The sequence below is a fragment of the Sturnira hondurensis genome, unplaced genomic scaffold (assembly GCF_014824575.4).
Source record: "Sturnira hondurensis isolate 20B ecotype Veracruz unplaced genomic scaffold, ASM1482457v3 Scaffold0007401, whole genome shotgun sequence".
Classification (NCBI taxonomy): Eukaryota; Metazoa; Chordata; class Mammalia; order Chiroptera; family Phyllostomidae; genus Sturnira; species Sturnira hondurensis.
Genome location: NW_028080032.1, coordinates 6248561 through 6536918, shown reverse-complemented (window position 1 = coordinate 6536918; position 288358 = coordinate 6248561). Strand labels below are relative to the sequence as shown.

The 288358-nt window shown below is 44.1% G+C and overlaps 5 protein-coding genes, 2 non-coding genes and 2 pseudogenes across 13 annotated transcripts; 3 read left to right on the top strand and 6 right to left on the bottom strand.

The window, feature by feature from the left end:
* Positions 1-2084: 2084 nt before the first annotated feature.
* Positions 2085-39287, bottom strand: RASSF2 (Ras association domain family member 2). Of its 4 annotated transcripts, none has more exons than XM_037051702.1 (11): positions 38913-39287; positions 19874-19970; positions 17730-17805; positions 15576-15727; positions 13163-13251; positions 11450-11610; positions 10563-10664; positions 9587-9638; positions 8992-9113; positions 7693-7790; positions 2085-5986 (listed from the first exon to the last, which is right to left on the bottom strand). In XM_037051702.1, the coding sequence occupies exons 2-11, from the start codon at positions 19930-19932 to the stop codon at positions 5917-5919; spliced, it is 981 nt and encodes a 326-aa protein (XP_036907597.1). In that variant the 5' UTR covers positions 19933-19970; positions 38913-39287; the 3' UTR covers positions 2085-5916. The 4 variants fall into 4 exon arrangements, with proteins under 4 accessions (XP_036907597.1, XP_036907596.1, XP_036907598.1 ...); XM_037051701.1 differs by having other exon boundaries at positions 19874-19964; positions 38913-39286; XM_037051703.1 differs by lacking the exon at positions 38913-39287 and adding an exon at positions 30757-30985 and having other exon boundaries at positions 19874-19964.
* An 18223-nt stretch (positions 39288-57510) lies between these two features.
* Positions 57511-57867, bottom strand: LOC118990941 (cytochrome c oxidase subunit NDUFA4-like; annotated as a pseudogene).
* Positions 57868-79534: 21667 nt separating this feature from the next.
* Positions 79535-198476, bottom strand: SLC23A2 (solute carrier family 23 member 2). 4 transcript variants are annotated; one of them, XM_037051698.1, is made up of 17 exons: positions 198375-198476; positions 177349-177476; positions 145780-146041; positions 131928-132026; positions 122548-122664; positions 119925-120082; positions 110546-110634; positions 109502-109572; positions 108296-108477; positions 99408-99528; positions 98744-98900; positions 95276-95423; positions 93836-93941; positions 86923-87052; positions 85660-85797; positions 83661-83756; positions 79535-81877 (listed from the first exon to the last, which is right to left on the bottom strand). In XM_037051698.1, the coding sequence occupies exons 3-17, from the start codon at positions 145885-145887 to the stop codon at positions 81645-81647; spliced, it is 1953 nt and encodes a 650-aa protein (XP_036907593.1). In that variant the 5' UTR covers positions 145888-146041; positions 177349-177476; positions 198375-198476; the 3' UTR covers positions 79535-81644. The 4 variants fall into 4 exon arrangements, with proteins under 4 accessions (XP_036907593.1, XP_036907592.1, XP_036907594.1 ...); XM_037051697.1 differs by lacking the exon at positions 177349-177476; XM_037051699.1 differs by lacking the exons at positions 177349-177476; positions 198375-198476 and adding an exon at positions 161777-162246.
* Positions 198477-213495: 15019 nt separating this feature from the next.
* On the top strand, positions 213496-213981 carry LOC118990940 (60S ribosomal protein L18-like; annotated as a pseudogene).
* Positions 213982-215550: 1569 nt separating this feature from the next.
* On the top strand, positions 215551-215746 carry LOC118990954 (U2 spliceosomal RNA). Its single transcript, XR_005067320.1, has one exon. It is a non-coding gene; the product is annotated as a U2 spliceosomal RNA (small nuclear RNA).
* Positions 215747-239765: 24019 nt separating this feature from the next.
* Positions 239766-239930, top strand: LOC118990953 (U1 spliceosomal RNA). Its single transcript, XR_005067319.1, has one exon. It is a non-coding gene; the product is annotated as a U1 spliceosomal RNA (small nuclear RNA).
* A 24242-nt stretch (positions 239931-264172) lies between these two features.
* Positions 264173-276075, bottom strand: TMEM230 (transmembrane protein 230). The gene is made up of 4 exons (XM_037051696.1): positions 275960-276075; positions 272414-272533; positions 271184-271306; positions 264173-265202 (listed from the first exon to the last, which is right to left on the bottom strand). The coding sequence occupies exons 2-4, from the start codon at positions 272510-272512 to the stop codon at positions 265062-265064; spliced, it is 363 nt and encodes a 120-aa protein (XP_036907591.1). The 5' UTR covers positions 272513-272533; positions 275960-276075; the 3' UTR covers positions 264173-265061.
* LOC118990925 (glucosamine-6-phosphate isomerase 1-like) lies at positions 267742-270862 on the bottom strand. The gene is given in 3 exon segments (XM_037051769.1): positions 267742-268128; positions 268131-268877; positions 270842-270862. Coding segments are annotated over 3 exon segments (972 nt in total). The 3' UTR covers positions 267742-267924.
* A 994-nt stretch (positions 276076-277069) lies between the features above and the next one.
* On the bottom strand, positions 277070-283220 carry PCNA (proliferating cell nuclear antigen). The gene is made up of 6 exons (XM_037051695.1): positions 282801-283220; positions 281677-281774; positions 281483-281550; positions 280529-280723; positions 278042-278165; positions 277070-277955 (listed from the first exon to the last, which is right to left on the bottom strand). Exons 1-6 carry the CDS (start codon positions 283019-283021, stop codon positions 277876-277878), a joined length of 786 nt encoding a protein of 261 aa, XP_036907590.1. The 5' UTR covers positions 283022-283220; the 3' UTR covers positions 277070-277875.
* Between the last annotated feature and the right edge of the window lie 5138 nt (positions 283221-288358).

The window sequence follows — 288358 nt, the reverse complement described above, 5'->3', positions numbered from 1 at the left end:
TGCGAGCTGCGAACCAAAGGATCGAGGTTCGATTCCCAGTCAGGGCACATGCCTGGGTTGCAGGCCAGTTCCCAGCAGGGGACACACAAGAGGCAACCATACATTGATATCTCTCCCTCTCTCCTTCCCTTCCCCTCTAAAGATAAATAAATTAAAATCTTTTTAAAAAAACATTCAGCTTATAAAATATATTTGCCTTTCATCAAGACATGTGTTTAGAGATCCTAAAGTTTAAACTTAACTTTTGAAACCTTACATCAAGGTTTATGCTTTGTAAAACCTGAGCTTTTTCCGACTTACGGCCTCATCTTAGAAACCTCATGTGTGAACATTATGATTAGCTGGCTGCTTTCAGCAGGTTTGCTTGCAACTAAGTATCTCAGCTGAATCTATTCAAATGTATTCAAAATTTCACAGTAAAGTTTTGTGCTCCCAGCAAACTCAACTCAGGAAAAACTTCATAACCTAAAATAGGCAACACAAAATTATTTCATGAAATCTGTCTCCGTAAAGCCAGCCAAGAACTGCTGCCTCCTTTGGCAGAAGGCTATTCGCATTTGTTGGGTGGTTTTAGGCACCCTAACTTCTGTATGACTTACTGCTTGAGTCGGGGTCTCAGTGGGACCCCCAAATGGACCATGTATTTATGTTGTCTAGGTCACCTACAAACACATCTACACCTACATGCTGTGCAGTACGGAAACCTCACCGCCTTGGAAGTGTCCACTGTCTACCCATCACTTTCATCCAGCTTCGTCCACTCAGCGACTGGAAAACAACCACGTAGAGCGAAAACTCTAAACATAGGAAATCAACATAACACTTAAAGGGGGTAGTGATTTATCCAAACCTTTCTCTTTAAAAAAAGAAAGAAAACATTTAGCATCATTTGAGGGCATTGTTAAAGTTCTTGTCTTGGTTGTTACCTTTTCTAGAGATCAACTCGTATTGGTCATTGTTTACACTCCATGACCAGCCTCCCGAGAAGACAGCTGTCAGTCACATATTCAGACGTTTTGGATTAGCCACAGGACGTTTTGGATCCTCTAGGTTAGTCAGAGGAGTCCTGTGGCTAAACAGAGAGGTTCTGTTTTCCAAAGAAACAGAACCAATACTTCTGTATATAAAGAGATTTAATTTAAGGAATTGATTCACACCACAGGGTAGGTTGGCAGGCTGGAGATCTGGGGAAGAGCTATTATGTTGCAGCTCAAGTCCAAAGGCAGACTAGGCAAAATTCCCTCTCTCTCAGGGGAATCAGTCTTTTTCTCTAAGGCCTTTAACTTTGTGGAGGCAAATCTGCTTTATTCAAACTCTACTGATTTAAATGTTAATCTTACCCTGGCTGGTGTGGCTCAGTGGATTGAGCACCAGCCTCCAAACTCAAGGGTCACTGGCTTGGTTCCCAGTCAGGGCACGTACCTGGGTTGCAGGCCAGGTAACTGGGTTGCAGGCCAGGTCCCCAGTAGGGGGCGCCCGAGAGACAACCACACATTAATGTTTCCCTCTCTTTCTCCCTCCCTTCCCTCTAAAAATAAAATCTAAAAAAAAATGTTAATCTCATCTTTAAAAATACCCAGACTAGTTACAAAAACATGGAGACTAATGTTTTACCAAACACCTGGGTACCATGGCCTGGCCAAATGGACAGGTAAAATTGACCCTGGGTGTGAACTTGGGCCCTAGTCTGAGGTCTCACACTTGGTGACTCCTGGGGGATTGCCGCCAACAGAGGCAAGCCCGGGTCCCCACACCCCCTTGGCTATTTTATAGGTGAGAAAACCAAGTCCTAAAGGCTCAGTGAGCTCGTCCCAACAAGTCAGGACAAAAATCCAGCCTCACTGAAAGGTAGTTCCCAGCTCTTTCCATTGAGACCTGAACTCAACACGTATACAGGGGCATTCTTATTTCACTTATTCGAAATATTACAGCCAAGGGTAAACCCATTCAAACCACAAACTCTAGGCCAAGGCAATCAGCTCCTCTCCTGGGGACACTTTCACATTTGTATGCCCCATCCTCCCACACCACAGAGCCCGCCCCGCCCAGCGGACATGCACAAACCCACGCAGAGAAGACTTCTCTTTGAAAAGTGCTTTATTTAACAAGATCTAAGTCAGGTGCATCAAAACATACCAAAATGTTACAGAAATGGCTCCCTAGGAAGCCTTGTCACATTATGTTAAAATATCTAAACACGTACATTTATAGTTCAGAAACAAACATTAAACCAGGTCATGTACCACTGCTAAAAGTCAAGTTATGATTTAAAAAAAAAAAACACTTCACGAAACTAAAACAAGTGGGGAAACCCTTAGGAAACACGAGCAAAAACAGGCCAGGAGCCATCAGCCTGCAAAACAGGTCCGAGCTCTGCCTGGAAGACTCAGAAGCAGAGAGAGGCTTCACAGAGTGCCGAGCGCTCGGTTAAAACACAGGGGGCGCTGTAGCCTCCCGTGACAGGGTAAACACTTTCAGTTACATTCGAAAGAAGAGGTGACACATTTCATTTTATTTCTACATTGACAGGTGATTATTTTCCTATCTCATCTGATTCAAGCCACACTTTGTGTAAAACTAGTTAAGGTGATAATTCATGCCGCTGCCTTGAGGCTTGAGGACATCTCCTCTGTCTCCTGTCCTAGCCCCCACATCATGGTTTGGTCACTAGGAAGACTCTGAAATTCCCCTATTCAGACAGAAATTTCTGCATGTATGACACCATGTTCTCCATGCCCCAGCGCTCTGGAATAACTTCTTTTTTTTTAGAGAGATCTTTTCTTAAAAGAGCTCCCCGCCCTTCTGTGGCCCATTCCACCCTCCGGACACTCTGAAATAACTACCCAATTCCACAGAAAAGAATTCCCGCCAAGACGTCTTTGCGTCAAAGAACAGTTATTTTATTTGTCATTACATGCCGAAGTCTCATCTACTCTGATGATGAGATGTCTTTACCTGGAGATTTCCAGGAGAGAGTACAGATTGTTCCCCGCTGGCCCCTACCATAGGGGGAAGGGTGAAAATACTTCTCCTTGAAGTCTCAGACCAAAATCTCAACCTCGGGTCTCAGCAATTGTCATAGGGATGGGTGGCTTATCAGAGATCCTCACACCTCAGTCTCGACTCCTAAAGTCTGTCCAGCCTGGAGACCAGTGTACATGCCCCTCCAGCTCACTCAGCACACCCATCCTTTGTGCTTTCGGTCTCTCCCCCAGATAACCCTGCCCGCTCCCCACACACACCCGTTTAACTCATCACCTTCCCACTAATGTGATCACAGAGCATGATCTTGTGCTTAATTCCACCATCCCCTGGGGGGCCAGACTCCCTTCCCAGCCAGATGGACTCAGGTTTTCCTTCATTTGATCATCTTGTAACATAAGCCCCTGGCAAAAGAAAGCAGTTGTGGCTATAACTGCTTTACACAAGTTAAAGGAAAATCCTATAAATTGGCCTTTGTTCTTCACACGATTTCAGGTTCATTGCACGCAATTACATAAACCCATACAAATCAGTTGACAAGTTCAAAGCCACAGGCCCATCTGATACCAATGAGAAAATCCTGCTCCACATTGTGGAGAAGTGTCTATTTCAGCTGCTGCTGCTTCAAAAAACTTCAAAAATCCTGATCAGGTTATTAGGATATGGGAAGTGATCTCTAAGCAGCGTGGCCCAGTTTGGAAATGCATGGCCTGCAGGAACGCGCACTGCGTAAAATATGGTTCCCCTCACTTCCATCCCAACCCCCCCGTCTTCATAGAGACAAATTTGCCCAGCACTTTCTTGTAAAGTGACCTGGCAAACCTGCCATTTTACATTGAACACTATCATGGTCCTAGTGCAAACTTAAAGGGAGCCTTTACAAACCAGAAAAGGCTGTCCAGTAAAAGTTAGCAGTTAGTCTTTTCCTAGTGGAAATTCTTCCCCCGGCTCTTCAAGGAGAATTATTGGGGTCAAGGCTTTGAGTGTCCAACCTAAAAATAACTGGAAGAGATGTTTTCCAAGTCATTTTCTCAAATGCAAAACTCAGGAAGTTATGTTCACACTTACCCACGGCTCTTTCCCACCGGTAACAACGGAAGCCCCCCTCCTCCCCCCCGCGCCTTTTCCCCAAGTCTGTGCATTTTGCAAAGCTCACCGAGGTGTGTGATTGAGACTAAGGCCCTCCGGATTTCCAGTCCACACCCCACTGGGCTGTTGGTGCTGTCCCCACAGAAGAGGGAGGCTTGCTAAGAGACCCCTGGAAAAATGCCAGGTGGCAGCATGCCATCTTTTTGAAAGTCAACAATAAGACCCACACTGTGAGCCGTCTAAAGAGGCCACAAAGGCCAGAGCGGAGGGACGGGAGTAGAGGGTGCCTGGGGCAGGAACAGGTCTACTGCAAAGATCTACAGTGGTTCTTTCCTCAACTGGCCAGCTCTTAAACCATTCTTGGAGAGGAGGTGGAGGAGATGAGGAGCGTCCCTTCCCCAACGAGGCCCACAGTCGCCTGCTGTCAAGAGCTCCTGTCTTTGCTTGTTGATCTCCACAGCCAGGTGCCCTGCTCCAAGCACCTGCCTGCCCTTCTCCAAACAGTATCAGTTGCACTGGCACCCAGCTGCCTGGCATCTTCCCAATGGAGGGCAGAGGGGTCAGACTGTCTCTGCCCTTTTCCCCCCGAAATAGGGTCTGCCCTAAAGATCACCGAGGGGGCTGCTCAGGGAAGCTGCAAAAGAAGCTCCGCCCTCCCTCTTCACCTTCACAGGGCAACCCAAAGTGCTTCCCTGAACCCGCCCCCACACTCAGTCAAGTCCTCGTCCTCGTCCTCGGAGTCCATCTCCACAAAGGCAAGTGACTTGCTAGAATCCAGCCTCGGGAAGAATAAAGCCTTGGCTTCAAACACAGGGAAGCGCAGCTTCAGGTGCAGAAAGACCCCCTGCTGATGTGAAAGTGGGCTGGGCTCGCAGGCACTTGCCATGTCCGCAAGGAGCCGCTACACTTCCCCAAGGCCAGTCACTCACCAGCGACACCCCAGAACCAGCCGAGGCCTCGGTCACACTAGCCAGCCAGTGCCAACTGCAAGCCAGTGAGGCCTGTTTCATGAGATCCTTCCTTCACCTCAAGGAGGCACCAAAGAGTTGGGGCCGGCAGCTCTGTGTGCTGAAAGAAAGCAGGCGCCCCACCAGGCTCCTAGGGGTGGCCACAGGGGTGAGGCCAGAGGCAGAATCCATTCTTTATGGGCACCCACAGAGATCACCACATACATCTTTGTTATTCAAAATAAAAGTTTCCAGTGTAAAAACATGGGCTTATTGCATCTACCCCACTGATGGTTTATCTTTCTCTTTCCATGAGACCTGCCCTAAGTGCATGGGGCTGTCGTCTTGTTCATTTCCAAGGATCTCAGTCACACATCTTTCTGGGCACACAGGGAGCATCTCTACCAGCACGGAAGCTCACTGAGCCCCCTCCCCCTTCCCAACATGGGCAGACATGTGTGGCTGCTCCCAGGCACTTGAAGAGAGAAATTTCCTTCAGCCTGAAACCCCTCAGACGGGTGCCTCCCCTGATTTTCCTGCCCTCGAGTAGCCCATCCACCAGCCTCATGGCACCTGTGCTGGTTGCTTGGAATTTAATTGCATGTGAATATCAGGTAGGCACGTGGACATGTATATGTGTGCACACATGTGCGGATGTGTGTGTGCATGCACACATACACATTTTGGGTCCTCCTAATAACAAAAATCAGAAGTCCTTGTAAATGAAAGAAAGAAGAAGAGCAGGGATCCGAGGATGGGGAGCTTTCTGCTGGCTTCTCCGTCCCGGAGCTGAAGAGGTTTTTAAATGTTTCTGTGGAAGGAAGGCACCCAGCGTCCTGCAGGTCTCCTCATGTCAACGGCAGCCCTTGTGGTGTCTGGATCCCCTCCTCCTCGTGGCTCAGATTGTTTCTGGGGCCTCGGCTATCTCCTCCAGCCTCTGCCGAATCATTAGCCGTAGCACGGTGTACCTGGGGACAGAAAGAGCTGGAATGGAGAGCAGAAGGCAACACACACCTCCTCGCAGCCCTGCTTCCCAGCCCAGGTCAGTGTGCGCAACTGTTCTACCCCCTTTGCTTCTGCCACTGGCCCTCTATAGCCGCTTGGCGGCTGTGTTCATTTCCACAACAGAATAAGAGGGACTGATGAGGTTAACTCCAAACTGGATTATTTTACTATACTTAGAAAGTCTGGCTAAGAAGGATGAAGAGGTGAAATAACAGAAACAGTAATAAGGGTCCCATTAACTGAGTGCTTACTATGCCCAAGGCACTATGTCCAGTCCTTCACACGCATAGTAAAGACAGGGTCCGGCACAAAGAACGCCCCATTTTCATTGCAAAATCTTCTATTACCAAATCATATGCACGTCATTGTGTAACATAACAACATCACACTCGAGCACGCCATAGGACATTTTAGGTGAAATGTCCAAATTGCTGTCCATCTTGTGTGAGACAGTCACATTCCCTACCAACCACCCTAGATGGCGTTACTTCTGCCGGATCCTGTACAACCCTCGCCTAGGCTAGCCCACGTGAAATTCCCATTATTTGACCATTACGGGGATGCTGCAAAAATGACAGCTTCGTGTGGTTCAACCTAGTACCAGTGCCTGCGTTTTGCAGTATAGCAGCTACCAGGCAGGGAGGCCCATGGCTCGTTGGTGAGTGCAGTATCCCCATCCCTTCCCCGAACTACGGCAACGCCGAGCCCCTGTGCACGGCTAAAGGGGACATCCCTTACGTTCAGGTCTTTGCACTGCACAGCAAAAGCCGTTTTTAAAGGTCGGCCCATTGTAAGTGTTCAGTAAATGTCAACTGCTATTCTACTAGTCATTATCATTGATACGGCAACTATAGCGTTGGCTTTCTTCTGTAGCGGCAAAAATGAATCAACGGTTCTACCTTATGACCATGTATAGCAAAAACAAAAACCATGCAATCCTCTCCAGAGAGAAGTTTAACTGGACTTGTCAACCCAGATGCCGTTTCCATCAAAGAAATGTAAAAAAGGGAAGAAGGGTGTGAGGCAGGGACGTCAGAGGTGGCTGCTGAGACCACCTGCCGCGGCCTCCTTCCCAAAGCCCCAGAACATCTTTATGTCTCACATCAAAGCAAGAAGCCGACATGAGAAGCAGAGAGGCCCAGACACTGACATTTTGTGTCCCCATCTGGGATGTGGGTTCACCAGTGGGAAGGCCCCTGGAGAAGGTCCCTAAGACCCAGGCCCATGCAGCTGCTCAGCCCCATGGAAGNTGACCATGTATAGCAAAAACAAAAACCATGCAATCCTCTCCAGAGAGAAGTTTAACTGGACTTGTCAACCCAGATGCCGTTTCCATCAAAGAAATGTAAAAAAGGGAAGAAGGGTGTGAGGCAGGGACGTCAGAGGTGGCTGCTGAGACCACCTGCCGCGGCCGCCTTCCCAAAGCCCCAGAACATCTTTATGTCTCACATCAAAGCAAGAAGCCGACATGAGAAGCAGAGAGGCCCAGACACTGCCGTTTTGTGTCCCCATCTGGGATGTGGGTTCACCAGTGGGAAGGCCCCTGGAGAAGGTCCCTAAGACCCAGGCCCATGCAGCTGCTCAGCCCCATGGAAGGCACCTGAACAGAGAGCCCTCTCAAGGGAGGCCCCAGGGGAAGCCCGACCAACCACCTGGGGGCCCTGCTCACTTGCGCATCAGCTTCTTTACTTCCCGATCTTCCTCTTCTTGGAGCTTTTGAATGAAGCTTTTAAGGACAGGCATCTCAAACTTTATATACTGGGCCACCTGGGGAGGAAGAAGAAGTTGGCGTGCATGACCCTTCCCAGGATGATTCCAGTGCCTTCTGGAGTCTCTCTCACATAAGGCACAAAGCTTCAGGAAATCTATTTCTGCCTCAATCCAGGATTTCCTTAAAGGCAGGAGCCAAGCCTCATTCTTCTCAAGGCTGGCATGGAGTCTGCAGTGAAGACCCCTTTATTCACGAGACACACTGTCACTACCTCTCACTTGTCATCTCACGTATCCAGTCCCTGCTGAGGTGATGTCTAACGTGAAACAGCACTTGGTCCTGATTCTGTGATGCAGAGAAAGACCTGAACCTGTGACATTTCACATACCTCTCTGCTCTCCCCTAAGAGAATTTAAGGCATCATGACTCAGAATGATGGCCGTGTCTCAAGCAGGCATCCAAATGTGAACTTGATCCTGAGAGGCTGTGGGGGCGATGTGGCTTCCAGGTGAGCTTAAGTTAATAAACCATTCCTTCCTTCCCCACCAGAATCCCTCCCTTACTCTATCCACTCTTCTCCATGGAAGAAGTACATTTCTCCAACCTCTTCATTTTGGACTTGGCTTTGGTCAGTGGAATGTTATGGACGACACACAGCAAGTCTGTGTAGAGGCTTGAAGTGAGTTCACATGGTTTGACCCTGTCTCTTGCACTCCAGCCATCTGCTGTGAGAAGCATACCCTGGTAATGACTGTCCCCTAAGCCTGGGTCTCTGAATAAGACATGCGATGCAGACCCTCAACCCCCAGCCTACAGCAGAGCTGCTACTAACAGCCTGCAGAATCCTGAGCAAAAAGTAAATGCTTGCTGTCGTCAGTGGCTATGATTTGGGGATGTTTCTTACTGTACCAGAAACTGACTAATACACTTCTTAAAGCTGCTACAAGAGAGTTTGCAGAAACTTCTCGGCCACCGTATAGTACCCCAGAAAGGCTCAAGACATTTACTTCTCCGTGGAAATCACTTTGTGCCTAAACATTCCTCCCACGACTCCCACAGGGCCTGCCCTCATCCGAGCCTCTGCATCTGCTCCCCTGGCCCCATGGCCACTACTTCTTCAACAGAATCTTGCATTGAGGAATGGCAGTGAAACGGGGCACAGTCTTTAGCCAAAAGTCAAGCTATACCCCAGCTGCAGGTACCTCAACCAAACCCCCACACCCCTGAGGACAGCCCATTGACTAAAAAAGGACTCACATCATAGGTGACCTCCTCCACCTGGTCCTTCTCCATAAGGAACACCTTGGAGACCTGCTCACACGGGCCCTGGAGGATTCGGGCAATCAGCGGGTAATCGGTGTTCTTCAGCTTCTGTTTTTCTGGAACCACACAGACAGGAGCAGCCCTGAGTTTGTCAGCCCTGAGGCCTTTGTCACCATAAGAAGGAGTCAACTCAGGGGCCCCCATGGACTAGGCACCTTAGGAGATGCGGCCACACAAGTCGGGAGACTGATTTGCAAATGAACAATTCAAAAGGTGCAGCCCAAAGCAAATGTTCTGCCTCCTCCCTCCTCAACAATACTTCCGTGCCTCAAACACTTTGGGAGATGCTGCGGTGGAAGCATTGGTTTTATCTGTCTCTTGGGAAAATCCAGTTCCCTTCCGTTAGGTTTTAGGGTGTGTTTACTGACCGCACATGACATTCCCCCAGTCTGGGAGGCAAATGGCACTTGAAAGTTTCCGAACGATAAACCAGAAGCAAATGAGGCAGAGGGTGTTTTGTTTTGTTTTTTAACTTGCTGTTTTGAGTTAATTCAAAGTCTTCAAAGCACACTGTGTTCTTCGGACTTACCACCGCTGGTGTGGACCACGTACAAAGCAAATTCCTCCGCCGAATTCTCAATCTGAATCGGAAGCAAAAGATGCTCGCGGAACACAGGTATTACACGGGTGAACTTTGAGCCTTTCCTGCCTTATCACTGCAAAGCTAAGTAGATTTTAGGCTTTTTTCCGGGGAGGGCTATTTATCTGCAGCTCTCCGAAGAGATAAGGAACTGGGACAGCAGGTAATGTTATTGATAATAACAGATAAGGGCTAACATTTATTGGACTGGGTGAGGCATTTCTACACACCTTACACCTTAATTTGCTGAATACGACAACCCCATAATGGGGTCCGGATACCCTCATTTTACCGATGAGGGAGCAGAAGCACAGAGAACTTAAGTACTTGCCCCAACTCGTTCAACCAGTGGGTAGGTGATGAATGGGGACTTGAATCCAGAGCCTGTGCTCCTAGACCCCTCAGTGACACTGGCTTCCATTAAAATAAGAATACCTGGTCTCTCAAAGACTTATAGAAAGGGGATTGTAGAAAACACATAGAGTAATAGGACTTTTAAAATGCTCATGCACCATAACTTGCACATCTACTGAAGGTCCATTTTCAGAGTAGGTTCCCCAACTGTATTCCAGAAGTTAATCTGTGCACAGGACCCCAGACTGGCTGTCAGGCCCACAACCCTTCCAGTGGCCCATAAAGCCGCGAGGGCCGGTGCTGCTCAGGCTTCGGCAGCACCAGAATTCCCTGCAAGCTTGGCTGAGTGGGGGTCCCTGGCCTCACCTCTGAGCTCCGGCTTTAGGGGCGGGGCCGAGAAGCTGCCTTTCTAACACTTCCCACGTGATGCTGACGCCCGGGGTCTGAAAACCCCAAACTTCTGCCTGGTGTCCCCCTCACCACATGCTCTCCACAGCCCCCACCTTTATACCTCTGGGGCCCCCAGGGCACACCCGCTGCCTGTCCGAGCCCACCAGCAGAGGGAACTTGCCTTAAATTTGTTGAGCAGCAGCTTGAGGACCTGCGGGGTGGTCATGGTGCTGTTGATGCGGACGTTGGTGACGGAGCCGTAGGCCGGGGTAAACACCGACGTCTGCCAACAGAGGGGCCCGGCTCAGGGCAGGAGTGGGGACAAGGACAGGGCCTAAAACCCAGGAACCCCACCCTGTTACCTGGGGTAAAGGGTACAGGGATGATCACACTCAAGCTGTGCTCCCTGACAGCTTCCAAATAGCCCAGCAAGCCCTGGGCTTTGATGTCAACCAGGAGCCCTCAGCTTTGCCTAACTCAGGAGCTGAGGGGTCTAAGACCTCCAAGTGGCAGAGTTGGGGAGGGGGAATAAGACTAAATAAGAAAGGCCCTCCCAGTAAAACACACACAGGGTCCCTTGCACTGCGACTTCAACATGAGGAGGTCTCTGACCACTTTCCCATGATACACCTGCTTCTGAGGCCAGATTTGAACCAGGCAGCAGGAGGGAAGGAGAGTCAGCTAACTGGGGCGGGGCAGGTGGGCTCCTGATGCCCCCTCCTCTGAGTCTCACAGCTCTGCTTGGGGGCTGCCCTTAACTCTTGGAGAAGTCAGACCACACAGCAGCTGGGAGGCACACGGAGCAGGAAGAGAGTAACATAGGGACTGGCTGGTATCTGACAAAGGGCGTCTGTGGGGTTCTCTCACCCACCACCTAGGGCGTCTCCTGACCTGGGATCCCTCATTCCTCACAGAGCCAGCAGCCCACCCACAACTCAAAGGCAGAACGGCAAACACTTGCCTTCCCAGGTGTCCATAGCCCTGAAGTGGCAGCTGCTTAGGAAGGGGCTTTGCCCTCCTTCAGGCTGCTCCCCGGTCCCCCGCCCCACACCACCCTAACCCCTCTACCTTGTGGTTGTAGAAGTGGCCATTGATGGAGAAGCGGTGGCGTCTGATTCGCCGCTGGTCACTGGGTGTCCTCACGTTGCCCCGGCGACGTACCCCAACATCACTGCGTGTACGCATCAGTTGCGGGGTGTCTTCCTGTAGGGGCTTCAGGCCTCTGGAGTCTGAGAGGGGAGGGGGAAAGGAGCTCCGTCTGCCTGGGCCCAGCACATGGCAGTTTGCACATGGTACCCTCTTGGTGGCCAACACTACAGCACCCACCACCTCCCCAAAAACATATTTTATAAAATCAGTATTTCCTGCTGGGAGAAAAACACAATGCAAATTTCACTGAGAAGCAATACAGTGCCAAGGTTCAGAGCACAGACTCACATTCCAACTCACCATTACTACATAACACTAACCTGTGATGCCTCAGTTTCCTCATCTATAAAATGGGGATAATAACAGACCTCAGGTCATGGCATTGTTGTGAGGGTTTAAATGGGTTAATTCGTGGAGAGCACCTAGAACAGTGCCAGGCACAGGATACGCATGACACAGGGCTTGTAAGATACTGCAAACTGACTATCAAAATTGCAAACGTACACAGCCTCTGGCCCAGCAATGCCACCGGAAAGAACCCTGCAGATACTGGCAAATGTGTGAAATGACACATCAGCAAGGACACTGACTGCAACCTTGTTTGTCATAGCAAGGGACTGGTAATGACTTAAGTATGTATCAGTAGGGAGCGATTACAGAGTGATTACGGAAGTGGTCATTTTTCCACACAAAGGAACACTGCAGAGCTACGAAGAACGCAGACCTTCCTTATGGATTTGTATGGGACAGTCCCCAGGTCAAACTGATAAATGGAAACAGAGGTGTGCAAATGCCACCACTTAGGTGAAAGGGGGAAGGAAAGAAATGCCATCCAACTATACAGCTTTGTGGGTGCGTACCTGCTTCTATTTGTAAGGAGCATCTCGGGAGGCGTGCCTTTAGGCGGCCTCTATGGAGGGAACTGTGATGATGAGGACCCTACTTGGCCGTGTATAGTGCACACCCAAGGTTTTGGCCCAAACTTTCAGGAAAAAGATCTTTTGTTTCTCTCATTTATTTATTTATTTATATGCAGATACTTGTGGGGTTTTTTTTTTATTGTAAAGGAATGTTAGCATTTGCTTTTGAACATATTATGGTACGAGAGATTTTTTTTAAGATTTTATTTATTTATTTTATCTTTAGAGGGGAAGGAGAGAAGGAGAGAAACATCTATGTATGGTTGCCTTTTGTGTGTCCCCTGCTGGGAGTTGGCCTGCAGGGAACCGGCCTGCAACCCAGGCATGTGCCCTGACTGGGAATCGAACCGCGATCCTCTGGTTCGCAGGCCCGCACTCAATCCACTGAAGCTACACCAGCCAGGGCTGTACGAGAGATTTTATGTAACAAATCATAAAACACAAGAACAGACACAAAGTATTTCAGGTGCTACCCGTATAGAATGCGCATCCTTATTTTGCCCTCAAAAATCTGGGCAACACAGCGCACATTATATGCAGCAAGATACAGTAGCTGAAATGAAAAACTTTAAATACTTTTTAATATTTTTGAATCTTGAATCCCGTGGATTTTATTTACTCAGAAACTAAATAGCCGTTTACAACATCTATTACATTCATCTTCACAGAGCAGTTGGCCCCAGGCTGGAGGCTCCTCCCACCACGCGTGTACCTGTGGGGCTTGATGTCTGGTCGCTCTCGGCTGCAGCGTCCACCTCTGTGATCTGAATGTCGGGCATGGTAAGGGGATTCAGGACGGTGCTGCGGGCAGGAAACAGACAAGAGAGTCTAGTTCAGCCCCTCTGGGGAGCCACGCCCACTCCCACCCGCCCCGCCCCCTCCCCCCCCCCCCCCACTTCTGCACAGGGAGCACTCTGCTTGCGCCAGGCTGGGGATAAAGGATTTGGATGGGCTGGCTGACTGCCCCCAGGAGGCTGGGCCAGCTCCAGGCTGAGCACGGCGGGGGCGGGGGGGGAGGTCTGGGGAGAGAAGACGCTCAGTCCCTGCAGCTGCAGCCTCAGAAGCACCCAATTCATCAAGGCCAGGCTGGAGAATCGCAAAGAACAAAACTCATGTGTGGCCTGCGCTGAATTTCTAAGCACGTGTGGCTTCTGTAGCTTATTTGAAAGTCCCCAATAATGGCCATTTATTTCTCAGGACAAGGTTCCAGTTCGGATCCACTTCTGTTGGAGAAACAACTCAGAAATTGCTTTGGCATCGACGAGGAATGGAAAGGAACGGGTCAGCTGCCACAAGGGTCAGGGCAGCTTTGGAAGGGACGCTGGTGACGGCGTTCTCGGGGTTGCAGGGACTGAGTGGTGCTCTTGAACCATGCTGGAGAAAGGGCCTCGGGCAGGCCACCTGAGCTGAGACCTGCTGTTGCCATGATGACTGGTAAATAACTCCTCAAAGCCAAAAAGGGCAATGGGAGCAGCTCACAGAAACACACCCGAAATCAACAGAGGATTTGGCCAGAATGGAGAACCACATGCAACAACGAGGACCACCCCCTGGTGAGAAGAGCGTAGGCTCACGGGGACCCAGAAGATAGATAGGACCGTGTTCAGGGGATGATAGTTTTCAGGGAAGACAATTAAAATGGAGAAATCTAATGGAACTTCCTACTGTAGTATAACCTGTGACCTCTGACCCCAGAATGGAACCGGTCAGAGCCTCTCCAGAATGGTGAACACCCAGCACCCACCCCTCCTTTGTCCAAAGCTCTCTTTCTCGCAGGAGGAGAAACTGGTCTCAGCATCCTTCTTAACACAGCGGTCCAGGCATTCACTGTATTATAGCAGGCATCTGGGTTGACATTATTTACATTCTGAAAACTCACAGTATTTGCAGCTCTCAAGAACCAACCAACCACCAGGTTGATGCCACAGGGAAGGGAAAAGACACAAGTGTGTAGAGGACCCTTCCGCAGGCCCAGCCACAGGCCACGTGGTCTAGTGAAATTTCAGAAATCATCTCACTTAGGGAATGGAATGTAACCTAGTCTGGGAGTCGGGTGGGGCTGTGGAAAATTTGGCCCGTTGGAAATGAAGTACAGTAGGAGTGCGGAATGCAAAGCAGAGTGTGAAAACAGCAAAAACAGATGAAACTGAAGAGCCATGGCCAGGCATGCCAGCATCTGGTGGGATGGGCAAAAACTTTTCTCCTTAAATGCTCTTAGAAAACAACCAGATCAGCTCCAGGGCTTGGCCACAATGTCCCTCTCAACTTCAGAGAAAGATAGCTTCAGCTGCGAAGTTGAACAAAACGTTCCATGTGGCAAACAGAGAAGCCTTGGTTCTCATTTAAAAGAGAAAAACCATCATCGCTGTGGTTTTGGCTGAGAGATTGGCACGCTCAACCCGTGCTCTGGTCAGAAAGCAGTCAGCATCAGCAAGTTTCAAGATAAAACGTGCTAGTCACTTGACCCTAAAAACTGAAGTCCCAGAAAGACAGTCAGGAGGGTGTGCCTTACTAGAGGCACTTAGCTACCCATCTGGCGGTGGAGGGAGGAGGGGAGCAGGCTCAGCCTTTGCAGGTCTTCCAATGGGGACTCAGAAGAGAGGGCCTCCCAGACTACTGACCATCACACACCACGGCACACCCAGCTTGGATGGCTCGGACGGGGTCTGATATTCCTTTTCGTCTTCCGGGTTTTCCCAAGACACGGAAAGCTCTAGTCTGAAGGTTTGAGCCCTAAATGTCTCCAGAGCAGGGTCTCTCTATGGGATGGTCCAAGGCGGGGAGGATGCTGGAGCGTCAGGTGCCCTGTCAGAAATGTGTGGGCCAGGCCTGGCTGGCCACTACCAATGCCTCTCAGAGACTTGGGAATTGTCCACAAGGCAGGACACTGCTCACCAGGCTTTGGTGCTTCTCTCTGACTCAGTGTCTCCCATCTACACTCTGACTGTCACTCAGTAACTGGTGACAGGGGTGGAAGCCCGATTACACCAATGCCTTCCCCTTTCTCTTCTTCCCAGAGCAGAACAGGCAGGAACAGGAGCTGGGGTCAAGGCTGGCTGGGAATAGGTGGCATCTACCTGCTCAAGAACACACAGAACCCCCAGATGCCCCTAGTCCTTACTTACCCCTGCGCCCCCAAGTTACAGCCAGAGTGCCAGGAGGAGGAGGAAGGAGGGGGGCGAATGCGCTCATTGTCATCCTGCATCTGCAGACGGATGGGTCGGCGCAGCCCCCAGGAGATGTTCAGCAGCCCCTCCACAATGAACTCATCTTCTTCCTGCCCACAAAGCAATTGGTGGGGTGAGTCCAGAAGAAAAGCCCAGCAAAAGCCAGCGCCGTGCTGGGGGCCACTGGCAGCATCCTGATTGGGGTTCTGGCTGCACACCCCTGAGCTATATTCACGCCCAGCTCCGATGCACCCCCCACTGTAAACTACCCTGAGGCCATGAAGGTGACCTCGCAGGTCAGCACATGAGTTGCCTGGAAATTCCAGTACACATGTGCAAATTAGAAAAGTGGGGTGTTTTTTACACTACTGACTTCAAAGAAAGAAGAATACATCTCTTAAAGTGATGCAAGACTAGCCTTACTAACAGAATTAACTCTTTTCCCCTCCTCTTCTAGGGAAAATGATGTCTTTAGCTACGGCATATGTTTAGCAATGTGACCTGCTGGGTGAAGGAGTTTTAAAGTAATAGTTCCCCAAGTTTACTCTATGGAATATATAGCAGAATATCCTAGCAGAATAGAGAATACAGAATCCTCTACCGATCAGCTGTCACCTTAAAAGGGATGTTGAGTCGTCCTGAGTTGGGAGATGTTGTGTTGATCAGACTTTTTAACAGCAGAACTCCCCAGAGCCCATAGTGAGCTAATGTGCTCCACTGAGACTCTCTGAGAGGTGCATAAATCTTGCAAGGATTCCAATTTATACTCAAGGGTGATTTCCCAAAAGGGTTAGTGTGAAACCCTTTTAAGGGCATTTGCATAATCCAGAGAAATGGATCTCATTTATGACCATAAAACTCTTTAATCACCAAGCATTTGGAGGATTTCTTCTATAGGACACACCTCAAAAAAGCTATTTAAGGACAAAGATCTTGTTAATGGCCCAGCCACTGATCAGTAGAAGCTTTGAGGTCAGTGCCTAAAACAGTCAGGCTTTCTTTCCCAAGCCTCAGAAAAATCTTTTTGGACAGGGACCACAGCTGTCAGACCCGAGCCTTGGACACATCTTCAGGACAAGCCCAATGGATAAAAATGATACCTGACCAGTGGGCAACTAATTTCAGCCCCAGATCATCCTTAGAGAGGTAGGGGGAATACAAGAACGGAGGAGAGGAGCTGAGCAACTTGAGGACATTTGTGTATCTTGGGGAGAAAGAGTTTATTTAAGTACCAACTGCATATATGGCCTTCTAGGTGGTCAAGGCTGGCATTGTTACTTTATATTACATTCTTATAGCATAGAATTTAACCCAAAGCAGGGCTTTGCCTGAGCTGACTTGTTTGAGGGACACAGAAAAGGTCACTGCATCCACATACTATCCGCAACAGTCTGCTGTAGTAGCTGAAATTCTACCATCTGATATCTTTTTCTAAGGTTTAAATCACCATAGCTTGATAACCTGAAAATGTGTTTGGAAGGGTATTACACAGCCCTTCTTATCAGTCAAGAACACTTGAGTATAAATTACTCTGCCAGGCTCCTACGCGGCTCCCATCCATCTGATAAGGGGCTTTACAGAAATGGATACAGGATGAGTAAGCTTAGATGCAGGATGGGGGCTGGGGAAAGACAGCTGGAAAACACACAGCATTCCAAGAAGACACCGTAGGAAGTCTGCTGCAGTTGTGGAGAAAAGTGAGGGGAGCCAGCAGAGCTTAGGTGGTTGTCTCATTGTTGCTACAATAAGAGAGGGGCCCGAATGTGTAAACAGAGGACTAGGAAGGTTCCTGCATTGCCCAAATGAAGAAGCCTGCTTGAGAGCCATCCAAAAGGCTCATTTCACAAAAGGCTCCCTTGGGAGAGCTCCCCTCAGTGAGTGGATGCTGGCACAGCCTCATACCCTAGACACGTCTCTGGACCAGAAAAGCTATCCCTTTCTGGAACAACTTTGAACCTGGGGTCTCCTTCCAAAGAACACCAGGATCTCCTGTTAATATCCTAAAGGAGAAGCCACTCACTGTGGCAGGAGGGACAGAGACCCAGGACACAGGGCCCCTCAGACCCCGGATACATGGAGGCAAAGACTGAGCCTCCCCTGGGGACCCCTCACCTCGCGGTGTCGGAGCTGCAAATTCTGGCCTTCATAGTACAAGTTGTAGGTCTTCAGATGCAGGAGGAGTTCATTCCTGAGGGGAAAAAAATACGCCAGGTGTAACAGTCTTCGCCGAAGCCACTTGTAATGCAGTTATTCCCTCTTTTCTCACCTCTAACCTGGCCCTCAGTCACCCCAGTCTGGGTGCTTGTCCACAGGGGTGTACATGCACACACAAGGGGTCCTACGACCACCCCCATCACCACCTTCCCCCAGGATCAAGATCAAGAGTAAAGACCACCTAGAATAGACTAAAGGTGAAAGAAAAGCAACTCTAGAAAACCAAGGACGCCTCGTCTCCTGGAGAAAGGGGGAAGCTCTGGCAATACTCCTCAAACCCAGGCTATGTAAGCAGTCCGTACTAAGCCACAGGTTCACAGAGGCAACCACACTTCAGACCCACAGGCAGGGTTTTTCCTGCCTCTCAGCCTTCCCTCCTTCACACACGCTGGGAGTCGGGAGAGGACAATCCCTGCAGGCTTTTTTCACGAGACTCAGCAACTTCTACGCTTTTGAGAAAGTTAAAAGGGACAGGTCTGGTCCCACTGACTTATGCTTTATGGACATGACCTCATCACATGTTTAAAAACTGATGAACTCCCATCAACAGTGGAATGGATGAATAAAGGCAGCTACAGTCAGACAACGAAAAGTTAAATGGCAATGAGAATATGAATAAACTATACACAACACAGATGAATCTCACAGATACTACACTGAGTAAAAGCCACATGAACAAGCAGATATTGTATGATTCCATTTATATAAAGTTCGAAATGGGTGTCTGACCCAGGACAGTGCTTCACCTTGACGAGTAGCGACTAGGAGTGAGCAGGAGGGGGCTTCTGGGCCCTGGCAATATTCCATTCTACGTGCTTTTGTCCTCTTATTCTATTCTAGGTGCTTTTTGTTTATTAAAATTTTTTTTAGTTTACAAGTCCCCTCTAAAGCCTGGTACCAGGCCTGCTTAGCTGCTAAGTACTGCTTTCCAGGTGTCCCTTCGGGACACAGCTCTACTGAGCGCAGGAGAGAGAGGGCTTCGTGCCCTTTGTGGTCCAGGAGAGCCCTTGTCAAACCTGAGAATAGTCTGACCAAGTGTTGTTTAAAATGTGTGGTGTGCATGAGGACTTGGCGGGGGGAAGCTCGAAGAGGCTACTGTGTGCTGTTGCCAGTTTCCAGACAGGGGCGATGGGGAATCCAACCATTCCATGGGGGCGTTTGGGGCCACACCAGAGGTCAAAGCCTTGGCTGGAAATTCTAAGAAGCTCCTGACAAGCTCAACCCAGAAAACTGGAATAATTCTACGCAAGCCAAAATGAATTAGCAAAAAATGTAGCTCCAAATAACCTAAACCCAAAACTGTTTGGTACTTTTGAACACCCAGATGTGAAAAGAGGATGTAAAATGACTGGTCCGTAGAAGTCCCCGGGGAAATCCACCCATGAAGTGGTGGAGAATGACCCCGATCACCCACCACCATGTGTAGATGGCCAAGGCGTCTCAGATAATAACACAGGTTGGACTCCGGAAAGGTAAACATTCAGTTGAGACAGACAGCAGCCAGCATGTGCACATTCCTGTGCTGGGTATAAAGATGTATCCTGACACTTATAATTTGAGGGAGTCTGTTTTGGCTCAGCCCTGTCACATTATCAAAAGGCTGACTTCAACAGATTTTAGTGCCTACCAAGCAATGACACTGTCTCCTACTGCCAGGGGGCACCTGTGCCCGTTTTAGCCAGAACCGCAGCAGCATGGGTACTCCACTCAGCTGGGACTCCCCGGGAGGCACCACAGACAGGACAGTGAGCAGCCTCCGCTACTCCTCCTCTTGGGAGCCCTCCAGGATACCATCTCTTTTGAGCTTGCAAAAGTGCCATATTTTACCTGGGTAAACCCCTCAAACCTCAGTCTCTATGGTCAGGCTCTGGGGACATATTTTCTAGCGCAGCAACCTGCGGAGGCACTTACTGTCTGCCCTTAGCTCTTTCACACACACAGGAGCCCCAGCTCTCTCACATCCAGGGGAGGCATCTCTGCCAGGAGCTTCCCTCCACACAGGGCTGGCTACTGGGGGCACCACACTACAGAACAAGTCTTACTTGGAAATGTATTTATCTTTTCCACATGGGACCAGGGAAGTTTGGTGGCTGTAGTCCATTCTTCCTCGCTCTTTTCATCAGAAGGAGAGACCTTCTCCTATGTGAAAGGAGAAGACAGAAGTCAGAGTCAGGTTGTGTCCTTCGAAATCAGCAGAACTGGGGCCAGGGACCAGGGACATGTGACTCTCTGTCCGGTTTCCAGATCCACAGCTTGGGCAGCCCCACGGTGACCCAGGACGAGTGCTGGCTGCTGCCTCTGCTTGCCATGGCCTCAGGGGAAAAAAGAACACCCAAAGGAAATAGGGCAAGCCTTAGCCCCAGAACAAGTGCCCCAGCCACCGGAAGTGTTGACCTCCAACTTGGTTCCAAGGACAACCAGCGAGTCTTCCCTGAAGAAACCTTCACAACACAGAATAGAGATCCACCTGACGGGGGCAGCCCAGACTCTACCGAGGAATAATACCAAAGATTGGTGAACCACCTAAAAATGACCAAATAATGCTGGCACAATAAATCGCAGCTACACATCCATAATCACCTTTAAAATGATTCTGTGAAGGCAATTTAATTTCAGGGAAAATAACAATACATTATGAAAACACAGGTTACAAACCTACAAGTCCACTAATGTTTAAAATATATCTAAGCATAAAGTATGCATGTATACACATTTATTTAAATATATATTCAGATATTCAATTACATACACACACACATATACAGTCATGCCTCAGTGTTATCAATAGGTTCTGTGACTTTAAGCAAAACACGTATAATGAAACAATTTTACCACAGGCTAACTGATACAAATGAGACTTAAGTTCCTAAGGCACTTCATTAACGTTATAATAGCATGCCATTGAATGAAATACATTATTTGAGCCTGCTTTATGCATGTGTGTGTACAGTCTCATACATGTCTGTATGATATGTATGACATTTGGGATGAGATCATTCTTTGTTGTCCTGTGCATTGGGGGTATTCAGCAGCACCCCCAGCCCCTACCCACTAGATGTCAATAGCTGTACCTCCCCAGTCATGACAATTGAAGGTGTCTCTGGACATTACCAAGTGTCCCCTGGGAGCTAAACCGCCCCATCTGAAAACACATAACATGCACGTATGTACATAAATGAACGAAAGGTTGGTTGTCTCTGGGTAACAGCGGTGCCCAAAGTTCATCCAACATTTTATTATGATAATTTTCAAACATAAACTGGTATCTGTTGTTATGTTTCCTCTTTTGTTTCTGATTTGATTTATTTGAGTCTTCTCTCTTCTTCTCTCCAGATGAAGGTTTGCAAACACAAAGTTGTGGAAGGAAGATAATGAGTAGCCATGGCAGAATAGCATTAACATTTATTATCTTCACTTCAGCACACATCTGTCCATCTACACACGCCTTTATTCATTCAACAATCCATCTTAGAGGAAATCAAAAATATCTTGAAACAAAAAATTGAAACACAACATACCAAACGTTGTGAGATCCAGAGAAAGTAGTTCTAAGAGGAATGTTTATAGCAATAAATCTGTACATTAATGAAAAATAAAGGTGTCAAATAAATAACCTAATTTTTACATGCCAAGGAACTAGAAAAAGAAGAACAAACTATGCCCAAAATTAGCAGAAAAAAATAATAAAGAGCACAGCAGAAATAAATAAAATAGAAACCGGAAAAGCAATAGAAAAGATCCATGAAACCAAGGGCTGTTTTTCTGAAAAGATAAACAAAATTAGCAAACCGTTAGCTTGTATACCAACAAAATGGATAACCTGGAAAAACAGATAAATCCCTAAAAACATAAAACCGACCAAGACTGAACTGTGAAAAAAACAGGAAGTCTGAACAGACCAATAACAAGGACAATTGAATCAGTAACCAAAAACCTCCAACAAAGAAAAGCCCAGGCCCAGACGGTTTCACTGGTGAATACTACCGAACATTTAAAGAAGAATTGAGGCCAATCATTCTGAAACTCCTCCAAAAAGTAAAGAGAAGGGAACACTCCCAAACTCATTCCACAATATCACCATTACCCTGATACCAAAGCCAGATAAGGACACTCACTACAAGAAAACAGGAAAAGATAGGCCAATACGCTTGATGAATATAAGTGTGAAAATTCTCAAAAAAAAAAATACTAGCAAACTGAATGCAACAGTGCATTACATGGATTGTACAACATGATCAGTGGGATTTATCTGGGGAATGTAAGAATGGCTTAACATACGTAAATCAATAAATGTGATACATCACATTAATCAGATGAAAGATAAAAATCACAGGATGCAAAAAAGGCCTTTGATAAAATTCAACATCCTTTCATGATAAAAGTTCTAACATACTCAGTACAGAAAGAATGTACTTCAACAAAAGAAAAGTCAGATAGGACAAGCCCAGAGCTAACATGAAACTCAATGATAAAAACTCAAAGCTATTCCTCTAAGATCAGGAATCAGATAAGGGTACCCATTCTGACCTTCACCAGAGCAATCAGGCAAGAAAAATAAGTGAAAGACATCCAAATCAGGAAAAAAGAAGTAAAACTGTCTCTGAACGTAGATGATATGACCTCATATACAAAAAAATCCTTAAGACTCCACCAAAAAACTATTATACTTAATCAGCAAATTCAGTAAAGTTGAAGCACACACAAAAGCAACATACAAAAATCAGTTACACATTTATACACTAACAACAAACTATCTGAAAAAGAAATAAAGAAAACAATTCTCTTTACAATGGCATCAGAAATTAAAAAATACTTAGGAATAAACTTAAGCAAGAAATTAAAATTTCTGTACATTTAAACTTATATAACTTTGATGAAAGAAATCGAAGAAGACAAAAATAAGTGAGAAGATACCACATGTTCAAGGATCAGAAGAATATTGTTAAAATGTCACTATTACACAAAGCTAACTCTAGATCCAATATAATTCCTATCAAAATTTCAGCGGCATTGTTCACAGAAATAGAAAAAAAATCCTAAAATTTGTATGGAACCACAAAAGGCCTCAAATAGGCAAAGCAATCCTGACAAAAAAGAACAAATCTGGAAAATCAAACTTCCTGATTTCAAACTACGCTAAAAAGCTATAGTAAGCAAAACAGTTTGATGCCAGCAGATAGACCAATGGAACAGAATTAAGAGTTCAGAAATAAACTCATGCATAGATAGATACTCAATGGTGAAACTGTAGTCTCTTAGTATTAGAAAAGACTAGATACCCATATGCAAAAGAATGAAACTGGGCCCTTATCTTACCTTACCCACTTACAAAAATTAACTTGAAGTGGATTAGACTCAAATGTAAAACTTGAAACGGTAAGGAAAAGAGAACATAGAGAAAAAGCTTCTTGGCATTGATCTTGGCAGCAATTTTGTGGATGTGACACCGAAAATACAAGCGACAAAAGCAGATATAAGTGAGACTACATCAAGATAAAAACCGTCTATATAGCAAAAGAAACAATCAGCAAAATGAAAAAGCAACCTACAGACTAGGAGAAAACTTTTAAACACCATATACGGGGTAAGTGGTTTTATACAAAATACTTAAGGAACTCATATAACTCAATAACAAAACAAATCCCAAATATTCCAATTTAAAAACAAAGGACCTGAATAGACATTTCTCCAGAGAATACATACAAACAGCCAATAGCCATATGAGAAGATGCTCAACATCACTAATCATCAGGAAAAGGCAAATTAAAATGACAACGAGATACCATCTCATACCTGTCAGAAAGGCCATCATCAATAAGTCAACAAACAAGTGCTGGTGAGGAGGTGGAGGAAAGGGAACCCCCATGCACTCTTGGTGGGACTGTCCATTGATGCAGCCACGATAAAAACCAGTATGGAAGTTTGTCACAAAATTAAAAATAAAGCTGCCATGTAATCCAGCAATTTCACTTCTGGAGTTATATCCAGGGGGGAAAAAGCCCACTAATTTGAAAAGATATATGCAGCCCTATGCTCATTGCAGCATTACTTACAATAGTCAAGATACGGAAGCAGTCTAGATGTCCATCAATAGAAGAATGGATAAAGAAGATGTGATGGACATATATAACAGAATATTACTCATTAATAAAAAAAGAATGAAATCTTGCCATTTGCAACAACATGGATGGACCTTTGAAAGGGTACTATGCTAGGTGAAATAAATCAGAGAAAGACAAACACCATATGATTTCACTTTTAAGTGGAATTCTTTAAAAAAAATAAAATAGGCCCTGGCTGGCGTAGCTCAGTGGATTGAGCGCGGGCCTGCGAACCAGACGATCGCGGTTCGATTCCCAGTCAGGGCACATGCCTGGGTTGCAAACCGGTTCCTTGCAGGCTAACTACCAGCAGGGGATGCACAAAAAGGCAACCATACATTGATGTTTCTCTCCCTCTCTCCTTCCCCTCTAAAAATAAATAAATAAATTAAAATCTTAAAAAAAATTTTTTTTTAAATAAAAAAAATAAAATAAAATAAATGAAAAATAACAGAAACAGACCCAGAAATATAGAGAACAAGCTGATGGTTGCCAAAGGGGAAGAGTATGCAGGAGAAAAAAGAGTTTGGGGAAAAAAGACCCAAAACCCAGAAGGCATAAAAAATATTTGATACCAATCTGTAAAAAATTTAAACTTGTCTAAATTTTTGTTTAAAAAAATTACCATACCCAAAGTCAAAAGGCAAATGACAAGTTGGAGAAAATATTTACAATATATATGACCAAAGGCTAATGTCTTTAACTTGTACAGGGCTTTAATAAGTCAATAAGAAAAAGATTCTGCACTCTGTGAAAATTGGCCAAAGGACACGAACAGATAATTCACAGAAAAATGAATACAAATAGCCAATAAACTATGAAATCTTTCTCGCCACTGTATTTTTACTTCCAATTGATAAGAAGCCAACAATAAATCATAACATTCTAGATATATTAGAACTTAGCTTTTACTGAAAATCACTCTGAAGAGTCGTAGCCCCACCGGAATGTAGTCGTGTCCTGGGGCCTGTCAAGGTCAAGGTAACAGAAGAACGTGCACTGTGAAGCAAGAAATGTCTAGTCTGTTCTTCCCTTTCTGTTCTTCAGATAACCAATTGCCTTACCTCTCCTTATTCTGGAGACTACCTGGCCACAGTCATGGGAACCCAGACAGGAAGTCCCCAGGGCCTGAACAAGTCAGATTGCTGAAGCCTGACTAAGAACTGACCGATCACTCCAGGACCCTGATCCCCTCACTCATGGTTACTCATGACTTTTGTGCTGCAAAACCCCTTGCCTGTTTCACCATCGAGGTGCTTCGGTGTTTCAGCACAAACTGCCCGCTCTCCACGCTGCAACACTATCTAATAAAGGGCACTTTCCTCCACAGGACTCTGCTGTCAGCGCAATGGTCCATCTACAGCGTGAGGCCGACAGACTCTTTTCTCAGTTACAGACATAGATCGAGTCTGCCGGCCCAAATGTGAGAATTCTCCAAACTCTTGGCCACTCTCAACCTGTTCAGGGCGACCTTACCAGAGCCATCGCTGTTAACCTGACCTACCGGCTCATGTTGCTGGATCTTCGTCTCCAGCCTCACTTCTCCTCACCTTTTTTCTTACTTTTTCATTTCTTGGGTTAAAGGTGTTAGGAAAATCCTCACATCGCCTATCACATTGTTGAACTGAAATTACAGGGAACTGACTCGAAACACCTTTGTCTGCCTCAAGGGCAACATCTGCCTCTCTCTTCAGAAACTTCCCAACCACCACCACAAATCACTGGCTACCTCCAGCCAGCTCGGGGGAGAAAACAGAAAAAGAGAAGTCATATAAATTTACATACACTTTAAGGCAAACCCAGCAGCAGAGCTGACAATGGGCCGGAAGTTTTGAGTTTGATCCCACACTCCCTAAACAGAAGATTGTTCCCACACAAGGAAGAGTCAGAGGAAGCCGCGATTGGTGCTGGAATGTGGAGGACACTTCCTCCGGGGTGCCTGCCAAGATCTGCAGCCTCGGAGGGAAGGATCCGCTCTGCTGGCTGGTTGCGACTCTTCTGCCTTCTCGGTCACTATTAAAAATTCACGGCCCTGGCCCCGGCCAGGTGGCTCAGTTGGATGGAGCATCATTCCACACACCAAAAAGTTGTGGGTTCTATTTCCGGTCAGGGCACATACATAGGTTGCAGGTTAGATCCCAGCAGGGAGTGTGGTCTGGGCACGTACAGGAGGCGACTGATAGATTATTTCTTTATCACATTGATGTTCCTCTGTCTCCCTTTTCTCTCTCTCCGAAATCAACTTAAAAAACATATCCTCAGGTGAGGATTAAAAAATAAAAAGAACTTACAGCCCCTCCCTGGGCTCCAAAATACCTTGTAAAAACTGTTCGCCAGCACCAAGTCGGAGGTGAGCCTCCCAGGCCCTCGTCATAGTGGAGACACACCGGGGCCACCAACCAGTCTCTGGCACTGACTTCACGCCCTGGCAGAGTGTTTTGGGTGCTTCTCAGCTCCACTATATGCCTGGGTGATGCCATCTAGCCAGCCAGTGGAACCTAATATGTCCCATGGGGAGACCCATCCATGCTTCCTGCCTGCTTCAAAGACAACCTGGAGGTACGGCTGTCCCTAAGAGCACAGAGAATGTCTCGACAAACGGAAGATTCCTAAGCCCCTGAGTACGATGACATCCCAGTCCCAGAGAACTTTCTGGGCCTGCATTTCACACTCTGTGAGTGTGCCCATGCTCCGCCTCAGACCCAAGCACACTCACATGTTCTCTGGACCCTGAGCCAGAACTCAGCTGTCCCTCCAAACGGGATCTGCCCCTGGGCAGTGTTGCGGGGACGGGAGCTCACACCTCAGCCTGTCCTCCAATCAGCACTTAATCCCACACAGAAGCCCATTCTTACAGCTGGTGTTTCTTGTCCCTCCTGGATCTGGAGGCCCTTCTCTCTGGACCCCCCAGTTCCCAGACTGGGCCTTTCTCCTGCAAATTTTCTTATTATCATTATTTCTTTGGGGGATGGAGGGGTTCAACAGCCAGACCAAGGAAAAGCTAACCTGGGGTTTTAGGTCCGGGGGGGATTCCTCGAGGCACAGCCTGAAGTGAGGATTCTCATGCATGGGATTTACTGAGGACGTGTTTTCAGGAGAAGCCCGTTACGGGAGCGAGGGCAGCAGGACCGGGAGTGACGAGGGCCCCGCTGGAGTCCAGCCACAGCCTGATCCCAGGGCAGCTGCAGGGTGTGGACAGCTCCACAGAGCTGTCCCACCTGAGCCCAGCAGGCCTGGCATGTGTACCTCTGTGCCAGCCAGTCACTGACCACAGGCCACCCCCTCAGAGAAGGGCCTGAGATCCCAGGCATTTCCCAGCAAGAGCAGCTCTCAAGACTAGGGAGCAGCTAAAACACCCATAACACGACAGATAAGGGGGGTCCTGGTGGGGACCAGCGTTGCCCACTACACCTGCCCCATGTCTGGCCTTGAAGCAGCTCCTGGCTTTGTCACCCTCTCCCACCCACCCTCTGGCTGGGGGGAAACAGCAGCTCACACAGGACCACCAGGTGCAGGGCAGGGCTGACCCGGAGCAATGGGGACAGACTGGCCCGAACTCTGGACCAACTCTAAATCCTGAAGCTGTTGCAGGAAGGACCCCTTCCTGTTCCTTTTCACGGGTGTTTCCAGCCTCCCACTCCAGGCCTTCCAAGTAAATGAAATTCACCAGCTCAGCTTCCTGCAAAGGGGGCAAATATCAAACCCTCAAGAAGCTGGAGCAGGTGGGAAAAGTCATCCCAAGCTCACTCCAAACAGAGCAGAATCTCCTCTGTTCCTGGCTGTTGGTTCCTCCAAGCTCCAGGGCCCTCACTCCCTTTCTGCCAGGGGAGCCCAGATAACCCAGGGCAGTTAATCAGGTGTTGGAGTATCCACGGCACGTGGGTTAATTGCTATACAGTTCCAGCCTAGAGACAAGTGCCTCTCAGCTGACTTATCAACTGCTAAGTCCCCAGAGCAGAGGGGACAAATCCTGGCAGCAAAGTCCAAGGTGAGATGACCACCTCCCCACCTTTAGTGGTTTATTTGGTTTCCATCTCCTAAACTGTCTTCCTGGTTGTATAGCGGGAGCCAGGCCCCTCCGCACTCCCACCTCGGCTCCCAGCATAGGATGGACAGCGGAGCACAACCTCTAAGAAAGTAGAGCTAGGGAAAGAGACAGGCTTTTCCTACGGGAAGGGAGGGCTTTCCACAAAAACCTACCCAGGGGGCCACCCACAGAGCCACCCCGTGACTGGGGAGAGGGCTGTGCAAAGGGCTGGGCCTCAGCGGAAACCCAACGGGGAAGGAGGAACGGCTGCCCCTGAGACACCACGGGACATCTCAGAGGTTCTAATTCTGGATCCTCTTTAGACTCTCCCAGGGTGGGGGTGAGGGGAGATGAGGTGGTGAGAGAGATCGATTTAAAATCCCTGACATCCAAGCTGTAACTCAGACCAATCCTGTCAGACTCTCTGAGTGGCGGGGGAAGGGGGGGGGAGACCATTTTAAAAGCCTCCCCAGGTGGTTGCCAATGTACAACCAGAACCCAGAACCAGCGTGAAATCGGATAGGAATAGAGACCAAGGACACCCACAAATGCCTCGCAAAGCAGCTTTTCAAGAATGAAGAAAACAGGATTTTCTAAAGGCGAACAGAGATTTGTCTTGAGTGCCCCCCGCCATAACAAATATTTCAAGGCGATAAGGGGACAATTGTGCAGCATCCCCAGACGGCCAGGGTATGCAGCCAACCAAAGGGGGAGTCACGCAAAGCCAGGCACCACGGCACAGAAGCCAGGAAGCCAGCCCTGGGCCCCAGATGCAAAGGAAATGCTCGCTCGAGGCCGGCAACTTCCCCTTCTGGGGCCTGTCCCCACCTCTTCTCTGAACACTGCCCTGCCTTCTGGGGACAATCTGGAGCTCCTGGGCTGGATAAGAAAGTTATCCAACACAGTGCTTCATACTACAGTGCTACAGACTGTCCCATCGCGTCTCCTGAAGGACTCTGCTTTGCGACCAGGCAGCTTTGACAGAGGAGATAGTGCTGGCCCCTCTGTAGTTTGGTCCCCTGGTACAGGGACAGGAAGAAGTGCAGATGGCAAACAGGAAACCCCAGCTCTATTGCACCACTCGAGGAATGAGACTTGAGCCATGGCCTGGAGCCCAGCCAAGATCTAAAGATTACAAGAATTTCCACCTCCTGTTTTCCGAACCTGAGCCTGTCCTGGACATGGGCAAAATGTGGGCCGCCCTGGAAGGAAACAGGGCACACTTTGCCCCCTGCCTGCATCCAATAAAAGGCCCACTTACTGGCCAGGCCCATGTCCTCTCTGGGACCTGATCACCCCATAGATCCCTGACCCTCACTTCCATAAAAGTACCTCCATCCCCTTCCCCACCCCTGGTGTTGGGGCTGCGGAGACCCACCCACACAGCTCTCCCAGTCACTCTGCTCCAGGAAGGGTCTAAGCATCAGACACCACCAAAGGGAAAGTTAAGGTCAAGTGTTCTGCGTATGTGTACTGCACTTTCTCCGCTTTGCTGTGACTAGGAATAAAAGGCTTTGCCCCGCCCTATCCCAAAGAATGTTAAGTATCAAAGAAGAGGGAGGGAAAAGGCATGTGGAAAAGACTGGCTTGCCCTGCCTAAAAAGAGATGGCACTTACCTACAGGCAGATAAGGGCTTAGGAAAGGGCTTAGCTCAAGAGACCTGGCAGAAGATTAGTTGCAAAAGGCCCTGGGCACCTTTCTCCACACCCCTACCCACCCCCAAATCAGGAGCAGAACAGTCACAGTACTATTATTGTGAATAGACGGCTACCACAAATGTGAGCTTACTGCAGGCTACCACCTGCTTCAACTCAGTTAATCCCCACAACCACTCCAGGAAGAAAGAAAGAAACCCCAACGCCCCAGTTGTGCAGGTGACCCAAAGCACAAGGAATGGAAGTAACTTGCCAGAAACACCGCCAGGAAGTGGCAAAGCTGGGGTGCCAACCCAGGAATGTGCAGCTGCAAAGCAGACCCCGCTTTACGGCAGCTTCTGTGCAAGTGAAGAGGAAGAGCTCTCAGCTGAAAAGCACCCGACCCAGTCATTTCAGAGTGGTTGTCACATCTGAGAACCTATCAGAATCCCCCAAAGGACTCTTTAAAATACAGAGGCTGCCACCCCTTCCCCTCCCCCAGTTTCTGTTTCTGTCCTTCTGGAGTGAGGTCTGAGAACGGACATTTCTAACAAGCTCCCAGTGGATGCTGGCGCTGCCGGCAATGAGACTCTAGATGCCTAACCTTACTCCCTGTAGGAATCCAGAAGGAAGGCTTTATTTTTACCACTTTACAGGTAAGGAAACAGACGGTCCCAGAGATTGGGTGACTTACGCCAGGTCACAGAGCTAACATGAACCCACGTCATGAACTCCTTCCCCGGTGCCCCAGCTAAGCCTGGACATGCGGGCTCCACGCAGGACAGGTGGGTGCAACCAGCTTCCGCAGCTCACAGCAGGTGAGTGAGTGACTGGCCTAATGGAAGAGCTGTAGGGAAAGCAGACCTTTCAGGGGTCAGGGATGAAGACACTTATTCATAGACCAGGGTACTTACAATGTCCCAGAGCCACACACCTCAAAAGCGTCTCATCCTCTGTCTAAAGAATGAGCTACCCCTCACACTCATGGGACCCACAAACTACATGTCCCCCGACCCAGAAAAAGCCTGGGGACCTGACTAATGACAGGTACAAGGCCCCTGCTGACCAGAAACCTCACTTTCAGATGAGATGGGGTGCGTTCAGGGTGGTATGGCCATAGACAGAAACCTCACTTTCAAAAGGCGGCCCTAGCCTGGCCCACCTGCCAGATGAGGAACTGAGATTCAACAGGTGGCCGAGCTGGGATCCCCGCACCAGCTCGGTCTGCAAAGCCCCTCCTCTTTCCCAGGGCGGCTCCTGCTCAGGTCTCTGTGGCAGCTCAGGCTTTCCACACTTGGACCTGAATTCCCAGTGGGATTGGGGAAGATCTGAAGAAAAGGTCCTCGGACTCTGCCGGGGAAGGCCTGCCTCCTACTCCCACACCAGTGGGAGAGAAGGGGTGGCCAGGTCAGTGACCTGGGAAGTCACTACCGAGAAGCACCCAGTCAGCTCACAGGCCCAGATGACCAACTACTTGTTTGTAGAGAAATCCTAAGGGCATCTATAAGCTTTTGACCTGGATGAATGTTAGGAACCCAAAGGCTCTTCTTAGCCTAATATCAGAGAATGAGGGAGTTTGAGTGAGACTAAAAAAGGCCTAAAGGAAGTAAAACCTCCAGACGGAAAAAGCTGTGTGTGTGTGTGTGTATAAGGATGGATGTGTGAGGAGACTATATGGAGCGTGTGTGTGTGTCTGTGTGTCTGTGTGTGTGTGTGTGTGTGTGTGTGTGTGTGTGTGTGTAATTAAGACTCTGGCCCAGAGAAACCAAAGACCCAGAAGTGAATCTTCCAATACCCACACATCCCCAGGGAAGAGTGCAGTCACATCTGCCTCCCAAAGCAGCACCTACATCACCTGCAACCAAGGGGCCCTGGCAAGATGTACCCCTTGTGGGCTAACAGCCAGCAACATGTGAAATTCTGTGTGACTCAGAGGAAAGAATGGGAAGTTGGTGGAAGCAACAACTGGCCCTAATAAGGCAAATAAGACGTAGCATTCCTTGACCTGCATTTCTCAAAATTGAGGGCTATTTTTTAAGGGTAGTTCCACATCCTAAGTGGGGAAGAGCAAATTAATCTTTCCTCCAGCCCAGTAATTACAGGAATTCAGTGGAGCCCCAGGAGAGCTGGGGGCCTGCATCGGCCACGCACTCCGGAACCCCAGTTGGCTGCAGGTTAGTGTCTCAGCTCTGCCGGGACATGCGACCTATCCTGACAGCTGAGGAAGGGCCACCTCCACTTCCCCCTCTCCTGCAAGCACAGGTTTCTTTCTGGCCACACTTCCTGTTTCCTGAGCGATTTCTACTCATCTCTGACCTCACATCCCCTTCCTTGGGGAACCCCAACAGTTCTTCCTTTTTTGGTGCTGTAGCCTGACCCTCTTTGTGTGCGGAGATCTTGGGGTTTCCCCTCCTTGCTACCTGGGGCCAGAACTGGAAACCCAGGAGCCAGGGCCTCCTCCACCCCCAGAGTGAAGGCTCCTTGAACTGGAGGGGCAGTCCAGTGGGGAGAGTGAAGGAAGGGTCCCCGTGTGCTGAGCCCTCCCCTGGCGCAGCCATCACGGGGTGTCTTACATCCACCCCTCTTGAGCCTCATTTACACCCTGCAACTGCACAGAGAAATTCACCTTCACACAGCAGATCTCTTACCCCCTCATATTACCAGGGCAGACGGCATGTCCAGGGGTTTCCAGAACATCTCCAGGAAGCTGAGGGGAAGTTTCAGCTGACTAATTCTAACAGAAAACCAGCGCCACAAAAAGCAGAACTTCTCCTCAAAATGGCCTTCAGGGGCTAACAGTTTCTTTACAGTTCCCCAACTTTCTGGCCATAAAAACGCAACTCCTACCGGGCAGACGGAACACAGGTAGAGCCGGGTAAAGAGCGTTCTAAAGAGCCCAGTGGGTACATGTGCGCCTCCCAGACCTACATTCATTCCCTCAGCAACTCAGTGGAGGGCCAGGTAGGCCCTTCTGGGAGCTCAGTTAATAAGGAACTTAAAGCATTTTCCACAGGACCAGGTGTCCTAGAGCAAAGTCACTTGACCCACCAGAATAGAGCCACACGACCTGGTTTCCCAGTTCTGGGTCCAGAAACTTCCCAACGTCCTGTCACCTCAGACTCGACCTGAAGCGTGCACACCACCTCTCCTGCCTCCCCCCACCCCACTGCACCATACGCCTGATTACCCCGTCACATGCACAAACTGTCACATGCACAACCCATCACTCGCACAACCCATCACATGCCCAAGAGAGCGATCCCTGTCCCGAACATCCCTACCATCAACTGTAAGATCCTGTATGGAGCTTTAGGAAGAGAGAGCCCATAATCTGAGGCTACCACCCAGATGGTACTTCGGGCCTCTGGGACCCCACCTGCTAAAGTCTTCCCCTACCCCAGCCAGGCCAACCCTGCCTGAGCACAAACACTCAGCACCTATACCCATAGCCACTGTGTGGGTGTTTCGCAGAGTTGGAAACACACAAAGAATGCTGGAAATAGAAAGGCTGAAGCACTTGTTCTCAGTCCTCAAGGAACATGGTGGCAGCCACCCAGTCCACTTTGTTGGGGCCTCACTCACTGCAGGGCAGCTGGGAATCCCAAGCAACCCTCTCAATTCCACTCCCACGCACACAAGACGCTGGGACAAGACAACTCGGCAGCAGTGGGCCTGGGGCTCAAGGCCCAGCTGCCAGCGACCAGCAAGACACAACCGAGGTCATCTCTAGGCCGGCAGGGCTGCTCACCAACCCCTGGCCGCCCGCCTTAGTCCTGCCATGCGGAGACCCAGGTCAGACCCTGACCCCTACCCCAGGTGATGGCGGGAGGGGCAGGAAGATGGCCAAGACCTTGTGACCCTGCCTGACTGAAGCAAAACTACTGAGACCAAACACCACAACTCTCTCCCAGGCTTTCTCTTTCCTTTTCTTTTTATTATACATGTAAAACAAACATTTTTTTAAATATAGGTAACCAAAAAGATTATGATCCACAAAAAGAGTAATTCCACTTCTGTGAGGTACCCAGACGCGGCAAATTCACACAGACATTAAGCAGAACAGAAGTTAACAGGGGCTGGGGTGGGGGGCGGAGGGTAGGGAATGGGGGGAAGTGGAAAGTTAGTGTCATGGGTACAGAGTTTCTGTCTGGGATAATTGAAAAGGTCTGGAAATGGACAGTGGTGATGGTTGTACAAGACTGTGAGTGCATTTAATGCATTTAATGCTAAGACTGTGATCTGAATGTTTGACGTCCTCCCAAAACTCGTATGTCACAATCCTAACCCGCAATGTGACGGTACAGTCATCCCTTGGTATCCTCAGAGGGTGGGTTCCAGGACCGCCATGATGCCAAAATCCTTGGATGCTCAAGTCCCTTATATAAAATGGCTTAGAATGCATTTGCATATAACCTATACATATTCTCCCATATACTTGAAACCATCTCTAGATTACTTATAATACAATGTAAATGCTATGTAAATAGTTGTTATAGTGTATTGTTTAGAGAATAATGTTCTGTACAGATACAACCATTATAGGCCCAACTACATAGAACACATCAGAAATAAGATAATATTTCTCCACCCCCCAACCCCTGAGTACTTTACATCCACACTTGGCTGAGTCCATGAATGAAGAACACACAAACATGGAGAGCCAACTATGTTAGGAGGTGGGGCCTCTGAGGGGTGATTAGGTCATGAGGGTGGAGCCCTCATGCATAGGATTAGTGCCCTTATTAAAGAGACCCCACAGAGCCCTTTATCCCCTTCCACCATGTAAGGATATAATGAGAAGTCTACAGTCTGGAAGAGGGCCTTCATCCGACCTGCTGACACCGTGATCTTGACCTCTAGCCTCCAGAACTATGAGAAATAAATTTCTGTTGTCTGTAAATCACTCAGGTTGTGGTCTTTGGTAATAGCAGCCTCAAAGAACTGAGACAGCTACTAAGTTGCCTAGAGCACCATCCTGATCTGCTAAAGTTGTAGGTTCAATCCCCTGTCAGGGCACATACAAGAATAAAATGATTAGAAGGGTAAATTTTCCAATATGTGTATTTTACCATAATTAAATATTAAAATATTTAATACAAAAAGATTAAGATTAAAATCTCCCTGAAGTCTACCACTCAGAGATAATACTAATAGCATTTTGCCACATATTCTTCCAGAGGCAAATACAAATGAATGGCATGGTACATTTTATAAAAATAGCATACTGTTGGTAACCTGCTTTTTAGAAGCACCTATTTTTCCATGTTAATAGATAAACATCTCCATCCTATATTTTTGGTAGCCAAATGGTATTCCAAAGTATATAGATATACTATAATTAACAAGCTAGTGGGCACTTGTTCTCCATTTTTTTTTGCTGTGATGGTTGTTATCATAGATAATGCTGCAGAGGACACCCCGTGTACCTATTCTTCTGTGCTTGTCCAATTGTACCCTTAGGATAAGGATTCCTGCAGGTGAATTGCTGAGTCAGGGACTCCCCTGGGAAGATCGCCCACAAAAGAAGCGCAGCGGGGATGCAGAATTCTGTGTTACGGAAGTCTGTTTCCCCACGTGGACTGCTCCTGGATTCCACTTGGGTGTCTCTGACGTTGCATAGTGTTTGGCGAAGGAGGGACAGTCCTTTCCATGAGAAATCATCTCCCTCCTCCCACTGCCCCACTTCCTCGGGGGACACAGCATGCCTGTGTCATGAAGTGAAATTGGCACACCAGGACGGCGGGATTTTACTGGGTTAACGCCCACTGGATCCCGGCGCCAGCAGAAAGACTCCAGCAGAGCACTAGGGTGGCCCAGCGCGGGGTGCCCCACAGTGGACAAAATAATTGTGGACACATGAAAGGTTTTCTTTTGTTAAAAGTTTTGCTCTTGGGTGGAGAGAAGGAGAAGGCAATGGACTCTTCCTAAAAAGATCAAGGGCTAGAAGGGACTAGTGGAATCATTCAACCCCTTGCTTGGAGATCAGGAAACTGAGGCCCAGAAAGACTCAGAGCATTAACATTTCAATCACCTTCAAAAGAACCCAGAAGTGTCTCACACAGAATGAATCCACCAGTTCCGGGAAGAGTCGAACATACCCTAAATTTCGACATCTAGTGCATTTTTTCCCTGCTTCCTGCGTACTACACTGGAGACTAAGACCCAAGGTCCCATCCCAGCTCAGACCCCACCAGACGTGCGCTGAGGCCGGCTCCTGCTGGCTGCAGGAGCTGATGGGGCACATTTCGGCCCAACTTAGTGTTGAGTAATGCCATGTAGCAGCCTGAAATCTGCCACAGTGTGTATATTTTCACTAAAAAAAAAACCCATCAAATAGCACAGAGCAGAGCGTTTCCCTCCCTGTGGAGCCAGCTGGTAAACATCGCAGGTCACAATCTAGATGGGAAAACCATGAGCAGGCGACCTCGGTTTGCTCACGTGGCTTGAGGACAGCACTATAATCCTCCATGGTCACTCCTAAACCCATCACAGGCCCTTTACACTAATCAGTGAGCCAGCACATGTTTGGCTGCCTGCTTGCTGTCTGCCAGGCCCCGGGCTGAGCACACAGCCCAGGATCCCTGTGAGATCGGTATCATTTCCGTCTTACACTCAAGGAACCTAACACTCAAGAGACTTCAAATGACTTTTTAACTACAGGCTAAAGCCTTTCTCAGGATGCTGGCCCCCAGAAGCTGACCCTAAGATACAGGTTCAGGCGCCAGTGGAGGCAGCGGGAAAGTGAACCAGGAAGGGAAGGCAGCCGATGAAAGAAGTTCCGAGACAGCACAGAACGTGCCCCAGTTACCCCAACAAACAGGTGAGGGGGCTGAAGTATTTAGACCCTCTCCCATCAGCCATCATCGGTTGAGGCCAAAGGCACGCGGGAGGATGCTGACATCGCTCAGTGCCACACGGCTGGAAAATGGTAGAGTACAATTCAAGCTCCAAATTCAGAACTAGTTTCATTACTCTCAGAGAATGAGCCATTTGTCAAACAAACACTTAACTGAGTACCAAGTATAGGTAAAGCACCACGCTGGTGAAGTAAAACCTACTTTGTCGAGTCACTTTGGCTTGACGCATCCCAGGGAGCGCAGGTATCTTTTTGCTCATTTTTATGAATAGAAGTAATAGAACAAGCCCTTAAAGTTACTTTGCTCGTCCCACGGGAATCAGGCAAATGCCCTTCCCGCCCCCTTCTCCTGTGACAGACTGCCCTCTCTGGTTCAACCAGTGGCCTTGGGCAGGAGTTCCGCAGCCCCACATGTCATCCCAAGCAGCTACATCAATCTGTGATTACAGGCTCGAGTCGACCATGCCCAGGATGGCCAAAAATGACCCCCTAGTGGTCCAGCCAGCTGAGTCTGAAGACTGTCCCTGTTTATTGTGCCCTGCTTTCCCTGTGCTTCCTGACCCCTCCCCTCCCCTCAATGTCCTCCATGGGAACCTACAAGCAGGCCAAATAAATGAAACCACAATCACAGGTCTGTGGTAGCTTACCCAGCCTTAAGGATTTATTTAAAAATCTTCTGAAGAGGCGGGGAGGTGTTTATATAGGCCAGGGTGTCATTGGGGTAAATCATGGGGCCATACTGTGAACAGTGGAGGGAGGCGACTGCTGCCCTGGTTTTATAAACCCGGAATGTGGCCTTTCTCAGCAACTATGTCTTGAAGACAGACTGGATGACTTGTTTTACTCCAAGTGCATGGTGGAGAGCTGCCCAGTTTTTCACTCTGGGGAGAGAGGAGAAGATGACGTGGGCAAGTCCCAGAACTGCTCTTGGATCACCCAGTTCGCACCCCACTCTCTCCACGGGCTTCTCTGGCAATCTGGTCCTGATCCTGCACCCCGCCTCAAAGTGAGCACACGTCCTGCCACTGTATCTTAGAGAGGACTGAAAGCCATAATCAGGCCAAGGTCCTCTTGTGCTTTGGTGACAGGACCCTTTTCTGGCAATCTCTGCAGTCCAGTGTTTCACACGCCAGCTCAGGCTCCAGGCTCTTCGGTCCTGGGCATCTCTCTAGCTCACCCTTTCAGCCATTCCTAGGCAGTTCACACACAGAAAGCAGACACAACGCTTGGCTCCGGGGACACCAGGAAATAAACCAAGAAATCAAAGCAAAACTAGCAGACGACTGGGAAGTCCCTGGTAGGCCAGTGCACCAGACACTAAGGAGGGCTGAAGGGCCAAAAACAAGATGTAGGGTCACCTACCACTCCCAACTCCTAAGATAACACAAACTGGAGAGGAGGTCTGAACCCCCAAACAGTAGCCATGCAGAGAGGTGGGTTCAGGAGCCCAAGCACAGAGACAGACAACCTTCAGGAAGGTGGGGATGCTGTCAGCTAGAGGTGCAGCAGGTGTGGCGGGTGCTGCATATGCCCTGGCCCACTCAGCAAGGTGTAGACAGGACACTCCCACCTTCCCTAGAAGGAGAGCATGACTGAGCACCCCATATTCCCTGGTCCCCTCCCATCTGGGCTCCCCAAAGGTGCCCCTCATCATTCTAACCGATTTCACCAGCACATAAATGAGGGCAGAAGAGTATGGGGTATGTTTACCCTGCACGGCAAAGATTATCCTACCTCCCCAATACTCAACCTCTGCTCTCCCCCAACTTGTGGAGGAGGAGTGGGACTCACCCCCAGCCTCCCCAGGGCAGGGAAACCCGAACTGTACAGCCCAGCCTCCAGGTGCCCCAGCAGGCTGCTTGCTATGCCTCCGTCTCCTGGGGCAAGAATTACCCTCTTTCCAAAAGTACCCCACCTCTCTGAACCCAGCCATCATTTGAGGCCCTCTCTATCCACACCTCCCCACCCAGCACCCCCCTCCTCCCGCCTGTCCCAGCTCCCAAGAATCAGCTGACCCATCTAGAGAAGAAAGAACAGCCGGTGCCCAGACTCATGGCCCCACTCCAGGGTCTCTGGTCCCAAATGGGTACCTCCCAGGCCAATGCCACGCAGTCTCTAGGACACAAGCTAAAAAGAATGAAGTCTCCTCAAGCAACCCAATATATCTTAGTCAAGAGAAGTGCCTTTAATTTTTCAGACCGCTGCAGAAAAAGTTCCCAGTAAGTAAATGTGGATTGATAAGTAGAATAATTCCAACCCCAGATTCCTCATCCAGATGCTCTGGAAAGAAGGCCCCTGGCTCTGGCTCACAGGCAGCTGTTTAAAACAATCATCGTTTCTAATTCTTTCCTTCCATTGTATTAAGATCCACTGTGGCAGGAACGGAGTCCCGCTCCAGGACAAATTGTTAACTTGTCAGCTCATTGGTTCAAACCTCCATTCATTAAATGGAAGGTACTCACTCTAAACTTGGCCGCTCTCCACACAGCCTCTGTCCTCTGGGAGACCACGTTCTAGAGACGCGAATTCCGGTCACCTGGGAACCAAGCGCGAGCAGCGTTGAGAAGCCTCGTGCTCAGTTCCTCCGCTCAGCGAGGTGCAAAAGTGCTGTGATCAGCCCAGGTCTCACAGAGCAACTCTGAGCAAGAGGGGACCCTCAGGTTCTCCGTCAGGCCACTGCGCCTCTCTGCTGTCCCCAGGGCTCTCTCGGCTTAGAAGCTAAATGTAAAGCAGGCACTCGAAATACAGAAGTGACTGGGGTCCGCCCAAGGCACCTGCGCTCTCCGGCGTAGAGGACAAAAAGCCCACAGACCTCGAGCGAGCACCACCTCCGGAGGCGGGCGGGCGGGAAGACCGTAAAGGGGAAGTGCCCCAGGACCAGCCCCCGCCCCGCCCCGGAGCACCCAACCTCCCCGTGCAGGCGGAGGGGGCCTGAGCGGGGCGGGGGAGGGCGGCTGGAACCCTCCTCTGGGGAAGTGTCCATTGGGCGGGAAGAAGTGGACCCGACTGAAGTCCGGGTGCCCACCCGGGCGGTCGGCGCCGGCCACCCGCGCACCTGCCGCCCTGCCCCACCTCGCCAGAGAGTCCCCGGGACCCCGGGGATGAGGTAGGGGTGCCTTCAGCCACCGCCCTTGAAGCAGACAGAAAGAAGAACCCCCAGGGCTCGGGAGGGGAGGCGAGATCAGAGCCACAAGTTTCTCCGGCCGGAAGGCGAGCGGGCTGGGGCTCCAAGCCCTAGCAGCCCCCGGGGAGTCGGCAGCCCCGGGCACCTCCCGCCACTGGGGGAGAAGGGAGGAGACCAGGCGCAGGCGAGGACTGAGGGACTGACCCAGACCCGGCAGGGGACCCTGTGGGAGAACTTTCCGCCAGGCGGGAGAGGGGCCGGGCAGAGAGGCCCGCCGGGCGCCCTGCACCTTGCGTCCCGCACGCTGCTGCCTCTGCCGCCCTGGCTCCGCGCCCCGCGCCCCGCGCCCCGCGCCTTGCCTGCGTTCCGAGACGGCTGCATCTCACGCGCGGGGTAGAGACCGTGGAGTTGGAAAGAGGGGTGCCCGGCCCGGCGTGGGGAGCTGTTCCAGCCCGAGCTGGTCGGAGGGTCAGTGGTCGGAGGGTCAGGATCAAATCCGGCGGGGCAGGGTTGTTGGCAGCCGGGGACTGGGGGGTCGGACGCCCCGCCCTCCTCGCGCCCCCTCCACCCCTCCTCGCCGTCTCGCCCGTTCCAAAGCCTTTATCTCCCCCTATCCAGTCTGATCGCCCTCCTCCCCCGCGTTCTCCAGCTCTCCATCTCTCCCCACGCCCCTTTTCCCTAGCCTTTCTTCCTCCCCTCCTCCCCCGCCCTCCCCCTCTCTCCCCTCCCCCCGGGGGGGCGGAGCTTCTCCCCTCCCTCGCAGACAATGCGGTGGCTGCGCGTCCCCCACTTCCCCGCCTTGGAGTCGGGGCTCTGGCTGTCAGCGCCTCTCCGGCCTGGGGATCGGGGGCGGGGTCAGGGGTGTGAATGCCGGGAGGGGATAAAAGTGCGAGGGTGAGGAGGGTGAACTGGCTCCCCTCACTCTTTGCTCTGCCCTCTTAGGGAGGGATAGAGTCTTGGCTCTGGTCCCTCCGCTCGCCCCGCGCTCTGACAGCCACTCCCAGGGAACAGTCACTCTGCCCCGGGGGAGCCCACCTCGAACGCCCCGGGTTTCCTAGGCGGTGGACGTAGGATTCCCCTCACTCCCCAACACCCAGGCTTATTCCAAAAAGGGTTTGAGCTGAGCAAGAGCTAAGCTAGGCCCCTCTGACTTCGCGGGCTGGCAGACGTGACAGTAATGTGAAGGAGGCCAAGAGTCTTTGTCCACCTCTCACTTCCCCCCCTTGTCCACTCCTGGACCTCGAGGGGCTCTCCGTGCCCAGGAAGCCTTAGAGCAAAGTGGGTAGGCAGCCCCCAGGATACAGCAGGATCAGCTCATCCCTCCTGGAAGCCAAACATTCCTTACTAAATTCATTGTTTGGATCTTGGAATGTGTCTCCCTTAGAAACAATATTATAACATGGGAATAAGAACAAACTGACAGTGACCAGAGGGGAGAGGGGAGGGGGGATAACCGGGGAAACAAGGGGAAAGGGCAAATCAAGGACCATGTATAAAAGACCCATGGGCATGGGCAACCGGGTGGGGATTGACTGGGGGAGCAGGGGAGGGCAATGGGGGAAAATGGGATGCCTGTAACGGAACAATAATTCTAAAAATTAAAAAAGAAAGAAAAAAGAAACAATATTATAAATGGTGATCTGCTTCCCAGGCCAGCCACAAAAGTCTTTTGAACCCAAAGCAGCTGCAGGGCGGCACTGAGAACAAGGAGGCCACTGACCAGCTTTTTCTATAGAAAAAAAATCATCTGATTCTTTCCCCTTGAGCTACAAACACAAAGCTCTCCCTTGAATTCCCCCCTACAGCCACTACTGTGTATTAGTCAAGCTTCTTTCCTTTGCAGGTAACATGAGCACCCTCCGAGGAATGTCTTCTGAGGACAGGGGCGATTTCTCTGTAGCCTCAGGGTCACGACTGCAGGGTACACTCAGTCAGAGTTAAATTCAGAGCCTGGAGGGCTTCCAGTAACACAGGCCAACTCTGTCCTTACCTCAGGGGTGTCAGACGCATTTTCAGCCTGGGGCCACTTCAGGCTCAAGGTTGCCTTCAAAGGGCTGAATATAATTTTAGGACTGTATAAAAGTAACTACTCCTTAACAGTTAAGTAAGAGCTCAGTGCTGCCGTGGGTAGAAACCAGGTGTGGAGCAGATAAGACAAGGTGGAAGGCCGGATTCCGCTCAAGGGCCTTGTGTTTGCTGCCTGTGTCTTATGACATAGACTGACCTTTCCCACCCCCCCAGATACATGACAAAGGGTGGCAATTGCTTGCATTGCTGGGACTTGGAGCTCCCCTGTTGAGGAAAGCAGCCAGGCGAAGCTCGAGTCTCCATTCCAATTTCCCAGAAGAGCAGCTCATTGGCCCAGCTTGGGTCAGGTGCCCATCCCATGTCCAATCAACTGGTGCCAGCGGGAGGCTTACCTTGTCCAAAGGAAACTGCCAGGAACCCTAACCATATCCTCTGCTTAAAATAAAACCCATCCCTCTTCACTTGAACTCTCCATGGTGGTGAATAAATTGATTGATTAGTTTGAGACATCAGAAAACCTCTTTTTATCCATTTCCCTATACAGGAGTCACAGGAGAGAAAGAAATCGGCCCTTATCCCTTATCTATATCCCAAGGCAGTATAGGAACAATACATTTGCAACAGGGATAATATTTTGCAAACTGATTATTAAAGACATCTCCCCACCCCCGCCCCTCACCAAGCCCTGCTTCTTACAGCCTTCCACCCCCAGGGACTGGATCAGGAGGCACACGGCCTCAGGGAAACAGCAGGGAAGCATTGCCTACAACCAGTCCTTCAATAGGAACGCAATGCAAACTGCAGATGTACTTCACAACTTTGTAGACACATTACAAGCAGTTAAAAAAAAAACAGTGAAATTCATCTTAACGTATTGTATTTAAACCAAATATCCAAAAGATTACCATCCCAATTTGTAAACAATATAAAGAAGTTATTCATGAGATAGTTTATATTCTACTTTTCTACCAAGGCTAAAAAAATCAGGTGTGGATTTACACACATCTCAATTTGGATGTTAAATTTTCATCAAAAACGCTTGTCTGTGTTTAGGTTTTATATCATTTCTACTTGAAAAAGTACGTTCATGTACCCAACTTGTTCCAAACAACTTGTTTAAAAGTGTCCCCCAAATTCATTTGAGTGGTTTTTTCATCTAAATTCTAATTAAGATTACATAAACTTAAAATTCAGTTCCACTAGTCACATTTCAAGTGCTCAAGAGCCGCATGTGGCTGGTGGCTCCCCTATTGGTACTGAACAAGTTCATGGAGCAAGGACATCACTGATGGGCTCGGAGTCTCACAGCCAAATCCCCTTCTCTCTTGAGCAAAATAGTGGCAAGAATGTCAAGCATGGCCAGATGGAAAATAATTTTCCGAATGCCTTTATGTCCCCCGTAACATCTCAGGTGGCAGCTTTTGCCCGTAGACCTGAGTTCTACTTTTTGCCTCAGGAGAAGCAGAATATGCAGAGAAGTGGGTGCCCGGAGCCCACTCTTCTGCTCCCAGTGGACAGATTCTAAGAGAGGAATGGAAGCAGGGGACACAGATGGTTGGAAACGCCGCATCTACCCAGCTTTTGACCTTCGACCAGAGTGAGGATGTATTTCAAGGGATGAAGGAGTTCTGGAGGATAGAAGGGAGAAGACTGCCACACTGGCTGCTCTTCCCTGTTGTCAGGTACTGACCAAGGAGACAGGGCAGCTTCACTAAGGTCAACTTAGTGGATCGCCATGGCTACACAGAGGGAGGGCCTGGGTTTAGCTTTCTAGGGTCACTTCGCTATTCACGCATAGCCTAGACACGAAGTGCCCACCTGCTCCCAAGCACCAGGGGCCTCGGAAGGGAACCACACACTGAAGCACAGGCCTTCCATAGGTACTGCCTTTGAATTCTCTCAAAAAGCAGAACTTGAGACAAGGACATGGGTACTTGCAATTTACTTAAGAATTAATTTTAGAAAGCAAGAGAGTGAGACAGGTAAGGAGAAGCCAGTAAAGGGTGTGCCCCAGGGGCTCCAACCCTCTGGGGACCTTCTGAAGAAGCGTGTAAAGTGAGCCTCAGAACCGTCCTCTCTGAAAGTCGAGGGTGGGGGCTGGGGCATTTATCCACCAACTCTCATCCCCCACAGGCTGAGGATTACTCCCTGGGAACGTTTGCCTTTTCTTACTTCTGGTTGTGTGAACATCTTTGGCCTCAAGGAAACATCAGAGGCAGAAAAGCAGGAGCTGCTATCCCTGGGTCACTGGCACTTGAGGTGGGACTAGTCACCGTGCATGGAGCTGCCCACCATGGCTATGCTGCAGTGAGAAGTGGGCTGAGGGGATGAGTCACAGAACACATAGCTCATTGGGTCTAAGATCCAGCATAGATGGGGCGTGTTGACCTGGGAGGCTAGGTCAGGGGGAGGCAGGGGTAGATATGATGGGGACTCAGAAGGAACACTGGTGAGACTCAAGTTAAGGTCGAGGAGGCCAGGAGGCACAGCAGAACTTGGAAGGAGCATGGAGCACCCAGACCATGAGGTACACAAGCTGCAGGCAACAGCAATAGGTGCCAGGCAGACCCTCAGTAATGGGGCCATCGCTTCCTCAGCATTCTGCGTTCAAGGGATGGTCTGGAGCGGGCCCTCTGCAGCGGACCCAGGGGGACCCAGTGGCATCATCTTTGCATGCCCACACAAGAGCACGTGAGACAGAACCTCCCCCCAAAGAGTCATATTAGAAAGAGCTGGGGAAGAAAGGAAGAACTCTGAGAGAGTTTTTATTTGAGGACACCAGTGGGACTGCTTATATTATTGAATCAGACTCCTTTATTTTCCCTGCTTTACAAGAAGTGAGAATCTACAGCGAAGATCTGAGTCATAGAGAGATAAGGAAGCTCAAGTGAAATCAGCCACTGGGACTCGAGAACGTCTGGATATGTCTGGCACGCTGGCATGGTGGGCTGGCTAGAAATGTATTTGTTTGAGAGGTTAAAAAAAGCCTTCCTTGGAGATCATTTATATTCTATGGAAAGAAGAAACCAAGTTTGGTCCAGTAACAAAGCTTTAGTTGACAAGAGAGAGGCGAAACTGTCATTCAATGCTATCCCTAACCAGGCCTCTGAATACATGGGCGGGTGGGCGAGGGAAGTTTCCTGAGAAGGTGGAAAAAGCTCTAAGTTACAAGTCAAAGGACTGTTTCATAAGCCCCAGGAATACTCTGGGACTCAAGCAGCCATGCTTCAGGGGCATCCTGCTAAGTAATACTTAAGGAACTCAGCTTCTCTACTTCAAGGGCTTGGCATGTTGACAAGGTGACCCCCAAAGTAGTCGATAAGTTGCCAAATGGTCATAATGATTCCCTTCCCTGCATACACTTTGCAGTCCCTCCCACAAAGAGGTGGCATCTACTTTCCTGCCTTGAATCTGGGTTGACATTGTGACTTGCTATGGTTAATAGATTGTGGCAGAAGTCATGTCGTGCCTGGGTCTCAAGAAGCCTTGCATTCCTCTACCCTTTCTGCTGAAACATGGCTCTGCTGTGTGAACAAGCCTGAGCTAGCCTTCTAAAGGATGAAGGGCCACACGGCCCAGAGCCAAGGCTCCAGACTGTGATATACCAGTCCAACCCAGAGCTGACCACCGATGCACGAGGGAGCCCAGCTGAGTCTAGCCCAAATAGCCAGCCAATAAAAGCACAAGCTAAATAGACGATCAACATTTGAAGCCACTAAGATTTGGAATAGTTTGTTATATAGCAGTAGCTAACTGTTAAAGAACTTAACAGGGCCCTGGCTGGTGTAGCTCAGTGGATTGAGCAAGGGCCTGCGAACCAGATGATCGCGGTTCGATTCCCAGTCAGGGCACATGCCTGGGTTGCAGGCCAGTTCCCAGCAGGGGACTCACGAAAGGCAACCATACATTGATGTTTCTCTCCCTCTCCTTCCCCTCTAAAGATAAATAAATAAATAAAATCTTTAAAAAAAAGAACTTAACAGGATTTAAAAATGGTAACTATGTGAGATGATGGATGAGTTAACTAACCTCATTGGGGTGATCATTTCACAATACATATGTAGATGAAGTCATTATGTTGTGCACCTTAAACTTATGTAATGTTAGATGTCAATTATATCTCAATAAAATAGGGAGTGGCAAGAAACACATGAAAAAAACAAAAGCTTATAATAGAAAGAGGAAAAAAGAAACCTAACAAACTGACATGAATGAGTATTAATGGACACAACCTTGGAATCTCCTGGATTTGTTCATGGGTTTCTGAAAGATGCCTCTGGGAATGCACCCCACCTCCCAAAGCAGTGTAGATATTTTCAGACTGCTGAGTTCTCAGGGAGCTCATGAAATTTATATTTAAAGCTGTTAATGTGACCACATTTGTTCTCATAAAATGCAGAGACCTGGGGAAATTTGAGTAACAAAGATTTTGTCACTGAACTTGAGTTTATCTTTCATGGGTAGGAACTTTCTTAACTAAAGCAGTCCACTGTAGGACTTCTGGTCAAGCTGATGGCGTAGGTAAAGGCTGTATTCACATCCTACACAATTGCATCAAAATTACCACTGAACTACAGAAAAACCATCATACAGAACCACCTGAAATCAGGCTGAATGAAAGTCCTACAACTAGAGATTTAAAGAAGAAGCCACACCAAGACTGGTAGGAGGGACAGAGACACGGAAAACACTGGTCCCACATCCATGTGTAGCAGATAAAAATCGGGGGGAAATATCACAGCTGCAGAGGTGCCCCCTGAGTAGTAAGGGGTCCCAGCCTCACACCAGGCCCCCTAGACCAGTGTTCCAGTGCTGGGAAGAGAAGTCCCCATAACTTTTGACTGTAAAAACCAGTGGGGATTGTGGCTGAGTGAGATAGAGGGCCTCTGAAGTTCCAGGCATTCCTCTTAAAGGACCTATGCATGGACTCAGTTTGACTCATTCCCTCTGAGCTCCAGTGCTGGGGAAGCAGCTCAAAAGGCACCAGGGACATACTGTAAGCAACTGAATTGTCTGGCATCAGAGTGCGAGTTGGTGAGGGAGGGGGAGTGGCAGCTTTCTGCCAGACTAAAGTATTGGCAAAGGCCATTGTTCCTTTTCTGAGCTCCCCCGCCCTGCAAAGAGCCAATAGACAGATCCAGATCAGAGTCATCATCAGCCTGGCTCACACTCTTCACCCAACCCTCGTGAGACCCTGAGACTCCAACTTCTCCAACTTGGGGGTCCATCAAAGCTGTTGCCAGTAGCTTTTCCATATGAATGTCCTGTCTTAGCTCATGCTTCAAACTTTCCTAATATCTTCAAACAGGCAGCATCTGCCTCAGGGTGTCCCATACCTTTTGTTAAGTGGCCCCAAGCCTATCACAAGTAGAAGCCATCCGAAGATCAATATGTAGCTCATGCTTGGGGGTCCCAGGCAAAACACAGGCAGCAGCTGACCTTGGTTCGCACCTCCCAGGAAGCCTCAGAGCCAGCTTCAGAACTGCACTGAAGCACCACCTAGCCACCCCCATAAAGTGACACACTCAAGAGGTGGACTCAGTGGGTACCAGAGCCCCACTGAAGTAAGTTCTGCTCTGTGGGGTGTTTCCCTGCACAGCTGGTCCTCCACTGATCGGCCTGGGAGTAAATCTCTCCCACTGATGTGCTAACAACAGACAAGACTCCACTACAACAGGAGGGTGTTCACAGCCCACACATGGGCAGGGACACACCTGGAGTGCCAAGTTTGGGTGATCAGGCAAGCTGTGCCACTAGACCCTATAGAACACCTACTACCTAAGGTCACTCTACCAAGCCCAGGAGATGTAGCAGCTCTCCATCATACATAGAAACAAACACAGAGAGGCTGCCAAAATGCAGAGACAAAGAAACTTGTTCCAAATGGAAAAAAACAAAACTCCAGAAAAAGAACTAAACAAAATAAAAACACTAGATGCAGAATTCACAACACTGGTTATAAGGATGCACAATGAACTTAGTGAGAATTTCAACAACATAAGAAAGGACATGGAATCCATAGAAAAGAACTCAGTCAGAAGCACAAAAATATATACTAACTGAAATGAAGAGTAATTTACAGGGAACCAACAATAGAATAGATGAAGCTGAGAATCAAATCAGTGATTTGGAATACAAGGAAGCAAAAAACACCTGATCACTACAGAAAAAAAAAAAGAATAGTGTGAGGAACTTCTGTGACAATTTCAAATACACCAACATTCACATCATGGAAGTGCCAAAAGGAGAAGAGAGAGAACAAGAAATTAGAAACTTATTTGAAAAAAATGACAGAAAACATGTCTAACTTGGTGAAGGAAATAGGCATACAAGTCCAGGAAACTCAGAGAGTCTCAAACAAGATAAATCTAAAGAGTCCCACACCAAGAAACATAATTAAAATGCAAAAGGTTAATTGCTTCTCAGCCTTTTGGCTAAGATCAAGTGTAAAATGCAAGAGGTTAAAGACAAAGAGAGAATCTTAAAAACAGCAAGAGAAAAACAGCTACTTACAAAGGAGTTCCCATAAGATCGTCAGCTGATTTCTCAACACAAGTTTTGCAGACCAGATGGGATTAACACAAAATATTCAGTAATGAAAAGCAAGGACCTACAATCAAGGCTACTCTACCCAGTAGAGCTATCATTTAGAATTGAAGGGCAGGTGCTCTGGCTGGTGTGGCTCAGTGGATTGAGTGCTGGCCTGCAAACCAAAGAGTTACTGGTTCTATTCCCAGTCAGGGCACATACCTGGGTTGCGGGCCTGGTCCCCAGATGGGGGTGTGCAAGAAGCAACCACACATTGATATTTTCTTCCCCTTTTTCTCCCTCCCTTCACCTCTCTCTCTAAGAATAAATAAATTAAATCTTTAAAAATAAACAAATTTTAAAAATTAAAAAAAAAAGAATTGAAGGACAGGTAATAAACTTCCCAGACAAGAAAAATCTAAAGAAATTCATCATGGTTTCACCATGAAACCAATATTACATGAAATGTTAAAGGGATGTTAAAGGGTCTTCTCTAAAAAGAAGGAAAAAAAGATTAAAAAATACAAACAATAAAATGGCAATAAATACATATCTATCAACAATTTAATCTAAAAAATAAACACAAAACAGAAACAGACTCATAGATACAGAGAACTTCTTGATGCTTACCAGATGGGAGAGATGTTGGAGGAATGGATGAAAAAGGTGAAGGAATTAAGAAGTATAAACTGGTTGTTACAGAATAGGCATTGGTACATAAAGTACAGCACAGAGAATGCAGTCAATAATATTCTAATGGCTATGTATCGTGTCAGAGGGGTACGAGATTTATCAGGGTGATCATTAGGTAAGTTATATAATGTCTAATCACTGGGATGTACACCTAAAATTAATATAATATATGTCAACCATAATTGAAAAATTAAAAAATGATTTAAATTTAAAACACCAAAATTAAGGAGTTTACTTTATCTACCACTAAGAATTTCCACAACATCTAAAATATTTATGTTAGAGAGTTTTCGAATTCAGCCTTGGAAATGGGAGGATGGATTGAAGCTCTAATACCATTGGTACCTAAGTAGGTTCAGGTGCATGAGTCTCAGGCCCCAAAGAGGCGACCTATTTTACTGGATTTTCCTTCCTCCAGTTAAAGGATAAACAGGGGCTAGTAAAAGGGGAAAAAGGAGAGCAGAGGATCCCAAGTACATGGCCTTGACTCACTCACTTCTAGCTAATATATCTCTTTTCACAAAAAGTATTTGGTAGAGCGCCTCAGAGCTAAACTTTCTGGGCAGCTATCCATCTGAACAAAGTGCTTATAAACATAATTTGGTAACCAAACTGTGACTCAAATTAGATGGTAGATTTTATTTAATTTTTCTAGAAAGCCATTCAAGATTCTTTAACCCCAAGGTTACATTCCATCAAAGCTCCCCTTCCATTTCTGGTTGTATCAAAATACTAATTACTTAGCATGAAAGCATTACCCTTTCATAACGTAAATTGAATGTACATTCAAAATTATATTGATTGATATTTACTAGACAGTTATGGTCTCAAGGTGTTATCCTAGGCATGGGAAAAGATAAGAAAAATAATCATGGAGCCCAAAAATTACTAGGCAGCATCTCATCCAACAACATCATTTGGTGGGCTCAGAAAATGAAACTTAGAGAAATCAATTCACTATACCATTTGCTTACAAGAAGCCATTCGAGTTGGCCTAAGTAAAAAGAACCACGAGTATCTTGCATAACTTATGGGAAAGAAGTAAGCCAAGACCAAGATGGGCTACTGCAGTGATTTTCAACTGGTGTGGCACAGAATTTTTAAAACATGCAATACCTGACTATTTTGTCAGGAGCACTGACCTCTTTTCACTTACATTGTCCAATTTTTAAAAAATGACAACAGGCAACAACAATACACAAATGGTGTGAGTGAGTCAAAATTATACCTATTTTTGTCAGATCAGCAAAATACATAATATATTATTTCGTGTGCCACAGAGTTTTAGTCATTAGTTTATGTGTGCCATGTGATGAAAAAGGTTGAAAATCGCTGGGCTAGAGTATGACCTACAGGATTCTCTCTCTCTGTCATGCTTCCTCACTCTCTTCTTCCCTTCTTCTTGTATTGCCTTCTCTCGTCATATCTGTTCCAACTTCCGCCCAGAGGGCAGCCTTGGTCCCAAAGTCTAAAGATCCTGCATCTACCACCAACTCACTCAATTTCTAGGTGCCATCACCTGTGGCCAGCAGCATGATGGGGCCAGGACAGAGACGGGTCAGTTTCTCAGCAAGCAGAGGGGTGGGCAGAGGTAAAGTGTGCTTCTCCCACTTGTTGGCCCCTACATCTTTGGCTACCCCGTCTCATGGCGAAGTGTGATGGGCCTTCTCCATAGGCCTAGGCCCCTAGGCATTCTTGAGACGTTTCAGATGGTCATTTTCCTAAATGTGCTGTGTGTTTGCACAACTTTGTGTATGTCCATGCATTCTCTTCTCCTGAGATGCCCTTACCTTCCCTCTCAGCTGGACTGTTTTTTTCCACAGCAGTGCAAGAATGGCATGGGAAGGCTTTACTAACTTTCAGCAGTGCCCTCTACCCTTCCGCCTCCCAATTTAAACAAGCAATCTAAGTAAGTTCCACTCTAACGTAGCATCCAGTGCATTGCCCAAGCTCCCTGGTTTACCTAGAACTCTACCAAAAGCCCTTCCATATTCTGGAGCTGCTCTCTGATGCCTGCTCATCGTCCAAAACTTGGCTCAGGTGCTGCCTCTACTGAGGGGTCCTCCCTGAAATGCCTTTCCTGACCCACCCCATCGCTCCCTCGGTGCTCTCACAGCGCTGTTTCAAAGCACATCTACCACGAGCACTTACTCAGGTCAACTAGTCCAAAGGCCAGGATGGTGTCTTATTAGTTCAAATCCTTCTCCACCTGCCACACTGTGAGCACTCAACACGTATGAGTACTCAACATGTATGTGAGCACTCAAATATGATGAATGAAGGAAATGAAACAATAAATCCTATCACATTATATGCCAGGTTACAAACACTATCTCGTGCAGTTTTCATACAACCCTAGGAAGAGGGTTGTTTCATACAACCCATAAAAATAGTAGGAAGAGCTACTGTTTTCATGTTAATTTTACAGATGGGAAAACAGAGTGGCACAGCGTGGCTAACTTGCCAGCGCTCACAGCCAGCAGGCGCCAGAGCTGGAAGAGGAACCCAGGAAGTCCATCTCAAGTCCCTCTCGCAACCCTCACATTTTCTGCCTCCTCAGCAACCAGGTCCAGGTAGGGGATGACACTTGCTGATCCTCACCCAGACTGCCAGCTTCAATGAAAACTTGCAACCAAGCTGGGTCTCTGAGGCTGACATAGGTGGGAGTATGGATACCTGAGGTGGGCGTGGAGAGAAGGCTATTGAGGTGGGGGTAGGAAGAAGGCTGTTGCTTCTTTTCCACCTGTACGGGGCTGGGCACTGGAAGTGGTGGGAGTCTCACCTTGGAATCTTTTCAGTGACAGGCGATGCCCGCAAACTCTGGGCACCACTGGAGGTCAGCAGAAGCTCGCAGCCCTGTGAACTGCCTTCTCTATCCTGTCTCTCCCTCCTACCCTGCATCCCCATTTTCTCTCTCATTATGACATAGAGGTCCCTGTCACTCACTCGGTCAACACACACTCCATACACAGGAACCAAGGCAGAAGTGTTCTTAACACTCGGGAAACAAAGCCCTGTCGCTCATTATAGTGTAATGAAAGAAGTAAATATATATTACTATGATGAGGTAATATGCTTAAGTATTAATCACACACACACACACACATACACACACGAGGCCGACTTCAGGAGAAGAGCCTTCCTGAGCCCATGTGACACCAGGAAATGGCAGAGGAGATGAGGGTGAATGAAAAAATGCGTGAACAAAGGACACACTGCAACAAACCTACAGCGTAAAGGAAAGTCCGTGACAGGTTGGTGGCTCTACAGTGTCTGTTTAACGTAGGGAAGGATAAACCAGCATGCCACACACACACACACACACACTCACACACACACACACACACACACCTGTGCATTGNTCTTTTCAGTGACAGGCGATGCCCGCAAACTCTGGGCACTGCTGGAGGTCAGCAGAAGCTGGCGGCCCTGTGAACTGCCTTCTCTATCCTGTCTCTCCCTCCTATGCCACATCCCCATTTTCTCTCTCATTATGACATAGAGGTCCCTGTCACTCACTCGGTCAACACACACTCCATACACAGGAACCAAAGCAGAAGTGTTCTTAACACTCAGGAAACAAAGCCCTGTCGCTCATTATAGTGTAATGAAAGAAGTAAATATATATTACTATGATGAGGTAATATGCTTAAGTATTAATCACACACACACACACACATACACACACGAGGCCGACTTCAGGAGAAGAGCCTTCCTGAGCCCATGTGACACCAGGAAATGGCAGAGGAGATGAGGGTGAATGAAAAAATGCGTGAACAAAGGACACACTGCAACAAACCTACAGCGTAAAGGAAAGTCCGTGACAGGTTGGTGGCTCTACAGTGTCTGTTTAACGTAGGGAAGGATAAACCAGCATGCCACACACACACACACACACACTCACACACACACACACACACACACCTGTGCATTGCTCACAGCTTCCAATGGTCCAGAGGAAAACTTCTTGCTAACACTTAAGACTTTGTCTTAGACAAATGAAAACTGGGAGCAAGGATTTTTTTATGAATTCAATAACTTAAGCTTTAAAAATCACTTATAAACAATTCCAAGAAAGCCTACGAGTACATGAGAAAAAATTCCAAGGCAAGGGAAAGGGGAGAAATATACATTACCAGAGCTCAGGAATGAAGTGAAAGAGAAAATAAATCATCACAGAAATTAAAGACCCAATGAAGGAGCAAAACTCTAGTGAAAAGTCAGCCAAAAATATGAATGATAGACTAGAAGAACAAACACAATAACATGCAGGATAACAACAAATTTGAAAAGAAAAATAAGAAATAATAGGTATACACCAAGGAAATCCAACCTAGGTATAATTGGCATTCAACTATGCACATTTTTAAAAACTTTACTAAAACAAAAGAATTTGAATTTATAGATTGAAAGAAGACACTGTGTCCTGAGAGAATAAATAGACTTTTTTTCTAAGTCTTTCACCTGAATATAAGTCCATTTATGGAACTATGGAGTTACGGGGACTGGGATTTTTGTTCCTTTTGCTTACTACAGTGTACCTAATGTTTGAAATATTGCCTTGGAGGCCCCAATAAACATTCATGAACTGAATTGCTGAAGGAATAGGCCAACAAACACTGACACATGCTGTTAATGTTATCACCCTGCAAGGAAAACTTTCCAATGGTTACGCAGAAGAGAGGTCAAATCACCCATTTAAAAAAAATCAAGCTGGCTAAAAACTTCAGCACAACAACATTCGAAGTTAAGAGATAATGTCATAAATGGCTATAAAAACAGAACCATGGTGTTCCTCAGAGAAAAAAAGCATGACTCAGGAACCATATGTCATCACAAACTGTAATTCAAATATAAAGCATGCAACTACTTTCAAAGTTACAGAAACTCAGCCATCTTGAAGAAAATAGTAAAAGACCAAGTTCAATAAACAAAACAATAAGAGAAGCAGGGTAAAAGCATTGTAGTGGGCACTGAACACATTTATGTTTGGAGTTCAGGTAAAAATTGGAATTAAAGTTAAAACACAACAAAGGTATTATAAACTCTTATGATGCAGAAATTACAAAACCCACGAAGGTAGGAATTTCTTAAGTATTCTGATTTCTTCATTTTTTTATAGGAACACAATTAAAAGGTATGTTCAAAGCAAATAGCTCAGGTGACAGAGAGATAAAGTCGTTAACGTGCCCACCAGATAGTGGTTTCCAGGTGGGTGGCATCGCTGATGGTCTTGAATCTTGAGCAGCGCCGATGTCATTTTGTGTGTTGGGATCAAAGATAACGAGCAAACTGCAAAGTGCTCAACAGCCTTGCACAAAGATGTGTCTCAGATGAACACAGTCATTCATCCCCATGGAGAAATAAAGCACTGGAACTAATCATAGTAACAACCAACCAAAACCGAGGAGAGGAGGGTGCGAGGAGAAGAGAGAGGTGAGGTAAAGTGGAAGCACACTGATTTTATCATCACTTGTGGTGGAGAGCCAATTACTATTGTCTCAAGACAAGAAGATGAAATAAATGATATAGCAATTTGAGTGCTCTTTTGTACTATTTGAATTACTTGTTTCATATGCGTATATTAACTAGTTAAAAGTTCAAAAAGATAGTCCTATGAGATACAGAAAGTGGTGGGTTGACAGTGAAGCAAGTCAGTTAGATGCTGGTAGAGATCTCCAAAGCGTCCAGCATGCTGCCTCCTCGGTAGGGTTATACCCAGGAGGATGGTAGTGGATAATAAGACCCTCAGATTTCAGGACAGTTTTGGAGAGGAACTGTGCCACTTTCTGTTAGGCCCATGGAATAACCTTGCACCCAGGCACAGTGCCTTCCTAGGGCATCTTCAGGAGGGGAGAGACCTCGGCACACCCAGAAAGCCTCTGGGGGCTGCAGAAGATGTGGGAGGCAGCCAACATTTCCACACCCCAGAGAAGGGCATGGAAGCCAGACGGAAGAAAGCTGAGGGACTTGAGGGTCTCTCACATTTGGGACAAGAGGACCCACAAAAAGGCAGTGGCCTGGGCCCTGTCGGGGACCACACTGGAACTCAGATATTTTGAGGGAGCCAGGGTGGAAGGATGCAGTACCCAGAACCAGCATGACAGCCCCCCAGGACTAGATGTCTGCCCTCCAGCTGCCAAGATGTTCCATAAACCCACCACCATCACCAGCAAAACTGAGAGGAGACCCTAGGTAGAAGGAGATGAGCAGGCAGAAAGGAGCATTTCAGAACTAACTGAATTTAACTGGAAATGACCAAGTTTACCACAAATTAACCAAATGTTTTCTGCTACCAGCCCCATGAAGGTAGAGAGTAGGGATTAGTTTGCATTTTTTAAAAAGTTTTGTGTGTAGCACATCAGAGTATTTGACTTAAAAATTCAAATAAGAGAATGGGAGAAATGATTTAACTCTTTGCTGCTTAGAGTGTGTTCCATGGACCAGCAGCACTGAACAGCACCTAGGAGTTGACTATAAATACAGAACCAGGTCTCGGGCCATGTTCAAGTTTGACGAGAAGGCCAGGTATTCCGTGTGTGTGCTAATGGGGCAGACCTCTTTCTTTAACAGTTTCAGGTGCTGTACGGAAGCACCTAGGAAGATAGGACTAGGTGTATAAGGAAAGCCCTTGGGAAGGAGGTGTCATCTGGGTCTTAAAGACTGAGCAGCAGTGCCTTACAAGGAGAAGGACATCCCAGGAAGAGCTACAAAACATCTGAAGCCATGAAAAGCCTGTCCACATCAGAGAACAGTGTGGTTCATTGTGGCTGGAACAGAAGGTGGGAGGTTAAAGGGGTTTTGTGTTCCACTTTTGCAGCCAAAAAACAAAACACAAGACCAATTGAGGTCCCCAGTTCCCGTGGTGTTTAAGGAACACAGCTGTCCTGCCCCTCCTTACATGTGGAGGTTGTCCAAACTGCAGGGCTGGAGGGGGAGCCAACACCACCTCTTGTGGAGATGCAGCCGGCTGAGAGGAGCCAGCTGGGGGAAATTTCTTGGAGAAGAGACACGATTCCTGGGCCAAGAAACCTCTGCAAGGAGCCAAGAAGGGGAGGGCAGGACAGCCAAGCCAATGGGACTGGTCCATCAGCCACTTCCAGGCTTCGTGAGACACTGACACTCTGCCCAGAGCTGGCCAGATCTCTGCAGTTGCAAAGACAGTGTTCAAGGCCGACACCCAATGTCACCACTTTGAGACCATGACCGCCCCTTCTTCCTGGCCCAGGCCCACCCCACCCTCTCCATGCACAGAGATGAAAGTTCAGCATGTTCTCTCCCACACTCTACCTAATCGCTTTGCTATGGAGACTTCCCCAGCCCAGCAAGCAGCTCCACGCCTTCCTGCTGTGCCCCTGATTGAGAACAGGCCTAGGCTGTCCAGGCCTTCCAACAACCTTAACCTCTTCCTCCCCAGACCCAGGCCATCTTGAAGTAGCTAAGTGACTGAACAGAGAATGGAACTTCCAACATCCAGCCAACTGGCTCTTGTTCTGGTGAAATAGTGCCAAGCAAGCAGAGAGGAGGGCATGGGCAGATGGCACAAGATGAGGCCTGAGAGGTCAGGTCATGCCCTGTATTGTAGACCATGGTGAGAAGTTTGGGGTTGCCTTCATAGAGCAGTGGGATGCCCTTATGGTGATTTATTATAGCGATTAGAGCTTATGCCCTTGTGGGAGAAGCTGGTAACATCTGGAGGAAGACTGTTGGAGATAAGAAAAGCAGAAGCACAAAGCAGAGGAAATAATGAAGAAATCTACAGAAAGGTTGTAGCCTATGTATTCAGTGGTAAATCTGCATCAGCCAGTGTAGACTGAAAAGGAAAGCTGGACACAAATTGAGGGACAGAAAGGACAAATGGGAACCCACAAAGACACACGAGAACCCACGAGGACAAACTGAAACTTGCATCTGTCTTTTGTAGTCTGTGGGTGACCTGAAGAAGCCAACACATTGACCTTAGAGCCGCACATGTAGGGAATCCAGCACCAGGACAAGGAGCTGGTGGCCTGACTGGCCCCACCCACTAATGAATCCATCTGGCATATCAGGGACCAGGATGGAGGCAGCTGCAGTGACACCTGGACCCTGGACCCATCTTCCAAGAGTAACATCTGCTGCTGCTGTTTGATGTCCCTTTCCAAGTCTTGCATGAGTTTCTCTTGTGATCTGGGCCTGTACAGTGAAGGGAATTCTGGGAAGTGTAATTCCTGCTTAGCTGAATCGACCCTGTACAAGCTTCCACAGAGTCCCAGAGAGCTTTCTCAAATGCTGGCTTTGTTTAATATTCCAAATGCACTCAGATAAACTTAGCATTGTTTCTGAATGCTGTTTTTAATAACTGTATCTGTAGAAGTGATAATATAGGATTTCTTCGGTCTCAATTTTTATTGCATTCCTTCCATACTTGATAAACGCATCTGTCTTTTGTTGATCGTTTTGTGATCTGCACACTTAAACCCTATAATTAAAAGTGCTTTACCTGATCTTTGAAAAAAATTGCTTTGGGATATCACTGAAGGCTTTAAAATTTTATTTATTTATTTTTTAATCAGTGTAAACTCCAACACAATATACCACATGATTTCATGCATTTGGAGAAGAAATATATTCTGGTTAAGTGGAGAATTGTGGGAATGGCTTCCGGAAGACCTTTATTCTAAGCAGCTTTATTGAGAAACATTTATTTAAAAGTCTCGACCTTCTTTCTTCAGTTTTCTGTAATTTACATTCACTGAGTAGAACTTGTACCGATCGCTGGGATCCAGTTTATTCCAGAGTTCTGGGTTATTTTTTTTTTTTGTCCCAACAGACATCTGTTGGGAGAGATGTCAGACACAGGATATACAAGCACTGCTCCAAAAAGGGGGATCAAGCTTGGATGGTTCTTGCATTGGCCTGACAGAGGATCTGGAGAAGCATGGTTGCAGCAGAGAGCTCAGGTCTAGAAGCAGAGAAAAACAAAACAGCAAGGCCCAGGACCAGGTAGTCTCTGCACCAAGGATGAGTGGGCATCCAAAGTCACCCAACACCTCCCTTGCCATTGAAGGCTTTTAAACTGGGAAAAGATGTGGTCTGATTTACAAATAAAAATATCACAATGGCTATTGTTTAGAGACTTGATTAGCAAGGGGTAAGATTAAAATATGTAAACAAGCTAAGAGGTTATTATGAGAGTTGAGGTTATTGTGATCAAAATTGTAATCACATGGAGTACAGATGTGTATCAGTCAGCTATTGCCACAATATTGCCATGTAACAAACAGCCCTCAAATTCAGGGTTGAAAACACTTATTTGTGGTGACACTTAGGATAGTTCTGCTTCATGCTGCAAAAATTAAGCACTACTCTACATTCCCTCATCTTCCAGAGACCAGTGGGCTAGCCAGAGAATGTTCTTCTCATGGTGATAGACGAGGCACAAGAGAGGAAGCCTCCCGATGACACCACATTTCAAGTCTTCGATACATCCCATTGGCTAAAGTGGGTCACATGACTAAGCCCTAAGACAAGGCATAGGGAAATATACCCCACCTCTAGCGGGAAAGTCAAAGGGTATGGACTCCAGGTGGGTGAAGAATTGAGAAAAGTGATGTGATCACTTCTCAGTATTACCAGTGGTAACACTTAGTGATACTAATCAGTGTGACAACAGGTAACAGCGGATGTGCAGAGAAAAGGAGAAATTCAGGAGATGGTTGTAAGGCAGGACCCACAGGGTTGGGTAATAGATTGGATATGGGAGTGACAGAGTGGGAGGAATCATGAGTGAGTGCAGTGGGCTGGAGCAGAGGTATATTTCATGGAGAGAGAAGGGGATGCCTTCAGTTTGAGAGACATCATATAGTGATGTCAAATAAGCAGCTGGCTTTAGGGTCTGGAACTTGGACACGAGGTCTGAGTAAGGGTTTAGAATGGCCAGTTATTGGCTTATCAAAGGCTTGGATTGTGGCCATAATCTGTGACTCCATGAGAAATCTGCCCTCTTTCCTTCAGCCCCACACCTGACACAAACCCCAAAAGACATCAGACTCCATCTAACTAAGTACAAGGGGCTCCATATTGTCACATGAGAGGAAATTCTTACTTGAAGTTCAGAGAGACTTATAGGAATTGTTGAATTCTGCTTGGAAAATGGTTGTTGTTATTGTTTGCTTGTTTTGAAAAAATTATTTGTAGAAGCTTCAGAGTACTGTGGAATTCCCAATTTTCACACCTCTAGGAGGGGGTATCTGTTAAATTCAGTGATAACTGTGGGTGGGTGGGTGTCAACTTGCATTCCCTCAAATGAGGACCCCAAGACATAGATTCCAGTGCAAGTTGCTTAGCTGGGAGGTAGGAAGTGGGGAAATGAAGAACACTGACATGGGGCACGTGTAACAGGTTACCACTGTCAGCTCAGTCCTCCGGGGGATTCTGGAAGAGAGTATAGATTTCAAGTTGAGAGAAGATGAAGGAAAGAAGAAACAGTGGTGAGCAATGGACTTTTCAAAATGCACACTGTTAAATGAAAGAGAATGAAACACTGTGAAATTATGTAGCATAAATACTAAGTAAGCATTTTTAAATAGAAGAGACTTTTAAATAAAAGAGATTCAAATATCAGCTGGTATGAAGAATATTAACTATCTGTGCAAAACATAGGAGTTATAGAGCTACAGGTGGGGGTTCAGAAGTGAAATCTCTCTAAATGTCTCATCTGGGGAGATAGGAAAATGAAAGTATGTTTGTCTCAACTTATTGAGGGGAGAGGATAGAGTACTGAGAGGAATGATTGCTGTCCTGTTTTCACAATATAATTATGTTTTTTAATTATGAAATCTGGGGGAAAGTCAATGATATTCCCTATCTAGGGGGAGATAGATGAAGAAAATGAAACAATTTTTATCAAATTAACAAACATTTTTAAAAGGTTAGATAAACCATCAACAAAATATAAAGGCAACCCACTGAATGGGAGAATATATTTGCCCATAATACATCTGATAAGAGGTTAATATCCAAATTTATAAAGAACTCACAAACTCAATCTCAAAAAACAAACACTTCAATTTAAAAATGGACAAAAGATCTAAACAGACATTTCTCCAAAGAAGACATAGAAATGGTCAAAAGAGACACGAAAAATGCTCAATGTCACTAATCATCAGAGAAATGCAATTAAAACCACAGTGAGACAATTAAAAAACTAAATAAAGCCAGAATGAGATACCACCTCACACCTGTCAGAATGGCTGTCATCAGTAAGTCAACAAACAAGTGTTAATGAAGACATGAAGAAAAGGGAGCTTTCACGCACTATACAGGTGGGAGTGCGGATTGGTTTAGCCACTATGGAAAATGGTATGGAGGCTTCTCTAAAAATTAAAAATGGAAATTCTTATGACTCAGTGTTTCCCCTTCTGGGTATATGTCCAAAGAAACCCAAAACATTAATTTGAAAGAATTTATGTACCCCTATGTTTACTGCAGCCCTATTTACAATAGTCAAGCTGCGGAAGCAACCTAAATGACCATTAATAGATGAGTGGATAAAAAGGCTGTGGTACACATAGACAATGGAATATTACTTGGCCAGAAAAAATGAAATCTTGCCATTTGAGACAGCATGGATAGACCTAGAGGGTATTATGCTAAGTGAAAGAAGTTGGTCATACTGTGTGATCCCACATTTTTGTGGAATCTAAACAACAATATAAATGAACAAACAAAACAGAAACAGACTTATAGATACAGAAAACAGATTGATGGTTGCCAGAGGGGAGGGAGTTGAGGGACTGGGTGAAAAAGGCGAAGGGATTGAGAAGCACAGATTGGTAGTTACAGCATAACCATGGGGATGTAAAGTACAGCATAGGAAATATAGTCAATAATATTGTGATAATTATGTATGGTGCCAGGTGGGCACCGAAAATATGGGGGGGACACTTTGTAAAGTATATGGTTTTGTAACCACTATGCTGTATACCTGAAACTAATACAAAATAATATTGAATGTAAACTGTAATTGAAAAAAATTTTATAGTTAAATAGTAACCTTTAAAAAGGTAAAATAGATACAACAAAGTAAAGCAAATAATAAGTAAAATGAAAAAGGAATATAATCAAGATGATCAGTGAATACAGTAAGTTCCAATAGAATAAATTATCTCCATAAAAGACAGAAATGTCAAGCAGAGGTAAAATATAAAAGCTAGTTACATACTGTATACAGGAAAGAGTATATGATTATACATACAATATATGATAATACAGTATATGTAATGATAAAGAATGACTAACAGCAAAAGGTGTGAAAAGAGATGCTGATTAGATACAAATACTACTACTAATAATAATAGTAAGATAAGTTTGATCATTTTTATAGTAAACAACATCAAGTTTTAAATTAAAAGCACTAAAAAAGAAACACATTTTAAAAGAAAAAAAGAAGTTGCTCCACATCGTTAGTTGTCAGAAGCGCGAGGAGATTAGAGCCCCTCCCACTGGAGCGGTTAGGGATGGGCTGTACCACGTGTTGGGGAAGATGTGCGGGAACTGGAACTCTCAGCCCCGCTACTGGAAATGAACAAACATCCAATTCGTAGAAGAATGTTTCAGTTCCTTAAAAGGTGCAGCATACGTTTATCATATAATCCAGCCATTGTCCTCCTAGGTATTCCTTCAAGAGAAATCCATATTTTTTTATTGTTGTTCAAGCAACAGTTGTTTCCATTTCCCGCCCCCTCCCACCCTCGATCCTACCTGCTTTGGATTTGTCCATGTGTCCTTTATACAGGTTCCTTGATGACCCTCCCTTTATTCTCCCCCATTATCCCTCTCCCCCCTCCCCTCTGGTTACTCTCTGTTCTTTATTTCAATGACTCTGGTTATTTTTTTTGCTTGCTTGCTTGTTTGTACACAGATGTGTGTAAAAAAGTTTTTCACAGCTTAATATTATTTATAATACCCCCAAACTGGGAACAACCCAAATGTCTAAAAACAGCAGATAGACAAGTTAAATAATTGGCTACTCTTCAGCAATGAAAAGGAATAAAGTGCGATTCCAACATGTAACAGGTATAGACACGTAAAAAAAGAACTAAAAACGATGAGGAGGGTCATCATGATAAAAGTTCACAGAGAAGATATAACAGCTATAAATATATAAAAACCAAACAAGAAACAAAACATAAAGAGCAGGAAGTATTGTAAATGAAAGGATAATTCCATTTAAAAGTTTACTGTCACAGCCCTGACCAGTGTGCCTAAGTTGATTGGAGCATCTTCCCACAAACTGAAAGGTGGTGGGTTCGGTCCCTAGTCAGGGCACCTATGAGAGGCTACCAATGGATGTCTTTCTCACATCAATGTTTCTCTCCCTCCCTTCCCCCTTCTCTCTGAAATNTGCCCCCACTCCCACCCTCGATCCTACCTGCTTTGGATTTGTCCATGTGTCCTTTATACAGGTTCCTTGATGACCCTCCCTTTATTTTCCCCCATTATCCCTCTCCCCCCTCCCCTCTGGTTACTCTCTGTTCTTTATTTCAATGACTCTGGTTATTTTTTTTTGCTTGCTTGTTTGTACACAGATGTGTGTAAAAAAGTTCTTCACAGCTTTATTTATAATAGCCCCAAACTGGAAACAACCCAAATGTCTACAGACGGCAGATAGACAAGTTAAATAATTGGCTACTCTTCAGCAATGAAAAGGAATAAAGTGCGATTCCAACATGTAACAGGTATAAACACGTAAAAAAAGAACTAAAAAGGATGAGGAGGGTCACCATGATAAAAGTTCACAGAGAAGATATAACAGCTATAAATATATAAGCACCAAACAAGAAACAAAACATAAAGAGCAGGAAGTATTGTAAATGAAAGGATAATTCCATTTAAAAGTTTACTGTCACAGCCCTGACCAGTGTGCCTAAGTTGATTGGAGCATCGTCCCACAAACTGAAAGGTGGTGGGTTCAGTCCCTAGTCAGGGCACCTATGAGGGGCTACCAATGGATGCCTTTCTCACATCAATGTTTCTCTCCCTCCCTTCCCCCTTCTCTCTGAAATAAATAAGCATGTACTTGGGTGAGGATTTTTTAAAAGTTTATTGTCAAAGATTTAAATAAAACTTTTTTGATGTCTGATAAAGATAAAATAAAGGTGACAGAGGAAGTGTGTAATACAATCAACATACTTAAATCCTTTAATTAGAATATATATTTTTAATTATGTTATTGATTATGTTATTACAATTGTCCTGATTTCCCCCCATTGCTCCCCTGCACCCAGCACCTTCCACTCCCTCAGGCAATCCTGTCACCCCTGTTCATGTCCATGGGTCATGTGTATAAGTTATTTGGCTCTTCCCTTTCCTATACTGCACTTTACATCCCCATGGCTATTCTGTAACTACCTGTTTGTACTTAGTTCCCTCCCCTCTCACCCATTCTCCCATACCGCCCTTCCCCTCTCTTTATTTTTAACCTTTGGCATGTTATGTGTCTTGGGGTAGGCCTTTTTGCATCCATCTTGTTTGGGACTCTCTGTGCTTCCTAGACTTGCATGACTATTTCCTTCACCAAATTAGGGAAGTTCTCTTTCATTATTTTCAAATAAAATTTCAATTCCTTTCCCTTTCTCTATTCCTTCTGGCAACCCTATGAAGTGAATGTTAGATTGCTTAAAGTTGTCCTACAGGCTGTTTACACTATCCTGATTTTTTATTTTTGGGGATTCTCTTTTCTTCTTGTTCAGATTGGTTATTTTTTTGCTTCCTTGTGTTCCAAATCATTGATTTGATTCTCAGCTTCATCCACTCCTCTGTTGTTTCCCTGTAAATTGTTCTTTATTTCAATCAGAGTATCTTTTATTTCTGACTGGATCTGTTTTGATGCTGTTAAGATCCTCATTGAGTTCCTTGAGCATCCTTATAAACAGTTTTGAAATCTGCATCTGATAGATTGCTTATCTCCATTTCCTTTAGCTCCTTTTCTAGTTTTGATCTGTCCTTTCATTTGGGCCATATTTCTTTGTCTCCTTGTTTTGGCAGCCTCTCTGTGTTTGTTTCTATGTATTAAGTAGAGATGCTATGACTCCCTGTCTTGGTAGCTTGCACTAATGTAGTAAATGTCCTTTAGGACCCAGCCTCCCTATCACCCAAGATGGGTACTTGAGGTGCATCCTTCATGTGTGCTGAGTACACCCTCCTCTTGTAGTTGGGCCTTGGTTGCTGTTGGCAGATCAATGGGAGGGATTTACCCAGGCCAGTGAGCTGCAAGGATTGGCTGTGACCATTTACCACCAGCTTCTCCCCTCAGTGGAGAATCAGCTGTGCAGGGGCAGAGTGGTGGTTCTCTGAGGTGGTTTGTAGCTGTCCACTGGGTGCACTGGCCTTGGGGTTTCCCAGGTGGTGCAGGCCAAGGTCAGCACCCCCCTGTCTTTTGCCTGGGGCCACTCCTCCCAAGTTGCAAAGCAATCTGAGATGGCTGCAACTTGTGCTGGGCATGGAAATTTCCAGAAGAAGCCAACCTGTGAATCTAGGAGCTAGTTTCAAGCCTGGGGCTCACTGAGGCCAGCTGCTGCTTATTTGAGAGGATTTAGGAAGTCGTGAAGCATGAGCCAAGACCATCCACTCATATGGAAGAGCACATTGAGCTCGGTGTGGTGGAATCTCTGGGGATCTCCAATGCAGGTCAAACAGCATTAGCCAGGTTGGTGGAATCTTAGATATGGCACCAGTCTGCCAGCTATTAAGGAGGGGGGGCCCAAAGACTTCTGCTTGCCTTGATGCTGTACCCTTCAGCCTTCCCATGCATGCCACCAGTGTACCCCTCAAGTCACCTCCCCAGCACCAGAACCCAGAGGGAGTGAGTCTGAGTAGGTGAGTCCATCTGTGGGTTCTTTAAGAGGAAGTGCTTGGGGGGGTCCAGAGTTTCTTCTGCCAACTTAATCCCCACTGGTTTTTGCAGCCAGAAGTTGTGGGGACTCATTTTCCTGGCACTAGAACCCTGGGCCAGGGGGCCTGGTGTCGGGTTGAAACTCTTCATTCCCAAGATATACAACCCAAATTTTCACCCACCACATGTAGATGTAGGGCCAGCCGGTTCCGCATCTGTGCCCCTCCCACCGATATGGGTGAATGTGGTCTCTTTAATTCTGTACTTGTCAGACTTCCACTCAGCTAGATTTCTGTCTGTTCTGGGTGATGGTGGTTCTATATTTTGGGTGTGATTTTGTTGTGGTTGCGGGAGGAGGTGAGCCGTGTCTGCCTGTGCTGCCATCCTGACCGTAGTCACCTAGCACATGCATGCATTTGTACAAACTAATCATGTATTTGGCTACATTTTCTAATCACAATTTAATAAAATTACCAATAAGTAATTAAGTAACCAAAAACTTTACCACTTAGAAATTAAGGAACCAATTCTAGATATTTGAGGGTATCAAAAGAACAATTAGGAACTATCCAGAAAGCAACGAAGAGAACAATTCATATCCAAACCTATCGGCAGACACTTGCCTGAGACCCCAGCAGAGAGAGGGCAGAGTGGACTAGAGCCACGTGAGAAGGGTCTGGGGCTGGAGGCTCTGGGGAGTGAGCTGAAAGGCAGCTGTCAGAAGCCCTGTGCTCAGTCATACTGCAGAAACCATCTTTTGTGGGCAGAGTCCCCCCTTCCATGCAACATCAACTTGGGGGGAAGCAGTAGCCCCACCTGCAGGAATCCATCTCACCTTAAGGCAAACCCTGTGCACCTTAAGCCCTGCTGAGTGAAGCTGGAATCTCTCTCTGTGATTAAGCCTGACAGACAGCTGGCAAGCGGAGGCAGATCCCTGAGTGCTTTGAGACTTTATCTGGCTTTCCCCCAGGTCCAGAGCTGATAAAAGCTGGCCCTGGTGCATACCCTGGTTCTTTCTGCACACATTTTGGCCCAGCAGAGGCATCTGCAAGCTGTGGATCACTAGTAGCTCCAAAAATGTTGCTTAGGGCCAGTAGCAGGCAGTATCCGACCTAAGTCTGCACAATGTCTTTGCAGATCTACCTAATACATAGAAACAAACACAAAGAGGCAGCCCAAATGGGAAGACAAAGAAACAAGCCCCAAATGAAAGAACAAGAGAATTCTCCAGAAGAAGAGCTTTATGAAATGGAGGCAAGCAATTTATCAGATGTGGAGTTTAGAGAAATCATTATAAAAATGCTCAACAAATTGAAAAAAAAGATATAGAAACCATAAAAAGAACCAGTCAGGAATAAAGAATGCAATGCAATATCTGATATAAATAATACACTGGAAGGAATAAACAGTAAGTTAGATGAAGCACAGGATCGAATCAGCAATTTGGAAGACAAGGTAGAAAAAAAACACCCAACAAAGCAGAAAAAAAAGAATTTTTTAAAAAAGTGAGGATAGTTTAAGGGACCTTTGGGACATCATGAAGTATAACAACATCCACATCATGGGGACACCAGGAGGAGACAAGGGAGAGCAAGGGATTCAGAACCTACCTGAAGAAATAATGACTGAAAACTTCAGAACCTAGTGAAGGAAAAAGACACACAGTCCAAGAAGCACAGAGAGTCTCAAACAAGATGGACCAAAAGAGGTCCACACCAAGACACATCATGATGAAAATGACAAAGAACCTTAAAAGCCTCAGAAGAAAAGCAGTTAGTTTGCTACAAGGGAACTCCCATAGGACTGTCATCTGATTTCTCAGTAAAAGTATTTCGGGCCAGAGGGGTTGGTATGAAATATGCAAAGTGAGAAAAAGCAAGAACTGAAACCAAAGGCTAATTTACCCAGCAAGGCTATCATTTAACATCAAAGGAGAAATAAAGAGCTTCCCAGACAAGAAAAAGCTAAAGGGGTTTATTGCCACCAGACTAATATTGCAACATTGTTAAAGCACTTGGAAGGAGAAGGAGGAGGAGGGGGAGGAGGGAAAGGAGGGGAAAGTTGGAGAAAAAATTCAAAAAATAAAACGGCAATAAATGCATATCTATCAATAATCACTTTGAATGTAAATGGCTTAAATGTTCCAATCAAAAAAGAGAGAGTTGCTGGATGGATAAGAAAACAAAACCTACATATATGCTGTAGGTCTCTCTTATTCAAGAGACCCACCTCTAAATGAAAGATACATACACACTAGAAGTAAAAGGATGGATAAAGTTATTTCATGCAAATGGAAAAGAAAAAAAATCTGGACTAGCAATTCTTATCATATCCAACAAAACAGACTTTAATACAAGGCAGAAAAAGAAGGGCACTGCCCAATGATAAAGAGAACAATCGGACAAGAGGGTATAACCCAGTACACATTCGTGCACCCGACACTGGAGCACCTAAATAGGTAAAGCAAATCTTGATGGACATAAAGGGAGAGGTTGACAGAAATACAATCAGAGGAGGGGCTTTCAACACCCCCTTGATTTAAATGGTTAGATCTTCCAGACAGAAAATCAACAAGGAGATAGCAGCCTTAAATGACACACTAGATAAAATGGATTTAATTGATATCTTCCCAGCATTTTACTCTAAAGCAGCAGAATATACATTCTTTCCAAGTGCACATTGAACAGTTTCTAGGATAAATCACATGTTGGGGTACAAGACAAGTCTCAATAAGTTTAAGAGGACTGAGATTTTATCAAGCACCTTCTCTGACCATAATAGAATGAAACTAGAAACAATCAAAAGAAGAAAACTGGCTGGCTGGTGTAGCTCAGTGGATTGAGCGCAGGCCGTGAACTAAAGGGTCACAGTTTGATTCCCAGTCAAGGCACATGCCTGGGTTGTGGGCCACGTCCCCAGTAGGTACCATGTGAGAGGCAACCACACATTGATGTTTCTCTCCCTCTCTTTCTCCTTCCCTTCCCCTCTCTCTAAAAATAAAGAAATAAAATGTTTTTTAAAATAATAATAATACAATTTAAAAAAAGAAGAAAACTGCAAAATGCACAAAGACGTGAAAGTTAACTAACGTGTTATTAAACAAAGAATGGGTTAACAATGACATTGAGGAAGAAATCAAAAGATACCTTGAAACAAATGAAATAAGAACACAATGACCCCAAATCTGTGGGACACATGGAAATCAGTCCTAAGAGAGAGATTCATAGCATTACAGGCCTATCTCAAGAAACAAGAAAAAGCTCAAAGAAACTAACTTTACACTTAATGGAACTTGAAGAAGAACAACAAACGAAACCCGAAGCGAGTAGGAGGAGGGAAATAGTAAGGATCAGAACAGAAGTAAACCAAATGGAGTCTAAGATATATACAAAAGATCAACAAATCCAAAAGCTGGTTCTTTAAAAAGATAAGCAAGATTGACAAAGCTTTAACCAGACTCATCAAGAAAAAAACAAGAGAATCCAAATAAATAAAATCAGAAATAGAAGAGGAGAAATAGCAATAGACACCAAAGAAATATAAAGAATTATAAGACAATATTACAAACAAGTATATTCCCCCAAATTAGACAACCTGAACAAAATGGATAAATTCCTGGAAACATACAACCTTCCAAAATTAAATGAAGAAGAGTTAGAGAATCTGAATAGACAGATTACAGTAGTGAAACTGAAGCAGTAATTAAAAAAAAAAACTCCCAACAAACAAAAGCCCTGGGCCAGCTGGCTTCACAGGTGAATTTTACCAAACTTTTCAAGAATCAATATATCTCCTTCTCAAACTATTCCAGAAAATTCAAGAGGAGGGAAGACTCCCAAGCTCATTTTATGAGGCCAGCACATCCTAATCCCAAAACCAGATAAAGACACTAAAAGAAAGAAAATTATAGGCCAATATCCCAGATGAACACAGATATTAAAGTCCTCAACAAAATACTAGTAAATTCAATACAGCAATACATCAAAAGATCATACACACTGATCAGGTGGCATTTATTCCAGGGATGCAAGGGTGGTACAATATTTGTAAATCAAAAAAATGTGATACACCACATGAACAAAATGAACGATAAAAACCACACGATCATATCAATAGATATAGAAAAGGCGTTTTCTAAGTAATACCGCATATATAGTGTTACTGCATACGTATGTGGCCAGGTAGGTAATAGATAGAGACACATTTACAGGATTACCTGAATATGGAGAAACATATGAATGACAAAATACAGATAGCTAACAGATTAGTAGCACAATGAAGAAGATGGGCAGAGAGCGAGGAAAATGAAAGTGAAAAGCAAGCAAACAGAAAATGTGAAAAAAAGAATGCACTAAAAAGAAATCAGTGTTTATAAGATCTTATTTATGTTAAATTGTATCTCAGTGCATGAAATATCTAGAAGAGATAGACCTGTATCTGCCCATCTGCAGGAAGGCTGGTGCTGTATTGTAACGTGAAAAAAGCAAGTTGCAGAGTGCAATGTGCTACCATTCTATTTCTATAAAAATAAACAGCACAACCCTCATACATGTGTATTCGTGATGGTGTCAGTTGTGGAACGAGGAGATCACTGTGAAAGGAGAGGGCGAGGGGACAGTTTTCAATGTTCACATCTTTGTTTTGATTTCACTTGTCACAATAAGCACATATTATTTTGATAGCTTCAAATTATCAGTAGAGACAAAAACTAAAGTAATAATGGGCCTCTTGGTCTCTTCTTTGTTCCTCCCTGAACACCTGGCCTGGTACGTAGCCTGGGGTCCCATCCCATCTGCCACCCGATACTAGTCCACCTCACGTGTGTAGACATCTGAGTCCCCTTTGCAGAGGGAGTTGAGGTTCATCTCCCACAAAAGTCCTTTGAAAACTCTGGGTCACTTAGGATTTGGTAGTCCAGAGACCAAGAGGAACTCGAGATGAGGCCCTCAGCTCTGTACAGAGCACCTAAGTAGCAGTTCGGTCCTGGCTGGCGCTTCCAGTTAAAGTGTGTGCACTGCGTTGGTGGCCCCTGCAAACCTGACTGTCTGTACCTGCCAGGTCTGGAGAAGGATTGACGAGGAATGGAGCCCAGCTTTTGAGGCTTATAATCTTGATCCCTATAATCCATTCAAATGCTCTGGGTAAGTATTACCTCCAGTTTATAGAGAAGAAAACAGAGGACCAGAGGTGAAGTGACATGCTGAAGCCTATATAGCTGGTCAATTGATAGGTTGAAGCATATAAATCGCTAGTCTAATTTTAGGTTGTTTTNCTGCAAACCTGACTGTCTGCACCTGCCAGGTCTGGAGAAGGATTGACAAGGAATGGAGCCCAGCTTTTGAGGCTTATAATCTTGATCCCTATAATCCATTCAAATGCTCTGGGTAAGTATTACCTCCAGTTTATAGAGAAGAAAACAGAGGACCAGAGGTGAAGTGACATGCTGAAGCCTATATAGCTGGTCAATTGATAGGTTGAAGCATATAAATCGCTAGTCTAATTTTAGGTTGTTTTTGATCTATAAAATCTCTAATAGTTAGGACATAGTTTTGGCTGCTACAGAAGAAACCCAGGTATAATGGTTTAAACAGCGTATTTCCCTCTCACATCAAAGTCTGGGCTGCCCTCTGTCACCAGGAGTACAGGCTCTTTCACTTGTATTTCCCTCCCCTCCCAAGTGTTGCTCTTTTCTAAAGGGACCAGATCAGTTGGTCACTGCCTCTGCTTTCCAGCGACAGGAGAGACAAGAAAAAGCAAGCATGAAGGTAAACCTGTACCTTTTAAGAACACATCCTAGGCCCTGGCTGGTGTGGCTCAGTGGATTGAGTGCCAGTCTGCAAACGGAAGGTTGTTGGTTTGATTCCCAGTCAGGGCACATGCCTGGCTTGTGGGCCAGGACCCTGGTTGGGGGTGTGCGAGAGGCGAGTGATCGACGTATCTCTCGCACATGGATGTTTATCTCCCTCTCTTTCTCCTCCCCTTCCTCTCTCTCTAAAACTAAACACATTTTACATAATACATAAATAAATACATTTTTTAAAAAAGAACACAACCCAGAAGTTGCACCTTTAATCTTGTTTACTGCTCATCGAAGTGTGTCCTGTGCCCTTCTAAAATCCCATGACCTTGGGAGAATGGGAGACTAGACCCTGGGGTCCTCGGTGGTCTCCGCTGTGGTGGGGAGAGGGCTTTCTGAGATCGGAGCATGGACTTGTCTACCCGCAAAGTTATTTATCTCATCCCTGAACCACAATAAGAAAATCAGGATGCTGCCTGAGGTAAAATATTTTTATTTTTCTGTTGGGCAAGAAGTTTATTCCTAGCAGGAGCTTGCTGAAGGGCATTCTTCCTCCTTCAAACTCATTCCTACAATTTCCCCACAGCTACAGTGAATCACTTACTGCCCAAGAGGTAAAAACATAACAAAACAAAGAGATGGCACACACAAAGGCCCTCTGGCACCTTTGAGTTTCCGAAGTCAATTGCCCGGTAAGATGCTATAAATCGGAACTTTGAGGCTCACCACCTCTGTAGTGTTTGGAAGACTGGGGCTCTAACAAGAAATTGTCTCGTCTCTCCAGCACATGTGTTGGGAGGTGGGCAGCAGCGCCTGGGTGGCTGCTATGGACTTCTGGGCTCAGCCTAGAGGGAGGCGCCTAAATCCCACCCTCTGAGAGTCATTCCCTGCGCCCCCCCAGGCCTCTACCCCCAGGATGAAATATTATGGAAAATTTCACCCACCAAGCTATGTCATGGATTAGGCAAAGCATTCTTGTGCAGAACAACGGGTGGCAAATACATACGTGGTTGTTCTAGCACTTTCACATTTCTACCGAGATGTATTTGGCTACAACTGTTATTTTTAATGTCAAGTGTCATTTGAGGAACTACAATGTTTTATGTTAGTATTAGAGAAGAACAGGGCTTTCCTATTTCTTAAACTGCAATATTACTGGGTATTTATAATTTTCATCTGCTTTGAAAACACATTTATGTAATTTGTATTTAGGTAGAAAATACAGAAAAATAAGAAGGTAGAAAAAAAGGAATAAATGTAACCTGTAACCCCATTCCCCAAAGATAATGACCAAAGACTCAGTAGTGCTTTCCCACTACTCTTTTTAAGCAAACATTCACATAACTATGAAGGTATTTGTAATACAATGGAAATGTTAGGAGAATATCTATGACGAGTTATTGCTGAATCAACAAGAGTCTGGTAAATGGATGCAGACGGAACCAAACTGAAGAAAGTCCAAGGAGAAGCCAACTCTAAAGGCCTAAAGGGTTTTCATTTCAACTCATGAGATTGGGGGGAAAGTGCCCAGTCAAACCCACAGTCAACCCTATTGTTGAGCAAACACAGACCTCTTTGTTTAGTACAAGCAGTAAGAAAAAAAAATTGCCAAATGTGTGAAAAGATTCAGTAGTCCAAAAAAAGGGTTTATTCTGAAGAACTGGAAGAAACACTCCCCAATGAAACAAACCTACGACATGGAGAAAACTTTTCAGCGAAGTCCCTAAGATATATTTTCAGTGGAAATTGAGAGTATTGCATCTTTGAAAAAGATCTCCTTGCGGGCAATTATGATTTGAAACACAATCACAAAGCCAGATTTACAAATGCAATATCCCCTATGAAACTGCTGGATCTGGGAATTGAGCATCCGTGGCTGTAAGCACCATGAAAGGAGAGACCACGAGCTCCCTGACCAGACACACAGCCACTTAGAAAGCAGTGCTCTCCACCCCCTCACCCCTCCATTCCAGCAAAGGAACAGTACCTCCTACAGGAAGCTGCAGGTCAAGTAAGTTGCTCAAGAAATTGCAAGGAGAGAGAGAAGAGAGAGACTTGTCAACAATACCAGTGGCAAAGTAAGGACATTATGTGGATTCTATTTCAAACATTTATGAGACAATTGGAAACTTGAACACTAGATAACGGCTTGTATTGAATAAATACTGTCAATGTATTTTATTTTTTAGATATGGTAATTTGTGTTTTTTTTTAAATTCTGTATTTTAGTGGTAACAACTGAAATGCTTATAGATGCAGCAAGATGCCGGGATTTGATCACCAGCAATGAGGGAGGGAGAGCTGAGGGGTGAAGGTGGAAGGAGATTGACCAGGAGTCGATGTCCTAGGCTGGGTGATGGGCACATGAGGGGTTATTACACTATCCTACTTTTGTGTGTGTTTGAAAATGACCTAACTTGCTTAAAAATTGCAGTAGAAGACATGAGCAAGAGGTTTGGTGTTCTGGGAAACCCGGTCAGTGACTTAGCTTAGGAAATCCTCCCAGATCTTAGAGGATTTGGGAAGAGTATGAGTGAAACTGTATGAGACTTAGAGGAGAAACCTAGGAAATGCAGTGTGAACATAAAATCAGAATCCCAGGAGGTGTGAACAAAACTGACAGAGACCAAGCAAGGACCTTCATTAAAGAACATTTCTATTATTGGTTTCTTCTTTAACCAAATGAGATACTTAGCCATATTCTATACATCCAAATATGCAGAGATTTAAACATTTTTTATTATTAACTTCTGACTTCATTGTGTATAGTTAGGAACCATGTTCCATATGATACCTATTTTTAAAATCTTTGGAGGCTTGCTCTCATGCTTAGAACCAGAACAGCTTTTAGAAACATCCCATGTGCTTGAGAAGAATGGTATTCTGTAATTGTTGGATGCAAAGTTCTAAACATGCCCTCTGGTCACTTCTAGACCTTGCTTAGTTTTTGCCTGCCTGACATCAAAAGAGAAGTAGGAATCTCCTACTGGCAGGTGGATTTATCAATTTTTTTCCCCGATAGTCCTATGCATTTCTACTGTATGAAGTTTGAGACTGTCTGATGGGGTACGTGTGTTTAAAAATGGACTCTTGCTTTTTTAAATTGTCGTTCGAGTAAAATTGTCTCCAGTCCCCCCCCACCACCGCCACCCACCCAGCTATCCCTACCTTCCACCCTCAACTCTACCCACCTTTGGCTTTGTCCATGGGTTCTATATACATGCTCCTTAATGACCCTTCCCTCTTTTTCCCCCATTACTCCCTCTTACCTCCCCTCTGATTACTGCAGTTTGTTATTTATTTCAATGTCTCTGGTTATATTTTGCTTGCTTGTTTGTTTTGTTGATTAGGTTCCACTTATAGGTGAGATCATATGGTATTTGTCCCTCAGGCTGCCTGACTTATTCCACTTAGCATAATGCTTTCCAGTTCCATCCACACTGTCAAAGGGTAGGAGCTCCTCCTTTCTTTCTGCAGAGTATTATTCCATTGTGTAAGTACACCACAATTTGATCTGCTCATTTACCTAGGGCACCTAGATTGCTTCCAACACTTGGCTATTGTAAATTGTGCTGCTATGAACATTGGGGTGCACAGGTTCTTTTGAGCTGGTATTTCAGGACTCTTAGGGTATAATCCTAGCAGTGGAATGGCCGGGTCAAAAGGCAGTTCCATTAAAAATGGACTCTTCTTTGAAAATTGAACCTTTGTATCATTACATCAGGAACTCCTGATCCTTAACAATGTTTTTTGTCTTAGTTTGTCTGAAAATAACAAGAGGTCATTAGTATATGTCCGTGTGATTTTTTCCCCCTTGTCCTTCTACTTTCAACTTGACCTACCCTTACATGAACCAAGGCTCCTAAACCCAGCTGTGGTCAAGGATCGGTTGTTTTTTTGTGTGTGTGTTTTCCAATCTATTATAGGCTCTAAGACTTTTGTAAAATATTTTTTAAAATAATAAATAGAATTCTGGAAATTTATTTTACTAAAATTAAAGTACAAGCCAGGTGTTCTAGCATTAGATTCAACACACATAAAATTAACAAGTTGCTTCGAAAATTTTATAAAGCTTTTGAAAGTCTCTAAGACACTCTCAGCTTCTGAACATCCCTGTCGCAGCCCTCAATGGTCACAGTCACACTTCCAAACACCAGAGTCTACACAGCATGAATCAGGATTTTGTTCTGCCATCCGGTCTAACAGTCTACCTTTTAATTGGCAAGCTTGGTCCATTTATAGTTCTTGGTACATTTGGGCCCACGTCTCTCACCTCTGTAGGTCTCCTCTCTTTCCCCATCACCAAGATGATATGGCCCTGAACGGTACTTTGAGATATGGATTTTCTTCTCTCCTTCGGCCCGCCTCTTTTTTATGCCCAGGTGCTACAGACTGCGTCCTCCAGAATTCATGTGTTGAAACCTAATCCCTGACAGAATCTGGAGGTGGAGACTTTGGGAGGTGATTCTGGCATGAGGTCCGAGCCCTCGTCAATGGGGTTAGTCCTCATAGAGGAGGTCCCGAGAGACGGATCCTTGACCCCTTCCACCCTGCGAAGACACCTCAAGAAGGTGGCCATCTATGAACCAGGAAGGGGGTCCTCACCAGATACCGAGTCTGCCAGTGCCTTGACTTCCAGCCTCCCAAACTGTGAGAAATGGTTACTTTTAAGCCACCCAAACTATGGTTTTCTGTGATGGCAGACAGACGGGCCAGGATACCAGGTTTACCAAGGTATCTGTCGCTCGCCTTTCCCTCAGTTATCTCCCACACTTCCTAGTTCGTTTCTCCTCACATTGAAGTACTTCCTCCAAAGTTCGTAGGTAGGAGCCTTTGAGTGGCCAGACATAGATTCTAAGTTCAGAGTGCTTTCCCTTAAGTCCTTGAATGCGACACTCTGCAAACAGGGTTGCTGCTGGAAAACCTGGTGCCCGCTGGTCCCAACTGTTCAGGTCTTGCTTCTGCTCATTCTCTCTGGAAGCTTCCAGAATGATCTTCGTCTTTGTCAATACTAAATTTCACTACCCGGCAGTGAAGATAGATGAAGTGTATTCTAGGTATGCAGCAACGTGAACCCCAACAGTGGGTGAAACGTGACAATGCACACATTGTATCGTGCCTTTTCCGTAATGTTCAAAAACATGCTGAACTAAAAACTACTAGTAACTCATTTAGGGATACGTATACATACCAGAATGGTGAAGAAAAGCAAGGAATGAATAAACCCAAAGTCCAGGTGGTCACTCTCTCTTGGTGAGGGATGGGGACGCAACATAAGAGAGGCCCGTGGGGGCGGGGCGTGTCTGAAGTGTTGGTGAGGTCCCAGCTGTTGCTGTCGTCCCACCAGGGGGCGGGAACGTAGGTGTCCTTCTGATTTTAAAAATTACTTTACCTTCAAGTGTAAAGTGTAACACTTTACACTTTAGTACTAAGTAATACTTTACTTAATACTAAAAAGTATTACAAGTATAATACTTTGTACTTTTATAATAAGTATTTTACTATAAAGCAAAAAAATACTTTATACATGTATCCTACTTTATACGTTTATAATGTATACTTTATACATGTTCATGCATATAAACATAATGTTGAACATTCCACTGTATGACTGGTTGTCTAGCAATGGCTCACGGGTCAGGACACTGGGGATAGAGGAGTAGCTGCGGGGTCACTCATGGCCCAAACTGTAAGGCGACTAGGGATGCAGATGAGAATGGGGGAGCTCTGTTTTCTCTAAATTAAGGAGGACACTGGAGTGCCTCTGGACCCATCTCCTCACCCCAGTGGGGAGCCACGCCTCTGACTGAGCCAACAGACTGCTCTCAGACTTGGCTCATTTCCTGCTCATCTAAATACTCAGTGGGCCTGAAAAACCAAGGCCGCTCTTGGGGCTTTGGATTCCACCAAGTGGGCAGTCTTTCTGGTCATTAGTCCCTAAAAGATCCCTAATCTCTAGGTGTTGCTGCCTTAACGAGACTCATAATTTCAAAGTCCAGCTGTCGTGCATTCTGAGCCCTCAGTGGCCCCTGGCCCCTTAGGCATCCTCCAAGGGGCCCATAATGGTTCTCCGGGCATCCCGCAGGTACCCAACAGCGATAATGACTGTGAATTGAATAATCCACTGAATTATTTTTTTTTATCCTCACCTGAAGACATGCTTACTGATTTCACAGAGAAGGGAGGGAGAGGGAGAGAAACATCAATGTGAGCATGCAGCTTCCGATGGCCGCATCTTGTACACACCCTGAGCAGGGACCGAACCTACGACCCAGGCATGGGCCCTAACTGGGAATTGAACCTGTGACCTTTCAGTTCACAGGACAACACTCCAACTGAGCCACACCAACCAGAGCTGAACTTAACTTTTTATCAGTTGACTTCCCTCCCTTGGGGAAATGACTCTAATTAATGACGACTTGCTCAAAGACCAGCCAAAGGCAGCACGTGACCAGCAGAACTGCGTCCAGGAGAGCTTTTATTTGTACGGAAGGAACAGTTTTAAAAATACAGAATAAAATAGCTTTATCTCTACTATTATTCACAACATCTGGTCCAAATATTACATATTTTTAAAATACTTAAACGTTTAATGAAGCCATGTTAGAAAAACAATATGAAAATTCTTTTTAAAAACTCCATAAAAGAATTACACATCTCAAGAAAACAATCCCACCCTAAATACCCTCAGTATGCACAATAAAAAAACAAACAGAATCCCCAAAAGGTACATAGCCAAAGTCGGTCACAAAAACTCAAGGAAAATATAGGCACCCCCACTGTTTTAAGAACAGTCAGAAATTGATTAACATGTCAAACAAAGGCTGTTATGAACGAACGAAACAGTGTGAACTTGAACTGTCAGTGAGACGGCTACGCCGTAAGGGGCTCCTGAACGGCAGGAAACACACAGCAAGTCTAAAGACGCTGGAAACTACTTGTGTAGCGATGACGAGGCCTAGTCAAGAACCTAGAAGGACAGGAATGTGTGTGAGGCTGTTGCTAAGGGACCCGCAGCACAAATATGCTTCCTGGGTCCGTGGGCGGAAACTGAACGCTGGCAAAAAAAAGGGTGGTCTTCTTGCACTGCTCAGGTTGTGACTTTAGGTGGGGTAGAGGCAGGGGAGGCGTCCTGTTCTCCATGTCCAGGCCATAAGGGGACAGAGCATAACACATGCCGTGTGAGAGAACCCAGGCCCTTCTCCAAAGCCAAGGGGCAGTTTCCTGGAGAAAGGGGGCTCTGCCAACGTTCAGGCACGTTCGCACAACCAGCGGTGTCCAGGGGGTGTGGCTGAGCATGCGCGATAGGCAGCCGGTGACAGCCACACCACGCCTGGTCCGGCGCTGGCGGCCCAGTGCACACACCCAAGCACCGCGGTCTGCAGGAAGCTGCCTCTGCTCATGCCAGACAAGTTCCGGAACGAGGTTCCCGCCCCAGCTCCTCATTCACCTTCTCTCTAGCCCGGCCACTCTTGTGGCATCAATGTTAAGGAAGATTCTAGTTGCCAACTTCAAATCTAGGTTGCTAGTACCAGTATTTCAGCAGGGACATGATTAAAGTAATAACAACTTAGCTCATAGTCATAAAATATATGCATGGGTAAATAAAGTATACACACATACTAGAGATTCATCAATGGAGAAATTCTATCATCACATGACATTGTCATGAAAATTATATCATTCCCTCCCCGGAAAACTGTGACTATTATCCTGGGTAGAAATGTTATTTTACTATATGGAAATACTGCAATATTCATGCATAAACCAAGTTGTCATGAAAGTTAGTAATCTACAGCATAAAGCAAATTCTGGGTGTGAATTTGTTGCAGTGAAAATGAGAAACCATCAGGATCCATGATGCTTTATTCTGGCTGACCTGATGAGGCCACTTTCTCCTGTTCTGATCAATCACGAGAAACTCACCATGAGGCACATTTGACACCTTCTAAGGGTACTCAGATTCAGTACCAATGAATCGAAGTTTAATTTGCTAATGAGAATGAGAAAGAGAAAGAAAATTGCTTACAGAGCCTAGAGCTACTTCCCATTATTCTATGAACCATGTTTGGTATTTTACCAAAACCAGTGGTGGGGTCTCCATGACCTACTCCAGTAAAATATGGCAGCATCTACTGTTCTTATAAATACTTTCTGCCTACTTATCATATCAGGATGGCTTGTGTAAATGTGGCGATGTGGGTAGGTGGTCACTGTGGAAATTGGAGACTAAATGCCCTGCCCAAGGACACTTACATATAAAATATTGTAAAACATTCTACTGGCCCAACAAAGCAAGCAGGTGCGCAGCCCCAGCAGGGCCAGCCAACAGCGTAAGTGGGAGGTTCACAAGGACAAACCGTGCAAGGCCATGCTGGGCCCCCCAAACCTCCCCTGCAGTTCATGTGCTTAAACCCAAGAAGCAGATGAATACCCTTTCTTTCAATTAGACTCATTCTGTTGCATATTTGCTAGCAGAAGGACCGCTCCCTAAAATGTAAAATTGTTGGTGTGGCTGCACATGCAAGATTTATTAGTGAACCTGAGGCTCCAATCACTCAAGTAAGTGAATTTCACAGGCTGTGCAGAAGGTACCAGACTCAATGGGGCCTCCAGTGAGGCTGTCCTCCTTCCTCCCTCCCCACCTCCTGGTCCCACCCCTCCCTCCCTCCCTTGGACAGAGACTCTCAATTGGCCCCAATGGAACAAGATGGGCAAAACCCTCTGCAACAGGCCCTCCCTCCACACACGAATGCTTGCAGACACCCTCTGGACCAGCAGATTGGAAATCTCCCAGTAACACCTGGCCCAAGGAGGGGTTTCAGAAGGAAGTGGGTTTCTGGACATTCGAAGCACATACCCCGAGTGTTACCCACTGGGCAGAAGACGAGCAGTCATGTTAAGTTGAAAGGAACTTAATTTGTTTCTGAATTACTGATGGTTCAGATGCTCTTATTTGGGTATTTCGGTCCTTCTGCTCACCCACAGAGCTAGAACACTGTAAATCTCTGGGATGTGTAATAGCTTTCCCCATTTCTCAAAGCTGGAAATTGTAGATGCTGAGCAAAAATACAAATAGAAGGAACTAAGAGCAACTCAGAGGGCTGTCAGTCTCGAGGGCTTACCAGGTTAAAAAGGATGAAACTCGCTAACCAACCAGTGTGCTTCAAAAGAAACTAGCATCAAATACACTTCCAGACAAGGTAACACAAAATTAATACCATCTAAATTCTTTACTTAACCTGCAATAAGCTCTTGGCAAAGCAATGAAGTGTTCTTGCCAGAACAAGCCCCGAACTTCCCAGGAGTCAAGGAGCTGTAGTGACACAACACGGCCAAAGACACCCCAGTTCAGGGGATCGGAGGCAGCCTCAGGGGCGGAAACACGCGCCCCCCCCCCCCACAGGCCCCGGAGAACCAGAACAGGTCCTGCTGTTGCAGACAGTGGTGCCCTCTGCCATCCAAGGCTCAACCAGGTCAACACTTAGGAAGAAGCATGACCTCATGCAGAAAGGTCACACCTTACGCCTCAGGCTTTTCCTTTGGCTGAAAAAATTTCAAACCAAATTTGACACAAGTCTTTTTATTTTTCTCCCAGGAAGAATTTAGTGTTATTTAATTAGAACTCAGAGGGGACCTGCTGGCTGCCTTCCTCACCACTACCTTCCACAATAACTTAATCAAGAACCGCAGCATTTGGTCAGGGGATCGAGTCTTCCCCTCTGCAAAACCAGGACCCGGGGGCATGCACCATGGCAACCACAGGCGGTGTCCCCCAGCCGTAACTGCCAGAAACGACCCGCAACAGAACCGCAGTGGTGGATGTGGTGGATGTGCTGGCGGGCCGGGCCGCTCGACAGGCAGCCGTTTGTTGCCTGCCCGGCTTCCCTTCTTCACAAAACAAATTCACATATAACGTAGCCCGCAGTTTCTGGGCTCTGGTCCAGTAGTCAGTTTTGATAAATAGATTAAGCATTACAGTATTTACACTTTCATGGTATCAAGCAATACAAAACACAACCACAACAATGGTTACTGGCCTTCGAAAGCCATGACAACAAGCTTCCCTGATGGTGTCCACAGCTTTACAAATGCTGGTTCTTTCTTTAATGGGAGGGGCCGGTGGGACACAAGTAATAAGGATGCAAGGTTAAGAGGGTCACGTGGAAAAACACTGATTTCAAAAGTCTGCTATAGTCAGTAACATCAAATAGCAATAAAAGCTTGTATTTATAGACACAGGTGACAAAAACTGACAGCCACATGACAGGAGAGCCGAGACTCCCATAAACACCTGCGCGGTGCCCCTGCATGGCACCCCACTCCTGTCACACCACAGGGGTGAGAAATGCCAGGCCGAGCGTCTCAGCTACTGGGGACAAGAGGCCAGTCTGAAATGTGCTGGCCCAGCCCGGCCCAGGGTGGCACCGAGAGCAGCAGCTGAGAACCGGACACTGACTTCTAGGTACCTCCCCCGCCGCCTCCAGCCCCCACGCTGGGGTTCCATGCTGGGATTCCCCCGCTGACACTGCCTGTGCAGGCGGACCTTACCCCTGCGCAGATCGGGCCCCGGGTGGCGGTGCCACTGTCTGCAATCAGGCAACAGCCTCCTCCCACAGGAGCATCGGGGAACATAGACTCACATTGGACCAGTTGTGACAACGCGAGGACACTGGTGCCCCTTGACCACAGGAGGCCTCTGTGGTTCAGGCTGAGGTCAAATTTAAAAAAAAAATTTTTTTTAACTTAAAATATACCAAGCAAGTCCAGGTGCTTCCAGGACAGAAAGCCCCCAGACCCTGGAGGCTTGCAAGAAAGTTAGCATGGGTGGGGAAGGGGGACTGAAAACGAAGAATCACTGTGGATTTCAAACATCTACTCCCACAGGAGGGCAGGAACTTCAAGTTCAGTGACCACAGCCAGCAGTGGACACTCTCAAGGGCAAGGGGTCAGGTCTTAAATAAGGAGATAGGTGAGACACCGTATTAGACACTATCACCAACTACAACAAAAAAGCTATTTGTAATCTTAGCTCTGGGGTGCAGAATGTAAATGCAGATATACAAACATATATGTTACTGCTTGTTACTCAGGAGGGAACTACAGACTCATGCCTCACTGCGGCCGGGCCACAGGGCAAGCTACAGCTATACTGTGGCCTGCGAGTCCTCCTCTGAACTGCGGCTGTTTGCGCTCTTCCTGAAGCCTTTCCACGTGTAGCCCACAAAGGTTGGGCTGATGGGTAAGTAGCTGAAGCATCGGTACTTTTTAATAACGTTCATGCCGAATGGCAAATCGTAGGATTCCATGCCATCGAGCGACTTGCTCCCTTTGCCCACGCCCTTCTTCCACTTCCGGATTCCTCTCTCCTCCAGAGTACCTGTGGGAGACACACACGTCAGAACAGAAGAACGCAATGTTCAGTTCACGGTTCTACCCAGAACTGGGAGCCCAACATGCCGCGCACAGGTGGAGCCCGCTGGGACGACAGCACAGCACACCTGGTGGCACTCAGCTCTCCAGGTGCCTGGACCAGAAATCTAAGAACCGCTAACCCGTCCCCTTCCTTTCGCTCCACATTCACATGACATCCTGACGCCGCTGCCTCCTGCCGGTCCTTCCACGTGACGCGTGTGCTCCATTCCTACCATTGGGTCTGGCCCAGGCCGTGCCACCGCTTCCCAGGGGCGTCGTATCCGTTTCCTACCTGGCTGTCGGGTCTTCCATCTCACAACCCGCTGCCCAAATTTGTTCTCAAACACTGCACAGCGGCCACAACACGAACCCTCTCTCTAAAGCGCAAGTCTGATCTTGCAAAACAGGGCCCAGAGTACCTGTAATACCATATACAGTGGTGCCATCCACTGGTCGTGGCAATCCCCATGCAGACATACCAATTTCATACTGCTTCCTCTATTTTAGTGTGTGTGTGTGTGTGTGTGTGTGTGTGTGTGTGTGTCAGTGTGTGAGTGAGTGTACTGCACTCATCTCGTGTTCCCCACTTGCTGCCGCCAACTGATGTAACACTCTCAGCTCCTCTGCACCTGGACAGATGGGTCAGGGAGAAAGTCCTCTCAGCAGCCCCCAGACTTTCTTTACAAGTCTCCCTGGTGCAGACAGCAGCACCGACACCCAACCTTAGCTACAACAGGACACCTAATAATACACTTTTGTGCCTGGGCCTGGGTGATGAGTTCAAGTCTACAGTGCAATATTTAAGATCCTCATTATCTTCTTACATGTAAGGTATGACCCCCTGCCTGCCACTGATATTTCAGTAACAAAGCTGACTTTAAATCTCTCTATTGCCTCTCCTTTCATTGGTTGACTTAGGAGGAAAAGAGAATACTAGTTATTGACTCCTATACATCTAACATCTTCCACCTGTTCATGTTATGCGATTCCTTCTGCCACTGTGTTCATCCTCGGTTTCCTCAGCAACCTCTTGACTGGGAGGAGAAAACCTCAATAAAACCTTTAAGCAAAAGAATCTATCAGTGTATCTGTGGTATTTGACAATGGTCCACAGCAGCCTCCTGTGGGAAGCCAGGAAGGCAACAAGGCAAAGCCCACAACACATCCTACTCCATCACCCAACACTTGGCACGACCGAGCTGAGAAACAAGAGTTGTGGGTGTTGGAGAAATGCTGCCTGCCTGCCTCGGTCACTCACTGATCCTGGCCGCAGCCTGTGCCCACCACACTCACTGAGACTTGGTTTTAGTTGGCTGGCGGCTGCCTTCGGAAGGTCTCATTTAATAGGCAGGCTCCCAAAGCAGAGAAGTGCCAGAGGCTATTACTAGTTGGCTCAGAAAGGGTGTGAAAGTCAATGAAACCACACTGCGGGGCGCTGGGCCCGGCCCGCAAGGAGAGCAGGCAGCTGGCGTGCGCCCAAGGCGTCCCACTGCCACTTCACCACACGCAAGGGGTTTGTCTGCTTTTTCTGAAAAGTAACTCAGCAAAGAAAAAAACAACCCAGTTAAGTTTATTAGCAAAAAACCTGATGCATCAAAGAAGGCTGGAAGTGCCATCTTAACCATTTTAGAAAAGACAGTTTTAACCTGTCATGGCTTTGAACTGACTCACTCTTCTTGCTTCCTATACTTATTGGGCAAAAGAATAACTCACGTAAGCAGTAAGCACATGTGATATAGAACGCATACCTGGGATGGTGTTATCCAAAATAAAAGCCACACATCCTCCTACAAACATCGCCGTGGTGAGAAGGACGTTCAGCACTTGATCAATTCCTGTTATCCCTAAAAACAGAACAGAGAGAGAGGGTCACTGCCAGCCAGGACAGGCCTGCCCTGGCCTTGGAAAGGAGCCCTGGGGTGGGCACTCATCGCCAGTCAGGGCAGTGCACACGAGTGTACGTTCCCGTGGTGAATGTGCAGTAACAGTTTAAACTACAGCGGAGACACAATAATCAAAGGGAAATTGCTAACACTGGTGCAGAGACAATCAATCTGACAGAGTGAAGTCACCTATAACAAAACACGCAGCCACTGGGGGTGGTTGTTTGCAGATAAAAAATAATATAAAAGATGCCTGCATAAGGCAGAAAAAACTACTAAGTGACTAAGAAGACAACAAAAATATTTTTGGTATATGTAAACAGGTTTTCAGAATCCTGAGTTACTAATCAGTGCTTAGCTTTAATTACAAACAATTGAAATTATAAAAATGTGTTCACACGAATATGATTTACTCAAACCAATACAGTCCATCCTCATTATTGGCAAATTCGCCTGTACACTACAATTTATTTGTAAGCCCAAAAGTGAATATTCATGGGGCTCTTAGTCACTCAGGGACATGCCCGGAGTAGTGAGAACTGAGTCACCCAACACGCGTGTTCAAACAAGGTGGAACCAGCTGAGGTCAAACAAGATGGCACTCTGCCTTCTCGTGGCAGGCCATACTATAGTCCTCCCAGCAGTCTAGTGGTACGATCTTTTTCGCATTTCTGTGTTTTGTTGGTGACTTCACTGATTAAAATGGCCCCCAGTGCAGTGCTGAAGGGCTGTCCAGTGTTCCTCCTAACTGCAGAAAGTCCATGATGTGCCTCCTGGAGAAAACACATGTTAGATGAGCTTCATTCACCCATCAGTTACGGTGCTGGTGGCCGTCTTCCCCCAGAAGCAACAGGTCAGGAACATTACCGCGATTGAGAACTGATTGTACTGAATGTGTAAAGTGAATTTAAAAAAATTTTTTAAAGATTTTATTTATCTTTAGAGAGAGGGGAAGGGGAGGGAAAGAAACATCAATGTGTTGGTTGCTTCTTGTGCACTCCCTACTGGGGACCTGGCCTGCAACCCAGGCATGTGCCCTGACTGGGAATCAAACTGGTGAGTCTTTGGTTCACAGGCCTGATCTCAATCCACTGAGCTACACCAGCCAGGGCTTTAAAAAAAAAAAAATCAGAGCGCAGACCGGTGGTCGCCAGGGACTGGGAGAAGAGGAACGACGGCGTGTAACTTCTTAATGGTTATGGAATTTTATTTTGGGGTAATGAGATTATTTTAAAAACTAGGTATGAGGTAGTGGTATAGCATTGTAAATGTCCTAAAATGCCACTGAATTTTAAAATGGTTAATTTCATGTTATGTAAATTTCACTTAAAAAAAAAATTAAAAAGGCCCCCAATTCTATGTAAAATGTCAGCAGCAACAGCTATTTCTTAAGATGGTTCCTCTTTCTTCACTCTTCATGACATTGGGGAATTAAAAGAGGGAGTCTGAAAGGTTAACCTTGAATTCAAAGTAGCTATAATCCCTGTAGGAAAACAAGTATTTCAGTCTATAGAGTTTCAAGAAATTATACACTTTAATACGACCTTAGTCTGAGAAGTCAAAAGGTTTCCCGCAGAAGCATTCTCCCACAGGAGAAGGTGTGCTGGGAGGAGAGCAGTAGAGAGACCCGAACATGCCCGCTAGACACACACGCACACACACACACGCTCACGTGAGAGTGCGAAGGGCTCCAGACAAGCAGCAGCAAAGTGCGATTCAAATGAAATACACAGATGAACATTCACCGAGACAATTCCTGAAGTTCCAACCCACCCCCCCACCCCCCTGACTGATGACGAGCTGTCTGGAAACTGGTGGCTGTGGTTCGAACCACCCGCCACGGTTCGGAGCCCGTGTTCCTTACCTGTGACAAGAGGGTTCTGTCGGAGGTAACTTGGAAGAACCAGCCCAAAGAAGATCGAAAATCCAAGCACAAAGAGGTTCCGGGAAGAATTTAAATCAATGAACTGCAGGTTAGAGAGTCCAACAGCTGTGATCATTCCTGGGGAGAAAGCACCAGACAGCAAGTTCCAATAACTCACGTGGATGAGTTCATAGATGACAGATGACTCACAGCTGTCGAAGGCAGACTCCCTACAGTGTCCTTTCTCCCATCGGAAACAAGTCAGAAGACCAGTGCAGTGACAGGAGGAGGGCACAAGTGACAGGAGGGTGTCGGATGGGACCACCCAGGTTGCTGGGCCTATTCAGGGGCATAAGTGTCACACTGCCGCAAGGCTTTCTCCAGACCAGGCAAAACACTAAGGATGTTGGTTCCTCCTTGAAACCTCTATGCAAACATTTCTATTAAATTGGGAAACCCACCCAAATATCCGGTCCCTGATTATGACAACTAAATGGCACACAGACCGAATAGAGTCCTGTCGTAAAAATGGTCTGTTTTAAACAGCTATATTCAGAAGGTAAGATAGGTTGAGTTATTAAATCACCAATTTAAAAGAGTACATGTCATCTTTTTTTTCCTAGACCAAACATTTTACCTTTGGTTGTACCTTCAACATAATTCAACTGAGAGAGTAACACAGGGTTTTATGGTTTGAAGGCCTATCCTTTTGTGTTTTTATTTTTTAGAGTAGCTTTGTAATAAAGCTTATAGGCACGTGTATGCAATTCTTAGCAATGTTTAGCCAAAGGGCCCGCCTGCTCTTCTCTGTGTGAAACAGACTCAGCCCTGCTGAGTCCAAACATCTTGTGGTTCTAAATTTCCTGCTGACCCCTGACCTGCTAATGGGAGAGGCCTTCGACCCCACATCCGCCCCCAAACCCTCCAAAATCCTGGCTGCAGAAGAGCGCAGGCACTCTCCACAGTTAGCTGCCCTGGCCTCTGCTCCCTGGTGACCGTAGGAGAGGGCACTGGTCAGGGGTGCTGGTCCCTGGCCCACATTGGGTGGCCGGGTCCCCTGACTCCAGAGGTCCCGGCCCTGCTGCAAATGCCCCGACCTGGCACGTGTCTGGTGCTGTGAAAGGGGGCATCAGACTCCTTTTGGAAAATAGAAATTGTTAACGCTGATCTTACTGAAGAGATTTAGCAAAAAACCATAATCCCTACGAAAAATTAGCAAATGGGAAGAAAGAAAATGAGTCTGAGAAAAAAATGGAACTTTACCGAAAAGAGTACAAAAGAGAGCACCAAGCACAGGATCTGGAAGGGAGGCGAAGAGGGCACTGAACTTTCCGATCATGCCCAGGGCGAGCATGAGGGCGGCCCCGTACTGTATCACCCGGCGGCTGCCGACCTGCAGGACACATCAGAGGCAGAGGTTCAGTTCAACACAAATTCCCCAGGCCCTTCAGGGCAAATGTGACAAAACCGTCATTCAAAATTTATATTACTTTTAAAACTTTTAGTTAAAAGGAATCAGTCGCATTTCATGATGAGGACTGATCTCAGTGCACAATGACTATAAATTATTATAAAGCTCCCACAGTAAAAAGATTCCCATCACCTTTCCTCATTCCTGTTAGTCCCCTTCTCCTCCCCTTGACTTGGGGGGAAAGGTGGCGTGGCCAGGACCCAGTCTGCTTCTCTGAGCCCTGGATGCAGTCACCTCAGTGTGGCCCTGCTCCTGCACTCAGGTCCTAGGTTTCCAACGCCTGCAGTCACTGGCTGGGATGACCTTCGAGTGTCTCATATGCAATATGCAAAAGCTACCTTTTGTGTCTGCTTCTCTTCTCGGTGTCTAACATCACCCTTCACTCACCAAGTTAACCTACCCAATGCACTTTAGCCTCAGTAACTCCATCTTCCTAGTACCCCGAATCCGACAAAACCCCCAGATGTTTCTGGAACCTCCTCCTCACAGTGTCTTTCCCATTAGAGGTGGCACAGCCTAGAGGAAAAGGTGCAGATGCTGGCGCCCGCTGCCTGGTTGGCATCCCCATGCCACCTCTGCTGACGGGACCCGGCAGGCAAGCTACTTAACCTCTGGGTTGCAGGATCCCCATCCTTATCATTCTGAGCCTTGCAGTTTTGCTNCATCTTCCTAGTACCCCGAATCCGACAAAACCCCCAGATGTTTCTGGAACCTCCTCCTCACAGTGTCTTTCCCATTAGAGGTGGCACAGCCTAGAGGAAAAGGTGCAGAATGCTGGCGCCCACTGCCTGGTTGGCATCCCCATGCCACCTCTGCTGACGGGACCCGGCAGGCAAGCTACTTAACCTCTGGGTTGCAGGATCCCCATCCTTATCATTCTGAGCCTTGCAGTTTTGCTTTAAGGATTAAATAAGAAGATGTACAAAATAGTTTGAACAGCACCCGGCATGCGTCAGGCTGTTTGACAGCCTCCCACCTGGGCCTGCTGCCTCTGGCCTTTCCTTGGTCATCCATCCTGTGGCAAAAGGCCCTTCCTAATACACTGATTTGGGATGTCAGTTCCCCACATAAGTCCCCTGCTGCTTGTGAATTAAAACACACTTCTCAGGCTCTTCCCAAGGGAGCCAAGCCCATCAGTGAGCTCCCTGCCCTGCCCCAGTCATGCTGGGGGCTTACTGCCTGACCCTCAGGGTACCAGGCAGGCCCAGGCCTGTCTGTCTGAAATACCCTTTTCCATATTCCCCTTCTGGCTGGTTCCCAGACACATCCTTCAAAACACTACCCATGGCCTGTGAACCAAAGGGTTGCCAGTTTGATCCCCAGTCAGGGCACATGCCTGGATTGTGGGCCAGGTGCCCAGTAGGGGGCGTGTGAGAGGCAACCATGCACTGATGTTTCTCTCCCTCTTTCTCCTCTCCCTTCCCCTATGTAAAAATAAAACAAAATCTTAAAAACAAAACAAAACAAAACCTATCCAAATGCGACCTTCTCTGCAAAGCCTTCCTTGATTCTAAGGTTACATCCCCCAACGCTCCTGCTCCAGGCTTCAGCTGCACCACTCACCACTTCAACATTGTCTCAACTGTATCTGTTAAACCTGGTCCCTGCCTTCCACAAGTTCCCAGCCCACAGCACCCAGGTAGTGGGAGGTGGAACTGGCACTGGGTTGAAGAATCGTGCATCCTGGCTACCACTTTGTGCTGTCTTTCCCAGGAAAACATCCAGAGGACCGAAAAGAGGTTCCAGAATGTCTGGGAGAGTGTCCACAGGGCTCTACCTATGACTTACAGTAAGGAGAGGATGACTACTTACACTTAAGTTAATTAGAGTGAAATGAAATGTAAGACCCAGTCCCTCAGTGGCACTTGTCACATTACAAGTGCTCCACAGGCAACTGCGGCTGGTGGCCCCCACGTCGGGCTACCCAAGTGCCACCACTGCGCTGTGTTCTGCTGGATGGGGCTGTCTGGAGTGTCCCTCCAGCAGCTTCTCTGGGGACCCGAGGATGAGCTGATGAGGAACCTCGCTGTGCAGACTGCTGTGCAGCTAGCATCCGTCCCCTCAGACTGGCACCCAGGCCCCACTGTTTCCACCCACGGCTCTTCCCACACAGCACTGAGTGCAGGGAAGCAGTGAACAGGGCCAGGAAACTGGCGAATCCTATGCTTGGCTGATCACGTGATAAGGAAGCCTTTCATTTATAAATGGCTCATTTTTTCAGCAAGCATTTCTAAGGACCTACTATGTGCCTAGCACTTGTTAGACCGGGGGTGAGAGGGAGATACAAAGATGAGTAAGTCACAAGCTTATGATAAAATTCATGTACTTCTGCAATTGTTCTATTCTGTACAGGAGCCCAGTGGGAAGAGAAACTGAAGAGTTGATGAGGGGTCCCGGGAATGGTCTGAGGGATAAAAAAGGGCTCACTGGAGGAAGAGCACACAGCCCGAGGGAACCACCGTGCAAAGACCGCCTCCCAGCAGGGTCAGGCAGCCCTGTTCGGTGTGCAGGGAGTGTGCTGGCCCCAGAAATGCCTGAAACAATAAATCCTATATGAAAACCAGGCAGGGAAGGCTAATCTGCCTTAGATGCTATCAAAAAAAAAAACAAAACAAAACCCAAACAACAACAAAACACAAGCAGCAATGAGGCCATTCTTGTGTTCAACGAGTATTAGCTGAGTGCCTACCATACACTTATGTTCCAAATGCAGCTCTGAAATCCCTGCCTTCCGGTGCTGACATGGAGCCTCTGAGTCTCCTTCCCCACGGACCACGTCCCTCTGACCTCCTTTCTCAACTTTGGCTCTGCTCCTAGGGCCATCGTTTCCGAGTTCCCAAGGCTTTCAACAGTGTGGGATGCAGCAGAGGAGACACGAGCTTCCTCTGGACACCCCCAAGGAGACCTACGGCCAGAGGCACGGTGTTTACTCTAGAAATAAACTTAGTGCTAAGTATTGAGGAAGAGATGAAGAAATAAAACACAGCCACAACAGTAGACCTGCTAAATTACTAAAAATCAAGTTTGTTGAGGCACGAGGAAATGATTCTATTCCTGGTCTAATTAGCCCAGGAACTTAAACTTTTGAACTTTTCAGTCCTGTGTCAATGCCAGTATATGCATCGGGACATACAGCAGACCCTCCAGACAGCCCTCTGATTATGCCCTGCAGACTTCGTATTCAGACCACCTGACACCCATTCTCCTGACCATCGGGCGTGACTACACCCTCTGACCCATCTTTCTGACCTCCTGCCATCTGACTGATACCCATCTTGGACCAATCCTGGGGCAAAGAATGCAGGACTGAATGGGAATGCAGGAATTCCCAAGACTGTACTTTTTACAGTAAGAACTCTTCATTTTTCTCTCTTCTTTAGAAAGCTTCTGGGTCTTTGCTTAGCTGTATCCCCACTTTGTAAATTCTAAAACCCTGAATAAATCTTTATCATTTATTTCTAGCCCAAGCCTCCAAACGCTTTTTGAGTTCATGTGTCACTATCCCATGAAGTTGGCATCTACAGCTTACTGAGTACCCGCCACACGCCGGACTCTGCTAAGTGCTTCACATCAAGTTACTAATTCCAATGCCTTGCATGCTATCTTGTTAACAAGGGCCTGGAGACTCAGAGATATGATGTCACACTGGGAGAAAGTGACAGAGCCAGGGCTGGAACCCAAAGCGGCCACTTCCCCCGAGTCTGCCCCTCTCTGTGGGACAGACACTGGCACACACTCAGCAGAGAAGTCCTGCACACGCAGTCTGACCCCTCAGAACTCCAAAACACAGCGGGGTAAGCTGCCTGCACTCCTGATCAAGTAGATTAGAATTTTCGCGGACACGGAAAGCCACAACTGGATGAAGAATAGCAAAGATGAGAGTTGCCAGGAAATGGGAGGCAGATTCTTTGACAGAGCCACAGATCACCCTCTTCCACATGCCCTGGGATTCTGATATAATGGCCCCTACCAGAGCCATTAGATAGAACTTTCTGTACTGATAAAAACATCCTGTGCTGATCTATGGCAGCTAGTAGCGAGTGACCATGAGCTCCTGAAATGTGGCTAGTGTGACTGAGAAAATAATTTTTTTCTTTTAACTAATGTAAACTTAAAGAGAGCCCCATGTGGCTACCGACTACCATACTGGACAGGACAGATTCAGCTCTAGAATTTCCAGATTTCAGACCTCAGTTCTACTCAAGAAAGAGACTTGTCCCACATCCTCCAGCTGGACAAGAGGCAGAACATAGCCCATACCTCGTGCCTCCTTTCCTCTGGACGGGATCTCCCACCAGCTGCACAGCCCAGGCCACAGAGAGATTTCTGCCCCAAGTCCCACTTCCCACCAAGGCAGCTGTGTAGATGGCTGGGTTACACCATCTCCACGAGGCATGCAAACTGACCGCAGGGATGGCAACGCCCCCAGTGGATGCAGCCTTTGCCTGGGGAAAGGGATCCAAAGGGATTCAGAAGGAAAATCAACTTAGTTCATTGGAAAGCCCTGGCAGGCTGCCTTTCAGAGTAAGTTGGCACCATTCAGACTGCAATAAAAATAATATTATTCTCCAGACCACTCCAGTCCTGTTTTAGAAGGGAACCCCAATGAGCAGCACCACTCACTTCCTACAGCGACCCTGCCCCTGGCGGGTTTCAAAGGGGTACAGAAAGGGAGCTGGGGAATGTCTTCCCCTAAGAGTCCATCTATGACAATTTCACACTGATGTTATTTCACATTAGTTATATATCCACAGGTTCATGCAGCAGACTGGTTAAAGAGCAAGTAGCTTATGCCCCACTCTGCATTCTCAGCATCTGGTTCTCACCACAGGCAGCAGCAGGACCCAGGGGAGGCACTGGAGGCGGCGCCCGTCAGCAGCCCTCACATACCCTGTGCCAGAGTACCAGGCATCAGGTGGGCCACCTGCACACCCAAGGCTGAGCTCTGTGCCGGCACCAACAGCTCACAGAAAAACCAACTTCAGGCCTGTGCTGTGTGTGCCCTGCTCCCTCTCCCCTGGATTTACAGCCAAGGTTAACCAAACTTAGTACTGGGTTTCTCATTATCTGGCTCTAGAACCTCAGAGAGCTGGCGGGGAGGGTTTCTCATTTTGCAGAGGTGAAACAGTTCTAGAAGGCTGCAGCTTACCCCCGAGATCTCAGGACACAGGGCTCAGGAGAGGGAGCCCTGTGACCCACACAGCCTGTCCAGGACAGTGTGCACCCCCCCACAGTCTCCAGCTGCACAGGGGGGCCGAGCTGCACTACCGAAACCCCAGCAAGCAGCATGCTTTGGCCTAGACTAGCAGTTTTCATTCAATCAGTGTGCCACGGGAATTTTTATAATATGCAGTACTTAATTATATTGAGTCAGAGGCACTGACCTGTATTCCCTTAGGTTGTCAAATTAAAAAATGACAACAGCAAACACAACAATAGCGGTCTGATGTGAATGAATCAAAATTATACCTATTTTTTGGTCAGACTGGCAAAATATGTATTTTTTGGTGTGTTGCAGAATTTTAGTAATTAGTTTATGTGTGCCACAAGATGAAAAAGGTTGAAAATTACTGCCCCAAACAACCGGGGTATAAAGTTTATTTGTTACTAACACATTTGAAAGGCCTAGAAGCAAGCGCCTCTGTACAGAAACTGAACTGTGAGGTGGGGCAGCCCCAGGGTCACGTGTCTGTGTTTGAAGGTGGGTCAGGAGAAGGGGCAGCAGGTCACAGGCCCTGTTCTGTTCAACCTGAGTGCCTTGCATGGCTAATCCACTCATTTTACAGCTGATATCGTGTAAAGGAGAAGCGTTCCGGTGCCGCCATTTGAAAAGCATGTTAATCTTTACTAGAAGATCAACTTTTTTTCTGTAACAAGTGGTGTCATCTCTCATCTAGAACTAATGCCATCCTAACTGGACTTCCATTTCCACCTCCTCCCACACCTACCAGGGTCTACTCTCATTATAGAGCTGCCAAGTTATCCTTAAAACTAAAACTAAAACAAAACCAGATCAAATAGCCTCCTTCTGGGGCAACGCCCTCCACTCAGTCTCTGCTGCCTCCAGGGCCTGTGACCTGGTCCTCAGTTACCTAAAGGATGCCATCTGCTCCTACCTGTCCCCACTGGCCTCCTTGCTGACCTACAACAGGCTGCCCTGCTACATCGGCAGGGCCTCGCACTGGCAGCTCGCGGCCCGAATGCCCACGCCCCAGGCATCTGCACAGCTCCCGCCTGCCCCTGCTTCCTTCAGACCTTGGCTCCAGGCCATCCTCTCAGCTGGGCTTAGCCTGACCGCCCCGTTTAACACTCACCCTCACTTCCCATCCCCACCCTGCCCCACGTTTGTATCATATTTAGAATGCTCACTGCTTATTACTTGTTTTCCCTGCTAGAATGTAAACTCCACAGTGATGGGGATATTTTTCTTTTTTATGCACTGATGGATGTACCCCAAGTGCCTGAAACAGCAGGCAGGCACAGGGTTGGCGTGCCCAATAAAAATGTGCAGAATGCAGGAAGGCAGGCTAGCACCTGAAGGGGCAGAGACCTCCCCAGCACTCCAGACGCCCCTCGACGAAAAAAGGAGATGAGGGAGACGACCTCAGAGCTGAAGGCCTTCCTGGAGGAACTAGGTGGTCAGACCAATTAATGAAATGGATCAACACGTAGTGGCCCAACCATTTAATTAGAAAAATGTTGTACCTTAGTAATTCCCAAAACTCCAATGTTGGGACTGGATGAAGTAGAGCCATTCCCAGTACCAAATATGCCATCGAGAACACAGGAGAGACCCTCCACGAAAATCCCCCTAAAATGTAAAGGAATGGGGCAAAAAGAACATTCATTCAATGGGGGAACACGCTGGAATATGCTCTAAATGGCTGTGACCCAAAGGCCTGGTCCACAGATACGTCACCTCCACACGCACCGGGTGGGGTGAGCAATGCAGAGTCTTAGGCCCCGCTCCAGACCACTGTGCTCATTCAACTTTGAAAAGCACCTCTGTGAATCATGAATTATGCAGTTTTTAAGTAGTATTCCAAATTAAAGGATTTTAGCCAGAAAAAACAGCCATTTGTTGGGACCTAAGACAAATATGGACCGTCTATTGATTTGATTCCTTTGCTATTAATACATAGTTTCATCAGGAAGAACATGCTTTGTAATTCTGTAAACACTGACACTTCTTAAAGAGAAATCAACATACAAGTATTTTAATCATGTGCAACAGCTAACTGGAGAAAGATATAAAAACATGACTGTAAACCCTAACACACCCAATGCAAGAAATGCTAAGAAACCAGCCCACTGGATCTCATCGCATACAATCCCTTTTGGAGGGGCAGCAGCTGGGTGGGAACGAGGTGGTGGGGGTGATCTGGGTCGTTTTATCTTCTCTGCAGACTCCAGAGTCCAATTCACTCCTGGCATCCAGAAACTAAAGACCAGGTGTGCTGAGAACCTAAAGGCCACAGTTCAATACCTCAAGATTCTGAAGACTTCATTTATTCCTGCTCTTATCTGTTTATATGAATTGTAACTGTGAATAGATCGCACAGCATCTACCCCTTAGAACAGCTGGGAAAACGAGAATAAAGGGAACGGCCCAAACCAGTGTGGTACAGTTGGTAAGGCGTCATCCTACAGGCAAAGGATTGCCAGTTCGATCCTCCATTTGGGGCACGTGCCTGGGTTATGGGTTCAATCCCTGGTTGAGGCACATGCAAAATGCAATCAAGCAATGTTTCTCCCCCTCTCTTTCTTCCTTCCTTCCCCTCTCTTTAAAAATAACTAAAATCTTAAAAAAAAATAAAGGGGACATTCATCCATGTCCCCAAACCAAGCAAAGAATAACAGCAATGTCTGGCATGTGTCTTGGTGAGTTTAAGGTCTACAGTGGCCTCAGAGAGGGTCTTACGTGATTGTCACTGTGAGAAACAAAGGGTGAGAATTCTGCTCGGTGTTACAAACGAGCAAAATGAGGACAGTGACCTGTCCAAAGACAAAGAGCCAATGAAGAGCTCTGATGCTTGGCTGCCTTTGTGCTGAAACTCTTGGTTTCCGCTCCAAGAGTAGACGAACCAAAGAGCAAAGCAATGAGGTGCTGGGCCAGATGAAAAACTCATTTTCTCAGGAACGTACCTGTTTATTGCATGGATAGGAGGCGGTGGGGCACAGGACAGCCTTGCACAGGCGTAGTAGTCCCCAATAGACTCGATGATACTGGCGACAACAGCACTGAGCATGCCAATGACACCCGCTGCGGAGACGGTGGGCAGTCCCCACTGAACTACGAAAGGAAGACAAATGTGAAATACTCCCTTTCTAGGGGCGCAGGCCGAAGTTATCAGATACCACGTCATTCAGGACATCTGAGGACTCCACAAAACCAACTCAGATTTTGAAGCTCATGGATACTTTATTTTAAACCTTCATCCCCCTCAAAAATTAAAATAAAAAATAAAAAATAAACCTTCATCCCCAATGGCTAGATGCCTGGGAATAGTTCCTGAGTCAGATGAAACTGGCCATAATCAGGATTGGTCTTCTCTATGTCCTAATTTAAAAGAAACTGTGTGGCAGAAAGAGGCTGGTCCTTCTCTTCCTGCGTTAAAGCCAGTGTCTAAATTACAATGTAAACACCCTGTTGGGTCAGAAATTTGTATGAGGATTTTAACCCTGCTGTGAAAAGTGTGGTACAAACTACCAGTGCCCGTGCTCTGGGGGTGGCATGAAATAAAAAAAGCAGTGAAAACTCAGCAGCTCAATTTAAACCCCAACGGTAAAGTGTTGCACAAGGCATAGGTAACCCTTCTCTACTGTTACAGCAGCTCTTTTATATGTAGTGAACCAAGTAATGGAAAATTAAAGAGTTTCCTTTAAGAAACCCAAGAGACATCCCCAAGCAGCTTCATTTTGAGTATCTGGATTTAGTTAATTCTTCATTAGATTACCTTTAAAGAAAGAAAGAAAACCCTCTCTTTCTGGCTTTCAAAGCCACAGATCTTATTTAATAAAAGTAGCATGAGGAACAGTCACTGTTAAGAGTGAACAGACTTCTTTGATAAAGTACCTAGACCTTCTTCCCCTGAACCGTCTGTTTTAAAAAGCACAGTGGAAAACGGAAGATGGACAGATAGAGTGGTCTCCTGTGTGGGGTCAGCAGGGCAGTTTGGGAACAGACGTGGGATGATCCAGGAGCAGTGCAAGGGGAGGACCTCTAAGGAAGGCACCCCGAAGTGGGTCACAATGAGTGCAAGTCAGGAAGTCAGGAGGAGGACAGTCCCTGTCCAGGGAGGGGCTGGAGAGCGGGAGCTGAGGGGACAGGGCGTCCTGGGCAGGCAGCAGCCTACGCAGGAGCGGAAGGGCAGGACCAGGCACGCAGGGATGGCCAGTGCTCAGCAGTGGGCACATGTGGTGTAGGGCAGGAAGGTTTAGGAAGGGCTCCACGTGCCACCTCCAGGTGCTTGGCTCCATAGGTAAAAGGGAGCAACCTCAGATTTGAGGAGAAAAAGGTAACACACGAAGCAAGATGAGCAGAACCCTCATATGTCTGGAGTGTGTATGAGAACAGAACCGCTCCCACGTGAGGCCACTTTGCCCCGTGGGTGCAGACAGAGGACATAGAGGCTCACGGCCAGAGGGTCAAGACGTGCGTCAATGGACAAGGGCTCAGCCAGCTCTGTGTCCACCAGCAATGGGCTCGGTCACCACCTCATCTTCGGGTGGATTTGGAATAGATTTTTCTCATGTAGGTGATTTCTTTCACAAACAATACTTTGTATTCTCTAAATAATCTTTTATATGGTTACCTTATTGCTGATGTCATGCTGTGGCTTCATTCTAGTGTCTTGATTTAGGGGAGGGATTATTTTAATTTACCATTTACTAGTTTTCAGGTAGTGTCTTTTACTTTACTAGTCTCTTTACTCTTACTATTTTCTATTATTTTCCCACTTGTGCCTGAAGTCCTTAACTTTGGTTTATAAAACCTTTATTCCATCTACTGTACTTCAACATTTTAAACTTATAATCTTCTAAATTTTGGACCCCATTTTCTTCAGATTGTATGTACATTTAAAACCTTGCTTGCTTCGGCCTTCTCTGTTTACTGTTATTCGTCTCTCCCCTTAACTAGAACCTTTAATTTATGTTGTCACTTTACAGCAGGGTTCTCAGCCTTAGCACTGTTGACACTTTGGGCCCCAAATCTGTATTTTAACAACCAGCCCAAAGTAATCCTTAGCATGCTAAAGACAGAGACATATAGGAAAACTGATCTCCAAATGAAGCCAAATCATCAGACTACTTAAGACTACCTCCTCCCGGCTTTCTGGGGTAGCCTCCCAGGGGCGCTCTGCCACCAGCAGCTCATGGCAGTGAAGGGCTGTCATGAGCGGGAGCCAGGCAGCACCATCTCTCAGCGCCTGCACCGCTGCCTCTCCGGGTGGCCCCCTGTGTTGCTGTGTGTGCTCATCACAGGAGCCGCCCAGGGTGCACGGTGGGGCTTCCTCCCGCCTGCCCTCCCAGGCCTCCTCCCGACCGCTTCAAGAATTGACGTTTAACCTCATTTTATGTCGGATTATATGTATATTTATGAACTATGCATTTTTTTGAAAAAAGAAGAGGTAGACATAAATACATACTTAAACCACACGACCCGATGAGAGTGTTTATTAGAAAGACCACACTTTTTTAAAGTGTTTGTAAGTGTGTCAGGAACAGAAGGGACAACTGCCAATGTTGCCGTCATTTAACATGCTTAGTTGTCTCTGACCCCATCTTAATATTCTTGGCTTTTCCTGCCTTCTCTCCTTGTTATTATAAAATGGGAAGATGTGATCACTAAACAGGGGAATAAATTGGCAGAGCCCGACTAAGCTCAGGCTTCGGTTCTAATTAAAATCCCCAAGTGCCAGGACAGAGTCCTCACAACAGAACCAGCAAGCATCAATAAGCACTAGGTGCACATGAGCCACTTTGGGGGAAGAATCTAGAAGGTGGTAAATGTAAATTCAAATGATACCTCACGGGGGCGGGGGGGAGGACCTGCCCTCCCCTTCACCTTACCAAAACTCATCCAATACTTAAATTTTAAGATCCATCTCCCACCCATCTGTGAATATCAGTTTACTTGACAACTGTGACCAAATTTAAAAAGAGATTATGGCTCCCCATTAAAAGATTATACAAACGCATCATCCTTGAGCAGTTTGCTTGCTAATCTTCAGGCCCCTCCCACTCAAGTCCAGTGCCTGAGCCCTGTGTAGCTAGCTCAATACTTGCATTTCTAAGCTGCTGCCCTTAAATTCCAGCCACCTGACCTCAAACCCCACAAGAGACCTGTTGTCCGGGATCTCACCCTACTGGAACCAAAAGAACCAACCAGTTAATCTGAGAAGGGAGCTGGTTTGTGTCTGCACATTCATTATGGTCCCCCAGTGACAGGGCCTCCCTTCCTCTTTGGGGGCTGAATGCTCTAACGACCAGAATGGTTAAGACCCGCAGGGACAAAGAAGGCTTTTCCTACTGCAGAGCCTTCTGCCAACTTCCAGCTCCTCTAAGTCGCTCTCGTGAGCTCCTGCCTGCTCTGGCCCCCAGAATACTTACACGGGTACGGAACCTTAAACCACGGGGCTACCAGAAGCACACCCTGCCTGGCATCTGTCCGAGCATAGAAGCCATACTTGTTGCTGTCAGGAGGAAAGACATCTGTCACTGTGAAGATGAAGCAGAGCAGCCAGGACACAAGGATGGCCAGGATGATCTGAAGTGGACCAAAAAAAAAAAAAATCTCTGTCAGGCTACAGAGGTGGTGGTTGCTGGCAAAACACGTGCCTGTCTACAGTCTGAGTGTCACACCCCAGAACCCACCACTGTTAGTATTGCACTAAAAAAAAACCCGAAACAGATCTGCTGAAAACCTGTTCCTTGAATGGAAGCACATTTAGAGAGCAGTTTTATATAGCTAATGTTACTTTAACCCTAAGTCTGGCTGGTAAAATAAAGATAATGGACAAGGTGCCTGCAGAGCTCCCCCGTCCCAGGGTCAGTCAATGTCCTCCTGAAGGATTTCAGAATCAGAAGCTTCTACCACTTTAACTTGAAATCCATGACAACTTGGGTGGTCATTAGTACCCCAATGTCACCACACAGACATGGTCGCCTCCCCACCAGCCCAAGGAGACCCGCTTAGAACCCTCCTTTAACATAAACATTGTACACAATGAACTAAGGGCAAAATTGTTGGGAGAAAAAACATGTAAGTACTTACAGGGAACATTTTGAAAAGCTGCAACTTATATGCAGTCCATCCTTTCTTGGATTTGTAAATTGGGAGAGGAAATTTAACATTTCTGGCATATTGAGAAAACAGTAATACTAGGAAAATTGTCCTGAGGAGGAAAAGAAAATAAAGTAGTTTAAAAGCTGTATGTCCGCATTTTAAAATATTACTCAAAGCTTTTAATGCCAAAGTGATCACATATGTTCAATTCATTTCTCTAGAAAGCTGCTAGTCCTCTAAACTGTTATTTGAGAAATCATATCTTTTATAAATGCCATTTTTGGAAAAAATATTGGAACCTTTTTTCTGAGCATTCCTTGATTCAGAAATGAGTTACCATGGAAGTGTTTTGGCTAAATTTCCCTTAACAGAACAAGAAAACCCAAAGGACATACACAGTGAAGGAAAAGCTCATGCTCTGTGAGGGAAAAGGCAGGCTGTCAGATACAACGTAGAGCTACGTGGTTACAACTACAAATTAGCTAAAAACAAGCAACTACCGCACAAGCATGTGTGTACACAAACACGCACACATATACATGCAAACACTAAAATGGGGTCCAAAATGCTCACAGGAACTGGCCTCAAGTGTCAATATAATACGCAACTTTCTCCTACTTTTCTATATTCTCTGATTTATTTATAAAGAACATAAATTACTTTTTAAAAGAAAAAAGCTTCAACACTTAAGAAAGCTATATATAGTAGAATTCAATATTAACAATAACATTCCTGAGGTTTGTGTGTCAGACATTATGGGGAAGGTCTTCCCACCTGTTACCTCAGCCTCTGCAGTAGCCTCTGTGATCATCCACCTTAGAGAGACAAAGCCCACAGTCTGAGACTAACTACGGAGCTAGAGTTTGCAGGGTGGGCGGGCCAGGACTCCAAACCACTTTGCGACATGGGTCCTAAGGGCTGGGACACCTGGGCTGGCTCAGAAGTCCCTTTACCCTGAGCCCTACTCTCCTGACCCAGCTGCAGTGAGGGCTACAGGAGGCAGTGATGTCGGATGACCTCCCTGCAGCAGGACCTGACACATCCTCATCAGTTCAGTGTCCTGAGTGTGGCAGATGTGGGATGGCTTCCCATCACTGAAACAACTAAGGCATAACACAATAAACACCGTCATGTGTTTCATCATCCATCGGGACACACTCTCTCACTTACAACCCAAGGTAGAATTGGCAGGAGAGCCAGTTCTCTGTCAAAGCTAAGCTTAGCTGTTCCCAGGCATAGTTCCAACTGCTGAGAAGGAATTATCAGCTCCATTGACAGCCGGTCAAGTGCAGTTTCACTGTCACGTTCCTAATGAAGTGCGAACTGCGGCCAGCTGGAGAACAGGCCTGTGCTGCTCCACTGTCTCCCTGCCTCTAGGGTTCTTTGCAGGCCTGGTGGTGGGGGTCTCTGCCCTACCACAAAGTCACCAGGCCAGTACAAGTTCAAGGTTAAAAACATGGATAGTGCTCAGGTTGCTCCAATTTCCCCAGGGCAGTGAAGTTTAACAACACAATGAGAGACACTAAAAGTGGTTTAGACTTATACCAACATGAAATTTTCATGCTTTAAAAAATGCTATTAAACGTCCACTCAAGATGGAAGTGTAGGTAGACACGCTTTACCTCCTTGCACAACCACAAAAAGAATTACAACTAAATCTCAAAACAAATAATCCCAGAACTGCCAGAAAATTGTACTGTATGGAAGTCCAACAACCAGGGATTTAAGGAAGCCACATTCACCCAGATGGGCAGGAGGGGTGGGAATGAGGAGACGAACGGAGAGGCGAGGAGACACAGTATGGTGCAGAGAGGTGGCAGCGGAATGGACACAAGCAGTCCCACACTCATGTGTGGTGGATAAAAATCAGAAAGGATATCTTGGGAGCAAGCCACCCCAGCCCCAGGCCAGACCACACAGTGCAGGGTTCCAGTACAGGGAAGATAAATCCCCATAACTTCTGGCTATAAAAATGAGTGGGGGTTGGGGTGGCGGAAGAAAGTGCTGGATTTTCAGGCCCTTAAAGGGCCTGCACAATCTTAGAAGGTATGCAAACCCACCTACTCTGGGACTTAGCATCAGGGCAACAGCTGGAAGGGCACCAGTCGCATACAGGGGAGTGGGTCAGGTGGCTGGAAATGGGGTCAGTGCCAGGCAACCCCCCAGATGCTAGGCAGCAGCACAGTCCCCTCTCCAAGTCCTCCCCCTATACAGAGCCACAAAGCAGTAAAACATGCTGATCTGCTTTGGCGATTGCCTAAGGCTCCACCCCACTCAGTTTACAGGTGCCTTTTCCACAACAGGCCATGATACTAAGACAGGGAGCCAAAGAATTATGGCACAAATGAAAGCACAGAACAAAACCCCAGAAAAAGAACCAAACGAAATGGAATAACCAACTTATTGGATACAGAGTTCAAAACACTGGTGGATCAGGGTGCTTAAAGAACTCATTGAATGCAGCAACAACATAAAGGTAGAAATAAAGAATAACCTACAGGGAACCAACAGTGGAGGGGAGGAAGCCAGGATTCAAATCAATGGTTTGGAACATAAGAAATAAGCATTCAACCAGAACAGCAAGAAGAAAACAATTAAAAAAATATGAGAATAGTATAAAGACCCTCTGGGACATCTCCAAACATACTAACATCTGAATCATACAGATGCCAGAAGGAGAAGAGGAAGAGCAAGTAACTGAAAACTTATTTGGAAAAAATATGACAGAAAACTTCCCTAATTTGGCAAAGGAAATAGACATACAAGTCCAGGAAGCACAGAGAATCCCAAAAAGTTGGACCCCAAGAGGACTACACCGAGACACATCATAATTAAAATGCCAACGGTTAAAGATAAAGAGAGAATCTTAAAAGCAGCAAAAGAAAAACAGAGTTCCCTACAGGGGAGTTCCCATATGACTATCAGCTGATTTCTCAAAAGAAGCTTTGTAGGTAAGAAGGGACTAGCAAAAAATATTCAAATTGATGAAAAGCAAAAACCTACAACCTAGATTTCTCTGTCCAGCAAAGCTGTCATTTAGAATGGAAGGGCAAATAAAGGGCTTCCCAGACAAGGAAAAGCTAAAAAATTCATCATCACTGAGCCATTATTACATAAAATGTTAAAGGGACGCATTTTTAAAAAGATAAAAGCTATGAACATTAAAAGGGCAACAAATACACAACTATCAACTGAAATTAAAAACCAAAAAACAAAAACCCTATGCAAACAACGAGAACAGGAACAGAATCACAGCGATGGAGATCATTTGGAGGGTCATCAGCTGGGAGGGGGTAGAGAGAGAACAGGGGAGGAAGTGCAGGGACTAGGTAGGTACAGAACAGACAGGGAGATGTCAAGAACAGTCTAGGAAATGGAGAAGTCCAAGAACTTGCGTGCATGACCCGCAGACATGAACAAAATAGAGGGGGGCAGGGAGGATTGCTGGAGGGAACAGGGGTACTAGGTGGAGGGGGCAAAGGGAAAAAATGGGACAATTATAATAGCATAATCCATAAACTATACATAAAAATGCTATTGATTTATTTCAAAGTGAACACTCTGAGATTCAAAAAGGCCCCAAATCTGCCATTTTTATCATTATTTTAGGTGACAACCCACCTGACAATGACACCTGCTCTGTGGTGTGCATATTTCAGAGCACATTTAAAAAGGATGAGGGATATACACAGGCCTCGGGCCCAGGTCTGGTGGCACAAATTAAGTGAGTGGACGGGCAGACGGGCACTCCGCTTTCTTCCCACTCTTAAATCCACCTGCTCCTAATTTATGTTCATCCTCACAGACACCACATTTTGCTGAGCATGATGTGCACTTTTCTGTCCCAATTTCTGAGGGAAAAATAAGGATGTGCTTTATACATTGGTACTGCTAAAGCTGTATCCCTAGAAATGTTTAATTCTTTTAAAAATTTCTTGTACCTTGTATTTGTTCTTGTGTTTTGTAATTATTGTTACATAAAATTTCTTGCACCATAATATGTTCAAAAATAAATGCTAAAATTCCTTTATAATACAAAAATAACAAGTATCTAAATATAAATAAATAAAAAGTTGAATTAAAAAATGAAAACAAAAATGTTTCCCTGAAAGTTTGGGCCCAAAACGTGGGTGCGCACTGTACACGGGAGCGCATCACACACGGCCACGCGAGGGGCCTGTGGGGCAGGCAGGGCGGGCAGTCCCACAGCAGAGGCAGGAGATGGGGGGGCCGTGTGTCACACCCCTTGAATGACCAGAAAAGGGAGCAGGATCTGAGCTCCAGATCCTCAGGCCACGGTTTCATCCACCACAGCTGGCTCTTTCCACTTCAAGTTTCCATATTGCTCGCTTGTTGACCTTTCTTTTACCTTACAGATATTACTCAAGAAATACATACTAAAATGCAGGAAAGTTATACAAGGAAGAAAAGCAAAAAGAAAGACAAAATCCCTAAGATCACTAATCATCCCATCACTGGTGACAACCATGCAGCATTCTGGTCTGTTAATCCCAAATGACTCCCTTTATGGGGACATTTATGGATCATCCTGGGGTTGGAGAGGGAGACAGGACTGCCTGTTGTCATCCTTGCCCTCGGAGCACAAACAGGTCCTCATCTGACTCAAAGTGTAATCGTGCTTTACATGCCGCTTCCAAACAGCTCATAGCCCCGTTAACGCCATGACATGGACAGATGGAGCTCGGCACCAGCATCTCGGTGGCTGCACCGCACTCTGTCTCACGGACGTGGTGCGTCCTCTCTAACAATTCCCATTCGGTGTGGCCCTGGGAGCAACAGAAACTGACGGACTGCTCGTCCCGGTGCCTGCCTGAGTGTCTCCTGATGGTAAGTTCCTAGGCCCATAATGGATCTGTCAAACAGTAAATAACTTCCTTAAAAGTTTCTGAAACAAACTGCCAAATATGTAGAGAAAAGTTGGGTAAATGTACAGGGACCAAGAACGCTTATTTGCTACTCTCTGTAACATAGGGTCTTATCATACCTTTAAATCTCTGCCAATTTTATCAATTTTAAAATACTTTTCATCATTTATTTTAACATTCGTTCTTTACATATGAATTACTTAGTGCAGCATTATTTGCAACAGCAAATATTTTAAACAACACTCATGAATATCAACTGGGGAAGGGTTTAATTAATTATAGATTATTTTATACTATTTAACATTGTGTCATTTTGCAAAGATTGAAATAGACACTGTCTTGGAAAGATGAACCCAACAATAAATGTTGGGATGAAAATCAAATTGTGAAATAACATAATGGTAAAGCTGTGTGTGTACATATTTGTATTTATGCATAAACAACAAAAATATGAAAGAACATTAAATTTTACTAGTGAATCATGAGATTTTTTTTGAGGATGGGGATTATTGTACCTTATTACCTGTTTGGGGAATTACCTTAAATTTCCCTGTTTAATTGCTGTTAAACTTCAAATGGCTAGAATTCAAACATTTTCAGGGATACAGATAAAATGAGATTTCTACTGAGTGTTTGGAGATGGTACAGGAGGGCTTGTTACACTATTCTTTCTACTTTTGCATAGGTTTGAAATAATCCCTAAGAAAAGTAAACAAAAAGTTCTCTCAAGAAAAACACAGTTCCCATCGAGGACCTAAGCGCGGTGTTAAGAATGTCACCACTTGTACCCTCCCCTAAGAACGTGTCTGAACGCTGCTCCTATTGGAGTGGCTGGGGGGGCCACGCTGTACAACCTGACCCACCGCCCCCACTGCACAGGGAATCCCCATAAATGTGCACTTTGATAAATGGGTGGGACAGTAACCCTTCTAAAACATTAACCGGCTATTTGTATTTCTTTTTATTGTTATACGACTACTCATAGATCCTTCATGAATTACTTCACTGGGATTCTCTAATTAATTAAATACTATGAATTGGAGACATTAGCCTTTTTCGTAGAATGTTACAAATCTTCTCCCAGATTCATTAATAATTTAGTTTCAGTGGTTGTTTGATATGAGTTTTAAGTGCATCGGAAATAAAAGCCATCAATCTTTCTCTTCTTATCTGCTTTAGGATCTTCCCATTCATTTATTTGTTTGTTTAATTCTCACTCGAGCATGTGTGTTGAATCTTAGAGAGGTGGGAAGGGTATGGGCACCCTATGCACCCTAACTGGGGATCAAACCAGCAACCCAGGTACAAAGTGGGGACCCCCCAAAAAAGCGGAATTGTCTTCTGGAAGGCAGACCCATTGTAGTACTGGCGCCCCCCCTGGTGAGTGTTCTGGGAACCCATCTGTATCAGTGTACCAGCTGGTGGTGTTGTGAGAGGCTGTGTTCAGCTTCAACGAATTTTTTTTAAAGACTCTTTCAACATGTTTGCCCATTTCATGATGGGTGATTTACAAGGCACCTGACCACACCATGCTGAGTGGTCAGCAGTTTTTGTCCAAAAATGGCATGACCCCTGTGCCCCACCCTCCCTATTCACCCAATCTTGCCCCATGCAACTTTTGTTTCCCAGGATAAAAGAAAGAAGTCCTCAAAGAGAAATATTTTGCCAGTGTGGAAGAGGTGAAACAAAAAATGGCAGAAGCTCTAAAAGGCATCAAAATCAATGAGTTCAAAAACTGTAGTGAGCAGTGGAATAAAAACCTTGATAGGTGTATTGCATTGAATGGAGAGTACTCTGTAGGTGACTGAAGTGTAAATATATAAGAATAAATACACAATTTTTCATAAATAAATGCCCTTCGTATGTGTCCTGACCTGGGATAGAACACACAACCTTTTTGGTGTAAGGGATGAAATTCCAATCAACTGAGTCGCCTGGCCAGGACAAGACCTTCCCTGTCTATTTAGAATTATCACTTCTATTTGTTTCATATTTTTGTTATCAATTCTTTCCCTGCCATGTTCACTGGGCTCATTTTTTATCCTGTTTTTCTAGTTTCTGAAGATAGCTCTGTTCGTGTGTTTTATTTGCCTTTAAGGTTATTTTCTCAAGAACCCTCTGACTACTCTGTAAAATGTGATCAGGGTCATTACCATCATCACCTCTAAATTGTCAGCAATTCTGCCTGGGCTGGTGTGGCTTAGCGGTTTGGGCGTTGTCCCACGGCCTGAGAGGTCACTGGTTCAGTTACTGGTTTGGGCACACGCCTGGGTTACGGGCCAAGTTCCTGGGTAGGGGTGTGCAAGGGGCAACAGATAGATGTTTCTCTCCCCCTCTCTCCCTCCCTCCCCTCTCTTTTATAAAAAAAAAATTACTAGCAATTCCAAAGTTTCAATAAACAAGTTATAAATATTCCTGATGCAAGTTATTTGTAACTTTTTTTTAAAGATTCTAAGCCATCTGTGGGGGGTGGGGGTTGTTCACCTTTTTGTTACTGATTCCTAAATTAACTGTATGCTGGTAAACACAATGTCTCCCTTCTGGAACTTGTTGCACTTCACTGAGTGAGCATTCTTACATGCCGGAGAAACCTGGTGCGCAGTACTGGCCAACCTTCCATGAAATGAGAAAATTAAGAACAATCCAAGATATTTTCACATAGATTAGTTTGGAATGATATGTGGGTTATGATTTTGCAAGGATTCACTGTATTGGTACTCCACGTTCTAACACAGAGAGGCAGTGTTAAGTGTTATGGGTTAAGTTGTACTCAGGCTATTTGGGTTTTGAAAACCATCCAGCCACTTCTGTGTGATCCTGGGCAGCTCACTGCACATCTTTGTGCCTCGGCTGCGTCAGTGGGGACAACGCTGATACCTACCTTAACTTATAATATGTACACTGTTACGTACAGCACTGATGCACACTCTCAATAAGTGCTGCCTGTAGTGAATGACTGCAGAATATTTCACAGAGCAATACAAAAACAACCGGAAACCCTCCTGTTTTAGAAATTCTACTGGTTGGCAAAACCTGGAACTACCACGGTTCCAGTCTTGGAACCATTTTCCTACCACACGGTCAACTCTTATACATGCTCTACAGACACACAAGAGAAAGTGGGTTCTATTTGTGGTACACAGAATTCTGTGGCTCTAATTAATAATCAATCTTACACTATTACCAAAGCCTTAGATGTCTTTACTGACATTACTCACAGGGGTAAGTGACATTTTTGAGGGAGGTTTTGTGCAAAAGGACCGCCAATGACCAGTAGGACGCTGGCCACCTCACAGGGGCGGAGAGCTCCACCCAGCCTGAGGAGCCATGTCTCCTTCGTTGCCACGAGAGCCTCCTGCAGCATCTGTCTTCTGCCAATCTGCACGTGTTTCTGAGTCTCATCTAAAGGGTTCGGTTTCTAGGTGTTCTAATCCATGCACAGGAGACCTGGCATGACCTCAAAAGTCAAGAGCTAATGGAGTCACCATCTTTCGCCCCCCCGAAGTTGGAAACCCTACAACCCTCCTTCTTTCTACACACCGCTGCCAGGTCTGTCCTTGGTATACCCTGACTCCAGGTCACTGTTCAACCTCTGGCTCTTAAAAACCTGTTGATAATTCTCTGGCAAAAAAATGAATAAATTTTAAGCCCTGGCTGGTGTAGCTCAGTGGATCGACTGTGGGCCTGCAAACCATACAATTGCGGTTCAATTCCCAGTCAGGGCACATGCCTGGGTTGCAGGGCAGTTCCCAGCAGGGGACTCATGAGAGGCAACCATACATTGATATATCTCTCCTCTCCTTCCCTTCCTCTCTAAAGATAAATAAAATCTATTAAAAAATGAACAAATTTTAAACAGTCAGGCTATTCTGATTTCAAGAAAAAGAAAACTTATCTCCTAAAGTCAGAGTGCATTCTAAGAGGCTGACCCTCGGTGGGGAAGAGGAGAGATTTTTACTGTCCACAGCTGAGTGGTCTCAGAACACTTACAGCATGGCGATGCCCCAGTGCTTCCCAGCTCTCTCTCCTGCCGCCTGGAAACCGGACAGGCCAATGAGGGCCACTGTGGGGGTAATGGTCAGGGGGCCAATGTATTTTAGCAGAGCGCCAGGCAGGCCCAGGAAGCCAATGACCACTTCTATCAGTGAAGACATGATGATGGCCCCCTGGATCTGGAATGAGAGAGGGTACACACATGAGAGTAAGCTGCTTATGTCACATATTCCAATGCCACCCACAATCAGAGCTGATAATTCCGCAACACATCAAGTTCTAATAGGCACGTCATGACTGGAAAATTCCCGGGGTGACTGGGGCCTAGCAAGCTTAAGTATAACCTGACGTAAGAATATTATAGAAATGGGCACCTGATGCAAAGCCAATTTGCCTTTTCCACTGATCAATGAGGCAGATGTAATTCCTAATTCCTATTTAAGACACACAACATTCGAAACCAGCCTCAAAGGAACCCTGCAGTTCTTGACTTTAAAAAGTGAAGCCCTGAGGGACACTTTAAAAAGTGTTATTGACAAAAACTCTAAAGCATTGTTTCCATTGTACAGAATGGTTGGACTGATTCCGAACCAATGGTGAGTATCTTACAGGTAAGATACATATCTAGATAGCTTAAAACTGCCAGCCATTGTTCACGTCTAAGGATTCCCCTGACCTGTCCTGTTCAAGTGCACTGTATAGACAACTATCCTTTAACTCTTTTCACAAATGTAGGCAAACACATAGGCTAGAACGAACAGCTCTGCTGCCTGTTGACAAGACTCTGTTGCTCCTTCCAAAGCAGCCCCACCCCTCATTGGTTACATTCGAGGAGCGCAAGTGTGCCGTCTGCGGGTGCACCAGAGGGGAGAAGGAGCAAAACAAAGTGAGAAACAGCAGGGCAGGGGCTGGACAGAAGTGGGCAGATGGGGAAAAGGGAGGCATCTGTAATAGTGTCAACAATAAAAATAGAGTTTAAAAAGAGTGAGAAACCATATTGTCTGGCTGTACAATGCATTTCTGCCTGCCTTATTTTACAATGATGTCATTTGGATTGAATGACATGTTTAAAGACAGAAATAAACAGAGTAACTGAAAAGAAAAGGAGGGCCTGGTGCAAGCAACTACATTTCCTAGGCACAGACAACACTGAGGCTGAGAGAAGATACAAGGAAGCGACGAGCAGGCAAGCTCATCTTTTACCTCACGTATCCGGGGATACCAGATGTGCTCTGTGTGTAACAGTTCTGTCGTTCCGTTGGCAACTGAAACATCTTGAAAACAAAAACAAAGAAAAATTTTCTTGGAGTGACAATGATGTTTCACAGGGCACATTCATTTCACTTTTTAAAAAGAATTTCCTGTTTTAAGCATATTTGCATAAATCTCAGCAATATGGCTTACCACACTGAAAGGTGGGTCCCCCAGTGCTAATTTAACCAAATTTATTCATGGACTGCGAGCTCCCAGCTTGTCAAACGCTGGCTGAACTAGTGATGCACATGGCTGGTGCCAGCCCCACACAAAGACCAACGCTCGCAAGCAGCTGACTGAAAAGCCCAATAGCAGGGCTGCCTACAGTTTTAAAAACCTAGATAAAACAGAGGGCCTTCTCCAGTCCCAGATCCCATCAGTGGTCACAAAGTAACTCCTAGGAGCAAGGAAGGAAACGAAAGCTGGAAAACTCTGCTCCTAGAACCTAAAAATGGAACAGTATTTTGAGAGGGCTACAGGTCTGGTTTTCTCAAATCCCGTATTTTATCTTTTCCTGACCGTATCGGATTACTTAAGGGTCTTTGTAGTCATTACGGAGGAGAGGGGGATGAAAGTCATTTGCAGGAAAACCAAAGCAGCCAGATCCTTAAAAGCAGAGATGTTTCAGAGAAGGGATGCTGACGCAGCAAAGAGTGTGACTACTGGTGGTTCATAAAATCCACTGAAAGAAAGAGGCAGAAAAACAGCACAAATATTGTTCTCTTCATTCCCACACTTATCAATTTCATTGGCATAGAGAAATGCCATCCCTTCTGGTCCTTACTTGCTCTGGAGTTAGGGATGAACAGGTGGATAGAGAGAGACAGAAACCCGATCCACAGATTGGAGCATTCTGAGCTGTTTGTTGGTTTGTGTGTTCTGTGCCTGATTCCAGAAAGGATTTAACGTTGCCCGGGGCAGCATGCCCAGGCCTCCCTTTTATCGCCTGCATTAAAGGACCCCCATGACATATGTGGAAATAACTGCAATTACCTGTGGTGTTACATTTCCATTTATCTAAAGACAGGATGGCTCGAGCAGGGGCCAGAAATGCAAAAGCACTGGCCTGAAACAGGGGTAACCTAAAAGAAACGAGACCAAAACCATGATCACGGCATCAGGAACTACCGAGGTAGTTCACTATTTGACAGCTTAACAGTCTTTCCATAGACAAACAGCACATGAGTAAATGCAGGCACACCCGGAAGAAAGAACCCCGGTCTGCAAAGATCTCTGCCACACAGCCAGGGCCTCTGGCTTCTCCACCCTCCCCTCCTGCTGCTTTTCCCCCAGACGGCCCTCAGGATGGGCCTGGGGGTAGCCCTACACTTAGCACCAGCACCCCAGTAGGGGTCCCTGCCAATGTGACCTTCCCCCTTAGGGTGGGGATGTTGGGCATTTGGGAGTCTCCCTTTCCTGCTGAGCTTAGAAGTTCCTCATTAAACACCAGTGTATATCTTCCACCTCACCGCCCACCTTCTCTTCCTCCCTTTCAAATTCTTATCAGTTATCATAGGAAAAAATTTATCTTCCTCTGCTGTTCCATTTTGTAAGTCAAAAACTACTCTAAAGCATAGAGAATAAGCATTAAAATCATGTTAGTATCTAAATCTATTGAGGAAAAGGAAAGCTGTAAGTTACAAATCAACAGTAGATATAACATTTTCCTTAATCGTAAAGACTCAAGTACTCTAAACCTTATTTTTAAAGGACCCAGAGAACTTACAGATTCTCCATAAAATCTCCTGCCCACATCCTCAAACTACGTGCAGAGATTCTCAGATGCTATCATTCAGGTACATTTTAGATACTTCTTCACATTATCTTCATGAACACTTGGGCTACTCAAATTCAAAAGATGCTGCCATTTTATACAGAAATGTAAAACATTTTAGCTACAGTTGCATTAATATGGCCTTATGGGCTAACATGAGAAAGTTGATCCCCATTTTTAATATGCTTTCAAGGTAAAATATAAAACTGGCTCCTGTTTGCAGGGCTGGGAACTCCCAGATGTCCAGATCCTTCTTAAACACCACGAAGCAGCCTTGCAGGAGCGTCCTGGCCAGTGGGACGGGAACCCATCACGCCTTCCCCGAACTGATGGCACGTCCTTCCCTGACTGAAACGGTAACTGGGCTGAAAAACAGAGTGGCTCTGGCTGAAGGACACGCAGCTGCTTTACAAGTGTAGAGGTGACACACACCATCCTGAGCCCGGTAAGGGTCAAGACTCCTTGTTTTCTTGGCCATTTTAATCATGCAATGAAATCAAACGAGGGTAGGCGGGCTGCTGGCTTTCAGACACAGTCAGGCTGCACAGTACGGACCAGATGCACGGCTGGCAGCTGGTCGCACGGGCGTGCCCTCCACCAGGCATCCATTTGTAATCATCTGTCAGAGGGGCCCAGAGCACAGTGCCGCCAAAGGTGGAAGTGAAGTCACCTGACGTGGGGATATCAAAGGAGAAAACACTGTTTGATTTAGACAAATTCCTTAAACATAATTTTCCAGGAATATACAGAAAGAATAAAAGGAGATTAGCATCTAGTTAGAAACGGCTGTCCTATCAAATGGTCCAAACAGCATCTGTTTTGCTCCTGTTTCACATTTCAAGCGGTGCATCCTAGGATAATACAACACAGATCGATTGCGCTGAGAGCTGGTCCTCGGGAACACTAAGGACAACACTGCCCGGGTAACACAGTGGATGTGGGACAGTAAAGACTGGCTCTGGGCTCCACTCCTGGGGGCGTGAGCTATACTCAACCTCAGTCTGGACTTGACCACTGCCTAGATACCTTTCAGGTGTTATTAAAATAACGGCAAGAATTTTATGGCTTCACCCCCACCAGAGGCCCTGAGACCAGTGATGCAAAGCAGCTCACTTATGTTCAAACCACCAGGACCCGGGTTCCTTTGAAAGTCGATGACAACAGAAAATCACCACCTGTGCTGCCCCAGTCTCCCGGGGTGATGTGGAAAAAGCTGCTCATGGCGGCCCACGTGTTCGGCCACACACTGCCTGCCTTCAGCAGTGCCGTCTGAAAGACAAGCGGCCGCTTTGCAGGAAGCAGCGGTCAGTCCCTCAGCAGTTACCTGTGGCCTCCATTACCGGCAGCATAACTCAGTGGCTTCATTGAATTATCCTCAGGGAAATTTGCAACAAAAGCACGTGGCTCCATTAAACAAGAGCTTCCCTAAATCACAAGCAACAAAGCCACTTTTCCAAGAGAAAGACTGAGTACGCTAAAGCGCTTGATGTTCTCATCTGATAAAGCGGCTTTTTCAGGCACTTCCCCAGTGTTATACTATCATCCGGGTACATTTTAGATACTTCTTCACATTATCTTCATGATCATGGAGCCAGTGCCCTGGTCCGTACTAGGGCACTCCTCTCTGCGCCTCACTCACACTGGCACCTAAACCACAGTCCCCAGGCTTCCCAGGGGAACAAGACTGCCAGCGCTTTTATTTCGTACCAACAACTGGAAAGGAAACAAGTTAAACTGTGCCCTCTTTACACTAGGGGTTGGCAAACAGGCCTATGAGCCAAGTCCAGCAAATCGCCCATTTTTATGAGTAAAAGATCTACAGGGACACAGCCACCCCCATCTATTTACAAGGTGCTGACAGCTGCTTCCGAGCTGTAACAGGGGAGTCAGCCAGTCCCGACAGAGCCCACAGCACCCAAACCTTTCCTGCTTGTCTCTTCACAGAAAAAGTCGGCCGCTTTGTCTATGATGAAGCGTATCTTAAATATGTGAAGAGGTGGTGGATTTTTGCAAAACGAACTTTTTACAGTTAATGGTGTCACTGGATGTCAGTAAGGAAAATTCTGAGCAGAGGCACCTTTGTCAAGATACCCTCCCACGGAGGCCTCTGACCCCAGGACAGCAAAAGAACCTAACCAGCCAGTTTGTCACGGCTGTTTGTTTATGGAGCACTTCTACACTGCAAAGTTTAAAAAATGTCTTTATACTTGATGTCATTAAATTTACCACCCTTTAATTGTTCCTGGAGTTTGAACCCTAGTTTAAAAGTTTAAAATCCACCCTGACAGTTTAGCTCACTGGGTTGGGTGTCGCCCGCAGACCAAAAGGTCACTAGTTCAATTCCAGGAGGGCGCATGTCTGGGTTCCAGGTTTGGCCCCCCAGTTGGGGGCGTGCAAGAGGCAATTGATCAATGTTTCTCTCCTGCTCTATCTCCCTCCCTTTCCCCATCTATAAATAAATAAGATTTCCTTTTTAAGTTTAAAACCCCATTCCAATAAAAAGGAAATTCACTCTTATTTCATTCTCGTATTTGCATAGTTTTCATGATTCTTGCATTTGGATCTATAATTCATTTTGAGTTGATTCCAAGGAAACTCAATTAAAAGCAAGTGTAACCATTATCTTCAAGTTCATGTTATTCTGGTTTTACAGATAAATTCTAAAAATTATATGACCTATTGTGGTCAGCATTTTTAACTAGAGAGACCCCTGGGGAACCTGGGTGGGAAGGACACAGCTGACTCCCACCTGTCCCCTCCAGAGCCCTAGCTCACAGCGGCAGGCTCTGTCTAGAGAGCACACGGGGACTCCGGGGGCTGGCTGGGTGTGATTCTGGAACCCCTTTCCCAATATAATAACATCAAGAATTTCGGGTCATGGGCTGGGAGGCTAAAATACTTTTATCACTCGAAGATCTGATCAGTCACCGAGAGGCCCGAGAGGGGGCGTGGCGATGTTCTGTCGGTTGTGGTTAGATGGCTGGACACGTGAGGAAAAACTCATATAACTGTACATGGTGAAAGAGGAACATTTTATGGTCTGTCAATTATATCTTGATAGATATGATTTAAATTATATCTACAAAGTTAAGGGTCTTTCCGGAAATGGAAGTTACGTGGGAGGAGGATGACAACATAGTCCTTAAATACTGAGTTAGGTAGTTTAAAGAAACCCACTAAATTTAGAAATGAGCTTCCCCCTGGTAGTTGGTGAGAAGCTCTGCCCCCTAGGCCTCTCCTTGCACAGGTTTTGCCAGGACAGTCACCTGGCTGACAAGAAAGGTTAAGAGGGGACAGGCAGCAGGCCATGAGGGGAAGGAAGAGCCATACAGAACTGTGGGAATGAATGTGCAGGGTGAGATGTGATGGTCAAAGAGAAAAAAAAAAACTGTGAAGAACTAAATTCATTAACCCACATTTACTCCGAGGACTCAGTCAGTCTCCTAGTCCCAGAAGCATCAGAAATATTAACAGAGAAGCAGTGTGTTAACAGAAAGGGAAAGACCACCCAAGAAAGCTGGAGTTGAAGTGGCAAAGCTGATGGCCGTGTGGCCCCGGAGCACAGCCAACCACCTGCCACACTCTTCCAAGTCAGGCTGCTCTGCCAGATGCCCCCGCCCCGCCCACTGCAACCCCTCTGCTTCCCTTCCAGAAGGCCCCCTAAAATAAAGAGCGCCCGCAGATGAGTGCAGACTAGTGCCCGGGATTAACCAGAAGAGGCTTTGCAAGACCAGGTGGCTTGCCCAAAGTCACATGAAAACGGTGGAATGGCAACAAAAACACCTCTAAGGTCAAAGCCTCCTCTGCTTCCACCACACAGCAGATTGGAGGAGGGAGCTTTGCCCCCTCCCCTAAGGTCATTACCTCCAGGTTCCCACTGGCCCCCATTTCTTTAATATACAGGGTGGGGCAAAAGTAGGTTTACAGTTGTTCATATGGAATATACAATAATTAATAAATAACAACGCCAGAATAAACTGTGATTCTTGTACTCATAACTGCAAACCCACTTTTGCTCTACCATATACTATCTAACATTCTAAGTGAACAGTTATTTTTTTAATCTGGTGGGAAAAACCCACAACTTGCTACTTAGCATGACAGAATGTCAAGTCACCTATGTAGTGATTTTGGCAAAATTTTCATCCTGAATCACCATTCCCCTAGCCCTGTCTCCTTAGGACAAATAAGGGGCAGGGGGCATTGTTCAACAAATCAAATACCACCACAAAGACACAATCAAACCACTTCTGACCACAGAATACTTAACAGACGACTGGACTCTCTAAAAAGGGGGTGATGTGGAGGGAGAAGGTAGGGACTGTTTATTGAGATCGGAGATGCAACGAACAAATGCACCATATGAACTGGATTGGATCCTGGTTCAGGGAGGTGGAGGGACGAGCCATAAAAGACATTTTAGGGACATGTTAGGAGATTAAATATGAACTGTATGTTAGATAATGTGGTAGAATGGGTGTTGAAAGTGGTTACACAGGAAATCATCATTGTTAGGAGATTTTTAGGGGTGAACCAGCATGCTGCCTGCAACTTTACTTTCAGGCAGTTCAAAAAAATGTGCATATACCCCACACAAATTATATATACAGAAAGAGAATGTAGGGGGAACCCATCTCCCCACCTCACTCTAAGCACTGCACCCCTCAATCCCTTTAAGTTTTATCAGCAGTGGAGTTCAAAGCCTGCACTTGAAGTATCCCACAGTCATCTCTGTACACAGTGAGCACAGTCTATACAGGTTGCTGGAACCCAAGGAGATGGAAGACAGGAAGGGTGTCTCCTCAGGGCGGACAACAGCACCAACTACAATGACACTTTTGGCCAAAATCCCATCTTCACTCAGCAAAGGAAGGTTCTATGCATCAACAACAGGCCTGTGATGGCCAGGGTAGGCTCCTCCGGGAGGGGCCCCCCCACCCACAGACTTTTGCTGGAGAGCTCCGAGGGATGCCTCCGAGAGGCATCTGAAGCAGAAGGCTGGAAGTGACCCCCAAACACAGAGCCTGCCACACCTCAGGGAAGGCCAGGGAAGGCTGGCGTGGGACGCAAGCCAGAGGGTGCCGGGGGCCCTCTTTCACCCCCAGCTCTGCTCTGGGTTGATAGGGTGGGGTGGGGAGCACTGGGGAACTAGGAGCTGCTCTGTCGGGAAAGGCAGAGGTAGCCAAGGTGAAACAGTGGCTGAGTCCTCGCCACAGCCAAGGAGGCGAGGGTGCTGCAAGCTGGCTGAAGCCCCTGTCCTGAACTCCCGGGGTTTTCAAGACTTTGTACTAATTCCTGAAACAAATCCAAGGGGTGGCCGGGACTGACATCACAAATCAAAGGGAATCAGGAATGCTCAATCCTCACTCAAGGAAACTCAATAAAGGCATAGTTGAGAGCAAAGCGCAAGAGATCAAGGTCAAAGGGAAGAAGGAGGGAAGGAAAGGGAAAGGAGGGAGCAGGAGGGGAAAGAAGCAGGCTTGGCACGGGTCACCCACAGCCCTGCAGACAGAAGCTCTGGGAAGCACTAAAGCCACGGGAGTCGCACAACTGGGGCTGGGACCCACAACCTCCATTTCAAAACAGCCACGGTCCGCAGAGAAAAGGAACCACTCTTGTAGGGAGTGGGCAGTAAAGGAGGGAGGGTCTGCGGCCCATGCTGCACCAGACACACTTTGTGTGGCCTCAGCCCAGCCCGTGGGAAACATGCCTCCAAACGAGCGGTTGTCACATGGTGACATCTCACAGAGGCAGTGCGAGTTTGTGCTCAGGTTTGCAGAGACATACGACCCCTTCACTGTTTCCCTATCAATTTTGATTGTTTTTGCGGAGTTACACAGGTGTCCAGGAACAGTGTGCCCTCTTCAGCAAGGCGCCCATGTGAAATGAGGATGGGGAATGGCATGGCCACTGCCCACAGGTCGGGATGCTTACACTTTCTTCCTCTGAGCTAGTTCTGCAGCTGTCTCAGCTTCCTCAAAATAAAGGGACCCCTCCTCACAAGCACAAACCACGGGTGGTCTTTAGGTCCCAGGCACCGGCTGCATCCAGTGCAATGGAGTATAAAGTAATCAGCAGGTGGCTAGCAAATACACAAAACGACATACAGACAATTCTATAAGCCAACCAGAGTTGGAAAAGTCTGAAAATCCATCTTAGACAAGATTGGGCGCCTTCAGGGTGGTATAGCCGTAGACTGAAAATCCATCTTAGAAATCACAAAAGCTGAACAGGGAAAACTTTTTCTTCTGCTGCTCAAAGCCTAAGTGCTGAACTGCCCCCCAACCCACAAAACAAATACTCTTGGCGACATCAGCACTTCCTTCTCGCACGGTCCCACCCTAACAATCCCCCTGCCCCAGGGGCCTCATCTATTTATTTGATCCAGTCGTGCCCAAGAAGTAAACAGGCACGTCGGTTAAAAGGATCATCCACAGCCTACGGTGAGGTCTGTGTGAGCGGTTCAGCAAAACTAAAAGGCTTTTCATATTATTCACACACTGTAACTTTCTAAACATATTTTAGGAAGTTTATAATAATCCACGAAAACACAATAGGCCCATTAAAATAACGGCAAGATGCCATCCATGGGACAGATTCCTCAGGAGGAGGCTCCTCTCGTTTTCACAAGAAGAGACACAGCTGAAGAGCTCGTGTATCCAAGGTCCTCCCAAGTTCTCAGGCTTGCTTGTTCCACTCCCCCACGTATGAAAAAGGAATCCTCATTTGCCATATTTTGTAAGCTTTTGCTTTACACTGAGAAATGCAGGTTCTGACTGTCCATGAAATTACAATTTACCATTAAAACATGCAACACCTGATTTAATCAGCACCGGCAATGTGGCTGACTACAGCTGACCTTGGCAAAGGACCAGGGAGGGCACAGCTGCACAGTGTACATTTTACCACAATAAAGAATCTTCCTATTAACCAACGATTCTCAACTATAGGCACGGCCCAAAATCACAAATAGTTTGTGCTACAAGATCCTGATGGGTCAGCTGTTTGGTGGTGGGGGCGGGGAGGACGGGACACTTCCCCAAGAACCAGTGCCCTATGTACAAGGTAAGGCTCACCAGCCAGCCAGCAAAAGCTTTTTAGTCCACTCTGGATTTGAAATACAGAACCTCAAACGCTGCATCAAAAGAATGAGAGACACTGCCAGCCAAGTTTAACTGCCTGGAGCTAAGAAAATGAATCAAGTCCTCCCTGGAATGCCAGAAACACACTTCCTTCCTCTAGCAGGCAGCAGCACCCCGGCCCTCTCCTCAGCCTTCAGGCCACACGGCTGCTTGCTTCCACTAGCAGATCTGCGAGGGAGCTGCCATTCCCCTTCCCAGGGCGCTGCCTGTGCCTCCAACCAGGACACCCTAACACTGCTCATGGTTTGCCCCATATTCCCCTGTCCCTCCTCCACCCCTCCCCGTAAGGGCAGTCCTCTCAGGCCCCTGAGGACTCTGAATCATTGGAATACAGTCTGTGACTCCCAAGTCTGTACTATCCCCTTTCATCCCTGAGCAAGCAGGGCAAAGCCCTTCCAGATTCTCTCTCAAGAAGCAACAGACAGAACTAGAACCCATAAACTTACTCAGCTGTCCCTCCCCTGAGGACAGTCCTGTGAGCAGAGCCCTGGGGTAGAGGAAGAAGCTGTAGTATGAAGAGGGCGGGAAAGGGGACAGGAGAAAACAAAGCAAGCCTGCAGGAGGCGGCAGGAAAGACGGGCTCTCTTCCCTCCTCTGCCAGCTGCTCATCCACCTAAGCTGGGAGCAGCGATGCAAAGCCAGAGTCCCGGCATCCAGGAGGGGAGCACACTCCAATGGGAAAGGACACAAAAATAAAAAAGGACACCGTGGAATAAGAGCCACATTAGGAGAACGTACACAAGATGCATGTGTGGGGATTCAGAGAGAACAAGGTCAGCTTCAGAGTCGGAGATGCTTCACAGAGAGGGAGGGACAAGGCAGGCCGGGGGATGAGCAGGGTTTATGGGGTTGCTGGGGAGCACGAGCACAGGGGTGAGAAACAGCAGGGCTGCTCAGGCAGGAGCTCAGCCCAGGGTGAGCGCAGGAAAGGGGACAGCGGGGTTCAGAGGCGTGGCTGGAAGGGCAGTGGGACAGAGAGCAAGGGAGAAGCTTAAAAAGTAGTTTTAAAATCCGTTTTAAACAGGGAGTGGGGCTGCAACCTGGCAGCTCCAAGGAAGATGCTGATGTTGGAAAAACCGCTCAGAGCAGGTGCAGAATAAGACTAGGAGAGTAGCCCTGGAGGCAAGGAAACCAACTAGGAACCTCGTGGGACAGTCCAGGTCTGAACTAAAGGAATGTGGGCAGGAGCGGGTACTGGAGAGAGAGCCTGCCCTGTGGCTGGTGGGACAGAAGGAGCTAAGAGTCAGACTTTCCAGCTTGCACAGCTGGGTGGGAGATGGTGCCATCCACCAAGAGAAGAAACGTGGTGTGGGTTGGGTGGGGTCGAGGCCCACTAGAACAATCCCCTGCCGCACCCCCGCCTGTCCGTCCTACCAAGCAGCCCTAGGTAAATGGTGGTGTTCAACGCCTTCCTCACACAGGGTTTCAGCATCCAAACTTAGTATCCCAGTCTCACCTGCATCCAAACGTTGTCTGCAGCAAAGTCGTGATTCCCACACAGAAGAAAATGGTCCCAATGAGCTGGCTGGTGGCCCACTGGTCATACCCCACACACATGGCATCGGCCAGCAGGAAGGGCACTGCGATCGTACCACTGAAGCAAGTCAGGTAGTGCTGTGGGTGACAGGAAGCCAGAAGGAGAAAGAGTTAACCTTCCTCATTTTTTGGCCTGATTTCATCCTAACTCACGCCTCCATTGTTTTTAAAAAATAGCCCACATGACAAAAAACTCTTTTTTTTAAAGTACATGCTTAGATCAAATACCAAATCATATTTCTTTTTCAGCATTTCTCCTCTCCATTACATTTCCTTGTCTTATTACTCACTTAGATTATTACATCATTACTCACATGAATCTAGGCCAGCATAAAGAAGTACTTAATGCAAGCACTGGTGATATTTTACCTACACAATTTTTACTGGGATTATCCACTTTTTAAAATATATTTTATTTTTTATATTATATTTTTTAATCAAATATATTTTGATTATGCTATTGTAGTTGTCCCAATTTCCCCCCTCCACCAGGTACCCCCATTCCCTCTGGCAATCCCCCCATTAGTTCACATCCACGGGTCACACATGTAAGTCCTTTGGCCACACCATTACCTATACTGTTTCTTTTCAGCATCAAATGCTGAAATGATAGGTCTTTCTCCCCTGATCTGTTAACATGAATTATTTTGTGCTGAACCATTCTTGAAACAAACTCTAGTCTTGCTGTATCTTTCACTTTTGCAATTTGACTTGCCAATATTTTATGTAAAATTTTATATCAGTATTTTTTTAATTGATTTCCAGAGAGAGAAACATCAACCTGTTGCTACACTTATTTACACATTCATTGGTTGACTCTTGTTTGTGCCCTAACGGGGGTCAAACCTGCCACCTTGGAGTATGGGGACAATGCTCTGACCAACTGAGCCACTCAGGCAGGGCCAGTCAACTTTTTAAAAAAAATTCTCTCAGGTCTGGGTATTAAACTTCCACAAGCTTCCACCACACCGGTGTTTTCCATCATTTTCTCTGGGCTGGCATTTTCTGACATCCATCAGGGAAGGACTAAGGGCCTACAGGGGTTGCAGGAATGTTCCAGAAAAAGCCCCCCCCCTCCCCTTGGGGGCCACCTCCGTCCCCTGTGGCCCTAGTAGGACATTCCCGGCAGCCACTGCTCACTTCCCTCCCCCCCAGAGGCCTGCTTGTTCGGCCCCTACTTCTGTTCTGCAAACCTTCATTTTCTCCCCAACAGTTTCCCCTCTTCGCCCGTTTGCCAAAATGTGTTCCTTGCAGCCCATAAAACCCAACTTTTACAACTAATAGGTGTTTTGTGCAAGAAACAGGACCATTTGCCATCCAGGACTTCTCAGAGCGGTTCACAAGCTCAAGAACACTGTACTGTCAAGAAGGGCCTAATGCATGCAGGGTTTCCCAATCCCATTTGACCAGAGAAGACTTCTAGAAACACCTGTAACATAAACATTTCAAAAAGCAGGTTTCCTGAATCTGTTTCGGAATGTTCAACCCAAGCAAAATTATCTGCCAGCTCCTTTGGTCAGGACTCTTCCTTGATTAGACACCTTTCAGTCCAGGTTACCTAAAGGGGGTCAATGGGGCGCTGTGATACCTAAAGGGGGTCGGTGGGGCAGAGGTGAGGGGGAGTGCTAGAACCCTGGACCAAACTATCAGCTGTCAGGGCAGGTGCAGTCTCACCTCCAAGTGAATAAACTTGTCTGGGCAATGAGATGGACTTTCTCAGCATGTAAAATACCCCAGGATTGAACTGATCGTTCAAATTTGAAAAAGGAAGAATGGAAAGTCAGACCTAAGAACAGAGTCCAGGCTAAAATAACCAAGAAAAATACAGGCCAGCAATGTGGGTCCTGGAAAAGAGCTTCCGGTCTCATCCCCTTTCTCCGAAAGCCCCACTTCGATCACTTAGTGGGAAAAGGGTGACGAGAGACAAATGGGGAAGTACCAGAGACGGAGGAGCCCTACAGGGGCTTGACACCTTGTGTGACTTCCCGCCCAGTCCCCCGCCCCGCCCCGCTCCCCCGCCCTGGCAGCCTCCCCGCCCGGCTCCCACTAGAGCTGCAGCAGACAAAGCCGTTACTACTATGGCAAAGTTTGTCTTCCTCTAAAAAGAAGACATTTAAGTCTTGGCCAGTGTAGCATTTCTCAGTGTCACCTGTATTTCATGACAGAGTTGACCATGATTACAGATTGGTTAACTCAAGTCAGGAATGGGAGATGAAAACTAGTTCTTCCTTTCTCCATTCTTCTACTTTTCTCCTCCGTCTACTCTTCCCTTTTTCTATATAATCTTCTGTCCTTCCTTCCCCGTCACTTCTTTTGCTCATTCCATGACCATTTTCCTTCTTTCGTTCCTTGGTTACCTTCCTAACCCTGTTCGTTTCTTCCTTTCATTATTATAAAACTGATGTTGACAATTACCATCCATCATTCTTAAAAGAGTAATTTATAATAAAGACATTAATAAATAAAAATCAAAGTTGAATTTAAAAAACATCCAGAGAATTTGAACACCTGCCAGTGGTTACATCCTAAAGGCATCATCTTACCTGCAGCCCCAGAAATATGCACAGGTACCAGGGAGGGACGTCTTCTATGGTGTAAATCATGTCCGATCTCTGGGGGTCTAGACTGCCGGTGCTGTCCAAGGTCTCGGCCAGAGAGCTCTGTGAGCAAGAGGGGCAAAGGGGTTGTTTAATAAAACAGGCACTAAGGTTAGTGCTGCTTAGTACAGGTCCGTTACTGAAAACCAACTTTGTAAAGTGGCTGCCACGCTCCCATAAAATGAAGCCACGGTTACCTTTGACACAATGCTCAAGCACACGGGCCTAGTGGGGTACTCAGATCTTCAGAGCTCGGGGGTCCAGTATCTGCTGCCCTCAACTCATCCCCAGGGGCACCCAGCTTGCTCAGAGACTGTCCCCAAGTCTGGGGACCAACTGCATGGAGGACATGCTCTCGGGTTGAGATTACGAAGTAATACCTTGGCATGGGTAGTCACTGGGTGGTGCCAGGATGAAGAAATAATATGAAATGCTAACCACTTTCAAACAGAAAGTACTAATCTGCCACTCCTACCCCACCCCATCCCTGCAAGGAGAACAAACTCTGTGCCTAAAAATAAGCTCCTACATTTTTCTACCAAAACACTGCTGCCCAGACACAACATAGAGTGGAAAGAACAAACTTCACAAGTATCCAGATATGTGATTCACATTTTACTTAAAACAAGACTAAAAATGCACTTACAGTTTAGGGGCAATTTTCTTTTTTTCCCCTCCAACCACTACTAAAGATTTTTTTAAATGTTAGGTGTTGCATGCTTTTGAGCCAAAATCTTCACAAAGACCAGACATTTTAGGTTATAGTCCAACATTCCCAGATAATGAAATTCTGACGACTATCCCTAGCCTAATTTGTGCCCTCTCATCAGATGGATTTGGTCCACAGAAAGATTCTGACACCACATGCCTATTACTCAATTTTCCATGCACAGGACAAACAGGGATTTAGGAGCCAAACTTCCCAGAGCAAAAGAAGTGATGCAATTCAGGCTTACCCTCTAAAGCCTAAAGGTAAATGTCTGATGTAAGTTACATTTGATCTAATGCAAATGTGACTTGAATACGACCTTTCCAAGAGAACTTTTTCTACCATTCACACAATGGATAATGGGAGATTTATACTGTTGAATGGGCTAAAATGGATTAGGTGTGTCTCTTAAGAGTTTGTTGGTAGGGAAAGTACATGTGTGAGGAGTGTGATACATGGTGCCCTCCTGTGAGAAGTACTCGGCAGTCTGGCATAGCCAAACCATGTCCATTTCAGGGAAAGGTTTGGCCCTTGCCTGGCACATGGGAGGTAATCTCTCATCTCATGGAACACCTGCCTCTTAAGAGTGTGTTTGTTCACCTGAAGACTGCCCCAAACGCAGTTTGTGCTAGCGATGTCATCCACGGTAGAGGCCTTGGGTACATGGTATCAGTTTGACCTCTGGTGGCATTGGACAGTAAGGTCAGCCATGCAGTGGTCAGTCATACCTACTGTAAGACTGATCACCAATAAAACCCTGGACACTAGGCCTCCAGTGGGCTTCCCTGGTTGGCAACATTCCTTGTTGTTTTGGGGAAAATTAGGGACTGACCACATGACTCCGCTGGAAGGGTCTCCTGGACCCTTCCCTAGGTACCTTTTTGCTGGGAACCACTCTGCCTGGTTTCAGGAGTTGTAACCGCCCCCCATGGCTAAGGCTGAGAGAGCGACCTCCAGACTGTGAGCCACTAAGGAGACAAAGCTTATCTCCCTGGCAGCAGTGCTGCTTCTGCTTCATCCATCTCTGCCCCCAACGCTTGGTCAGTTAGTCAGTGATGGGTATGACCCCTCAGGGCGGGGGCAACCTAAGCCAGACCGGATCACTTGGAAGGCCTTCAAGGAAGGACTCAGGGGCTGCAAAAAAAAGGGAGTGATGGACGCTCGCCCCCCAGCTATTTGACATAGCCCGAGTTCCCAAGTCCTCTGGGAGAAGTGCTTCCTGGCACCAACCCACTTAAGCCTGAAAACCTACGATGGGGAAGGTGGTGCAGCCTCTTGCTGGCTAGAGTGGGATCTGGGATGATCAGGCATAAGTAAGAGTTCCTAAATTCCTGTGAAGCCTGCTTTGCTAAGAGTGCTTTCATTCTAAGGGTCCGAGCAGGAAATGAGTATGTCTTCCAAAGTTTTTGCAACCCCCTTACCTGACAGAAACTGACTCAGATTAAGCCCTCAGATCTCCTTGAAACTGATCCTTGCCACCTAACATTGACTGGTGAGCTTTACTTGTATTCCTATGTGTTCTAAACCTAATAAAAGCCATTAAAGAAGAGGTTCTTGGTCCTTCTCCTCTGAGAGATTGACCACCTCTCCTCCCCAAGCAGATCATTTCTTGGTAGTTTCACTTTCATCCGTGGCAGATGGGGGTACTTGCTGGCAAAGTTGCCCCCACACCTTTTTCCATGGTTTTAATCTGTATCCCTCCTCTGAAAATGCTGTAACCATGAGTGTGACAGATTTTTTGAATTGAGTCCTCGCAAATCACTGAGCCTGATTCAGGAACCCCTAAACTCGGGTGACCGACCATTTTGCTGACAGGACACAACTATGGATTTTAGACTTGCTATGAAAAGGACAATGTAACAGCATCATGCTATCTATAGTCCCCTAGTGGGAAGTGTTACTGCTCACAAAGTAACAGAAATAACTGAAAGCACAGCAATACTACAATTAGATTAGTACAACCTGTTACAGTATATCGTAAGTAATATTTTTGTGACGATTTCAAAACAACTAGTTTTAACTACTATTTCATGAACAGAAATGAAAAGACTGTATTTGTCCTTGTAGGCCTGGCAGGCTAAGATTAAAAGGTGTACATGCATGTATGTGTACAAATATTCTCTCTCTCTCTCAAGTTTTCTTAGTAATGATATAATAGGGTACAGCCATGCCCCCCGCAAGAGGGATCTGTAACGGGGTCCAGAACTTGGGGTGTCCAGGAAATACCAAAAATGTGATGTCCTCACCCCCACAAGTCTGAACTAGGGGATGGGACACATGGAGCAGGGCCATTGAGAATTACTTTGCATACCAAAAGTTCTGCAAATAACTGCAAAAACAGTTATTTAACATATCTTTTGGTCAGTCTCATAGATATGTCAAATAGCTGTGGCCATGCTTTGAGCCAGGGACTTGGGAGCAACTTCAACCCATGAGGTAACTGGGAGGAAGCTGCCCCTGGCTACAGTGTCCGTGTGAGAGCTCAGAGCTGGTTTGCTCCATGCCAAGGGGCCACACCTGCCCAGACGTACAGTCATAGCCCAGCAAAGCTGTAAAAATATGGGAATACTGGCAGGCGTAGCTGACTGTGGGAGGATTCAGAAATGAGGATACAGAGGAAGACTCATACCAGGATTTAAACCCAGGTGCAGCAGCCATGTGGGTTAGAACCAGGTGGTTTGGGGGGACCTTCACCACATGGCTTAGGAAGCAGGAAAGCAAGATGTAGCAGCCGTGCAGAGCTCTCCCTCAGCTGTTCGGAAGAATGCGGGGGAGACATTGTGGGAAGGAAAGGGGTGAAAGGACTCTTGCTGGTGGGCCTGAGAAGGTGCCACGTGGTTTTAGACTAAGAACTGGAGATCATGGCAGTGACACAGCTGATGGTGCTGGGAACTGCGGGAAGCCTGCCAGCTGAGCACGGATTACTGGGAAGGACCAGGGAGCTACCTGAGCCACAGTCTTCTATTTCTTTTCCTGAGATCTGGTACCTGGACTGGGCAAAGCGGGGAAGGAAGTACTGTGGGTGCTTTAAGAGACTTTGGGATTTTAATGAAGATATTAAGTCATTACTTTAAGTCTGTATAACTTGAATAAATAGTTCCTTTCCTTTTCACCAAACCTTGCCATCAAGAGCCATATTCCCGGGCAACAGGCAAGGTGAACCTAGTACAGAGGGACCCCAGGAAAGGGGAGGGTCCGTTCTGTAATAATGGGGGTAGCTCTACAACACAGGAATGGGGATAATGTAAATGTCCACAAATAGTACAAAGATGACACTGAGTAGGGAACTGTGTGGTCCAGGGGATCGACGAACCCTGTCAGACAAACGCTGCTCCCCTCATTGAGACAGCAGTGTGCTTCCTCATTAGAAGCTATGGTACCACAGACAGTTATCACCACATTGACAATACAAACCATTTTAAAAACTGCAGTAACAACAACCTCCAAGCGCAAGGTTTCTTTAAAAGGCCACTACCTAAATAGTTTAATAATGTCATCTAGAAGACTTTTCCATCTTTTTCCATAGTCTGAAATAAGCTAAAGAACAAGGAAATTACCTGTGCTTCAAAGATTAATGAACTCATAACTCAGCTCTGTTTGGAGGCTTCTTAAGGGCATTAATAACCTTTCCAATCTCTTATATGGTCGTCTATCTAGTACAGCACTTTGGGGATCAACTGCAATCTCTTTTTCTCTAGGAAATAATTTCTTCTAGAGCCGAAAACAGCACACTCTTTCTGTAAGAGGCCACATAGTAAATATCTTAGGTTTTGTGGGCCATAACGATTCTGTCACAACTGCTCAGCTCTGCCACTGTAGTGCAGAAGAGCCTTAGATAACATGTAAACCAGTGAGCACAACTGTATTCCAGTAAAACTTTATTTATCAGAACAGGTGTTGGGTCAGATTTGGCTTGCAGGATGTAGCTTGTCAACTCTTGCTGTAGACTTTCAAATTGATTATCATAAAGTCACAGTTAATATTCCCTTATTTTTATTTATTGATCTGAGAGAGAAAGGAAGGAAGAAGAATTAGAGAGAGAGAGAGACATTGATTTGTTTTTCCACTTATTTATGCATTCCCTGGTTGATTCTTATATGTGCCCTGACCGGGGATCAAACCCTCTCAACCTTGGCATGGGGCTAATATCCTCTTGTATATTTTTCTTGTATCTCCTTTCACATTGTCAGTGTGTATCTGCACTTTCTAATTTTTTCCTTAATCAGGTCCCTCAAACATCAATTTCATCAGTCTTTTCAAAGAAATATCTTATCTTTCTGAGTTCCACTTAAACATGACAAATTGGCCACAAATATAATTTCCTTTAACTCCTAAAAACACAGAAGGCATGTGACACAAATCTGCAAGGACAAAAGAGAACATGGGAAATAAATGAGATTAACACACTTCTGAAATATTTAAAGCATTTGCATGAGCTATAACCCATAAGGGAGAGGGAAGAAATAGACAACCTGGGCGCTTACAGGAGAGGGGAGAAATGAGCTGACTGACTAACAGAAGCTCAGAAAGGTTCCATGCCCGGAGGCATAAGACAGAATGACAGCAAGAGGCAGGTTCTAACTCCACAAACCAATCAGACATCCCGCTGCCTAATGCTATCCTCATCCTTCAACATACAACAATGTACTGTTTGACGAATATAAACCAGAAAGACATTGGACCCAGGAATACTATGTGGGGTTAAAGGCGAACATGATTTGTGGGATCCTCATCTGCTTCCGGAATGCCAGGTCCAGGTCACAGAAACCAGGCTTGTCCCACAGGAGGAGACCAGAAGATTCTTTTCTACAGGAATTGTGGTCGGCTCCAGAGACAGTATGCTGACATCTAGACCCCACAGGACAAGACAGCTTTCCACCTGGTTTATCGAGTGGCAACTGCTACCAGTGCACAAAGGTCACTCACATACAATGACCTTACAATCATATTTTTCTATTGCTTCACAAACCTGGGACAAAGGAAGGCTCCAAAAATATGAGCCAGAGAAAAATAGGAAATAGGGGCAATGTGGTGTGAAGAAAACATGTTAAAAATAAAAAAGAAACCTGTATCTTCTGAGAAATAAAAATATTTTGAGCCTTGGAGAAAATAAATACCATTTTAAAAAGCCCTAGTCAGTAAATAAAAGCAACAACAAAGAGCAAAAGATCTTAGAAACTAAAAACAAGATAGAAAAAAAATCAAAAGAAGGGTTGAAAGTAAAAAATACCTCCAAAAATAACAAAAAGACAAATATGGATAAGAGATAGTAACTTTTTAAAAGTCAGAATGAAACAAAAAATATATAGTAATTAATCAAAGAAATAAGATTTCCAGGAAATAAAGGACACATTTACAAATTAGAAAGACCCACCAAGTATTTCATGAGTTGATAAAAGAGGTTCAGCTATCTTAAAAACTCAGTAAAACAAGTGTATTAAGGAAGACCTTAAATTAGCAATTTAAAGACAAAGGGAAATAGAACATGAGTTGACACAATTTGGAGAGAAGTAAATGGAAGCAGCCCTGGCTGGTGTGGCTCAGTGGACTGAGCACCGGCCTGTGACCTGAATCCAGGCGCCAGTCCGGGCACATGCCTGGCTTGCAGGCCAGGTTCCCAGTGCGGGGCGTGCCAGAGGCAATCAACGGATGTTTCTCTTACACAGCAATCTTTCCCCCTCCCTTCTCCTCTCCCCAAAAATAATTACATAAAATCTTTTTTAAGGGAAAAAAGAAAAATGAAAGTTATAATGAAAAATGAAAGAGCACAAGAAAAAACACATTAGAGAAAGTGATAGCTGAGAAAGAAGGCAAAGGAGATCCAAAATACGCATAATTGGAACACTCAAATAGGAAAACTGAAAGAACAGGCTGGAACAAAAAATAAAGTTATAATTCAAAACAACTTTTCTCAAATAACAGAAGCCTCGACACTAAATGTTAAAAATGCCACAAAAACCTAACCCAGAATGGTCAGCATCAAAACATATCTCAGTACAGTGACTGAATATCAAAGATAAATAAAGAATCTATAAGACAGACAAAAGGTCAGGATACTGATAAGGAACAAAAAAGACTGGCCTAATTTGATTCCTTCGCAGCCACATTCAATATCAGAAAATGGGAGAGCAGCAACTACAACCTTCAAGCCTACAGACTACGGTTACTCTTGGATAGGAATTTATTCCCATGAGCCAGCTCTTCTCTTGGAAACTCCTACAGCGTTACTCCCCTAACTTCAGTGAACGTGTGAACCACATAGGAAATGTATGAAAGTGCAGAATCTGATTCAGCAGGTCTAGAATGGGGCAGAGAGTCTGCATTTCTAATAAGCTTGAATGAACATTCACAAAATCTCAACCATAAAAAAACGCTTCAGCCTTGGCTGGTGTGGCTCAGTGGATTGAGTGCCTGCCTGGGAACCCCAAAGGGTGAACAGTTTGATTCTCAGTCAGGACACACGCCTGGGTGCAGCCCAGGTTCCTGGGAGGAGGTGCATGTACACAGGAGTGTTTCTCTCCGTCTCTTTCTTCCTCCCTTCCCCTCTCTCTAAAAATAAATGAATAAAATTTTTTTTAAAAGTAGGTTGCAGAATGATATTTAGAATATAATCTCACTTATGTTTAAAAAAGCAAAAGTAAAGAAAGTGTCTATTATAGTGGAAATGCCTAGCAGGAAGAACACCAACCTATCATTAGTGGTTCTTGGGTTTTATAGTTTGGAGTGGGGTCACAGAGGGCTTTGGCTTTTCACTTTAACGTTTCTATTTAATTGTGAGGTTTCTGGCCATTAATATTTTTAACAGTTAAAAAAATAAACAATAATATAAACCTCAAAGGGCCAGTAAAATAGGAAGATATTCTATCTCACTAGTATTTAAGGAAATGTGAATGTACCAGTGTTCAGACAGCGAACAAAGTTTTCACCCATACAGGTAAATGCCCAGCATAAATGTGCTGGGCGGTTTTTCTTGCCAACAGATTACCATCATCAGTAAAAGGCACAGCTGCAGGTGTTAAAAAGCCCCGAAGTGTTAATGCTCCTCACTATTCATTTCAAAAGACAGCCATCATTTCCTAGATAATGGAGGGGGAAGTCCCAAAAAGGTAAGAGTCTATGGCATGGAAATTTTGATGACTGTGATTAAGGACCCAGGACTTCGCCACTGGATACAACCTAACAAATCTATAAAGTCAGAAGCACTTTGTAACAAGAGGCTGAAACACTTGGATGCTGAGACCCAAGCAAACCAGGCTGTGGCCCCCACACAGATCCAGCCCTCTTGCAGGCTTGTGTCTCAGCGGCAGACTGCCGCAGACTTCATGCTGACTGGCTGTTCTCATCTCCCACTCAAAGAAGCAGTTTGGAATCTGACACCACAGGAATTTCAACAACTCAGCTTGACTCTAATTAGTCTAATTTATAATAGCTTGACCAAATAACAGCAATATTGGGCAAGACAACCAAAAATGAAGTTTTCATCTTCAAGACTAGGAATTTTAAAAAGAAGCCACACATATAGAGAAAAATTTGATTATTCAAAAATTCCAATACAATTGATTATACTGCACACTTGCTGCATTAATACCCATGCTGGGGTCTGTATGTGCATGTGTTAGCTTTATAGTGGTCTGTAACTAGAACACACAGTATCCACTGTCCACAGTAAAATGCTGTGGTTCTAGAATACAGTGTGTCATTGTGTAAGTTGATCAAATTAGTGATTTTCATAAAAGTAAAATTTTAAATAAAATTTTACATAAAAGTAAATTTATGTAAAATTTAAATTTACTTTTACATAAAAGTAAATTTACATAAATTTTACATAAAAGTAAAATTTATCTTTAAAGCCTACCAAATAAAAATCAGGTAAAATTGAGAAGTCTTGGGGCTGCGATGCTATCTGAAGGTGCCACCGTATCAGTTTTCACATGTGTTTGGCGCAGTGACAGGTACAAAGAAATAGGAAATCCAGGCATCTGGACTCCCTTTTTGGGCAGCGCTCTCCTGGCCCCCAGGGATATGGTCACACAGACTGACCTGCCAAGGAGGTGGCACGAGGCAAAAGAAGATTCCCCCACTTCAGTGAGCGATTTCCAGCACTTTCACTCGAGCCTCATTAAAGGCTCTGTTGTAGTGAACTTAAAGCAGCTACTGGGCTCTCTCATTCTCAGTCACTGCGTACACAGTGTGTACCAGATGCAATGCTAGTAACTTCACATATTTTATTTCGTTTAATCCTCACGACCACCCTAAGACAAGTGCTGATATGTTTACTTCCATTTTAAAGATGAGTCAACTGATGCCCAGTTTAATTCCCACTGGGTCTGAGTCACATGAGCACCCAGACCCAAACTCTGAACCACCCCGCCCCCCCACCGGCATGCCAGCTGAGGCTTTAAAAAACATACAGTATACGGGACTCAGCTTAACTGCCATTAAGACATTTTAAAACTAGTAACTTCTGTTTCATCATCTCTATTTCCATTATAACCAGAGTACCCACATCCATTCAAGCAGGTAGAGACAACCCCCCCCCCCAGATGAAGGACATGCATCCCATACAGAACCTGGGACAGCAGCGATGGGGCAGTGGGAGTGCTGATGGAGTGGGTACCTTTTCTGCGATGCCGTTTTCTGTTGTGTAGATTGCCATGAGCTCCGTGTCTTCATTGTCCTGTTCACCACTGGATGTGGCACCTCCATTCATCACCACCTGAAGAGAAATACTCCATTCAGAAGCTGTTTCATGATACATCTCTTTGCTGCATAGAAGCATCCCCCCACCCCAAAGTCTTCTGTAATTCTCATAAGAATCAAAATCTGTGCATTTTTTACCCATCGAATTAGGCAAGTTGGAGTGATCTTAAATGAAACTCCCAACAAGTGTGTGCTGCATCAGTGACCACGCGTGTGTTTTTGATAGAGAGAAACATACCACATGTCCCATAGAGTGAGGCTGCATGAGACTAGGAATGAAACATCCAAAAAAACTACAAGGAGTGGGACCCCAGCGCCCTCCAGGGCAAGGGAGGCTTGGTTGAGGGGCTAAAGCTGCCAGTGGCTGAGGGGCCCAAGCTGCCCATTGGCTTAGGGGCCACACTGTCTGAGCTGGTGAAAGGCACAGTAACCTGCCTTGGGTAAGATCCCTTTCCAAGTAAAGAGAATGGCTTCTACTGTGCCATCCCTGCAGGAGGAAATGTGCTACCTCGCACAGCCCTCGCACACTATGTTCTCCCAATGTAGTAAAGACCCCCTCTTTCAGGCCTGCCCTGGTGAGCCGCGACACAGTGGCCTTAGTCCTGGCTGCCTGTCTTGACAAATAATACCGAAAATAATTGTACATATGAATAACAGCACAACTACATTTTTAAACACAGAAAAAAAGACAAAGTATAAAAACGTTTAAACTCTGGTATTATAAACTATAATAAAGAGAAGTGAAAGATGAGGATAGCGTAAGAGAAAATACAGTGCAACATATAAAGAATCAGCATCAAAATTTCCTAAAGAATACCTGCAAAATGTATCCTTAAAAAACCTATTTTGCTACAGTTCGCAGGTGAAAAAAATATTAGAAAAATCTAAAAAGTTACATGGGGAAAAAAAAGAACCCCTGCAAACCCATAATACAAGCAATCCAAAGGAAATGGGCACAGGGTAGTAGCACACAAGTTTACAGAAAAAAAATAAAGTTATCCAACAAAACACACAAAATGCTGTTCAACCTTATTTAAAATTATGGAAATGACAATTAAAATAAATTTTCACTTTTTAAAAATAAATTAGGGGAAATTTTAAAGGGGTACCTGGTATTGACCAGGACATGAGAGAAGAGTTACTCTTGTTATTAGAAAGATTACGTTCTTGGTGGAATGGCCTTTGTGCAGAGTAACTTAGCACTGGAATTGATTTAAAAGAGGCATTTCTAGGACCAGCAACTATACTCATAGAATCCTTTTTTTCAAAAATATCTATGCAAGTGGTATGCATTTTCAAGTTTGACAGCTGCAGCATTACTTAAAATGCTCAAACAGACAGACTTTGTTAAATTATGCTATATCCATTTTGAGAATATTCAACCATTAAAAAAAGAATACAACTGATGTACTGACAGGAAAAGAACTCCAAGAAATACTGTAAAAAAAAGTCACAAAACAGTAAGCATAGAATTATCCCAATTGTGCTAAAAATAAATTAAAATTTTAATAACCTCCCTGTCTAGATGCTTGGTAAAGGAACCAAAAAAGTCACACACCAGTATGAAGGCTGCCCAAGGGGTGGGGAGCAAGGATGGGCCCCTTTCATTTTTCACTCCCAACCATTCTTTTTGGCATTGGGATCTTTTAAAATCAGTTCCATGTTATTTGCATATTGTTTTTTTAAAACAGGTAATAAAAAAGATGTACACCAAAATATTAACAGTGGTTGGGCCATTTTTACCTTCTTTTTCCCATTATATACGTTGGTAATTTTCTCTAATGAGGACAATTAATTTTTACAACAGGGAGAAATTAAAAAGACTAAAGATCCCAGCACTACAGCTTAGATTGAGGAGGTCCAGAGAGATTTAATCCACTTATTTTTGTAGTTGAAGAAATCGGGCCAGAGAAAATTTTAATTTCTCGTTCAAGGTCACATAGATTACAACCCCCATCTGAAGCTAGTTTTGAAGTGTGCCAAAGATCTCGATTAAGTGGTATATAATTCTTACAGGGCAAATTTTCTTATATCAAACAAAGAGCTTCTTTTAAAACTAACTCTAAGACAAGCTATAGCTTTTTACATAATGCAACTGGGTTTGGGGAGTTTGTTGGCCTGAAAAAACAAGCTGCCAGCAGGACACACGTTCCTGGCCAAGTTCAAGTTCACAATATGAAAATCTAACTATTAGAATCATTCTCCAAGTCATATCACAGCAGCACTCAACCCACTGAGAAGCCAACAGGTACATACACTCAGGATGAACTGTCTTAAAACAACAATGCTTAGTTACTAGATGTCAGAGAAACCAAGATCTGATTTAACACCTATCCTAGCTAAAACTAATACCTTTCACCCACATTCATCTCCAGCTGCCACGGGGAGCCTCATGAGAATAGGGTTACCTTCTGGGATGATGAAAATATTTTGGAACTAGACAGAGGTGATGGGTGCACAACACTGTGAATGTGTTCAAAGTCTCTGAATTGTTCACTTTTAAATTGTCAGTTTTGTGTAAGTTTCACCTGAAAACCCATTTTTTAATCTGTATATGTGGGTCCAAGAGGAGACTCTGGCAACTCTCTCTCCTCCCCCGACTTCCATTCATACACACAATTAAATACTATAAAATGCAGATACTCCCCAGGCTAGGAAAGGCTCGCACACTCACCCAACCAACCCAGTCTGAGCACCCGCTGGGCCCAGGGAATGAGGATGCAATTCTGCCACACAACCCCTCCCTGTGCCACCCAGGGTGCGGCCGGGTTAATGATACCCGCCGACTGGATTGAGGACGCAACAGAGCGCCAGGGAGTAAGGCAAATTTTACTACTATTTTTTCCTTTGGCTTATTAAATTAGCTATTTTGATGGCCTATTTTTTAAAAAACATAGAATTTAATTTTAAAAATCTGTTAAAATCAGTTTTTTAGAAAAGATGTTGACTTTTTAAAAAAAGTATAAAAAGTGTTCCTGATACTATCAAAGCTTCACATTTTTGAACCTCTAAATATTATTCCAACTGGGAAATAAAACATGTCTTAGAAAGCTTTTTAAACTTAATAAAAATGGACTTTCTTTTGTGTCATTAACAGCATCATAGAAAACAGAGAAATCTTGACATCTTTCATCTTAGGAAACTGATCAAGTTTTTATTAAAAATATATTATTTAAAAATCCTTTGGGAACAAACAATATGTCCTTTCTCCCCTTCAAAATTGCTTGAAACCAAACTCATGGCTTTATACTTCCCCCTTAAACTAATATTGTACAATCACACCATCAGTTATGAAATCAGGTTTTCTCTGTCTGAATGTGTCCAGTTGATTTGTCTCCAAAACACAGGGCTGTTACCTTTGATACAGGAATGTGTCTATTGCTCAATAAATGTAGTACCTTTGCATTATACTTATTGCTTTATTCTAAGCCAAGACAATAATGCTTCAAGTATGTGCTTCTGAACAGTAATCCTAAAATGATCAAATGTACAGGAAACAGGGGGACAGGAGCAACAGTGAAGGAGTGTCATGCTGAATGTCAGTATCACAGCAATGCCAATTTAACTGACAGTGGAATAAGCATGTGTTACTCAAACAGAAGTTAAAATGAACCCATGGCTGTGGCTGCCTGTAAGGTGAAGGGCACAAGTACCTGGGAAACCCCATGCCTCTGATCAGAGGGTTCAGAACTCAATTATCATCTATTTAGGATCTGGTGTAACTCACCAACCACTGTCATATGTCTGGTAGCTAAGTGAACCATTTTATACCAAAACAATGATTTTCAGAGTAGTAATAACATTCCTCAAATTGACTGTTTTCTATTCTTTAAAGAAATGGTTTGCCCTGGCTGATGTGGCTCAGTGGATTGAGCACCTGCCTGAGAACCAAATTAGGGCACAGGTCCCCAGTATGGGGCCTGCAAGAGGCAACCACACATTGATGCTTCTCTCCCTCTCTTTCTCCATTCCTTCCCCTCTGTCTAAAAATAAATTTAAAAAAATCTAAACGGAAAAAAAAAAAGCTACGACAGAAAACTTTCCATCTACTAAATTGGCCAAGACCCCAGTCCAATTACGTTTCACTGGCAAGCCTATAGGATAGGAAAATGGGCACTCACATGTTGCTGATGGGAATGAAATGATCTCAACAGAGGTGATGATCTCACTTGGTGATGCCCCTCCACTTAACAAGGCACACCCTCTGGCCCAACAGTCCCATTCCTAGAAACTTATGCTTTTCTTACATCTGAGTGAAAAGACCTATGTGAAAGGTTATTCACTGCTATTTGCTGTTGCAAAATATTAGAAACAATCTAGATATCTACCAAGTGGGAATATTTAAATCAATTATGATACAGTCATACCACAGATACTTTGCAGTATACATAGGTCTGTCCATAAGTATCCAGCCACATAATATGAAAAATAGAGACATTTACTAAAGAAGATACAAGAGACAAGAAACACTGCACACAGGAGAATGATGCATTAGTCCCCTTCAAAGTGTGTGCCTTGGGACCTCACACAGGTCTTCCAATCACCATCAGCTACCCTGATGTATTTTCCTGAATTTCATCAATGGTCTGATACCCTTTCCTAATATATCAAAGGTGATTTTAGTTGTGGGGAAAGCTAGAAGTCACAGGGTGCCAAATCTGGGCTGTGGGCGAACTGAGTCACCTGGGTGATTTGATGTTTTGCCAAAAAGCTCTGTACAAGACATGATGATGCATGAGCAAGCAAGTTGTCATGACAAAGCTGCCAATCACCAGTTGCCCATAGCTGTGGCCATTTTCGTAGTAGTACATCTCTTAATGAGGGAAGAATGTTGAGGTAGTACTACTCCTTACTACTTGTTTGGTCTGGAGGGGCATACTCATGATGGACCACACCTTCCAATCAAAAAAAACATGGTTAACGTGATCTTAATCTTGCTGAGATTTTGCAGCACCTTCTGCAGACACGGAGTACCAGGTGTCTTCCATTGCGATGACTGGGCCTTTGTTTCCAGATCATAGGCGTAGACCCATCATTCATCTCCAGATATAATAACCTTCTTGAGGAAATCTGATTCATAGGTAGCAGTTTGAATCAAGTCATTAGCAACTGCAGCACAATGTCCCTTCTGCTCTGATAGAAGAAGCTATGAAATGAATTTTGCCATGACACATATCGTGACAAGATCCTGAGTCAAAATCTCGGACACAGTAGTTTTTGGAATCCCTAGATCAGTGTCTAGTTCTTGCACTGTTAGTCTCTGAGCTTTGCTGATTGCAGCCTGTGCACGTTCAACATTCTCAGGCATTCTGCTTCTTGCAGGCCTTCCAGAACATGGATCACTTTCTCGATCACCTTTGAAGCATTTGTGCCACACTTTTTTATTTGCATTGCATTCATTGCACTGTCCCTGAAAGCCTTCTGAATCATGCGAATGGTTTCTGCACAGGAATGTTCAAGCTTAATGCAAAATTGGATGCAGATTTGTCACTCTACTTGCTCAGGCATTTTGAATGCAATGGCCACACAGTACACATGCTCACTCAATAGCTTCTACCCCCACCAACTGACTAGTCCAGTGAATTCGTCACTGCCCACCCATGCGCATTCCAGTCCACTCTCCTTTGCTACCAGGTTACATAGACGTTACACAAACCAATGTTACACAAAAGGTTCTTGTTATATTAACAACGGCTGAACTTTTTCCAGACAGACCTCGTTTAGGTGTGGCATCAATACATGGTCTCCCCGCCTCACAAGACTGAGGACTGGCCAGACAGACCCCTGGCCAGACAGACCCCCGGCCAGAGGAAGGTCTATTGTTTTGGAAATGGATTGTAACTTCCTCCTTACCACCTTTTGGGAGTGGCTTCCGGTCCTGACTTCTTCTTGACCTCTATACAATGAGGTACTGTAGTTTAGAGTCCCACACAGGACACGTGCCTCCTTTGTCTGGGATCCCTTAAAACAAGTCTCGGACACCATGGGGCACAGTCTCTCTTGCACCAAGCTGATGCCATCTTGGTGCCCTCCGGTGTGATGTGGGTAATAAACGGCGTGTCCACATCTGCCAGTCCCCGGGGTGGTTTTCCCCCGGAAAATCACTAACACTTAAGCAGCTCCCCAGTTTGGAGCCCCTGCATCGCAACAGGGCACTCTCTGTATTTTGATAGGGAATGTACAGAACGTCATCCATTATACTGGGGTAGGCAAAAGTAGAATTACAGTTGTTCATATGTAAAATAATACAATAACATGTAATATAAGAATAAACTATTTTGCATACTCACAACTGCAAACCGACCTTTGCCCCACTCTGTATATTAGCAAGTGAAGCCGAGCTACAGTCATTTAGATACACACACACGTGTGTACAGAAGGAGAAGAGAACGTGTTGTATTTGCATACAGAGTCTCAAGCCATTTCTGAAAAGTGGTGTATGGGGAGAACTGATGTGTACAAGGCCGGGTGAGGGACTTTTCACTCTATACCTTTTGTATTCTTAAATTTTGAATCGTACTGATGTATTACCTAGTGTTTAAAAAAATAAATAAAAATATAAAACTAGAACTCCCTTCGAGGAACAATTAACAAAATTATGAGACATCGTCTAAGTGAAATACCAGGCTGCTGTTAAGGAGGATGAGGAAAACGCATTCGAACCTTCTGGGAAAAGGTCCAGGATGCCCTGTCAAATGCGATGAAGCAGGTCACAGAACAGTCTGCAGAAGTACCAGCCCATTTAAGCAAACACACGCAACACCTGGAGAAGTGTGCTTTCCGCCTCACAGCCACGCATGGCGTGGAACCATTTTCCCGACCCTCACACCGCTGTATCAAGGGTGACAGCGAGACCCCTTTCTTTTGGATCTCTTCCTTTTCTGGTTTTTATGAACACAACCACAAGGAAGTTCCCTCAAGGAGAGGGGATGAAGAAAAAGATTCTCTCCCACTTCAATGGGACTTCTGATGTTTTGGTCAAAAAGTTTGTCAAAGCAACTTCACACTTAGCTAAACTAACCATTAGTTTCTACTTATTCTCTTATTTATTGCACATTTCCTACATGCCAGGTACCACATTCATAACTTTACATATATTTCTCCATTTAATCCCTGTAAGAAGCCTGAGACACATGCTATGTTTAGTCCCTTTTTACAGATGTGGAAAACTAATGGCCAGAAAAAATTAAGTACTCCAGACCTCACTGCTCTTTCCTCCAGAATCCTGAGGCTTAAAAAAAATATCTAGATAATTACTCTCCATATGGTCGTGTCCCTGGCACCGCCCCCCACCACCTTGGCTCACATACTTGTTAGTCCTGGAAGAAACCTATCAGAGGAGTCACACAGGCCTGTTTCCCAAAGCCTGACACATCTGTACGAAAATCAATGGCATTAGTTTCTTTTCAGATTCCTACCTGCCGTTCTGTATACTGTTCTCTAGTTCAAGGGGCATGGTGAAGACCCAGGACTGAGAAGTGGAACAAATACTGATTAGTTGCCTACTGTGTACATGATCTGTGGTTGACACGTATGATCTCATTTACTTCTTAAACATCCTGCAACTCCAAGCATGAGCAAGTGCACAGGTTCACACAGGTATGGAGGAGCTGTAAATTGAGACTGGCACTGAAAGCCCTAAAGCTAAGCCCTCAACATGAAGTTGCTCTGCATAGACAGAGCCCGGGGCTGTGGGTAATGACATTCACAGCTCTGTCAAGGCTGGCATTGCTATAGGCTTTCCCTCAAACTGCTATGTGACCCAGGGATTTTCTCTGCAATTCCAATTTCTAATAGTTCTGTGGCACTTCTGATTACCAGTAGAGCTCAACAGGATAAATGGGGAGGAGGGTAGGGAAGATACTCACAAAGGACAGAATATAAAAGGCCAAGAAACATAGGAATGGAAGTGCTCTGCCTCATTAAAATGCAAAACTAACGCAATTAGATACCAGTCTTTCTCTACTAAATTGCTGCTTTTTACGTCTAATACCTAGTACTGGTGGGGAAGGTCCTCTCTCCAGAGCTGCTGGGAATATAAACTATTGCAATAAGATTACATTACACTAGGTTATTGTTTATTACATTAGAAATAAACAATATGAATTAGAAACAACCCACAGTCCCAATGAAAGCTGTGGGCGGAAAGGGGATTCTACAGAAAGTAACCTCTTGACGTGATAGGGTCGCAAATCCGTAACTAGTCTGGTCATGGTGGCAGTCACACCTTGCGCTCGGTGACTTTCTTAGTAAAGGTTCATCTTTGCCTCCAGCAAGCCCTGTCCGTTGTTTCTGTGCATCTAGGTTAGCACACCTTTGAAATACTTCTTTGCAGAGCCTTCCAAAGTTCACCTTCAAAGAACACCATTTGTTTCATCTCTTGAAAGAAATACACCGGAATAGAGGAATGTTATTTTTCTGGCTGACAGGATTTTAAATTATTTGGATTTTCCCCTCATTTTAGCATTCTGTTTCCTAAATTTCCTGGAGTAAACTTATTTCTTTTGTAAATTAAGTTATGCCAATAATAAGACAATGAAAGGAAAGATATATATTGAATATTAAAAAGATATAGTGAAAGAACACATCAATTTTCTTGCTATTTCCATTTTACTCTGACAACACTCATGTACCATGAAGGGAGGGAGAAATACGGTAGCTTTAAAACATGTAAAATTAAAAGAGGCAGCAGAAACCACAGGGTTTCTACCACAGAACCTCCCGTAGCCTACCTTTCTGCTACACTACTTCATCAAATCCCAACAGGAAATTAGCTATTCCGCCCAGAGGTTATGTTTCCATTATAAGAAACCTATCTAAAATATCTTTCCTTTAGAGGAAAGATATTAAAGGTCAGGAGCCAGCCTACCTAGCTTAGGTAAACACAGGTTAGGAATGAATGGATAATTCAGAGGTAAGAGTTTCAGCAGGTATCTGCACTTAGAAGAGGAAGACTTACCGAGTCTAGGAATGCAAAAGACACAGGCAGAAATGACAATCCAGGGTTGTAAAGGAATGAGGCTGGGAGCCAGGGAGATCATCTAGAGGCTGCCACAATGATCTAGACAAGAAATGAGCTTGGGCAACCACTTCTGTTGTGTTCTCGTCATGTCTGGTACAGTTTGGAGCACGAAACAAGCACTGAATACAAGCAGAATGAATCAGATGTCTTTGAAGACCCTTTGCAGGACCAAGGGTCTGACTCTGGCTAAGAGATTATCAGCTGAAATGTGGATCAACGTTGTAAACCTGCTCTGGGAAGTGACTGCAGCAGCTCTGTCATCTATGATCATTCATATCAAGTGCCCTGTTAGATGGGCATCTTGTATTACCACCATTCGCATTTCAGTTAAAGCTATCAAAACTCACCCTGGCTGCTGTGGCTCAGTGGTTGAGTGCCGGCCTGCGAATCAAAGGGTCATCAGTTCGATTCCCAGTCAGGACACATGTCTGGGTTACAGGCCAGATCCCCAGTAGGGGGCGCCTGAGAGGCAACCACACATTGATGTTTCTCTCCCTCTCCTTCTCCTCCCTTCCCCTCTCTAAACATAAATCAATAAACAATTTTAAAAACTATTCAAACTCTATTCAAATTAAAAGTAAGCGGCAATATAAGCAACTATGAGTAACTGCAAAATTAGTGCAGAAAAATTACTTTTTAAGGTCAAAAACTCTAGAAAGATGAGGTGAGGAAAGAAACCTCTTACTATGCATAAAAATCTTCATTTTATCCCCATCTTTTCAATGTTTTTATTTGAAGACACACATCAGCATATTTCTTTTCTAAAAAAAAATTTCTCAACTTAAACATTTTAAAAGAAATGCTATTCACCTTGGCTGTTTGGTTCTGACTATCAAGAGCATCCCCTGCCCTAAATCATGACCATTATGCAGGAGATTCAAGCTCTCATCTCACAGAAAAAAGGGAAATAAACCAATTCTCTGGACAGGCTCCAGGACACATACTCATCCTCAGACCCTGCTCAGAATCACACACTGTTGATCCCAAGATCTAATTATTCTTAGAGAGAACATTTTCCAAGAAAACTATTATCATCCACCTGAGACTTCTGATTTTAAGATCTAATAACTCTGAATACTCTATTTACGAATGTGCAAGAAGGAACTCCACAGAACCCAGTATTAAATTAGTTATAAGAATTATGTGTTCTAGGGCTCTCCTTACTTAGTTTTTAAAACAGGGCCATTTGCACCCCCCCCAAAAATGTGTGCCTTGTTTTCACTGCTGGAAATGAGCATGTTCAAGTGTGTCATCTCTGAGTCAGGGGTCTAGAGAAATCAAGGGTACCATATATAGTTTCTTTGCTCACCCCTCCCTGTGTCTGTCATGGTAACTTCTCTTACAATTATGTGAAGGGAAGGGAAAGAAGAAAATGAAAGGAACGGGGCAGAAAGAAGAGGAAGAACAGGAAGGGGAGAAGAAAGGGAAGAGGAAAGAGAAGGGTGTCTGCCTCCCTGGCTGCATTCTTACAAGGACACAGCCCCGAGCTGCTCACCTCCCACTTACCAGCGCGCCCATCAGGCCACTGTCCCTGGGGTCTCAGGTCTCTTCCAGGAGGGCAGCTCCCCCTTCTTGTTGAAACTCTTGGCCACCCCTCCTCCATCCCAGCTCCTTGCAAACCTCTCTCTCTCCCGAGTTAGTGTGTTTATATAGGTGTATATATGCATATATATGTATGCATTTTTTAAAGATATCATCCATTTATTTTTAGAGAGAGGGGAAGAAAAGGAAAAAGAGAGGGAAAGAAACATCAGCACTCAATCCACTGAGCTACACCAGCCAGGGATAGATAGATAGACAGACAGATAGATGAATGTGATTTATTTATATTTTTAGAGAGGAGAAAAGGGAAGGAGAAAGGGAAAAAAATCATTGTGTGGTTGCCTCTCATGTGCCCCCCACTGGGGAACCTGGCCTGCAATCCAGCCATGTACTCTGACTGGGAATCAAACCAATGACCCTTGGGTTCAAAGGCGGCACTCAATCCACTAAGCCACACCAGCCAGGGCTGTTTTCTTCATATATTTTCTTATGTCTGGGCCAGGCTTCTTTTTCTGGCTGTCATTACTTTCTTTTCTTTACAGACTTTCTCACAATCCAGCACCATCTTTTATTAACTACTTAACATTTAACTTTCTTTCTTTTACCTACAATTCAAAAGACAGGGGGCAACTCTTTACTGATGACAGTACAATCCCCCAAACATCAATAGTGACCAAGGGAAGCCCTAAATTTCTCTGGCTTGCTGGATTATAGAAGTAGTCAGCTCTGACAAATTAAATGTGTAAATTTAAGGGAAGAGGAAATTCATTTGCAGTAACTACATAAGGTGAAAGGCAGGGGACCCAACTGTGTCTTCTGATCAATTCCATACCATTCAAGTCAAATATATTCTTTGGATTTTAAATGCTTTATTTTACTTTTCAAATTTCCTAATATGAGCACATATCACTTTTCTAATCAGAGAAAGTGTTTTTTTGTAGACCTAATATATAAGATTTTCCAAAAACTTCCTCAGCAAGAACTAAAAAAAAAAGAAAGAAGAGAAAAGAAAATGTTTTCAGTTATTTCATATGCTTATCTGGTTGTAATTACAGTGACCACATCCTTTATCGCCCAAACCAGGACCCTTGTGAGCATTTAGGGGAGCTGTGTGAGCAAATACACTGGAACAACAGGCATAATCAGGACTGCCTCAGAAACTCAAGCATTAACATGCCAGCATCTATCTGCTTTACAAGCCTCTTTCTAATGGATAAATTAGAGAATTATTTTCTGTGCTAGAAGATAACAACATAAACAGTGTTCAGTTTGATTTCAGCTGATCCTTCTCAGCAATAAAGTGGGGAAATCTGCTTTCCAGCTGAGAAAGACAACAGGGAAGACTCCTCCTCAGGGGCAAAAAGAATCAGTGCTTTCCTGACTAAACGGACAGAAGTATCATGAAAGAGCAGAACCTTTCATTCTATACTCTATCAATTCCTTACTTCCCCACACCAACGTAAAAACAAACCAAATAAGCATCTGTGTTTTGTTGCTGCATTTCTCATTTCCATCATCAGATACCACCACACACCCGGGTGCCCAGTCTCAAGCCCGTATTGACTTCTGTTGCACCTCACCATCCACACCCAACCCAACACCAAATCAGGTCAATCTACCCCTTTACCACTGCTCAAAGCTACCCTGTTCTTCCATTGCCTGGTTTTCCTACTAGATACCCCCCCAAACCCCCGTTTCTTGACCCAGCAGGTCTGCCAAATCCTTGACCCAAATGCGTTTTCATAATCTGGAGATCCAGATCCTACACATCAGCTTCAATTTCCTCCTTACCACACCTGGGGCCCACGCGGCGTCACTATAATCACTCTTGCCAAAACCTCAACCGTGGTCCTCCAGCAGTCACCTGGCAACAAGACCCAGCCCTGGCTAAATCCAACAGTCCATCTTTATTTCGCACCCAGCTCGCTCTCACTATGCCTTCCTCACTGGCTGCCTGGATGAAGCTTCCCTGGTTCCCCTCCTACCTCGGCTTCCTACACAACCCCTTTGCTGCCCAGCCCAGCCTCCACACCTCGTCTGTGCGGCAGAGGCAAGTCAATACCCAGACATGTACACTGCCATTCGCTTTTCAAAGATGATCTGATTTAAACTTGAACAACTGACTTGCCTCCTCCTCTAGAAAACCTGTGTCAACCTTAAGCCTTCAGTATGACAGAACACCCAGTTTCAAAATTCACTTTACATGAAGAAAGAAAACATCAGTTATAAAGTCAGTAGAACATGTCTGTGTGACTTAATAGGGTAAAAATCAAAATGTGAATGTGAGTCAGGTCAACCAATGTACTTAAAGATGCCACGCTCACGGTTTTCTTTTCTTTCGCAGTAACGCCACAGTGAGGCAAACACCAGGGCCGCTATTGAGGAACCCTAGAACAGGACCCTTGTCAGTAACCTCATTTCCAACATCAAGAAATAAGAGCTTACTTTGAGGTAAGCTCTCTCTAAAGAGGAGTTTTGTTTTTTTCCCCAAACCTACACTTCAGGTTAACTTTATACACATCAAGTCATAATCCTACATGTGGAAGAATCTTAGCACTGAATATAATGAATGTGTGTCATCAGCCTTATCTGACTAATACCACTTGTCCGGGTAAAACTACCTGTCTTGGGCGCTGCTGCCATAACGCAAAACAGGGACGTTTGGGTTCCAAACAGTAAGTCATTCATTCAATCTCCCACCTTGGAATACAAGTCTGAAGTCATGTTACAGGCTATTTCAAAAGAACACATTTTTGGAGATAAAATTAAGCCTTCAGCATCCTCCAGTGTAGAGGAAGCACCGGGCCAGCTTCACAACATTCACAGCAATGCATGCTGCCTTTCTGAGCTTAATCCCATCAGGGGACTCCACGCAGCCCCCAGGGCTCCCAAAGACGGGCTCCCGTGAAAAGCATCTGGTTTTCAAGTTCCTTAATCGGCACTGAAAACATGAGTATTAAAGCTAATCCTATGTTAGAACAATTATAAAGGACACATGGATAACAACAAGGGGCGGGGTAGAAACAGGGGAGGGAGGTGGGCAGGGCTCAGGTGGTGGGGAGGGGTGGGGGGAAAGGGTGATAAACTGTACTTGAACAGCAATAAAAAAATGTAAATAAATACATAAAGTGAATCCTATGTTGATTCAATACAGAAACTACTTTAGAATGAATCAAGAAGAAAGAAAGACAGGGAATGCTGTTACCGGAAGGGTGAAGAAAGCAGGGTGCTTTGCTTCCTCTTCAAATTTGCCTTCGGTTGAGCTCCCAGCCTCCATGGATTTGGACGTGGTGTTCTTCCCAATACCCATCATTAAGAGAAAATCGGTCGTTTGGTCGTGGGATCGGAGTGGCTGGAAGTGAAGGCTTGTTCGAGCAGGGAGCCCAGGATCAGAGTTGGCTCTTCCAGCACCTGGAGCACCTGATTCTCAGGCAGAGATGAGCCCCACAAGCACCATCTCTTAGCACCTAGGAAAAGAGAAAGCAGCCAAATCATCCCAAGCATGCAAACAACACAGGACCCATGGTCATCACATTTTCTGCATGGAAAAGTCAGAGTACAAGTTACACCCAAATTCCAAAATCATGTTGCTTAATTACTTTTTGAGTCCCTACCCCTCCACACTTACAGTCACTCGGTGATTCTGAATAACCCCTGGAAAGGAGGACCACATCCCATCAAAAACATCAGAATACTAGGGATTAAAAACATACGCATTTTTGGCATGTATTATTCTCTGTATCTTATAGCCCAGTGCTATCCAATAAAACTCTGCAGTAATAGAAATGTTCTATACCTGCCTTGCCCAACCTAATTGTCACTTGCCACAGGTTACCAAGCATCTGAGATGTAAAAAAGTGACTTTTAATTGCGTCCAATTTTAATTTCAATCTCAATAGCCACCTGTGGCTAATGGCAACCACACTACACAGTGCGGTTACAGCAAATGTACTATATATGACTGGCTGTGTATTAAGATTCTAAATTCCCTTTCGGTGCCCAATTAAAGGCGGGGAGGACACTCAAAGCACTAAAAAGAAATGAAACCAATCTAGGGTGGAGGGGCCACACAGAATTCCAGGTAGGTGGCCACTCTAATTCCTTTAAAAGGATTAGAATGCCACACAAAAACAGCCAAAACATTCATAAAATAACAACATAAACATAAAAAAGAAATCCAAATGCGCCCCACCCCCAGGCCCCAGCCTCTCCCCCAAAAGAGGAGAAGCGTTTAGAAGGTGAGTGCGGAGGAAGGAGATCAGCACTATTAGATCCAAGACGGACCTGATGTGCTCAGAGGGTCTGGTATCACTTCACAAGGAAAGAGCAATGCTTCAAGCTAAGAGAAAACCTAAACACAGGTCAAAAGCAGGAAATTACTGAAATCTATACCTCCAAGTTTTGATGAAAAAGAAAATTAAAACCTCAATTTTAAACAACATAAGTATGGCTGAGGTAATAAAAAAAGATCCGCCCAATGATTAACAAGCATTTGGTGAATTTGGCTTCAAAAATAAAAGGCACAAAAGATGCCTGCAAGGGTTGGCACTGTACAATAGAACGTGCCTAGGTGTGCCTACATTTTTACGGCAGGGCGGGGGTGGGGGTGGGGCAAAAACAGCACAGCAGGTGGGGGTGAGAACGGACAGAGAACATTCACTGGCACTGTTTAGAATGATGTCAGTTCCTAGAACCAGGTAATTTCCCACTGAGAAGGAATAAAGGCCAAGCTGCCCAGCAAATGCAAAGACAGGCCTACGAGAAGGTTAAAACAGAGAAGCAGGAAACTTCCTCCTGTTCAAGCAGTTCTGCTAAGGATACTTTTCATTCGACATACACTGTGGATAAACCAGGAATATTTGAAATATAAACAAATGAGAGAAAGAATTACACCAAATTTGAGAGTTCAATATTTAGGGCGTAAAAAGGAAAAATAAAATAGTTGGCAGACGTTAAGTTCTGCCTCAACAACAAAGAAGCCAGGGGCACATTCTGGTTTAACGTCCATGCACATCGTACATCCTTGGTCGTATCACATCCCTGTTTAAAGCAGTGGCTCTCAACCAGGGGTGAGTCTCCCTCCAGGGGACATTTAACAGTGTCTGGACATTTAGGGGTGACATTTACTGTTCACAGTAAATAGGATAATTTTATATTCTTAGTTGTTTCCCTGTAAATGGGAATAAACTGATGTACATGCATGTTAAATGGAAAAATGGGTTTTTTTCCACAACAAATAATGCCCTGAAAATGCAGTCTATAATTTGCATTTGCTAGTTAGAAAGAAGGTCAAAGAAGTTGGCTGAAATTTGTGTAAGCAATATTTCATAGTATCAAAATTTGCAAAGCGCATGAAACTAGAAGAAGGAAACCCTTGCCCAGACTCCTTGGCGGTCACCACTGTTCAGTTGTAAGCACTAAGCACTGCCTTCTGTACCACTGAAGAGTCCTTTCTCCATATTTTTATTAGATTTTTGTCTTGTTATTGCCCAAGTTAATAATGTACTTAGACATCAAATATGGCCAGTGAACTTAAAAATGTTATTTCTTTGGGGAGGGAAGTGGTTAAAAAGTATATTCAAAGTACCTAATACTGAAATGGAGAAAAAAATTAATGTAAAAAATAAATACTTTATATTGACAGTAAAATGGAGAGAAGATTTAATGTTTTTAAAAAAACTTTATATTAACTGAATAACCACCATGGAGAGAAATGCTATATTAAATATAAACCCCTTTATTTCCCTCATCCCTAAAAATGGCATCCCAAATGTGCCATGTAGGTCCTCAGCAAAAGATTACATCCCCCAAGGGAGACACGTGCCAGTTTAAGAAGCAGGGACACGCACATCACCAAATAGAGCAAAGCCCATAAAGGAATGAGTCTACAAGTGGATCATTATATTTTTTCCTTCTCTTTTCCGCTGCATGTAGGGGATATGAAGACCCACGTTACTATGCAATTTTCAATATACATAGACTAGAAGTGGGGACTTTCTAATTCAAAGGGGAAGTTATAAACATCACTTACAAAACCCTAAAGGCTCTCTACTTGTAGCCCTAACAGAGATGGTATATGTTTACTTAAAATTAACCATTTTCCTACATTTTTAATTAAAGTGTTTACAACAATTTTTAAAAATCTACATCTTGATCTAGACACTGCCACTCAAAACCTCCCCACATCTGGGGGGGAAAAAATACAGTGTGACAATGAACATACGTAAAAAGATTTGCCTGAAGCAGCCCCGACAGACCTTTACCTTCATAGCCAGGAGCTTGTTTCCCAAAAGATATGTAAGGCAAAAAAGATGGGGCAACACTGCTGGGTTTTCACAAAACCGATTGTCCTGCAAGTCACAGTCAGAGACACCAGCAGGCTCTTTAGCCATCCATCCCCATCGCCTTTCGAACGCCAGCAGAGCTTTCCCACCCGTACTTACGCAGGTTCACTCCAAGGGAATGAGGACTATTTAGCACAGAATACACTTTCCCAGATTCATTTTAACCTCATGTTTGTTTCAGACGTGCACATCCCTCCCCACTGTCCCCATCATCAGGCACAAAGGGTGACAAGTTCCATCCTGACAAGACCACTTTCCACCAAGTAGTTGGCACACTTTTCTCTACCAGATATTTAACCATCACAAGCTCTACTGGGAGAACCCACCCACTTTGCTTTGCCCATCTCTTACTCAGCAGCACCCACAGAGCACCCTGAAAACCCAAATGAGCACAAGGGGGGAGGAGACCCAAGAAAGTGCAGGGCAGCATTTTCTGAGAAGGGCTCGGGCAGACGACTGCAATGCCTGGGAAAGACAGACACCCTTGTTGGGTACAGCAGATGGAAGGGAGAAGGGGAGAAGACAGTGAACAGTGAACAAATCTGGAAGTCCCAAAACGACAGAGCATTCCAAAGCCAAGTACTCAGGAATGATGAAGACAACCTCAAGGGCAGAAACCACCCGCTAACTAGAGATTAGAGTGTTTCATTCAGTCTGAACTTTTGTGTGGGGAAATGCCAAGGCTCAGAGGCAAATACAGCAAAAGATAAAGGAGGGAAGTGGGAGTTGATGGTGCTAGAATTTGTGTTAAAACAAAAGGCAAGATCCCCCAGGGAGACTGACACAGGGGGCAAGTCACTCACAATCCCCCATCACCCTCTTCTCACTCTTTGGAAAAGAAAAATAAGCAAGGTCACTGCTATCTTGGCCCTAATCTTAAGGCAAATGGGAAAGGGGGGGGCTAAGGGATGAAAGGTCAGGTCCACCAAAAATGAAAATATTGAAGACACAAGAATAACAACAGTTTTCCAGCTAAGCACCTATGTGTGCCAAGCACATCTCTTTACTATCATTATGCAAATGGATGATTTTTCCCTAGTAAGCATAGTGTGGCCTGATTTGCACACTAATTACAAAAGTGGAAACTGAGCTTCAGAGAAGTTAAGTAACTTGGCCAAAGGATGCGCAGCTGTAAGCAGTGAAAGACTCACACTTGAATCAGTATTCCTGTCTTAACAATGTTTATACAAACAATACATGAAATTATGCTCAATTTACAGCCAACCTTCCTAGATGAATACAGCCCAGGCCAGCAGGCCCGTGAGCACTGTCTCTGCCTGACCTGCTATGCAGTTAGTTCCTACCCTCCATGTAGTTCTTGAGGGAGCTGCAGGGGGCCAAGTCTGCTAAAGCCCTCCCTCCTCAGACAGAGAGCTCCCAAATCTGTGCGGTCTGGTCATTCCACAGCACAAGCCATCATCTCATCAGCAGTGCGACAGCCTCTTGTCTTTTGCTTGTTCCACCTTAATGGTTCTACCTTGTCCATAATGCTGCCAACACAATCATGCTGTAAAAACATCATGCCCTTGACACTCAAATTCCTAAGTAGGGCTACAGGGTCACTGTATGAAGCTTGGCCCCACTAGGCTATCATTTCTGTCTTTCGGGTTCTGACAGTACTAGGTCCTCTTCTAACCTTCAAGCTCTTGTACATGCAGTCCCTCCCAAATAAGCACCCTTTCCCTTAGGATAACTCCCATCAGTGCTTCCTCTGATCATACCTCATTGCAGTGTCTGGGAAAAACACAGCAAGTCGATGTCTGCTGGCCCAGCCAGACAGCTGCAGAACAACGGGGGGGGGGGGGGGGGGGGGGTGTGGTNGGGGGGGTGTGGGGGGGGGGGTGGTATATATAGCCACAACCTATCTACCCCCAACTCCCAATGCCGAACTTGACACCAGCATTAAAGGCTTCCCAAAATTTGTGGAATGAATAAATGATGCTTAAAAAAATAAAGGTACCTGGGATAATGTAACAGTCATTCTTACTAGATTGGGAAAGAAAATTAGCAGCCAGCATCAACCTTATCTGCAATACAACAGATGCGTCAATGTCAGGAACCAGGTAGGGTGCCGACATTGCTGCTACCATTCCACTGACAGATGAGAGAAGTGTTACAAAGGAAAGAGCAAATTATAATCATATCAGGAGACAGAAAAATCGGAGGGAATCTCTCTGTAAATGGCTAGGTAGAAAACAGATGAGCAAGCCTCCCTCAGTGCTGAGGGAAACACTTCCCAGACGCCAGCAAAAAGCATCTAGATCAGAAGTCATGAGCTGCTGCCACGCCTGGTTTTGTTCAGGCCCCAGCTAAGAATGGCTTTCACGTGCCTGAGGGTTTATAAGCAACAGGGAAGAACAAACGACAGAAGCCACGTGGTCCACAAAACCTAAGATATTTACAGAAAAAGTTAAAAGATAAAGGAATTCTGTTTAAAATGACAATAACAGCTAAAAACATAATACGTTTAACAAAAAAGGTACATGGCCTTTATGAATAGAACTATAAACTATTACTAAGAGCATAAAAGAGGTTTTTATTCAGAGAAACAGGCTATATTCTTTGGTAAGAAACCTATAAATGTATACATTCTCCCATAAACACTAAGTTTAATAAAAGCCAATTCATACCCCAAAAGAGGAGGGAAAAGGTTTGCTAAAATTTCTGTGGAACAGTAAGACACAAATATCTGAAAAAAAAAAACTGAGCTATCAGATAGGGACACTATCATAAAACTATTAAACAGGAAATTTCAGTCAATATAGGCACAAAAATAAAAAGATCAGAAGACCCACAAACTGATGAATATATGATATGGAAGGTACTTCATTCAAATCAAGGACAAAGTATTAATTTTTTCAATACAACAAGCCAAGACAACCAGCTCACTATCTTAAAAGTAATAATACAGCCACTAAATAATTATATAATGTTAGGGTGGGAGGTTCCTTTCTTAGCATATCATTAAAGATGAAAAGACCAGAAGCTAATACATTTTGTAGTATAAAAAATTTTCAGTCCTGGCTCGTGTGGCTCAGTGGATTGAGCATCAACCTGTGAACCAAAAGGTCACCTGTTGGGTTCCCAGTCAGGGCACACGCCTGGGGTAGGGGCCAGGTCCCCAGTGCGGGGCGTGCAAGGGGCAACCAGTCAATGCCTCTGTCACACAGATGTTTCTCTCCCTCCCTTCTCTCTAAAAATAGATAAATAAAATCTTTTTTAAAATTTTACATTTCTCTATGAAGAAAAATAACACAAAATTTAAAGACAATATATTATACATAAGATAATGCTTAATATCTTTACTATTTTAAGAGATCTTACAAATCAATAAACAGAAAACAAAAATCCTTAATATAAAAATTAAGGGTAAAATTTACAAGCTTCTAATCTTCAATATCCCTGCCAAGTACAAATGACAATATAAATGTTTGTTCCTTGTTTTAAATCAGATAAAAGTACATTGAAATGAAGTATCTTTTTGGTTTTTAATGCCTTGGTTATTTTTAATACCTTGATTTGTAAGGCGGTAGAGAAACAGACACACTCCTACTGAAAAGTAAATTTGCTAATGAGAAGGCAATCTGGTTATATGTATCAAAAAGTTATAAAAATTCATATTCACTCCTAATATCCATCCTGAAGAAATGCTACTTCCAGGTATTCTACAGTAACAATTAGGACATATAGATTTTTAGCTATAAAATGATACATGTTGCCCTGGCCAGTGTGGCTCAGTTAGAGCATCGTCCCATATACAGAATGGTTGCTGGTTCAACTCCTGGGTCAGGGCACATACCCAGGTTGTAGATTTGAGCCCCAGTGGGGGCGCACATAAGAAGGCAACTAATCGATGTTTCTCTCTCGCATCCATGGTTTTTCTCTCTCTCTCTGTTTCTCTCCCTCTCTCTCTCAAAAGCAATGAAAAAAATGCACAGGTGAGGATTTTTAAAAAATGCATGTTAACATTATTAATAAGACCGAAAACTAGAAAAACATCTAAGGTCCAATACTAGAAAAGTTGAGTGGTAAAACTGCGTGGTTATGTTTTTGCAAAGGAACACCATGTAGCCATTCAAAAGATGGCACAGAAATAACTACTGACATGGAAAGACATTCATCCTGTGTTATAGAAGAAAACAGGTTTAAAAATAATATGTACAAAATTTATTAAGTGAAATAAGCCAGTCATAGTAAGACAAATATTACACAAAGTATCTAAAACAGCCTAACTCACAGAAGGAGAGAACAGAATGGCAGCTGCCAAGGGCGGGGATGGAGGAGGAAATGGGCGTTGCTAGCCAACAGGTACAAAGTTCACTGCGGACGATGAGTGAGTTGTAGGGGTCTGCTGTGCAACACTGCGCCTACAGTTAACTATACTACTGTACACTTAAAAATTTGTTCAGAGGATAGATCGCAGGTTAAATGTTATTACCATAATAATAATAAAAGATATCAATGTTTGAAATGAGGCAATGAAAGCAAAGGATTAAAGGTAATTTTTTGAAGATGTTATTTATTTTTTTAGATAGAAGGGAAGGAGGGGAGAAAGAAAGGGAGAGAAACATCAACGTGAGAGATAAACATGGATAGATTGCTTCTCATACACGTCCTGTCTGGAGGCCAAACTCACAACCCAGGCATGTGCCCTGACTGGGAATCAAACCAGCAACACTTCACGTTGCAGAAGGACACCCAACCAACTGAGCCACACCAGTCAGGGCCGAATTAAAGGTAATTTATACAATGAATAAAACAGTACATATAGAACTGGCCCCTTTGCATGTAAAAGTGAGCGTGTGCACGTGCATGGACACTAATGCCAAAATATTAACCAAAAATGGTGATCGGTGGGACAGCAAAGGACTTATTTTCTTCTTTTTACTCCTCTATGTTCTAAATTATTACTTAACAATGAAAGACATGCCCACTGTCTTCCTCAAGAGCCTGATGACACACACATCAGCACCCCAGTTCCTCCCCACCTTTCAGAAACCAAAACAGAGGGGTGGTCTGGTTCCCCTTAACTGCACAGCAAACACAGAGCAGCTCAGTTGTTTCTGTCTCGAGGTCAGGACACAGCTCTATAGTGTGGAATAAAGTCCTCCGGGCTAAAGTCATAAAATAACTTCCGTTACTGAAAAAGAGCAAAGAAGAGTCAAGGTCCTGTCATTAAATGCAGCAGGTTAAGAGGGGAACTGACAATAAAGGAAGTGTACCAACAACCAAGGCTGCCCTGCTGCCCTAAAGAAGTGGCCTTCAACTTGGCTTCCACGTTGAAACCACCTAAGAATTTTAAAAATACCACTGCTTGGGTCCCCACCCAGATTGCCCGACGGAATAGGTCTCTGTAGCCTGAGCATGTTTTAAAGCTCTCTGGCAGCCATAGTTAAAAATCACTACTTGAGAGCAAGCAGAAAATCACCGCAGTCTTTAAAAAAAAAAAAAAAAAAAAGTCAACCTCCAAATTAATGTAAGCCTGACAGATTGAAAAAACAGCAATTTGGGAAATTCTGCTATAAACAGAAAAGTAAATTATTCAGATCTTTAACAAACTTTTCATTTCCTGAACTAAACCACCAGCTCTCCAGTCGCCAATAATCAGACACAAACGCAGAATAACAGCTTTCAATTAGTACTTACTTCATCAGCTATCCAGCCAGTGATCATTTCTCTTGCACTTATTTTTTCTAACCATTTGTCCCCATCCAGAAATGTGTCAACTCCCTCCTGTGGCTGGGCATGGCTACCTGACTTGGAAGTATGACGGGCCTATTTAAAGAGGAATTCAGGGCTGAGCTGCTCTTGAAATTAAATGCCAAGACCTTCTGTATTTCTTGGAAGCCTAACCAACCCTAAGAAAACATGCCCTCCACCATCAGCACCTAGTATTTCCTAGTCCAGAGCACTCAACAGCTGAATGAATTAATCACTAAGAGTTGTCCCAAAGGGTAGAGTCCCCTGAGTACAATTCATCTTTATATTCCCAGCTCTCAGCACAGATAGTACATGCTAATGAGATACACATTTACCCCAAATAGATGGTATTAAGTGAAACTATAGAAAACATTATATAGAAAACATTAATGCAAACTGTGCAAGAAGAATAAGAAAGAAAAGACTAGAGACCATAAGAACCAGTCGTTCATGTGCCTAAGGTTCACTTGGGAAGTTTATTCAAAATGTAGGTGTCTTCTACACAAATACTTGTAGTCAGATATTCAAAGTTATCTTTATATAAGAGCCCATCACTCAAAACATCCAAAGGTTCATCAGTGAGTGAATGGATACACAAACCATGCTGGGTCCACACGAAAAATACCCAGCAATGAAAAAGAAGCAACTGCTGATGTACGTAACACGGAGGATGCACACAGGCGTTATGTTGAAAGAAGCTAGTCACAAGGCCTGGTTCCTTACGCCACAGAGGGAAGCAGGGCAGTGCTGACCTCCGCAGAGAATGGAGGGGGGGAGGCTCTCCAAAGCCTGAGAAAGAATCTCCAGAGTGACAGAAATGTGCTATCTCATAGTTGTGATTCTGATGGCTCCATTTGTATGTATACCCATTTACTGTACATAAGATATACTTCAGTAATACAAGTTCTGAAGGGAAAAAAATTTTAAATGTCTTCTCCCCCACAGTCTGATTCCATGGGCCTGCATTGGAACCCAGGAACCTACTTAGTTCTGATGCTGGTGGTCCTCAGGTTGCCCACACCTTTGGATGGGTACCCTGGGGCAGGACACAGCTCTTGTATTTTCTCCACTTGCATAAACCTAATGAAAAAGATGAGAGTATACGACTAAGAAGGAAGACTTTAGAATAAAGAAACTCAAAACCTCTACTTGCCAAGTGCCAGTTTGGTACTTACCAAGACACAAACAAGAACTTCCAGAGTGGCCAGGTTCAATGATAAAGCACATTTTTAAAGCCAATTTGTGGCTTACTGCATAAATCCCATCATTAGGGGATTATAGTTGAACTGCTGCTCTAGCAATTTAACTCTGCTGTTGAATTAAATGCTGTTCAATGCTAACATTTGACCTAAACACTTTCAACCCATGCCAAAAAAAAGACTACTGGAACAAATATCCCCAATTTGTATATGACGTACTTCCTTTAAATGTACGTACTTAAATGACTGCCTGATGTTGGGTTGGCCAAAAAGTTCGTTTAGTTTTTTCCATACAATGGCTCTAGTGGTGCTTAGTTGTCTTTAACTTCATTTGAAACAATTTTGTTAGATTGCACTGTGACAGCTGTCAGATGAGCACGCATTTTTTAAAAAACATCAAAATTGGTCAATTTTTATGCAACCATTTTAATATTGAAGATAGAAAATACGCAACATTTTTGGCATATTATGCTCTATTATTTCAAGAAAGGTAAAAATGCAACTGAAACACACAAAAAAGATTTGTGCAGTGTATGGAGGAAGTGCTGTGACTGATCGAATCTGTCGTAAGTGGTTTGCAAAGTTTCTTGGTACAACTGACATTTTGGCCAAATAATTCTTTGCTGTGGGGCTGTCTTATGCATTGGAAGATGTTCAGCGGGACCCATGGCCTCTACCCACTAGAAGCCAATAATTTAAAAGACAGCCGACATACTCAAAATACCCAAACCAATAAAATTATTGATGAAAAGGAAAAATGCGTCTTTTATTTTACAGAAAAAACCACCTGGACGTTTTGGCCAACCCAATACATTGGGTCACGCCTCAGGGAGTTTACACTTCTGACGCTGATCCTGGCTCATCTGTTGTTATTACACTTAAGCAGCAGTGAATGAACTTGTAAGGCATGGTTATTGTCCGGTCTTGGTGATGGTGGTTATGCTTACAGGGTGTAACCGGAAAAAAAAACAAAACAACAAAGCAATCTCCCTATGGCCTTTTCCAAACATTCCCAAGAACTTGTTTTTCAAACTGCAAGTCATTACCCACTAGTGAGCCATAAAATCGACTTTGTAGATCTCAACCAGAATTTTTAAAATGAAGAAATTTAACAAACAAAAAAACTTCAGAGCACAGCTAACAAGGGTAACCCAGTTTCAAGGTAAAAGGCTTTATACTACTATGGGTCAGTCAAATAAAGCCTAAAAGTCACTTTAACTAATGTTCTGCCCAATGACATAAAAGGCATATTCCAAGTACCCAATTTAAATCAGGTTATTTGCTGAGCTTAAACTAACAAACCCGTAAAAATAATTTGCCAAAGTGGCCCTGGCCAGTGTGGCTCAGTTGGTTGGAGTGCCATCCCATAGATCACCAAGTTACAGGTTCAATTCCTGGTCAGGGCACATACCCAACTTGTGGGTTCAATCCCAAAACCATTATTATTATTATTATTATTATTATTATTATTAGCCAAAGTAGTAAAAGGTAATCAACACTAATAACAAAATAAATATCCCCTCTCCACAACAATGGAATGAACACCCAGAATCATGGCCCCATGGTGGCTTTCTTTAAAATCTACCAAGCCCTGTCCTGCCCAGGTGGTTCAGTTGGTTGCAGTGTCGTCCCCACACATCAAAAGGGTATAGGTTCAATACCCAGTCAAGCCACCTACTGGAGGCAACCGATTTCTGTTTCTCTCTCACATCGATGTTTCTCTCTCTTTCTCCCTTCCTCTCTCTCTCTCAAATCAATAAAACATATCCTCCGGTAAGGATTAAAAAATAAAAATAAAATTTATAGAGCCTCAAACAAAACCACATCAATGACTGCAATCAAGAAAACCTCCTTTGTACCCCACAAGTTGCGTCAGCCTTCTGTCACTGTCTTGGTTTGTGGACTTACTCTCTTAAGAGGAAGAAAATTAAAAAATAAAAGCCAGATAAAACCTGGATTTCTGAAGGGATCCTAGGGTTGGGGGCAAGGTTCCATCTCGGAATCTACCCACTGAGAACCCTAGAACGGTCCTTTAGAGGCCACACCCCCAGGGCCCACATGACTTAAAAGTATGATGGGCTTGCGTAAGGAGGAACTAAGGTCTGAGCTGCTCCTGAAATGAAAACATGCCCTACATCATCAGCACCTAGTATTTCCTAGTCCAGAGCACTCAACAGCTGAATGAATTAATCACTAAGAGTTGTCCCAAAGGGTAGAGTCCCCCTGAGTACAATTCATCTTTATATTCCCAGCTCTTAGCACAGAATAAATACTTGATAAATGTTATCAATACACATTTTCCCAAGCAGATGGCAGTAAATGAAAACTACATAGAACCTGGCTGGTGTAGCTCAGTGGATTGAGCGCAGGCTGTGAACCAGAGTGTCGCAGGTTCGATTCCCAGTCAGGGCACATGCCTGGGTTGCAGGCCAAGTCCCCTCTTGGGGGCACACAAGAGGCAACCACACATTGATGTTTCTCTCCTTCCCTTCCTCTCTCTCTAAACATAAATAAAAATAAAAAATCTCAAAAAAAACCTACATAGGAAACATTAGTGCAAACAATACAAGAACAATCCATGGTTCATGTGCCTAAGACTCACTTGCCCCATCGCAGCAGCCCTGCTCTGAAGGTGGAAGAAAAAGACCCTTGGGCCGATAGTGCTGGATTACTTAAGAATCACCTAAAAAATGGAGTCAGGGACCTCAACCATAAGCTACAGAGAACGCAAAGTTGCTGAATAGACATGGCAAATATTCCTGGACCATCCATTGAGTAAGGTGGGTGGGGAGGGTGATTCCTAACTAAAAGAAAATATTTTATGGTGCATAAAATAAAATGTACAAGTGATAAACCAAATGTTAAAGAATACACCCTGCCTACAGAAGACCCCTTCAGTCTCTTCTAGACTTAGTCCTAAAGGCCCTCGGTACAGAATAAACTCTATTCCCAAACTAAACACTAAATTCTAAAAAAAGCACTTAAATCCAGCCCAAAAGGTTGTTTATGATGTTGTCTTACACACAGGCTAAGTAATGAAAAGCAATGGCCAATCTATGTAGATGAGAAGACTCACCGACTACTCGGGTAGGAGAAAGATAGTGAAGTGCACAGTAAAAGGTCAAAGCAGCTGACACTGCCCTGGGTGGTGTGGCTCAGTGGATTGAGCACCAGCCTGCAAACTGAAAGGTCGCTGGTTCCATTTCCAGTCAGGCACATGGCTGGGTTGTGGGCTAGGTCCCTAGTCGGGGGCATGCAAGAGGTAACCAATCAATGTACTACCTTGATCTCTCTCTCTCTCTCCCTCCCTCCCTCCTTCTGTCTTTAAAAATATTTTTTAAAAAGCAGCTGACATCTTGTTGGTTTAGAGGCTTTAAAATACAAAGTCATCAGTGATCTTTGTTTTTCTCATATGTTGTAGGTATGAGATGCTGAGGTTGATATCATCCAGCAATCTCTTCTCCAATTTTACTTAAATAAAATTACAACAATACTTTAACACTCATCATCCTCGCCATGACTTTCTTCCCCCAGGTACCATCCACTGGGACCACACTGACCTACAATTCCTGGGTTTTAGCTTAAGAAGCCTCCTCCTCCAAGAAGCATTCCTGGGTTAGCTACCATTCTTCCATGTTACTATGGCACATGGCTTCTTTGTCCAGCTCCCCAACCAGGCAGGGACAGAACTGGTAAGGAACAGTGTCCGTCGCAGAAAAGGCATTCAAATATTTGGAGAAAACCTAAACATTTTCCCATGGGCCCGTTAGTAATATAACACCTGAAATAAAACCTAACCCCTGTCCTCCAGATTTATTAAAGGAAATCCTGTGGCTGGGGCAGGAGAGGGAGAAACAGTGAAGCAAAAGGTATAGCCCGCAGGCCAAAATTAAAAAAATATAAATGTGTATTTGAGAAAACTCAAGTAGAATCAAGCTGGGTTTTACTGAATGTACTTCTACTCCGCGTGACTTAACATATCACTTTTTGTGCAAATGATTTTTTTCCTTTAAACACTATTTTTAATGTATTGATCAGTCACTACAGAGGCCACTGAAAAGCTACTTTTATATAGAATTTTAATAACATAAAAACGTGCAGAATTGACTATCACATTCAAGATACAAACATGATTTCATGTAACTCTTATCAAAAGTACAGGAAGGGTGGTTATCAAAGGGTAATTTTCTGAACTGTGGAGACAGAAAGGCTGATTTACCCCTGGACAAAAGCCAAGGACAAGTGGCAAACACAGCAATCATCTTCAGAGCACAAAAGCTGCTCCTATTCCCTCCTGGATCAGCAGGACAAGGCTCTAAAGATGAGTAGCCAGATAAGGCATGAGAGGTCATGTCTAAAGGTCATGCTGGAGGAAGACAAGGGAAGTAGGTCCCCACTTACTGTCAGGGAGTAGAAAGAAAGATTTCTCCTCTTCCACATCTCCAATGATCCTTGATATTTGATGACCCCCCTCTTTCCAGTATAAGGACTGCCCTGGGTGCTAAGGTAACTTCCCAGGGGTGGCTCCTCCCTGCTAACCGTGTGCTCCCCTCTGTTTTGCCCCAGCTCCATCCTCCAATCAGCACAGCTGATGGCTCCCTGGTCACCTATAGCTACTGTTGCCACCGCTGCCCATGTGCTAGGACAATCATTTCAAATAGTTGTTCACACCTTGCCTCAAGTTCATTGTACTATCACCTCTCTCCCTGAACTATTCTTCCCATCACACCATTCCTCTTTGGCATGTTCTCACCCTTTCCTCTGCCCCAAGTGCCAATGCCAAATTTCCTTCTGTCACCTAATCAGAGAGGCCTAGCTCCATCTTTCCCTTATTTCCTAACTACCTAATACATCTGCCCAGTTTTGCTGGACTTTGACACATTTGCTTACTTCTTCAATCACCTGCCATCTTCCTACTGTCTGGAAGAAATTCCCATTTGCAGATCTGTTCTGCAACACCCTTTTTCTCCCCACCCCAACCCCACTGCCCCCTAGTCCAGTCTACCAAGAGTTTCACCTCCTCCTGGAAGACTCTCCCAAGATAAGGAAAAGAAGTGCTGAAATTTCACCTACCCAGCAGGATTATCTGATGGCTGAGAGTGGGTTTGCCTAAACTGCACGACAATTACCTGCGTCTGTGACACTGTAATTATTCTCCTGATTAACACCAAATACACAGTGATCAAAGTAATCTTGTGCCTGACCTTAAATAAACTTCCCACACCTATATGTTATACATACTCTTTTCTACAAAGAAGCACAGTCCCCAATTTTTATGCATGTGTGTGTGTGCTCATTCAATATAGAATCGGCAATCACTTGAGTCCTACACCACAGATGTATTGCTTTTTTTGCTGTCTGAACCTGAAATTTTTACAGCCCCCAAAACTTAAAAAGATTAAAAATAGATGTATTCAACTATAAGAGACTCCAGGCTCTCCATCAAGTTTGTTTAATCTATGTTCCTTTTTACTTTTCCTCTAACCCTTAAAATTCTTCATAGAACAAAATGTAAATAAGCACACAAAACATCAGAAGTCCCAGGACTGGACCTCACTCAGGGAACAAGAAGGTAAATGAGCACCTGAACACCACTGATTTTGACATTTTTAATTAGATCAGGTGTTTATCATCGCTCCTTCTCCCATATTTAATAAGGGGCACAGCTTTCAAAGAGGTACATAAATGTTAATGTTCAACTATTACTACTTAAATAATGTCTGACAGCACCAAGAAAGACCTCGGAGACTTTCTGCCAGCCCAGCTGGGCAAACCTGAGCCACAGCTTCCTTACCCACCTCACAGACACACACACACACACATAGGCCGTATATTTGCAAAAAAAACCAGACACATGATCCCAGAGAGAAGCACACACTGTCACAGATACACACCCAGAAACACACATAAAAAGACCAATTCCCCGAAGCAGAGCTTATATACCAAGAAATGGTCTTACCTCCAGAGTGAAATCATACCCTATCCACAAAAATATTCTTTAATCAGCACCCTACCCACTAATGTTGTGCCGGCATCTCCGCAAGGCTGGGATCTTTCTAATGTTCCGCATGAGACACTTCAGGTGCTGAAGGAATTTCAGCTTTTATAACCAACACGCTCGCCAAAATTGTATAACCACACCACCTGGTCAGCAATGCTATCTATTTGTGTTACACAACAGCCACCGCCTGGTAACAAGTGGTTACTGCATGCTTTTTACATGGCTACTTACCGTGCCTCTTGTCTCCACGGGGCAGGCTGCATATTCTATTGTGGAAACCAAACAGCAGCTAGGATTACATTTCTCAAACCCACACAAATAAGGGAAATTAAAACCTATCTTTCCAAATCCTTCTGTTCAGACAAACAAGTCCACCCACATTGGTTTCAGCTTCAGTGTAAAGAGGGATTAATTTTACTCCCTGGTAATTTTTCATTTCCCCATTTGGGGGCCCAAAGACAAAGTGTTTACAAAGCTCAAAGACTTCCAGAGATTAAAAATAGATCTCAAGGTACGAGATCTATTAAATGACAGAAAAAGCCAACAGATCACTGTGATCCCAACTGGACACCGCATCTGGTATGCGGGTACTAGCAACAGAGGCCCTAATGAAAAGTGAAAGTGCCCATGAAGACACATAAAAAGGCAAACTCACACTGACAACTTCCTATCAGTAAGAGGGAAGAAGCCACACCCACAATCAGACTTTGGTCCTTTCTAGTCCTGATTCCAGGCCCGAGCTTGCCAGAAACCTGGGAGAGGACAGTCTGCCCCTCGAGATGTGCTGTGAGGACTCCTGCCTCCAACTCCCCAACACCAGGCTGCACTTCCAAATCCAGACAGGGACCATAAGGCTCAATGGGGAACAGACAGGCACTGTCAGCAGCAATGCATATCGTAGAAGACGAAGTCTCTGGGATAAAGTCAGAAGAGGAACCAGGACAACTCTGTGAGGAAAGGAGCTCAAAGTATTATTTATTCATGAATAAACTTAAGGAAATCAGCAGTGAGCGTAACAGGAAAATGTGACTTGACGGGAGGACAAGCTGGAGAGAAGGCTGAAAGCCAAGTGCATCAACTGTGCAGGGGCAGGAGATTCAGCACCACAAGTGCCCAGAACACAGGTCACGCGTAACACACCCAACCCATCAGGTCAACATGCCCAGGCAGACCAGAACATCCCTTGCTCCTAAGTGAGCCAAGAGGGAAAACCCAGCATGTAGCCTATGAAAAAAATACTCTGAGTTTCTGTATTCTGAACAGAACTGTACCGAAGATGTTCTGCCAAGTCACTAACCTCAGAAAGGTTCTACTGCAGAAACCAAAAGGTGATTTCAATTCAGAACAAAGGAGAAAAGAAAAAACAAAATAAAACAAGTTGTGTTTTCTTTTTCTAAAAAGGAGGAAACAAGATCAGACAATTAGATAAAATGGGACCAAGAGACAAGAAACTGGGGTGGGGAAGAATTAACTTAAAAGCAACAAAGAGAAGTGAAACTAGAGAAAACAGCAGAGAACCGAAAGGTGGAAGAAAAGCCTCAGAAACCCCAGTACTGCCAGAAAGGCAGCACCAGTTCGGAGATGAGAACCCTGGAGGGAAAAAAACAAACAGCAAAGCCAAGACATGAATAATCAGTGTTTCTTAACTAGACTTCACAGAAAAACAACAAAGAAGCCAGTTGTGTTGTATGATTCCACTTATATTACAAAATGTCCAGAAGAGGTAAATGTATAGCGACAGAAAGCAGGTTAGTGGTGGCCTGGGGCTGGAGTACAAATGGGGGACCAGAATGGAGAGTAACTTTTAATGGTTTTGTGATTTCTTTATGGGATGAAAAAAATGTTCTAAAATTTGATTGTGGTGATGTTTGCACAAAGGGTGATTTACTAGAAGCTGCTGAACTATAGACCTTAAATGGGAGAACTTTATGGTATGTGAATTATATCTCAATAAAACTTTGTTATAAAGAATAAATGGAACAGACTTAAAGATACAAAAGTGTAGAATTAAAAAAAACTATTCTGAGATTAAGAAAAACTTGAGAACAGAGATTATAGAGGCACACCAGATTCAAACAAAATCAGAGAGAATAAAACCTATAAATTGGACATATCCTGGCAAAATAATTTAACTACAGGATGAAAAAGTCATAAAAATATTCAAGGAGGAGATAATGTCTGGTTTACTTAAACAGCAGTAATAATTAAGACGAGCCCCAGGATTTTCCAAGGCAGAATTAAATGCCAGAAGTCAACAGAAAATAGCTGATCTATAGAACTGAAGAAAGGGTTTTCCCAAAGAACTTTATACCCAGACAAGTTGGCCTTCAAGTGGGAAAGCAAACAACTGCAATGTCAGATACGCACGGGCTGAGAAAGAAAGGGGGGAAGGAGGGCTGAGGCCTTATTCTAACCACGGAAGAGGCAAGATTCAGAAAGGCCGCTAATACACAAGGCTGAAAATAATGCAGGCCAACCAAAACCATCAATATTGGACAAAATTAAATAAGGAACCTAAACCCAGCTACAAAACCAAGCGCGTGTGTCAAATTATTCTGTAAGCATATGCTATGTACTATAAAATTGGTAATTCATAATAATAAAGCAGGACAGGAAAGAGGACATTAATAAAGACTGAAGATAGGGAGTAAGATGATAAAGCCTCTCTCCCAAACAGACAGGAATGGAAAAATACCATTAGATCTTAGTACTGACAACTGGAGAAACAGGTTTTTTATTTTTATTTGTTTTACTTAAAACAAAAAAGTTAATAAAGTTTTTTACTTAAAACCAACATTAGAATTTAAAACATACTACAGAAAACAAATTAAACTTGTAAATTAGTTCATTAAAAATATTCTTAGATGTATCAAAAACATAAATGCCCGAAGACAGACTTTTCACAAAGTGAAGTCAAGGTAAAGCATCACGCCCTGGTCAGGTGGCTCCGCTGGTTAGACAGTTGTCCCGATACTCCAAGGATGCAGGTCCAACTACCCTGTCAGGGCTCATATAAAGAGCAGCAACCAAGGAATGCAGAAATAAGGGGAATAACAAATTGATGTTTCTCTCTGTCTCCCCTCTCCCTTTTTCTCTAAAATCATTACAATAAAAGATAAAGCAATATTAATGCTGCTTTACTGTTATTTTTTGAGTGTCAGACAAAATGAATCCCTGCCAGAAAGTATGATGGGAAAAAGATAGTCATTTTATACTACTAAAAGTACAAATTCAACAAAAATATGTCAATTTTTATGTTCTGAACATTATATTTCATTCAAATAAGGGCCACAATGGCTAGCAGTATAAAAGAAATGACCAAGAGTTCACAAATATACCTGTCTCCAAGGACATGAGGAGCAAGAGGGCTATGCACACAGACTTGATCTCCACATTAATTTTATTTTACATCCATTAGAGAATCTGCCCAATTCATGAACATGGCTAACATAATAGGTAACTTTGCACCCCACAGGAAACAAAGCTGTTTGCAATGGCGAAAGAGCATTTGTGGAAAGTGACCATCATGCCAAATGAAAATTTCAGCCCCGAAAAAAAGGAACATTTATATTTCTCATTGCCTGACTTTCTTGCCAAGAAGAAAAAAAATCATTATCAACCACCACAGCCTAACAATTTCACAATTTTAAGCCCTTCTCCCAAATAACTGTTGGGTCAAAGGTGGAACTAAAACTACAAAAATACCATTACAATCAAACAAGAAAGAATATGCAACAAGATACCCTAAAGAAAGTAAAAAGAAAATTTTTTAGATTGATTTGAGACAGAGAGAAAAACACTGACTTGTTGTTCCACTTATTTATGCATTCATTGGTTGCATCTGGTATGTGCTGTGACCAGGGATCACACCTGCAACCTTGGTGTATCAGGATGATGCTCTTAGCCAACTAAGCTACAAGGCCAGGGCAAAAGTAAAAAGAAATTAAAGAGAGAGAAATTATCTAGGAAATAAGCAACAGAACTGACAAATTTAATAAATGCATCCAAGGGTGCTCCTAAAGCTCCCAAGGCCACAGGGCTTATAGACTTTCCATTCAAACTACACAGGGCCCAGGTGGCTCCCAGGCAAACATCTCCAAGCCTTAAGGAACAGTTACTTGCTATGCTATTCAGACAGTTCGAAAGCACTGAAAAAGGGCAAAAAGTTTGTCAATCATTTCAGAAATCTAGCATGATCCTGCTTCCAAATTTAACAAAGCACAAGAGAAGGAATAAAGCTGGTGTGTATCACAACTCACATCAACAGTGTGGGATCAACAGACATGGCCTTCTCTGTCCCAGGACTGAGTGGCCGACTGGCCACTGGCCAGAAGGAATAGGTATTGTTTTGGGAATGAAGTCTAACTCCCTCCTTACCTCCTTCTTGTTCTGTGACTGCTTCTGGACCCTTGTACACACTGAGGTAACATAGTTTAGAGTCACGTGCAGGCCGTGTGCCTCCTTTCTCTGGGACACCTAATAACGAGCCTCAGCCTGGAGGAGGCACGGTCTCTCTCACAACTACCCGCCACGGTCGGTGGGCTCCCCTGTAAGGCAAGCAATAAACTGGATGTCCACACCAGGTGGGTTTTTTGGAGTATCATGAACACTTAAGTAGCTCCCTGGTTTGGGGTTTCTGTGCTACAAGAAGGAAAAATGTAAAATCAATGAAAACCAGAAAAGCATATGATAAAAACTCGACATCAGTTTTTTAAATAAAAGCCTTAGTACATTCCAACACAGAAGAAAAATGTCCTCAGAAAGAATTCCTATCTCATGCCAATAGCTAAGGAGATGCTTATATATTGGAAAACCTGGAGGGAGCCCATTTGAGCCACAAACAGGAGAGAACCTAAGAGCCTTCATTACAGAAGACCACTCTGAAAGTTCTAACTAACACAATAAGCAAAAGATTTTTAAAGTTTGAATAATGGAAAGGGGAAGACAAAAGAATTATTCACAGGTAATGGTTCTGTCTACTTAAAAAATGAGTTTTTCTTAACTGTACTTGAACAGAGTTAAATTAAAAAAATTTTTAATGAGTTTTTCTTTAAAAAAAAAGCACTAGAATAAAATATCAATTTTGATTAATGTAATCTCTGATCTATGTTTACCCTTTAAGGACAAAATATAAACTATGTTTTTTCTTAATGTTTTTAAAAAGATTTATTTATTCATTTTTGGAGAAGGCGAAAAATATGAATGTATGATTGCCTCTCACGTAGCCCATACTGGGGACCTGGCCCGCAACCCAGAAATGTGCCCTGACTGGGAATCAAACTGGTGACCCTTTGGTTCACAGCCTGCACTCAATCCACTTAGCTACATGAGCCAGGGCTAAACTGTTTTTTTTTTAAAGGAAAACATCTTCCACATTCGGTGATAATCTATTTCTGTCTTTCCAAATAAATAAACAAGGAGATTTAGGATTATTGGATGAACAAAAACTACTCTGTGATAAACCAACCTAGGGGGGAATAAAATTCTATAAGCACTAAAAAAAATAGAATTAGAATACATTTTCATTCATATCCAACTTATATCTGACTATGCATTATTTTGATTCACATGGCAACTTCCCTATTTCATTAATATAAGTACCAGAGACCACTAGGTGTCTCCAAGGGTCTTCTCTCATTCAATTAAGAATTAACATAATAGCCCTCACTGGTGTGCTGTGTCAGTGGCTTGGACATCCTCCTACAAACCAAAAGGTCACTGGTTTCAATCGCAGGTCAGGGCACATGCCTAGGTAGCAAGCAAGGTAGCCAATAGGGGCCTTGTAAGAGGCAGCCCACTGATATTTCTCTCATACATTGATGTTTATCTCACTTTCTCCCCCGCCTTTCACCTCTCTTCAAAAATAAATAAAATCCTTAAAAAAAAGAAATAACATAATAAAAACCCTTGATTTTAATTTGATACATGACCAATTAACTTTGGGTAACATTTCCCAGCCTCCCTTGCAGCTAGATATGGCCATGTAACTAAGTTTTGGCAAGTGGAATGTGACTAAAAATAAGTATTACCTCTCCTTTTCCTCTTCCCACTGCAATGTTGAAACAATAATTTGTATTTTTTAAATTTATTTAATTATTTTAAGTACAGTATTCTGTCTATTACTCCCATCCCATCCCACTCCTATGTTCCCCCCCTCCCTTTTCCACCCTTCTCAGTTGTTGTCCATGTATCCTTTATATATGTTCCTCTAAATCCCTCCCCTATTTCCCCTGAAATCCTCTCCCTTCTGGTCACTGTCAGCCTGTTCTCTATTTCAGTGTCTTTGGTTATATTTTGCTCACTTGTTTGTTTTGTTGTTTAGCTTCCTGTTAAAGGTGAGATCATATGGTATTTGTCCTTCAACACCTGGCTTATTTCACTCAGCATAATGCTTTCCAGTTTCATCCATGCTGTTGCAAAAGGTAGGAGTTCCTTCTTTCTTTCTGCTGCATAGAATTCCATTGTGTATATGTACCATAGTTTTTGATCCATTCATTTACTGACGGGCACCTAGTTTGCTTCCAACTCTTGGCTATTGTAAATTGTGCTGCTATGAACATTGGGGTGGATATGTTCTTTGGGACTGGTGTTTTAGGGTTCTTAGGATACAATCCTAGCAGTGGAATTACTGGGTCAAAGGGCAGGTTCAATTTTAGTTTTCTGAGAAAATTCCATACTGTTTTCCATAATGGTTGTGCCAGTCTACAATCCTACCAACAGTGGACCAGAGTCCCCTTTTCCCCACACCCTCTCCAACATTTGTTGTTTATTGCTTGAAACAATAATTTTTTTAAAAAGGAGAGAGAAAGTCTGGTAAGGCAACACTTTTGGAATAACCCCAGTTACTAAATTTTCCAAAAAAATGGATCAGTTTCTAACCTAGCTGAATGTTATTTTCCATGAAATGAAAGGATCATAATAAAGGGTAAACATCTGGGTAAGATGAATAAATTCACTGTTCACCTTGACTATCAAAGACTCATTAACCTGGCTTCTCTGGCAGACACTTAAAACGATGGCCACTCATTCATAATCTCAAAGCACAATGCAGAATGTGTGCTGACAGCACTGGCCAGAATTCAGCAATCAAAGTACAAACAAGCTTATCCAACTCTGAAAGTAAATCCACCGGGAACAGCATCCTTCAAACTTAAGATACATATTACAGGGTGTTCTGGTCAGCACCATGCAAAAGAATACAAGGGACAGTAGAAAAACGGCACTGCACTGGGAATCCAGAAGCACTATAGACAATGCATGGTGATGTAAGTGCAGGAAAGTCATTACCCAGTGGGCCTTGCACTGTAAGGTGTCTTGCACTGTAAAATAATGGTGTTGGACTACATCTGTAGTTTTTGCACTTCTGTTTTTAGTAATGAAACAAGTATCCTCAAGTTAAATCTTTTTTTCCAAGATTTTATTTATTAATTTTTAGGGAGAGGGTGAGGGAGGGAGAAAGAGGGTAAGAGTATCACCAACGTGTGGTTGCCTCTGGCACATCCCCTACCAAGGGGGTTGGGTGGGGGGAGGGTGTGTAGAGAAGACCTGGCCCACAATCCAGGCATATGCCCTAACTGGGAATCGAACCAACACCCTTTGGTTCACAGGCCTGCACTAAATCCTCTGAGCTACATCAGCCGAGGCTAAATTAAATATTACTGAAAGCCTGGAGGGGGTAATAATTATGCAATAGGTAGATGATGATGTTAAAATGCGGACTAAATACACTTTTGCTATAAATTTTTAATACATATTTTCCAGAAATAAACAAAATATCTAACCAGTAAATCAAAGATTCTGCCCTGGCTGGTGTGGCTCAGTGCATTGAGCACTGGCCTGCAGACCAAAAGGTTGCCAGTTTGATTCCCAGTCATGGCACATGCCTGGATTGCAGGCTGGGTCCCAAGCTGGGACCTGTGAAAGACAACCAACTGATGTTTCTCTCGTGCTCTCTCTCTCCCTCCTTCCCCCAATTTCTAAAAATAAATAAATAGATAGATAGATTCCACAGCTTAGTGAACTTTGATGATAGCAAGAAGAATACATTTACCAAATTTTCTAGCAGCAGCCTGCAAATACTACGCTGCAATGTACCACTTCATCTATGATTATTTGGATACCCTAACACAATGCTCTGATTTTTTAATTGAAGGCAATTAAAAGGATCATTCAAGACCAAGGCAGATAAAAATCAATTACTTTATATCATTTAAAAATACAATCAATTTTTAATTTTTTTCCACTATAAAAATGTATGACATACCTATTAGAATGACTAAAAAAAAGACTGCTAAGACAAGACCAAGTGTAACAAAGACACAGCCACTGGAACCACCACACACTCCTGATGGGTATGTAAAACGGCAGGAGCACTTTGTGTTAAAACACACATTTACCCTAAGACCCAGCGATATTACTCCAGGATATCTACCCAGAGAAATGAAAACTATGTTTAAACAAAAATCTGTACATAAATATTTATAGTGGCTTTATTTACAATAGCCAAAACCTGGAAACAACACTTTTAACAACCTTTAATGAATAAACAAACTATGACATAGCCCTTTTAACACAAGGCATCATTCCACACCCATCAGATAAGGCCAGAATAAAAGCATTCAATAATACCAAGTGTTGGCAAGGCCGTAGGTAAACAGAAATTTTCACACTCAGTTTTCAGAAATGTAAATAGGCTCAAAATACTTAGGAAAACAATTTGGCAACACCCAGCAGGTTGAAGACGTGTCCATTTCTAACAGTAGGCAACTAACACATCAATAGAATGTATAAACAAGTTCTAGTATGTTTAAACAGTGAAATAAAAAAGCAATCAAAACAATAAGCTCTAGCCACTTGGGTCAACATGGCTTGAAAATACATTCCTGAATGAGCAAGTAGGTTGTAGGACACACATCACGTGAGATCTTTAAGGTTTTAATTCATGCAGGCAATATCGTATGTGAGTTTCTGGGTATATAAACATGAAATAATATAAAAGTAAAAATACAGACTAAAAAAGTTACCTCTAAGTGAGAGAGGGAGGGAAATGAGATCCGCAAAGAGGGTATCTAAAATGTCTTATTTTTTTTAAAAAAGCCTACAGCAAAGGTAATACGTTTAAATTTATTAGACCTGGTTATCTGGCATATGAGTGTTCATTCTCTCATTTCCTAATAATGGAATTTTCACAATTAAATACAAACTTGAAGACAATCTCTACAAGGATACATAAAACACACACATAAAAACTGGTAAAAGCGGCTGCCTCCAGAGAGGGGACTCGGATGAGGCAGAGGGAGGGGACTTAATTCTCCACATCTGTCCTCACGTACCTTTCGGATCTTGTTCCTTGTACATCCATTATCAACTTTAACCACCCCCCGCAAACAATCTACCTGCAGTATTTTACTTTAATACTTAAGGCCACGATGGAGATTCCAGCCCTTACTGTGCCAAGAATGAGCAGTGTGACTTCTTGGGAGGTAATTTAACCTGCCCTTCTCCAAGGGTACCAATTCTTTTCCTTTTTTTGGTTACATTTATTTTATTTTTTTTAATTTATTTATTTGATTGTTGTTGGGTTGTACCAATTCTAACACAGAAACTTACCTCCATAGACCAGAGGTGAGAAGTTCTAACTATGCCACAGGGAGAAACGGGCAGTTACCCATCCTATAACCCTGGTAGGAAAACATTTAGTCTGTCACAACCCTTCCCCATGACCATCTGTAGTGACTGTGTCATATCCTCTGTGGAATCAAGGGAGCAATCCTATTTCTCAATACTTGATGAGGTAAGCAGACAGGAAGTTGAGGGAGCAGTTATTTGCCGACTTACTTTCTTAATGATCTAAGAAGTGGAAATCATGGTGGAGAGGAAGGAGGTTGAGGATGAAACTGGGAAAAGGATTAGTAAAAAGAATGACATAAAGAGAGAAAAAAGTAGTTCAGGGTCCGGCTGAGCCCAGAATTTATAAATGTGTAGTAGAAAAAGTCACCTTAATGTCTGGTTTCTCTCCAGCAGAGTGCAACTGAAGGGGAAAAAAACAGAAAAATTAAATAGGGCTGTGCCACTGAGGAAGGCTGGCAATGTTACAGGGCCAGAGTGAAGAAACCAAGATGTTGATTAAGATGACAATCACATGACTCCCTCTAAAATCCACAGCGATTAAACAGGGTAAGGGAGGCAAGGGGAAGCCAGAAAACAGCAGTGCCTAAGGAATAAGGGCCCCTGGAGAGGAAACCAGAACAAAGAAGGACAGAATGTGTGCAGAGAGGAGACCCTCCCAAGCTCAAGATCCCCACACAGTCACCTGGAAGAAGACAAGACCCAAGACCGCTGATGTGAACTGGAAGTAAAACTCCCTGGAAAAGATAGTGTGAAGGGTTGGAGGGGTTGGAGGGTTTGGAGGGTTTGGAGGCTGAAAGAACCAGCGACTTAGAGATGATGTATATTGCTGTAATCTTTAAACCCTCAATCAAGGCCTAAGAACAATACAGAAATAAATACGCAGATGAGACAAACAAAGAGACTAGAAGGCACTCAAAACCAGTGCTGAAGAAACACATCTTGTTGACAGAGTCAGTGTGCTCCCCTAAACAGCAGCAGCCCCAGCGGGGCAGCGCTCTCCTGTAACTAGATACTTAAGTCCCTTATTTCTGAGGACTTGCTGCTGACACCTGAGTAACTATGGAAACCAACCAAAAGATGTGGTCACAAGGTAGACATTCTTAATGTTCTCCAAACCAACTATGTTCAAGGATTCTTAATTTACCTGTATTTCCTCACATCCTTTTATTCTCAACTCTCTCCAAGGCCGTTTTTATCTTATAATAGCTGTACTTCTTCACATTTTCCTAGGCCATCCATTCTTTCTTTTTCAAAATAAATGAGAAATATTCATTGGACCCTAAACTGAACATGTTTACAACTATAAGCTACAAAATACATTTGTGATTACTGGGTAAAAAATTACTTTAAAAATAAAATTATGCATATATGTATACACACACACACGCATACACATATATATAAATTGTTAAGAATTTTTTTCTGCCATGGCTGGTGTAGCTCCATGGATTGAACATTGACCTATGAACTCAAAGGTCACTGGTTCAATTCCCAGTCAAGGCACATGCCTGGGTTGCCATCCAGGTCCCAGTTGAGGGTGTACAAGAGGCAACCAGTCAATGTGTCTCTTGCGCATGGATGTTTCTCCTTCTCTTGCTCCTTCTCTCCCCTCTCTCTAACAATAAATAAAGTTTTTTTTAAAGAAATTATTTTCTTAAGCCAGGGAATAAATGAAGTAACATCTAGGAAGACTGCCTACCCATCCATTTACTTGTTGAACTGGATCAGAAACATTTCCAGGCAATGGGAAACCTCTCAGTTTGGCAGGAAAAAAATGAAAAAGGGGAAGCGGATCGAAGCATCATCCGACTGCAAGTACATATTACTAGCAGTTCGTGAATGGAAGTGGCTTACATTATGACACACCCCCAAATCCAACAGCTTATGAACATATTACTCAACAGCAGACAAAGCCATGTGGGCCTCGAGCTGTGCCACCAGCCCCGCGTGACTCCTTAGCCCTTGAAATGAGATCAGTTCCACTGACATGTGCCATATAAAATACACACCAGACTTCAAAGAGTTACTACTGGGGGGAAAAGTTAAATATCTCATTAATGATTTTATATTGATTACTTGAAGTGATGATGTTTTTTATATATTAGGTTATAAAATATATTACTAAAAATTATTTTAACTCCTTTTTACCTTATTTAATATAGCCACTAGAAAATTACATTATGTGGCCCTGGCTAGTGTAGCTCAGTGGATTGAGCACGGGCCTGCGAACCACACGATCGCGATTCCCAGTCAGGGCACATGCCTGGGTTGCAGGCCAGTTCCCAGCCCCTGGAAGGGGACACACAAGAGGCAACCATACATTGATATTTCTCTCTCTCTCTCTCTCCTTCCCTTCCACTCTAAGATAAATAAATAAAATCTTTAAAAAATTTAAAAAAAAAAGAAAGCTGTACTTGAACAAGAATTTTAAAAAAAAAAGAAAGAAAATTACATTATGTGACTCCCACCACAATTGTATTGGACAGCACTGGTCCAGTAATAGTGGCTACCAGGAAAAGAGAAAAGCAAATGCTATGTCAGCATATACAACCATGGTAATCACGATCAGGCTCCATCCAAAGAACATGTTCTGATACTCTGCCTTCAGAAACACACATTTGACACAGGCAAGGCCGTATGTCTCAGCCCAACATCCAAACACACCCTACATTACTATCCTACACAAGCAGCTGTGCAGCCCACACTCTGATGGAGAGGAGCCGGTGCCATAAATTTCTCACATCTCAACACTGGGAGGAGGAGGGAGGGAGCCAGATGTGAGAAAGGACAGAGTAGAAGTCCATGTGCTAACGACAAGTGCAAACTGGAAGATCAAAAGGGGAGTTGGAGCTCTTCCCTGGAAGGTTAAAACCAGCGCTTAGAAATCTAAATAAAACACAGGGTCCATCCAAGGGTAAACACTGCTCAAATGCAAGAGAGGGCCTTTATAACCACCAAACTGCAAGTTCTGGTAATATAGGCAAACCTGAAACAAAGTAAACCCTGTATATAAAAAGAATTATCATAGAAGGAACAGGACAGAGTAACTGACAAGATTTTCCTATACCAAACAGAAAGTAAGACTCAGACAATTTATAAACATCTGATCTTAACCCAACATATCCGCCTGTAAAGGCTGGAGCTGTTCTAATATGCTTGGAACCACCTTCACAGTAACCGTTACACAACCCTTCCTTTTTATATAAGCTCTGTAGTCATCAGTATTTACATAGTGTTTTGAAACTACCCAAGAAATACTGAACTCTTTTGTGGTTACTGATGGAACTATAAACAACACAGCATTTTTTTGACACATTTAGTAACGAGAAACTGAGACACTGAGGTCTGCACACAGTCTAAAAAAACAAAAATATCAGAATTACCAGAGAGCCTTTTGGAAATCAGCTGCTAATAAAATAGAAATCTTCTCTCCCTCCTTAAAAGTTTTTGATCCAGTTTATTTTTGAGTCCCTGCACATGTGTGGATCAACTTCTAAAATGAGCCCGGACCAGAACCAGGCATCCTGGTCTGCAGGGTCCAGACACTGGGCAGAGCGGGCATTCTTAGCCATGAGCATCCAGGCAGTTAACTATCATCTTATATGCTCTTGATAACAAACATAAAACTAGCAAGCCTTCACTTTTCTGTTTAGTAAAAGCTTAACATGCTGGGACTCTTACTGACAGTGTCAGAGAAAACAGAATAAACCAATCATTCGGCCAGTCTCCCATACTGCTACAAAAAGCCGGAACACTGAGGTGCAAACGCCATATGTATGAAGCAATCTACCATCTAAGTGGACAGACTGGGATGACTAGGGAACTACAGAAACACAATTATCAAACTGTGCATGAGAGCTTGGAGAGAAAGGAACTCAACTGGGCTTGAAATGTTCAGAAATGAACTTTGGGGAAGTGAAACCTAAGGTCAGGCTGAAAGGATGCAGAATCCCGAGTGAAAGGCTAAGATGGAGTCCAGAGGTAGGCATAAATATGGTGAGTATGCAGGACATGGAAACCGCGGGAGGTGGAGGCAGAAAAACCCCTTGCAGGGTTCAAAGGACTCTCAAAAGTCCAAATGCAACCCAATGTTAGGAAAGCTGAGTTCTAGGAAGGTGGTAAGAGCAGAAAGAGCCCACAGATGGATAAACTGAAGATCGAGAGACTACTGTGTTGATCCAAGTACAACAATCTGGGCAACTGGCACGATGGAAATGAAAAAGAGCAAAAGGGACGGGCAGAGGAAGTGATAGCAAAGAAACAATCAAATCGAAGACCTGGTGTCAAAGATGACCTCTAGGAAAAGAACAAGAGTGTCCTCTTCAGAAATAAATAAGGAAATGGGCTTGTGAGACGGGTAGTGACCAAGGTCTGGACATGCTGGATTTGAACTGGTCGTGGCATGTCCATATGACAAGTGACCACCACAGACCGCCAGAGATATGGCAGAGAAGTTCTGCGAAACAACAGAGCAGAGAAAAAGGTGTAAATTGAAACATAAGGGTGATAATGAAACCAAGAGCTGGGAGACTACTTACCTTGCAGGTACCCCCACATAAAACTGTTTTCCCTTCACTTCTCTCATCATTAATAAATATTACTTTAAAAATGTAACACAATTTGATGATTAGCTTTTTAAAAAAAGGCTATACACAGAATACAAAAAAATTAAAAGAAATATGCAAAAATGTTCACAGCAGTGTCATTACGGGGTGAGATTGAGGCTATTTTCTTCTTCCTACTTTTTTGGAATTTCCCAGGTTCTATTTATTTTTTTAAATAGCAAGCACAGACTTTGTCCTAACCAGTGTGGCTAGTTGGTTGGGTGTCATGCCACAAAGCTAAAGGTCACAAGTTCAATTCCTGGTCAGGGTACAAGCCTGAGTTGCAGGTTCAGTCCCAAAAGCAGTTTGTACAAGAGGCAACCAATCAATGCTTCTCTTCCTCTCTCCCTCTCTTCCACTGTCTCTAAATATAAATAAAATCTTTAAAATAAATAAATAGCAAGCAGATTTCATTGGAAAATGAAAAGTATTTTTAAAAAGAATGATCTCCTCTAAGAATTTGTGAAAGCTCTTATAGCTGTACACCTAAACAGTAAATCTTACTATAAATTAAATAAAAATACCATTAACAATGTTTTACACCCAGTATACTGCATAAATTTAGTTTTGACAAGACAAAGAAAATGTTTATCAGTAAGCGTGCAAGTTACTGTAGTTTCTCTGCAAGTTTGCCAATATCTATTAAAACATAAAAACTGAAACACCTTATGCACTGTACCCAACAATTTTACTGCCAGGAATTCACGGTGGACAAAATATGTACAAGAAATTTCATTGTAGTATTATTTCAAATAGGAAAAAAAATTTAAATAACCAAAATGCCCAATCAAGCTTTGGGTGCAGGAGAGGATAGAAGGAAAGAATTTTTTCAAAGCAACACTCCTTGGTAATTGATACGTGCTTAGTCTCACTACTTAAACTGCAGAATGCTTGAGAAAGAGTGAAGGAATGTGTCTTAAGTGTCTTCATACCCAGGTTCATACCTGTGACCCTGGCTGGAAGCACCAAAAGCAGTAGGTACACAAATGTTTGCTGATAAAAATCAGACAAAAGCATACAAAATGAAAATATTTATCTTTTACGTTGTAAACAGTGTGAGTGGCAAGACTGAGCCTGTTTATTTTCTAGTTTAATCTTTGTGGAATGTGGCCTAAAAAAGTCTATTACCTTATCATTAGCATTAACCTAACAATTATCCCCAGAATTGCATTTAGACCATTGCTGACGCAAAGGGTGAGGTCAAACACAAAGGAGTTCTAACACTACAAGGCTACAAGCTGTCGGCACAGCTCTGTTACGAAACGTAGTACAAGCGAGATTGTATTTCAGACGCACCTAAGTGCCAGGACGAGGACCTGTCCATATGCTTTCTGTTACATGCCGCTGAGCTCCATTTCCTTGTGCTGTCGAGGTCCAAACTCAAAAACACTCGGGGAGTCCTGGATAGCAGAGTCAAGACCCAGCTACAGAAAAACAAATGATAAATAGAGAATAATAGTAAATCCAGCAGGAGGCGTGTTGCATGAATGGTGTCCAACACTCACTCCTAGAACTCTCCGTGTTACTTCTTCACTTCTAATGAACACCTCCAAGGCCCAGCCCATCCCTGGGCAGGATCCCAGACTGCACCTTTGGTCCCTTAAAAACCAACTCTCTATTTGCACAATGTATGTTAAAGGTGGTATTTTACAATGCCTGGAAAAGGCAAGTTTTTACTCAGTTGGTCTTTATACTTTGACAATTTCTAAATTCCATATTCTCTAGCACAGGATCCTGATTTTAAAAAAAAAATAGCTTTTTAAGGGCTTCTTTTGTTCTATGAGCCAGACATATGCTATGCTTCATACATGCATAATTTCATCATACATGCATAACCCTCGGGAGCCACTGGGCCCACACTTTACAGGCAAGAAACCCAAGAGGAATGAGGTCTCCTGGTCAAGGTCCAGGAGCTTATAAGAGATATATGTGACTTCCGGCCAACATGGAAGCATAGGTAGATATACTCTGCTTCCTTGCACAACCAAAAGAAGGATAACAATCAATTTAAAAACAAAAAACAACCAGAAAATCTAACTGTATAGAAGCCCGACAGCCAAGGAACTAAAAAAGAAACATTCATTCAGACTGGTAGGAGGGGTGGAAATGGGCAGCCAAGGCAGAGACAGGCGAGGCAGCAGCTGGCAGACTGGGGGTCCCACATTTGTGTGTGGATAAACTGGGAGGAACAACTAGGGATCAAGAAGGACTATGCAACTCAGGGTTCCAGTGTGGGGAAATAAAGGCACAAAAACATCTGGCTATAAAAATCTGTGGGGGTTGCATTAGTGGGAAAAACTCCCAGCCTCACAGGAGAGTCCCCTGGAGGGACCCATGGAGTCCTAAACATACACAAAGCCACCTACTAGGGAATCAGCACCAGCAGGGCCCAATTCGTTGGTGGGTAGTGGGGGAAGTGACTGAAAGCCAGCCAAGAGCTGAACAAGTGGCATTGTTCCCTCTCGGACCCCTCCGCCACGTACAGCACCAAAATACAGTGACATAAGTTGCCCGACCCTGTCAGTAACCTAAGACTCAGCCCCTTACTATGCAACAGGTGTACCACCAAGACAAAGAAATATGGCCCAAATGAAAGAACAGATCAAAACTGCAGAAAAGGGGCTAAGCAATGAAGAGACAGTCAACCTATCAGACGCAGAGTTCAAAGCACTGGTAATCAGGATGCTCAAAGAACTCATTGACTGCAGCAACATCAAGGAAGAAATGAAGGTTACATTAAGTGAAATAAATAAAAATCTACAGGGAGCCAACAGTGAAGGGAAGAAAATCTGGGCTCAAATCAACGGTTTGGACCAAAAGGAAGAAACAGACATTCAACTAAAACAGAATAATGACACAAGAATTCAAAAAAAATGAGGGGAGGCTCAGAAACCTCTGAGAGAACTTTAAACGTTCCAAGATCTAAATCATAGGGTTGCCAGAAGGAGAAGAGGAAGAACAAGAAATTAAAAACTTACTTGAAAAAGTAACTGAAGGAGAACTTCCCCAATCTGGCAAAGGAAATAGACTTCCAGGAAGTCCAAGAAGCCCAGAGAGTCCCAAAGAAGTTGATCCAAGGAAGCACACACCAAGGCACATCATAATTACATTACTCAAGAAGAAAGATAAGGGGGGAATCTTAAAAGCAGCAAGGGAAGAGGAGACAGTTACCTACAAAGGAGTTCCCATCAGACTGACAGCTGATTTCTCAAAAGAAACCCTGCAGGCAAGGAGGGGCTGGAAAGAAGTATTCCAAGTCCTGAAAGGCAAGGACCTACATCCAAGATTACCCCATCCGGGCCCATCCAGCAAAGCTATCATTTAGAAGGGAAGGGCAGATAAAATGCTTCCCAGGTAAGGTCAAGTTAAAGGAGTTCATCATGACCAAGCCCTTATTATATGAAATGTTAAAGGGATTTACCTAAGAAAAAGAAGACTGAAACTATGAACAGTAGGATGACAACAAACTCACAACTATTGATAACCAAGTCTAAAAAACAAAAACAAACTAAGCAAACAACTAGAAGAGGAACAGAATCCCAGAAATGGAGAACACAAGGAGGGTTATCAGCAGGGAGGGGTCGGGAATGGGGGAAAAGGTACAGGGATTAATAAGTATAAATGGTAGATACAAAATAGACAGGGAGATTAAGAATAGTATAGGAAATGGAGAAGCCAAAGAACTCATATGTATGACTCATGGGCATGAACCCTGCAGGAGTAATGCTGCTGGGACAGGGGGTACAGGGTGGTAGGGGAGAAAAAAATGGGAGAAGTATAATAGCATATCAATAAAATAGTCTTTAAAAAAGAGAGAGAGAGAGAGATGTGACAGTGAGGGGCTCAGAGTCCATCAGGACCATGACAGCAGAGCACTCACCTCTAATTATAACCCTACACTGCCTCCAATGCCACTGCTAGAATGAACTAAAGGTACTGCGCTTGTGGGGAAAGCAAAGATTTAATTACTCAAAAATCAACTTCTTTTAACACCTTTTAAAAATGTATTACTATATTAAAGGGTGCCTCCAAAAATGCTGTGCCACATTGTATTTAAGTTGGGTTATAGCTAGGTACTTGTGTTCATTTTATTGTTTTTTAAATGAACCTGTTCATACACATTTACATCTATGCATATATTTCACAATTAAAAATACAAAAAAAACCCCACAGAGCCTGACTCCAGCAGCTGTCTTTGGAATAGCCAGCCAGGCATCAGGAGCCTTGCCTTCTCATTATAAAGTAAACAGCACAAGGTAATGACAGTTTCTCATTAGGAAACATTTATGCTGTGAATCTTTCACCTTCACTGTTAGTTTTGGGTCCATTAGCATCACCGTTCATTGACAGCCCCAATGTAAGCAAGCACTAAATGCCATCAGACTTTCTTTCAATGAAACTCCAGTGACCCTGTATATTTTTTAATATCAGAAAGTAAACATTGGTTTTTACTGTTTGGAACAAAAAATATTACTACTCATTTTGAGTGATTATAATATGAATAGAGAAATTCTGCTTTTCTCTAAAACGTATTTTTGCATGTGAGGCAAAAAAAAAAAAAAAGGCAATCTGTTCCCCAAAATAAAATTTCCCTAACCATCAATCTATTTTAAGCTATGTTTATTAAAAATGTACAGGGTCAGAAGGGAGGCACAAAGGCAACATCCATCAGGGAGAAGTAGGAATAATGGAAAGAACATGAAAAAAGTAACAAAAAGCTTTGAGAGAGCAGCTTATTTTCTGTCAAATAAACTCTAATCATATATATTGTTCTTTTAAAAACACAAGTTGCACAATACATATAGTATAATCCCACTTTTATTAAAAGCATAATTGGATAGTACAGATTTGTGGACACAGAACAGGATTAGAAAGGAAAACTATCAAACCACCTGGAAGTCTAGGGGTGTAAGGGGTGGTGTGACTTCAAAATTTGCTTTTATACAATTCTGACAAGTTAGAATTCTTTTCCAAAATGCATACGATTCACCTGTAAATCCTTTAAAGTATAATGTTAGTTGTTCAAAAGGTTTCATAAAGGCAAAGCTGCAAATTAACCAAATGTCATTTTAGCTACAAATCATAGAAAAATTCTGACAGGATAAGGAAAAGTTAATGACCCCAGGAAGATGTATTTTTAGAAAGGGTTTTTTAAAGCTAATTGGTAAGATGAGTATTTGGTAGGACTAGCTTTGCTTTCAAACTGCACTGAACAGCTACTGCAGACCGAAACACAGAACTGAGTCAGCAGTTCTATTTCTAAGAAGAGAATTAAGCAGGAAGGGTCAGTCAACAAAAACAAGTCTAGGTTATCAGCGAGCATCCTTGAACGGGTGCCACAGGCCACTGGAGCACCACTCCCCTTCGAACACTCCACCACACTCTGGAAACGTGAAATCCTGCCCTTTGCACACAAGGCTACGTCTGGCACAGGACTAAGATCAAAGCCCGGGCTCCCCGAGCAAGTCAGAGGAAACTTCCCTTGGAGCACAACGAAGCACCCCCTGACTTGCCCCCAGACTGGCCACTCCAAACTTAGAAGAAACTGCTCACAGTGCTTCTGCTGTTTATCAACTGGAGTTTTCAAAAGTACTGCATGCAATGGTTCCCAAATCTTTATTTCATAGAACAGCATTCCCTATAAAAATATTATTCCCCCCAGGTTATTTATTTATTATTTATGTCATGTTTGTATTTTAACGTTTCCTTAAAAAGGGATGCTAACACTTCAGAAACAGAAAGGATGTATCTTTGTATCAATTCAGTAGATGCCAAAGGCTGACAAAACACCTAATCCTGATTTCAAAAACAAAAAACCTTTTCAGTGAAAATTAAAATGGTATTTGCTGAATATCACAAAGAACATCTTTTGAAAACAAGGGCAAACTCGAATGTTATGTACTTATCGTGCTTTTACGTTTATTTTCTACTTTTTAAAGAATTTCAAAAGTTGGTGAAAAGGCAAATTTTTTAGGAAAACTATTTTTTGAAAGCCTGAACAAATAACATCTGAATTTTTAAAGAATAGTAAAATAAATAAAAGAACTATGCTTGAAAAAGGTGCCAGTTATACCCTAACCTTTTCAGGAAGAAAAAGGAAGTAGAAAACCTTCCCTTTTCCTTCCTGTAAAACTGAGAAATTAACAAAGAACGCCCAAGAGGAGAAAACTGCATGTTACCCTCACTTGCCATCCCTAGATTTTCTCTTTAATTTTTGCTAATTTGATGCAAAGAATGACATCTTGACTTCTTTGATCCATGTGTCTATAGTTCTCTTATGAACTCTAAGTGCTTTCTGTCCATTTTTTAAGTAGGTTTGGTTTTTTTCTTATGCATCTGTAGGAGCCTCTAGTAAATTAAGGACATTAACCCTTTGTCATGTTGCAAACATTTTCCCCAGAAAGAGCAAGGACTGCTTTTGCCATTCTGTTCATACCACTTGAAATAAAAGATACTTTTAGAATCTCTCTGATGTCGAATCTAATTACCTTTTGGCAATCTCTTCTACTACTTTTGTGCTTTCAAAGGCCCTCTCTGATCCAAGATCAGAGAAATATTCAGCATCATTTTCAGCTAGATGCTTTAGGTCAAAATCATTTTTAAGTGTTTATCAGCCATCCCTTTGAAAAAGTATATCCAGCCTGGCCTGTGTGGCTCACCAGCCTGTGAATGAAAAGGTCACCGGTTTGATTCCCAGTCAGGGCACACACCTGGGTTGAAAGCCAGGTCCCCAGTTGGGGGCATGTGAAACACAACCAACCACACCCCAATGTTTCTCTCCTCTTTTTCCCTCCCTTCTTCTCTCTCTAAAAATAAATAAAATCTTTTTTAAAATGCATACCCAATAAAATCACTGCTCTAAGAAAATAAGTAAGTATAATTATGTTTCACTTTAATTGTAGAGCAAGTCAATGTCCAATATTTGAGGACTGGTGAAATTATAACAGTAAAATACTACAAAGCTATTCTACAGTGCACTATCTGATGCCATGGAGAAAGCCACAATCTGACACTAAATGGGAAAATAAAAAGAAGAACATCTCCATTTTTATATAAAAACTACACTTATTTGGCAAGCCAGGCAAACTAGACACCTAAATGTTAAAGAGTAATCCTCCCCTAGGTGTCAGGTTATAGATGATGTCTTTCTTCTTTATGCTCTTCTGTTTTACACATTATCAATGAACATATCACATGTCTGTGATTAGAAAGTAATTTTAATTCATAAATACATACAAATAACAAATCACTTAAAAAGAATTGTGTCCACATGCTTAAGTTGCAACTGTCTCTCAAAAAATTTGAAATGCCTTTCATATGTCACTTAACATATTTAATCACACATGACAAATGGGTTAATAAACAGTGAATTCAAGAAATGAGGCGGTTTCACCAATCTTCTTAATTACCTGAGGTACTAAAGAGTAATATGTGACTTAGATTCCCAGAAAACGACCAAGTTCAACATGCAGCCCAATGACAATTATCAGTGGTAGTACGTCAAACCCTGGTAAAAGAAACAGTTCCATTTCCCCCTAACTAAACTGTGCCTCAGCATGTGAACAAGCACTGTTTGAGGACGAGGAAGCTGAGAGGCCTATTTTAACTATGCTCACCCCAAAATTCCCAAAATCTTTCCAAAACGTCTAGGAGTGATCATGATTAGACAATAATCTGGTTAGAGTGACTAGATGTCAGAACTTTAAAGTCAGAACCAGGGAGGACCTGCAGATGGACATGCTGAGGAGTTCCCGGCAGGCAGACCAGGCTGTGCCCAGGTGTCTTACCCAGCACCCAGCCTGAGGACGGCACTCAATAAAGGTGGTAGGAGAAAGAACAAAAGGGCTTAGAAATCTAGAAGCACTAAAGGCTATTCTCTGAGTTTGATACAATTCTTTATTTTTTAATTCTACTGGAAAAAACTGAGAAATTAATGCACAAGAGCTCTAGCAACCTAAAAGAGCCATCGTATGTGCCCAAAGGGAAAAATACTAAACACCAAAAGTACCCAAGCCTAAAATTTGAGAGGCAAACTTGTAAATGACTTCTAGCCTTCCTTTCTGACTGTTTAGAATAAGAGCACCCAACTTCCAGGCCAACCTACTTAAGTGTGAAAAATCTTCAAGTTCAAAGTTACTATTTCCATTCCTGGCTAGTGTGGCTCAGTGGACTGAGTGCTGGCCTGAGAACCAAAGGGTTGGTTGCCTGGGTTGCAGACCAGTCCCCAGTAGCAGGTACGGCATGCACACACTGATGATTCTCTCCCTCTCTTTCTCCCTCCCTTCCCCTCTCTCTAAAAATAAATAAATAAATTTTAAGTTACTATTTTCTTAATTCAAAGGTGGCAGCTGATTATTCCAGGCATATTTTAGTAGAAAAACTAAAATTTGAAATCTAAAAAAAAAAATTTACACCATCAAGTTCTGATTAGATTTTTATTCATTTCTTAGAAAAATGTTTCCTTTGAAACTTTAAAGTTTGAAAATGAGACTTTTTGAAAACTAAACTGAAAGAGAAATTACCTACAAATAAATCTTCGTTCTCAAATAAATCATAAAAATTCTAAGATGATGTAGAGAAAATATTTATAACATTTATTAAAGTATCACTATGCATAATATAAAAAGTATTATAAATCACTAAGAAAAAGATAACTACAAAACTAGTAAACATGAATAAGACAAAATATGAGTACAAATGGCCAAAATCTCATTAAGAAATGTTACTAGTTATCAAAAAAAATAAAGCAAAATACCCCTGACCAGGTGGCTCAGTTGGCTGGGCACTATCCCAGCAAAGTAACAGGTCTCCAGTTCAATTCCCAGTCAGGGCACATGCCTGGGTTGCAGGCCAGGTCCCCAGTAGGGGGTGCATGAGAGGCAACTACACACTGATGTTTCCCCCTCTCTCCCTTCTCCCACTCTAAAAATAAATAAATCAACTATTTAAACATATAATTTCTCGGGGGAGGTTTTGCCCTGAGGGAGATAACAAGGGAAAGGGTCCTCAAGGAACACATATAAAGGACCCACTGACAAAGCCCAAAGCGGGTTAGGATGGGGGTGGGGGGCACAGAGGAAAGTGGTGTTAGGAAAATGGAGACAACTGTATTGAACAACAATAAAAAATGATTTAAAAAATAAGTAATAATACAAGAACTAAAAAAAATGGAACTGCCTTTTGACCCAGTGACCCCACTGCTGGATATATATCCTAAGAATTCGGAAACACTAATCAGAAAGAATATATGCACCCCTATATTCATAGCAGCATTATTTACAATAGCCAAGGTATGGAAACAGCCCGAGTGCCCATCAGTAGATAAGGAGACAAAAAAAGCTGGGGTACATTTACCCAATGTGACACTACGCAGCTGTAAAAAAGGAGTGAAACTTACCTTCTGCGACAGCATGGATGGACATGGAGATTATGCTAAATGAAATAAGCCAATCAGGGAAAGATCAATGCCATATGATCTCCCTCATGTATGGAATCTAATGAATCAAATAAACTAAAACAAAACAGAAACAGAGGCATGGATACATGCAACAGACTGCCAGTTGTCAGAGGCAGTGCTGGCGGGGGGGGACACTGGATGAAAGAAGGTGAAGGGATTGGCCAAAGAACATATATGCACAGCCCATGGACACAGACGACAGTGTGGCAATGGCTGGAGAGAAGGGGGGGGAACAAAAGGGGGCGAAATGGGGATATCTGTAATAGAGTCAACAATAAAAATAAAGAAAAAGAAGATAAAACAAATACAAAAATGCATACATGTACATATATACATACAAAGAAATTTTACTTTAAAGCAAAAAAACCAGGCCCTGGCTGGTGTAGCTCAGTGGATTGAACGCGGGCCTGCGAACCAGAGGATCGCAGTTCGATTCCCAGTCAGGGCACATGCCTGGGTTGCAGGCCAGATCCTGGCAGGGGACACACAATACATTGTGTGTCTCCGGCAGAGGCAACCATACATTGATATTTCTCTCCCTCTCTCCTTCCCTTCCCCTCTAAAGATAAATAAATAAAATCTTAAAAAAATATATAAATAAATAAATAAATAATAAAGTAAAAAAAAAAAAACAAAGAATATTCCATGAGTAAAATAAGCTATTTTATGTGTGTTTTCATCATAATCCTAATAGTCTTAATAGTCTAATACAGCACACCAGTCCCACTTCTGGATGGTTTTTTTAGTATTTCCAATCTTAATTCTGACCAAATGGCTTCAGTGTTCTTTATGTGACAATCCCTAAAACAGCTGTGGATTTCTCGCATATTTTTCTCAAACTACTCCATTTACTATACGCAAAAAGCCAGAAGACACAAAAATTCCTGAGAAATAACACATTCTCCAGGGACTCTTCATCCTTGCTCTCATTTCAAACTAGGGACAACTACACACACCAGAAGAAAGTCAACAATAGTCAAAATAAGAAAATTATTTTATTTCTCAGGAGAACAATGTCAGTGAAAAAGAAAACGGAATTATGTTCTGAAGGGCGGGCACCTTGTAATACAGGCTTCCCCAGCTAGGTAAATGTTCTAGGAACCCATCTGCATCGGGGCACTAGCTGAGCTTGCTGCGTTACGCTTCAGTGATTTTTTTTGAGGACTCTTTCAACGCTTTTGCACATTTCATGATGGACAAAAGTACAAACACACCCATCCACACCGCACTAAATGTTCACCAGTTTTTGACCAAAAAAAATGGCATGACCCCACTGCCCCACCCTCCCTATTCACCCCAGTGACTTACTTTTGTTTCCCCAATGAGAAATGTCCTCAAAGAAAAACGTTGGGGAAGTGGAACAGTGAAACAAACAACAACAACAAAAAAGGCAGAAGCACTAAAAGGCATCAAAATAGATGAGTTCAAAAACTTTGAGCAGTGGAAACAATGTCTCAATAGGTGTGTTGCATCGAATAGAAAGTACTTTGAAGATGACTGAAGTTTAAGCACGTAAGAATACACAGCTTTTTAGAAATACATTCTGGGGGGATGGGGAGGCTGGGGGGTTCCCCTGGTATTAAATGAAGAGAAATTGCACAGAACTCTCTAATACATATTTCACACATGGACCAAGAGCTAGCAGTACACACATTTCCATCCCATACTATAGTCGGTCCACCATGCACAGGCTTTAAAAATGTAAGTATCTGCATTTTAGCTCATTTAAAACAGTGGTTCTCAACCCTGGCTGCAAACTGGAATCTACCTGGGAAATTTTTTAAAATGCTTAGGCTATACTGATCCACTACACCCAAGTCTCTAGAATGACAGCAGGGAGTTTTTTTAAAGTTCTCCAAATGAAACACTGACTTAAAGCATGTTTTTCAAACAACACATAATGACCCATGAGAGTGAATAAAGAAATCAACTCGGTGGGCTAGGATCAGCAATTTTTAAATCAATAAACAAATAAGTAAATGGGATGAAGCCGGCTAGACTAGAAGAAAATATGAGAATGTATTGCTCCTAGTGTGAATGTTGTCTCATGAAAATTCAGTTACAAACATGTACGTCTTGGCAATACTACCAAGACTGACCTACAGATTCAACGCAATCACTATCAAAATCCGGTCTGCCTCTCTGGCAAGAATTGACAAACTGATCCTAAAATTCAAATGGAAATGCAAAGGACCCAGAATACCCAAAACAATCTTGAAAAAGAAGAAAACTGGAGGACTCACACTTTCTAGTTTCAAAACTTAATACAAAGTTCTAGTAATTAACACAGTGTAGTTACTGGTTTAAGAAGACAAATAGATCAATGAAAAAGAACTGAGAACCCAGAAACCTTAACATTTATGAGGTGATTATGAGCACACAATTTTTGACACGGGGGCAGGAACAGTCTTTTCAACAAATGATGCTGAGTGACCCGGAGACCTACAGCACAGGAGTAAAGTTAGACCCCTGACCTCAGACCACAGACAAAAATTAACTCAAAATAGATCAAAGACCTAAGTCTAAGAGATAGAACTATAAAACTCTTGGAAGAAAACAGGGTTAAATCTTTGCGACCTTGGCCTAGGCAATGGTTTCTTAGCTATGACATTAAAAGCACAAGCAACAACAAAAAAATATGTAGATAAATGGAACTGCATCAAAACTTAGAGCTTTTGTGTTTCAAAGGACATCAGAGAGTTAAAAGACAACCCATAAAATGGGGAAATTACTTGCAAATTATATATCAGATAAGAGACTGGTGTGTAAAATATATTAAGATATCCTACAACACAACAATAAAAAGATAACCCAATTAAAAAATGGGCAAAGGCTCTGTAGAGACACTTCTCCAAAAACACACATACAGCCAACAGCACCTGAAAAGACACCCTACGTCACTAGTCATTAGGGAAATGCAAATAAAAACCACAGTGAGATCCCACTTCACATCCACGAGGATGGCTATACTCAAAAAGACAGACAATAGCCCCTGTTGGTGAGGGTGTAGAGAAACTGGAAGCATCATACACTACACATCACTCTGTAAAAGTGTATTTCATGACCAGATCGCAAAAATCAACTCACAGTATCACAACTACTGTAACTTTTTCATGAAATGGGAATAGAAATGATCAGGATAAACAGCTTATAAGGTTAGGTGTGAATTTTGTAGAACTTTTTTAAAAAATTATTTTATTGTTTATAGAACTTTTTTAAGACACACACTGGTGTGTGTCTTAAAAACCAAAGGGTCTGCAAACCAAAGGGTCACCAGTTCAATTCTCAATCAGGGCACATGCCTGGGTTGTGGGCCAGGTCTCCGGTTGGGGGGTGTGAGAGGCACCCACACACTGATGTTTCTCTCCCTCTCTTACTCCCTCCCTTCCCGTCTCTCTAGAAATACATAAATAAATAAAATACTTTTTAAGAAAAAGTGAGTTGATCAAAACAGATCAACTAGGAAATATATTTTAGGGGTTGACCAACACCTATTCAAGACACAAAAGTACAAGATCTCAGAGTTGAAACTAGAAATTGAGAATAAGTTGATGCCACTTTGAAGCATTACCCTAAGCACTGAACTAAACACTAGAAAAAGTGAGTTAGACCCCATGTCCATTTTTATTGGTCAAGTGAAGTAATAAAATGCCCTACCCTGTGTACCTCCCAGGGCATCTGAGAGACAAAGAGGAGCTTCTGGCTTTCACCACATTGGGGGGGGGGGGGGGGGTGCTGGTGGTTATCTACAGCAGATCCAACTGGAAACCAGAGAGAGGAGGGTGCGAACACCACTCTGCAGCGATCATCCAAAACAGAGGGAAATGCAAGCTGCAGGACACAGCCGAGAAATGCAGCGCCTGAACTCACGCTGAGTGTCAAGAAGCAGGTGTAAAGAGAACATCAATAGAAAGGGCAAAATCTGTATTGCGCATGTATGCGGTTTATTTTCACAGGGACGAAAGAATAAAGGAAGAGAAAAAAGAACCCACAAACCTCTGGGGGAGAGAACACTTTCAGCGACTGAGGGTCAGAATCCCTGACACACAAGATGCCAGCGGCTGCACAACTTGATAGCCTGGCTAGAAAATAGAAACCCTTGGGATGAACCTGGAGGGAAGATTTCTGCAATTCTTCCTGGCAAGAAATTAGAAATCACCCTAAAACCAGCAGAGAAAATGGATTTATTTCGAAAATTACCACAATATCAGGGACACACGCTACCAAGAATTTGTGTGTTACACAAAATGCCAGGGTCAATCAATGTCAAGGTGACAGCTTGTTCATTCGAAACACCATGTGTATTACTGTAATTTAGTAGAAAAGATACTGAAAATAGGACACTTCCTTAATGTCACTGAAGATTATATACAACATTGTATTCCAATAAAAACTGAGAATAAGAGAACCACCGTCACATTTAAAATTGTTCTGTAAGTACTCTACAACTTAATAAGAAAAAGAAATGTATAACTGTAAGAAAAAACCCAAAATGATCATTTGCAGCTATTACGATTACCAAGAAACTCAGGAAAAGCAACTGAAAAACGAGAATACAGGATTTAGTTAGGTGGCACAGCAAAGAGTGCTATTTCATTTTCCTCACGGACACACAAATCGACCCCGTTTCCCATCCCCCTCACATCTAGAATGGGCAGAGGGACTGAGGAAGACATGGCTGCTTCCAGGCATGGCACATAAAAACATCTTCCAACATAAAGTCCCAGGGCAAACTTAGAGGCCACGGTCAGCTGTGTTACAAGATGGGCCTAGTTTCTCAACTCACCACTTAGGGGAGGAACCACCTAGAAAACTGTGAGCAAGAAATAAATTTATGTTTTGTTAGCACAGCACAGATTTTGCTAGCATACCTACCCTGAATAACACAGATGGTCAATTATTAAGGTAGATGGAGCGCCAGCAGTACACTTTCTTTACACACAGCCACTGGGAAACAGTGTATGTGGCAGGAAGGAAGGAGGAGCTAGGAGAAATAATCTCCTTCTAAATAGCAAATATTTTTTAATAAACAGCCATAAATAAGTAACCTGTAGACCACATACTAGGAAAAATCTACAAAAATAAGAGATGTAAAAGACCTGCATAAATCAAAATATTTATTTGTGACCAAACAATTCAACATTATGAAGATAACAAGTCTTCCCAAAGTAACTTAAACATTTAATAAAACTACCCATTAAAAGTCATTTTGAGGCCTGGCTGGTGTAGCTCAGTACATTGAACGCGGGCCTGCAAACCAAAGGATCACGGTTCGGTTCCCAGTCAGGGCACATGCCTGGGTTGCAGGGGACTCACGAGAGGCAACCATACATTGGTATTTCTCTCCCTCTCTCCTTCCCTTCCCCTCTAAAGATAAGTAAATAAAATCTTAAAAAAATGCTTTTTAAAAAGTCATTTTGAAACCTTAAACTGAAAAATACTGGGGGGAAAAAACGAGTATAGGTGATATCGACTAGATAGTAAAGCCTACTATAAAGTGATTATAATGATGAAATAGCAAGGGCACTGCAAAGGAATAAAGGAGTGGACAGATAAATGAAAAAAAGTAGTAAGTCCTATGAACAATCTAAAGATTCAACACATGATCAAGGTGCTATTTTAAGTTAATTTAAAAAAATGACACCCTGGCTAGTCTGGTGTGGCTCAATGGACTGAGCGATGGCCTGTGGACCAAAAGGTCGACGGTTCCATTTCCAGTCAGGGCACCTGCCTGGGTTGCTGGCCAGGTCCCCAGCCGGGGGTGCGGGAGAGGCAACTGATCCGTTTCTCTCGCACATCATGTTTCTCTCCCTCTCTTTCTCCCTGCTTTCCCCTCTCTCTAAAAATAAATAAAGTCTTTTTTAAAAAGACAATGAATAAACAGTGCTGGAATAAACATTGAGGATCAAATAATCCTTACTTCATATACAAACAGACTGTAGACATGTTTGGTTTTAAAAACCAAGAGAAAATATAGGAGAATATTTATAAAATCTTGGGGTAGAGAAGGCAGGAAAAACAAAGACTGACAGATTTGAATTCAAAGCACAGAACAAATATTTGTAACTTATTACCAAAATTGCAAATCTTAATAGCATATTTCTCAAACACAGGGAAAACAGCATCAAATACAACATATCTCATAGCACCACTTTATGCAAAGGGTAAGGAGGAAAAATGTTTTATATTAAACCAAGCACTGATGTTTCTGGAATCGAATTTTTAAACTCACATTATTTTTAGATAGGAGACAAAGAAGTGGCATGCTTATTACACTTCCTATCCCTTCAAACTATGCATATATTCCCCCAAAGCATACTTCTGGGGAATAATTTGTGAAGCAATGTCTTAATATATGAAGAGCTGTTGATAATAAAGCAGCATTGATCACATACACTACCGTGAAGCAGGCGTCAACATTTCTTTTAAGCAAATTTTTTCTATAAAGGGCCAGATAGCAAATATTTTAGGCTGGCAGGTCAAATGAGCTCCTGAATGAGCACAGCTGTGTTCCAATAAAACTCAATTTACAGTAACAGATGATGGGAGTTCTCTCGAGAGCAGCATCTTCATCACCCAGGAACTGGTTAGAAATCAAATTACCAAGCCCTACCCCAGACCTGACTAAGAAACTCTCCTTTGAGATCTACCACGTTGGGCAAGGAAGAGCTTGTTCCCCCTGCCCGGGGAGACCTGCCTATGGAGACAGAAAAGGATTTGAGCCAGCACTGCAAAGGGGACAACAAAGCCAAACCACATTTGAGGCTGATACCCCAACTACGGTAGAATGTGTGAGAAACCAAGTTTCCAGCAGTGTTCTCCATGAGAAGTGGGGAGACCAGCCAAAGAGTCATAATGCTAAGACCTCTGTGAAGTGACAGTCCAAAATGAAAAAGTTAAGTTGGGTGGAATTGAAGCCGGTGGTGTGTGTTTGCCTGAACAAGGAAAAGATATCTCAAAGACAATGTGAAAGAGGTGAATGTGTTGGAAAGGAAGGCTGTGGAAGGTTCCTACGGGAACAGATTGGGGAACTAAACAAAGGAACAAAGGACTCAAGCGAGAATGCAGAGGCAAACACTGTAGCCAGCGATGAACAACAGCTGGGATACCAGGAAGGCAGGAAAGAGAAGGGTCCTGCTCTCCTTCGGCCCTCAGCCTCCTCCCAATGCACCCCTCCAGCTGCCCCAGAGACTTTTCTACAACCCACATCTTAATAGGTTACACTCCCCTCAAGAAATCTTTCTGTGGCCTTCCAGACAATATCCAAGCCCCACAATACAGTGCCACAGGACCTTTATGCTCTGTACACCCTTTCCAGTCACCACACCCTCAGCCTCCCTCCAAGCATCCTGACACAGTCAACGTCTCTCACATACCTTTCCACCTCTGCTCATGCTGTTCCTTCCATCTGGAATTCCATTCCCACTTTCCCCAGCCCAACCCCAGCCTTCAATCACAGGCCTTTGAAAAGCATCCTGAAACATTAAGGCTCAAATGGCATGGTTAAAGTCTACTTGGAGCTTGACAATCAGACAAGCCTGGGGTCAAATTCTGACTCTGCCACTTGGTGGCACTATTGGGCAAGGCGCTGCCCTCTCACCAAACCTCAGCATCCTAAGCTGTAAAATGGGAATAGTGTAACGACTCCACAGAGCTACTGTGGAGTAGTTATACGACTTCAGTGAACACAAGAGCGCCAGCAGAGCACCTGGCCCCGACCTATGAATGGTAGCTTCTCTGCACTCTTCTATGCCAGCAAGAACTTAAAAGCCCAGACAAAACCTGGAAATAGCATTCTATCATTGAGGTCCCCAGGGACTAGTGGAGCATTAAGAGCATAATTCAAGAGCCAGAAGTTAACTTAAAGAAATTAACCAAGCTCTGTTCCTTCACTGATAACACACAGACCAGAACCATGCTGACTGCAGATTGTTAGGACAAAGATGATCTCAAGTGCCCCGCACACAACTTATACCCACTGGGGCCACCATTATTGCACTGGCCCTATCATGGAGAGTTGTCTAGTTTTTTTAGGTCCCGTGTATTGCTTGGAAAGGCTCCTAAGGGGAAAAAATTTCACCTTTTATACTGCTCTCACATATAACTTAGAAGACAGGGCGTCAACTCTGTTAAGATTCACATACATAAAAGAGAGGCGGCCTTCTAGTTGGATGAGCCTTTTCCAGGTACTTCTTGAGATGCCACAGGACAACTGAAAGAAGAAAGCTTGAGAGATCAGCTACTTTGGGAGACAGCTATGGAAAGAGCCCATGAATGAGGAAGGCTTTCCTGAACACTGGCCAGAGAAAGCCATGGTTTGGGGCAGCGAGGCAGAGGTGTCTCCCTACTGAAGAACTCAATGAGCCCTGGCTGGTGTGGCTCAGTGGACCCAGTGCCTGTCTGTGACCTGAAAGGTCACAGATTCAACTCCTGGTCAGGTCCCTGGTTGAGGGAGTGCAATAGTCAACCAACTGATGTATCTCTCCACATTGTTGTTTCTCTCCCTCTCTTTCTCCCTCCCTTCCCCTCTCTATAAAGTACATTTAAAAATCTTTTACAAAAAGCTCATTGCAGCTGCAGAGCGAAAACAATGAATAAGAAAAAATTCTAGTCAAAATAATGGCAAATAGAAAGAGGCTGTAAACTACAATGTAAAGCTGATGAAAAGTTCACAGCCGTGAGAACACTAAGATCCTCTATAAAATTATACCCTGTTCATCACTGCATTCATTACACTTGAATACTTATATATTTCTTTGTTTGTTTATTTTTAGAGAGAAGGGAAGTGAGAAAGGGAGAGAAACATTAATATGTGGTTGCCTCTTGCTTACCCCCCACCGGGAACCTGGCCCACAACCCAGACATGTACCCTGGCTGGGAATTGAACCAGCGACCCTTTGATTCACAGGCCAGCACTCAATCCACTGAACCACACCAGCTAGGGCAGATATCTCTTTATAAAGCATATACACAAATGACATCTACCACACTTCATGGGATTTAGGAACTTGTCAAGGGGCATTTTTAATAAATCCAGATTTCTGCTTTTTATATTTTCTTTGGATCTAGGCCTGCACAACACGTAACTAAACAGTGCGAGAAATGGTTAATGAATAAATGAGTAGGTAAAACTCTCCATGGAGTAAAGCCTTAGAGGCCACACTTAGACCCAAGGTCAGGGGCTTGCAGGAGGTCAGAGGCAAAAAATCAAGACAAAGGACAATGAGACATTCCCAAACCTTGTATTTCTGTGGAAAAGGACCTCCTCGACGTATCAGCCCCCTCCTTTACCATTGCATCTGGGTATGTCAGTTTGGTGTGACAACTTAACACGCCCTGAAACTGCTCCACAGACTGCTGAGTTGATGACTGCTTTTGTTCTAGGTGCTCAGGTCAGGAACCCTGTCATTGCCCTCAAACTCTTCTTTCTCACCCCTCAGATCTAGTCCACAGTAATCCCCTCAGACCCACTTCAGAAGACACTCACTTGTTACCTCCTTCTCCATCCTCGATCCCCAGGCTCCCGAGTCTGACTCACGACCCTGCACCCTGCACTAGCTGGCAGCCTGCACCAGCTGGCAGTCCTGCTGCCCTATCCTGTCCTCCCTGCCTTCAGTCCGTTCTCACACAGCAACAATCAGCATGTCTCTGTTAAAAGCTAAGTCAGCCTATGTAGCTCTTCTAACTCAAAACCCTCCAATGACTCCCACTCCCCTCCCGAAGTAAATCTACAGGCCTTTACTACACGCCACATGGCCCTACATAACCCAATTTCCACTGTCTCCCTAACCTCAAAAGTAAATGCTGTCTTCCTCCTCCCAGGGAATGCTCTTCCCCCAGCTATAACTCACTTCTTCCACCTCTTCAGTCAGGAATGACTCAGGCCTTTCCAGTCTACCCTTCCTAAAAGTTCAGTTCCCGACCCAACACTCAATACCACCCACCAATCCTACCAGATTCTACTTCAGAACACAATGTCTCATTGTCTGCCTCCCCACCTGTGTCTGAGCTCTAGGTGGGCAGGGAATCTCCATGCAGCATTTGCAGCACTGAAAACACTACCAGTCACACAGCAGCCTCTCAAATGCCTTAAATGTGTGAAAGGCCTAGGAAAAGTATAAGCTGCAAGCAGACTTCAGTTATTGGAGAGCCAACAATCTAAAACCTGTGATAAAATGACAAGGTGCAAATAGCAAAGCCAGGAAGAAAATTAAGAGAAGTCTTATAAAGCACACAAAGGACTTTTCTAAACCCCATGGTAGTAATGCACAGCTTAACCTGGAGCAGGGATGTCCCCTAGCAAAAGCACAAAAGAAAGCCCAGACATGCGGTCCTTGGAGGAGCGAAGAACTGGAAGCACAGCAGGGAGTGAAAATGAATTAATGAGGTTATCCAGCTTTGGGATTTGTGTGTTGGGAGTTTTACGGGCAAGGCCTGGAAACGGGTCATGAAAGAACCATAAAATGCTTCGATTTTTAAAAGCCTAAAAGGATTAAATAAAAATACATTTCATTAAGAAGTACAATGCACTATATAACTGCAAATTATAACTGCTGACTTTTAATTCCCTTAACCAAAATGGGAAAATTCTTTAAGCTACCCGTAGTGCCAGAAATTAGTCCTCAAATTGATCCCAGGTGTGTCTTTAGAGATACTGAGGAAGATGGCAAAAGCCAACTCAGAATCTCCGAAATCCAACAAAGTAAACGTTAGACTCCTTGAGGGCAAAAGACTGGGTTCTGCCCTGGCTGCTGTGGCTGAATGGATTGAGCACCAACCTGCAAACCGAAAGGTCACTGTTTGATTCCCAGAGTACACGCCAGGGTTTCGGGCCAGGTCCCCAGGTGGAGGCATGGGGAGGCAATGTGTGAGAGATTGTACCTCTTGCACATTGATGTTTCTCTCCCTCTCTTACTCCCTCCCTTCCCCTCTCTCTAAAAATAAATAAAATCTTTTTTTAAAAGACTGGGTTTCATCAACAGTGATTTGATCAACTGCACCCGGCCCCAAATTAGTGTACAGACTGATGCAAAGCTACAGGGGTTTACTCCCGGGCCATCTAGTTCATTCCTGCAAGGCCAAGTCCATTGGACTTCGCTACACAAACAGGACAGGGAGTGCAGCCCGACACCTGGCCAAACCCTCGTCAGTATTCCAGCCAGGTACTTTCGTGAGCATTTGTGCAACATCTTAACAGACATTAAACCTCAGCTTAATTACCCGTGTCACAGTTAGAAAACACACCTGCCACTGAACCATCTAAAATAAAAAGAAACTGTCAATATGAAGAGTTCTTGAAATATCTAGTTTTGTAAGAAAAGAAAATTTCACTCCCCCCCTCAAGCAAAGAAACCAGAAGAAAACTGCCCTAGTATTCAAAGAGAAGAACCCATCTTGTCAAAGGCAAGAGTCTATACACCAGAGAGCTCCTGCTCAGGCTGTCCAGGGAAATAGGTAGCGGGCTGGGCACACCCACTTGCCTCCTTTTAACTAGCGGACCTGCCATGAGGACTTTAAACTGTGCAAGTCCACTGCTGGCCTTTCTGGTCGATGCCCAAAAGCTATTAAATTTTGGGTGAGTGATAGAGAGACCAGTAGTGACAGGTTCACAAGGGACGCTGATAGAGTCTACCATGACCCCGTACAGAAATTCCGAGCTGAAAGGCCCTTTATAAATCTCACCAGAATCAAACTCCTTCAGGTCAGGCAGGCAAAGTCAAGGGAGAAAATGAAGGGCAAGTGTAGACAACTGGAAATCGGGAGGCCCCCTGCCTAACAGCATTCAAATGCAAAAAAAAAATAAAAATGCTCCAGACACTCCAGGTTCTAGCCTGCGGCTTTAAAGAGGAAGAAACTGGCGGAGGCAGGTCACATGGCCAACTAATGACAGCTCAAACCAGACAGTCTCCGGACTCCGGGTCCCTCTCCTCGCACGTCTCCGGCCATCTCTGCACTGGATAACCCAAATGTCAGCAGAGACAGCATCTTCACTTCCCGTCTCCCAGCACTGCCAGAATACAAGTAGCTACTGCTAACGCCACAGAACCCAGAAATGCCTTACGGGTGACTTTCTTCAACCTGCAGCTGCCCTCTTTTACCCTTTGCCCTGATAATCAAGAATTTCCCATCAGCCATGCCTAAAACCTCCTACAGGCCCAGTTCCTGTCAGCTATCCATCCAAGGGGATATATAAAGTCAACGGAAGGAGAAAATTCTGCGCCCTAAAGTAGTCACACTCGAAAATGTCAGTTTCTCTCCCCAGCGCGGTGGCAACAAGGGGAACCCGTGACAAGCCAGAGGGAAAGGGCCTGGGGTCGGAGCAGCTGCTTCTAAAATTACTTGGCTCAGCCTTTGTAGGAGAGGAGAAAGCAAAAATGAAAAAAGGCAGCACCCTCCAACCCCCGCCGTTCGCCGCCCCTCTTGATGGCCCTGAATTCCGGGGGCGGAAGGGGCGCCGGGGTGCCCTCACGCACCTCCTGCGGAGGAGCGAGGGGAAAGTGACCCCAGGAAGGGCGGGCCGAGGGCCGGGGAGGAGGAGGCGGCGGTGGCCAACCCAGTCCCCGGGGGGACCCCACTTGCCTCCCCGCGGCGCGGCCTGAGGGCCCGAGCGCGCTGCGGCTCTCGCCGCGGGCAGCGTGCAGCGCCCGGGGCCCCGGCCAGGCCCGGCGGGGACTAGAGGTCGCCAGGCATCCACCGGCCCCACGCCGACGGGCCGGAGTTGGGGCGCACAGGCCGCGCCGGGGGCCGGTGACAGCCCGCGGGGGCCGTGCCAGGCCGGCCTCGTGGACGCAGCTGGCACCTCGCGGTCCGACCGGCAAGCGCAGTCCTGCGGGCTGGGCGAGGGGCGCGGCGGCCCTGCTCTCACCTGGCTGCAGCTTGCCCGGCTCGCGTCCCGCCGCCGCACCTCCCCGACGCAGTGTCCGCCGCCGACGCCGCCGCTTCTGCCTCTGGTCCCCGCGACAGCCGCCTGCAAAATGGCGCCGCGGAGGGGCGGGCCGGGGGCGGGGAGCCGCGAAGCCGCCCGCCCCCGCGCCTGCCTGGGGCCCACCTCCCTCCCCGCCCCGGACCCCAGCCCTCCGACCTCCCCCCGAGGGGAGAGGCTGCCCCCTCAGCCCGGAACGCGCCGGCAGGCATCCCGGATCTCTCGCCCCCACCACCTCCCGCCGGGTTCTCTGAGCGCCCCCCACCACGTTTCCTTTATTTCCCTCCCCTGCATGGAAGTTGCCCCCGCCATGCGTCCCACACTATCGCACCTGCTCCTGGGGACCCACCTGGAATGCAGAGCGCTCTCCCGAAGTCTCCCCCTCCTGGCGTCCCCTTTTTACCCTGCCTCCCAATGAGCTCTGTCAGCGCTCTGTGAAGATCATCTAGCAGTTTGCGGGGCATTGGGCTAAGTGGGTTAGATATTTTAAGGCAATTTCACCTTTTCTCCAGTTAGGCCGCCAGGATTTTTAGCTTACTGAAGAAGAGGTCCTCGTTACATTACGCATACATGGTCGTAAAGACCGAGGGGTCTCAGACTCGAATGCCCTGACGATCGTGCGAGCTCTGGGGTGCAGCCCGAGATGCTGCGTTTCTAAAATACCCTAGGCGATGCTGCTGAGTGGAAAGGCTGCAGGGATATCAGGAGCCCTGGACTTTTAGCGCATCGCTGCCTCACCTAGAGCGTTTCATTAAGATGCGGATGACTGGGCCCACCCCCTGGTCTGCAGAGGCCGAGGTCTGGAACAAGGCTCCAAAATTTGCATCCCCAGGTGGTGTAGATGCTGTGGCTCTCTGGAGATCACACTTAGCGAGCCACTGTTCAACACTATCAGAATGCATAGCGCCCACCCCCCCCTCCCAAAAAACACTAATAATTAGCACTATCATAGGCACCTTCCATCTTGAAACCACTGTGTGGTTGCTATTGCAGCCCAATGATAACTGACTAGTTCTCAAGCAACTCTTCAGAAAGCTAAAGGATTGTGGACGGCGTCTGACCTCCCATGGGGGGAAGCAGATTTTATCATGGGAGTTTTCTGCCAGTTTTACAGTCTGAGGGACTCCATTACTGATATCACACACCTCAGTGTTCTTGTGTGACCTGCAACTGTGGGAATTTTATAAAATAGGTGTTAGGTCTGAGTCTTCAAGGATCAATAATATGTCACCCCATTTACGTTTCTAATGACGTGCATTAGTAAAATATGAGAGTTGGCTCACCCTCACTGATGTGGTTCAGTGGGTTGGGCATCATCCTGAGAACTGAAAGGTCGCTTTGGGGACTCCTGGTCGAGGCACATGAAGAAGGCGACCAACAGATGCTTCTCTCACATTAGATGTTTCTCTCCCTCTCTTTCTCCCTCCCATCCCCTGTGTCTAAAAATAAATAAATAAAATCTTTATTACGTATGAAAATTGGCTTGTAAAATTCAATGCACACTAGAAAGCCAGGTGTTTTGATCCCCATTGAAAATGGACGGTATCAGAGATGAAGACTCCATGACCGGCACCTAGGGGAAAATTCGCATCGCCCTGTAGGACATCTAGCATCCCCACCATCCTGCTACAGCAGTGACAGGGTTTTCCGGACTCTTTTTTTCTGCGTACTGTGTGTCCTGCCAGCCAGTGGACAGGAGTTGGGAGCTAATTGTTGCTCCTTCAGTATCTCCCTCTCTCTCCATAGGTATTAGAGACTTTCCTTAGTCTTAAAAGAAAAAATTCCATTGTCCCAGGTCCCAGCCTTTAGCCTTCATGCCTCTTTTCCTTCCTTCTACGAAAGATTACTCCCTGCTTTCTCAGACGTCAATAGTGACCTTCTAACTGTCAAATCCCATTGCCTGTTAAGGTCTGTTTCTTCTTTGATGGCTCTGTAACATTCCATTGACTTCTCTCTCCTCTTTTTTTAATTTAAAAAAATGTTTTTAAATTTATTTTTAGAGAGAGAGAGGAAGGGAGGGAGAGAAACATAGATGTGAGAGAGAACACATTGGTAGGTTGCCTCTTGTATGAGCTCTTTCAGGAGACCAAACCCGCAAGTCCGGCATGTGCTCTGACTGGGAATTAAACCCACAACTTTTCACTTTTCTGGAGGATGCACAATGAACTGAGCCACACTGGTCAGGGCAACTCTTCCCTCCTTGGAACTCTTTCCTAGTACTATCACAGGGTCTTGCTCACTGTCCTACACTTCCCCCTTTCCTCTCAGCAATGTGTGAGTTGCTCATGCCCACCTCTACAAATGTTAATTTTCCTTGTCTCCTTTCTTTCCATCTTTTCCCCTCCTCTATTCTTCTCAAACATCCTCTGAAGGTCAGCCATCTCCTCATGGTTCCCCAATCTCCCTCTCTCTGAACTTCTAGACACACATTTTCAGTTGTCCCCTAGACAAACTCCTCTGGATAGTACCCAAGAATTGTCAATATGTCATCTCCACTACTCAACTTATTATTCTCCTCCCACAGGTGTGTGTCTTATCTGGATTCTCTCGTTTTGCCGCCAGAAACTTCGAAGTCAACTTTAACTGCTTGTGCCTCAGCTCCCATTTCCAATCTGTCACCTATCACCAACCAGCGCAGGGAAGTGTGCCTGAAATTCTCTTCTCTACCCTCACTATCCCAGACTCTTCCTTGCTCTTCCTCGGACTGTTGAAAAAGCTCCTCTCTGGCCTCTTGGCCTCAAGAATTATCTCCCAAAGCCATTCTTGTTATCTTCCCAAAACATAGCACTGACCACCTCACACCCCTTCTGGAAAGCCTTCAGGTCCTCCCAGTCTACATAATAATGGGATAAAAAGAAACAGAACAAGAGTTGTTTATCAGGACTGCATTTCCCTTCACTGTTTAGTCTCCAGCTGCTTCTTCTTTTTTTTTCTGGACAAAAGATTACTTTTTATGGTGTCAGAGGATGACCCTGGCTTCAACCTTGCTTGCAAGGTTGTAAGACTGAAACGAGGTCATTTATATAAAGTGCCTATTCAGTGCTTGAATACGTAAGCGTTTGCCCTGGCTGGGTTGCCCAGTTGGTTGGAGTGCTGTCCCATACACCCAAAGGTGATGGGTTTGCTTCCCCACGCCCTTCCCCCCGTCAGGGCACATACCCAGTCACGGGTTTCATCCCCCGTCAGGATGAGAATACAAGAGGCAACCGATCAGTGGTTCTCTCTCACATCACTGGTTTTTTTCTCTCTTCATTCCTCTCTTTCTAAAACTCAGTAAACATATTCTTGGGCAAGGATTCAAAGATAAAAAGGAATACGTACATGTTCAATCAGTGTCCTTACTTTATATAATTATTTTGTCATTATCAATTCAAAAAACACATGACTTTCCAATTTGTTTTCTTCTTCTGTCATGTCCTATTCATGTTCTATTTCTGTTACAGCTGATACAAATAGAGTTTCTTCCTCCTCGCCTTAACTTCTCTAAACTAAATCAGCAGAATATATCAAGACCGTTTCTTGACCTGGATAATTTAATTGAAATTTCTGTCATTTCCAGGCTGTGTTATTTTTGAGAGGTCATTGTAGCTTGCGGCTACTCTGTCTTCACACAGGGCTTTTCTTTACAATATTTATTTCCAGTATCTCTCTGGAGTCTGGAACTGAGTTACGCAAACTTTTCTTGTAAAGGGCAAGACAGTGATTATTTTAGGCTTTGTGGGCCAAGAGGCAGAAATCAAGGACATTGTATAAGTACTTACATAATTAGAGGACACAAATTTCCACACATTTATATTGATGAAATTTATAATATTAAATAATAACTGAGTATAATATTTTGGTAGTACAGGGCCACTAATTTTTTAAACATGGAATTGGGAGGGGGATAAGATTTTGCTTAATTGGAGTTCAAAGTCAGTGTCTCATCATGAAATTGATAGCAAATGTTCACCTGTGAAAACCATTCTTAGCCTCTACCGAAACAGGCTGAGGGCCAGAGTTTGCTGGGCCTAAACCATAATAACTTCCCTCACTTAGGGTTGTCTCTTCAGGGTAATAGAGGACCAACCTAATTTTTAATAGATCCTTAATGATAGGAGAAAGCAAAAATGATTCTCATCTTAAGGTCATTCTTCTGAGAAAGGGCTGGAAGCAGAGGGAAATAGCTCTGTCCACATACCATCTCTTGGTATTAAGGGAAATGGCACTTTCTAAACAGAAGGATACAATATCAGGTCATTTGTGACCGGCTGCTTTCACTTAACCTTATGTTTTTAAGATTTAATCATGTTGTAGCATGCATCAGTATTCTTTTTTGATTGTGGTGAAAGATACATAACACAAAATTTACCATTTGAACCATTTTTAAACGTACAGTTCAGTGACAACCCCTACACCCCACCCCCGAATAACCTCAAATTTCCTATATACCCATTCCCCCCTACTTGCTTCCTGCTTCCTGGAGACCATTCATGAGAGGTGCATTCTTTCTGTACCATCCGCCTTTTCCACGCCCCTCTGGACGGGTGATGCCCCTAGGACCGTTGTCCCTTGATCTCTCTCCCTCCATTATCCTCCTTCTCACCGCACCTCTCTGAAAACTGTATCCCCCGCTCCTGCCCCAGTTCCTGCATCTGTCTTCCCTTCTCGGCTCTGCTTCCGTCTCTCTCTCTCCCTATCCCTCCCCTCTTTATCCCTTGGCCATCTGGCTTCTCTCTGTCTCCAGAGGATCTTTTCGGTAGCATCTCACTGGGACTTTCTGGAGGCATTTGGCACAGTTGATGCTGTATTTTCTTGGGAAAGGCTCTCCCCTCTTGGATTTGTGGCTGCCTTTCCCACCGGTTCTTCTACTTCCCTGACACTGTTTTTGCTGTCTCCTTCTCACGCTCCTCTTTCTCATGTCCGTTTTCAGACACAGGTGTTGGCAGCAGAGGGAAAGTGGCTATGTCCATTCTGCTCAAAGCCCTTCAGGAGCTTCGCTGTTCCTTCCGCCCAATCACCTTAACCTTTCCTCTGGGTCATTCTTACCCATCCCTTGCGTCTCCCCTTGGCCTCTCTTGGAAACCTCCCTAAACTCCTAGGCTGGTGTGAGTGTATCCTAGGTACTTTCTAGCATTTAGAATGAAATTCCAGTGGTACCTCCATACTCATTGTTAATTCCTTCCAGAACTTCTTCCAGAACTCCAGACAAGTGCTGAAACCGACGAGTACCAAGCAAACAAGAGTGAAGCATTTTCTTGTTTGCGGGGCAGCGTGGTGACTCATAGTTCTAGCAAGTGCAAGAAATCCCAAGCGAGCATGGAGTGCTGAAACATTTTTTTCTCTTCGTCAGAATGCGACAAGTACAGGGTTTGACAAGTTCTGAAGCCGATGAGTGCCGAGGTATGACTGTATATTCAAGTTATTTGTTTCTCTGCGTCTCTGTCCTTCCTCACCAGTCGCCTCACTAATTATCAGCTCTTCCAGGGCAGAGATGTTGATTGAAGAGCTCTCCACGTAGTTCCTGTCACGCAGTAAATGCTCAGTAAAAATTCAATTTCAAATTTCAGCTGTTGGACTGAACCAACACGGGCTGACCACGGATGGAGGGTAAGATGGAAAGGTAAAGAAAGACACAGAATTAACTCCCAAGTTCCTGGATAATTGGAAGCCCGGGGGGAAGCATAGATTAAAGGCAGAACACAAAAGGCCTCAAATACCAGACTAAAGAAATGGGGTTTTATTCAATAAAGGAGGCATATAAACCTAGAACTTCATGGACACACTTAATCTTCGGGGGGGGGGAAACTGCATCAGTAACTATACAAGGTAGAGAAGAGGCAAAACTATCCCAGCTACTGGAATTCAAGATGCTGTGACCATGTGGGGGGATATGACTACGGAGAGGCCCACGTGGTCTCCTGAGGAGCAGGTCATATTCTATGCTTTGATCTGGGTGCCTCTTTACTTTGTGAGATTTCATTAATATGCACACTTACAATTTGTATTCAATAAATTGGGTGCTCCCTGTTTTATTCTTTAATTCTTTTTTATTGATTGATTTGAGAGAGAGAGAGAGAGTGACATTGATTTGTTGTTCCACAAACTTATGGATTTATTGGTTGATTAGTGTATGTACCCTGACCAGGAATTGAACTTACAACCTTGGCATATCTGAACAATGCTTTAACCAACTGAGCCATCTGGCCGGGGTGGGTGCTCCTTGTTTTAAATGATATGGCTTATCTCCAGAAGTGGGATAAAACCCCTGTCTAGAGTGGACCCCGGGACAGAAGATGAGGCACAGGAAGATGAACTGGTCTAGGTAATTGTCTCCAGGAATGCGCACTTTAGGAAACAGAGATGCATATACTACAGGATGTGAAAGTTTAATTTTGAATATTCCTTTGGTCCTAGAACAAATGTATCATGCAGCCTTGGAGGAACGGCATAGGGTACCCTGCCACATCTCTGCTTTGCTGGGTGACCTTGGAGAAATCATCTAACCAGCCTGCAGGTAGTTCTCCTAATATGCAAACTCAAGATAATTCTGTCTGCCCTACCTACAACTTAGGTGAGCGTGAGGATCAAATGATATAATTACTGGGAACATGCCTTCTGCAAATGTTTTCATAGTGCTTTACAAATACAAGACATTAGTATAAAAGGCCCAATCTAGTTGTAGGATGGAGCCTGAGATTTGTTTTAAGCCCTGATATCACACACTCAGATTTCCCCTAGACTATGTTTGTACTCTATCTGCATTAAATTTCGTTTCCTTTGTTTTAGATAAGATCTCCAGTTATGTAGGGGAACTGGAACTCAGGTCTTTGGGCCCAGATTGTTGGCTGTACCACTCACTCAGCTGATGTTAGCACAGCCGTTCTTCACTGGTCACACGCTACCTACCTGGCAGACAAAGGTGTAGACGCCAATGACAAAATGATGGAGAAAAACACTCACCTCACCCGCCCCACTGAGCTTGCATACTGGTAAGTATGAGGCAACAGAAGCGAAATCATAGTATACCCAGTATCTGACCCGGCTCCGAGTGCTCGGTGGACCTCTGTTCTAAGACACAAAATGGCATCCAGCAAATAGACAAAAAATAATTGTGTTTGTGGTGTGGGGGAGGAACAAACTTTTCTCTACCCTCAAGGTTCTTCAGACTGATCTAGTAGTCCAATAGACAGGAGGCAGATTAGCAAGAGAAAATACCCATTTTAATACATACATGTGTGTGGGAGCCCTGCATACATGAGGAAGTCAGAAACTCCACCTGCAGGAGAGGTTCAGAGACAGAAAGGGAACAGGGGTGTGTAAGACATCTTGAGCTAGGGATGAGGTGAGGTGCCTGGGGGAGCTTCAAAAGGTCATTGCCGGATAATAAGGTGAGCAGGTGCTTTAGTTAATCAAGTTTGTTTGGGCTCTGGCTGGGTAGCTCAGGTGATTTAGAGCAGCATCCCGATACACCAAGGTTGCCGATTCTATCTCCCGTCAGGGCAACCAATCAATGTTTCTCTCTCACATCCATGCGTCTCTCCCTTTCTCCCTCCCTCCCTTCTCATCTCTCTAAAATCAATAAGCATGTCCTTGGGTGAGGATTAAAAAAAGGTGAAGGGATTGAGAAATACAGATTTGTAGTTACAAAATAGTCATGGGATGTACAGTGCAGGGTAGGAAATACAGTCAATGATATTGTAATAGCTATGTATGGTGCCAGGTGGGGACTGGAAATAGCAGGGGGAAACACTTTGTGAGATATATGATTGTCTAACCCCTACCCTGTACACCTAAAACTAATACAAAATAATATTAAATGTAAAGTGTAATTGAAAAAAGTCTACTCATAGAAGCTTGTTCTAGGGAAATCACTATAGGTATGTGCAAAGATTTATGGACATGGATGTCTATCACAGCATAGTTTGTAATAATAAAGTATTGGAAATCTCCTACATGTCGAGTAACAGGGAAATTATTAAATACATCTCAGTACAAGTGTTATGCTGCTATTTTATTTGATAATGTGGGAAAATATTAAGTAACAGAGAAGGTGTTCATGAAATCTAAGTCAAAAGCTGATTAAAATGTACCTAAATTAGATTAGTTTTGGCTGAAAAAAACCCCCAGAGAATACCAGATCCCATTTATGTACAAAGAATAAAGTATATAAGGAGGTAAAAAAATGTATTTTGTCTGCTAACTAGAAGTCCAGAGGTAACGATAGTTTAGGTATGATGACATCCTTCAGGTCCTAAGTTCTTTTCGTCTTTCCATCCTGTCTCGTCAACCTATCAGCCTAACGACCCTCACGGCTGCAAGATGGCTCCGTGGGTCCAGGCGTAACACGCCTTCAGGCTAAGAAGAGGAACTACTTTCTCCATGCATCTTTTTAAGAGTAAGAAACTGTTCTCCAATGTCCATCATCAGAACTTCATGTCTCAGCCTGGCTGAAGCAAAAGGGGTCCATTAGCCCACCCTGAACCAATCACAGAGTATCTGTGCTCTGAGTGGATTACAGGTAAGTCAAGCTATTGCTTCCCAAAGCCCTCAAACAGGCTAAGTGGACCTGAAGGCTGTTCCCTCCTAAGCAGCAATATCCATTCATCTAGGTGAGCAGTGTGTGAAAACATCAGGAAATAGTGGCTCAGACCAGTGGTTCTCAAAGGGTGATCCTTAAACCTTCACCATCACCTGGGAATTGATTTTTAAGACAAATCTTTGGACACCACCCCAATTTTCTAACTTAGAAACTCTAGGGATCTGGGGTTTAATGAACCCTCCAAGTGAATAGAATGCTTGAAAACCATTAACTTTGACAACTCAGGATTTACCATTGAATTGAGAATACCTGAACTTTGGCACGAGACTGGGGGAGGCTGATGGGCTGTCATGGTTGATATTGGGATTAGTTTTCTAGAATATCTTCCTGGTCTGAGAAGACTGGAAGTTAAAACCGCATTTCTACCCATCAAAATGCTCATGTGAGCTTATGAATGAAACCTGAGTCACGGAGGGGAGAGGCTGAGACTCTGGGAACACCAACTTGCTTGTATAACCATGGCACAGGGGTTGGCGTTCTAGGGGTGGCAGCGGTGGCAGCAGCTTCCCGTCTTGCAACATTCTGGTTGTGGGCGGGGTCAATAGGGCCCTTTGGCATTACAGTTTTCAGTGTGGTGTTGGGGGTGATTCTGTGACTTCTTTTTATTGTGGTTTAAGAAACACCCACATAACATTGCATTTATGACGTTAACCCCATTTATTAAAGATTTCACTACTTGCTTTTAGATAGAGGAAAAGGAAGAGAGAAAGAGAGGAAGAGAAACATCGATGTGAGAAAGAAACATCAACTGATTGTGGGATGATGCCCAACCAACAAAGTCATACCTGTCAGGGCAACCTCAACTTTTAAGTGTACAATTTGTAGTGTTAAGTATATTCACATTGTTGTGCAACAAATCTCTAGAACTTTTTCATGTTGCAAAACTGCAACTCTACCCATTAAACGCTAATTTATAGCCCACACGAAGGGCACACCTCAAGTACCCAGCTTGGGTGATTGGGAAGGCTGTGCTACTGGACCCTACAGGGCACCTACTGCATCAGGCCACACTACCAGGACACGGAGTCAAAGCAGCTCTACTTAATACATAGAAACAAACACAGGGAGGCTGCCAAAATGAGGAGACAAAGAAACATGGCCCAGATGAAAGAACAGATCAGAAGTCCAGAAAAAGAGCCAGAGGAAATGAGGATAAGCAGTCTATCTCATGCAGAGTTCAAGCGGTTATAAGGATGCTCAAGGAACTTAGTGAGGACCTTAACAGCATAAAAAAGATCCAGTCAGAAACAAAGGATACACTAATTGAAATAAAGAACAATTTACAGGAAAACAACAGGAAAGTGGATGAAGCTGAGAATCAAATTAATGATTTGGAAAATAAGGAAGCAAAAAACAATCAATCAGAACAAACAAAAGAAAAAGAGAATCCAAAAAAAAAAAAAACAACTGAGGATAGTGTAAGCAGTCTGAGGGACAACTTTAAACAATTCCACATTCATTTCATCAGGGTGCTAGAAGGAGAAGGAAAAGAGCAAGAAATTGGAAATCACCCTGGCTGGTGTGGCTCAGTGGTTGAGTGCTGGCCTAAAAATTAAGGTGTTGCTGGTTCAATTCCCAGTTAGGGCACATGCCTGGGTTTTGGGCTAGATCCCCAGTGGGGGGCATACAAGAGGCAACCACACATTGGTATTTTGCTTCCTCTCTTTCTCCTTCCTCCCCCTCTCTAAAAGATAAATGAATAAAATCTTTTGAAAAAAAGAAATTGGAAATCTATTTGAAAAAATAATGAAAGAAAACTTCCCTAATTTAGTGAAGGAAATAGACATGCAAATCCAGGAAGCATAGAGAGTCCCAAACAAGATGAATGCAAAGAGGCTAACCCCAAGACACATCATAATTAAAATGCCAAAGATTAAAGATAAAGAGATGGGGGGAGAGAGTGGGTTACAGGTGAGGGGATTAAGAAATACAAATAGGTAGTTACAGAATAGCCATGGAGATGTAAAGTATAGTATAGGAAAGGAAAGAGCCAAAGAACGTGCACAAATGACCATGGATGTGAACAAGGGTGATGGGATTGCCTGAGGGAGTGTGGGCGGGGGGAGGGGGTGCTGGGTGGAGGGAGGCAAAAGGGGAAAAATCAAGATAACTGTAATAGCATAATCAATAAAATATCATTAAAAATACCAAGGCTACATAAAAAAATAAAGTTGCAATAAATGTAAAAAAAAACCACAAATTCTTTCTCCTCCCAATCCTTGGCCACTAATTTTGTATCTTATGTGTCTATGATTTCTACTACTTGAGAGACTTCGTATTAATGGAATCATACAGTAGCCCATTTGTAGCTGCCTTATTTCACTGAGCACAGTGTCCTCACGGTTCATCAATGTTGTAGCATGTGACAAGATTCCTTTCATTTAAAGGCTGCATAGTATTTCATTTCAGGGGAAAAAGTACAGAGAATAAGTAGCACAAATGGTAGATAGAAAACAGACAGGAGGAGGTTAAGAATAGTATAGGAAATGTAGAAGCCAAAGAACTTCAGACCATAAGACCCACCTAGATTTTAAAGGAAAAAAATAGGAAAAAAAATTTTTGAAGCAAAAAATGTAGTAAAATATTTAATAACATAAAAAACATAATATTTCACCAATGTAAACAGGACTCAACAGCAGCATTAACAACCATTATTCCTCCCAAATTTGGGTGGGGGGAAAGTGTGTCTTATATTCCAAAAAATACAGTATATGTAAGACCCTTGGACATGAACTGAAGTGGGGGAATAAGGGTGGGAGGGGGTGTGCAGAGCAGAGGGGAATAAAGGGGGGACCATTGTAATAGCATAATAATAAAATGTATTTTAAAATATTTCATTTCATGTATATGCCACATTTTTTATCTATCAATCTACAAACATTGAATTTTCTTCTGCTTCTTGGCTGTTGTGAATAATGGGTGTGCAAATATCTCTTCAAGATCCTGCTTTGAATTCTTTTGCATGTATACCCAGAATTGAGATTGCAAGATCATATGATAATTCTATACTATTTTCCATAATGGCTGCCCATCCTGACTTTTTTTTTAAAGGATCAAGTAGTAAACAATTTCAGCTTTGTGGGATGTATGGTCTCTGTCACAACTATTTAGTGTGGCATTATAGTGTGAAAACGGCTGCAAGCAACATGTAACTAAATGGGCGTGGCTGTGTTCCCATAAAACTTTAGGTAAAAATTGGTAGCAAGCCTGCTGGCAATAATTTACTGATCTGTACCATAGATGGTGTTTCTTCAGCTATGCCAATGATTCTGCGATTATACAGCTTTCTTCTAGATTAGATTATGTTGTCTGTCACTAAGAATGCTGAATAATAACACCTGAATTAATTGGTGTTCTGTTAACAAGAAAGAAAGAGGAAATGACGGTTGGGTGGCAAACCAGTGTTATTTCCTTCACAAGATAGTGTGTACAGGAAAAGAGAAATAGTAGATGAGAGAGAAGATTGGAAGGGGATTGTCTTAGCCAGCCTCCAAAATGGCCCCCAATGATCCTTCCTGACCATTATTCATGCTCTAAATGGTTAACTGGTGGGTCTATGGTTTACACTGTACCAACAGTTCTTCTCCGTAATGAATGGGGCTGACCCATGTAATCAAAGAATATTGCAGAATTGACAGTGTGTGAACTCCAAGATTCGGTTATAAAAAATATTGCATCTTGCATCTTGTTCTCTCTTGAATCACTTGCTTTGGGAGAAGCTAGCAGCCATGTCTTGAGGATGCTCAAGCAGCCCTATCAAGAGGGTCATGTGTCAAGAACCTGAGAACTTTTGCCAACAGATGATGTGACTACATCACCTTGGAAAAGGATACTTCAGTCCCTTTCTGCTGACTGCAGGCTCCTGAGACCCTGAGGCTGAACCACGCAGTTAAGCTCTTCCGCAGTTAAGCTCAAGCTATTCTTGACCTACCCAAACTGAGTGAGTTAATACATGTTTATTGTTGTTTTACGTCTCTATTTTTTTAGATCACTTGTTGTACAGTAATATGTAACTAACAGGAATACAGTAAAATATCAATATCAATAGTAATTGTCTGGAAATGGTAAGATTACAAGTGACTCTTAGTATCTTTGTTGCTTTTGAAGTTTTGACATTGTGGCAAAGAACATAGGCTTAAATCTTCACATTATCTTTCTCTCTTTGGTCTCTTCTTCCCACCTGCCTTCCCACAGCACTCAGGTTAGTTCCACGCACCAGACTATGAGTTTTTGGCTGGTCTACACTGTGATGTCTCACTTGGTGTCAAATTTGCTCTTCTCCAAGCAATCCACAAGACTAATACATGCATAGTTCATTCCCAAGCACCACAATACTAAAGAAAAAGGTCAGACCAAACTCCTGAGAGCCTGGTGTATTATTCTCCAGGATCCAATGTCTTTGAACAGATTTCCCAGAAGCAGACCTCAGATAAGAAGGAAATGGAGAAACTAGTGAGAAAGGAGCAGGACCTAAGAGAAGGGTGACTTTAGGCCTCAGCCTGATCCCATAGGGAAGTTCTGGAGCATAAATTGTATCTCTAAGTTGGTTCCTACTCAAAGCACAGGAGCAAGGTGCTCATACTTCAGCACTTGTCAGTCAAGAAATAAGCTCCAACTGGTGTGGCTCAGTTGGTTGGGCATCCTTCTGCAAAGCAAAAGGTCATCAGTTCAATTCCTGGTCAGGGCACATGCCTGGTCAGGGCACATGCCTGGGTTGTGGGTTTGGTTCCCCATTGGGATGCATGCAAGATCAATGTTTCTCTCTCATGTCAATGTTTCTCTCCCTTTCTTTCTCCCTCCTTTCCCTCTCTCTAAAAATAAATAGCTAAAATCTTTTTTTTAAAAAAGAGTTTAAGAGAAAAAAAAAAAGCTCCTGTCTCCTCTGTGCTTTTAGGCAGAGCAGTCCCAGTGGCCCAAAGAGACATACGTAGGACAGTCCTCTAAAGAGAATGCAGATGTATGTCACTGGAAGCAAAAGCACAGAAAAGCCAGGTGAGTGATGTACAGAAATTATTAATGGTAATGAAAGAAGCTTGAAGTCCTTCAGGTGAAATAAAGTCACATAAAAACAAAACAAAATTACATATATTTTCAGCCCTGGTTGGTGAAGCTCAGTGGATTGAGCCCTGGCCTGCGAACCAAAGGGTCACAGGTTTGATTTCCTCTCGGGGCACATGCCTGGGTTGCAGGCCAGGTCCCCAGTAGGGAGCGCATGAAAGGCAACCACACATTAATGTTTCTCTCCCTCTCTTTCTCTCTCCCTTCCCCCTCTCTAGAAATAAATAAATGAAATATTTCAATATATTTTTTCAGGTTTTGGGGTTTTTTGCCTTATTGTTTTTTCCAAGAAAACTACCAAATTGATTTTTTTAAATGGTCAGTGGGTTCCTGGGCATCTGGGGTTGGGTAGTGGTGCTGATTGTGTCCATAATATCCCGCATAGGCATTCAAGATATTCTTACGAAGCTCACTGCCACTAAGTGTAGAGGATAGGGAGGTGGGAAATGAGATGCTTGGAAAGAAGATGGCTTAGAAGGTAATGAAAAAGTCTGGAAGAGAGTGATACATTTATGCTGTGGCAGTGGGGACAGACATGAACATCAACATAACCTTCCACCAGCCCACCAGACTGGAAAAAACCAGCTATGTGAGCTCAGAAGAGGTGGAATATCCATGGCAGTTCCTTTTTACTATTTAATGTTTTCAACCACAAAAATCTGCCTCTCTGGGCATCAGATACTTCACCTGTGAAATGGGTCAAGTATAAGAGTAGTGAAAAATACTAGTAGCAGAACCATTTATTGGGCACTTCACTGTGATGAAGGTACTGACTGTTCCCAAAACTTTACAACTGTTACTCTTAACCCTCAAGCCTATGACATAGACACCACGACTGTCCCTGTGTGACAGATGAAGACACCGAAGCTCAGAAAGGGTAACTTGCCTGAAGTTCCATAGCTAGTAACTGTCTCAAGATGGTTGGAAAGGTTAAATGTCTACACCCTTGGACCGTATCTTTTCAGTGTGCTCCTACAGACCCCCCGCCTGCCAGTGTGGTTTGTGCCTGAGGACCTGGCAGATGGGGAAGAAGGTTGGAAGCACTAGCCACAGGCCCTGCAGGGGTAATTACGGCCACCCAGGAGCTGGCCCCACCCAAGGCTCTCCAGAGGGGCTATCTTAACATCCCAACTCCCCACCCATCCTTCTCCTTCTAGTGAGATAACTCAGGAGTGTGAGTTCTTTGCTGCTTCCCAGAGCTTCTCAGCGGGATTTGGCTCCAGGTGCCCACAGTAATAATTGTCGGGATGAATCACCCTCTCCTGACTGTCTTCCTTTCCCTCTCTTACTTCCTCAGTCCCTCCTTACTGCTTCCCAAGCTCACTTCTCAAACAAACTACTTGCACCCAAATCTTTATCTCAGAATTAAGCACAATTTAAAAAATTGGTTTTCAATGTCCAGATCTGGTAAAGCAGGAGGCGCCACCATGGGAGTCCACATCCACCACCCCAGAGACCAAAAGGTTTGGTGTGAGGAGCACAAGAGCCATGTCAAACTGCACAGGTCGAACTGCACAGTTTTCTAGCCAGCCGAGACAACTCCCCCTTCAAACAAGTGAGGCTGAAGAGTTGTTTGTGAGTTGTACCAACTGGCTGCCTCTGACCCTTTTCCAGATGATCCAGAAGATAAAGCTTCCTGGCCAAAACACAAAACCACTGTGTTTGTGAGGACTATAATCGATGACATGCACAGGTAGAAGGTGCCCAAACTGTCCCTGGCACAGTCCTGCTTTCTGGTCCTTGAAAGAGCTGAGAGGTCTATAGGCTTCTGTAAGGCCCAAGGAACCCCTCACAACCACAGCAAACCCTACCTGCACTCCAAGGGTTGGAAGTTCAAGGCCACCAGAGGCTGACGGGGCAGAGCGGCTACGAAAACTAACCCCAGATCCTACTTTGTTATTAAAAAGATTTTGGATGCTGGAAAAAAACTGTTGTCAAGATTAAAAAGTTAGATTTCAGCCCTGGCTGGTGTAGCTCAGTGGACTGAGCACGGGCCTGCGAACCACACGATCACGGTTCGATTCCCAGTCAGGCCACATGCCTGGGTTGCAGGCCAGTTCCCAGCAGGGGACACACAAGAGGCAACCATACATTGATATTTCTCTCCCTCTCTCCTTCCCTTCCCCTCTAAACATAAATAAATAACATTTAAAAAATAAAAATAAAATAAAATAAATAAACAAAAAGTTAGATTTCACATTAGAATCCGGATTTGATGTTTCTCTTGAAAAATCAGAAGTCCTGGCAATGCCTCTGTCCTGGCATGACCAGAATCTTCAGGGCTAGAGCTGAGAGTCTCACCCCCACAGGGGTCAGGGGTCGGGGTCATTTTGCCATTTGCCAATCCCACACAGTAGACCCATCATTCATTTATTAACTTACGTCCTCCCTGATCCTAGCAGGCGACTGAATTTGAAACTCTTGATTTGGGCCCACGTTGAAGTATTCCCAAATTGCCTAATGCTAAAATGCTAATTCTGCCCTGACTGGTATGGCTCAATGGTTTGGATATCATCCCACAAACCCAAAGGTCCCACAAACCCAAAGGTCATCAATTCAATTCCCAGTCAGGATACATGCCTGGGTTGCAGGCCAGGTTCCTGGTTGGTGGTGTGCTAAAGGCAACAAGTTGATTTGCAAAACAATCGATGTTTCTCTCGCTCAGATGTTTCTCTTCCTTTCTCCCTCCCTCCCCCTCTCTCTAAAAGTAAATAAATGAAATCTTTTAAAAAAATACTCATTCTGGTTCAGTAGCTCTGAGTGCAGTTCCAGAGTCTGCCTTTCTTACGAACTTCCACGTGATGCTGATGTCCTTGAACTACAGACCATTCTTTGATGAGCAAAGTTCTAGTCTCTCCCCTCCCCAATTCATTTTGCACATCATTGTGCCTTTATTTTTCTAGTAAGACTCCTGTTTAAAAAATGCCATTGTTTGCTGAATACCCATGGCAGTTCCTTTTTGTTATTTGATCTTCTCAACTACAGAATCTTTCAGTTTCCCAAACACAATTCTATTGCTGGGATCACGCTTGCCCAGCATACAAGCGAGATAGAACAGGGGTGCTACGCAGGTTGAAGAAGGCTCTTTGGGAGATAGGACCCTTAAGTTTCCCTCCACCCAACTGATCCCCAGGTCTCATGGCCAAGCCAAAGGAATTTAAAACTCCACAGAACTCAACTGAAAATCAGAGGCCACATTCTGGTATTCCAAAACTTCAGGGATTAAGTAATAAGCCAGAGGCCACAGCACTGCCAAGTCCTGGATTTCCCAAACCCCCTATGTATTCTGGTTCAAGGCCACATCACACCCTTTCCTCCCAACACCCAAGCCAAAGCCTCCACTGAACTGCAGGTTTTCCATGCCCTGGTCATACTTGAGCCTCAGGTCCTCTGGGGACATTGTTCCTACTGCCTCTCCTTGTCCTTACCTCTCCTTTACCCCCATGCAATCTTTTAAAACAGGGATTAAAAGTAGCAAGAATCACTTCTCAGCCTTTTGGCTAAGATCAAGTATAGTATTAGTTCTTATCAGTATAATATCTGGTACATCCTCTATATGAAGACAACATGTTAAATGGATGTTTGGAGCAGGGAGATGGCATAGGAGCTTGAGCTTGCTGTGTCCACTCTGCACAGCGACCCAGTAAGCAGCACTTCTGGGAAGGACGTTCAAAAAAAAAAAAGAGCAAAAAAACGTTTATATCTCTTCCTTCCCCCATCCCATCATTCTCTCCAAAACGGTGCATTTGCCCAAGAGTTGAAGATCATGTACCTGCAGGATATAATTCGACCTCCTTGACCTGGCCACCATGTCTCTATCGCATGGCCTCAGCCTCAGTGCCAGGTGAGCATCCTGCCTTATCGCTGAGCCCAGCCACGAAAACCTCTGCTGCCCACCTAGTGTTACCTTTGCCTGACATCGCCCTTGGTGCTCCTGTCTGGCCTAAGGACCTTTGTTCACTTGTTCAGAACATCTGTGCTATTAAATGAGCTTGTTAAAAGTTACAATGAAAAGTCTTGAAGACTTCCAGCCAAGATGGAGGTTTAGGTAGACACACTGTGCCTCCTTGCACAACCAAACAAAGAACAATGAATTTAAAAACAAGAACAGACAGAACTCCCAGAAAATCAGACTGTGTGGAAGTCTGACAACCAAGAATTTAAAGAAGAAACATTCATCCAGACCGTGCAACAACACAGTGATGTGGGCTGCCACACCCTGGTGAATACACAAGGCTCTGCCCCTTACAACAGGTGACAGGTGCACCGAGACAAAGAAATATGATCCAAATGAAACACCACAAAAACAACTAAGTGGCAAAAAGATAGCCAACCTATTAGATGCACAGTTCAAAATACTGGTGATCAGGATGCTCGCAGAAATGTTTGTGTAGTCACACAATGGAGGAAAAAGTAAAAGCAACGCAAAGTAAAATAAAGAAAAATATACAGGGAACCAACAGTGACAGGAAGGAAACCAGGACTCAAATCAACGGTTTAGACCAGAAGGAAGAAATAGACGTTCAACCAGAACAGGATGAAGCAACAAGAATTCAAAAAAATGAAGGGGGGCTCAGGAACCTCCAGGACCACTTTAAATGTTCCAACATCCAAATCATAGGGGTGCCAGAAGGAGGTGAGGAAGAGCAATAAATTGAAAACATAATGAAGTAGAACTTCCCTAATATGGCAAAGGAAATAGACTTCCAGGAAGTCCAAGAAGCCCAGAGAGTCCCAAAGAAGTTGATCCAAAGAAGCACACACCAAGGCACATCATAATTATATTACCCAAGATGAAAGATAAGGAGAGAATCTTAAAAGCAGCAAGAGAAAAGGAGACAGTCACCTACAAAGGAGTGCCCATAATGCTGTCAGCTGATTTCTCAAAAGAAACCTTGCAGACAAAGAGGGGCTGGAAAGAAGTATTCCAAGTCATGAAAGTCAAGGACCTACATCCAAGATGGCTCTATTCAGCAAAGTTATCATGTAGAAGGGAAGGGCAGATAAAGTGCTTCCTGGATAAGGTCAAGTTCAAGGAGTTGATTATCACCAAGCCCTTATCATATGAACCATGAAAGGGACTTATCTAAGAAAAAGAAGGAGATCGAAACTATGAACACTAAAAGGACAACTCACAGCTCTTAAGAATTGAACCTAAAAAAAACAGAAACAAAAACAAACCAAGCAAACAACTAGTATAGGAACAGAATCATAGAACTGGAGATCACATGGAGGATTATCAGTGGGGAAGGGGAGGGGGAAGGTTGGGGGGAAAGTATAGGGAATAAGAAGCAAAAAGGGTAGGTACAAAATAGAAAGGGTGAGTTAAGAATAATTTAGGACCCTGGCTGGTGTGGCTCAGTGAATTGAGTGCCAACCTTCGAAAGGAAAGGTTGCTGGTTCGATTCCCAATCAGGGCACATGCCTGGGGTGTGGGACCAGGTCCCCAGTTGCGGGCATATGAGAGGCTGCTGATTGATGTAACTCTTGCATATGATGTTTCTCTCCCTCTCTTTCTCCCTCCCTTACCCTCTATCTAAAAATAAGTAAATAAAATATTTAAAACAAAAGAATTGTATAGGAAGTGGAGAAGCCAAAGAACTTATATGTATGATTCATGGATATGAACTAAGTGGGAGGAATGCTGGGGAGATGGTGGGTGTGGGGCAGAGGGGAATAAAGAGGAGGGAAAAAATGGAACAACTGCAATAGCATAATCAATAAAATACACTTCTTAAGAAGTTATGATGAAAAGTCTTTAATGAGTGTAACTAGGAGTATTGAAGAAATGGCCAGCTCCTGCCCAATGTCTTTTTGCAGTTGGGGCTCATCGGAGGCAAATAAAAGCATCTTTTTTCTTTTCTTTTTTTTTAAGTATTTTATTTATTTATTTTTAGAGGGGAAAGGAAGGAGAGAGAAATATCAATGTACGGTTGCCTCTGCTGTGTCCCCTGCCGGGAACAGGCCTGCAGCCCAAGCATGTGCCCTGACTAGGAATTGAACCGCGATCGTGTGGTTCGCAGGCCCGCGCTCAATCCTCTGAGCTACACCAGCCAGGGCTAGCATCTTTTTTCTTTGCACTTCTCCATGTCTGCTCAGCACTGACATAGGAGGGCAGACAAGCAGCTCTCCTTTGAACCTTTGAACTCTATGTGTTAAACTATATGTTTGGAAAATTACACAAAGTGGAAAATTATTTGGAAAATAACAACTACCAAAAATTGCTCTCAAAGTAAAAAACCCAAGTAGACTTACTATACATTAAAGAAATTGAATTTCGTACCCTGGCTGGGGAGGCTCAGTGGATTGAACACTGGCCTGCAGACCAAAGGGCACATACGCCAGGGTTGTGGGCCAGGTATCCGGTTGGAAGCTTGGGAGAGGCAACCAATCAATATTTCTCTCACACACTGATTTTTCTCTCACACACCCTCTCTTTCTCTCTCCTTTCCTTTCTCTCTAAAAAGTAAATAAATACAATCTTAAAAAATAAAGAAATTGAATTAGAATAAGACATTTCAGCAGCAGATTACTTCACCAAATCCAGTCGTCCTCACAGGCACTTTTATCACCTTCAAGGAAGAGAAAACCTCTGTATCACCCCAACTAAGAAACAAAATTCAGTAATTTGTAAGAGGCTGGACACTAGCTACTGCTAGCATAACCCTGACCCCAAGCAAGAAAGGACAGTGAAAGAAAACTGATAGCTCAGTTTCACTAATATAGATGTAATGGTTATGAATAAACCATTAGCTAAACAATGGCAGCAATGTTATTGATACAACATTGGAAATAAATACTACCAAGCAGTATTTATCTCAGGAAGACAAGGATGTCATTCATTTGACCACTAGAAAACAGCAATATAATTTACTCAGCTGCAGATCAAAGAAGCAAAAACCAACAGTCATTTCAATAGATTCAGAAACATACAAATGATAAGCTCAAATTCAGCAACCATTTTGTGAAAACACTTAGATTTCTTGTTTGGGTTCCCTCGGAAGTAGACCCTCACAGTTATCCCACCGAGGGGTGAGGGAGCTGGGGGGTCTGTACTCCACTTGCCTAGAGAAGATCATAGCTTGAGAACTGATCCCCAAGCTATGGTTCCCTAGCATAGCCAGCCTTCCCTTCACGGGGGCAAAAGCAGCCTGCTTAGGTTTTGAAAGGGTCTGGGGAGGCCTCAGGCATGGAGACACAGAGTAGGCATTTGAAAGTGGGCCCAGTCACCCAGAGTGCTCAAAGATATGAGTAGAGCATATTCAACACACTAGAAATAGGAGAGAATCCTTTAACCTGCTTTTTCTTGTTAGGAATTTTACCCCAAATAGCCCTGGCTGGCATGGCTCACTGGATTGAGCACCAGCCTGGGAACCATGTGCCTCAATCAAGGCCCGTGCCAGGTTCCCAGTAGGGGGCGCGTGAGAGACAACCACACATTGGTGTTTCTCTGTCTCTCTCTCCCTCCCTTCACCTCTATCTATAAATAAATAAATAAATAAACAAATAAATAAATAAATAAATAATCTTTTTAAAAAAAAGAGCAGACATTTATTCTCTCACCATCCTGGAGGCTAGAAATTAGAAATCAAGGTCTTGACAAGGCCCAGCTCCCTCTCATTCTTAGTGTTCTTTACCTAGCTCATATCACTTCCACAGCAAATTCCAAGTGGTTCAAAGGCTTAAATATTAAAATTCATTGAAAATTAATATTAAAAGTACAACTTTCAAAAGAAAATATTGGAGGATTATCACTTTTTTATATATTTTGTCTTAAGAATATGTTTATTAAAGCTCCAGACAGTGAAATGAGAAAGGACTTAGGATAGAAGAAGCCACAGGCTCACTGGAAAGTCAGAGAAAAGGGGACCTTGCGGACCAGTTCAGGGGGTTAGCTGGGGACAAGCTGCCGCTGCCTACTGCTCCCCTGGTTATAAGTCTTGTGGGGACACTTACAGTTTAGAAGACGCATGCTTGAGAGGGAGGAAGGATGTGACCCTGCTCCCAGGAAGGAGAGCAAGCTTGGAGGATTATTTATATGTTAGCTAAACATCTGAATTATGTGTATGATTACTTTTACGTTAGCTGAACCTATTATGGTAATCATTTCACAATATCAGTAAATCAAACCACCATGCTCTATGCTTTAAATTTATACAGTGATATAGGATAGTTATTTCTTGATAAAACCAGAAAACGAGAAATTACACATTGGGAGATACAATTTGAAATGTATTTAGTGAGTAATAATTGGTATCCAAAATATTTTTTAAACCTATAAATTATGAGGAAAAGATACACAACCTAAAAAAGGAAATAGGCAAAGAAATTATTTCTATGACAAATAAACATGTGAAACATGTAAACATATAAAATGAAGCCCATCTTCATAAGCAGGGAAATGCATATTAAAAAGAGGAGATAACCATTTACAACCATCAGATTGATAAAATTAGCAAACCTAGCTATTTTAAGCAGTAGGCGACAAGTAACAGAAGACCTAGGTAACAGTGACTCGAAGACACCAGATTCTTTTTCTCACAAAACGAGAAGTCTGGAGGTCTGGAGGTGACTGTGGGCTTCAGCTCAGTAGCTCAACCACGAGACTGCAAAGTACCTCATAAGCCTTCCTGCATCTCACCAAGTTTTAAAGCCAAAATCAGGGAAGACAGATCAAAGCGAATGCACTGATCATCTTGGTCAGAAAAGAAAAAGCTTTAAAATCCTTCCAGTCCAGCCCTGGCTGGAGTAGCTCAGTGGATTGAGCACGGGCCTGCGAACCAGAGTATTGTGGTTCGAGTCCCAGTCAGGGCACATGCCTGGGTTGCAGGCAGTTCCCAGCAGGGGACTCACGACGAGAGGCAACCATACACTGATGTTTCTCTCCTTCTCTCCTTCCCTTCCCCTTTAAGGATAAATAAATAAAGTCTTAAAAAAAACAACAAAACTTTCCAGCCCACCTTTGCCTTACAAACTATTTCAAACATCAGAAAATGATATAACTCAACACTTATGTGCGAGTATGTATAATCAATTCATAATGATGGGAGACTTGAAAGCTGGAAAATTTTAGTCTAAGTAATAGCAAATAAACTTAGTAATTGATATGTGTAAAAGCTATTGTTTCTGGAACTGAAGGTATGGCCCACCTTGACTCCAGGAGACCACAAGCAGTTCCACCTTTGGGCCTCAGGAGGACTGCAAACAGTTCAAGATGGGTTTTTGTGTGTGTGTGTGTGGGGGGGGTTAGATTTTATTTATTTGTCTTTAGAGAGGAAGGGAAGGAGAAAAGGAGAGAAATATCAATGTACGGTTCCTTCTTGTGAGTCCCCTGCTGGGAACTGGCCCGCAACCCAGGCATGTGGCCTGACTGGGAATCGAACTGCGATTCGCAGGCCTGCGCTCAATCCACTGAGCTACACCAGCCAGGCCTCAAGATGGTTTTTGAGCCATTGTGCTCCAGGTGAGGTGACTACTGCCCAGGGAGAGAATGCTGCAGTTTCTTAATCCAATTAATTTTTGCCTGAATTCCAACCCCTTTACCTACTCTTTGTTCTCCTGATAAAAGGGCCATTTTTAAGTGGAGTTTAAGTCTGTTAGGATACAAACCCCCCTTCTTCTCAGATCACCAACCATCTGAATAAAGTGCCCATAAAGATTCAGTCCCTGTCTCTGCTTATTGGGCCTGGTAGGTGACAGGCAGCACGAACACCAGCTTTTCTGGTTTCAGTAACAAACATTGATATTTGGCCAATTTTGCTTCTAATTTTTTCTTTATTAAAACATGAAAGTGTCCAGAACTGTTATATGGTCACCCCAGATTAAAGGGGAGAGACTGGGTTAAAAAGGGGTGCTGTAATAAATCAAACTGAAAACAACCTTACAGGGTCATCTGATCAGAAATTCCTAGTTTGGCAGGTTGTGGTGGGTAGTCACACCTCAGGCCGATATTTTAGGGAAAGGGTTTTATTTATTTATTTATTTATTTATTTATTTATTTATAGAGAGAGGGGAAGGGAAGGAGAAAGAGTGGGACAGAAACACCAATGTGTTGTTGTTGTTGCCTCTCATGTGTCCCCTACTGGGGACCTGGCCTGCCTAGGCATGTGCCCTGATTGGGAATCTAACCGGTGACCCTTTGCTTCACAGGCCCATGCTCAATCCACTGAGCTATGCCAGCCAGGATGGGAAAGGTTTTTAAGCAAGCCCTGTCCATTGTTCTTGTGCACCTAGGTTAACACACCTTTGAGACTGCCAGAGTAAACCTCTTTTTCAGACTCCTAGGAGGCAAGGGCGTAACCATCTGCAAGGGAGCTATAATCTTGTTAACCATCCTGTAATCCAATCCCCACCTTGCTTTCTCGCATCTTCCTGTGATCTTCCTAAAGTTCAGTCCTTAATTCCAAATGCATAAAACAAAACTGCACATTGTCATTTCTTGGAAGCATTTGAGATGCTGCTTCCTGGCAACTGTAGTCAGTGTGGCTCGAATAAACTAAAAAAAAAATGCTCTACCAGTTTGGATGTTCTTATATCAACATTAGTTTTCCAATATCTATAATAGAACAAAGCCACATAGAAAGGGGATTTGGTTAGCCAGCCCACAGTGTTTAAAACACCAACACAATCAAGTGGGAATGAAGATTTGAAAATGGAAGAAAGTTTGCACGTGGTTGGCAGGAGTAAATTGGCTCAACAGTTTGGAAAGCAATTGACAACACCCAATGAATCTAAATATGGGGTAACCAAAAACCCTCTTCTAGCTGTTTGCAGTTGTGAAACTCTCACGTGTGTGCAGAGACCCGAAATGTCCATTTCAGCTTGTTTTTTTTTGTTATAATAGCAAAAAGAAAAAAAAAGGGAACTGCCTAAATGTTACTCAAAAGAAGAACTGATTAATGCATTTTACAAAATGCAACCAAAGGAATTCTATATCGCTATTAAAACGAGGGAACTCCGCCTGTACACATGAACAATTCCATAAGCCTTTAACATTCAATGCCGAGTACAGAAGGCAAATTGCAAAAAGATCTGTGGGGTATGACACTATTTATGCAAGATGAAATGACACAACACAATTCTGTGTTTATGGAGTCTATAAACACAGCATTTGGAATAAAGATGCAAATACAGGGAAGGAAACATACCAACTTCATAGCAGCAGCTACCTCCTGAGAAGGAAAAAAAAACTGACAGAGCAGTTGGGGTGGAAAGAAACTAACTACACCTCTGATGTTCTTTTTTTAAAGTTTTTATTTGTTTATTTTTAGAGAGAGGGAAAGGGAGTGAGAAAGAAAGGGAGAGAAACATGCAAGAGATACATTCATCAGTTGCCTCTCACATGCCCCCACCTGGGGACCTGGTCTGCAACCGAGGCAGGTGCCCTGACTGGGAATCGAACCAGTCGCCTTTTCAATTCCCAGGCCAGCACTCAAGCCACTGAGCCACACCAGCCGGGTACACCTCTAATGTTTTAAGAAAAACAGGTAGATCTGAAGCAAATTTGTCAAAATGCTAACAGTTGTAATATCTGAGTTGTAGGTTCCTAAGCATTTGCTGTGTTGTTCTTATACTTCTTCGAACATTTAAAATATGTCATGAATGAAGAATCGGAGAAAGAAATGTGCTATTTCTTGTGAAGCAGCATTTTGCCAATGTTAGTGTGCACGCAGATTCTTGGGGATCTTGTTAAAATGCAGAGGCTGATCTTGTTTACATGCAGATATCAGGGCCCAAGGTGAGGCCTGAGACTCTGCATTCTAACAAGCTTCAGTGATGAGATGTTGCTGGTTCAAGGACCCCACTGTGAGAAGCAGTGTTCTAGAGGACTCTGTCCCAGGCCTCCAGAGGTGGAAGTAAGAGGCTTTGCTCACGGAACTGGAGCCCCAGAGAATGGAGGCAGCAGGGGAGTAGAGTTCATGAAGCTTTCCTATGAGTGTTAGGACAGGCTAGGAGCTTGAAGTGCCCTAAAAATTGGCAACGTAAGAGCCATTGGAACCTGGAGAGAATTTTTTGTGAGTTTATTTGAGCCAAACTGAGGGCAGTTGCAGGTAAGCAAGACCTCAATGGATTGAGGAGATGCTCCAGAAAACGGCAGTTTTGCACCTTATTTTGTATATTACAATAAAAAAAAGAGATGTAAGTAGGTTACATGAAATACACTGGTGATAGATTAGGGAGGCGGGAGAAAACAAGGCAGGGAAACATCTGGGATTGGATAAAAGAGTAAAATGATAGACACATGCTTTTTTTACATAGGTGGGTACAGGATAGCAAACAGTCAACGATTAACAACAAAGGGGATTTGTGGTCTCTGCCCTGGTGGTTGTGCCCCAGGGGCTTGGAAAGTGCCCTTGACATTCCAAAGGAATGTTATTATTGAGGCAAAAAGACAATGAACAGGCTCAATCAAGATAAAGATTGACTTTGTCAGAGAAGATTCTAGCCTAAGACAATGACTGATTCTCCTGACCTGCTTTTAGTAAATTAAAAAAAAAGTTTTTAATTTCAGACCATCCTATGTGGTTACTTTAGGTCTTTGAGTTTGTAGGCCTCCCCTGACTTTGCTGAGTTTGGTATGTGGCCTCTTTTCATCCACAAAACCCTCTTTCAGTCCCTCCTTAGCTGCCTCTAGCAAGACTGTCTACCCTCTCCATCCTTCTTGACCTCCTCACTGATTATCTTTTAGGCTTGGGTTTGGTTTCTGTTTTTCTCTACCTTGTAAACCTTCTCTCATTGTGCTGTAGCTTTGTGCTCTCCCCTGATTTTTTTTTTTTGACTGATTGTTCTCTTTAAAACCCTTCTATTAAAGTTGCATGATTTATTTTTTAAGATTTTATTTATATATGTGTGTGTTTTTTAAAGAGAGAAGAAGGGTTGGAGAAAGAGAGGAAAAGAAACATCAATGTGTGATTTCCTCTCATGACCCCCCTACTGGGGACCTGGCCCACAACCCAGGCGTGTGCCCTGACTGGGAATCGAACTGGTGACTCTTTGGTTTGCAGGTTGGAGCTCAGTCCACTGAGCCACACCAGCCAGGGCTCTTTTTAAAACTCTCAACCTTACTTTGCAGAAATTTAAGCTATAATCTTCTCCTGCTTTTTCTTCTTGCCTTCTATGGCTTCCGTTTTAAAACATTGCCATTTATTGATCTACTTTATTTCTTTATTTTCACTGACCTTTCTCTCTTCCTCTCTGTGCTTTTCTTTTTCTTGCTCTAAAAGTTTTTCCCTTAACAAAATAAATTAACAACATAGAAACAGACTCATGGATACAGGGAACAGACTGGCAGCTGTCAGGGTCAAGTGAGAAAGGTGAAGGGATTAAGTAAAAAAAAACAACCCCCAAAACAAAAACAAAACCCTCATAGACAGACAACAGAAGGAAAGGGGGTGAAAGGGAGGTAGAGGAGAGTATGGGGGGATAAATGGTGATGGAAGGAGACCTGACATGGTACGGTGAACACGCAATATATAGATGATGTGTTATAGAATCGTACACCTGAAACCTATATTATTTTATTAACCAATGCCACCCAAATAAAGTCAATAGAAAAAAGTTTTTCCTTTATATTCTTTTTTTAAAAGATTTTATTTATTTATTTTTAGAGAGAGGGGAAGGGAAGGAGGAAGAAAGGGAGAGAAATATCAATGTGTGGTTGCCTCTTGCACACTCCCTATTGCGGACCTGGCCTGAAACCCAGTAATGTGCCCTGACTGGGAATTGAACCAGCACCACCTTGGTTCACAGGCCTGCACTCCTTCCACTGAGTCACACCAGCCAAGTTCCCTTATCTTCTTCTTTTTTTTTTTTTTAAATTTTATTTATTTATCTTTAGAGGGGAAGGGAAGGAGAGAGGAAGAGAAACATCAATGTATGGTTGCTTCTCGTGCATCCCCTGCTGGGAACTGGCCCCTGCCGGGAACTGGCCTGCAACCCAGGCATGTGCCCTGACTGGGAATCGAACTGCGATCGTCTGGTTCGCAGGCTCAAGCTCAATCCACTGAGCTACACCAGCCAGGGCCCCTTATCTTCTAACTCTTGATTTAATCCTCCTTGTTTCCCACAGAGGCAGTGGTATATCCTGGTTGACAGCCAGACTTTGGTTCCAGGTTGCCTAAGTTCAATTTCTGCCTCTGTAACAGAACCTCTGGGTTCTATTGCCCGCCGACAATAAGAACTGTAACTCCCAATGCCAGCGTCTTATGAGAAGGAAAAGAACTATTTATTCAAAAGGTCTACAGGTTTAGAACAATGGCCAAATTCTGCCCTTAAATCCGTGTTCTTTATAAACAAAAAATCACCAACAAACACAGTCCTGCCTCCCCTTGCCAACCTGGGCCAGTCAGAGGTACCATCTCTCTGGAAAAGAAACAGAAGTCTGTAGTTTAGCTGGGCAGATTCCAGTCTGTATCCTGGCTTCTTCCAGTTGTCCGTGCTCTTGCTGGCTAGGCTCCTGAGCTAAATCCAAAACCCAGTTCCCATGGTGGGCTGGTGGGGATCCTTCCATATCCTTTCAAACTGTGTGGCCAAGGCCCCCGCACAGCTGCTACATCCTGCTTTTCTGCTCCTTTATAAACTATGTAGGTCAACAGCGCGTGAGAGGGAGAGCTTCTCATGGCTCTCCTACTCTCCTTCCCACCTAGTCCAGAGCTCCAGCTTGGCTGAGAGAGAGCACCTGGCTGTTCCCATGACGAAGTGTGGATCTTCTTCATAACCCATTTCCAATTCCTCCCACACTGGGTTACACCTGCCAGTAGTCTGGCCTCTTCCACTTTTCTCAGCTGCCATTGTTAGTCCAGGCAGGCATCTCCCCTTGACATAGGAACTGCCTCCAAGCTGCTTGAGTGGGCACAGAAAGCCCCTCCGTCACATCACCTCATGGGTTAGAGTCACGGCCATCTCCCTGCTCAGAGCATGCACAGCTATTTAACATGACTGGCCAAGTTCTGTAGGTATGCAAAATAACTGTCAGTGACTCTGTTCCACTTCCTCTTTCCCCAGCCAGGTTAGTAGGAGAACTTCCCCATTGGGGGGGACCCAAATATTCCCCGTTACATCTCCATGCCTGCTAGCCATGGAGCCTTGGGCCTGTAGCTGAACTTCTCGGTGCTTCCATTTCTTCGCGTGTAAATAACAATAAGAACAAAATTTACCTTGGCTGCTGTATCTCTCCACACTATGACCCTCTCGTTTCTTGGAGAGTAGAATAAAAACGTTATTCTCAACACTTTCTTCTCTTTGTGAATTCTTTCACAGCCCGTGTCACCAACTGCCCTAACATTTTGGTGGCCCATACATGGAACACTCTCTATTTCTACCTCTTTTCTGGCCTTCTGAGACTCGTAACTAGAGGAGTGGTGGACAGCAGAAGCTCAACCTGCGCTAACCATCTACCTCTGTGAGGTTTGTGAGAGGATTCTAATCCTTCTCCATCTCTCCAGACTCTGTGCAAAGCCTCTTTGTTACCCATCTTCACGGCCAGTGATTGATATAAGAAAACATGTTTTTCCCTAGAACAATTTGTAAGTGATACTCATGTAAGAATACTGAAACATTTCTATTTTTCTCCCTACCTAATCCTTCCAAAATCCAGCAACTCTTGATGAGTATTATTTTCTTGGCAATATGTTCATTAGCATAAACCCAGTAAGAATCTCTTCTCTTTATAATAGCACCAGTTCCCAAATGGGGTTTTATTAACTAACCAAGTCTTTGTCTAGAGTGTCAAAATAGAAAGAGTCATGCCTGGACTCTGGATGTCGTCAAAAAGCCTTAAGAAATTAAGACTGACTTTTGAAGCAAATAAGAGCCCCTTGGAGAAATGACCTAGTATCTTGCTTGGTCGGGTGCTTCATAGTAGTCTTTCCAGGTAAGGAACAAAGATTGCTTTCTTAAATGGCAGTGAAGGAAGCTCCTAACATTATGGGGACCTCAAGAACTTGAGGAATCCATCCAAATTTATACGTATTTCAGGCAAAGACAGATGGCAACTATGTGGCTTGGCTTCTCTGACCTGTGAGGCTGATTAAAGCTCAGTCTGAAGGTTCCTTGAAAAATTCCAGCAAAGCAGATTTAAAAGAGCCTATATATGTAAAGCCCTGGGTGGTGTAGCTCAGTGGATTGAGTGCAGGCCTGCAAACGGAAGGGTCGCCAATTCAATTCCCAGTCAGGGCACATACCTGGGTTGCAGGCCAGTCCCCCAGTAGGGGGTGTGAGAGAGGCAACCACACATTGATGTTTGTCTCCCTCTCTTTCTCCTTCCCTTCCCCTCAGTCTAAAAATAAATAAATAAAATCTTTTGAAAATTAAAAAAATAAATAAAAGAGCCTATACGATCAATTACTATTCTTATTGTGTTGATGAAAATAATCAGGCCAAGCTGAAACTGGACTTGTATGCAGTCTCTTTAACAAAATGAGGGTGGTTTGGGGAGAGAAAATGTGTTTCAATGGAAATCACAATATCTAATTGTCACCTACAAACTGATTGAATCCTAGTTTTTCTAGTTTTCTTCTAAGCGAATGTTTCACTTTTTTGGCCCTCACCCTTTGATTTGGAATCTGAGATCTGCTGATGCACTGTCAGCCATACAGGATTTACCTACTACTTCTCTCCCTTTTGGGAATTTTAAGGCCAACATCTGGTCTTGGTTTGCCTGGGTAATTCCCTTCCTAGGACCTAGAGCAGCCTTTTTCTTTATTCTTGTTTTTAGGTCATGTCTCCTCAAATGTCTCATAACCTTCATTCAACGGGGCATCCAGGCTCTGGGAGATTCCCCCACAGGTGGCCTCTGGCCACAGCTCTCGCTTTTGGGGCTGTCCAATTCCACACCCTTCTCCTTAATGACCCATACTTGGACCCACAGGCAGAGACAGCTCTACATCCCTAGCCTGCCGGAAGTGGTTACAGAAGAAGAGATCTTTGTCCCCACTCCCCAGAACCAGAACCAGCCCAGGTCATTCAGAATAAATCCATTTTGAAACCAGAGCAGGGGACTGAAAGGACCAAGCCAGCACCGTTTGCTTGCACGGCACTTTCCTGGCAGGCCTAAGACCTTGTGAAACAGGACTGCGGTTCTATTCTCCAGAGTTTGTGTCCCCTGGACTAGAAATTACGGGAAAGCAATAACAGAACTAACCTTACCCCACAGCCCCCAAGCAGAAGATAACACTGGAACAAACTGCAGCCTCTTGTTACCACACCCCCACAGCCCAGGGGCCACACAGCAGTAACCCCCTCCCACCCTTTTTTTAATCCAATTATAATCCAATAACAGCTCAAAGCCCTCCCCCCTCAGTGCTGGTGTATCTCTCCAAACCATGCTCCTCTCCTTTCTTGGAGAGTGAATTACAATTTTACTCTCTACCCGCCCCCAAATATTTGTTTGACAGGGTTATAGGGAGAATGAAATGTATTAATACATTAGGACAGTGCCTAACTCAAAATAAGCACTACAGATATGTTAGCTCATGTCTTTGTGTATGTGGTATGGTGGTCAGTCTCCAAGATGACCCACAGGGATCCCTCCCTCCTGATATTCTAGCCCCAGGGCAGTCTCCTCCTACAATGAATGGGGTCGGGGGTGACCTGTGTAACAGATAATAGAAATGATGGTGATGCACGGCCTTTGCAGCTTGGCTTGTGTTATCTTTTGCTTCTATTTTTCCAGAATATAAGAGAAAGTTTACTTAGAAAGTTACTGAGGTGGTAGATGGGTCCTTAGATTTTAGTAAGGTAGAAAGGCAGAGGTAATACGCCTGGGGGTAAGGAGAGGGAAACTGGAAAGCCCTGAGCATGCTCCTAGGGGGAGAGCACTTGTGTCATCTTTGATCACTCACTCCGGAGGAAGCCAGCTGTTCTGTCTTGAGGAACTGAGACCTTGTGCGAATAGCCATGTGATTCTAGAAAGTGGATCTTCCAGCCACGTCAAAATGTCAGATGACTGCAGCCCCACCCCCACCTTCATCTTGACCACAGGGTCTTAAGAGACTAAGGTTGATAGGGGAACTCAAGATTAAAGATTTTAGCCTTAGTTGATAGGGTTATGTGATTAATGCCTATGGAACACTATTATTCTAGGAACTGGAATGCAAGACCACAAGCAATTCAATCTGTGTGCCCCAGGGGATCTGCAAGCAGAGGGAGATGGTATCTGAGCTCTTGTGCTACAGGGAGGAAACTGTGAGGCAGATAAAGAATTGTTGACCAACAGATAAAAAAAGTACTAGGACAATCCCTGCAGGACTGCAACTTTTATGCAATTAACCTTTTCCCCAACCCCCTTACCTACTCTTTCTTCTCCTTATACAAAGGTCATCTTGAAATGAGATGTTAAATTTTTTTAGCCTACCCTCTTCTCAGATTCCTGGCATCTGAACAAAGGACCCATAAAGATTCAATCCTTGTCTCTATTCATTTGTTCTAGTAGTGACAGCACGAACCAACTTTTTCCTGTTTGATAGATTTGCATTTCTTGACATTTTATATTCATGCTTTTGATCTTCTTTTTCTTAAGTAAGTCCTTTTAAGATTTCATATAATAATGGTTTGGTGATTATGGACTCCTTTAGTTTTTTGTTATCTGGGAAACTCTTTATCTGACCTTTTATAATTTTTTAAAATATATTTTATCGATTATACTATTACAGTTGTTCCATTTTTCCCCCCTTCATTCCCTTCCACCTTGTACCCACCTCCCACTTGCATTTCCCCCCTTAGTTCATGTCCATGGATTGTACATATAAATTCTTTGGTTTCTATATTTCCTATACTATTCTTAACCTCCCCCTGTATATTTTGTACCTACCAATTATGCTTCTTATTCCCTGTACCTTTTCTCCCATTCTCCCCCTCCCCCTCAACTCATAACCTTCCACCTGATCTCTATCTCAGTGATTCTGTTCCTGTTCTAGCTGTTTGCTTAGTTTGTTTTTGTTTTTTAGATTCAGCTGTTGATAGTTGTGAGTTTGTTGTCATCTTACTGTTCATAGTTTTTTATCTTCTTTTCCATATATAAGTCACTAACATTTCATGTAAGGGCTTGGTGATAATGAACTCCTTGAACTTGACCTTATCTGGGAAGCACTTTATCTGCCCTTCCCTACTAAATGATAGCTTTGCTGGATAGGGTAATCTTGGATGCAGGTCCTTGCTTTTCATGACTTGGAATACTTCTTTCCAGTCCCTTCTTGCCTGTAAGATTTCTTTTGAGAAGTCAGCTGACAGTATTATGGGAACTTCTTTGTAGGTAACTGTCTCCTTTCTTTTCCTGCTTTTAAGATTCTCTCCTTATCTTTCTTCTTGGGTAATGTAATTATGATGATGCCTTGGTGTGTATTTCCTTGGGCCTAACTTCTTTGGGAGTCTCTGAGCTTCTTGGACTTCCTGGAAGTCTATTTCCTTTGCCAGTCTGGGGAAGTTCTCCTTTATTCTGTTTTTAAATAAGTTTTCAATTTCTTGCTCTTCCTCTTCTTCTGGCACGCCTGTGATTCAGATATTGGAACGTTTAAAGTTGTCCCGGATGTTCCTAAGCCTCTCCTCATATTTTTGAAATCTTGTTTCTTCATTCTGTTCTGGTTGAATGTTTGTTTCTTCCTTCTGGTCCAAACCATTGATTTGAGTCCTGCTTTCCTTCCCATCACTGTTGGTTCCCTGTGCATTTTTCCTTAATTCACTTTTCGTAGCTTTCACTCTTTCCTCTATTTTGTGACCATACTCAGCCAATTCTGTGAGCATCCTGATTGCCAGTGTTTTAAACTATGCACCTAATAGGCTGGCTATCTCATCGTCACTGAATTGTATTTTTTCTGGAGCTTTTATCTGTTCTTTCATTTGGGCCATTTTTTATTTTATTTTTTATTTTTTTTGGTCTCAGCACACCTGTTATGTAGTAAGGGGTGGAGCCTTAGGTATTCACCAGGGCAGGGCAACCAAAGTCACTATGTTGTGGCACTGTATGTAGGGGAAGGGGTCCAAAAGGGAAAAATGCCACTTGTGCTCTCTGCTGGCTTTCAGTCACTCCTTCCACTACCAACAAGCAAATTGGGCCCTTCTGGTGCTGATTCCTGGATCGGTACGTTTGTGTACATTCTAGGATCCTGTGTGTCTCTCCAACGAACTCTCTTGTGAGGCTGGGAGTTTCTCCTGATAGAGAAAAGCCGCTTTTCCCCTAGCCTAAGAACGCCCCGTAGGAGAGTCTAACTTCCACATTCCGCTTCTGTAACCTGCTTCCACTATGTAGACAGGAAGGTCCTAAAAACCCCAGGAGCCCTTTGTTCAGGGCTCAGAATTTGGAGATCACCCTCCTCTGGGCCCGTGCACTTAAATAAAGATCATGCTCCTGAACCCTCGGTGTCTGGTAGCTTCATTTTTCTGTAACATTTGGTTCCCTGACAGGGAAGCGACCTTACATAAATTCGGGCCGATTTGCCGCTGGGTGGACAAGGTGGACTGGGCAGCCGGTAGCCCGACCGGGGACCGGGGGAGCACATGTCCTGAGATTTCTTAGGCCCCGACCGGTCGGGGCACTGGACGCTGACCCGCAACTCCAGATGGGAAGTGAGGGTTTCGAACCACGATCTATCGGAAATCGGAAGGCGCCAAATTGGAAATTGGTAAGTGCCCCGGGGACCGGACCACAGACCAGGGAGAGACTGATCACCTCTCATGGCCAGAAAATTTGATCGGAGTCAGGAACTTAGACTGAGTCCGATCACGGTGCCCTCACTTGGGGAGGGACCAGACCCGAGACCAGGAAGGGGGGTTCGAGTCCCCCTTTCTGACCAGAACCAAGATCGAGACTAGATAGTCCGATCACCGGACCCTCACTCAGGGAGGGAATGTTTGACTTCTGAGTGTCTGAGAGTGAGAGTGTATGTGTTTGTGGCTCCACGGGTGGAAAACCTATGGAGCAAAATTGGGTCCCAACCTGAGGTTTTGCCCCGCGAGGGGGCAGGCCAGGCGGGCGAGCAAGTGAACCCCACCCTTTGTGTGTCTGCGCCGAGTGGGAGGCGGGCCTTCCACAGTCTTAGATTGTATGCTCAAGAACTTCAGTCGATTTAGAGGGCAGGACCTGTCGCCGAATGCAGAACAACTTGAGATTTTTTGTACCCAGAATGGCTGACTTTTGGAGTCGGCTGGCCCCCCAAGGGACACTTTAAAAGTAGAAAAAAGGATCAGTGTGCTTACTGCAAAGAGCGAGGACACTGGAAGCCAGACTGCCCAGCCCACAAGCGGCGAGAGGAGTCATCTAACAGTCAGCCAGTCCCGCTGTCGCCAGCCCCCAATGTATTAGCCCTCGCTGGGTTTAGCCAAGACTGAGGAGGACCGGGCTCCATTGTGCTTGGTCCCCAGGAGCCCACAGAGTAAAAGTTGGGGGCCAGGACATTGAGACACTAGGGTGGAACACTCAGTAGTCACCGTCCCGGTCGGACCCCCCACCGGGAAGGAGGTCCTAGTGGCCACCGGGCTCTCAGCCAGCCCGCAAACCCAAGACCACGAACCCTGGAAACAGCAGGGTGGCCCGGCAGTGGGTCCTTCAGGAAACCAGATATCTCCCGGGAGCAGGGAGCCACCAGATTGCCTAAGCAGAGGAACCAAGAGTAAAAAGTTTTAAACCTGGAGGAAAGACTACTTGTTTTCTGGTTTCGTGGGAAAAAGAGCAAATTTCTCACATGTGGTTCTGTTTCTAATCAGAAAACTATTGTAAGACCTAGGAAAGGTCCCCCGTAGCCAGTTGGGGAGAATGCTTTTGCCACCTGGGACCCAAGAAGGGTCAATTGGGGCTGATGAGTGCTTCAGCCTGAGGCAAAGCAGCATGTCTCTGCCATGAGACTGGGCGGGAAGGAACATGTTTCTGCGAGACACCAGTGGATGCACTGGTGCAAGAGAATGCCTGCATGTTGTTTCGGAACTCTGTGTTTTGGCTCAGTATTGGATATATGGGTATTAGAAAAGGGAAGAGAAAAAGCCCACTGGCAGGCAACAAAGACCAGGGTTACAGGCACCTACAGCCCTCAGCCTAGCTGACTTAGACCCAGACCAGACTGTCACAGAGCTTCGGAAACTGTCCCACTCCCCCCGGAGAGGCCCTGACCAGAGGTCTAAAATCATTCACTGAGAAGGAGACTGGATGACCTTGGACAGATTTGCTGCCGCTGGCACTGCTTAGAATTAGAAATGCCCCTAAGTCTTCAGGAGACCTCCTCCTATCCTCAGAATAGATAAAGGGGGGAGATGTAGCAGGAGACCTGTTTAGACAAGCCCAGACAAGTCAGAGGGACTGGGTCCTTTTGCTAAGCCACTAAGATAAGGAGGGGTAAACAACTAAGTAACTAAGAAGTAAGAACAAAAGAACATTATATGACCCTATCAGCAGCCCTGCTTTCTTGCTTCTGTAAACCTGCTTAGCTGTGTGCTGCTGCTGTGTGGACATTGCAGCAGTCAGATTCTCTGTGTAACTGGTTCTGATAGGAATGGCTCTGGTTTTCAAGGTCATGAACTGAGGTCCAAGGCTGACCATCTAATTTATAGGGTGTTTGCAAGGTCTAAGCTTCAGAAAGGTGAAAAATGTCCCTGCGAATCTAGGGACTTTTAGCTGCCAGATACTGAGTTTAAGTACAGTCCTTCCCAGTGTGGGAAAGGAACAGGGATTAAAAGTGAATTATGGATAAATCTGGATAGGTAAAAAGGCTATAGAAGGTTTATGAATATTGCAGGAAGTCTGTGGGAAGTTATAAAAAAAATGGAAATGTGAAAGTTCTGGAAAGAAATTATGTGGTGTTAGTAATAGAAGTTATAAGGCATGGAGATGCATCTTGATGGGTATTAGAAGGAGAAAGATTTTCCTTCAAGCTTTGTGTTTTCCTCCCTACCTGATCCCTCCAGAATTTGGCATTCCGAAGGAATAAATAATGACGTTAGGTTTCTTTTCATAAAACCAGTTAAGACCAGTCATTAACAGTGGTTTTGTTAACCAGGACTTTGACTGGAATGTCACGCCTGAAGGAGGCATGTATGGGTTCTGGTCGTTACCAGAGAGCTCTGAGGAACTGGGGTTGACCTGTGAAGCTAGCAAAAGCCCACGAGAAAAACCTGGTACTTTGGTTGGTTGTGCAATTCGTGCCAGTCTTTCTGGGGAAGGAATGAATGTTGCCTTCCTGAATGGCTAAAAGGAACCTATAGGCACAATGGAGTCTCAAGGATTTGAGTGAAATGACTAATACAGGCAAAGCCAGATGGCGGATGTGTGGCTCTGCTTCTGTGCCCTGAGGGGCAGACTGAGAAGTCAATCTGAAGGTTCCCTGTGTGAGTTCCAGCAAAGCGGACTTAAAGATCATAAGTGATCCAGGCTGCTCTTGATGTGTTTATGCAAATGAACAGTCAAAATCAAAAGTGGTCCCTGTAATAACAGGAAGGGTGATCTTAGGGAGAAAAATTGTAGTTCAAGGAAAATCACTATGCTCAGTATTGGATATCAGAATGGCGCAGCCAACTGTCTTAAAACTGTCTTATTTTCATTTAAGAGTTGAAACCAGGTTTGTGATGTCACCAAAGATGTACAATTTACAGGTGCAAAGGACCTGTCAAATTGTCACTGTTTAATGTCGTTTCAGGAAGGACCTTGCAATGGAATGTCATTCCAAAAGACAGTCTCATAGGCACAGCAACTGGTTTGGGGATTATTGTGTGAATTAACCTGTGTGTTCTTCTGTTTACATAGGCCATATGCCTATGACCTGCCTAATCTGTCACCTCCAGAATATGACCTGACCAGAAGGCCAACGGTCCAGTAATGCCAGCCTTTGGACACCAAGCCTGCGACTTCCTGGTGACAGCCAACTGACCAGGACCCTGTAAGGTCCTTCCCCTTGCAGGAAGGACTTCCTCTGTGCTGCACCCACCTCCTCCTCTTTCAGGGTACCCCTGACCCAAGGGTAGGTAGGATGACATCCATGTCCAGCCTGAAGTAGTTATAAGAAGATGAGACCTCTGTCCATAGTTAATCACAGGAAAAGAAAAATGATGAGGAAAGAAACCTCATTAATGCTCTGAATCCAAGAACAGGGGGGACCTGTATGTTCCTAGGAGAAGAGTGTTGCTATTTTGTTAATGAAAGTGGCTTAGTTGAAGAAAACTTACAATGTATAAATGAACTTAAAGACAGACTACAGCTCAGAGCCAAGACGGGAGCATCCTCCTGGTGGCAGAACACTCTTCTCTCCTTCCTAGCCCCCATCGTAGGACCCCTGTTCATCCTCATCCTAGTCATTACCATAGGACCCTGGGCCATCAGAACAGTAGTCAGCCAGGTAGAAGGAGCACTAGTACAGAAGACCACTAGCCGCATTCCCATACTCCAGCAACAAGAGCAGAGAGTCCCACTATTGGATGCTAAGACAGACAAAAGCTCTGTCTAAGCACCCACAGGGGGGAATGATAGAGAAAAGCCGCTTTTCCCCTAGCCTAAGAACGCCCCGTAGGAGAGTCTAACTTCCACATTCCGGTTCTGTAACCTGCTTATGCCTCGCAGCCAAAGAGAGCCACAGCACCTCAGATATCCCCAAATAAGGAAATAGACTAACTTCCGCATTCCTCTTCTGTAACTCGCTTTGCCACGTAGACAGGAAGGTCCTGCGGGCTATATAAACCCCAAGAACCCTTTGTTTGGGGCTCAGAATTTGGAGATCACTCAGCTCTGGGCCCGTGCACGTAATAAAGATCGTGCTCCTGAACCCTCAGTGTCTGGTTGCTTCATTTTTCTGTAACACTCCCACTGCTGCAACCCCCACAGATTTTTTCAGGCAGAGGTTTGGGGGCTTTATTTCCAAGTGCTATAACACTGGGTTGTGAGGTTTGTCTCGCTCCCTAGTTTTTCCTCCATTTATCCACATGCAAATATGAGACTGCCTGCTCTGCCCACCACTACCTCGCCTGGTCCATGAACCGGCACCTTGTCCACCCCAGTCCTCCAGCCACTGCCTTGCCATGGTCCTCTCCACCCCAGCTGCCTATCTCTGCCCCTCCTACTAGACTGAATGAATGTTTCTTCTTCAAATCCTTGGCTGTCGGACTTACATACAGTTCAATTTTCTGTCCGTTCTGGTTGTTTTTTGTTTTTAAATTTGTTGTTGTCCATCTTTCAGTTGTGAGAGGAGGCAAAGTGCATCTACCTATGCCTCCATCTTGACCAGAAGTTTGCCTTTTATTCTGAATGATAGCTTTGCTGGGTAGAGCAATCTTGGCTATAGGCCCTTGCTTTTCATGACTTCGAATATTTCTTGTCAAGCCATTCTAGCCTGCAAAGTTTCTTTTGAGAAATCAACTGACAGTCTTATGTGAACTCCCCTGTAAGTAACTAACTACTTTTCTTTTGCTTCTTTTAAGATTCTCTTTATCTTTAACCTTTGGTCTTTTAATCATGATGTATCTTAGAGTGAACCTCTTTGCATCCATCTTGTTTGGGACTTTCTGTGCTTCCTGGACTTGCATGTCTATTTCTTTCACCAAATTAGGAAAGTTTTCTTTCATCATTTTTTCAAATAAATTTCCAATTTCTTGCTCTTTTTCTTCTTCTGGCACCTCTATGATGTGAATGTTGCAACTCTTGAAATCGTCCTAGAGGCTGCTTATACTGTCTTCGTTTTTTCGAATTCTTTTTTCTTCTTGTTTTTCTAATTGGTTGTTTTTTCATTCCTTATGTTCCAAATCATTGGGGATTTAAAAAATATTTTATTTATTTCTAGAGAGAGGGGAAGAGAAAGAATGAGAGGGAAAGAATTATCAATGTGTGGCTGCCTCTCACGCACCTCATACCAGGGACCTGGCCTGCAACCCAGGCCTGTGCCCCAACCAGGAATCAAACTGGCAATCTTTTGTAGATTTTCACAACCTACACTCAATCCACTGAGCTGCACCAGCCAGGACCAAATCATTGATCTGATTCTAGACTTCATCCACTCTAGTGTTGTTTCACCAAAAAAATCTCATCGTATTTTAAGTAAACGTAGGATTTTGTGTTGGGCTGCATTCATAGCCATCTAGGGCCACAGGTTAGACACCCCTGGGTAAGAACATCGTCCCAATGTGCTAAGGTTGCCAGTTTGATCTCTGGTCAGGGCACATATAAAAATTAACCAATGAATAAATAAACGGAACAACAAACTGATGTTTCTCACTCCCTCTTCCTTTTTTTCTTAAAAAATCAATTTTAAAAGATGAATAATTAATAATTGAATGTTTATGCACTGAATTATATGTAACACTTTTATTAGGATTCAATGAAAAGACATAAATATTTATATAAATTAACATTTACAGAAATAGTTATAATTACCCAAGGTGTAAAGTTTCTTTTTTTTCTTAATTTTTTAAAAGATTTTTTTTTTTAGGCAGAGGTGAAGGGAGGGAGGAAGAGAAGGAGATAAATATCAGTGTGTGGTTTCATCTCCCATGCCCTCTACTGGGGATCTGGCCTGCAACCCAAGCATGTGCCCTGACTGGTAATTGAACTGTCAACCCTTCAGTTTGCAGGCCAGTGCTCAATCCACTGAGCCACACCATCCAGAATCTTTTTTTAAGTTTTATTTTATTCTTATTTGAGAGAAAAGGGAAGGGACACACACAGAGAGAAACATCAACTGGAGAAAGAAAGAGAGAGAAACACCAATCCCGATTGGCCACCTCTTACACACACCCCAACTGGGGAATGAGCCCACAACCTGTACATGTGCCCTGACTGGGAATCAAACCTGCAACCCTTTGGTTATGGTACAGCACTCCAACCAACTGAGCTACACCAGCCAGCACTAAACTTTCTTACATTTATTTGACCCAAATACTATATGGCATAGGTTTGACTACAATACCAATGCTTACTGTTCATGTTGTGTTGATATTAATCTATGAATATTTTTTAACTTAAGATTTAAATAGCTATTTTTATTTATTAATTCCTATTTACTTCAACTAAAGTACAGAGGTGTATGGAAGGGTAGTATAGAATGATGAAGGGGTTTTTTTTTAATATGCTTTTTTGCAGTTATGTATAGTGATGGCTAATTTTAGTGAAAATTATTTACACATTACATCGTCAAATTCTATGGTCATTTCCTTTAGCAGGCAGCTCTCAGTGAATGATTAGAATCATATGAATAGATAAAAGTGGTGAGGTTTTTGTTCTTAAATGAAGAGAATAACTTAGTGAGCCCCCATTATCCATCTCTAATATTATTTATTCATGGCCAATTCTGTTTTGCATATAGTCTTCCCCCACTGAATTATTGCAAAACAAAGGCCAAATATCATATCATTGCATTCACAAATTAAGAAATTATTTTAAAAATGCATTTCTCATTTTTGTTTTATGTGGTTGAATTTAATATCACTATAATATACTTAAGCTTCTTCTGTCAAAAACTGCTGGAGGGTCTCACTGGACACGAATAAATTAAGCCACATGCCCAGGAAGAATCGCTCTTCTTTTTTTAAGCTGCTCAAGTTTACAACCAGGAGAGCGATATGTAACACAAATAGAGCTGCTGGCCCATCATGCATCTGTTTCCAGTCGGGTTCTTTCTGAGTCTCCTCAAAGTCATTCTCCTTTTCCAGTTTTATTTTTCTTAGGCCTATTGCTTTTTCTTCTTTACTTCTTTTCTTTCTTCTGCTCTTTGAATACCAGGTTCAAAGTAGGTTCCATACTTACCTTGCAGGGGAGATTCCCTTGATTACGATGGTGGTTTTTCCCAGGACACAGCTTATCCACTGCACTCTGGGTATGCTGACTCCTGAAATTTCCCCAGTGTGGGAAACTTGACTATATAATTTGTGGTAGTGGGGGACTGCATTTGTCCTCTTCCCTGCACCAAAACAACAACAACAAAAATAAACAAAAAGCAAAGTAATTTCCATAATTCACTTTTAATAATCATCTGGTAAGTTTGAAAAATACTGAGGTGGAAGATTTTAAGGTCTGTGAGCCACACAGAGAGACCTCACCCCCAATTAGGCAAGAAAAAAATCTCTTTATGACTAAGTAGGTCTCATTAGCATCCTTTGTCCCTCTTCTAACTTCCACTCTCTTCCTCCACACAAAAAGATATACTCCTCACCTAAGAGTTCACCCATGGGAAAAAGTGTAAGACAGTCCTTTCTGCAGATGACCATCCATTTGGATTTTTTTTTAAAGATTTTATTTATTTATGTATCTTTAGAGGGGAAGGAGAGAGGGAGAGAAACATTAATGTATGGTTGCCTTTTGTGCGTCCCCTGCTGGGAGTTAGCCTGCAAGGAACCAGCCTGCAACCCAGGCATGTGCCCTGACTGGGAATCGAACCGCGATTATCTGGTTCGCAGGTCCGCGCTCAATCCACTGAGCTACGCCAGCCAGGGCCATTTGGATTTTCTTTAAACTTCAGAGGCATCTGACTTTCATCTTTTAGATATCTAAAAAACCCACCATGATCACTTATCATCAATTTAGCTTGCCCTAGAGAAAACAGCTTAAAAGGGAGGAATGTCAGTATGGTCATGAAAGGGAAAATGACCTTGGACCTCAAGCCCTCATGAAACTGTGTGCTTGGGAAAACAAGGGCTCTATTTTAGTCAGTACAAGTTAGGTAATGCTACAATAACAAATAATGCTAAAATTGAAGAGGCCCAAAACTATATGTTTATTTTTCACTCATGTTACATGTACATTGCAATTAGGAAACCGAAGTTAATAGGAGATTCCCTACCTGTCACACTGTTGGTCATAACCACAGAGGAAAAAGAAAACAGAGGATACACACTGATTATTAACTGCTGCTCTTCAGATGTGAGACATGTCACTTCCATTCATATTTCAGTAGCAAGATCAAGTCACATGGTTATGCCTAATTTTAATGGGAAGTGGAATCCTCCCCTATGCTAAGACATGAGAAGAATTAGATGAAATAATGTCTGTTAAAGTTTCCATGTATAAGTAGAATGATGCTACTTTTTAATTTGTGGAACTGGGGGACAGGCAGGCAATGAGAGATACTGGTTTTCAATGAACTGTTTTGAATAGAGCTGCTAAAGACATTCAAACTGAACTAAAGAAATAAAATCAAAAGTAAACCTGTCATCTGGATACTCCAACCCCCAGTTCTCTTTTTTTTTCCTGAATGGAGAGATTTTTTTTTAAAGATTTTATTTATTTATCTTTAGAGGGGAAGGGAAGGAAAGAGGGAGAGAAATATCAATGTATGGTTGCCTCTCGTGAGTCCCCTGCTGGAAACTGGTCTGCAACCCAGGCATGTGCCCTGACTGGGAATCGAACCTTGATCGTGTGGTTCGCAGGCCCACGCTCAATCCACTGAGCTACACCAGCCGGACCCCGGTTCTCCTTTTTTAAAAAAAGATTTTATTTGTTTACTTTTTAGAGAGAGGGCAAAAGAGGGAGAATGAAAGGGAGAGAGACACCAGTGTATGAGATATCATTTGCCTCTCACAAGGCCCCCAACTGGGAACCTGGTCTGCAACACAAGCACATGTCCTGACTGGGAATTGAACCAGCAACCTCTCAGTTCACAGGCTGGCAATCAGTCCACTGAGCCACATCAGCCAGGGCCCCAGTCCTCCTTTACAAGGTAATCATGATTACCAGTTTCCTGTATCTCCTTCCAAAAATTCTCTATGATAATCACATATATTTACACACAAGTTTACTGTATATAGCACGTATTATATTAGCATATACAAAAATGTTTTTAAACTTTGCATGTGGAGCTTAATAAAAATCTAACCAACACCTAGGTGAAGGAATAGAAATGAGAAGTTGGCTCCCCAAAGTTCCCCGTATGCCCCTCCCTGGTCATAACAATCTCATCCTTTTAGGTGCCCACAATTCTTACTCTTTTGATAGTTATTTCCTTGCCTTAAAGAAAAAAATCTTTAGCCTGGTTGGTGTGACTCAGCAGATTGAGTGCCAGCCTGAGAACCAAAGGGTCACTGGCTCAGTTCCCAGTCTAGGGCACATGCCTAGGTTGCAGGCTGGATCAGCTGTAGGGGAAGTATGAGAGGCAACCACACATTGATGTTTCTCTCCCTCTCTTTAAAACAAAACAAAACAAAACAAAGCTTTAGTTTCTGCATTTCTATCCCTAAGTGATATAACTTATCTGTTCCTGTTTTTTAAATTTTATTTTATTTATTTAATTTCAGAGAGGGGAATGGAAGGAGAAAGAGAGGCAGAGAAACATCAGTGTGTGGGTGCCTCTCGGGTGCCCCCTACTGGGAACCTGGCCCACAACTCAGGCGTGTGCCCGGAGAGGGAATCAAACCTGCGACCCTTTGGTTTGTAGGCCAGCACTCAATCCACTGAGCCACACCACCCAGGGCACTGGTTCTGAAATATATGAAATGGAATCATACAAGTATTTTTTGTGAGTCTCTTGCTTCTTTCAATTAACATTTTCTTTGTGATATTCAACCACATACAGTCATAGCTTTGTCATTTCTATTAGAGTGTAGTATTTCATTAGGAATTTACCACAATTTATCTATTTTCCTCTCGAGGGACATTTGAAGTCATTTTCAATTTGGGACTATTACATGAAAAATGCTGCTGTGGCCTTGGCTGGCCTGGCTCATGGATTGGGCGCCAGTCTTTAAACCAAAAGGCCACCAGTTCAATTGCCAGTTAGGGCACATGCCTGGGTTGTGAGCCAGGTCCCCAAGAGGGGGTGTGCAAGAGGCAACCACACATTGATGTTTCTCTCCCTCTCTTTCTCCCAGCCTTCCCCTCTGTCTAAAAATAAATAAATAAAATTCTTAAAAATGCTGCTGTGAATATTCTTGTCCACGAGTCTTGGTGGAGAAATGCATGAGTTTCTCTCATATGCATACCCACAGGAGAATCACTGGGTTATAGAATACAGCATCGTCAAGTATAGTAATAATGCCAGTGTTCCAAAGGGATTGTACCTGTTTACACTCCCACCAGCAGCGTAAGAGTGAGTGCCCTCATTTTCTACAGCTTTATCAACTCGGTATTGTCAGAATATATGATTATTGATTATTTCACACAAATGGGAGAGTGTGTATAGTTTATTCTCCTACCTTGCCTTTTAAATAATATAACGTTAGCCCTGGCTGATGTAGATTGAGCACAGGCCTGTGAAGCAATGGGCCACCGGTTCGATTCCCAGTCAAGGCACATGCCTGGGTTGCAGGCCAGGTCCCAAAAAGAGGACACATGAGAGGCAACACACATTAATGTTTCTCTCCCACTCTTTCTTCTTCCCTTCCCCTCTCTCTAAAAATAAATAAATATAATATTTAAAAAATAATATAACATTGTATCTTGGAGTTGATGCCTTCTAGAATACATAGATCCATTTTCACACTCGCATAACATGCTATGGTGTGAATAATTTATTTATTTTCTTTACCATCTTGAGTCATTTTCAACATAGAGACTTGTAGGGCAAAGGTGGCGTGTGTTCACAACTTGCCCCTCTGCCTTCGGCAGTCATTACTAATAGATCATGATCCCTTTTGTGCAGCCATTTTAATATTAAAGATGGAAGAACAGATGCATCATTTTTGGTGTATTGTGCTTTATTATTTCAAGAGAGGTAAAATCTCAACTGAAACAGAAAAAACACACTTTCTCACTGAGCAGAAATGTTGCCTCAGATTCCTTCTCAACATAGTGCCCTAATACCTTGTACTCAAAACGTGAAGTCCCAGGACTGGCAGCAACAGGAAGGTTTTTGCAAATGCAGAATCTCAGACCCAACTCCAAACTTGCTCCATCAGAGTCTGGATTTTAGGAATCCAGGCAGTTCAGCTGTACAAGGAAGTTTGGCCAGTGCTGGCTTAGGCAGCTTCTACTATCATATCAAATTCATTCCGTGGATGAAATGTGTGTAAGACGCCCAGAGGCCCACAAGGCTCTGTCCTTGGTCCTGGCCTTTCCAAGTGTTTCTCTATGCACCACAGAAGAACACAGGAGGCAGGCTGATCTGACCTGCCACAGTAAGAATACCAGAGGGATGGCAGAACCTGGATTGTAGATTCAAGATACAAGCATACTGAAAGGGTGGAATGAAGGAATGCCCCACTGAGCTAAATAAAATTTGACCACGACAAACAACTTCGTAGGAGTATATTTGAAAATAGGGCTTTGTGTAGCATGGCATACAGCGTCTGTTTTTTTTAGCATTAACCTTGTGTCGCACAGAAGAGTTGCATTCCATATTAGTTTGAGAAACAACTGTGCTTTCCCCTCCTCTTATAAAGCCAATCAATGCACTAAAAAATACAGAGGTTCTGAGGTGCCAAATGGACTCAGTTCTAACTCAGCAGTCTCCAAACAGAGCCCTACCTGTACATCACCTATTATCTACAGAACTGGTGCTCCACGGAACACAGTATGGGAAACACTGGCTTGGGGCTTTAACTTGTGATCTGGGCTATGAAAAACACAGCTATCATTGAAGCATGTAAGGAAACTACCAACCCCCCGGGCAAAAGAGAGGAGATGCCCAGCTCCTTGCAGTCTGATGAGCATCACGTTGACTTTGCAGGTTTCACTTCATAACAATGAACTTAGAGCAGGCTTTCCTTTCCTGTCCCAATAGAAAAATGAAAAGTTATACAAACTGTATTCTTCGACTACAAAGAAATAAAATTTAAAATTAATAACAGAAATCTAACCAAAAACTTGTTAACGTAAAAGGTTTTAAAAGCTTTATTTATTTATTTATTTTTAGAGAGAGAAGGGAAGGGAGGGAGAAAGAAAGGGAGAGGAACATTGATGTGAGACAGAAACATGGGTTGGCTGCCACTCCTATGAACCTTCCACCCAAGCATTTGCCCTTGAAACATTGACCAGAAATCGAAACATTGACCTTCCGCTTTGCAGGACAATGCCCAGCCTATTGAGTCACACAGATCGGGGCTAACTTGAAAACTTCAAAAAAAGTTTTCGAAATGATATCTGGTTTCAAAAGGAAATAAAAAACAAGTTACACAATGTTCAGAAACAAACAGTAATTAGAGAGCTACACATGAATTCACAGCTACAGGTGCACCAACAACAAAACAAGAAAGACTGACATCAGGTGAATTTTTTTCAACCTAAGAAACTAGCAAGTGAATAGCACAGTAAATCCAAAGGAAATCTAAGCCAAAATGACTAAAGACAAAATTAGAAATAAGTAAAACAAAAAGAAATATAGCCCAATCGTAAATTTGACCAATCATACCAAATGCTAATTCATTGAAGGAAAAACAATAAAATGGACTTTTTAATCTATTATTTTTTAAATCTTCACTTGAGGATATGTTTTTTATTGGTTTTAGAAAGAGGAAGGGAAAGGGAGAGTGAAACATTGATGTGAGAGAGAGAAACATCAACCAGTTGCCTCCCATATATGTCCTGACCAGGAATTGAATCCACAACCTAGGTATGTGCCCTGCCTGGAAATTGAATCTGCAAACTTTTGTTTGGGACGATGCTCCAACCAATGATGCCATCTGGCCAGGGCTAAAACGGACATTTTTAAAAAAGTGTTATCAAATAATAAAAAGGAGACGATAAAAATATTGGGTTGACCAAAAAGTTTGCTTAGATTTCTCCACATGATGACTCTAGTAGCACGTAGGTGTCTTTAACTTCATCTGAAACACTTTTGTTAGATTGTATTGTGACAGCTGTCATAATCAGTGTGCTTAAAAAACTTCCCAGATTGGTGAATTTTTGTGCAGCCATTTTAATATTAAAGATGGAAGAAAATACGTAGCATTTTCAATGTATTGTGCTTTATTATTTCAAGAAAGGTAAAACCTCAACTAAAATGCAAAAAAAAAAGAGAAAGACTTATGCAAAAGGTGCTGTGACTGAGTGAACATGTCAAAAGTGGTTTGTGGAGTTTCTTGGTACAATTGACATTTTAGCTAAATATTTCTTTGCTGTGGGGCTGTCTTATACATTGGAAAATGTTTAGCAGCATCCCTGGCCTCTACCCACTGGAAGCCAATAGCCAGAGGTAGCCGACATACTCAAAATATCCAAATCAATAAAGTTATTGGTGAAAATAAAAAATGTGTCAATTATTTTATGGAAAAAACTAAATGAACTTTTTGGAGAACCCAATTACATTTCCAGTAAGAAGAACAATGTATTGATATGATCAGGAAAAAAAAATACTAGGCACAGCTTTATAACAATGTATTTAAAAATTTAGACAAACAGGTATAACATTTGTGAATGAAACACAAACACCCAATAAACATACGAAAAGATGGAAAATATTATAAGAAAGCAAGTTGGTTTCATTATGAGGAATCATTTCCTAGCAAACTGGGGTGACCCCAGAAAGAGATGGATGACCTGCGTTAGGGAGGGGGCATCACGGGCTCAGACACTGGCTGAGAGGTGGACCAGCTGTTGAAAGCAACGAGGCTGCTACTTCTGGGGCACTGGAACAAAGAATTCTCTATTTCTTTGATATTCACGATCCATGTCCCTTAGCTGTTTGCCATTTTTTACCAATGGCCCTTGTCCCCACAGGCAGCATAGCTGCTCTGATGATCTCTTAGAGATGAGGGGGCAGAAGACAGTCAGTGGGTGTGACCTGTTTGCCTGGGCCTGGGGGAGGCCAGGAAGCCAGAGCAGAGGCCCCTTAACACCAGGAGCTTTCCGGTTTCCCTGGACACATGTGGGGATGCTTCTGGAATAACTGGGCTCAAGTTAGAACTCAGGGCCTGTCTAATGACTGGGTTCTGGGGCAAAACTCCGGCACGAAGAGGAGGTGAGCAGCCCACAGGCTGGACCACATGGCTGTGACTCACCAGTTGTGTGGGTCACCAGACCCATGCCGGATGCCACTACTGTAAGTTAGCTTGAAGCTGCACTGAAAATAGGCAGTGCTGTGATGGCGGGTGGGCTGCACTGGGAACCCCTGTCCCTGTGAGGACTGGAGAAGCAGGTGCTGACCTGAGCAAGTGGGGAGGGGGCCACCATCTAGCAGAAAGAGCCCAAAGAGTTTCCCAGCTTTGGCGTTCTGCTCAGGCTCTGCCCGCAGCCCGTTCTATTCTGCCCATACGCCCACACAGGCCCAGGCTGGGAAACCTCACAGCCTTGCTCAGGAATAGTCAGGCCAGTCATGGTCAATAAACCAAATAGGTGACACATCATTGCCACGTTGTCACACTGGCAGGCCTCCTTCTGACTGCGCTGGGACTGGCGTTGGGCCATTCCACCAGCCAGTCAGGGTGGAGTCATTCTTCTTGGCCGACACTGCCTTCCTTGATGAAGGGTGTGAAATGCTTCTTTGTCCTCCTAAAGTTCAGGATAACACCAGAAAAGGCAAGACCAGGAAGCACATAAAAGAACATCTCTTTAGAAACGACAAGGTCAAACCCCCAAACGTACCCAAAGAACCACCTTCCTTTTTACTCACACCTGGGACTCACTGGTTTACACCTGGAACGTTTCCGGGCTCAGACAGAACATCACTGACCTGAGCTCTCACCACCTCTTGCGGACATGAACTTATTCATCTACCCGCTGACCCGTTTGTTTCCCATCTCCTGTCCCCACCTCTAGAGTCCCCCGCTGCAAACAATACAAATCTGAGCCCCTGTTTAAAGCTTCTAGGTGCCCCCATTGAAAGTGGACAAGGGGTGCAGGACAGGAAGAGGGTCTAAAGACCTTGATCACCTGCAGTCTCACTGTGAGAGCACAGCCCAGCTCACCCACTCTGCCAGTGCCCCTGTTCCAGGTGAGCTGAGGCCTGTGGCAGGTGACAGGTGGTACTCTTCCACTACAGTTGTTCCTCTCATCCGGGTGGAAAGCAGTAGTTAATTAGTGAGTGGGAGAAGGCTCAACAAATATCTGCATAAAAGGATTTTTGTCCTAAAAAGGCTTTTGTCCACACGGGAGAAAAATCCTGGCAGGTTTCCCTTGTCGTTGTTGTTGGTTGCTCTGGAGAAAGAGTGGCGGAGGAAGAGAAAAAGCCTTTTCAGAACATTTATGGGATTTTTTGATTGTTTATTTTTCCTTCTTTGCTAGGAGATGACGATGGTCCGCTTTCAGGAGAAGGGAACAAAGTGGTTGTCAGGGAGGTACTCAAAAGTCTCTGATGCCTCAGAAATGATGGTAAGACTTGAAAGCAGGAGTATGTTTGACTCCAGACATTAGTGATCATCGGCTCAGGAAGTACGCACCATGGGGCTGTGTGGGGCTCACTGCAGAGCAGGGGCAAGTTGAGAACACACAAATACACAGACAGATGTGACTCAGGAATGGATATGTGGAGATAGGGAGACGGAGAAAGGGACATGAGCATGTGCATAGGATATATAGACTTATATGGTGATATATATACCACAAGATGAATATAAACAATATGTTCGTTTTGAAAATGATATAAAGAAAAATATAAAGGTGTTTTTTATAGGTGAAAGTTTATTTCCCTATGTATGGTGAGGTTGCAGGTAGACGTTTTTCCTTTTTGATTTTTAATTATAGTCTACTCTTCCTGAAATGAAGTTACATCATTTGTCCAAAAGGAGCTATTTTTTTAAGAAAAATAAAGTTATAGAGAAAGTATAAAACAGTTTTTAGAAAAGGCTTTAGACTAGCAAATAGGTTCAGTTATTACCTATCTAGTTAAGGCGTTGAGGCAAATACAGGGCTTCTAACATCAGGAAAAAGGAGGCATTGAATACCCTGGGAAAATGTCAAAGCTATGTCTTGGTCCCAAACAGCTAATAATGTACCTATTTATGTTTTAGTTCTGTGTAAGAGTTTACTACTGATAAATGACAGCCTGTGATGAATATCCAGTTTTCAACCAAGGTGTTTCAGGAATATAGTAGTCAGTAGTTATTCTTGATGGGTGTTCCCGATTCAAAAAGTTTGGAGTTCTTTTTTGAGATTTTATTTATTTTTAGAGAGAGGGGAAGGGATGGAGAAAGGGAGAGAATCCTCAATGTGTGGTTGCCTCTCGCACACCCCTCCACTGGTGACCTGGCCTGCAACCCAGGCGTGTGCCCTGAGTGGGAATCAAACCAGGGACCCTTTGGTTTACAGGCTGGCAATCAATCCACTGAGCCACACCAGCCAGGGCCATAAAAGCTTTTTACGTGTACATTGCTTTCATAACCTGTGGAACATCCTTTAAATAGTTGATAACACCTGAATGGGTCCCTCATTATAAATAGACTCATCTCATTATAAACAACTTTCATCCTTTGAGGGGGTATTTGAAATACCCCCTTAAAGCATCAAAAGTTATCTTTTTTTTTGACAGAAAGCTTATAGTTTTTTTATTTTTTAAATAGATTTTGATTGTGCTACTACAGTTGTTCCATTCCCCCCCTTTGTTCCCCTCTGCCCTGCACACTGTCTCCCACCTGCCTTCTCCCGATTTAGTTCATGTCCGTGGGTCGTACATATAATTTCTTTGGCTGCTCCATTTCCTATAATATTCTTAACCTCCCCCTGTCTATTTTCTACCTACCATTTACTCTGCTTATTCCCTGTACCTTTAACCCCTCTCTCTCCCTCCCACTCCCCTGACTGATAACCCTCCTTGTGATCTCCATTTCTGTGATTCTGTTCCTGTTCTATTGTTTGCTTAGTTTGTTTTTGTTTGGGTTTCAGGTGTGGTTGTTAATAGCAGTGAGATTGTTGTCATTTTACTAATTATATTTTTTATCTTCTTCTTCTTAGATAAGTCCCTTTAACAGTTCATATAATAAGGGCTTGGTGATAATGAACTCCTTGAACTTGACCTTATCTGGGAGGCACTTTATCTGCCCTTCAACATTCTAAATGATAGCTTTGCTGGATAGAGCAATCTTGGATGTAGGTCCTTGCCTTTCATGACTTGGAATACTTCTGTCCAGCCCCTCTTTGTCTGCAAGATTTCTTTTGAGAAACCAGCTGATAGTTTTATGGGAACTCCTTTGTAGGTAACTGTCTCCTTTTCTCTTGCTGCTTTTAAGATTCTCTCCTTATCTTTCATCTTGGGTAATGTAATTATGCTGTGCCTTGGTGTGTACTTCCTCGAGACCAAGTCCTTTAGGATTCTCTGAGCTTCCTGGACTTCCTAGAAGTCTGTTTCCTTTGCCAGATTAGGGAATATCTCCTTCAATATTTTTTCTAATAAGTTTTCAATTTCTTGCTCTTCCTCTTCTCCTCATGGCACCCTTATGATTTGGATGTTGGAACATTTAAAGTGGTCCTGGAGGTTCCCGAGCCTCTCTTCATATTTTTGAATTCTTGTTTCTTCATTCTGTTCTGGTTGACTGTGTATTTCTTCCTTCTGGTCCACATCGTTGATTTGAGTCCTGGTTTCCTTCCTGTCACTGTTGGTTTCCTGTACATTTTCTTTTATTTCACTTTTCGTAGCCTTCACTTTTTCCTCTATTTTGCGACCCTATGCAACCAATTCTGTGAGCATCCTGATTACCAGTGTTTTGAACTGTGCTTCTGATAGTTTAGCTATGTGTTCATTGCTTAGAGTATTTTTTCTGGAGCTTTGATCTGTTCCTTCATTTGGACAATTATTAATTAACTAATTAATTAACTTATTTGTTTGTCTTGGCACACCTGATTGTCCCACCCTGGTGAACACCTAAGGCTCAAAAGGCAGTTATTGCTAACTGCGCTGACTGGCGTGGCTCAGTTGGTTGGGCGTGGTTCCATAGGTCAAAAGGTCAGTTGGGGGTTCTTCCTGGGCGTACGTATGGGAGGCAACCAGTCCATGTTTCTCTCTTGTGTTGATGTTTCTCTCCTTCTCTTTGTCACTCTCTTCCCCTCTCTCTAAAACTAAATAAATAGAAACCTTTTAAAAAGTGATTGCTTTAGAGGAACTAGTATAAAAGACACATGGACAACAACTAAGGGGGGTGGAAATGGGAGGGAGGTGGGGAGCATGGGGGGTGGGCTGGGATGGGAGTAATAGACAGAAAGCTGTACTTGAAAAGTAATTAAATTTAAAAAAGTTATTGCTGACCATATGTGAGGACTAAGATAAGTTTAGAAGAGGCCTTTATTAGTTTTCTGTTGCTGCGTAAAAATCACCATACACTTAGCTTAAAAGGATGCCTTGTAGTCATCTGTAATGAGACATCCGGGCAGGCTGGGCTGGGTCTTCTGCACAAGGTCGAAATCAAGGGGTAGGCTGGGCTACAGTCCTCTCTGGAGGTTCTGCTGGACTCTTCCAAGATTCTTCAGGGGTCGGCAAAATTCAGTGCCTAGCTGTTGTAGGACTGAGGACTTGTTCCTCGCTGGCTGTCAACCAGGGGCCACTCTCTCAGTTCCTTAATGCCACCCACATTCCTTCAAACCGGAATCTCCTGTCAAGTCATTCTCATGCTACAAATCTCTCTTTTTCTTCTGCTTTGTTCTGCTTCCTTCTTCTGCTTTGTCCAGGGTCCATGTGATTAGAACCATGTACAAGGTTCAGGCCTACCCAGGTAACCTCGTATTTTAATGCCTATGAATTGGGAACTTAAATTATAATTACAAGATGCTATTACAGCAGTACCTAGGTTAGTGCCTGATTGACTAACCTGGGGATGAGGAGCTTGGGTGGAGGGAATCCTTCTCTAGAACTCTGGCTTTCACAGGCATGAAATATGCAGTTCAAGAGGGACCAAATGCCCCACTTAAATAAAATAACTGTTCTTTTTAGCACACAGAGAAATTATTAAAACAATGTTAAGTAATCTTAAATTTTTAAGTAATTACGATAATTACAATAATTTTAAATAATGTACTTGTAGGCTGTTAGTTTCAATTATACCCCAGGGTGACCCTGACTCTAGACAAGAGAACCAGATTTTTCTTCTCCCATACTATCACTCACTATTTTTTAAAATGTATTTATTTATTTTTAGAGAGGGGGGAAGGGAAGGAGAAGGAGATGGAGAGAAACATGAATGTGTGGTTGCCACATCTCACGTGGCCCCCACTGGGGACCTGGCCTGCAACCCAGGCATGTGCCCTGGCTGGGGATCGAACTGTTGACCTTATGATTCACAGCAGTCCACTCTGCTATAGCAGCCAGGGCTCCTATTACTCATTATTAAGTGAATGTAAAGTCCACTGTTTCCAGAACAGCTTAAGGAGCTCCAGGACAGTCTTCCAGGGTGAGGGAAGGAATGGGAAGTGCTCAGGCCTGGGCGCACACACCCAGTGAGAGGGTCTGGACACAGTACAACAGAAACTATTGCCAGGGGTGTCCAACCCTTTGGCGTCTTTGGGCCACCCTGAAAAGAAGAAGGGTTGTCTTGGGCCACACATTAAATATAGAAATGCTAAAGAAAACTTAAGAGCAAAAAAAATGGTTTTAAGTAAATTTAAATATTGTGTTGGGCTGCATTCATAGCCACCCTGGGCTGCATACAGCCTATAGGCAGCGGTTTGGACATGCCTGGACCACAGACAGAGGCAGAGCACACAGATAGAGCCAGCTTAGAGGGCCTTCTGCTTCCTTCCTTGGGCCTTGGCCGAGTGGCTCAGACTGTAGGCTGCAGGGTGGTATCAGGGTGCTATCAGGGTGTTATCAGGGTGACGGAACTGGAGCCAGGTTCAGGCTGAGGCCTGACGCCAGTGATTCACGCTGAGGCCTGGGTGAAGGGCAGCCCATAGATCCTGGAGGAGCAGGCTGCCAGCTCAGACAGAGGTGAGCCCAAGGCCAGTCTGAGGCTTGGGTTGTTGGAAGCTTACACACTGAGATGAGGGGAGCTGGAAAAGGGCTTCCTTGTCTCCCTCAGTGCAACATTTTGCTCTTATTTCTACAACTGCATTCTCCCTGGCTTGTAGTAGGGTGTTCCTCGTGCCACACCTACAGCCTACTCCTTTGTGTGGCACTCCTGGCAGCAGTTCCCTCCAAGGTACAATGCTTGCCCCCTGCCCGGCTCTTGGGCCTCCTGGGCCTGCCCATCTGGCACCAGCTTTCCCAGCAGATGCCCGCCCTACAGTGAACTCTGCTGAAGGCTCACCTTCGACCAGCTCTTCATACCCATCTCCCACCAGCTTTGCTGTGGAGGGCTAACTAACACCAGCAACCTTCAGAAGGCTGCCCTGGGGCACGGGAGCCTACAGGACTGCTTGGCAAGCTGGAAGTATTTGGGAGTTTTGAAGTTCCCCTTCCCCTGGTTGGCAGCCAAAGACTGAAGGGCAGTACAAGAGCCCGGCTCCTTTATCTGGCTCTTACAGTTTCTTCTTAGATGTAACACATCACTCAGACTCTTTTCATTGGCCAGTGAGAGTCGTCCAGCATCACCCAACACGAAGGGACGGGGAGGGACAATACAAACGGAAGCCCAGGAGAACTGGGCACACTTGTCAATCAGTTTGTTCTAATACCACTTATTATTAAACAACCCATCCTTTCTTTAGTAATTTTAATTGCCCATATATCATCTACTAAGTTTTTATCAATATTTTGGCCTCTTTTGGGCTAGTTTTCTGTTTCGCTGATTTCCCTTTGAACACCTGTCTAGAATAGCCCTGTATTAATTTCTGTAGCGTTATAATGCCACTTAATATCAAAGAGGTAAGTATTCCTTCAGGAGTCTCCCTTGAAATGTTTTCTAGCTGTTCTTCTCCCTTTACTTTCTAGATGAATTTGAGGGAATCACTTTGTCACGTCCTCCTCACCCCACCTGTGTGATTTTGATTAGAATGCAATTGCATTTGTAGACAAATTCATACCTCTTTACGCCATAAGACCTCCTCGTTTGATAAAATCTTTTAAGTCAAGTGTCTCAGTAAGGTTTTGTGATTTTCTTCCAATTTGCTCAGTAACTTCCTGTTACTTTGAGAGCCAAGTCTTTTGTTTCATAGTTATTATGAAGGAGACCCTTAGTTTATTATGTTTCCTAACCATTATTCTAGTAGAGCGGAAGGGCTCTTGACTTTGTTACTGTTTATCCAGCTGAACTCTCCTACTAGAAATCTCTTGGCTTTTTGTAAATAATTTCTATTTATTTACAAGTTAGAATTAATGTCTCACTCTCTTCCTTTGTTTACAAACCGATTTTATACTTCCATTTCTGCGGCAAGAGTGAAACCTTTGGTGTTAACTGTTACAATTTTCACTTCCACTCTTTTCTTTGACCGCAGACCACTTCCCTCCAGTCTGGCAGCAGCTAGGGTATTTTGTGCCTCTTAGTGCCTTAGGGAAGGATGACACTGAAGAATGCGCAGGAAAAGGAAGTCAAGTTCTCAGCACCTTTAGTTTCGAATGTCCTATCAGATTTAGAAGAGCAGATGAGGAAGCGACTGAACCTTTATATCAGGTTACTTACTCAGTGTGACCTTGGGACCGGTGCTGATCCGTGAGCTCTTTGTCGCTGGTCCTTGAGTGAAGGACAGATACTGAGAGCAAGAATTTAGAAACTTTAAAAAAATTTATTTATTTATTTATTTTTAGAGAGAGGGGACAGGAAGGAGAAAGAGTGGGAAAGAAACATCAATGTGTGGTTGCCTCTCATGGGTCCCCCACTGGGAATCTGGCCTGCAACCCAGGCATGTGCCCTGACTGGGAATCGAACCGGCGACCCTTTGCTTCACAGGCCGGTGCTCAATCCACTGAGCTACACCAGCCAGGGCAAGAATTTAGAAACTTTTATAGCAAACTGATGTTGCCACAATATCCAAATGCACAATTGGCAGACTCATCTCACCGAGCAGCATATAGACCAAAAATATGAATCCAGGACCATTGAAAGTAAAACAAAAGGATCCTCACCATAGGTTGTTTGATCTTTAGGTTAACTTTTTAGGTTAATGTGCTTTGGTTTGGTGCTTCTTTAGATTAACCAAGAGGCTCTGGATTTAGAGAAAAGAGAAGAGTTAGAAGGAAGCAAGCTGGTCGAAAATTTCAGCTTGTCCCTGCATCCTGTGTCCCTTCCCCCCACAAGCCTGAGCATAGCCATGAATGGAGGGTGGGGGCTGGGAGGGGAAAGCTGCCAGCAGGAGAACAAGCGACATCCTTGACAGACTGGAAAGCTGTGCCCTTTTTCCAAGTAGAGCCTGGAAAGCAGCAAGATCTTATCATTCCTTTGAGAAATGAAAAGGCTGTGATAGGCAGACTGGACCGCTGGATTGGAGACAGCCCGCGCATTTCCCACATATCCCACCGTGGGGCCGGGAGCCGCAGACTAATCTAGTAAGTGTCCAGAAGGAACCCAAAGGCAGTCAAGAACTTTGAACACTTCCACCAGGGAGTATGAGGTGGCATAAGGTCCAAATGGGGTCCAGAAGGGACCGAGAGAGACCTTAAGAAAATGTGCCACTGAAAATAAGGGACAACAACACCACAGCTACCTATATGGACCAACCCCTGAGGTCTAAACAAAACAAAGTACATCTCAGAAAAGGCCAGTGTGGACACACAATAGCCAGATGCTTCCCCTCCCTGGAGGCCTTGAAACTGTTGGATCCCTTTCTCCAACAGAGGTGACAAACTGGGAGGAGAGGAACAGTCATAAAGACAGAGTCCATCTCAATCACCTAACGGAATGATGATGATGAGTGAAATTCAATGGAATTCTTTTAAAGAGCAGAAAAAAATGGGAATGCCTTACTTTTTCCAAACTTGAATCTATGAACTGAGAGCAATGCCTGCTTTTGCTTCATTTAACCAGAATGATGAATGTTAGAGAGCCCCTTTACCTTTTTTGCTGACTTTAATGGAAACGCATATGGTATTTTACTGTATGGCATTTGCTATTGATTTTTTTAAAAAATATTTTATTTATTTATTTGTAGAGACGGGGAAGGGGAGGAGAAAGAGTTGGAGAGAAACATCAATGTGTGGTTGCCTCTCATGTGTCCCCCACAGGGGACCTGGCCCAAAACCCAGGCATGTGCCCTGACTAGGAATTGAACCGGCAACCCTTTGGTTCACAGCCCGCACTCAGTCCACTGAGCTACACCAGCTAGGGCTGATTCTTCATTTTTAAAAAATGTTATGATCTAGCTGTATGAAATTATCTAGAGAGATTTAATTTGTTTTGTTATTAAATCAGGAATAGATGTTAAATTTTATCTAATGTATTTTTGGCATCTATCAAGAGGGTCATATAATTTTTCTCCTTGAATTTATTACGATAATAAAAACACAACAGATTTTCTTAATATATCTTTGACTTTGCCTGTATTCAATCCACAGCTGTATTTGATCTTACAATGTATCTACAATTTTAAGATCAATATTCATAAGTAAATTTGGTGTGTCCTTTTTAAAATATTCATTTGGAGCCCTGGCCAGGGCGGCTCAGTTGGTTGGAGAATTGTCCCATAAACCAAAAGGTTGTGAGCTCCACCCCAGATCAGGGCATATGCCTAGGTTTCGGGTTTTGTCCCTGGTATGGGAGGCAACCAACCAATGTTTCTCTCTTGCATTGATGTTTCTCTTCCTCTCTCTTCCTCTCTTTCCCTCTCTCCAAAATCAGTGAGCATGCCCTCTGATGAGGATTTAAAAAAAAATCACACACATTCATTTGGACAAGCTTTTATATGGGGGTTATATGGGGCTTATAAAATGAATAGTGATGCTTCTAAATTTTCCCAAGCTTTAGATTTTCACATGATATTGTACCTAATAATCTATTCTGAGTGTCTACCCCCAAATGCTAAATTTCATCTGAAAGCAGTATTCTCAGACGCCAGGTGGCCCCCTCCAATGGCCTCTCCAAATCTCCTCATGAATATGAATCTTTTTGTTGGTACAAGTTTCCCCTGTTACTGGAAGCAACTCTCCTCCAATTCCCCTTCATTTTTTTCATTCCTGAATCTTTTTAAATTGCTGCTCAAACTTAGTTATCTCCATTTTCACCCCACTTCTCCCCCCTGCTCCACCCATCCCCTCCTCCCACCCTCGAATGTACCCTTTGGCTTTGTCCATGTGTCCTTCATAAATGTTCCTTGATGGATCTTGTCCTATTTCCCCCCATTATCCTTTCCCCCCTGGATCTTTTCATGAGCCAAGTGCTTCTTCTCATCCCATTTCAGGGGTTTTGTGGGTTGATCAAAGACTGGGGTTTTTCCATTCTAATCTTCAAGTCACAGAGAAGAAAAGTCCTACTTTCTTTGGATTTAGAGAAATCCGATTTAGAGAAATCTAGATTTATTAACCAGATTTAGAGAATGCGTGGAGAGTGAAGAGAAGGGCTGGAGCCCCAGTAGGCTAGACTCTTTCCCTCGGCACAGAGGGCTGTCCAAGATCTTACCTGCCTGTGTTGTCCCCTCAGGCCCTCCTATTATGACCCACCAGGCATCGGGAGGTCAGCCAGTTCTCAGGCCACGTCTGCTTTGTCACCTCTCAACATGCTGCCCACGTCGCCCCATCTCTCCAAGATGCCCATGACTTGGGAGGTGCATCCTTGAGTTTTTACTTTTATTATGATAATTATTTAAGCCATACATTTATGTTTTATGTACTTTTCTGTATAGGTATCGTATTTTACAATGAAAAAGGTTTAAAAAGTATCTACATATATATATATATTTAAATATTTTATTTATGTATTTTTAGAGAGAGGGGACAGGAAGGAGAAAGAGTGGGAGAGAAACATCAATGCGTGGTTGCCTCTTGAGCGCCCCCTACTGGGGACCTGGCCTGCAACCCAGGCATGTGTCCTGAATGGGAATCAAACCGGTGACCCTTTGCTTCACAGGCCTGTGCTCAATCCACTGAGCTACACCAGCCAGGGCTATCTATGTATATTTTTATTTATGCATTTTCCTACTCAATCTACTCAGTGGCTCTGTAGATTGAGTGCCAGCCTGCAAACCAAAGGGCCACCAGTTTGATTCCCAGTCAGGGCACAAGGCTGGGTTGCGGGTCAGGTCCCCAGTAGGGGGTGTGCAAGAGGCAACCACACACTAATGTTTCACTCCCTCTCTTTCTCCTTCCCTTCTCCTCTCTTTAACCATAAATAAATAAAATCTTTAAAAAAATTAAATATAATACATTTAAAAAATTTCAGGTTATAGAAAACAGAGATATTTGAGTGAAGAAAATTACCACTGACATTAGTTTCAGAATATCCCCTAACACCAAACGACATGAGTGTCCAACTGAGAAGACCCAGAGTACCTGGCAAAATGGGTAACGGGTGCTGAGTGGAAACAGGGCAACAATGAGACACATCACTGTGAAATTTCAGAACACAGAAGAGGCTCCTACAAGCATCCAGACAACAGTAACAGTAAAATGGAAACCTGCGGAGTGGCACCAGGCATCTCCACAGACATTGCACGGGAGCCTGAAGGCACTGCCGTCACATCCTCGCTTCTCAGCGACGACAATGAGCAGAGAGACAGCAGGGCAGCAGGCCCTGGAGAGAGATCTGCAGGATGAAGTGGGTGGAATAGTGGGAGACAGACAAACGGCCAAGGTTCGAACCAGTGATGGGTACACAGAAACCCATGCAAACAAACAAAACGCGATCGTTCATTCCGGGGAACACTGAAAGTTGTGCCAGAGGTGAGAAGTAAGTCATGGTCTATGTCTGGCTTAGCTGCCAATAGGGTTTATATAAATTCTTAGGAATGCCAACATTGACTACTGACCCAATTAAAATGACACAGTTCTATGGAGAAAATGAAGGGGCTGCCAGTGTGTGAGTGACGGGGGATGTAAGGGACCTAGGCACCTAGGACTTGCCACCTAGGAAACCTGAATCCCCAACTCTCAATGCCCAGCCTGGGGGTGCCTGGGCCCCAGCACCCCATTACCAGTTTGGGGCCAGCCCAAGTTCCCCCACCCCCCACCAGCCCTGTCTCAGCCAGAGCTTTCCACAGCCTGCTAATCCTCCGTTCCTCTCCAACCCATTCAGGAGAGCAACAATTTTCCAACTTACTCATTTATTAATATTATGTATTACATCTGTTTAGCAAGTTCAGTATGGATCTTTCTCCTTAAGTAAGTTACAAACTTCTGGGGCAAGTGGATGATTCCTGTTTTATACCTCGCAAGGCGCTATGTCTGCAGTAGGTGCCCCCCAAAGTGTTTGTTTCATGGATGAACTTAAAAGTAGAATTCAAGGTGAATTACCAAATTAAGATCAAAGTCTAAACATAAGATCAAGGTTAGATGAAAGCTGTGACTGATAATAGTTAGGACATGTGAAGGACCTAATTGTATCAAGATAGAGCTGCTTTCAAAGCTCTGTGGTCAACCTTTTGGGTTAATGTTTAAGTTGGCTTGTTTTAATACAGAGATAGTTTGCCCTCAAAGTGCTCTCTAGTATCAAGTTCTGGTGCCCTGGGCCTTTGTAAGTGAATGTGGGTCCCCACTGCCAACACCCCATGTGATTTTATAGACTTTGCGCCTGCTTTGTTTTCCTAGATTGCAAAACCCTAATCTCTGTCCTTTGACAAATGAACTCCTTTTATTGCCAATGGATGAGATAAGGCCAAAGGAGAGGGAAAACTCCCTGGTCCCTCACTGGAGGTGGGATGCAAGCACCTGGGAGCGAAATACCACAGATTTCCTTCCAGCCAGAGTTCAGAACGAGCAGGAGTCCTTGACCTTGGGCCAGCGGCATCAGTCCACGGCTCCTCTGGTCTCACTGCGGTTTCATTCACCATTCTATGGGGAAAACACTTGACATTTTCTGACATCCTCAAGAAGGGGAACCTTGAACTCTCAGCAAGTCCTTTGTCAGTAGGTCTTAAAATGCTCAGATCACAGCTCCAGGGACGGGATCCTGTGGCTATGCCCAGAGTGATTGGACTTAACCTCAGCTTGTCATGGCCCCTCCTCTCACCCAGGGCAAGTCAGTTCTCAACTCTGCAGGCCACGCACCCTCCTGAGCTGTTGGCGCTTCTGTTGCTGTCATCTTTTCCGTTGTAGGGGGATACTGGCCACGTGGGGGTGGTGGTCTCAGTGTCAGCTCTGCAATTATTAATTCTATAGAAAACCCTCTTGAGGGATTAGCACCTTGGCCAAGAAACTTGATCCTTCAGACTGGGGTATTTTCTAACTGGCTCCTCTAAAGTTAGTGAGAGGAAGGAGCAAAGGGAGGCAGCAGAGAGTCAGACAAGGAGGGAAGCCAGCACCTCCTGAATGGGAGCTAAACTGAGCCACCAGGCCTGCCTCCCACGGAAACCAAGAGGAAAGATCTCCTGCCTTTCCCTGGGTCACTAGTGACACATTCCCTGGCCCTTCCGCTGGCCTTCGGAGCACTGAGGTGTGCGTCTAGTCCAGCCATAGGCCTTTCCCGCCAGTGCGCCCTCTGTTTTGACTTCTCACTGCTCACAAAAAAACATCTTCACGAAGCTCCCTGCATTGTTTCCTCACCGTGTCCGTGACACTTCCTCAAGCCCCCAAGAGTTACTCTTAGCTGGACAGTACAGGTGGATGGAGGAGGAGGGGCCATACCTTCCTGGGACCTTCTGGGCGCCTCGCACCCCTGGCCACTGGGATTGCCAGGAAGTTCAGTTTCAGAGTGAGAAAATGGACTAGGAGGTGCAGGGCACCCCAGACCAGTGCTTCTCAGACATTGACATGCAACGGACGACTCTCCGAAGGTTTTGTTCACATGCAGGTTCTGACTGAACAGAGCTGGGGCAGGCCCGAGATTCTGCGTTTCTAAGTGAGTTCCCAGGTGACGGCGATGCTGCTGGTCCACAGACCACAGTTTGAAAAGCAAGGGGGCAAGACCGAGGAGAGGAAGTACAGAAAAAGGGAGAACAGAGAGGGAAGAACAAGGTCCAGGGAGAGCTGGTCTGAGGGAGCTCCAGCTGCATTGCCCCATCTTCATGGCCTTCCCCGCGGGTTCTCCTGGGGCAGGGGCCTCTGTGGCCCACATGTTGGCTACAATGGAGTGCTTTGGTTCTCCCTGATCCCGTCTTGTTCCAGAGAAGGACTGGAGTGCACAGCAGAGGAGGAAGTCCAGGGGCTGGTGAGCTCCTCACACCTTTCAGCAGGTGGTTCCGTCACGGACGGGAGCCTGGCCTCAGCTGGGGCTGACTGTCATGCTGGTTCAGGCCTCTAGCTCTGGGGCAGTTTCACCAGAGAACAGCAGGCTCCTCAGCTCGGCCTCAGGAATAACTGATGGGCTCTCCCCTCCTCCTAAGTTTCACTCCAGGCACAACTCCTTGAGGTCCAAGTGTGACCTTCACTTTCTCAAAGAGCAGCTTCCATTGAGTGGCTGCTGACTGTGTCAGTAAAGCACCCTCCCGAGTTGTTTTAATCCTCACGCTTATCCTGTGAAGTGTATCCCTCTCTATGAGATACCCGAGGCTCCAGAGGTAATTTGCTTCATACCTCACAGCTAATACGAAGTCTGTGCCTTCCCACCACTGCACTAACTAACTCCTGATGGAACCACACACCTGTGAGGTCAGAAATCTGTGGGACTGAATCCAGGAGAGAAGCCTCAGGATAGGAATTTAGATGACAGAGCAAGGTAACGAGGGCAGCTTGATTTGGTTTATGAGTCTTTGAAGGCCAGCAGAAAGTCAAGGCTATGACTGTCCCTCTAGCAGCTTCCCTCGGCACACCAGTAACAGGTCCTTCTGTGCCAGCTAGCCGGGACACGGCAGGATCTCAGAGGAGGGGACTCCCAGGTGGTCATGAACTGGGTCCACCGGACTTGACGCACTGGGTGGCACCAACTCTAAGGAGCAGCGGGACTGCCGGGCAGGTGCTATAGGGCCATCAGGCAAGTCTGAGTCCAACGGTACCAGCCCGTCTGTCAATGTCCCAAAGGAAGTGTTACAGGGTGGCAATGTACCCTGCTTTGGTTCTTCATTCAATAGTGACCTCAGTGACCACCAGCACTGTGCTGGACTCTGTGGGCTCATCAGGCACTCTTTGTCCTTACCAAAAAAAATTAGCAGGTTGGGTATAAAAGCAAATAAGCAGTGGTGGCGACCGCAGTGACCTAGGGAATTCTGCCCAGCTAAAGCTGCTTTACTGCCTGGCTCCAGTGGGGGATAGCCCCCCAGTAATGAAGAAAAGCCAAAAAGCAAGGTCATGTGAACCTTCCTATTTTTTTTAAAAAACAAAATGCAGGCCAACATCCGTGGCCACTAGTGTGTGAACTCTGCTCCTCACCAACTGAACCCTATCTTTTCCTGTTTACCTTTGGCACCTGACGATTCCTGGTAGAAAGGAAGCAGTCAATATGCTTCTGGCACATGGATCTGGTGAAGTTCATCCAGAGGCAATGGGTATGGACTTGCCATTGCACATAGAACAGCTGATGTAACTGGGGAGGACTTTTGGACTCGTTACTGGTGTGCCGAGGGAAGCTGCTAGAGGGAGCTGCTAGAGTTGTTGCAAATAAGAAAACCCTCACAAGGCTAGGGCACATGATTTGACCAACACTATAAAGGCCAGGGTTAGGGGGCAGGGGAGGAAGCTGCTTTTAAATAAAACATACACTCATTCCTACTGCTACAGTCCATGTCCCCCCGCCCCCCCCAATCTTCTTTACCTACCCAGCCCTGAAGGCATCTGACTTTCATACCTGGTAAGAGTCAATTCAGGTTTTTCCTAAATTTCAATTGCAAATATCCAACCTATTACCTAAAGAATCTTAACCAACTTGGGGTTTTCACAAGGAATAAAATGAAATAGCATACAATAATGAAAGTGCTTGGCACAAAACTGGGCCAAGAGTTAAAGAAATATTCACTATTATTATGCAGGTTTGGGTATTTTCTATAAAGCACTGGAATATGCAACTGCTGTCATTGCCTAGTTACAGGGATTCTGATTTTGACTTAATAAACAACACTCCTGTAACAATCCCAAATGCAATGAGAGTATGAGCCTGAATGTTCAAACAGAACAGCAAGGGGCGTTCCTCAGGGGACATCGGAGACAGAATTCCTGCCTAGGCTCCTGACTCTTACGGTCTCTGCTCTTGGGACCCAGTGATTACCTGCACAGCATGAAAAACTGTACTTGTAATTTACATGTAGAAAATGTGGCTGATCTCTGTGGGTATGGAAAGTTATACAAAACAGAATAGGGAGGGAAAAAAAGAAATTATAAAACTATACAACGGGAGCCCAAGTTTTTTTTTTTTAAGGATACACACACACACACACACACACACACACTTAGAACATTTCTGGAAGGGTGGAAGGGTATACGAGAAACTTAGAGAATTTGGGGAATGGGCTGGGGGAGCAAATGTTTACCCACACCAACCAAGTGCCTACTTTTGACTGTGCACCCTTGTGCCCCCTACCCCCTTACCACAGGCAAGATTACCCTTCTAAAAAGGACCAAGTAATCTGGTTTGGCTAAAACCTTCTGGACTGAGCTTTGCTTTGCAAACACTGCCCAGAATAAAACTTTAAATATTTCCTCACATCTTCACTGCCAAGGCCCAAGGGCCTTCATTAGTCTGCCAGAGCCCCCAGCCTATCCTCCCATTAGCAAACAGTCCTAACCTTGGAGGCTGCTTCAGGTCCCTTTTTTTTGTCCCTCATTTCCTGAGTCCCAGTGCCTTTTACCCATGTGTACTTACTCTGTGGGAGACCTCATCCAGCCTCATGGTTCTTGGATATTATCCCAACACTGACTCCCAAATTTCTACTTCCAGCTTAGACTCCCTTCCGGAACTCCAAACTTGCACATTGCAACTGCCTAGTCAACGGCTCCACTTGGATTTCAAGCAGACATCTAAAACTGAACATATCCTTGCCCTGCCTGGTGTAGCTCAGTGGACTGAGCACGGGCCTGTGAACCAAAGGGTCACTGGTTCAATCCCCAGTCGGGGTACATGCCTGGACTGTGGGCCAGGTCCCCAGAAGGGGGCACACAAGAGGCAACCACACATTGATGTTTCTCTCCCTCTTTCCTTCTCTTTTCTCTCTAAAAATAAATAAATATAACCTAGAAAAAAAAAACTTAACACATCCAAAGATGAACTCATCTTCCCCAGTAAACTTGCTCTACCCACAGCCCTCTAAACAGGCTTCTGGATGAGCAATCCACAACCCCAGAGCAGAAGCAGCCTGACCTACAATACCAGTTATCTCAAATGAAAGTAGTCCTGGGCATTGGCACCTGTGATATCATATACTCATTTAAACTTGTTCTGAAATCTGTTTGAAGTTAACTCATTTAAGTGCAGGATTTAGATTTTGACATTTTAATTTCTTTTGAACAGAAGTCACTTTCTGCGAGCTAGGAAACAGAATCAAACTAAGGCAATGTAGTCAGTCCCCTAGGGATCCAGGCCAAATCTTGCAATCTTCAGCAGAATGACATCATAGTACAAGGTGCTAACAATGAGGTTATAGACTCTACATAGCGACCACTTATCTACCCTTTTCCTTAGAAAATAGCCATAAGTCCAGTCCTTAAAGGCATGATATACAGAACATCTGTAAAGGACAGAATCACCCAGATGACATGGTGCCTAACGTACTGGTGAACCAGACCAGAGCTGCCCAAGGAGTGGTGAACAGGGGGAGTCTTTACATTTTGAAAACTTGCTCAGAGGTTTAAGAAAATTCCTGATTGCTCTTAATATTACAGATGCATCCACACTAATATTTGATTTTGCCAAGGTCTTCCATTAGAACATGAAGTTAGAGCATAGGGGATGAGATACTTAGGTATTTTTAAAATAAACTACTTAGTAGTGAGAGGTCTGACATTGCTTTCTTCCATGTGCCACAAGAACAAACCGACAACAAAGGCTATTTAAAAGAAATGCTGAACTCCAAGAGGGTGGTGGCAGCAACACTTTCTACTACGGAATAACCTCCTGTTTTTCCATACAATTAACATTGCTATTCTCCCATGGCACAGACAGGATCCTGTGGATAAACCTGTCAGTTTTTTGTCAGGGCCAGGAGACGAAAGATAGAGCATGCCCTAATTAGCTAACTGTAAGCTCAGTTAAGTCTTTAGGATGGACCCATAAAACCTGACTATGGTTTTGTTACACATCTGCAAACTGCAGAATTCCTTGGCCTTTAGCTACAGTTTCTGCTCGGTATCTTAAAGCCGAGCTCAGTCATCGAAATCCGGAATGTCATCATAGGAGTAACCCCGGTAGCCTTTGGATGCATAGTAGGCGATGCGCAGGTGGTAAAACCCTGGCAGGAACACAAGGATGCCAATGATCAGGACAGGAACGGCCCGGTCTGCCCCCTGGTGGAAGAAAGAGGCAAATGCATTAGTACCACGTAAGTTACAAATTTTAAAATAAAACAACACATGGGTCCCATCCATAAATCAGGATGTTAGACTTTTCAGAGTATTTTCTTTGGGTAGCACACTACCTAGGGCAAAGGTTTACATCTTTTTCTTTCTCCCGATTATCAGTTGCAGAAAAACTGCACAGGACTGATCTGGCAGGGTAGCTCAGTTGGTGACAGCACGCACCATCCCGATACACCAAGGTTGCAGGTTTGATACCCAGGTCAGGCACATACAAAAAGCAACAATAAATGCATAAATAAGTGGAACAACAAATCGGTGCCTCTCTCTCTCTCCAATCAATAAATAGAAAATTTTTAAACCTGCAAAGTACTTACAATTATGACGAAAATACATTATCTATGTTTATCCACAGAGATTTTGGCTTATTTGCTTCTATTCCTTATTTAACATTTTTAGTTGTGAACACACTCTGTGCCTTTTTTTTGTCTCTTATAACAGGATATTGCCAAAATATTACTAGGAGCTTTTCACTGTGAGGTATGGAGGTGGGAGGAATGGGTGAAGTGGTCAAAGACACAAAATTCCAGTTATAAAATAAAGAAACCCTGGACATGTAATATAGAGCACGGTGACTACAGTTAAGAATGCAGTACTGTATGTTCAAAAGTTGATGAGAGAGTCGGTCTTAAAAATTCTCACCACACAAGAAAATGTGTAATTATGTGTGGTGATGGATGTTAACTGGACTTACGGTGGTGATATTTTGCAGTAAGTACAAATTTTGAATCATGTTGTACACCTGAAACTAATATAATGGGTTTTTACATTTTTACTTACTGATTTTAGAGAGGGGGGGAGAAAAACATCAATTTGTCGCCCCACTTATTATATGCATCTTTTAGTTGATTCTTGTATGTGCCCTGACCAGGGATCAAACCCATGACCTTGACATGCTAGAAGAATGCTCCAACCAAATGAACCACTGGGCAGGGTGGTAAAGTTTTTGTGGTTGCTATTTAAACACTGGATTTAACAGAAAATATCACACTGTAAACGAACCCACTGATGATCTATTAGCTTAAAACAGACTGACAGCACAACCACGTATAAAACTAAAGGCAGCCCTGGCTGGTGTAGCTCAGTTGATTGAGCACTGGACTGTGAACCAAAGTGTTGCTGGTTCAATTCCCAGTCAGGGCACAAGCCAGGGTTTCGGGCTAGGTCCCCAGAAGGGGGTGCATGAGAGGCAACCACACATTGATGTTTTTCTCCTCTTTCTCCTTCCCTTCTCCTCTCTCTAAAAATAAATAAAAATCTTTAAAAGAAAAAAAAAGAGGTAAAGGTAACACGCTGGTACCAAATACAGTACTTAGAGGCCTGAGCCAGGCTCTGAAAGATCTTCGCCAGAAACAGAGGCAGCAGCCACTTGAAACAGGAAGGAGCCTTAAGAAAGTAAAAGAAGGCAGAGAAATAGACTCATTTTGTGAACAGGGATGAAGGATAAAGGGACGAGAGGGTTGTATGTCCCGATGTTCTGGAAACATCACAGCATGCTACATGAATGTGAGAGGGTTAGAAGGGCAGGGTATTTTATTCGAGGGAAGGCAGCTTCAGAAGCTTTTGCATGTTGCCTTGACACTCATCTAGGGAAGCAGAACATGTCACTCACGTGTTGTGACTAAACTCCTAAGTGAGCTGCTGGCCCCGGCCCCCATCACCCTGGCTGAATACCGCACTGCGATGTGCCAGTGCCCACTGCCCCAGGGGACCGTCTACGTTTAATGTGTGTGTAAAAGGGGAGCCACAGTGAGACCTTGGAACAAAAACACAGGGCTCTGGTGGGCAAAGGGTTTCCACCTTCCTCCTGGTGTTGGAGGGTCCCTGAGGGAGAGCAGTTTGACATTGCTGGGTCCCTAGAGGTTATGAGTTTATCAGCAAGGCCTTCTCTTTGGCCCCACCCTCCCAAATCCTCCTGCAAGGAGTCCTCGGCGTTCATGGGAAGGCCAACTGAGAAAAAGAGAAACGGGGCAGTTTTCTTTCCATGGCACTTGTGACTGACCAGAGAGATGGTCTCCTCATGCTCATTTTAGACACCCAGAGACATCGTTCTTTAATTGATTCTCAAATAAGGGGCAGACCTGCTGAAAAGGGGCTCTCAAGCCTCTCTAAAGACGCTCTGTCATATACAACAAGCCCCTATTCCCCGGAACTGAGAATCTGCACATAATGATAGAAATGCCCGACAGGGGTGTGTTGTACATGTGAACATCTGAACAAAGCTAAAAACCCCCAAACTATATTTTTAAGTATCTTTTAAATTTTTTTAGATTTTATTTATTTATCTTTAGAGGGGAAGGGAAGGAGAGAGGGAGAGAAATATCAATGTATGGTTGCCTCTCGTTTGTCCCCTGCTGGGAACTGGCCTGCACAACCCAGGCATGTGCCGTGACCAGGAATCGAACCGCGGTTGTTTGGTCCACAGGCCCGTGCTCAATCTACTGAGCAATATCAGCCAGAGCTGCCAAAACTACTTCTTCTGATTAAGAGTTAGTTACAAAGAAGTCATTTCTCCTGTAGCTAAACTCTATGACTAGGCTCCATGCTGCATATTTGTCTGTAGTAATCCAAGTGGATAAGAGAAACACAACTATGTCCTCAAGACAATTTCCAGGAGGCCCAGCCTGTCCCAGTGAGGTACCTGACCCACGAATTAGCACAGGCCAATCACTTCATGGTTTCTTAGAACTGGCTTTTCTCTGTTTATGCCTCTTTGATACTGTACACGGGGGTCAACCAACTTGTTATGAATGAGCATTAAGCCTCTGAAATACTTGATGGTCTTCACTTTCAGCTCCAGGGTGGCATCCTCATCACACACAGTCACCCTGTGGGGATGCTGCTGGAAGGCAGACGTGACACAGTCCATACATGGTTCGCTCTCCCTCCTCGATGACTCTGTACAAACACCCTGTGAGCACCTGTGATGGGGATCATCACCTCTTTAGCATCCACAACAGTGCCCATACCTGCCATCAGGGCCACGGTGGGCACCTTGACGAGATCTCCATCGAAGAACCTAGCCCTGGCCAGCGTGGTGTTTATGCACAGCACAGTCACATGGGTCCTGGAGGCCAGCTCATTGAAGGCTATGTGCCCATTGGGGCTGATGCCTCCAACAAACAGCTCGATCCCATCTACAGCCTTGATCTTCTCAAAGACGTCACTCTCAGTCTGCTGGTCAGCTGCATTACCCTCCAGAATGTCAACAATGTTTTCTGGGTGAATGTCAGTGTGAGTGAAGACGTTTTTCCACACAGAGAAGTGGTCACTCTCTGGATGGTCTCAAGGGAGATCCATGTACAAATATGTGAAGACCACCCCCTGTTGGTGGTCTTCATTCTTACAGTATTCAATCAGCTTCTTGCAACAGCCAGGTGGGGTGCTCCCGGAGGGGGGCCGCAGGGTGAAGTGCTTGTCTGGTCCTGGGTTAAACTTCACGATGCCGTTCCTGATGTACCGGGCGGCCCCCTCCCCAGCCTGGGAATAGTGGTCCAGGGTGATGAGCTTCACCCTGTTGCAGACACGTCCGCAGGGGCTGCAGCAACGGCGCGGGTCACATGGGTCCGGGTCAGGCTGTGCCTGACCCAGACTAACAGATGTCAACTAATGGTGTGCAGCGTTCCACTGTAATGGATGTACCCGTTTTACTTAAGCCCACTCCCCATCCCAGACTGCTGGGTGTTTTAGTTGTCGCTCACTTTCTGGGACTGTACAGAACACCACACTAACTTCAGTGTTTTCCTTGGCCTTTCAGATTCTTTCCTTATCCCGTGAGCATGATTCATAGGTCAAAGACAAAGGAATGATGTTTGGTCTCTTTCATCAGGAGGGCTTCCATTTTGGGGAGAATTCCATTAGGACAGGGACTCTGTTCATCCCTGTATCCCCCGCTGTGCCCAACTTATAACAGAGGTTCAATAAATGTGCTGAATGACTTCACCTTTACAAAACTGCTTTGTCTGTCTTGGTTTTTTTACATACAGTTTTAGATGTTTTATAGTTTAACCTATCTTCCTTTTTCTTTGTGACTTTTTCCATTGTTTGTAAGTTTAGGAAGATTTCCTTCACCCAAAGAATTAATCTCAATCTACAAATCTCCTTTAAACACAAGGAAAGAGAAATTGAAGGGGGTTCCCTTGCGCCAAAGATGAACTATTTGAAAATAAAGAAGATAAAGTCTACAACTCTCACAATTGAACATGCTTGGTACGATGTCTGTTATCTTATTTTACATTTTCTACTTTTCTCCTTCTTTTATCTTTCAAAGGATTTTGACTATATCCCTAAGGACATATATCCTAAGGATTCAAAGACTTGCAAAGAAAACTTACTGTGCATTCAGCCTTCCTATAACATTTAATACTGCTATTGTTACTTTGAAGCAATTATATAGAGAATAGGACAAGTAATCATATAAATATCACTAGGATAGACATACACATATAAAAATTCTAATCTTACACTTGTATTACCACCCTGGGTGTAGCTCAGTGGTTGAGTACCAGCCTGTGAATCAAGGGGTCCCCAGTTTGATCCCCAGTCAGGGCACATGCCTGGGTTGCAGGTCCCCGGTGCAGGGTGTGTGAGAGGCAACCACACACTGATGTTTCTCTCCCTCTCTTTCTCTCTCCCTTCCCCTCTCTAAAAAATAAAATAAAATCTCTAAAAAATATTTGCATTAGAAATACCTGTACTTTTATATCTGTGTGGTATCTCTTTCCTTATATCTACATATTATTTTCCCTTGTATTCTAAAAGATACCTATTTTCTGATTCCTAGGTCAGATTTCTAGGTCATGGAAAAGACCTAAAAACAATGAAGACAGACCCAGGAGGCCGAGCCAGGGAGCCTGGGCAGATGTGGCACCTACTCCCCCACTGGGGCACCTCTGGGTCTGTGGGGTCCAATTTCAGCGGTGTGGTGGAGGTGGCTCATGGTAGATGAACCCGGACTCAGGATGACTGAAGAAAGTTGCACTTTTGCCTCCTCTGAGCCGAAAGCCAAAAACTGTATCACAAGTAGACTCTTTACTACACCGTTGGGATTTATGCTGCGTAATGCAATCAAAGTTAACAGAAGGCACGGTCCTGAAGCCAGGTGTTCAAACTTAGACTACACACCAAGTAAATTTCTGGTCACCACATAATTGTTTTAAATAGCTAAGGACTAAGGCAAATTAGACATATTTCTTAAAACCCATGAACAGCCATTTATTATGACATTGCTACTATTGCCAAGTGCAAACATCATGCCCGCAGATCCCTTCGCCTGGTGTGTGTTGAAGAACATGAATTATGATCAATACCAGTTCAAAACAACTTAGACACTGTTTAAGTGTCTGTATGCAGCCCAAGAACCGCCAAATAGCACTTCAGGTTTCTAAAGTATCACAATGAAGGCCCACAGGAACTGCAACCAAACCCGATATAAGAAGGCTCTGATTCATGGGATAAAAGTCCTGGCTTGGTCAGTGCTGCCAGCTTTTCATAAGCCTCACCGCTGGTCCCCAAACAGACTAGTACGTATACGTCTGTAGCACTGCAAAGCCACAATGATAGCACATTACTCCACTCAGAGTCTCCACCATTCAGGAGTCCTTGACGCCAGGCGCAGCTTCGCTGTTCCAGACTCTGAGAGTAAGGAAAAGGCCCAACACCTCAGAGGGAAGACTTTCGGACCTGTCACCACCTACCTCAGAGGAACTGTGGGAGAAGTTTGTTGTTGTTCAAAGGAAGAAACACATGTTTGGTTAGCACAGAATAAAGTGTTAAAAAAAAACACAACAAAACAAACCCAAACCCTTTCCCTCTTCCTGCTGGAATCTGCTGAAGATACCAATATAAAACAATAGAGCCGCGGTTCACATTTCAAAGATCGCATGGCAACTGCCCCAAACCCTTCAGCTTACCCCTTTGCTGATGTAGCCTGCCAGCAGCAGGGAGCCTATGATAATGAGAAAGGTGCCAATCAAAAACAGCACGGTAGCAAGCGCAATGGCCTTATATGGGATCTTAGGAGGGCTTTTCTTAAACTGGAAGAGAAACAAAGAAAAACAAGGAAGAGCATTAAGACAGCACCAGGGCTCAGACACTTTCAAGCAGGGAGGAAAATAAGAACCAACCCGGATGCTTCACGTGTCTTGCAGGGCCTCCCACCACCCACTGCGGCTCTGGGAGAGAAAGGCCGGGGATGAAGCTCTAGTTATTTCCCTACCAAGGAGTCCCAGTGCAATGCTATTCTTTCTAGTTCTGGTTTCCTTCCCCAGACATACACACCCATTTTCCTACAAATAAAAAGGTGCTTTACGGTTATTCACTGGTTAGACATGTATTTGTTAAGTGCCTGGCCCATGGAAGGCTGTTCTAATCTACAGGGATTCAAGACTGAACATCATGCTTTGGAGAAGAAAGTAAGGGATTTCTGGCTTTCAAAGTTAAGTCAGCACACAGTCAGAAGTTTCAGAAACAGCTTTTTTTAAAGCATTAGTTGCCTGCCCCACGGAGCAAGTAACCTGCCTTATTAACAAGTTCAATTCAAGGTTAAGATTCAAAAACAAACTTTCTAAGGTCTGGGTCATGGTTGTATCTGACCTAACTGTCTAGAAGCTTTCCAGGTGTGCTTAAAAAAAAATCTTGCCCTGGTTGGTGTAGCTCAGTGGATTGAGCGTGGGCCTGTGAACGACATGATCGTGGTTCGATTCCCAGTCAGGGCACATGCCTGGGTTGCAGGCGAGTTCCCAGCAGGGGACACACAAGAGGCAACCATACATTGATATTTCTCTCCCTCTCTCCTTCCCTTCCCCTCTAAAGATAAATAAATAAAATCTTTGGGGGAAAAAAAACCTCTACCTAACACAACACAATCTGATTATTTCTCAGGCAAACTAAATAAAATTTGCAATTGCTGGGCTCTGAGGTTACAACCAAACATTCTTAGAAAGGAGCAGGATTTACACTGGTTTGAAACAGCTCCACCAAGGTCCCTCCTCCTGCAGCTATGGCTGAAAGGAGCTAGATTTCTCTCCTGCAGCTCCCGCTAATCCCTAGGGACAGTTGGCAAAACCTCCACCTAGAAGGGTTTCCTGCTAATTCAGCAGAAACAGAGCCAGCCACTCTCAGCAGCTCCTTTCTGCCCTTACCTGAAGGTCAATGTAGCCATCATCTGTGCTAGAGAGCCTTGAGTATTTCACTTTACTACTGGGGATTCCAGTAGCCAGGTTAGTACGAGATGGCATCATACACGCTGACACAGCTACAGGCTGAAAACAAAGAAAACTGTTATTGTCTGCAAGCAACAATGCTGTTTTCTAGCCAATGAATTTAGGCCTCTTAAGATGCAGTGTATTGGAGCTCTGGGCTGTGAGGACATACTAGCAACCAGCAGTTTAGGCTCCATTGCTCTTAAAACCCAAATTCTTTTGACAGAGTGAATGCGTTCTCATTATATATCGACTCTAGTTTGTCCTGGCAGAAAGAGAGTCAAGACACTGGCCAAAAACCAGAAGTCATGTTTATCTTGCCTCCAACGTTACCCTGCCTTCTAATTTTTCCCAAGTTACACAGGGTGGAAAGTGTCAATTTAAATCCAGGTTCATCTGACACCAAAGTCCATAGTATTGTTTGTCTCTTTTCCCTGCTTCAGAAAAAAGCAAAAGTAGCATATACTCAAGTGATTCTCTTATTTGCCAGGGAGGAAGGATAGAGAGGGTGGGGAATAACATTCACGTCAACATTTTGCCTATTCCCCTGATGGATACACAGGCCTTGGTTCACAGCTTGGCCTCACACCGGCACCTCCAAGGCCAGCCCAAGTAGCAGCCATCTGCAGATTTCTTTGTAGCTCATGCTGAGTGGCCCCAGGCAGAACACAGGTGGTGGCTGACCTTGGCTTGCACCTCCCAGGAGGTCCCAGACCCCGTGCACTCAGTGGACAGCTTCAGACCATGTTGAAGCACCACCACCCAACCATCTCCACAAGTGACACACTCAAGGGGCAGACTCGGTGGGCACCAGAGACCCGCTGAAGTAAGTACGGCTCTGCGGAGGGGGCCCCTGCACAGCGGCTTTCCATGGTGATGGGTAGTCATAGCCAGGCCTTGCAACTGATCAGCCTGGAGGTAAATCCCTCCCACTGACATGCCAATAGCAATCAAGGCTCAAGTACAACAGGAGGGTGTAGTTAGTCCACATGAGGGTCACACTTTGAGTGACCAGTTTGGGTGAATGGGAAGGCTGTGCCATTGGACCCTACAGGACACCTACTACATTAGGCAACCCTACCAAGCCTGGGAGACATAGCAGCTCTACCTAATACTTAGAAGCAAACACAGGGAGTCTGCCAAAATGAGAAGACAAAGAAACATGGCAATGAAAGAACAGAACAAAACACCAGGAACCCCCCCCCCACACACCAAAACTAGCCCTGGCTGGTGTGGCTCAGTGGATTGAGTGCCAGCCTACAAACCAAAGGGTTGCTGGTTCTGTTCCCAGCCAGGGTGCATGTCTGGGTTGCAGGCCAGGGCTCCAGTAGGGGGCGTGCAAGAGGCAGCCACACATTGGTTTCTCTGCCCCTTTCCCTCCTTTCCCCTCTCTCTAAAAATAAATAAATAAAATCTTTTATTTTTAAAAAAGAGCTTCCCAGACAAGAGAAAGCTAAAGGAGTTCACCACCAAACCAATATTATATGAAATGTTAAAGGGTCTTCTTTAAGAAAAAAAGATAAAAAATACGAACAATAAAAATATGGGCAATAAAATGGCAACAAATACATATTAACAGTTGACTCTTAAAAACAAATAAACAAGCAGAACAGAGAGTCATAGCCACAGGGACAAGAGAACATTTTGACAGTTGCTAGCTGAGAGGGGCTGGCGGATGGGTGAAAAAGGTGAAGGGATTAAGTAGTATTAATGCAAATTGTTGTTACAGAACAACATGGGGAGGTAAAGTACAGCATAGGGAACACAGTCAATAATATTTCAATAATTATGTATAATGTCAGATGGGTACAAGATTTATTGGCATAATTACTTAGTAACTTCTAATTACTTGGTAATGTCTAATTACTGGGGTATACAACTGGAACTATATAATAATGTATGTCAACTGTAATTGAAACATTAAAAATGATTTCAAATTTAAAATATCTTGTGCATTTTCCTCCATAAAACCAGTTGTATAAATAAAAAGCAGTGAATCTGTTTTGATCATGAAGCCGTTTGATTTCTAAAAGTGAAATATACCTTTTAAAAGGGAAAATTAAGTATTTCAATAAAGAAAACAAAAACAAAAAACAAAGAATGGCTTTCCTCTGGTATAACATTTTACAAATAATCGTCATTATACAACTGCAGTTGGTGCTGATTAGGTGGACTGAATCCCATATATTAATGACTTCTTTTGAATGGCCTGCATTCAACCTAAAATAACTAGCATTATAAAGGAATTGGTGCTAAGTGCTCATGTCCCTTTTTAGAAATTAGTGGTTCAGATATCAAGTACTGAAGAAAGAGCATGCTAACTGATACATCATCCTACAAGGTGTTAAAGAACAAAACTAAGTAAATTTGAAAATCTAATTGGCTTTATTATTCGACAGATGAATCAGACAGCATCCCATCTAGCAACCAAAAGGGAGTGCTGAGGCATTGTAGAAACTGGAAGGTTTAAATAAGTAGAAACAGGAGATGAAACTGCAATAGGTTAGTTATTAAGTTTTGGTTTGGTGATATGGCTTAGCAAAAGTGACTCTATTTGGCCTATTTTTTTTTAAACAAAGGATTAGATTAAACTGAGTCAAATACTAGTTGTTTTTTTTAATTTTTATTTAAGTACTTTTAGAGAGGAGGAGGGAGAGAGGGGAAGAAATATCAGTTACTTTTCTCACGCCCCCAACCGAGGGCCTGGCTCATAACCCAGGGAAGTGCCCTGATCAGGAACCAAACTCAAGGACCTTTCGATTTGCCAGAAGACGCCCAACCACTGAGCCACAGCAGTCAGTGCAAATACTAGGTTTTCAAATGTTGCGATCTGATTACTTGGCAATATACATTTAATTCTGTAAAACTTATAGAATTAGTGTTATAGATAGAAGTACAAACTATCTATATGAGGGGATTTACAATGGCACTTAATCGGCTATGATTTGTATTAGTCTTTTTAGAAACAAGTTTGTGGACTTTGCCGTTAACTATTCACACAGCTGCATCAAAACAAAAAAGCGCAGGGCATGAGGGAGAGTGGAGGGGAAGGCTTATTGGTGGCAAGGAAGGAGAATTCTAAAAGAGGGGAAAGAAAGTATAGAAATCGATACTTTAAAAGTTCCAACAGGCTTTTTTCCCCCAGCTCCACTGCAACCTCCCCCTGCAAAGTCCCCCTGCACCTAAATGTTGCAAGAATTTTAAAATAATCAGCATCACTTAGCGCAGTGCCTGGCCCTATGCGTCTGCACACTCACTACTTTCCTGCCTGTCTCCAGACCTCGCCAGGAAGAGAAGGAAGAACCGACGCAAATTTAGACCTAAAACAAGCAAAACTGGTTTCTGGAAAGAGGCCAGCCTTGCCGAAGCGGTTGAACACTCCGGATGGAGGACTCCGGGCTCGACTGGAGTGGGGAGTGTAGTCCCCGCCAGGCCGTGAGTCTGAAGGGTCAATTCCGCGCCCGCCCTACCGTTGGCACCACTTACCTGAGCGCTGCACCGAGTCGTCCGCGCGCCGCCAACAGCTTGCTCGCCGTTGGAAGCAGAGACGCTCTACACATGCCTCACCTAACTGTCACCCTCCCCACCCCACCCACCTCCAGCTCAGAGTCCGGAAGAGCCGGAAGTTGCGTAAGAAAAGGCGACAAAACGAAAATAGCGTCACGGGAGCGCCGCCTTTCATCCCGTTTATAGGAAACGTCATTGTTCAGCCCTGCCCTGGTGCGAGCAGCCCGAGGGAGACAGCGTTCTCGGGAGGCGCCGAGACCCGGCCTGGTTGCCCGCTACCTCGGTCTCTGGGGTGCTCACCCCCCTCGGTCATAGTATGGGCCTGGACGAGCTGTTTCTTGTCCTGACCCCTTAGGCTGTGCAGTGAGCGCAGTAGCTCCCCGCAGGAAGTGGAAGCCGAGCCCCTCGGACTCAGCCCCTCGGACCCCGCAGTCTTTCCCAGCCATCACCCCAATTATGCCTGCGTGGCCACACACTCTTGTGCTTCTTTCCCTCTCCATCAGCCCTTGCTCAGTTTAGAGGCTCGCCCACTTGGGACATTTTGCCACACGTGGTTTTTGAAACTCGACTTCTTAGAGGGCAATCGAGACCCATCGCCCCACCCACCTATGCAGTCATAGGTTGTACCCCGAATGGTAACCCTCTGAACCCACACCTTGGCATGTATCTGCACACGGTCCACGCGAGCTACCTGACCAGGGCACGTCGAACTTTTTTAAATGTAAATTTTATTAACGTATAACTTACATAAAGTACAATTGGATGAGGTTTAACAAATATAGTCTTGGAACCATCACCAGTCTAGATAACATATTTTCATTATCCCCAAACCTCCTTCCTCCCAGGCACACACACACAGGTTAAATTACCCTCTGTATAAAGTTCTTCTAAAGTACAGTAAGAACTCAGTCCAGGTACAATGAATAAACCGGGCGTTTAATTCACTAAACACAAAATACAACAGGAAAATGAACTGTAATACAGCAATTCTCAGTATGTAAAATGCCTATTTGTGACCTTGTAGCACAATTACTGGGAATGTTTAAACAGCCTTTCTTTCACAACTGCTGGGCCTTTTCACTTCCCTGGTTGATTCCACCGTTCACGAGATTTAAGACATCTTTACCTTTTAAGGGATTAAGTCCCAAATAAAGTTATTTATACCAAATGAATTATTCATTTTTATTTTTTGCAAAAACATATTCCCTGGGCTGTCACAGATGTAGTAAAACTTCAAAAATTCTTGTAAAAGAATCCCTAAGGCAAAGCAACTCTGCCTTGTAACTGCTAATCTCATAAAATCTCAAAATAGTGAAATATAAATAATGAAATGTATGTTGTATTCTCCCATTCATCTCTTGACCTAAAGAAAACAAAAATAAGTTTGGCAAATAATCCTCCAAAATATCTTATCACCCATGGCATTTGAAGTACTTTTTATGGCTCTAATTTATTTATACCTGGCTGCTCTAGACTGAAAAACAAAACCAAATGCAAACACTTATACAAGATAGCATTAGCTGTGAATTTGCTAGTATACTTGTGACTTGGTTCAAATGAAGGCACTGTCCTCTGACGTTTGAAATTCAAATAACTTTTATTTAAATTGAAAATACAATTCTTAAAACTGCACTAATAGTTAAAACCCTTTCTTATAAAAATCCTAAAGAGTATTTCTAGATACAGCAGTAGTTTTAGGTGGTTAAGATCAGATCTGACTTGAGACTATCCCTTAAATTGTAGAGAATGAAGAAAAAGTAGGTTATTTACAGAGAACATTATCTACATATGTACTCAGGTACAAATTTGGTGACAGAAGACTTTTAAGGGCACGCTGGAATCTCAGAAGCACTTCTTGAAGAGCTTAGTTTTATTTTCTTGGGTTTTGGAAACGCCTAAGATCCTTCTTCATCCTCAATCTTGGGAGCCAGGTAGTACTTTAAATGTCCCATATCAGCAATTTTATACTCTACAACTGGAAGACAAGAACATGGTTAATTATTGAGACATATCACATACATTACCTATAAAAAAAAAGACTCAACAAATTTAGCATCTTACCAAGGGGCACATCTGCAGACATACTGAGTGTCACTGTAGGAGAGAGTGGAGTAGCTTTTGTAAAGAAGTTCAGATACCTCAGGGCAAAAGTTAGCTGAACTGGCTCATTCATCTCTATGCTGACCTAAGGGAGAAAACAAAAGATTCATCATATTGAAAAAACATCAAGTTTTTGATGAAAAACCATCAACCCATTAATTTATAATATACATTAAAACCCTTTATTGACTACTTTGGAGGGTGCTGTGAGACTAATTTTGAAAAGAGGTTAATAAAGCAAAAGAATCAAGTATTCAGCCTGCTTTTCTGAATATGAACCAAATCTCAGGTAACCAAATGATGTGATTGAGCTTCTCTTTATGAAAATACTTCTAGTATGTAAATCAGCTAATAAATACAGAATGAAATACAAATAAGTATAAACACACACATATAAATATTTTACAACCATGGAAACCAAATGACTTAATGAATCTAGACATGACTATTATAGGTGCTAAAATGACAACAAGGTATTCAGATACCTCATGGCTCCTACTAGAAGTACGCACTACCATGTGTTATGTAATCTTGCTCTCCCACCACCAACACAAAGGACCTGAATATCATCAAGACTCAAGAGCTATAGCTATTAGTTTATAGGAAATACGAGGTACAGGAACAAATTGGTATAAAGGATCCAACTGGCAAAATCCAGACTGTGGGAAACTCAATGATAAATGACCTAGTTTCTTAAAAAAGTGAAATTGTAATGGAGAGGCAAAAACAGAAGAAAACCAATTGACTGACAGAAATTTAAGAGTTATATCAACCAACTGCAATGCAATTTATGAACCTTCTTAAAATTTTGACTCAAACAGTTCAGATGTGACCAAGGAAGTAGGAACACTAAAAAAATTCCTTAATATTGCATATTTTCCTTGGATGTGGTAAACTTTAATGCTTATACTTTGGTCAGGTAGTTTACTTAGAGCAGGAGTTTCAAACTCACTCTTACCAGGGTCTCGTGGTTGCCTTCAAAGGGCTGAATGTAATTTCAAGTCCTTAACAGTTAAGGAGTAGTTACATTTATACAGTCCTAAAATTATTTCAGCCCTTTGAGGGCAACCTCGAGGCTTATGTGGCCCCCCAGTGAAAAAGAGTTTGACATCCCTGACTTAAGAGTGTTGCCCCAACATGCCAACATTGCAGGTTTGATCCCAGATCAGGGCACATTCAAGAATCAACCAATGAATGAGGAAGTGGATCAACAAATCAGTTTCTCTCCCTCCCCCACCCCCCTTTCTATAATAAATTTTAAACACACACACGTATATACTGAGCTAATATTAAGAGATTTTTTAAAAAACTGAATTTGGATGGGGAGTGAAATGTAATTTAGGAGGCAGATAAAACTTGGAATTAGCCCCCAGGCTTTTGTTAGTATCATTTTTAAAAAGTCTTTACTCAAAACATCTACAGAATCTTCCTGCTAATTTCAAAGAATCCATAACATATCATTAAATTCACATTGCAGAGAGAATATGTGAATGTACATTACCATGCTGTGCATTAGAATTATGGTTATGAGCCTATCTAGGCTGTGTATACATGTTCATTGTTGAAGTTCAATGTTCATTTAGTGTGGCAATATTTTACATAGAATAAACAAAATAAATTACTATAAACTTAAATATGCCAGATGCTGTATTAAGCATTTTGAATATTACCATATTTACTCCTAATAATCCTATGAGGTTATTAGGCACTTTAGTTGTTCTTGTTTTTATAGAGTCAGCTGATGTTCACAGGCTAGGAAGTAAAGTTTTCTTTTAGTACAATTAGAATATTTTTAAACTAATATTTGGTAAGAATCTAAAGAAAAAAGAAAAAAGAAAACCTGATTGATTACAGGAACACCTTAAATGTTACAATATTTAGGAATTAAGAGTACTATTTTTTGGTTAAAGGTAGATTATACCAGAGCACGCAACAGCTAGATTTTTACTCCTAACTAGATCCTTCTGTTGGTGTCCTGTGCTCAGTTATTTGGTATAAGCAGAGTAAACGCCTCCAGAAAGCCGAAAGTTAAGACACCTAGCTTCCCAATCCAACGCTCAGAGTATGTGTGGGTTTGATACACATTGTTTTATGATTTACAAAGGAAGCACTGAATTTGCATCCTCTGCTCACAAATTTTAACAATGTAATTTTATCTATTTTTCCTTAGTTGCCTGTAATTTTTAGCAATTATCTTGCTACACACTGAATGTTTTGTGTTTTCCTTTCCATTCATGTTAAAATTGAATCCCCAATGTGATGGTGTTCGGAGGCGGGGCCTCCATGAATAGTATTATGCCCTTATGAAACAAATAAATTTCCATTGCTTATAAGCCACCAGCTTATGGAATTTCGTTATAACAGCCCAAACAGACTAACATACAACCTATTATTAAGCAGTGTTACAATTCTCTTCAAAGTAGTTTGTTTACTCTAAAAACTACTTACAGCTTCCTCTTCTTTATCAACATTACTTGTTTGCGACAACTTTATATTTCCATTTCCAAGTTCCCCACTTGCAGAAAATTTCACTCCATCTTTCGCACAGGAAATTACAACAGCATCTCCGATATGACTGAGATCTCGGCATATGCGTGCAAATTCGCCAGAAGGCATCTTTACTACACAGCTATACTCTTGTTCCTAAGAAACAAAAAAACAAAAAACTTTAAAACCAGTTACTGAAAATGAAAGATTTGGAAGGTACCCTCACCTTTTTTTTTTAAAGATTTATTTATTTTTAGAGAGAGGGAAAGGGAGGGAGAAAGAGAGGGAGAGACGTGTGTCTCCCCTACCGGGGACCTCGCCTACAACCCAGGCATGTTCCCTGACTGGGAATTGAATTGGCACCCCTTTGGTTTGCAGACCAGAACTCAATCCAATGAGCCACACCAGCCAGTGTGGTGCCCTCACTTTCTCAAGACTCAGCATCTAAACGAGAACTCCAAATTTTAAGATTTTTTATTATGTTGAAATACCACTACTGTGTGACTTACACTTTAACCATTCAAAATAATAAATGCAGACCTAAAACAAGTATAAGAATAATCACACTAAGAAAACAAATTAAAACTGTGAATAGTAATACCTAGAGAACTAGAGCTTCGGAAAATCAACCCCCAGGGCTCAATCTAGAGGACATTAGAGTATGGTATAGGAACTCTGATGGGCAAGCAGGCCTAACTGCTTTCCAAAACAAAACATATTAGGCATTTTAAACATTACAACAATACTTCTCTCCTTTAGTACTGATAAACTTAATTTAAAAGATGCCCAAATGTAAATATGCACTTGACAACAATAAAGTCAACCAATGAATGATCCAATTTTTGGAGTACTGCAGTCTAACACATTTTAGGTAATTATCATGTATAGCACACTCAATCAGAAACTGATACTCACTGGAATTCCAAGTTGTTCAACGTCTAAATCCATTAACTTCATTTCATAGTCTGAAACCTTTTCTTGATCTACCAAAAGAAAGCAAATATTGTTGAATAAAAGTATGTAAACTGTAACTGTGGAGTAAGTTTTATAAGCATTAATGATGCTGCACTTTAATTTTCTGCAGCATAACTCAGTAGATTATAACCTACTTGGGGCTTCGAATACTAGCGCCAATGTGTCCGCATTATCTTCAGCCCTTAGGGTAATGATGTCTTCATTGCCAGCACATTTTAGTATTTTGGACATGCTAGAAGAGAAGATACAGGGGCTTTAAAATCGACACTATCTTCTGAAGATTGTTAGATTTCTAAGCAATTAAAACAAGGAGTTACTACTACTTTTAGCCATTAGGCTGTCTGATGAATTGGCAAATTAGGTAAACCTGCTACAGGTGTGTAAACCCATCCAGCCATTTGGGAAAGCAATCTGGCATTAAGTACTTAAGCCAAAAAAGCTCACACCCTACCACCAGCAATTCTGCGTCTGAAGATAAAAGAGCAGTATTTCCTTTTAAATTTTTAAAACTGATTTGAAAGCAAGAGATCAATTTGTTGTTCCACTTGTTTATGCATTTACTGGTTGTTTCTTGTACGTGCCCTGACCGGGGATCGAACCCACAACCTTGGCTATCAGGACAATCCAACAGCAGTATTTTCTGAACTGCAAATCCCTTTAGTGATTAAGGAAATTATAAGGCCGCTAGAACATCTGTGGAAATACAATGCATGTAGTATGGGTAAATATTTCCCATAAATTTTTAAAAATTTAAACACGTATACGTACTAGACAGTAGTCAAAAAGCTGAAAGCCACTGCCCTGGAGAAATACTCCCTCAAGTCCCAAAAGGTGCTCATTGCAACTTTGTAATAAAAGGCCGGAAGCACCCTATTGTCCCTAAGAGTAGGGAACCCCGTAAAGCAGTTAAAGTCATCCATGAGCAAGGTTTCTCAACCAAGGCTGCAGGCATCTAATGACCAAAAGAACTCTGTGTTCCTAGTAGCCCCGCGAAGCCAGTTATTTTCCCGCCACCCCGCCCCCCGCCCCGCCCCGACTTTGAGACTTTGGCGCGGAAAAGGCAGGTTCGCGCCGCAGCGAGCGCGGGCTTGGTGAAGCGCGCGTTCCGCTACTCCCGCCCCCCGGGCATAGCAGACTAACGAGAAGGCGCGGTGGCCCACACCAGCCAATGAGGTCCCGCCTCGGAGGAGCTCCCGCCAAGAGCCAAGAAAGTGAGCCAGCGGACCAGGGCCTGGTTCCCCACCGCCCCGGGGCTAACCTGGTGAGGTTGACACCCATGGCCAGGTTGCGATCGCAGCGGTACGTGTCGAACCCCTCCGAGCGCAGGGTGAGCTGCACCAGAGACACGTGGGACGAATCCATGCTCTGCAGATTGACGCCGCTCGAGCTGATGTCCCAGCAGGCCTCATTGATGAGATCTTTAAGCGCCTCCAGCACCTTTTTCAGGATGGAGCCCTGGACCAGGCGCGCTTCGAACATGATGGCGGAGTGGCAACGACGCAGCTAGAGACGAAGGGAAGGAGGTGTAGTCGGCTTGCGCTTCACAGAATGAGAGCGAGCGGGCAGCACCTGAGCTCAAGGAAGATCACCACAGCGTTCAGCCAGCAACCGTGTAATACGGCCAAGTCTGCGAGCTCGAGCTCTCCGTCCCAACGCCCCGTGACCAGACGTCACCACGCCGCCCCGCCCATAGCTGGGTAGAGAGCCAGGCCCAATCCTATGCTTTATCCCCGCTAGGCCCGCCCCCCGTGAGCACCCATTGGATTGTGAGGGAACCCGGGTGAGATGGGAACGCTGAGCCTTCTGGGGGCGGGCGGGAAGCCTCTTGGCAGAGCCACCGTTTTCGTCACGAACCCGAGTCTGAACGCTGGACAAATCTGGGCGTTAGTGAGCCCTAGGCCTGCTGTCTCGAGCTCCCGGTTTGTGGTACCTCCTCAGCTTCCCGCTTCGAGGGTGGAAAGTTGCCAGCCCCGAGAGTAAAAGTGAAACACAAATCAAGACTATCGGGAGGGAAAGCCACCTTGCAGCTTTAAGAGAACTGCTTTAAGTTGCGCACTTTATTTTTTGTGGAAGTGACACGTTTCTAAAAGTCAAAAGATAAAGAGGTGTACAGTTATGAAACAAAATTAGTTCTCACCGCCATCTCTTGACATGCGCCCCCCACATGCCAAGTTCCTACCAATGGTTTCTGTATACAGCATTGTAATCTGTATACAGATTTTCCCTGTGCAAATACCGTTTTTTAAAGATTTATTTATCTTAAGAGGGGAAGGAGAGAGAAAGAGAAACATCAAGTACGGTTTCCTTTCGTGCATCCCCTGCTGGGAACTGGCCTGCAGGGAACCTGCCTGCAACCCAAGCATCTGCCCTGACTGAGAATTGAACCGAGATCCTCTGGTTCGCAGGCCTGTGCTCAATCCACTGAGCTACACCAATCAGGGGCAAATACGCTTTTTTGAAGACAAAAATGGGTTCATACAGCAAACATTTCTGCAGTGTACTTAATAAAATATATTTATTTTATGCCATGTATGCATTTTCCATGTGAGTACCTTTTTAAAAACTAGTTTAAAAAGAAGGCGTAACAGGCATACTTTGAAGACAATGAAGTTCTTTCCAGACCACCGCAATAAAGGTAGGCAGTGAAGAGAGTCGTAATCTTTTCGCTGGCGGACAGAGGGTCTTGCTTTCAATTTGCAAAAATCACCATGCTGTTGGACCCAATAAATCAAAGCGCAATAAATGAGGTATACCCATATCTTACGTTTGTAACTTAATTTACCAATTTCTTGTAATTGCAAACACCTTTGGGCATTTAAGTGGTTTCTGTGAATCAACTCCTTGAACTACAGTGCTGGGTGGAAGAGCATACACATTAAATATTTGATTAATGTTACTCAATTGAACTCTAAAAGATTGCAATTTACATTCCAGCTAAGACTATGAGCATGATCATTTCCTCTGATATTTCTAACTATTGATATTAGCAATCTCAATTTTAAATCAGTGCTCATTTTTATGTAAATTCAATTTGCATATTAAAAAAGTGTTATAGGTTGTACATTTTTCACACTTCTTGATCATTGCATGTTTATATTTTTCCATTAACTTCTTTTTCTTATTGATTGAAAGGGGCACCTTATATAGTAATTATTTTCCCAGTATATATTCTTCCCCCAGCTTCGTTATTTTTCTTTTATATTAATTACAGCATTTCCATTTAGTTGCATTTGATATTCTATCATGGACTGTAGAATTCTTTAGTTTTTCTATGTATCTAGGTGTGGACTGAGCTTTATTTATCATGTTCAGTGAATTTTGTGTTCCTGAATCAGAAGATTCATGCATTTCCTCAAGTTTGCAATATTCTCAACCATTACAGCTTCAAATACTGCCTTTTCCCTACTCTATTCTCTCCCTCTGGCATTTCTATTAGATACATCTATTTCACTGAATTTAGGAGGGATTCTTTCCGTTGTAAAGTGTGCTATTATTTTATGTAGCACGTTAAAGAAAAAAATGTCAAAAAATTTAAAATATACAGCCATGGGTGGTGTGGCTCAGTGGGTTGAGTGCCTGCCTGCGAATCAGAGGGTCACAGGTTCCATTCCCAGTCAGGGCACATGTCTGGATTGTGGGCCAAGTCCCCAGTTAGGGGGGGTGCATGAAAGGCAACCACATATTGATGTTTCTCTCCCTCTCTTTCTCCCTCTCTTCCTTTCTCTATAAATAAATAAAATCTTTTAAAAATTTGTATCATATATTACTCCTGTACATACATCAAAATACATAAAAAGTGGTGTGGTTTAGTTCGTTGAAGTGTTGTCCTATAAACCGAAAGGCTCCTGTTTTGATTCCCTGCTTGGGACATGGGCTTGGGTTGTGGGTTTGGTCCCTGGTCAGGGCACATGTAAGAGGCAACCATGTTTCTCTCTCACATCAATGTTTCCCTCTCTTTCTCCCTTCCTTCCTTCCCCTCTCTCTAAAAATCAATAAGCATGTCCTCGGGTGAGGAGGACAATTAAAAATGTAAGAATAAAGATAATAAAAAATGTAAGAATAAAGACAATTAAAAATGTAAGAATAATCAAAAATGTAAGAATAAAGACAATTAAAAATGTAAGAATAAAGATAATCCATATTAAAAATAGATACATATAAACAAAATTAACTAGTGAACGCATTCCTCATATTTCTCTACATTTGATTTTCCACTCAGTTGCTGATATTGTTGTTTTTCTGTATCATTTCATTCTCTCTTGTCAAGGATGCTGATAATGTAGCATTCTCAGAAGTGCTACTCTATTGTCTCCAATTTCTTCCAAGTCTCTGTCACCCATTTGTAATTGTTTTTTATTTAAAATTTTTAAAATTCAATTTCTTTAGATTAAAAACAAAAAAAACAGTACACACCAATTTCCACCCCCCACCTGTCTTCCCCACTGCCTCTGGCAACCATCAATCTTGTATTTATGACCTTGGTTTTTTTGTGTGTTTGAGTCCACATATGAGAGATATCATGCAGTGTTTGTCTTTTTGTGTTTAAGGTCCATCCATGTCACAAATTTTTTTTAAAGCTTTAATTTATTTGTTTTTAGAGAGAAGGGAAGGGAGGGAGAAAGAGAGGAAGAGGAAGAGGAACATCAATGTGCAAGGAAAACATCAGTCAGTTGTCTCTTGTATGCTCCCTGCTGGGACCTGGTCTGCAACCCAGGCATGTGCCCTGATTGGAATCAAACTGGCAACCTTTCGGTTCACAGGCCCAGCACTCACTCCACTGAGCAATACTAGCCAGGGCTGTCACAAATTTTTATGGCCGAATAATATTCCACTGGACATATGTACTACATTTCTTTATCCAATCATCCGTTAACGGACATGGGTTATTTCTGTATCTTGGCTGTTGTAAATAATGCTGCAGTGAAAAAAGAGGTTCATATATCATTTTGAGTTAATGTTTTTGTTTTCTTTGGGTAAATACCCAGAAGTAGAATTGCTGAATCATTTGATAGTTCTATTTTTAACTTTTCCCAGGAACTTCCATTCTGTTTCTCATAGTGGCTGCACCAATTTACATTCTCACCAACAGTGTACAAGGGTTCCCCTTTTCCCACAACCTCCCTGACACTTATTTCTTATCTTTTTGTTAACAGCTATTCTAACAGGTGTGAGGTAATAGCACATTGTGGCTTTGATTTGTATTTTTCTGCTGAATAATGACATTGAGCATCTTTTCATGTGCCTGTTGGCCACCTGTATTTCTTTGGAAAAAATGTCTATTTTGATCTTATGCTCATTTTTTAATTGGATTTTTTTTTTTGCTATTGAGTTGTATGAGTTCTTTATGCCAGGGGTTGGTATAAAATTGGTTAGGGTGTCATCCCATATGCCAAGGTTGTGGGTTTGATCCCTGGTCAGGGCATATACAAGAATCAACGAATCAATGCATAAACAGCACCATACAGTGTGTTCTGAAACTGATCCGCATGAACTGGTTCTTCACCCTCCTTTGTATTAGGCCAGGTTTGAAAGGACTGATGTGATACTCACTCACCAGATATGACCTTGTACAATTATGTACTCTAAAAGTGAGGATGATCTTATGTTGCTCTCTGTGTTCATGTCCTTCTAGTTTGTTTATTTTTTTAATCCTCTTTCTGGGATTAAAAAAAATTATTGATTTAAGAGATAGAGAGGAAGGGAAGGAGGGAGGAAGGAAGGGGGCGGAGAGAGAAAGAGAGAAACATTGATTGGTGGTCTCCGGTATGCAGCCTGCTGGGGATCAAACCTGCAACCTAGATATGTGCCCTCACCAGGAATTGAACCTGCAAACTTTTGGTGTATGGGACAGTGCTCCAACCAATTGAACCACTGGACTAGGGCCTTCTAAAAAAGTTATTATTGGGAGAATTTCATTTTTTTGGTACTTATTATTGGTGAAAGGTCACCAGTTTGATTCATTGGTATGATTTTAGAGAGCAAGAAGAAAGAAAAGAGAGAAAGATAGACATCAATTTATTGTTTCATGCATTCATTGGTTGATTCTTGTATGTGCCCTGACTGGGGATTGAACTTGCAACCTTGGCATATCAGGATGATGCTCTAACCAACTGAGTTACTTGGAGCTACCCAGCCAGAGCTAGATTCTGTAGATAATAAACTTTGTTTAATTTACCCAAGAGGTGTCTGGTGTTGAGATCAAGAAGTGGCCACTGAACAGTCAAAATGATGATTACACAGTCCTCAACAGATTAAAAGTTTTAAAATTAGCACCAATATGATATTTACTTTAAAAATAGTATTAAAACAAAAGGCGAGATAAAACACAAAAATCAAAGCTTTCTGTAAATAAATTTGGCCTGTAGGGAGTGATCTGTTTCTCCAAAAGCTGCAAACAAGTATTTGTGCAATTTTGTTAACATGAAACAAAGCATACTCTTAAGTTCAGTGTTCCTCTACAGCTATTTTACTCTTACTGTGAAACACTGTTACAGGAACTTGGAAATATACTCTTACAGAAATCAAGAAAATATAATGCCCTTCACAGAATTCTCACTATTTCCCCCAAAACCCACAGTTCAGGTAAAATTGCCTATACGAAATTGCAACTTGGATGTGTGCAAGTTTCTTTCCTTGTTAAGTTACAGTGCGCTTAAGGGAAGGGACCTCATTTTACGCTCATTTTACATCACTTACAAGACAGCAAATAAGAACAGCTGACAGCAATGCTTGAGAAACACAGGTTAGTGTGGGCTTCGCTAAGAAACAGATGTGTTCTAATTCTTAGTGGGCACTTTCTGGTTACGAGAAATTGGT

Excerpts from the sequence above, each read along its gene's own strand:
- RASSF2 (XM_037051702.1), bottom strand. The coding sequence starts at position 19,932 with ATGGACTACAGCCACCAAACTTCCCTGGTCCCATGTGGAAAAGATAAA. Across the intron at positions 15,728-17,729 it reads TGCAGCTCCGACACCGCGAG|GAAGAAGATGAGTTCATTGT; the intron begins GTGAGGGGTCCC and ends CTTTGTGGGCAG. Across the intron at positions 5,987-7,692 it reads GTAAAGAAGCTGATGCGCAA|GTACACCGTGCTACGGCTAA; the intron begins GTGAGCAGGGCC and ends TTCTGTCCCCAG.
- SLC23A2 (XM_037051698.1), bottom strand. The coding sequence starts at position 145,887 with ATGATGGGTATTGGGAAGAACACCACGTCCAAATCCATGGAGGCTGGG. Across the intron at positions 120,083-122,547 it reads GCATATTTCTGGGGCTGCAG|CACTACCTGACTTGCTTCAG; the intron begins GTAAGATGATGC and ends TGTCACCCACAG. Across the intron at positions 98,901-99,407 it reads AGCTTTTCAAAATGTTCCCT|ATCATCCTGGCCATCCTTGT; the intron begins GTAAGTACTTAC and ends GGTCCACTTCAG.
- TMEM230 (XM_037051696.1), bottom strand. The coding sequence starts at position 272,512 with ATGATGCCATCTCGTACTAACCTGGCTACTGGAATCCCCAGTAGTAAA. Across the intron at positions 271,307-272,413 it reads ATGGCTACATTGACCTTCAG|TTTAAGAAAAGCCCTCCTAA; the intron begins GTAAGGGCAGAA and ends TTTCTCTTCCAG. Across the intron at positions 265,203-271,183 it reads CAGGCTACATCAGCAAAGGG|GGGGCAGACCGGGCCGTTCC; the intron begins GTAAGCTGAAGG and ends TTCTTCCACCAG.
- PCNA (XM_037051695.1), bottom strand. The coding sequence starts at position 283,021 with ATGTTCGAAGCGCGCCTGGTCCAGGGCTCCATCCTGAAAAAGGTGCTG. Across the intron at positions 281,775-282,800 it reads ATGGGTGTCAACCTCACCAG|CATGTCCAAAATACTAAAAT; the intron begins GTTAGCCCCGGG and ends CTTCTCTTCTAG. Across the intron at positions 281,551-281,676 it reads GCTAGTATTCGAAGCCCCAA|ATCAAGAAAAGGTTTCAGAC; the intron begins GTAGGTTATAAT and ends TTCTTTTGGTAG.